Source organism: Lethenteron reissneri, chromosome 24, assembly GCF_015708825.2.
Source record: "Lethenteron reissneri isolate LAM-NWPU_2019-01 chromosome 24, ASM1570882v1, whole genome shotgun sequence".
Lineage (NCBI taxonomy): Eukaryota > Metazoa > Chordata > Hyperoartia > Petromyzontiformes > Petromyzontidae > Lethenteron > Lethenteron reissneri.
The window spans coordinates 1,313,069-1,586,862 of NC_083802.1; the positions used below are offsets into that span (position 1 = coordinate 1,313,069).

A 273,794-nucleotide genomic window follows, 5' to 3' on the forward strand; every position below is an offset into this window, starting at 1 on the left:
GCCCATAGGCTAACACTGCCCATAGACTAACATTACCCATAGACTAACACTGCCCATAGACTAACATTGCCCATAGACTAACACTGCCCATAGACTAACATTGCCCATAGACTAACACTGCCCATAGAGTAACATTGCCCATAGACTAACATTACCCATAGACTAACAGTACCCATAGACTAACATTACCCATAGACTAACATTGCCCATAGACTAACATTACCCATAGACTAACATTGCCCATAGACTAACACTGCCCATAGAGTAACATTGCCCATAGACTAACATTGCCCATAGACTAACACTACCCATAGACTAACATTGCCCATAGACTAACATTGCCCATAGACTAACAGTACCCATAGACTAACATTGCCCATAGACTAACATTACCCATAGACTAACATTGCCCATAGACTAACATTGCCCATAGAGTAACACTGCCCATAGACTAACACTGCCCACGTGTCTCCTATATCCTTGTGTGTGTACACATGAATACAATGGCGTCACGCTCGGGATCGCATCCTCCACCTCCTGTAGACCAGGCGAGGTAGTTAACATTTCAGAGCCAACGTGGCGGTCTGAAAAGAATCTGCCCGAGCCGGCTTACGCTCCGGGCAGTTTATTATTAAACACTGATTGATATTCCTGAGGATATTATTTGTATTTCTCGCGTGATGTCACAGCTGTGGTGTTGTTTTTGGATCAGTGACGCATGGTCTCTCGCGCGAATGAGATGATATCCTTTGGCCCCCGGAGTTCTCACCCTGAACAACTCACTCACTCACTAACTTAGTAACTCACTCACTAATTCACTCACTCACTCACTAGCTCACTCACTAACTAACTCATCACTACACTAACTCACTCACTAACTCACTCAATCACTAACTCACTCACTAACTCACTCACTCACCCACCCACCATCTCACTCATTCACTCATCCACCATCTCACTGACCCACTCACCCACTCGTTCACTCACTCACCCACTCGTTCACTCACTCACCCACTCGTTCACTCACTCACCCACTCGTTCACTCACTCACCCACTCACCCACTCGTTCACCCACTCACCCACTCACCCACTCAGACATCATCCCACTCACCCACTCGTTTACTCACTCACCCACTCGTTCACTCACTCACCCACTCGTTCACCCACTCACCCACTCGTTCACCCACTCACCCACTCAGACATCATCCCACTCACCCACTCGTTCACTCACTCACCCACTCAAACATCATCCCACGAACCCACTCAATTATTTACTCACCAACCCTCTCACTCGATGTGCGTATTTGTCCTCTCTGTGAGTCTATGTGTCTCTTGTGAGTCTTTGGGTCGATACCCGAGTCTATGGGTCTCTGTGAGTCTATGGGTCTCTGTGTGAGTCATGTGAGTCTATGGGTCTCTGTGTGTGTCCCGTGAGTATATGGGTCTCTGCGTGAGTCCCATGAGTCTATGGGTCTCTGTGTGTGTCCTGTGAGTCTATGGGTCTCTGTGTGAGTCTGTGCGTCTCTGTGTGAGTCTATGGGTCTCTGTGTGAGTCTATGGGTCTCTGGATGAGTCTATGGGTCTCTGTGTGAGTCTATGGGTCTCTGTGTGAGTCTATAGGTCTCTGTGTGAGTCTATGGGTCTCTGTGTGAGTCCATGGGTCTATGGGTCTCTGTGTGAGTCTATGGGTCTGTGTGTGAGTCATGTGAGTCTATGGGTCTCTGTGTGAGTCTATGGGTCCCTGTGTGAGTCTATGGTGGGTCTATGGGTCTCTGTGTGAGTCTATGGATCTCTGTGTGTGTCCTGTGAGTCTTTGGGTCTCTGTGTGAGTCTATGGTGGGTCTATGGGTCTCTGTGTGAGTCTATGGGTCTCTGTGTGAGTTTATGGGTCTCTGTGTGTGTCCTGTGAGTCTATGGGTCTCTGTGTGAGTCTATGGGTCTCTGTGTGTGTCCTGTGAGTCTATGGGTCTCTGTGTGAGTCCATGAGTCTCTGTGTGAGTCTCTGGGTCTCTGTGTGAGTCTCTGTGTGAGTCGTCAGTGGACCGTGCTGAGACTATCACTTCAAACGAAAACAAATGTTCTCGAAGGAACTAGTTCCCATTAATTATTTTTTTAAACTCGTAGCTCCGTGAATTTTTTTGTAAAATAATAATAATAATTGTCCCGCTCACACATTAACCCCCCACCCACAACACTCCAGGTGAGAGTTTCTCTGCGTGACCCGTGAACCGAGTCACTCCCCGGGCGCGGAGCGATACGGCTACCGGGCACAGCTGCGTCGCAGGGGGTCACCGCGCGGTGAGTAGCGGCGGCCTCATCACCGCCGACAACCGCCGCTGCCGCTGCTGCTCCGCGTGGGACTCGATTACACCACGTGACCCGTATCGGCAGTTCCGCAGGCTCATTATGGCCATGCCGAGCGATCACTTAGCCGCGGTGAGGGGTAACGGGGGTGAGGGGTAGGGGGGGGTGGGGGGGGTGGGGGGGGTAGGGGGGGGGTGGGGGGGGTAGGGGGGGGTGGGGGGGTAAGGGGGGGTGGGGGGGTAGGGGGGGGTGGGGGGGTAAGGGGGGGGTGGGGGGGTAAGGGGGGGTGGGGGGGGTAGGGGGGGTTGAGGGGTAGGGGGGGTGAGGGGTAGGGGGGGTGAGGGGTAGGGGGGGTGGTAGGGGGGGTGGGGGTGGGGGGGGGTGGGGGGGTAGGGGGGGTTGAGGGGTAGGGGGGGGTTGAGGGGTAGGGGGGGTGAGGGGTAGGGGGGGGTGAGGGGTAGGGGGGGTGAGGGGTAGGGGGGGGTGAGGGGTAGGGGGGGTGAGGGGTGGGGGGGGGGGTGGGGGGGTAGGGGGGGTTGAGGGGTAGGGGGGGTTGAGGGGTAGGGGGGGTGAGGGGTAGGGGGGGGTGAGGGGTAGGGGGGGTGAGGGGTAGGGGGGGGTGAGGGGTAGGGGGGGTAGGGGGGGTTGAGGGGTAGGGGGGGTGAGGGGTAGGGGGGGTGAGGGGTAGGGGGGGTGAGGGGTAGGGGGGGTGAGGGTGAGGGGTAGGGGGGGTGTGAGGGGTATGGGGGGGTGAGGGGTTACGGGGGGTGAGGGGTAGGGGGGGAGCGGTGAGGGGGGGGATAAGGAAATGGTCAATGAACGGGGGGGGAGGATGGTGGGGGGGTAAGAGAAGTGTGGTGAGAGTGAGGTTAGGCAACATGGTGAGGTGAGGGGATGGGAAGGAGTAGTGAGGTGAGGGAAGTTGATGAGGTGAGCGAAGGTGGTGAGGAGAGGAGAGGGTGGTGAGGGAGCGTGATAGTGTTGGTGAGAGGAGGTGGGTTGAGGTGAGGGAAGTTGGTGAGGTGAAGGGATGATGGTGAGGAGAGGAGAGGGTGAATTGAGGTGAGGGGAGGTGGTGAGATGAGGGGTTGATGGTGAGGGGCGGTGAATGCGGGATGATCGAAGGGGTGAGGTGCGAGAAGGAATTGAGGAAGGGAGCGGGAGGGCGGAGGGCGGGGCAGCGGGGGGTGGAGGGTGAGTGGAGGGTGAGTGGAGGGGGTGAGGGGGGAGGGTGGAGGGTGAGGGGCGGGTGAGTGGAGGGGATGAGGGGGGAGGGTGGAGGGTGAGGGGCGGGTGAGTGGAGGGTGAGTGGAGGGGGTGAGGGGGGAGGGTGGAGGGTGAGGGGCGGGTGAGTGGAGGGGGTGAGGGGGGAGGGTGGAGGGTGAGTGGCGGGTGAGTGGAGGGTGAGTGGAGGGGGTGAGGGGGGAGGGTGGAGGGTGAGGGGCGGGTGAGTGAGTGGAGGGGTGAGGGGGGCGGGGGATGCTGGGTTGGGTCACCCCCGGTGTGTGTGGCTCTGGGAGTGTTTTTGGGGTTCCTCCATTCGCACGCCGCGGCTGCGATGCGGGGTCCAGGGACCACGCGGCCCCTCACTTGAGTTCCTCACCCGAGTTCCTCACCAGAGTCACTCACCCGAGTCACTCACCCGAGTCACTCACCCGAGTCACTCACCCGAGTCACTCACCCGAGTCCCTCACCCGAGTCACTCATCCGCTGAGGTCTGACACGAGGCCGTACACGGGCAGGAGGAGCTGGGTGCACGGCTCGCTATCAACATCGGGGTGAGTGAGCGCTTGAGTGTCCGGTGAGTGAGTGAGTGGTGAGTCCAGCTAGTGGGTGGTGGGTGAGTGGGTGAGTGAGTGGGTGAGTGGTGAGTGAGTGGGTGAGTGAGTGAGTGAGTGGGGGAGTGAGTGAGTGAGTGGGTGAGTGGTGAGTGAGTGGGTGAGTGAGTGAGTGGGTGAGTGGGCGAGTGAGTGGGTGAGTGAGTGGTGAGTCCAGCTAGTGGGGGGTGAGTGGATGGTGAGTGAGTGAGTGGGTGAGTGAGTGGTGAGTGAGTGGTGAGTCCAGCTAGTGGGGGGTGTCTGGTGAGTGGGTGGGGAGTGAGTGGTGAGTTGAGAGGTGAGTTGAGAGGTGAGTGAGTGAGTGGTGAGTGAGTGAATGGTGAGTCCAGCTCGTGGGTGGTGAGTGTCTGGTGAGTGGGTGGTGAGTGAGTGAGTGGTGAATGGTGAGTGTCTGGTGAGTGAGTGGTGAGTTGAGAGATGAGTGAGTGGTGAGTGAGTGAGTAGTGAGTTAGTAGTGAGTTGAGAGGTGAGTGAGTGAGTGAGTGGTGAGTGAGTGGTGAGTGAGTGAGTGAGTGGTGAGTTGAGAGGTGAGTGTCGCGCGCGTGGTGAGTAGTGAATTATGTCAAGCGAGGAGATAATAAAACTCACCATCATCACTAGACGAGATGATCCATCACCATCATCACTAGACGAGATGATCCATCACCACCATCATCACTAGACGAGATGATCCATCACCATCATCACTAGACGAGATGATCCATCACCACCATCATCACGAGACGAGATGATCCATCACCACCATCATCACTAGACGAGATGATCCATCACCACCATCACTAGACGAGATGATCCATCATCACCACCATCACTAGACGAGATGATCCATCACCACCATCACTAGACGAGATTGTCCATCATCATCATTATTAGCCGAGATGATCCATCATCACCATCATCACTAGACGAGATGATCCATCATCACCACCATCACTAGACGAGATGATCCATCATCACCATCATCACTAGACGAGATGATCCATCATCACCATCATCACTAGACGAGGTGATCCATCATCACCATCATCACTAGACGAGGTGATCCATCATCACCATCATCACTAGACGAGGTGATCATCATCACTAGACGAGGTGATCCATCATCACCATCATCACTAGACGAGATGATCCATCACCACCATCATCACTAGACGAGATGATCCATCATCACCATCATCACTAGACGAGGTGATCCATCATCACCATCATCACTAGACGAGATGATCCATCATCACCATCATCACTAGACGAGATGATCCATCACCACCATCATCACTAGACGAGATGATCCATTACCACCATCATCACTAGACGAGATGATCCATCATCACCACCATCACTAGACGAGATGATCCATCACCACCATCATCACTAGACGAGATGATCCATTACCACCATCATCACTAGACGAGATGATCCATCATCACCACCATCACTAGACGAGATGATCCATCATCACCATAATCACTAGACGAGATGATCCATCATCACCACCATCACTAGACGAGATGATCCATCATCACCATCATCACTAGACGAGATGATCCATCACCATCATCACTAGACGAGATGATCCATCATCACCATCATCACTAGACGAGATGATCCATCACCATCATCACTAGACGAGATGATCCATCATCACCATCATCACTAGACGAGATGATCCATCATCACCACCATCACTAGACGAGATGATCCATCATCACCACCATCACTAGACGAGATGATCCATCATCACCATCATCACTAGACGAGATGATCCATCACCATCATCACTAGACGAGATGATCCATCATCACCATCATCACTAGACGAGATGATCCATCACCATCATCACTAGACGAGATGATCCATCATCACCATCATCACTAGACGAGATGATCCATCATCACCATCATCACTAGACGAGATGATCCATCATCACCATCATCACTAGACGAGATGATCCATCATCACCATCATCACTAGACGAGATGATCCATCATCACCATCATCACTAGACGAGATGATCCATCACCACCATCATCACTAGACGAGGTGATCCATCATCATCATCACTAGACGAGATGATCCATCATCACCATCATCACTAGACGAGATGATCCATCATCACCATCATCACTAGACGAGATGATCCATCATCACCATCATCACTAGATGAGATGATCCATCACCATCATCACTAGACGAGGTGATGATGGTGGTGTTGTGGTGGTGATGAGGTGAGTGGTGGTGTTGTGGTGATGGTGATGTGGTGATGATGGTGGTGTTGTGATGATAATGGCGATGTCGTGGTGATGATGATGATTGTGGTTTTGTGGTGATGATGATGTGAGTGGTGGTGTTGTAGTGATGATGATGTGGTGATGATAGTGGTGTTGTGGTGATGATAGTGGTGTTGTGGTGATGATGAGGTGAGTGGTGGTGTTGTGGTGATGATGAGGTGAGTGGTGGTGTTGTGGTGATGATGAGGTGAGTGGTGGTGTTGTGGTGATGTTGTGGTGGTGTTGTAGTGGTGTTGTAGTGATGGTGGTGATGATGGTGATGTTGTGGTGATGGCGATGTCGTGATGATGATCACGGAGGAGTGGAGATGATGCGGGGGAGGAGGTGGTGCTGGTGGTGGTGATGGGGGTGGGGAGGGGGTGATGGTAGTGGTGCTAATGGGTCTCATTAGCCACATGAGCTCGATGCTGTTAACAATCTGTGAGCTCATAGCGACGTCTGATCACGATAAGGACTGCGTGGGATAATGAGTGCGCGCGTGTGTGAGCGTGTGTGTGAGTGTGTAAACATGAGCACCGGGGAGACAAAGGCGGCCGGGTGCTGGCCACTCACACCCCACTCGTGTCCCGTTTCCGGCCTTCGTAGGTGCTTACTCACTAACAGCACTTGCCCCAACAGTCTGTTAAGGCTACACGGGGGATCTTTGTCTGTGTGTGTAGAGCCGACCGAGTTTACGAGTCGCATAGATCGATAGACTGGCCCTGGGGAGACAAAGGCGGCCGGGCGTGGTGCTGGCCACACACCCCCCCCCCCCACCTCCCCCCACCTCGCTCGCGGTTCCAGCCTTAATAGGAGCTCGCTAACATCACTTCCCCCAACAGCCTGTGTAGCCTATACGGGGAAACTTTATCTTTGTGTGAGTGTGTCAAGTCGACTCAGCCTCAAATGAGTACCCGGTGGGGTGTGTTTGAAACATCGCCACTGGGGAGACAAAGGCGGCCGGGCGTGGTGCTGGCCACCCACCCCCTCGTGTGTCACAGTGCCGGCAGCCTTCATAGGTGCTCGCTAACAGCACTTGCCCCATCAGTCCGTTGAGGCCATACGGGGGGGGGGTGGTCTTCATCTTTGAGTCGACCTCGAGGATGTGTGTAAGCATCTGCCCTGGGGAGACAAAGGCGGCCGGGCGCGCCGTCGGCTACAACATCGCCGGCCTTAATAGGTGCTCGCTAACAGCACTCGCACCGGCCAAGGCCACCCCGGGGCATCTTTGGTGTTTGTCTTCGTGCGTGCGAGCGCATCAACAAATAAACTCGTTTTTTTAAGTTTTGTTTTATATATAAAACAACGGGTTGATTTTAAAGTGCACTCAAAAGTAAATAAGTCGGTGGGACAAGGGGGAGTGGGACGGCGTCTTGATCGCGAGAGACACGCGCGGCGCCTGCTTCTTGGTCGAGGCGAACCCACAGTTTTAGGGACGGCGGCGTTTTTTTTAACCTCGCCAAATAAATATTTCATTAATCAACCGTTCATTGCTTTAAAAGAGCCAATCGATTGATTATTCGATGCCGATTTTGATGCAGGCATGCATTGCCGCCGGATGTGAGCGCGTGTGCAAAATGTGGAATCGATTGGACAGCGGGAAGTGGACGAAATGTTGATGACAACATTTGACCACGACACACATCGGAGTCGAGAGAAGCGAAACCACCGTCGTCGCCTCAACCCGGAGCAGCGTGGCACTCCAGCAGACAAACTCCTTCGAGAGACAACGACGCGTCGAGATGAGAGACCGAGCCCGTCACTCACAACTCAGGCGCGCTCCACCGCGCAAGAAATCAGATCGGAGACAACCGAATTGGAATCGGCGCCCGACAAACAACCGCCTTGCAGGAGCACGTGCGAATGGCACCGAACTTGAACGACGTTACATCTATATATATAAAATCGTTCATGTCTGTCTGTCTGTGTGTGTGTGGACTTTGGCCCATACGCACTTTCATTGGACGGCGGTTGCCCCTGGCAACGGCTAGCCACGCCTTCGCCGCTTTCATTGGACCTGGCAACGGCTAGCCACGCCTTCGCCAAGGGCTGCAGTTTCATTGGACGGCGGTTGCCCCTGCCAACGGCTAGCTACGCCTTCGCCACTTTCATAAGCTCCGTATTTAATTAAATAATAGCCATTACACAGTATTGTTGGAGCGCTAGGGGGGGGGAGGAACGCCACCCGTACCCTGCCTCTTCCAAGCCGACAATTTTAGGCGAGGCCGCAGGCTTTGCACGCTACTAGGCCTCGACACCCACCACGCCACTCTGAGGTAAATTCATCAAAGTTTTTCCTACTCTTCACTACACCCCCACCACAATGTGTGCTATTAATATTACTTTTAAACCCAACGCGCCAACAATCGATTACTTTAATGTTCACTGTACAAATACTCATTAAGCTGGGTGAGCGTACTGCCAGTCTATCATGTACACTGTAGCCTGCTTATTAAGCTCGGTGAGCGTACTGCCACTCTATCATGTACACTCTAGCCTGCTTATGAAGCTGAGTGCGTGTACTGGCAGTCTATAATGTGGACTCTTGCCTGGTTATTATAATCGATTCTTTATATGTTCTTTGTACAAACAGTCATTAAGCTGCTTGAGCGACCCCAGTTCGATTCCAACTCACGCCCACCACCGCTGACGATTATTTGAAACGGACCTGGCCCTCCCCTAGGTCCACTCAGCCTCAAAAGCGTAACTGCTGTCGTGTGTGAACATCGTCACTGGGGAGACAAAGGCGGCGGGGCATCGTGGATCCAAGTCCCGGGCGAAGCCGGGTCATGTGTATGTGTGTTTGTGTTTATGTGTATGTCTGTGTGTCTCTATGTATGTGTGTATGTATGTGTATGTATGTGTTTGTGTGTATGTGTGTGTGTATGTATGTGGGTTTTTTTTTATGTCTTTATGTGTATGTCTGCGTGTCTCTATGTATGTGTGTATGTACGTGTGTGCATGTGTTTGTGTGTATGTATGTGTGTGTCTATGTATGTGTGTGTCTATGTATGTGTGTGTATGTGTGTGTATGTATGTGTGTTATGTGTCTGTCTGTGGCTGCATGTATGTGTGTGTGTATTGTGTATGTGTTTGTGTGCATGTATGTGTGTGTTTGTGTGTATGTGTATGTCTGTGTGTATGTGTTTGTGTGTATGTGTGTGTATGTATGTGTGTGTATGTGTTTGTATGTGTTTGTGTGTTTACGCTCGCATTACACAAATGTGTTGCTGGTCTAAGGCGTTCCTCGCACAGCATTGCCGCTTTATTATTTCAGTCGTTTACTGCCTTACGCACCCTGAAAGTCGTGTGTGTCTGCAGCAAGCGCGTGTATGTGTACCTATGGACGCGCGCGCGTGTGTTGTGTAGGGGGAACGGTAGTGTAGTGCTTAGCGTGCTGTCTGTGTCTGTGTGTGTGTGTGTCTGTCTGTGTCTGTCTGTGTGTGTCTGCGTGTGTCTGTGTGTGTGTCTGTGCGTGTGTGGTGTGTGAGGAGCGGTGGGTGTAGTGCTTAACGCTACGCTGCGCTACCAACCCGGCGAACCCAGTTCCATTCCCGCTCACGGCCACCACCGGTGACGATTATTTGAACCTCCCCTAGGTCCACTCAGCCTCAAACGAGTAACTGGTGTGGCGTATTAACATCGGCACTTGGGAGACAAAGGCGGCTGGGCGTGGTAGATCCAAGTCCCGGGCGAAGCCAGGTCATGTGTATGTGTTTATGTGTATGTCTGTGTGTCTGTATGCATGTGTGTATGTATGTGTGTGTATGTGTTTGTGTGTATGTCTGTGTGTGTATGTATGTCGGTTTTGCCGCCGTGGTGGATCCAAGTCCCGGGCGAAGCCGGGTCATGTGTATGTGTTTATGTGTATGTCTGTGTGTCTGTATGCATGTGTGTATGTATGTGTGTGTATGTGTTTGTGTGTATGTCTGTGTGTGTATGTATGTCGGTTTTGCCGCCGTGGTGGATCCAAGTCCCGGGCGAAGCCGGGTCATGTGTATGTGTGTATGTGTTTATGTGTATGTCTGTGTGTCTGTATGCATGTGTGTATGTATGTGTGTGCATGTGTTTGTGTGTATGTATGTGTGTGTGTATGTATGTGGGTTTTTTTGTATGTGTTTATGTGTATGTCTGCGTGCCTGTATGTATGTGTGTATGTACGTCTGTGGATGTGTTTGTGTGTATGTATGTGTGTGTCTATGTATGTGTGTGTATGTGTTTCTGTGTTTGTATGTGTGTGTATGTATGTGTGTTATGTGTCTGTCTGTGTGTCTGCATGTATGTGTGTGTGTATTGTGTATGTGTTTGTGTGTGTTTGTGTGTTTACGCTCGCATTACACAAATGTATAATGCGGGTCTAAGGCGTTCCTTACACAGCATTGCCGCTTTATTATTTCAGTCGTTTACTGCCGTATGCACCCTGAAAGTCGTGTGTGTCTGCAGCAAGCGCGTGTATGTGTACCTATGGACGCGCGCGCGTGTGTTGTGTAGGGGGAACGGTAGTGTAGTGCTTAGCGTGCTGCCTTTGTCTGTGTGTGTGTGTCTGTGTGTGTGTCTGTGTGTGTGTCTGTGTGTGTGCGTGTGTGGTGTGTGGAGAGCGGTAGTGTAGTGGTTAGCGTGCTGTCTGTGTGTGTGTTTCTGTCTGTGTGTGTCTGCGTGTGTCTGTGTGTGTGTCTGTGTGTGTGTCTGTGCGTGTGTGGTGTGTGAGGAGCGGTGGGTGTAGTGCTTAACGCTACGCTGCGCTACCAACCCGGCAAACTCAGTTCGATTCCCGCTCACGGCCACCACCGGTGACGATTATTTGAACCTCCCCTAGGTCGACTCTGCCTCAAACGAGTAACTTAACTACTGTAGCGTATTAACATCGCCACTGGGGAGACAAAGGCGGCCGGCCGTGGTAGATACAAGTCCCGGGCGAAGCCGGGTAGTACAGCTAGTTTCGATTTAAAGCTTTCGTGACTGCAGGGATTCATCTTCTTGGTTCTTTCGGTAAAGTCACGTAGAAGGGAAATAATAAAATAATATATTTTTATTTTATTGTTTTATTTTATTATTTCCCTTCTACGTGACTTTACCGAAAGAACCAAGAAGTTGAACGACGTTCATTTGAAGCTTTCGTGACTGCAGGGATCCATATTCTTTGGTTCTTTCGGTAAAGTCACGTAGGTAGAAAAATAAAACAAAATAAAAACGTTATTTATCACGACGTTTCGATCGTAACACAAGCGGTCGTCCTCAGGTGAGAAAATAATCCAGCAGTGGAACTGCTGAATTATTTTTTCGATCGAAACGTCGTGATATATGAATTTAAATTTGTTTAATTTTTCTACCTACGTGACATCCCCCTTCCTCCAATATTCAAATATGCTCAAAATGTCCGCACCCCAATATATTGCTACAAAATAGATTTCTGTTTATGTGATTGTGGTTATGGTTGTACTGTATTAATCCCTAATATCTGCCATTACATACAATAAAACAAGAAAAGGTAAAAAAGAAAAAACAGAGCAATGTAATACAATACACTATTAGACGTTATTGTAAAAAATTAATAAAAAGTCCATCCTATGTGTTAGTGAATTTTTTTTTACTTTAGGCAGGAAATTAGTTTTCAATTTTAATCTTTTTTCTGGGGGGGGGGGCCCAGGAAAATTTGGTCCCCCCCAAACTTGACTCCATGGCTACAGCCTTATCATCCATCATCATCATCCATCATCGTCGTCGCCACGTGGATGTATATAGCAGCAGGCAAATAACTCGAGACGCTTGATTCTAAACGTGGTTGGGGGGAGCAATTCGGAGGACCCGGAGAAAAATCCACGCGACCACGGGGAGAGAGAGAGAGAGAGAGGGGGGCAGAGGGAGGGGAGAGAGGGGGGCAGAGGGAGGGGAGAGAGAGGGGCAGAGGGAGGGGAGAGAGGGAGGCAGAGAGAGGGAGGGGGAGAGAGGGAGGTGGATAGAGAGGGGGAGGGAGGAGGAGAGAGAGAGGCAGAGAGAGACGCGCAAACGCCTCTAAATGTCGAGCAGCAGGCGTCAAGGGTCGGGTTCAGACACCGCGACTTCCTGCACACCAGGCGAGGGAATTAACATCCCGCCACCACGGCACCCCCAAATAAACTCCCTCCAACGAAACCATTTCATAGCGCAAATTACATCTCACCGCGCATAAATATTGATAATTCGGCCGATAATTACCGGGGCAATAATCTCCACTTCGCGTGGCCTCCTGTAATCGAGAAAGTGCTGCGCTGAAATCACTCCCCACGCGGGCCTTGCCTGCCTGCCTGCCTGGGGAGCGGTGGCGCAGCAATTAGCGTGCCGTTGTCTGCCTTCACAGGGTTGCTAGCAGCTCGCTATCAGCACTTGCCCCAACAGACTGCCCAGGCTATACGGGGGATCTTTGTCTTTGTGCGCGAACACCGGCGAACCGAGTTCGATTCCCCGCTCACGGCCACCAATACCACCGGCGACGATTATCTGAACCGGTCCTGGGGCTCCCCTGAGATCGACTCAGCCTCAAATGAGTACCGAGTGCGGTGTGTAGTCAACATCGCCACTGGGGAGACAAAGGCGGCCGGGCGTGGTGCTGGCCACCCACCCACGTTGTGTGCCGTTCCGGCCTTCATAGGTGCTACTCGCTAACATCACTTGTCTCTACAGTCTGTTAAGGCTACACGGGGGATCTTTGTCTTTGTTGTGGCATTGCGCTGACACAGGTGAAGCGGAATAATTTTTATTTTTATCTCTAAACAAATCAGGTCTGGCAAGTGTTGTGTGTGGGGTCAGGGGTCAATGTTTACAAAACTGATCGCAAACACAGGCCCATCACCACCAACACCACCACACCACTACCACCACACCCGCATCACCACCACACTCGCATCAGACACCACAGCCACATCACCACCATCACCACCTCACCTCCAGCACTTAAACCACACCCACATCATCACCACCGCCACAACCCGATCACAACCACCACATCACCACCACACCCATATCACCATCACCACCACCATCATACCCTTATCAACGCCACACCTCCATCGCCACGGCAACATCCACATCACGACCAGACCATACCAACGTATGAACGACCCAATGCCCAATCCACAAAGTCGAAGGGAGGCATCACAGCGGTACACTCCGCTGCGCCAGACGTGGTCATCTGTCTTTTTTGACCACGTGAATGTGAAATTGTCGTCGTTGCATCTACATCAGCGGCTATACGAAAGAATAAGATCACCGCCCCATCTCCAGCAAACACCGTCACCAACGCACCGTCACCAACGCAGCAGTTTAACACGTAGGCCTTTCGCGACCAATATTATTCATAATAAAGGTTTTTGGGTTAGATCGCGTGAGCATAAATGTGCCGAAACCCTCCACCACCCGACACGCAAACAAAATGCCAAACTGTTACTACTGCAGCCCACAGCATTTACAATTCGAGGAGTACGACGTTTCGCTGGTAAATTACATCCAAAATCATCGGGCGATTTGACAGAATAGTAAAGCCATTCACCTGCTCCAGGTCTTAAATAGAGCAGCAGGATGACGTCATCACCTGAACCCAATCAGATGCAGATATCAGAGGACGGGGGGCTATTGTATTCATATAATAGGTTAGTAACTAGTATGTGTTTCCTCTATGAGGAATTATAATTGTAATATGTATTATTTCATAATACGCTTCCAGGCCGCACTTAGCATGGAGTTGTCAGAGGGGTTATATCTAGATTTGAAGCTTTCGTGACTGCAAGGATTCATATTCTTAGTTTTTTTCGGTAAAGTCACGTAGGTAAAAAATTACAATTAATAAAAGTAAAATAAAATATATATACAAGGACTGTTTTCTTGGAATTTATCTTACTTGATACAGCTATCGTGCTGTGACGGTTCCACCTGAAGACGGAAGCTTGTGTTGCCTCCGAAACGTGCTTTTTATTTTACTTTTATAAATTTAAATTTTTTACCGACGTGACTTTACCGAAAAAACCTAAGAATAGAGGGGTTAACGTTATGTTTTATTTCTCTCAATTTCAATGGAGTCTCTAATTAGTCTTGGCCAGTAATAATTCGTTTTACACAACACTTCAACGTTGTCAAAATCAATTGAGTGTCCTTGTTGGCGACCATTTTCTGCAATTGCCGACAGTTGTGTTTGAGAGTATTTCATATTTTTTTGGTGTTCTTTTAATCTTACGCTATTAATGTTACATCCCGTCTGTCCAATATAGCATCTGCCACATACGCAATTTAATCCGATACACACCTTCTGTTGACAACTTAGGCAATTCACCTTTAGTACAAGATACTAGTTTAAAAATGTTGTGTCCCGTACCAAATCTTACTTGAATGTTTTGCTTTTGCAAAACTCGAACTAATTTGTTAGTTACCGCGATATTTGGTATTTTAATTGTTTCATAATCTGATCGCTTTCAGCAGTATTGCTGTTCGATCTTGGTTTGGCATTGAAACTCTGTTAATTTGAGCATTATTGTAGCCATCCAATCGTAACGCTTCTTTAACATGTTTAATCTCGCTCCTTAGACTTTCACCATCTGACACTGTTTTTGCCCGATGTATGAGCGTCTTGATGAGAGAGGATTTCTGTGCTGGGTGATGATGCGAATCTGCCTTCAGATATGCATCAGTGTACGTTCCCATTTCGGTAGACGCTGTCTGTTATTTTACCATTTAGGCTGCGTCCAAGCCAAATATCACCATCCACACCACACAAAACCACACCACACGCCGAGAGAGGGAGACTGGGTGGGGAGTGAGTTTGTGAGTCAGTGGGTTTGATTCGTGAGTGGATGGATAGGTGGGTGGGTGAAATTAGTGGGTGCCGTGAGTGGTGGGTGGGTCAGTGGTAGAGTGGGTGGGTAATTGGATGAGTGGGTGGACATGTGGATGAGTGGGTGGGTCGGTCGCAGAATGGTTGGGTAGGTGGATGAGTGGGTGGGCGGGCGAGTGTATGGGTTGGTGGCTGGGTGGATTCATGAGTGAGTGAAGTGGGTGAGTGGTTAAGTGGGTGGTTAGGTGGATGGGTGGGTGAGTGGGTGGATTAATGAGTGGCTAGGTGGGTAAGGGGTGTCCGTGACTCGACGAGAAGTGAAACTCTTCACCACTTTGTGGTCAATGTTCTCTGGATGCGCGGATGGACATGGACACATACGCGCTGTGTCATCGTTTTTCCTTGTATCGCGAGCTCCCTTCATAGCAGTCGGGGTCACACCCAGAGCTTCATACCCCTGCAACTCATCACGGGAATCTCCCCCCCCCGCCCCCCACCAGTTCAGAGACCCCCCCCACCGCCACACCAGAACGCGAGGGGCCCAAGCTACGCAGGCAAAGTTGCGAGCGGATGAATGCTCACATCAGGGAACTTACTCTCCCAGGCGAATCGTGTCAAGGACGTTTGCACCGGATGGATACGTTCGCACGTTTTCAAGCAGCTCTTCCTTCACAAGCGCAGTTGCTCGACAGTTGTGCATTTTAGTGTGTGTGTGTGGGTGTCTGTGTCCGTGTGTGTGCCGTAGTGTTCTTCGTGCTTTCGGAGTCCCCTGACCCTTTGCTCACGATCATTAAGGACCTTCATAATGGTGAGCGGGCCCGGGTAAAACTACGTGGCCGGGAGTCAAAGCCATTCCCTGTTCACCTTGGGGTGCGACAGGGATGTCCTCTGGCTCCCACATTACTTAACATCTATTTCGACCACGTAGTTCGTGAAGCCTTCAATAGCTGTACCGGAGGAATTCCCATTTGGTACAGATACAATGGGAGGCTGATCGATGCTCGGGTGCGGTCAAGGGATGGCTCCCTATTGGTCAACCATGTTATGTATGCCGATAATCTGGTAATTGCTGCTCACTCAGAGGAGTTGGAGGCGCTGCTGCTCTCTCTCTGTGAGTCGTCCTCTCTGTCTTTCTCTGAGTCCCCCCCCCCCTCTCTCTTTCTCTGAGTCGTCCTCTCTCTGTGAGTCCTCTCTCTCTCTGAGTCGTCCTCTCTCTCTGAGTCGTCCTCTCTCTGAGTCGTCCTCTCTTCCTCTGTCTCTATGACAGCGGACGAACACATTGCACGGTCGCGGTGTCCGTAGTGAGGTCACAGTGTCCGTAGTGAGGTCACAGTGTCCGTAGTGAGGTCACAGTGTCCGTAGTGAGGTCACAGTGTCCGTAGTGATGTCACAGTGTCTGTAGTGATGTCACAGTGTCCGTAGTGAAGTCACAATGTCGGTAGTGACGTCACAGTGTCCTTAGTGAAGTCACGGTGTCAGTCGTGATGTCACAGTGTCCATAGCGAGGTCACCGTGTCGGTAGCGAGGTCACCGTATTCATAGCGAGGTCACCGTGTCGGTAGTGAGGTCACCGTGTCCGTCGTGATCGTTCCCGTCGTGAGGCCACCGGTCCCACGCTGGGGGCCATCTCTGGGCCTCCCAGCTGGGAACCGCCCTGAGAGTCATCGAGACTCGGTGACGCGTCTCCTGGGTAAAATATTACAACGTCATGATGGAATGAAAAGGCCGGATTTACGTCTGCGCCAGAGGGGAGTTAAGGGCTGTGCGCTTCGGGGGTTTAGGGAATGCGTTGAGGGTTCGGGCCGCAGGATTTACGCCCTGCGAGGGCTGCGGGTTAGAATATCGACTCGGAGGGGCCCAACGTGCAAGGGGCTCGCGGGGCACGTGGATCTCCGTGCCGGCACGCGGGAGAGACGGGCTCGGCACGGGGGGGACGGCGTCGCCGGGATGCGGGGGCCACGTGCATCTCCCACCACCCTCCACCCCCCACCCCTCCTGACCAGTGATACCACCCCCACCCTCCCCACCACCTTTCTGTCCAGGTTCGGCTTTGTCGGGACCCCGAGTCGGTAGGAGGACGTGAAGAGGACGAGGAAGAGGAGGAGGAGGAGGTGGTGGCTGTAGGAGGGAGAGCGACACACGAGGGCACGCGGTGCAAGGAGGGAGAAGAATGAGAAGAGGAGGCGACGTCTACACCACGACGACGACGACGAGGAGGAGGAGGACTTGAGAGTAGCGAGGAGGAGCAGGAGGGTCGAGGATGGGCGACTCGCCGGGCGGCCTTGCCGTCTCCCTGTCGCCGCCGCCGCTAGAGCCGCCCGGCGGCCCCAACACCACCTCGGCGGCGGCGGCGGCGTGCGGCCCGGCGGGGCCGCTGGAGCCGGGCCGCTCCCTGGGCACGTCGCTCGCCTTCATGCTGCTCGGCACCGGCAGCAACCTGGCGGCGCTGCTCGTGGTGGGGCGCCTCTACCGGCGCTTCCGCTCGCGCTCGCGCGCCTCCTTCCTGGTGTTCGCCGGCGGGCTGGTGTTCACCGACATGAGCGGGCAGGTCATCACGGGCGCGCTGGTGGCGCGGGCCTACGGCGCGGGCCTCCGCTGGGAGGAGATCGACGACGGCGCCGGCTCGCTGTGCCGCTTCTTCGGCACGTGCATGGTGTTCTTCGGCCTGGCGCCGCTCGCCCTGGGCACGGCGATGGCGGCCGAGCGCTGCGTGGGCGTCTCCCTGCCGCTGCGCTTCGCCGCCCGCGTGACGGCACGCGGGGCCCGCCGGGCCGTGCTGGCCGCGTGGGCCGCCGTGCTGGCGCTGGCGGCGCTGCCCGCCCTCGGCGCCGGGGCCTACGTGCGCCACTTCCCCGGCTCGTGGTGCTTCGTGGACATGCGCGGACAGGCCGGCGGGGGCGGCCGGGCCGGGGGCAGCGGGTGGCCGGCGCTGGTGTCCGCGCTGCTCTTCTCGGCCGTGGGCCTGGCCTGCCTGGCCGCGTCCCTCGTGTGCAACACGGTCACCGTGGTGAACCTGGCCAGGGCCCGCCGGAGGCTGTGGTGCGGGGAGCGGCGCACGTCCGTCACGTCGGCGCGGAGGCCGCACGACGTGGAGATGGCGGTGCAGCTGGTGGCCATCATGCTCGTCGCCACCGTGTGCTGGAGCCCCTTCCTGGTGCGTGCTCGCACACGCTCACCATGACATTCACCACAACAATCACCACGACACTCACGACAACAATCACCACGCCACTCGCCTAAACGCTCACCACGATACTCACCATGACACTCACCATGACACTCACCACGACACTCACCACGACACTCACCTAAACGCTCACCCACTTGCCACGACACTCACCACGACACTCACCACGACACTCACCAGGACACTCACCTAATCGCTCGCCCACTCCCCACGACACTCACCACGACACTCACCTAAGTGCTCACCACGATACTCACCATGACACTCACCACGACACTCACCACAACACTCACCTAAACGCTCCCCATCACACTCACCCACAGGTTTTAACAGATGGAGATTAGTCCACAGTTGCTCTACCGCCTTTTCCAGGCGCGCCTCCACAGCGCTGGCTGATCACAGGCGTGCACCACCACCACCCTGTGACCTCTGGCTGTGACCCGTGACCCCGTGACCCTCGGGCGGGACCCCCGGCCGTGGTCACGTGGATTTTTCTCCGGGTCCGCCAGTTTTCCCCGAGAATCAGCGTCACGCGTTCAGAGTATTTGGCTGCTGCTATTAAGAAGTTAATTGCATCCGCAGCGTTTGGCACTGCTGCTGCTGCTGCATTGCCATGGTTGGCTTCATTGGCATTGTTGCTGCAGTGGCGTTGTTGTTGTTGTTGCATCCTCCCCCCCCCGCGCATCCCCAGCTCTCTCAGCCTCCCACTTCCAGCCCCGACCACTTCCCCCCCCCGTCCAGCTTCACGTCCCTCTCCTAACGTCCACGCAACGCTCCCCCTCCCCCTACCCCCCTCCCCTGCCCCTCCCCCCTCTCTTACCTATATAACCTCCTACCACGGCATCTCTCTCTCCCACTTCAGCAAAAACAAAACAATCATTGCTGCTGCTATCAATTTCCACGCGATGGAAATGAGCCCAGTGCGTTGAGCTATCATTCGTGATAGCCAGCTGGCTTCTAAAGAAGAGCCACACAGCTTAGTGGGGCTTACCTGGTAACATTTAAAATAGTTTTAGTTTAGTGACACTTGACCCCTGGCCGTGAGCCCTGGCCGTGACCCCTGGCCGTGACCCCGAGACCCCTGGCCGTGACCCCTGGCCTGACCCCTGGCCATGACGCCTGGCCGTGACCCCTGGCCGTGACCCCGTGTGCAGGTGACTGTCGCCATGATGGCATGGCGCTACTTCTGGGAGCCGGAGCCGGCACCGGACTGCGTGTTCCTTCGAAGCGCCGACAAGGAGCGGTTCCTTCTGCTGCTCAGATTCGCCTGCAGCAACCAGGTGCTCACCACCACCTCTCACCATCACCGCTCACCACCACTCACCACCACTCACCACCACTCAGCACAGGTGCTCACCACCACCACTCACCACCACTCACCACCACTCAGCACAGGGGCTTACCACCACCGCTCACCACCACTCACCACCACTCAGCACAGGGGCTCACCACCACTCAGCATAGGGGCTCACCACCACCGCTCACCACCACTCACCACCACTCACCACCACTCACCACCACTCAGCACAGGTGCTCACCACCACCGCTCACCACCACTTACCACCACTCAGCACAGGGGCTCACCACCACCCCTCACCACCACTCACCACCACTCAGCACAGGGGCTCACCACCACCACTCACCACCACTCACCACCACTCACCACCACTCATCACCACTCAGCACAGGGGCTTATTGTCACCACCGCTCACCACCACTCACTACCACTCAAGCAGGTGCTCACCACCACCGCTCACCACCACTCACCACCACTCAGCACAGGGGCTCACCACCACCACTCACCACCACTCACCACCACTCAGCACAGGGGCTTATTGTCACCACCGCCACCACCACTCACTACCTCTCAAGCAGGTGCTCACCACCACCGCTCACCACCACTCAGCACAGGCGCTCATTCTCACCACCACCACTCACCACCACTCAACTATTGGCTGATCATCACCACCGCTAACCACCACTCAGCACCACTCGGAACAGGAGCTCACCACTCACCACAACCACCGCTCGCCACCGCTCACCAACACTCTACCAGGTGCTCACCTTCACCACCAAGTAATTTGTTTAAAATATAAAATAAAGTTACGGCAACGGCGACAAATGTAAATCAGCGCAAAAAAATTAAACGCAACTGAGCCGTCATCACAAAGTGTTGGCGGTGCTGTCCGTTGCTGGCGCGCGACGTTCCGGGCCTTTGGGCCTCTGGCAGGGCCTTCGGGCCTTCTGGCCCGGTGATCAGCAGCCGTGCCGCTATCCAGGAAGGCGCTGGCCACAAATGACAGCCCGACGAAGTGGTTTATCACGTTGAAGTGTACCGCAGCTACCTTGCCTGGTATATACACACGTGTATCTAAATGTGGAGGGGAAAACCCGGAGGACCCGGAGAAAAATCCACGCGACCCAGAGGGAGAGAGGCACGCAAACTCCAAATACCCAGGCATGGTCAGCGTCGGGATCGAACCCGCGACCTCGTGCGTGCCAGGCGAGGTAGTGAACACCCCGCCACCGTGTACTCCACCGCAGGTGCTCGACCCGTGGGTGTACATCCTGCTCCGGCGAGCCGTCCTCCGGGCTCTGTGCGGCCTCCTGGGCCGCCGCCTGCCGTCGCCCCACAAGATGGGCTCGCTGCTCTCCAGCCTGCGCCGCAGCCTCTCGACGGAGCCCGCCCACAGGTCCTCCACCCGGAGCCCACGCAGCCCCCCGCGGGGGGCCGGCTGCCCCCCCTCAGAGAGTCTGTGGGGCTATGGAGGCCCCGGGCCAAGGCATCGCGCCACCACGGCGATGGTCGTCAACCCTGAGCTGCTGGAAGTGGACGAGGAGGAGGTGGTGGAGGGAGAGAAGAAGGAGGAAGGAACCATTGAGCCTCCTCAGCCAGGATCTCCTGGGGCCCGTGGGATGGGGGGCCCCAAACAGGAGGAACTGGGGGCCCACCCCGGGCAGGTGCCGCCGGCGCAGGGGACGCCGGGCGCAACGCCGGGCACCTGCAGGGACGAGGAAGCCGTCGGCCGGGGGTCGCGGTAAAGGAGGGAGACGGGACGATGGTGGAGAGGCGACAGTGAGGAAGGTCGCGGTGGGGAGGTCACGGTGAGGTCACGGTAAAGAGGTCACGGTGAGAAAGTGCCACTGTGTGGCAAGGTCAAGGTGAAAAAGGTCACGGCGAAGAGGTCACAGCCTCCGGGAGAGGAACTGTTGTCGTCGTTGGACGTGGAGTAGAGGCGCCCAGAAGATGGGAGCACGGCGCTGAGAGGGCCTGAGAGAAAGCCTGAGAGAGCCTGAGAAGGCCCGAGAAGGCCCGAGAGAAGGCCTGAGAGAGCCTGAGAAGGCCTGAGAGGGCCTGAGAGAGCCTGAGAAGGCCTGAGAGAGCCTGAGAAGACCTGAGAGGGCCTGAGAGAGCCTGAGAAGGCCTGAGAGAGCCTGAGAAGGCCTGAGAGGGCCTGAGAGAGCCTGAGAAGGCCTGAGAGAGCCTGAGAAGGCCTGAGAAGGCCTGGGAGAGCCTGATAGGATCTGAGAGGCCCTGAGAGGGCCTGAGAGGCCCTGAGAGGGCCTGAGAGGGCCTGAGAGGGCCTGAGAAGGCCCGAGAGAGGACCTGAGAGGGGGCCTGAGAGGCCTTGAGAAGGCCTGAGAGGGCCGTACGGGACTAAGGGAGGAGGTGCGGGGTGGGGAGGGTGGTTGGTTGGCTGAAGCACGTGATGGTCAATCAAACAATAACCCTGACCCTAACCAACCAGACGTGAGTACTTAGTGCGAGCCATAATCCTAACCAACTAGCTAACGAGACGCTGGTACTAGGTCTCCCCGTAACTTTAACCACCCAGGCACTCATAATGGCTCTAACCCTAACCAACTACTGTTGGACCATCCCTTCCACAGACCATATTCTTAACCCAATCACCCAGCCAGCCACTGGTTCTACCTCTACCCCTCACCCCGTCTGCTTATTTTCAGTTTCCGTGGTTACAGCGCCCCATGTACAACCTGGCCTGGCACAAGCACCGCAGCGGCATTACCGCTCAGCCATTTGCCGAACGGCCCCTTGCCGTTGTTGTTGTTGTTGTTACCGTTGTTGTTGTTGTTACCGTTGTTGTTACCGTTGTTGTGTTGACACGTAGTAGGGCTTTCGCGACCAAAATTATTCACAATAGAGGTGTTTTTGGTTTAGATCCTCGCAAGCATAAACGTGTCGTTAAACCCGCCACCACCCGACACAGCCAACCAGGAAGGTTTGTCGCGTAAAAAAAACGTGGCCAATTCATTGCTAGTTCAGCAATACTGGTGTGTTGGAGAGTTAAAGCCACAACATTATCACTTTGAGTCCCATGTGACCTATTTGCCAGTATCAGAGTATGAAAAATAATAATAGGTTTGATCCTTTGGCAATAAAACAGGTGGTGTTGAGATGTTCAAACACAAAATAGATGTTCACCCCGAGCTCCAAATGCTCTGATACGTGTGGCATTGCCTTTGCGCTGTTCGCCTTTTGGCGTTCTCTGGTCTGACACCGGTGGTGAGGCTAGGCCCTAAAGCAGGCTGCTGCCTCTGGTGTAGGCCAATCAGTCGCAAAGACAATGCCCTCTATTACACTGGTCAACACACTTTTTCTGGCATAAGGTATTCCAACGGTTTCAAGGTAATTTTGGGGTGCTGATTCCAAATCTGGCATCAGTTTTTGTCTATCACATCAGGTTTTTGAGATATTAAATATTTTCAATAAAAACTGCAGAAGAAAAATATTAAATAAATGTGGATATGTACATACAATGATATTATAAACACACTATCCTAAAAATACAGCACAATATTTTAACACTAAAGCAGTCACTGACTCGCAACAACTTGCAATCATAAGTGACAGAGTTAATTTCGGGTAAAATCAATGAAAATGGGGTATGCCGATAGCATAGAAATGACATGTGATAGAGCAAATCTGAGATCAGATTTGGAATCAGCACCCTGAAATTTAGTCTAAAACAGCTGCAAAAGTCCAGGCCAGAAAAAAATGTTTTTTTTTTGTTGACCACTGTTATCAGAGCGTGTGTGTTTGCATGTTCACCGCAACTACTGCTTGTAGTTACTGTCGACTCGATTCCTCGCAAAAGGTTTACAGTAATCCCTCGCCACTTCGCGATTCAAGTTTCGCGGCCTCAGTGCATCGCGGATTTTTAGAACTGATTTAAAGGCCTCATTATACCTGTGCAGTAACACCATCATCATCATCATTCATCATCACATTCGTCGAACTGCACAGGTCTGTCATCGTCGTCATTGTCGTCGTCATTACTGGAGTCAAGTCTCAAGATACTACTGTATCTTGAGAGAGAGAGAGAGAGTGAATGTATAATGTTAAGGTTTTATAATTAAATAGATTTAAGTAAAATATATATAAAGTATAAATATACATATTTTAAACATTCTGGTACCCACACACACATATACAGAAATTCCTAGGGGGCCAATCCTACTTCGCGGATTTTCATCTATCGCGAGAGGTTCCGGTCCCCATTAACCGCGATAAACGAGGGATCACTGTATTATCTATTTGGTGTTTGAACATCTTAACACCTCCTACTTTCTAGCCAGAAAGGGTTCAATCCTATTCTTGTTTTTCACAATTTGGGCACCATGACGTTTTGCCGGTTATTACATCGAGCACCAACAGGCGATTTTACCCCATGGTTGGCTGTGTCGGGTGGTGGCGGGTTTAACGACACATTTACACTTACACGATCTAACCCCGAAAAGCCTTCGCTATGTTGTTGTGTTGTTGGTGTTGTTGTTGTTGTGTTGTCGTTGTTGCTGCTGCCGTTGCGAAGTGAGCATGGGGGCGATGTGTGGATATGAAATCCTGTGTGTCGGCGGTTGGTTTTGCCGTGCGTTGTACGGCAAGTCCTTGATCAACGCGCTACTGCTGTTGCTGGTAGTAGTAGTCGTAGTAGTCGTTTGACACCTGGGAGGCTTTCGCGACCAATATGAATCATACTAGAGGCGTTTGGGTTTGATCGCGTAAGTACGATTCGGCCACAGTCGCCCGACGACAACGATGATGATGATGCTGGATGCAATCGGCAGCCAAACGCCGTGGGACTCAAATGACAAACGTCGTGGATTTGCTCTCCAACGCACAAAACCAAGCGGCAAGTGCTGAAGTGCTCGTAACTAATTGGCCACAAACCCTTACCGGTTGGCTGTGGCGGGTTCAACGACACATTTAAACTCGCGCGATCTGACCCACAAAATAAAACCCTGATTATGGATCGGAGTCGGTGCCCGCCTGAGCAGTGCCGCCCAAAATCGAACGGCGCGTTTAGCGATAAACAATGACGTAATAAGGATAATGTAACAATGATAACGTGATAACGATAACGTGATAACAAATAACGTGATCACGTAATAACAAATAAGGTAATTACGTAGTAACGAATACGTAATAATGATAACGTAACGGCGGTATAACGACACTCATTCCGCGTTATAACGGTGTGCGTTTCGCGTTATAACGTTGTGAATTTCGCGTTATAACGGTGTGCGTTTCGCGTTATAACGGTGTGCATTCCGCGTTATAACGGTGTGCGTTTCGCGTTATAACGGTGTGAATTTCGCGTTATAACGGTGTGCGTTTCGCGTTATAACGGTGTGCGTTTCGCGTTATAACGGTGTGCGTTTCGCGTTATAACGGCGCGCGTTTAGCGTTATAACGGCGCGCGTTTCCGCGTTGTGCACAAAGTGTTCCTTGATGTAAGAAGCAGCAGCTGTAGCAGCAGCAGCAGCAGCTGTAGCAGCAGCAGCAGGAGCAGCAGCAGCAGCAGCTGTAGCAGCAGCAGCAGGAGCAGCAGCAGCAGGAGCAGCAGCAGCAGCAGCAGGAGCACGTTATCGCGAATGTTCGTCCCTGGTGTGACCACCGGCGTGGTAGGCGACGACTCGCCGTGTTGGCAGCAGCGGGGCGACTGTGACGGACACAGCCCCTGGGTCCTCTGCCCAGACTCTGAGCAAGGGAGACACGCGGGGTGGTGGTGGTGACTGTGCTGGTGGTGGTGGTGACTGTGCTGGTGGTGGTGGTGACTGTGCTGGTGCTGGTGGTGACTGTGCTGGTGAGACGAGTCGAAGAGTTGTCGCAGCGCTCCCCGTGTGTGAGGGTGGGCGGTGTGGTCACAACGCTGCCCGGAGGTCGCGTCGCTCAGAACAACAGTTCCTTGCAACAACAGTTGCCAGTCCCCTGCAACAAGTTGCCAGCTCCCTGCAACAAGTTGCCAGTCACCTGTAACAAGTTGCCAGCTCCCTGCAACAAGTTGCCAGTCCCCTGTAACAAGTTGCCAGTCCCCTGCAACAAGTTGCCAGCTCCCTGCAACAAGTTGCCAGCTCCCTGCAACAAGTTGTCAGTCCCCTGCAACAAGTTGCCAGCTCCCTGCAACAAGTTGCCAGTCACCTGTAACAAGTTGCCAGCTCCCTACAACAAGTTGCCAGTCCCCTGTAACAAGTTGCCAGTCCCCTGCAACAAGTTGCCAGCTCCCTGCAACAAGTTGCCAGCTCCCTGCAACAAGTTGCCAGTCACCTGTAACAAGTTGCCAGCTCCCTACAACAAGTTGCCAGTCCCCTGTAACAAGTTGCCAGTCACCTGTAACAAGTTGCCAGGCCCCTGTAACAAGTTGCCAGCTCCCTGCAACAAGTTGCCAGTCACCTGTAACAAGTTGCCAGCTCCCTACAACAAGTTGCCAGCTCCCTGCAACAAGTTGCCAGTCCCCTGTAACAAGTTGCCAGCTCCCTACAACAAGTTGCCAGTCCCCTGCAACAAGTTGCCAGCTCCCTGCAACAAGTTGTCAGTCCCTTGCAACAAGTTGCCAGCTCCCTGCAACAAGTTGCCAGGCCCCTGTAACAAGTTGCCAGCTCCCTACAACAAGTTGCCAGTCCCCTGTAACAAGTTGCCAGCTCCCTACAACAAGTTGCCAGTCCCCTGCAACAAGTTGCCAGCTCCCTGCAACAAGTTGTCAGTCCCTTGCAACAAGTTGCCAGCTCCCTGCAACAAGTTGCCAGGCCCCTGTAACAAGTTGCCAGCTCCCTGCAACAAGTTGCCAGCTCCCTGCAACAAGTTGCCAGCTCCCTGCAACAAGTTGCCAGTCCCCTGTAACAAGTTGCCAGCTCCCTGCAACAAGTTGTCATTCCCCTGCAACAAGTTGCCAGCTCCCTGCAACAAGTTGCCAGTCCCCTGTAACAAGTTGCCAGCTCCCTGCAACAAGTTGCCAGCTCCCTGCAAAAAGTTGCCAGTCCCCTGCAACAAGTTGCCAGCTCCCTGCAACAAGTTGCAGCTCCCCGGGAACTGTTGACGGTTCCTGCCACGACGAGCGAGGTTTTTTTCTGTGTGCGCGTGCATCCTGTGCGTCGTTCATAACTCTGTCGTGTTTTATTTCTTTGTTGTTGTATTGTTGTTGTTGTGTTGTTGTTGTGTTTTGTGACGATGTTTGATCGTAACTCGTGACGGTGGTGTCCCCTTCCTTCCTTCCTTGTTGCCACTTTCGCGACGGCAGTTTTTGTTGTTGTTGTGTTGTTGTTGGGTTGTTGTTGGGTTGTTGTTGGCGTGTTGTTGTTGTGTGCCATGAGCTGGTCACCGCGTCGTTCCGCAGAGCTTGCTGGAGACCTGGGAGATATATGAAGGCGATGACGGTGGGAGTTGTGTTTTCAGGGTGCCGATGTGTAACTTGCGCACGTGTGTGTGTCTGTGGTGCTGCGTGTCTGTGCATATGTGTACGGGGGGAGGGGCGGGGAGCGGTGGCGCAGCGGTTAGCGCTACGCTGTTCTACGAACCCGGCGACCCGAGTTCGAATCCCGCTCACGGACGCCAACACCGGTGACGATTATCTGAACCGGTCCTGGGTCTCCCATAGGTCTACTCTGCGTAAAATGAGTACCTGGTGCGGTGTGTAGTAAACATCGCCACTGGGGAGACAAAGTCAACGGGGCGTGGTGCCGGCCTTCATAGGTGCCCGCTAACAGCCCTTGCCCCAACAGTCCGTTAAGGCTATACGGGGGAGCTTTGTCTTTGTTGTGGTGCTGGCCACCCACCCCCCCGTGCGCCGCGCTTCGTCGGTGCTGCTACTCGCTAACAGCACTTGCCCCATCCGCCTGCAAACGCTATATGGGGGATCTTTGTCGTGGGTGTGTCCGCGCGTAACACGAATGTGCCCTCCTCCCTTGTGCTGTTAAATGACAGCAAGTGGGCTACATCAACTGTGAAATAAACGAGAAACACATGGATAAATCGTTCACGTGGCGTGTGTGTTTGTGTGTGTTTGTGTGTGTTTGTGTGTCTGGGGGTGTGTGTGTGTGTGTGTCTGGGGGTGTGTGTGTCTGTGTGTGTGTGTCTGTGTGTGTGTCTGTGTGTGTTTGTGTGTGTGTCTGGGGGTGTGTGTGTCTGTGTGTATGTGTCTGTGTGTGTGTGTGTCTGTGTGTGTGTCTGTGTGTGTGTGTCTGGGGGTGTGTATGTCTGTGTGTGTGTGTCTGTGTGTGTGTGTCTGTGTGTCTGTGTGAGTGGGAGTGTGTCTGTGTGTCTGGGGGTGTCCGTACGTTTCCAGGAGCCTCTGTGTGAGTCATTTGCCAATTGCTGCCGAACCTCACAATCCGGTTTAATGGCAAGCGCAGTTCGAGCGAGTCCACGGATCTTCGTACGGAGCGAATGGGGGTCTCCGGCTACAGGCGCGGATTTACTTTTAAGACCATCTCTATGGAGTGCGTGAGCTAGTCTGTCACCCAAGTATTGACCACGGACGGTCGACTCAAAGACTGCAGGGCATCTCGAGTCGGGTTGGTTTTTTAAGTATTTAAACAACAAAAAATAAACCAAATGTGGCATTTCCAGATTGTTTTAGTGGTTTTAATGGCGGGGATATATTTTGGTGGGACCCTCTATTTCCCAGAACGATTTCCACACGCGGGGCTTTTTCCCAGAAATACTCGGACGGGATAAAGGTCAGGTCCAGTCCGGTTTGCTGACGGAATTAAACGTAAAACACAAATATATATTACACAACACGACCAAATGTTAAATTACGGCGGGGGGAAGGGTTTAATTTCCCACAGCTTCGCAACCAAACATAAATCCCTCCGTCTGACATTGTTTATCAATTTACTTCCGCTTGACCTGAAATCATAATGTTGGGAATGCAGGAGACGGTCCATAATGTGACTACCACCGAGTGAGATTGTGCCCAGGGAATTCGAGAATTCGGGCTCAGATCCACATGGAAGCAAGTCGAGTCGAAATTTGGTAACGGGGTTCTGGGCGATGTGGTGGTGGGGTTGGGGTGTGTGGGGGGCTGGGGGGTGTGTGGGGGGCTGGGGTGTGTGGGGGGCTGGGGTGTGTGGGGGGCTGGGGTGTGTGGGGGGCTGGGGGTGTGTGGGAGGCTGGGGGGGAGGGGTGTGGGGGTGTGTGGGGGGTTGGGGTGTGTGGGTCTGGTGGCTGGGGGTGTGTGGGGGGCTGGGGGTGTGTGGGGTGCTGGGGTGTGTGGGAGGTTGGGGGTGTGTGGGGGGCTGGGGGTGTGTGGGAGGCTGGGGTGTGTGGGGGGCTGGGGTGTGTGGGGGGCCGTGGGGGTACGGGGGGGCTGGGGGTGGTAACCCGAGTCCAAAGTCGAATGAGGCTGCGGTGCAGAGTCCTTGTGACTCATGGAAAATGCCCTAAGTCTGTGGGTCTCTTTGTAAGTCTTCACGTCTCTATGCAAGGCTACGTGTGTGTGTGTGTGCGCATGTAATGCTCCTACAGTCTGTTCAGGCTATATTGGGGATATTTGTGCGTAAGCTCGATTTTCCGCTCACGGCCAACATCAGTGACGAATATCTCAATCGGTTCCCGTGCTACCTAGGTCGACTCAGCCTAAAACGCGTATATCGTGCAGTGTGTAAACATCGACGCCGTGCGCCGTGTGCCACCGTGCCGGCCTTCATAGGTGCTACTCGCTAACAGCACTTGCCCCAGCAGTCTGTTAGAGGCTACACGGGAGATCTTTGTCTTTGTATCCTTCATAGGCGCTGCTGCTACTCGCTAACATCACTTGCCCCAGCAGTCTGTTAGAGGCTACACGGGGGATCTTTGTCTTTGTATCCTTCATAGGCAGTGCTGCTACTCGCTAACAGCACTTGCCCCAGCAGCCTGTTAGGACGACAAGGTTTGTCTTTGTGTGTGTTTAGTAAGTCGTACACGCCGCGTGTGTATGTTCTTGTGTGTGTTTGTGTTTATCCCGTGCTGCCCTTGTGCAACAACGAAACCACCGGGGGTCTCCCATCGGGAACCTGACCTCTGTGGGACCCTTTAGACCCCTGTGGGACAATCGGAGCTCTGTGGGGGACCGACTCGAAACCTCAGGGCGTGCGGTGTGTGTGTGTGCGTGCGTGCGGTGTGTGTGTGCGGTGTGTGTGTGTGTGTGTGCGTTCTGCCTGTGTGTGTGTTCTGTCTGTGTGTGTGTGCGTTCTGTGTGTGTGTGAGCGTAATGCCTGTGTGTGTGTGTGTGCATTCTGTGTGTGTGTGCGTTCAGTGTGTGTGTGTGCCTTGCGTGTACGCATGTATTCTCTGTGTGTGCTCTGTGTGTATGCTGTGTTCTGTGTGTGTGTACTGTGTGTTCTCTCTGCGTGTTATGTGTTCTGTGTGTTCTATGTGTTCTCTGTGTGTGTTATGTGTCTGTGTTCTGTGTGTGTGTTCTCTCTGCGTGTTATGTGTCTGTGTGTGTGTGTGCTCTGCGTGTTATCTGTGTGTGTGTGTTCTCTCTCTGCATGTTAAGTGTCTGTGTTCTGTGTGTGTGTGTTCTGTGTGTGCTCTGTGTGTGTGTTCTGTGTGTGTGTGTTCTCTCTTTGCGTGTTATGTGTGTGCGTTCTGTGTGTTCTGTGTGTGTGTGCTGTGTGTGTGTTCTGTGTGTGTGTTCTGTGTGTGTTTTCAGTACGTGTTCTGTGTGTGTACTCTCTGCGTGTTCTGTGTTCTCTGTGTGTGTGTGTTCTCTCTCTGCGTGTTATGTGTCTGTGTTCTGTGTGTATTCTCTGCGTGTGTACTCTGCGTCCCCCGTGTATGCTCTCTGTGCGTGTGTTCTCTCTGCGTGTTATGTGTCTGTGTTCTGTGTGTGTTCTCTGCGTGTTCTGTGTTCTCTGTGTGTGTGTTCTCTCTCTGCGTGTTATGTGTCTATGTTCTGTGTGTTCTCTGTGTGTGTGTGTGTTCTCTCTGCGTGTTATGTGTCTGTGTTCTGTGTGTGTTCTCTGCGTGTTCTGTGTTCTCTGTGTGTGTGTTCTCTCTCTGCGTGTTATGTGTATGTGTTCTGTGTGTTCTCTGTGTGTGTGTGTTCTCTCTGCGTGTTATGTGTCTGTGTTCTGTGTGTGTTCTATCTCAGCGTGTTATGTGTCTGTGTTCTGTGTGTTCTCTGCGTGTGTACTCTGTGTCCCCCGTGTGTTCTCTGTGCGTGTGTTCTCTCTCTGTGTGTGTGTGTTCTCTCTCTGCGTGTTATGTGTCTGTGTTCTGTGTGTGTTCTCTCTGCGTGTACTGTGTTCTCTGTGTGTGTGTGTTCTCTCTCTGCGTGTTAGTTGTATGTGTTCGGTGTGTGTTCTCTGTGTGTGTGTTCTCTCTGCGTGTTATGTCTGGGTTCTGTGTGTTCTCTGTGTGTGTACTCTGCGTCCCCCGTGTATGTGCTCTCTGTGCGTGTGTTCTCCGTGCGTGTCTAATGCGTTCGGCGTTGTTGGTTTCCTTATGGGGCACCATCACCACCTCATCATCATTTCGCAATTTCGAGGGAGGGGGTGGCTTGGGGGGCATTTGGAATGAAGCCCTGTGGAGAGTGTACCCCCATCAGAGTGGGTAGGGGAGCAGTAGATAGACCATGGTTGTTGATGGTGACCATTACGATGAAGAGAGGGAGAGGAATTGAACGCTGGTGTTGAGAGGTGAGGGACATGACCCCGGTGAGAGGTTGGACCCTTTACACCATTGGTACCTCATTTGCCAGTAAAATATATGATAATTGGTTTTTTACCCTTTAATCTGGCAACAAAACTGACACCTTTTTTACGAGGAGTCATGTTTGCATAGACCACAATGTGAGACGAGGCTCTAGGGTAAGCTGTCTCGGGTGTGGACCAATCAACTTCAAGGACAGTGCACATACATTATCAGAGTTGTGGTTTTTTTTTTGCATTATGACTGCAGGTATTGTGGTCTATGCAAACATGACTCCTCGTAAAAATGTGTCAGTTTTGTTGCCAGATTAAAGGGTAAAAAACAATTCTCAGGTTGTACTCTGGCAAGGAAAGAGTAGCAGTGGATAGACCATGGATGATGATGATGATGATGGTGGTGGCGAGGAGTGAGGGCTTGCACTCTGGTGAGGAGCGGTAGCAGTGGATAGACCATGGGTGGTGGTGGTGGTGAGGTGATGGACCGTGGTGAGTGAGGTGAGGAAACAGTGCCCCCTGTCGTTTTCCCTCTGGGCAGGCCTTTCGGAGTTCGCCAAATGCCATCGGATCTCCCAATGCGAAGCAGATGTTGAGTCTGGATCGTGCTTTGGATAACGCCCCCACCACGCGCGAACAGCTGACAGACCACGTGGTGGATAGTCCCCCCCCCACGCGCGAACAGCTGACAGACCACGTGGTGGATAGTCCCCCCCACGGGCGAACAGCTGACAGACCACGTGGTCGAAAACGTGTCCTCCCCCCCACGCGCGAACAGCTGACAGACCACGTGGTGGATAGTCCCCCCCCACGCGCGAACAGCTGACAGACCACGTGGTGGATAGTCCCCCCACGGGCGAACAGCTGACAGACCACGTGGTGGATAGTCCCCCCCACGGGCGAACAGCTGACAGACCACGTGGTCGAAAACGTGTCCTCCCGCCCACGCGCGAACAGCTGACAGACCACGTGGTGGATAGTCCCCCCCCCACGCGCGAACAGCTGACAGGCCACGTGGTGGATAGTCCCCCCCCACGCGCGAACAGCTGACAGGCCACGTGGGGGATAGCCCCCCCCCACGCGCCAACAGCTGACAGGCCACGTGGTGGATAGTCCCCCCCCCCCACGCGCGAACAGCTGACAGACCACGTGGTGGATAGTCCCCCCCACGGGCGAACAGCTGACAGATCACGTGGTGGATAGTCCCCCCCACGCGCGAACAGCTGACAGACCACGTGGTGGATAACGTCCCTCCAGGCTCTAAGGAAGCTGTCTCGGGTGTGGACCAATCAACTTCAAGGACAGTGCATACATTATCAGAGTTGTGTGTTTTTTGTTTGCATTATGACTGCAGGTATTGTGGTCTATGCAAACATGACTCCTCGTAAAAAAGGTGTCAGTTTTGTTGCCAGATTAAAGGGTAAAAAAAACAATTATCACCGTATCGTGTAAACAGCAATTAGAGCTTTAAAAAACAAAATCTCGTCGCGTGAGAAATCTCGACAGAATCAGAATATTCATTTGTACTGGAGGAATCCGACGAGCTCTAACGCTCTTATTCACACTGCACGAACATTCTTTGCGTCGATCTTGTCCACGAATCTTAATTTTGGAGCTTTCGTGACTGCAGGAATTATTCTTCTTGGTTCTTTCGGTAAAGTCACGTAGAAGGGAAGTAATAAAATAATAAAAATAAAACATAATAAAACAATTCTCACGACGTTTCGGCCACAACGCAAGCAGCCGTCCTCAGGTGAAAACCAGGTCCGTCGAGGCGACAGAGTCTGAATGAAACAGCACACGGGCTTAGAGCATATATATAAGCTGGGCGCATTGACAAAGGAATTTGCATATCAACAGGAATTTAGCATATTTATGGGAAATGCAGGAATGTAATTAGTACTGCATATGCATGTGCATTATGCAGGATTAACAGCATCAAAGGGAGCTGCAGTTACTGCTGCTGCAGCAGTTGCTGCAGTAACTGATGCTGTTAATCCTGCATAATGCACATGCATATGCAGTACTAATTACATTCCTGCATTTCCCATAAATATGCTAAATTCCTGTTGATATGCAAATTCCTTTGTCAATGCGCCCAGCTTATATATATGCTCTAAGCCCGTGTGCTGTTTCATTCAGACTCTGTCGCCTCGACAGACCTGGTTTTCACCTGAGGACGGCTGCTTGCGTTGTGGCCGAAACGTCGTGAGAATTGTTTTATTATGTTTTATTTGTATTATTTTATTACTTCCCTTCTACGTGACTTTACCGAAAGAACCAAGAAGATGAATCCCTGCAGTCACGAAAGCTTTAAATCGAAAAAAATGCAGGAATTATTATTTGGTTTTTTCGGTAAAGTCACGTATAAAGATAAAATAATAAATTAAATAATAGCATACGACGTTTCGATTGCAACACAAGCAATCATCATCAGGTATAATGAAATAGCGACATAGAATCTAACCAGAAAACTACAGACAGACATATAAGCAGACAGATATCACCAAGATACATAGAGAGAGAGCAACCCAGGTACAGAGAGGGGTGATCGTCTCTGTGGGGTGGCCTTAAATAGACAGAGGGGGGCGGAGGCAGAGAGAGGGAGGGGGTAGGTAAACATTTTTACATGTCAATGAGTACGAAGGGAGGGGAGTAAGGTAAGCAGGTTTAGAGGGAGACAGAACACACTAAATTAAATAACCTAGCAAAGTTTCGAAATATTTTGTAAAACGACACAGAGATTCGGTCAACACACAATTAACGCATAGCCTGGTCGATTACGTATTTCAAAGATTGCTAAGTTAGAATTTAAGTGTGAAAATTCCAAAGAAAGACAAAACATAAAAACAAGAGGAACGGAGACACACAGACAATTGTCCACGAATGTTATACACAGCGGCGGATGGATAATGGGTCTTTGGAATATCGCAACAACAACAACAACAAAGTCAACACACTCGTCAACGCGCTTTGATGCACAAGGCTCATTGCCCGAAACGTCGCCTATTCATTAATTTAAATATATATTTTTTCATATTCTTGGTTCTTTCGGTAAAGTGACGTAGAAGGGAAATAATAAAATAATACAAATATAAACACAAATATTGTTTTATATTTGTATTATTTCATTAATATGAATCCCTGCAGTCACGAAAGCTTTAAATCAAAATTTAAATATTTTTTGTTATGGCGTCACAATTGGTTAACATCGCCGACGTCATTACGCAGCGGTGGTGGCGCGATGGCGTCACGCGGGAAAAATCACAATTTCGGCGACCGCACGCGTAACGAGGTCTCGCGCGATGACGTCACGTCGCCGCTGAAGCGCGCTGACGTCACGTCACCGTTGAAGCGCGCTGACGTCACGTCACCGTTGAAGCGCGCTGACGTCACGTCACCGTTGAAGCGCGCTGACGTCACGTCACCGTTGAAGCGCGCTGACGTCACGTCACCGTTGAAGCGCGATGACGTCACGTCACCGTTGAAGCGCGCTGACGTCACGTCACCGTTGAAGCGCGCTGACGTCACATCACCGTTGAAGCGCGCTGACGTCACATCACCGTTGAAGCGCGCTGACGTCACATCACCGTTGAAGCGCGCTGACGTCACATCACCGTTGAAGCGCGCTGACGTCACATCACCGTTGAAGCGCGATGACGTCACGTCGCCGCTGAAGCGCGCTGACGTCACGTCACCGTTGAAGCGCGCTGACGTCACGTCACCGTTGAAGCGCGATGACGTCATGTCACCGTGGCTGCTCGTGCAGCCCCAAATCTCCAGTACACGGTCCCGATGGACAAGACGGACTCCGTTCGGCCTCCCCGTTCACCGACGGACGCGGCCCCGGCAGGCGAGGGGGTGGGGGGGTGGAGGAGACGCGGCGAGTCGAGCGAGGGGAGAGTCCGGGACGATGGTACCCCCCGGGGGGGTGAGGCGGAGGCGAGCGCTCAGCCGCCGCTTAGGCCTCCGTTGACTTGCACGGCGCTCGACTTGCGGAGTGGCGAGCGGCAGAGCGGAGTTTTGTTGAGGCGCTTTCAAACTTTGGCTGCAGTTTACATCGTCAACGATCGCGAATCGCGATTGTTAAAGCGCCGCGGTTTTTAAATGTCTCTTGTGATTTAGTCGAGTGGGGTTAAATTGTGTTCCCGTGTCTCGACTTTGTCGCGTTTGTTGTAACGTCTCAATATTGTTCAGACTGCAGTTTGAATCCGATGGTGTATTCAGCTCTTTTTTTTTTTACTGGTAGGAACCCACCTGGTTCCACCAGCCCACAGGGGATTATTGTGTCCGTCCGTCCGTCCGTCGTGCATCCAAAAATGGGAGGGCTGGGTGGAGAGGGTGGGGAGGGGCTGGGTGGGGAGGGTGGGGCAGGGCTGGGTAGGGAGGGTGGGGGGTGGGTAGGGCTGGGTGGGGTGGGGGGGGCTGGGTGGGGGGGCTGGGTGAGGGGGGGTGGGGAGGGGCCGGTCACCCCGTGGTGCCCTTATAAAACTCAACGTTTAACCTACTCACGCCGGCTTGTGCCCGTCCTCACAGTCGGGAATATTTGCGGAATACACCACGCCGCCGTTGACCCTGCAGGCCATTGACCGAGCAACCCAACGTTCCTACCAGCTCCCTCCGCAGGAATGTGTTCACAGATTTCCGGCCTAAGAATGTTACAACAACAACAACAAATAACACAAAAACCCACGATATAGGAGTGCAGAGTACAGGCAAGGTAAACGAATCACTTGGAAGAAATGTGTATATACAAATACAAATAAACTTATTATTAATCTCACGAGGTCTTGGACGAGTCTTGAGTGGGCGAGATTGCGATAAACAATCATCTTGTCCTACCTCAGGCATCACCAGCCGTGGCCAATCCACTGCTGGATGAAGGCCTCAATCCCCCCGACATTGATTCTTCGTCACGTGACATGACACCAAAAATGAATGTTGGTATGGAGGAAAACTTAACAAAGAGAAAACATCGGTGCGGTGTGAAAGGCCGAGGTTGGAAGGTGGGGGGAGAGGGTTTGAGGAGGGATTTGAATACTGAGAGAGAGGAGTTGATGTGGATAGGGCAGTTGCATAGATATGTGTGACTGGCTTCTGGTATCTCCGATGGCTCTCGCCTGACATCGAGTGGTCTGTTGCAGGTTTGGTGAAGTCGGGGAGCATATGCGTGGGAACATAGAAGTATGGTACAGCAGTTAATTTCGCTTCCCACCACAGAGCCCAGCGGCCCGCGTGGTGCGCGCCCATCCAAGGACTATGCCGGCCCAAACATGGTTGCCTTTCTTGATATGACTTGGGGCACATCTCGGGTCGTTTTGTATTTTTTTTTTATTTAGGCCGATTACCTAATAATGCTACAGATTATTGCTGTGTGGCGCTCCACACTTTAACAGAATCTCGGGCGGAAAATGTGAGAATTGTACTCTGACGCGGGCACACCAATGGCATGCTCTGCAGAGGTCGCAACCAGGTACCCGATACCCGTACCCTACCCGATACCCGGCTACCCGTACCCGGCAGGGTACGGGTAGCCGTTTGTGACCCTGGTGCGGCCGGGTACGGGTACGGGTAGGCCGTGAGTCACTGGTGAGTAACCGTTTGTCACTCATTTCCCAACATCTTGTCTCTTCTCACAATTCAAGTTCCTAGAATAAACCCACCCGCGCCTGCAACATGGCTTCATCCCAGAGGTCGCAATCGGGTACCCCCGGGTATCGGGTAGGGTACGGGTACGCGTTTGCGACCCTGGTGTGGCCGGGTACGGATAAGGAATCAAAAGCCATTTGCGACCTCTGATGCTTTGTCAATAAAGTCACATGCTGTTTACAGGCCAGCAGAGGTGCAGTGGGTTAGTGCACTGCGCTGTGAACCTTGCCACCTGAGTTCACTAAGACTATACGGATAAACTATTATTTTACCAAGTACGACCCACTGGGCTATACAGCTCTTTTTCAGCAGCGACCTGTCAATCAAAAATGATAGCTCAACGAAGTGGTGGCTTATCACGTAGAAATGTATAGCATTAGCCAAAACACTGTAAACGCACATTGATTCTAAATGTGGCGAGAAAAACCGGAGGACCCGGAGAAAAGTGAATGCGACCACGGGGAGAACATGCAAAGTCCCCATATACAGCAGCAGGCGTCATGGTCGGGATAGCGCCCACGACCTCCTGTATACCAGGCGAGGGAGATAACATCTCCTAGCCACCGCGAGGCTAATATCAGCGGCGGTGAATATTACAACCGGTCCTGGGCCCTCTCCCTTCACCCACCCACACTAACCAGTGCGGTTACGCTGCATGCGGAGGCCTTGATGCGGGCGTGGGTTAAGGGCTGTAAATCATCATGAGTATTGTTATGATTATCCAAGGCTGACTCAGTGCTCTATAAATATTATGTATAAATGAGTGGGTGGTCATGTTGTGCGGCTCGCTGCTTCTCGTCAAACCCTAACGCCTCTTTTCATCTCATCCCTAACCACAACACCAACCAAATTCATCACCCCAATTCCATTCCTAACCGCCTCTGCCCCCCTTTGTACCCGTGCATGGTTCTGTGTACCCGTATGTTGAACTTCTTTCGCACCGCACGTAGCCGACCGTGATAATCGGCGGTGCAGGGGAAGGACACCAAACTCGGCAAATTGCAACATTTTTCGATTTAAAGCTTTCGGGACTGCAGGGATTCATCTTCTTGGTTCTTTCGGTAAAGTCACGTAGAAGGGAAGTATTAAAATAATAAAAATAAAACATAATAAAATAATTCTCACGACATTTCGGCCACAACGCAAGCAGCCGTCCTTAGGTGAAGACCAGGTCTGTCGGGGAGACACCTGAGGACGGCTGCTTGCGTTGTGGCCGAAACGTCGTGAGAATTGTATTATGTTTTATTTCTATTTTATTATTTCCCTTCTACGTGACTTTACCGAAAGAACCAAGAAGAAAAATTGCAACATCCTTTGCTCCATCCCACGAGCCCCAAAGCCGTGTCTGTGTTGGTGGGAGCAGTGGAAATCTAACTTGGCCCCACTGGACTCGAGTGAAAGAGAATTTGTTAACTCCCCTCTGACCCCCCCCCCCCACCTTTGCCTCACCCCCCCCCCCTCCAGCCTCCCTCTCCACGATCTCGCTGTGGGCGAGCGTATCACGAGCAGTGAATCCTCACCAAATATAGAGCCGAGTATCGCTGGAACCCGGCACTTGGGCTGTGTACAAATAATCCTGAAAATAATCTCAATTTTAAAAATGTACATCCTTCTCTCGGAAACAAATTTTTATACGTGTAAACCGTTCCTCTTACAAACAGTGTTTATGTATTTTTTTTATCGTGAGGAAACGATTCGTAAACACTTTGGACTCCCACCCCCATATATTGTGGCATGCGCTGGCGTTTTCCTAAATAAGGGAAGAGTGGTTTTGCCAATCGGATGGGCATCGATGTGTTTGCTCCCATCTCCCATTCGCAGCCCCCTGAGTCAGGGGCGGAAATTCCACGATTCCATATTGGCTCATTGTGACGGTGCCGCCGATCTCTACTGCCGCTATTCCACGCTTCGCTCGCCAGCGGGCTGGATTCCCACCATCGCTCGATCGGGGACCCACCTCGCCCACCCGCTCACTCGTCCACTTAAAAGTCACTCGTCCGCGAATCGTCAACTCTTCGTCCAACAACTTTACCCATTCACTTATTCACCTACTCGCTTCTAAACAATCATCCGTCCCTCTCAACCCTCCCACCCACTCAATCCACCCCTTAATCATGGCTCTTCGTTTAATGCGTTTGCTATTGGGTGCTATCCTCATTGGAAGGGCCGCCACCGCTGCTGCTGCTTTTTTCATAGACAGACAATCCACAGTAGTTAATCAGCCCCTGTGGGGGGGGGAGAGATGTTGCCATGGGTACCGTCCCTCACTACGTGTTGCCGTGGGTATCCTGCTTCTCTGCGGGTTGCCATGGGTACCGTGCTTCCCTGTGGATTGCCGTGGGTACCGTGCCTCTCTGTGGGTTGCCGTGGGTACCGAGATTCTCTGTGGGTTGCCGTGGGTACCGTGCTTCTCTGCGGGTTGCCGTGGGTACCGTGCCTCTCTGTGGGTTGCCGTGGGTACCGAGATTCTCTGTGGGTTGCCGTGGGTACCGTGCCTCTCTGCGGGTTGCCGTGGGTACCGAGCTTCTCTGTGGGTTGCCGTGGGTACCGTGCTTCTCTGCGGGTTGCCGTGGGTACCGTGCCTCTCTGGGTTGCTGTGGGTACCGAGATTCTCTGTGGGTTGCTATGGGTACCGTGCCTCTCTGCGGGTTGCCGTGGGTACCGTGCCTCTCTGCGGGTTGCTGTGGGTACCGTGGGGTGACACCCAAGGGCACTGCCGCCACGCCGTGGCCAATTTATTCAACAAGAAAGCCACTTGTCGCCACCCCCCGCATCACGTGGCTCGCGCTAAATCATTCAGCCGCATCGCAGTATAGAGATTTATAAAAGTGTAGATACATTTTATTGAAGGTTAAATCATAGAATATACCCAACTGCGCATTTCATCGAGAGAGTTAAAAGCATGGCTAAAACTTCGAGTGTAGCGGCGATGGTCGCAGGCATTTGCAGCGGTGCTGGTGATCGTGTTATTGCGTCATTTGTGGTGGTGATATCATCGGCGGTAGTTGTGGTGGTGATGAGGCATGCAACTGGTAGTGGCGGTGACCGCGTATGTGGTTGTGGTGCACGTAGTGCACGTGGTAGTTGTGTTGTCACACCACGACGGGTACGCCGCGCTGGGGGACGTAGGGCGTGGGGCGGGTCACCATGGTGATGCAGTCGAGGATGGGGCACACGCTGAGACACAGCGTGCAGCCCGTGCAGCGATCGGTCACGAGCGGGACGTGGTCGTGCTCGCCAAACTCTATCGCCTGCACGCACACACGCGCACACACAAAGATCCCCCGTATAGCCTTCACCAGACTGTCGGGGCAGGTGCTGTTGGCGCGTAGCAGCACCCAAGGGCGTGCGGTGGCCCATCGCCACGCCCGGCCGCCTTTTATCTCCCAGCGATGATGGTTACACACGCCACCACGAGGTACTCATTTGAGGCCGACCAGACCTAGGGGAAGCCCAGGACCGGTTCAGCTAATCGTCACCGGTGTCGGTGACCGTGAGCGGGAATCAACCGGAGTTTGTAGAGCGGCACGCTAACCGCTGCACCACCGCTACCCATGCGCACACGTGGGTGTGCTTACAGGCGATTACATACGCCAACAACAAGCGCCATTCGTCACCGAGTGGCGATGACTTCACCTCGGCACGAGTCCCAGGCGATGTGCACTTTTAAGGCCACGCAGAAGTGTCGAACGCCCGTTTGGCAGGAGGCCACGGGACAGACCCAGGTGCTGCCATGGAGTTGACTGGCAGACACGCTCCCACCACCTGTGCGCTCCCCCCCCTCGACTGCCAACTTTTTACATACAATCATCATTCGCCACTAACTGGTAATGATGTCACCATGGTGCTTGTGCCAGGCTATGTGCACGTTAAGGCCTCGTCAATTATCAAAATACAAACCACGTGGACACACGCGCACTGCCACGCACCTGGTATCCTGAGTCGTTGCACGTCAGGTAGCACTTCCCGCAGTTGATGCAGAGCTCGGGGTCCACCACGGCCACCACCTGCTGCGAGTTGTCCAGCTCCGCGTAGGAGCCGATGTGCGCCAGAGCCCGGCCAATCACGTCCTGGGGTGATGGCCAAAGGTCATTGGGTCTCTTGGTTCCTGTGTCTCTGTGGGCCCCGTGGCCCTGGCTCCGTGGTCCTGGTATCCCTGCGTCTGTCTCGTTCTGTGGCCCACGTTGCTGCGCCCGAGTAGCTCTCTGTGTCTCTGTCTTTCAGTGGCCCCATGACGCTGTGCCCCAGTGTCCCTGTGTCTGTCTTTCAGTGGCCCCGTGACGCTGTGCCCCAGTGTCTCTGTCTTTCAATGGTCCCGTGACGCTGTGCCCCAGTGTCCCTGTGTCTCTGTCTTTCAGTGGCCCCGTGACGCTGTGCCCCAGTGTCTCTGTGTCTCTGTCTTTCAGTGGCCCCGTGACGCTGTGCCCCAGTGTCCCTGTGTCTCTGTCTTTCTGTGGCCCCATGACGCTGTGCCCCGGTGTCCCTGTATCTCTGTCTCTCAGTGGCCCCGTGACGCTGTGCCCCAGTGTCCCTGTGTCTCTGTCCCCCCCTTGTCCCCGTGTCTCTCGCCACCTTGACGTGCGGCGTGGCTTTGCTGGGTGCGTGCCGGGGCTCCGTGGTGGGGGCCGACATCTCTCCGCCTCGCTGCTTCGCCTCGGCGAGCAGACGGCGCCGCTCCTCCAGGAAGGGCCCGAAGTGCGGGAGGCTCTGGGGGGACAAGGCGGCGCGGGGGGGGGGAGCGCGTCGCTGTGAGCCGGGCGGCAGTCGCGGAAGGGAAGACCTTGCATCTCTCTCTCGCATCTCTCTCTCTTCTCGGAGCAGCCAGGTTTGCAAGGACGGCGGACGCTATATGAGCAGGTTACAGATATACCAACAGCATCACCAACATCGTCGAGCACGGTCAGCCCACTGCTGGATGAAGGCCTTCTCCCAAGGCCTCTCACGATCAGGCGACGTTGTAATCTGCTACCACCTATTAACTAACTATAACTCTAAATAACTTTTATTTTCGTAGATGAGACCCGCTGAGCTATAACATCTCTTTTTCAGAAGTGACCTGGCTACCACAAATTATAGCTCAACGAAGTGGCCTATCATCATGGATGTTGATTCTAAATGTGGAGGGAAAAATCGGAGGACCCAGAGAGAAATCCACGCGCCCATTGGAAGAGAGAGAGACACGCAATCTTCAAATATACAGCAGCAGGCGTCCGGGTCGGGATCAAACCCGCAATTTCCTGCATACCAGGCGAGGGAGTTAACATCTCTTAGCCACCGCAGCGCGTCCCAACCTGAACGAGAGCCAATAGCGATTGCTGCTGCGGTGTTTGTCATCATGGTTGTAGTGTCACGTGACACCACGGCTCAACGGTAAGTTCGATCGTACGTCACACCCCTGCTGCCCCCCCTCTCTGGACCGTCAACGAGCCGGCGAGCCGACCTTGCCGAGGAGCTGCGGTAGGCGGGGCAGGGTCTTGCCGCGCTGGTGCTGCGCCGTGGGGGGGCTCTGCCCCTCCCAGGAGCGGAGTTCGTCCACGGAGCCCAGGTAGAGGAGCGCTCGCAGCCCCGAGCAGTAGTCGTCGATCAGCGTGAAATCCTGGTTCTGTATCGCACTGCTCACCTACGGCACGCACACCCACGGCGTGGCACGTACACTCAGCATGTAAATACAGCACGTACACTCAGCACGTACACTCGGCACGTACACTCGGCACGTACACTCGGCACGTACACTCAGCGTGTAAATACAGCACGTAAATACAGCGTGTGCAGTGGAAGCAGCACACAGCATGAATGCACACAGCACATGAGTACCCAAGACAAAGACACACATGCATACACTTCCCCACAGTATGCCCACACATACACTGCACACACCACATCCGTGCATGCCCAAAGCACGCGCACGCTCATCAGACGTGCAGACACACAACACGTGCGCACGGACACACACACAGCACACACCACGCATGTGCATGGTGTGTGCACTATCCACACACACAGCACATGCGTGGTGTGTGCGTGTGCACTATGCACACACACACAGCACACTATGCACACTATGCACACACACAGCACACGCGTGGTGTGTGCGTGTGCACTATGCACACACACACAGCACACTATGCACATACTCGCACACACAGCACACACCACGCATGTGCTGTGTGTGTGTGTGCACTATCCACACACACACACACAGCACACTATGCACACACTCACACACACAGCACACTATGCACACACACAGCACACTATGCACACACACAGCACACTATGCACACACACAGCACACTATGCACACACACAGCACACTAGGCACACACAGCACACTATGCACACACACAGCACACTATGCACTCACACACACAGCACACTATGCACTCACACACACAGCACACTATACACTCACACACACAGCACACTATGCACACACACACAGCACACTATGCACACACAGCACACTATGCACACACACAGCACACTATGCTCACACACACACAGCACACTATGCATACACACACACATCACACTATGCACACACAGCACACTATGCACACACTCACACAGCACGCGCACACGCACACGCACACACACACAGCACATACACTCGCACACACACAGCACCCCACCTGCAGCACCGAGGCCCCACAGTGCAGAAACTGGAGGCCGGCCTCTGCCGAGTCAATGCCGCCCGTGGCCATGATGGGGAAGCCCGGCAGCGCTTTGGCGATGGCCGACACGGCCCGCAGCGCCACGGGGCGGATCGCATTGCCTGCACGCGCACGCAGGCACGCACGCAGGCACGCACGCAGGCACGCACACGCAGGCACGCACGCAGGCACGCACTCAGGCACGCACACAGGCACGCACGGCGGTCAGACATCTGTATATAAGACTCCTGCATAAACGCGTTCAATAAAGCCGTGAATGACGGATGGTGGTTCCGTGTCCCGTGGTGCGGTGCGATGTAGAGCGTTGTGGCGTGGATGTGTGGTGCGGTATCACCAGACAAGGTGCGGTGTGGTTGTGGATGTGTGGTGCGGTATCACCAGACAAGGTGCGGTGTGCATTGGTGTGGCTGTGACGGTCTCGCCGAACACACCAATCGGTGTACAGCGCCGGTGTGGTGTCATTGTGACGTGAAGTGGCGAGTAGCGTGGTGGTTATCGTGATGGTTGTTGTTGCCGTGGTTGCTGCGGAGGTTGTGGCGGCGGTTGGTGGTGGCGGTCTCACCGGACATGCCGCCGTACGTGGTCCTCTGCTCGACCCCCACCGCGGGCCACGGTCGCCCGTTGGCGCGCAGGCCCATGAGGCCCGACACCGTGTTGGTGGCCGTCACGCCGTCCGCCCCTCCTGCTCCCGCGCACACAGACACACAAAAGGTCCCCAACCCCGGTATGGCCTCTAGCGCACTGGTGGTTATCCTCAACCTTACAACTCTTTTTTTTAAATCCTTTATATTAAGTTTGCTTGCTTGCTTAGGACCGTGCAAATCTTTCGGTCGTTTTTTAACCCACTTCCCGTGATCCAATCGAGCTGACATTTTCCACACAGACTCGTTGTGCGTGACAATGTTCGTGTAAAATTTTTTCCAAAATGTTACACTTTTTAGGACAAAAATATTATATTTAATTACCAATTGCTTAATGGTGCAATGCAATCATCTGGCCCATAGGTGGCAGCCATCTCAAGCCAGAGGACGAGAGGACTCTCGCCGCCACGCATATAAAGGATTTATAGTGAAAAACTTTGTTTTTACGGGTTATACTTATTTTTGGCTGCTGTTGAATTTTGTTTCAACCGAATAAGCCAGCCCCAGCACCCTCACTCCTTGGTCTGGCTCCAACGTGCGTTTTAGACTTGAGATTATTTTTCAAATAGAGGGGATAAATCCTAACCAGCAAGTAACTGCAAGCGAATAAAAAAAAAACCACACGGACCGTCCGCACGCGCCCCGCCATTCGTTCACGCTCTCTGGTTACTAAACTCTTTGGTTCTTTCGGTAAAGTCACGTCGTTAGAAATAAAATAAAACAAAAAACGACTTTTCGATTGCAACACAAGCAATCTTCATCAGGTGCGACCGTCACAGCCAGATTTGCTGTATCACTTCATTTTTTTACCTACGTGACTTTACCGAAAAAACGAAGAGTATCATTTCACGTGTTTATCAATCGCCTCGCCGTAACCCACCATCGGACATTGCCACGTTACCCCCCAAGGGTCCGCGTACCCCCCTCCCTCACCCCCCCCCCCAGCTCTTCCCACTGCTCACCCCCCCACACCCTCCCCCTCACTCCCCCAGCTCTCCCCACTGCTCACCCCCCCCCCACACCCCCCCCAGCTCTCCCCACTGCTCACCCCCCCACACCCCCCCCCAGCTCTCCCCACTGCTCACCCCCCCCCACACCCCCCCCAGCTCTCCCCACTGCTCACCCCCCCCCCCACACCCCACCCAGCTCTCCCCACTGCTCACCCCCCCCCCCCACACCCCCCCCAGCTCTCCCCACTGCTCACACCCCCCCCCAGCTCTCCCCACTGCTCACCCCCCCCCCACACCCCCCCCCAGCTCTCCCCACTGCTCACCCCCCCCCCACACCCCCCCCCAGCTCTCCCCACTGCTCACCCCCCCACACCCCCCCCCAGCTCTCCCCACTGCTCACCCCCCCACACCCCCCCCCCACACCCCCCCCAGCTCTCCCCACTGCTCACCCCCCCCCCACACCCCCCCCCCACACCCCCCCCCCCAGCTCTCCCCACTGCTGGAATGGGCCGGGAAGGCGGCGGGGGGCTCTCACCCTCCTTGGCGGCGCTGGCGATCACCACGATGTTGGTGATGTTGGGCGTCATCTTCGCGAAGAACGGAACCCGCACCGTGGCGCGAACCCAGCGGCAGATGTTCCGCACCAGCTCGGGGTCCTGCACACGCGGACAAAGACAAAGAACCCCCCCCCCGCCATGTAGCCTTAACGGACTGTTGGGGCAAGTGCTGTTAAGCGAGCAGCTATGAAGGCTGGCACGGTACATGAGGGGGTGGGTGGCCAGCACCACGCCCGACCGCCTTTGTCTCCTCAGTGGCGATGTCTATGCATCGCACCGGGTACTCATTTTAAGTTGAGTCGACCTGGGGGAGGCCCAGGACCGGTTCAGATAATCGTCACTTGTGTTGGCCGTGAGTGGGAATCGAACTCGGGTCGCCGGGTTCGTAGTGCAGCACGCTGACCACTACACCACCGCTCCCCGTGAACACACGCATGTTGCACACACACACACGCATGTTGCACACACACACACGCATGTTGCACACACACATGTACACACACGTGTACACGCACATTGTGTATTGTTGCATCTCTGTGTTCTTTCACCTGTCCTGTTGTGTACTGGTTTGTTTTGCGTGTTTCGTGTCTGATCATGTCTCTCAGTGTCTCTCCGTGTCTCTCCGTGTCTTGCCGTGTCTCGCCGTGTCTCGCCGTGTCTCTCCGTGTGTCTCCGTGTCTCTCCGTGTCTCTCAGTGTGTCTCCGTGTGTCGCCGTGTCTCCGTGTGTCTCCGTGTCTCTCAGTGTGTCTCCGTGTGTCGCCGTGTCTCCGTGTCTCTCCGTGTCTCTCAGTGTGTCTCCGTGTGTTGCCGTGTCTCCGTGTGTCTCCGTGTCTCGCCGTGTCTCTCCGTGTCTCGCCGTGTCTCTCCGTGTCTCTCCGTGTCTCTCCGTGTCTCTCCGTGTGTCTCCGTGTCTCTTCGTGTCTCTCCGTGTCTCACCGTGTCTCTCTGTGTCTCGCCGTGTCTCTCCGTGTCTCTCCGTGTCTCGCCGTGTGTCTCGCCGTGTGTCTCCGTGTCTCGCCGTGTCTCGCCGTGTCTCGCCGTGTCTCCGTGTCTCTCCGTGTCTCTCAGTGTCTCGCCGTGTGTCTCAGTGTTTCTCCGTGTCTCTCCGTGTCTCTCAGTGTCTCGCCGTGTGTCTCCGTGTCTCGCCGTGTCTCGCCGTGTCTCTCCGTGTCTCGCCGTGTGCCTCCGTGTCTCTCCGTGTGTCTCCGTGTCTCTCCGTGTCTCGCCGTGTCTCTCCATGTCTCGCCGTGTCTCTCCGTGTCTCGCCGCGTCTCTCCGTGTGTCTCCGTGTCTCTCCGTGTCTCTCCGTGTCTCCGCGTGCTCCCTCACCTGTCCGCACGCGAGCCCCATGCCGCGCTCCCCCATGCCGTGCGGGCAGGAGAGATTCAGCTCCAGCGCGTCGGCTCCCGACTCCTGCGCAACCGCGGAGACATCGCCAACATCATGCGCCACCATCACCACCGTCGTCACCGTCATCATCACCGCCATCACCGTCATCACTACCATCACGACTGCTACCATCACTACAACCACAACCATCACCGCCATCATCTCTACCATCACAGCCACAACCATCTCCGCCATCACAAACCATCGTCACCACCATCATGAACACCAATATCACAATCACCATCACAACCACCATGAACGCATCCAGCAGCCGCACCATCACCACCATCACCACCATCACCACCATCACCACCATCACCACCGTTACCATCAACGTCGTCATCACCTTTATCGTGGTCAACATCATAGCCATCAAGCCATCATTACCACCACCACCACCACTGCAATCACCACGATCACCACCACTGCAATCACCACGATCACCACGATCACCACAATCACCTCAGCCATCTTGGCGAGCTGGGTCCAGTCCTCCTTGATATAGCCGCACATGATGCTGGCGATGATGATCTGCACACACACAAAGACAAAGATCCCCCGGATAGCCTTAACAGACTGTTGGGGCAAGTGCTGTTTCGTGAGCAGATCCTTTGAAGGCCGGCACGGCGCACGAGGAGCGTGTGTCTCCGTGTGTCTCCGTGTGTCTCCGTGTGTCTCCGTGTGTCTTCGTGTGTCTCCGTGTGTGTCCGTGTGTCTCCGTGTGTGTCTGTGTGTCTCCGTGTGTCTCCGTGTGTGTCCGTGTGTCTCCGTGTATCTCCGTGTGTGTCCGTGTGTGTCCGTGTGTCTCCGTGTCCCAGACTTGTCCCCTCCGCTCATCATCCTCGCAGCGGCGGCTTTTTGGCTCGGCCATGGAACAAAGGCGGTGGTCACTGCCTCGTCGCGCGGCGCTTTCACATGCGCGCTTCTGCGGCCGTCTGGAACGCTCCTCCTCCCCAGAGGAAGCCACTCGGAGCTATGCGCTCTTAAATCATCATCTAGATTGCTAAAAAAAAAAAATAGAACTGCTTTTTGTGTGCGTTAGTTTATTGTCCTTCCCCCTGTAATCTCCGATTAGCGCGGTTGGCTACATAGGGTGCAAAGAAGTTCAACAGACATACGTACGATGTGTCTCTGTGACCTCGAATGCGCCTCTGTGTTCCCACTACGTTGCTGTTCCCCACTGTGTCTCTGTGTACCCCCCCCCTACCACCCCTGCCCCCGCATGTCCCCCTCCCCAATCTCCCCACTCCCCAATGTACTCACCCCCCAATGCCCCCCCCCTCCCGTGCATATCCCCCCCACGTCCCCCCCCCCAACCCGCACTCCTTGCATGTCCCCCTCCCCCCATATCCCCCCTCCCCACGTCCCCCCCCCCCGCGCCCCCCACCTTGTCCGGGAAGTCCCTCTTGAGCTCGGCGACGCTGCGGCACCAGTAGGCGCTCGTCTTCTCGCTGATGAGCTCGATGTTGAGGAACGAGCCCTGGCCGGGCCCCAGCAGGGGACCCGACGTGGTGCCGCGCACGATGCGCGGGGACACGTTCGTCACCAGGTCCTGCATACCGCACGTTACCATGGGGACACGTTACCATGGGAACACGTTCGTCACCAGGTCCTGCACACCGCACGTTACCATGGGGACACGTTACCATGGGGACACGTTCGTCACCAGGTCCTGCACACCGCACGTTACCATGGGGACACGTTACCATGGGGACACGTTCGTCACCAGGTCCTGCACACCGCACGTTACCATGGGGACACGTTACCATGGGGACACGTTACCATGGGGACACGTTCGTCACCAGGTCCTGCACACCGCACGTTACCATGGGGACACGTTACCATGGGGACACGTTACCATGGGGACACGTTCGTCACCAGGTCCTGCACACCGCACGTTACCATGGGGACACGTTACCATGGGGACACGTTACCACGGGGACACGTTCGTCACCAGGTCCTGCACACTGCACGTTACCATGGGGACACGTTACCATGGGGACACGTTACCACTGGGACACGTTCGTCACCAGGTCCTGCACACCGCACGTTACCATGGGGACACGTTACCACGGGGACACGTTACCACGGGGACACGTTCGTCACCAGGTCCTGCACACCGCACGTTACCATGGGGACACGTTACCATGGGGACACGTTACCACTGGGACACGTTCGTCACCAGGTCCTGCACACCGCACATTACCATGGGGACACGTTACCATGGGGACACGTTACCACTGGGACACGTTCGTCACCAGGTCCTGCACACCGCACGTTACCATGGGGACACGTTACCACGGGGACACGTTACCACGGGGACACGCTCGTCACCAGGTCCTGCACACCGCACGCACGTTACCATGGGGACACGTTACCACGGGGACACGTTACCACGGGGACACGCTCGTGACCAGGTCCTGCACACCGCACGCACGTTACCATGGGGACACGTTACCACGGGGACACGCTCGTCACCAGGTCCTGCACACCGCACGTTACCATGGGGACACACTCACACCGCACACCGCACACTCGCACGGCGTGCCGCACACTCACACCACACACTCACACCGCACACTCGCACGGCGTGCTCGCACCGCACACTCGCACCGCACACTCGCAATGCACACCCCACACCGCACACTCGCACCGCACACTCGCACGGCGTGCTTGCACCGCACACTCGCACCGCACACTCGCAACGCACACCCCACACCGCACACTCGCACCGCACACTCGCACGGCGTGCTTGCACCGCACACTCGCACCGCACACTCGCAACGCACACCCCACACCGCACACTCGCACCGCACACTCGCACGGCGTGCCACACACTCACACTCGCACCGCACACCGCACACTCGCACGGCGTGCCGCACACTCACACCACACACTCACACCGCACACTCGCACGGCGTGCTCGCACCGCACACTCGCACCGCACACTCGCAACGCACACCTCACACCGCACACTCGCACCGCACACTCGCACGGCGTGCTTGCACCGCACACTCGCACCGCACACTCGCAACGCACACCCCACACCGCACACTCGCACCGCACACTCGCACGGCGTGCTTGCACCGCACACTCGCACCGCACACTCGCACCGCACACTCGCAACGCACACCCCACACCGCACACTCGCACCGCACACTCGCACGGCGTGCCACACACTCACACTCGCACCGCACACCGCACACTCGCACGGCGTGCCACACACACTGCACACCGCACACTCGCACGGCGTGCCACACACTCACACCGCACATTCACACCGCACACTCACACCGCACACTCACACCGCACACTCACACCGCACACCCCACACCGCACACTCACACCACACACTCACACCTCACACTCACACCTCACACTCACACCGCACACTCACACCGCACACCCCACACCGCACACTCACACCACACACTCACACCTCACACCGCACACTCACACCGCACACCCCACACCGCACACTCACACCGCACACTCACACCGCACACTCACACAGCACACTCACACCGCACACCCCACACCGCACACTCGCACCGCACACTCACACCGCACACTCGCACAGCGTGCCACATACTCGCACCGCACACTCACACCGCACACTCGCACGGCGTGCCACACACACACTCACACCGCACACTCGCACAGCGTGCCACATACTCGCACCGCACACTCACACCGCACACTCGCACGGCGTGCCACACACACACTCACACCGCACACTCGCACGGCGTGCTCACCTTATCGAGGGAGAAGGTTTTGGTGACGGCGAAGCCCCAGCCGGCGCTGAAGGCGCGGCGGATCATGGCGGAGGTGGTGCACTGCGGTGCGCTCGCCAGCCCGAAGGGGTTGGGGAAGCGCAGGCCGACCATCTCCACGGACAGGTCCACCGCGTCGATCGGTGTGAAGAAGAGGGGCAGCCGCGGCTCGCCGCTCACCGACACGCCGTGCAGGGACTGGGGGGGGGGGGACACGTGAGGGGGGGGGGCACGTGAGGGGGGTGGGGGGAGGGGGGGCACGTGAGGGGGGGGGGAGGGGGGGGGAGGGGGGGGAGGGGGGGCACGTGAGGGGGGGGGAGGGGGGGCACGTGAGAAGGGGTGGGGGGGGCATGTGAGGGGGGTGGGGGGAGGGGGGGCACGTGAGGGGGGTGGGGGGAGGGGGGGCACGTGAGGGGGGTGGCGGGAGGGGGGGGCACGTGAGGGGGGGCGGGAGGGGGGGCACGTGAGGGGGGTGGGGGGGGCACGCGAGGGGGGGGAGGGAGGGCACGTGGGTGGGGGCGGGAGGGGGGGCACGTGAGGGGGGGGAGGGGGGGCACGTGAGGGGGGGGGGGAGGGGGGGCACGTGAGGGGGGTGGGACACGTGCGCAGGATCGGTTCAGATCACCGTTGGCGAGAATCCAGCCCGTGTCGCCGGGTTCGTGGTGCGGCGCGCGATCCACAACGCTGCCGCTCCCCATGCAACAAAGATGCCCCGCATAGCCTGCAACAGACCGTTGGGGCAAGTGCTGTTAGCGAGCACCTGCTGTCTACCTGCAGGTAGGCGTGGATGTGCCAGGCGGCCGTCTTGCCGTCGTTGACCGACTCCACGGTGGTGTTGGCGAGGCCGGCGACGTCGCCGCCGGCGAACGCCCACGGCTCGCTGGTGCCCATCGTCGCCGGGTCCACGCGCGGCACCCCCTGCCGCGTCAGCTCCAGCGGGGACAGCGCACCCAGCACTGCCGGGGGGGGGGGGTCGGGGGGGGGGGGTCGGGTCGGGGGGGGGTCACAACCACAGTTATCGGGGAACACGGGGCTGGCCGGCTGACGCGGCAACGTTTTCAAGAACACCGGGGCGTGGGCGACGCTGCAGGCGCCGGATGACGCGGGGATACGGGGAACACAATTGCAGGCTTGAGCGCGGTGGCAGCGGCGGTGCGTTCAGGAGCGAGATGCCAAAGCGGAGGTCTGCTGGCTACGCTGAGAGGGCTTCAGCAGAGTGTTGCTCCAGCTTCGTCGTTCCAATCCTCGTCTTGTTGAGGGAGCACAGACCGCGGGGTTTGCTTGCCCAGTGTGGTTCATAGTTTTTGGGTTGCGTGGCCACGATCGCGCCACTGTGGCTCGTGTCTTGGACGGGCACGTGGGGAAAGAGACGCGCCCCAAAATACAGGGGGGCGGGGGGGGGGGCACGAGGACAGAGGGACGCGGCGAGACGTGGGAGAAAGCGAGGATAGAGACACACAAATGCGTGCTGGTTGGTGTCGTGCTCTGTCCCCAGTCAATTTGTCCCGTGTCCTCGCGTCTCCGTATCCCATGCGATAGAGACGGTGATGATAACGGTGGTGGCGACACGAATATAAATCCCCGCGTCTCACATGGTACGTGTTGGCGATGGTGGTGATAATGGTGATGGCGACAGTGATGATAACGGTGGTGGTGGCGGTGGTGGTGGCGGTGATGATAACGGTGGTGGCGACGGTGGCGATAACGGTGGTATCGACAGTGATGATAACGGTGGTAGCGACAGTGATGATAACGGTGGTGGTGACGGTGATGATAACGGTGGTGGCGACGGTGGTGATAACGGTGGTGGTGACGGTGATGATAACGGTGGTGGCGACAGTGATGATAACGGTGGTGGCGACAGTGATGATAATGGTGGTGGCGACAGTGATGATAACGGTGGTGGCGACAGTGATGATAACGGTGGTGGCGACAGTGATGATAACGGTGGTGGTGACGGTGATGATAACGGTGGTGGCGACAGTGATGATAACGGTGGTGGCGACAGTGATGATAATGGTGGTGGCGACAGTGATGATAACGGTGGTGGCAACAGTGATGATAACGGTGGTGGCGACGGTGGTGATAACGGTGGTGGCGACGGTGGTGATAATGGTGGTGGCGGCGTGAGTCCGAACAACCGCGTCGCCGCCGCACCTGCGGGGTCGAGCAGCGTGGAGCCGAAGGCGGAGATGACGAAGTCGGCCTTGACGACGACCTTCTGCTCCTCGTCCTCCACCCAGCGGCCGTCCTCCTGCTGCTCCGAGCGTGCAAACTCCACGGCGCAGATGCGGCCGCCGCGCGTCACGACGCGACGCGGCGACGCGAACGGGAGGAACTCGCAGTGCTCCTCGCGGGCCACCTCCACCTGGCGGGGGCGGGGGGGACACACGGGGTCACGGGGTCACGGTGACAAGGGGACGGCGTGTATGTTGGTGAATCCCCAGCGGGGAGATGGTGATGATCGTGGCGGTGTTGATGGTGGTGGTGGTGGTGGTGATAATGCTTTTGATGACGACAACGGTGGCGATCAGTTCGATGACGACGACGATGATGGTGGTGGTGATGATAATGATGACAATGATGTTGATGACGACAACGGTGGCGATCACTATGATAATGACGACGGCGATGATGATGACGATGCTTTTGATGACGACAACGGTGACGATGATGGTGGTGGTGATGATGACGATGATGACAATGATGTTGATGACGACAACGGTGGCGATCACTATGATAATGACGACGGCGATGATGATGACGATGCTGTTGATGACGACGATGGCGGCGGCGATCAGTTCGATGACGACGACGACGACGAGGGCGCACCTCCTCGGGCACGGCGCGCATGTTGGTGAAGCCGCGTCGGAACGCGACGAGCACGCGGCGCGCCCCGCAGCGCAGCGCCGACGTGGCGCAGTCGAAGGCCGTGTCGCCCGCACCCAGCACCACCACCACGCCACGCAGCGCGGGCAGCTGCGGGGACGTGCACCCACACAGGCCTGCACTCGCACACGCACACACGCACACACACGCACACACGCACACACACGCACACACACGCACACACGCGCACACACGCACACACACGCACACACGCACACGTATGTTACACAAAGACAAAGGTCTCCCGCCCCCCGCCACCCGCGTAGCCTTTAACAGACTGCTGGGGGCAAGTGCTGTTAGCGAGTGGCAGCAGCGCCTATGAAGGCCGGCACGGTGGTGCACACAAAGGGGGTGGGGGGAGACAGCACCACGCCCTGTCCGCTTTTGTCTCCCCGATGGCCATGTTGACACTCGTCGCACGAGGTACTCGCTTTAGACCTAGGGGAGGAAGTGGGACACGGCGGACGGGAGACACGGGGGGGGGGCACATCGGTGGTGCGGAACATCGCCCAATAGGGGAGACAAAGGCGGCCGGGAGGGGGGCAGGGTTGTGGGTCGGCGTGTACCGGGCTTGCTGGCCTTGGCGACGCGTGGCAGGAAGGACTTAGAGGTGAAGAAGCCCTGCTCCTCCGTGAGGCCCTCAAAGAGCGGAGCCACCGTGGGCTCCGGCAGCCCTGAGCAGCAACGAGCAGCGACGAGCAGCGACGAGCAGCGACGAGGTGACGGGTGGGGGGAGGGGGAGGGGTGAGACAGAGGGGGGGGGGGTAACAATTTGAGGAAGAGGAATGGAGGAGGCAGTGAGGAGTTGTGATAGTTGTGGTGGCTCGTGGTGGTGGTTGTGGTGGTAGTTCTAGTGGCTCGTGGTTGTGGTGATAGTTGTGGTGATAGTTGTGGTGGTTCGTGATAGTGGTGGTAGTTCGTGATTGCAGTTGTGGAGGTGCGTGATGGTGATTGTGATGGTTGTGGTGGTTGTGGTGGTGGTGGTGCGTGATTGTGGTCGTGGTTGTAGTGGTCGTGGTTGTAGTGGTCGTGGTGGTTGTGGTGGTGCTTGATGGTGGTCGTGGTGGTTGTGGTGGTCGTGGTGGTTGTGGTGGTGCGTGATTGTGGTCGTGGTGGTCGTGGTGGTTGTGGTGGTTGTGGTGGTTGTGGTGGTGCTTGAGGGTGGTCGTGGTGGTTGTGGTGGTGCGTGATTGTGGTTGTGGTGGTTGTGGTTGTACCGATGCCGATGAACACCGCTGCAAATCCGTCCTTGCGCAGAGACTCGAGCGTCAGGTCTCCCACAACCAGAGCACGTCCACACTCCACCTGCAACCACAACCACATTCAACCACAACCACAGTCAACCACAACCACAACCACAGTCAACCACAACCACAGTCAACCACAACAACAACCACAGTCAACCACAACCACAGTCAACCACAACCACACTCAACCACAACCACACTCCACCTGCAACCACAACCACAGTCAACCACAACCACAACCACACTCAACCACAACCACAGTCAACCACAACCACACTCAACCTGCAGCCACAGTCAACACGCAACCACAACCACAGTCAGCGCGGTTGGCCAGGAGAGGTGTTGGCTGCTGTGTTGGCCGGCTCTCCGTGTCGCGTCGTGTTTATAAGTTTACCAGCTTTGCCTTTTCTCATTCATTCTCACCTGATGACGGTTGCTTGTGTTGCTATCGAAACGTCGTATTCTGTTATTATTAGATTTTATTTTCCACGTGACTTTACCATAAAGAACCAAAGAGTGAAGTCGGTTTGAGTTTAACGTGAGTTTACCTTGACGCCCAGGTCCTGCATGAGCCGATTTTATTTGATTTTATTTTCCACGTGACTTTACCATAAAGAACCAAAGAGTGAAGTCGGTTTGAGTTTAACGTGAGTTTACCTTGACGCCCAGGTCCTGCATGAGCCGATTTTATTTGATTTTATTTTCCACGTGACTTTACCATAAAGAACCAAAGAGTGAAGTCGGTTTGAGTTTAACGTGAGTTTACCTTGACGCCCAGGTCCTGCATGAGCCGATTTTATTTGATTTTATTTTCCACGTGACTTACCATAAAGAACCAAAGAGTGAAGTCGGTTTGAGTTTAACGTGAGTTTACCTTGACGCCCAGATCCTGCATGAGCCGCACCTCGAAGCGCACGGCCTCCAGGGGCAGCCGGAACTGCGGGATCTCAGACGCGCTGCGCTCACACGGACACAGGCAAAGGTCCCCCGTGTAGCCGACGCAGGCTGCTGGGGCAAGTGCCGTTAGCGAGCAGCACCAATGAAGGCCGGCACGGCATGCGAGGGGGCGTTGTGGTGGGTCGTGCCAAGCCCGGCCTCCTTGGTCTCCTCAGTACTGATGTTTTTTACGCACCGCGCCAGGTACTGATTTAAGGCTGAGTCGACCGAGGGGAGGCCCGGTACCGGTTCGTAGCGCAGTGCGTTAGCCACTGCACCACCGCTTGCGGAGTGCCGCACTGCTACGGTGCGAGGAGTGAGTAAGAGAGTGCGTGATTAAGTGAGTAAATTAGCGAGCGAGTGAATATGTGAGCGAGTAAGCGAGTTAGTGAGAAAGCGAGTGAGTGAGAGAGTGAATTAGTTAGTATTTGAGCAAGTGAATATGTGAGCGAGTAAGCGAGTTAGTGAGAGAGCGAGTGAGTGAGAGTGTGAGTGCGTATGTGAGCGAGTGAATATGTGAGAGAGTGAGTGAGTGAGTGAGAGAGTGAGTATGTGAGCGAGTGAGGAAGTGAGTGAGCGAGTGAGCGAGCGAGCGAGCGAGTGATCGAATGAGTTTGTGAGTGAGCGAACGAGTGCGTGAGTGAATATGCGAGAGAGTGAGCGAGCGAGTGAGTGAGCGAGCGAGTGAGTGAGCGAGTAACCAAGTGAGCGAGCGAGTGAGCGAGCGAGTGAGTGGGGTCGCACCTCAGCCCCCCGGTGTAGTCGGCGCGCTCGTACACGGTGAGGCGCGAGTAGCCGAGCCGCGCCAGGAACGAGGCGCAGCTGATGCTGGCCGGGCCGCAGCCCAGCAGAGCCACGCGCTCGCCGCACGCGGCCGCCCGCGACCCCACGGGGGGCAGCGCCGGGTCACACACCTGGGGCACCCCCATGAGGCGGAACACCTGGGGGGAGAGGGGGGGGAGGGGGGTGGAGGGGGGGGGGGAGGGGGGTGGAGGGGGGGGTGGAGAAGGGTGGAGGGGGGGTGTGGAGGGGGGGGTGGCGGGGGGTGGAGGGGGGGTGGAGAAGGGTGGAGGGGGGGTGGAGGGGGGGGTGGAGAAGGGTGGAGGGGGGGTGTGGAGGGGGGGTGGAGGGGGGGGTGTGCAGGGGGTGTGCAGGGGGTGTGGAGGGGGGGTGGAGGGGGGTGTGGAGGGGGGGTGGAGGGGGGTGTGGAGGGGGGGTGGAGGGGGGGGTGGAGGGGGGGGTGGAGGGGGGGGTGGAGGGGGGGGGTGGAGGGGTGGAGCGGGGGGGGTGGAAGGGGGGGTGGAGGGGGGGGTGGAGGGGGGGGGCACGGTCGGGAGTCAAACCGGGTTCGTAGAGATCGTGGAACTGCAACTCTGGCTGACGCACACACACACATGTGCTCAGAAAGACAAATATCCCCCGTGTAGCCTCAACAGACTTTCGGGGCAAGTGCTGTTAGCGAGCACCTATGAAGGCCGGCACGGCACACGAGGGGGGCGGGTAGACAGCACCATGGCCGGCCGCCTTTGTCTCCCCAGTAGCAATGTTTACTACGCACCGCACCAGGTACTCATTTGAGGCTGAGTCGACCTAGGGGAGGCCCATGACCGGCTCAGATAATCGTCACCGGTGTTGGTGGCCGTGAGCGGGAATCGAACTCGGGTCGCCGGGTTCGTAGCGCTAACCACTACGCTACCGCTCCCCACACACACACAGAGTCACACACAGAGTCACACACAGAGACACACACATTCACACCAAGACCCCCACCCAGAGTGTATGAACAAACCCGCTGGTATCCCCGTGTCTCCCTACCCCTGCTTGCCCGATGTCCCGTGTAGCCCCGTCTCCCCCTTACCCCCACGTCCCCCATACACCCTCCCCTCATATACCCTTCATATCCCCCCGTCTCCCCCATACCCCCCCCCCGTCCCCGCGCGCGCACCTCGGTAGCGAAGTGCTGGAGCCCCCCGATGTTGATGGGCCCCTCCTCGGCGGCGTAGAGGTTGCAGCCCCCCACGCACAGGTCGGACGTGGGGCACACCATGCCGCACGACAGCCCCAGCGGGTTCTCCGACAGGATGGCGCGTGCCGCACCATAGTAGTTCTAGCGGGGGGCGGGGGGGGCACACGGGGAGAGGCGGGGAGGCACACGGGGACACACGGGGAGACACACGGGGAGACGTGGGGAGACGCACAGGGAGACGTGGGGAGACGCGTGGGGAGACACACAGGGAGACACACGGGGAGACGTAGGGAGACGCGTGGGGGGAGACGCGGGGAAACACACAGGGAGACGTGGGGAGACACACAGGGAGACACACGGGGAGACACACGGGGAGACGTGGGGAGACACACGGGGAGACACACGGGGAGACGTGAGGAGACGCGCGGGGGGAGACGCGGGGAGACACGGGAAATTATAGGGAGACACGGGAAATGATGGGGAGACACTCTGTGAAGGGGTACACTGGGGTGCACTCTGTGAAGAGGCACGCTCTAAGCAAGTAAGAACATTTCTTCTTGCGCACTCTTGTGAGTGCAGTCAATGCCGGTGCGCACCGATCGACACTGGGATGCCCTCTGTGAAGGGGTACATTGGGATGCCCTCTGTGAAGGGGTATATTGGGATGCCCTCTGTGAAGGGGTACATTGGGATGCCCTCTGTGAAGGGGTACATTGGGATGCCCTCTGTGAAGGAGTACATTGGGATGCCCTCTGTGAAGGGGTACATTGGGATGCCCTCTGTGAAGGGGTACATTGGGATGCCCTCTGTGAAGGGGTACATTGGGATGCCCTCTGTGAAGGGGTACATTGGGATGCCCTCTGTGAAGGTCACCCCACGGTCGGGGTAACACTCATTGATAACTTGGGGCGGGGGAGGGGGGCGGGGATAATTTGGGGTACACTCTGTGAAGGGATGTATTGCTCCAGCTCTTTTCCCGGGGCCAAAGTTCAAAGCCACGTGGAGTTGTGGAGCTCTGGACCGGTCATTCCGGGTTGTCCACGTCCCCCCCCCCCCCCACTGCGGCCCCTCGTGACGTCACACCCCCCACCCCCTCCACCCCTCCCTGCCCTCCTCCCCCACCGCCGTCCCCCAAAGTCAAGGCCGCTGTCCCCACGTCACGCCGCAAGGTCAATAATGGCTTAGGGGGCCGTCCATAAATGACGTCACGCACCTAAGGGGGGGGGTAGACGTTTGTGATGCCGTGTGACGAGGGGGCACTGGCGATGAAGGTTAAGGGCGGTGAGGGTGGTGAGGGTGGTGAGGGTGGTGAGGGTGGCGAGGGTGGTGAGGGTGGTGATGAAGGTGAGGGTGGTGAGGGTGGTGATGAAGGTGAGGGTGGTGAGGGTGGCGAGGGTGGTGAGGGTGGTGATGAAGGTGAGGGTGGTGAGAGTGGTGAGGGTGGTGAGGGTGGTGAGGGTGGTGAGGGTGGTGATAAAGGTGAGGGTGGCGAGGGTGGTGAGGGTGGTGAGGGTGGCGAGGGTGGCGAGGGTGGTGAGGGTGGTGATGAAGGTGAGGGTGGTGAGGGTGGCGAGGGTGGCGAGGGTGGTGAGGGTGGTGATGAAGGTGAGGGTGGTGAGAGTGGTGAGGGTGGTGATGAAGATGAGGGTGGTGAGGGTGGTGAGGGTGGTGAGGGTGGTGAGGGTGGTGATGAAGGTGAGGGTGGTGAGAGTGGTGAGGGTGGTGATGAAGGTGAGGGTGGTGAGAGTGGTGAGGGTGGTGAGGGTGGTGAGGGTGGTGATTCGGTGAGGGTGGTGAGGGTGGTGAGGGTGGTGAGGGTGGTGATGAAGGTGAGGGTGGTGAGGGTGGTGAGGGTGGTGAGGGTGGTGATGAAGGTGAGGGTGGTGAGGGTGGCGAGGGTGGTGAGGGTGGTGATGAAGGTGAGGGTGGTGAGGGTGGTGAGGGTGGTGAGGGTGGTGAGGGTGGTGATGAAGGTGAGGGTGGTGAGAGTGGTGAGGGTGGTGAGGGTGGTGATGAAGGTGAGGGTGGTGAGGGTGGTGAGGGTGGTGAGGGTGGTGATGAAGGTGAGGGTGGTGAGGGTGGTGAGGGTGGTGAGGGTGGTGATGAAGGTGAGGGTGGTGAGGGTGGTGAGGGTGGTGAGGGTGGTGATGAAGGTGAGGGTGGTGAGGGTGGCGAGGGTGGTGAGGGTGGTGATGAAGGTGAGGGTGGTGAGAGTGGTGAGGGTGGTGAGGGTGGTGATGAAGGTGAGGGTGGTGAGGGTGGTGAGGGTGGTGAGGGTGGTGAGGGGGAGGGTGGTGAGGGTGGTGAGGGTGGTGAGGGTGGTGATGAAGGTGAGGGTGGTGAGAGTGGTGAGGGTGGTGAGGGTGGTGAGGGTGGTGAGGGTGGCGAGGGTGGCGAGGGTGGTGAGGGTGGTGAGGGAGGTGAGGGTGGTGAGAGTGGTGAGGGTGGTGAGGGTGGTGAGGGTGGTGAGAGTGGTGAGGGTGGTGAGGGTGGTGAGGGTGGTGAGGGTGGTGAGGGTGGTGAGGGAGGTGAGGGTGGTGAGGGTGGTGAGGGTGGTGAGGGTGGTGATGAAGGTGAGGGTGGTGAGGGTGGCGAGGGTGGTGAGGGTGGTGATGAAGGTGAGGGTGGTGAGAGTGGTGAGGGTGGTGAGGGTGGTGAGGGTGGTGATGAAGGTGAGGGTGGTGAGGGTGGCGAGGGTGGTGAGGGTGGTGATGAAGGTGAGGGTGGTGAGAGTGGTGAGGGTGGTGAGGGTGGTGAGGGTGGTGAGGGTGGCGAGGGTGGTGAGGGTGGTGATGAAGGTGAGGGTGGTGAGGGTGGTGAGGGTGGTGAGGGTGGTGAGGGTGGGTGAGGGTGGTGAGGGTGGTGATGAAGGTGAGGGTGGTGAGAGTGGTGAGGGTGGTGAGGGTGGTGATGAAGGTGAGGGTGGTGAGGGTGGTGAGGGTGGTGAGGGTGGTGAGGGTGGTGAGGGTGGTGATGAAGGTGAGGGTGGTGAGGGTGGCGAGGGTGGTGAGGGTGGGTGATGAAGGTGAAGGTGGTGAGAGTGGTGAGGGTGGTGAGGGTGGTGAGGGTGGTGAGGGTGGCGAGGGTGGTGAGGGTGGTGATGAAGGTGAGGGTGGTGAGGGTGGTGAGGGTGGTGAGGGTGGTGAGGGTGGTGATGAAGGTGAGGGTGGTGAGAGTGGTGAGGGTGGTGAGGGTGGTGAGGGTGGTGAGGGTGGCGAGGGTGGTGAGGGTGGTGAGGGTGGTGAGGGTGGTGAGGGTGGTGAGGGTGGTGAGGGTGGTGAGAGTGGTGAGGGTGGTGAGGGTGGTGAGGGTGGTGAGGGTGGTGAGGGTGGTGATGAAGGTGAGGGTGGTGAGAGTGGTGAGGGTGGTGAGGGTGGTGAGGGTGGTGAGGGTGGTGAGAGTGGTGAGGATGGTGAGGGTGGTGAGAGTGGTGAGGTTCATGAGGGTGGTGATGAAGGTGAGGGTGGTGAGGGTGGTGAGGGTGGTGAGGGTGGTGAGGGTGGTGATGAAGGTGAGGGTGGTGAGGGTGGTGAGGGTGGTGAGGGTGGTGATGAAGGTGAGGGTGGTGAGGGTGGTGAGGGTGGCGAGGGTGGTGAGGTGGTGAGGGTGGTGAGGGTGGTGAGGGTGGTGATGAAGGTGAGGGTGGTGAGGGTGGTGAGGGTGGTGAGGGTGGTGAGAGTGGTGAGGGTGGTGAGGGTGGTGAGGGTGGTGAGGGTGGTGAGGGAGGTGAGGGTGGTGAGGGTGGTGAGGGTGGCGAGGGTGGTGAGGGTGGTGAGGGTGGTGATGAAGGTGAGGGTGGTGAGGGTGGTGAGGGTGGTGAGGGTGGTGAGGGTGGTGATGAAGGTGAGGGTGGTGAGGGTGGTGAGGGTGGTGAGGGTGGTGATGAAGGTGAGGGTGGTGAGAGTGGTGAGGGTGGTGAGGGTGGTGAGGGTGGCGAGGGTGGTGAGGGTGGTGATGGAGGTGAGGGTGGTGAGGGTGGTGAGGGTGGTGAGAGTGGTGAGGGTGGTGAGGGTGGTGAGGGTGGTGAGGGTGGTGAGGGTGGTGATGAAGGTGAGGGTGGTGAGAGTGGTGAGGTTCGTGAGGGTGGTGAGGGTGGTGAGGGTGGTGAGAGTGGTGAGGATGGTGAGGGTGGTGAGAGTGGTGAGGTTCATGAGGGTGGTGATGAAGGTGAGGGTGGTGAGGGTGGTGAGGGTGGTGAGGGTGAGGGTGGTGATGAAGGTGAGGGTGGTGAGGGTGGTGAGGGTGGCGAGGGGTGGTGAGGGTGGTGAGGGTGGTGAGGGTGGTGATGAAGGTGAGGGTGGTGAGGGTGGTGAGGGTGGTGAGGGTGGTGAGAGTGGTGAGGGTGGTGAGGGTGGTGAGGGTGGTGATGAAGGTGAGGGTGGTGAGGGTGGTGAGGGTGGTGAGGGTGGTGAGGGTGGTGATGAAGGTGAGGGTGGTGAGAGTGGTGAGGGTGGCGAGGGTGGTGAGGGTGGTGAGGGTGGTGAGGGTGGTGAGGGTGGTGAGGAAGGTGAGGGTGGTGAGGGTGGTGAGGGTGGTGAGGGTGGTGAGGGTGGTGATGAAGGTGAGAGTGGCGAGGGTGGTGAGGGTGGTGATGAAGGTGAGGGTGGTGAGAGTGGTGAGGGTGGTGAGGGTGGTGAGGGTGGTGAGGGTGGTGAGGGTGGTGAGGAAGGTGAGGGTGGTGAGAGTGGTGAGGGTGGTGAGGGTGGTGAGGGTGGTGAGGGTGGTGAGGGTGGTGAGGGTGGTGAGAGTGGTGAGGGTGGTGAGGGTGGTGAGGGTGGTGAGGGTGGTGAGAGTGGTGAGGGTGGTGAGGGTGGTGAGGGTGGTGAGGGTGGTGAGGGTGGTGATGAAGGTGAGGGTGGTGAGGGTGGTGAGGGTGGTGAGGGTGGTGATGAAGGTGAGGGTGGTGAGAGTGGTGAGGGTGGTGAGGGTGGTGAGGGTGGTGAGGGTGGTGAGGATGGTGAGGGTGGTGAGAGTGGTGAGGTTCATGAGGGTGGTGAGGGTGGTGAGGGTGGTGAGAGTGGTGAGGATGGTGAGGGTGGTGAGAGTGGTGAGGTTCGTGAGGGTGGTGAGGGTGGTGAGGGTGGTGAGAGTGGTGAGGATGGTGAGGGTGGTGAGAGTGGTGAGGTTCATGAGGGTGGTGATGAAGGTGAGGGTGGTGAGGGTGGTGAGGGTGGTGAGGGTGGTGAGGGTGGTGAGGGTGGTGAGCGTGGTGAGGGTGAGACTCACCTTGTTGGCGATGCTGGTGATGAAGGTGAGGGTGGTGAGGGTGGTGAGGGTGGTGAGGGTGGTGAGGATGGTGAGGGCGGTGAGGGCGGTGAGGATGAAACTCACCTTGTTGGCGATGCTGGTGATGAAGGCCTTCACGTCGATCTGGGTGGGGCAACTCTTCTGGCACGGCGCGTCCACACACTTGAGGCACCTGGGCACGGGCGGCACGGGCAGCCCCCCCCCCCCCTCGGAGTCAGGGGTCCTCACCGCGACGACCCTCACCCTCGTGACCCCCCCCCCCTCTCATAGCCTCGCCGTGACCTCGACGCTCTACGATATCGTAACATTCCATGGTGTGTGTGTGCTTGTGTGCGTGTGTGCGTGTGTGCGTGCGTGCGTACGTGCGCAAATGTGCACTGCGCTGCGAACCCGGCGGGCTGGCTTCAACTCCCGCCCAGCGGTGACCGGTGATAATCTAAACTGGTCCTGCCCTCCCCCCTAGGTTGACTCAGCCTTAAATGAGCGGCTGCTGCTGGTGGGGTGAACATCGGCGCAAGGGAGACAAAGGCGGCCGAGCGTGGCCATGCCGCCCCGTTATTAGCTGCGCTGTCCCGGCCTTCGCAGGCGCTCGCCGACGGCACTTGTCCCAGCAGCCTGTGCAGGCTACACGGGGGAGCTTTGTCTGCGGTGTGTGCTGACGGTACCTGGATGCCTCGCGCACAGCACCCCTCTCTCCCAGCGTCGTGTGCTTGATGTCCTCGAAGTTCTTCTCCAGGGACTGGCACGTCTGCACCGTAACGGGACAACACACAGCACCGTATTGTGAGACTCGGCTCTAAGAGAAGCTGTCTCTGGTGTGGACCAATCAAGTTCAAGGACAATGCATACTTTTCGATTTAAAGCTTTCGTGACTGCAGGGATTCATCTTCTTGGTTCTTTCGGTAAAGTCACGTAGAATGGAAATAATAAAATAATAAAAATTAAACATTATAAAATTATTCTCACGACGTTTCGGCCACAATGCAAGCAGCCGTCCTCAGGTGAAGACCAGATCTGTCTGTTTATTATTTTATTATTTCCATTCTACGTGACTTTACCGAAAGAACCAAGAAAATGCATACTTTATTATCAGAGTGTGTGTTTTTTGTTTGCATTCTGACCCGTAGGTATTGTGGTTAATGCAAACATGATTCCTTGTAAAAAGGTGTCAGTTTTGTTGCCAAAAAAAGGGGTAAAACCTCTATTATTACATTACTCTCCTGATTTGAAGCTTTCGTGACTGCAGGAACCCATGCCCTTCGGTTCTTTCGGTAAAGTCACGTGGGTAGAAAACTAAAATAAAACGAGAAATAACAAAGCACGACGTTTCGATCGCAACACAAGTGGTCGACCTCGGCGCTGGTTGGGCAGCTCCACTGCTGGATGAATACTTGTTCCGCCTGAGGACGACCGCTTGTGTTGCGATCGAAACGTCGTGCTTTGTTATTTCTCGTTTTATTTTAGTTTTCTACCCACGTGACTTCACCGAAAGAACAGAAGAGTAACCATTGCTATTTTTTTTTCGATTTAAAGCTTTCGTGACTGCAGGGATTCATCTTCTTGGTTCTTTCTGTAAAGTCATCACGTAGAAGGGAAGTAATAAAATAATAAAAATAAAACATAATAAAATAATTCTCACAACGTTTCGGCCACAACGCAAGCAGCCGTCCTCAGGATTGGGGGGTGGGGGTGTAAAAAGGTGAGGACGGCTGCTTGCGTTGTGGCCGAAACGTCGTGAGAATTATTTTATTACTTTATTATTTTTATTATTTTATTACTTCCCTTCTACGTGACCTTACCGAAAGAACCAAGAAGACATTACTATTTTATGTATTGGACCAGGTAAGGCCCTGCTCAGGTATGGGGCCATCCATTTAGTACGTACGCATGGAGGGGGGTGAGGGGTGAGGTTCACCTAAATGCGTACTGACATTGTACGCATAGGAAACGGGGGGGGGGGGGGGGCTGAAGCCTCGATAATAAGTTGTCTACATTAGCCTTCAAATGAGTTCGATAGTCCGGCGGTGGATTATCTATTTGCTTAAACACGTTAATATGATTAATCATTGATCGTTTCTTCACGGATTAGATATCGGCCGTTCTATAGGATTGGGGGGTGGCGGGTGTTAAAAGTACGCGTGTGTACAGGGAGGGGGGGAGGGGTCAAGTTTTGACAGATTTTTGCGTACCTACTCAATGGACGGCCCCTATATAGGAGCTCTTTTTCAGAAGCAACATGGCCACCAATGATAGCTCAACGAAGTGGCGGCTTCTCATCACGTGGACATTTAGAGCATCCAAAAATCCTAACCGCGTGACGTTGATTCTAAACGTGGAGGGGAAAACCAGAGGACATAGCCAACCACACTAATGTGAGTTGCGGGGTGAGGAGCGGTGAGGAGCAGTGAGGAGTGGTGAGAAGAAGTGGTGAGGAGTGGTGAGGAGTGGTGAGGGGGAGTGGTGAGAGTGGTGAGGAGGAGTGGTGAGGAGTGGTGAGGGGGAGTGGTGAGGAGTGGTGAGGGGGAGTGGTGAGGAGTGGTGAGGAGTGGTGAGGAGGAGTGGTGAGGAGTGGTGAGGGGGAGTGGTGAGGAGTGGTGAGGAGTGGTGAGGAGTGGTGGTGAGGAGTGGTGAGGAGTGGTGAGGAGTGGTGAGGAGGAGTGGTGAGGAGTGGTGAGGGGGAGTGGTGAGGAGTGGTGAGGAGTGGTGAGGAGTGGTGAGGAGTGGTGAGGAGGCACTCACGTCGCACCCTCCCTTGGCCGAGTTCCTCTTCCAGTGCCTCTTGGCGCTCTGCGCTGCCGCGGTGGAGCGCAGCTTGGCGGAGGTGGCGACCCGCGGGTTCAGGTGCAGCAGAGCCTGCGCCACGCGGGGGAGGGGTCACGGGGTCACGGGGTCACGGGGTCACGCGGCCGCACCGTCACCTCTCACGTGCAGCAGAGCCTGCGCCAGGCGGGGGGGGGTCACGGGGTCACGGGGTCACGCGGCCGCACCGTCACCTCTCACGTGCAGCAGAGCCTGCGCCAGGCGGGGGGGGGTCACGGGGTCACGGGGTCACGCGGCCGCACCGTCACCTCTCACGCGCAGCAGAGCCTGCGCGAGGTGGGGGGAGGGGGATCACGGGGTCACGGGGTCACGCGGCCGCACCGTCACCGCTCTCGCGCTCGCCAACTGAACGTTATTGGCGCTTAGACCGATGGTCCACGATATATAATTTTTTTTTTTATACCAATTTTCACAAAAATTATTTACTTTTCCCACGATTCGCAACCGCCTGTCAGAATATCTTGCAGGGTGGGGTGGGTGAGCGGGTGGAGGTGGTGGTTGTGGTGGTGGTTGTGGTGGTGGTGGTGGTCCGAGCCAAAAATCGGTTCTCGGGATGTTGAAGCGGTAGGAAGACGGAACGTTTGTGTCTGTGAGCCGGCCGGCTGAACACGAAGCTTCACGGTCCGTTTTGCCGCATTAGCAGCAGCAATGCAGCCCTGGCGACGATTTGGTTGGCTCCGTTGCTCCAAAGGCGACAAGATTTGTACTCCCCCGTGGCCCGAGGCATCAGTCGGACGGGTTCCTCCTCGATTCATTTTTAAATCCTTTATATTAAGTTCACTTGCTTGCTTGCTTGCGTGCTTGCTTGCTTGCTTACGACGGTGCAAATCTTTCGGTCGTTTTTTAACCCACTTCCCGTGATCCAATCGAGCTGACATTTTGCACAGACTCGTTGTGCGTGACAATTAATTTTCGTGAAAAATTCCAAAATTTTACACTGTTTAGGGAAAATGTTTTAAATATTTAATTACCAATTGCTTAATGGTGGCAGACAATCATCTGACCCATAGGTGGCAGCCATCTCAAGCCAGAGGACGAGAGGACTCTAGCCGCCACGCATATAAAGGTATATATTGAAAAACTTTGTTTTTACGGGTTAATTTTTTACGGAATCGTTTCTTGGCGGACGGTGACCATCAAAAGACCACGACTCGTGGTGTCACCACCACACGTTCGCATGGGGGGAAAGCAGCAGCTGCCGAATTTAAGTGGCAACTTCTTTGTGACGATGGGTCTCTGCATCGGGCATCAGTGACATCTTCAGACTGTTTTATGAGGCCTGGTGATGTTATGCTGCACCGGTGTGGCGCCGCCAATATGTCCACTTAGGAGCCGTCCATAAATGACGTCACGCGATTTTGGACGATTTTGGACGATTTTTGACCCCCCCCCTTTCGTCACACGGCGTCACAAAAAGTCAAACCCCCCCCCTCAAATATGACGTCACAAAGCTCTACCCCCCCCCCCCCCCAAATAATAAAACATGCTTCAAATCGCTTTAAACTATTGTCATTGTAGTGCATATTTAATGTGGCGCTGCATTCTGATGTTGTAGGAGAAAACATTTATTAAAACGTCTATTTAATTAAGTAGAACGTTTTGTCTATATTTATTTAAAGTTGCGCATTTTGATGTGACGTCACATTTCTCAACCCCCCCCCCCCCCCTCGTCACACATCGTCACAAATGTCTGACCCCCCCCCCCCCCAGGTGCGTGACGTCATTTATGGACGGCCCCTCACACATCAATATCGACGGCCGACATTCGCCCACGAAGTGGTGATGGTTGCGTCACCACGGCGCCTGTGCCAGGCCAGGTGCACCTTGAGGCCGTCACGTGAACTGTCGAAGGGATCGCTGCTGACAGGAGGACACGGGGCAGACCCAGCAGGCGCCATGGGGGTTGACGCACTGAGAGAGACTGGCAGACGCACCACTGGTGCCCCCTATCGTACCCACTCGCTATCTTTTATCCGCCCGGCACACCCACTCGTTGTTGTGAGCGTCGCTCCTCTCCGCCCTCCGTTGTTGTTGTTGGGAGGGCGACTGCCTCCGACTGACCGGTAGCAGCGTCCTTCACAACCCTCCTCCTCCTCACACCTGTGTCTCACCTGTGTCCCACCTGTGTCCCACCTGCGTCCCACCTGCGTCCCACCTGCGTCTCACCTGTGTCCCACCTGTGTCCCACCTGTGTCTCACCTGTGTCCCACCTGTGTCTCACCTGTGTCCCACCTGTGTGCCGATGAGCAGTCCCCCTCGCAGCCAGCTGGCGAACCCCAGGCGCACGGCAACTCTTACATAACGAGCGCCCAGCCATGAACTCTGTGCAGCTGGGACAGCAGAATACCACCCAGCAGCTTTCTGCCTCCCTCCAGGCAAAGTCCAGGGAGCCCCCACAGACCCCCCCCCCCCCGACTACCAGCAAACAACAAGACAAAGATCCCCCACGTAGCCTCGACAGATTCCTGGGGACACGTGTTGTTCGCGAGCGAGAGCGCCCAGGAAGGCCGGCACGGACACACGAGGGGGGGGGGGGGTTGGTGCCCAGCACCCAGCGCCTGGCCGCCTTTGTCTCCCCCAGTGGCAACGTTTAACACCGCGCCAGTTTCAGACAATTGTCACTGATGTCGGTGGCCATGAACGGGAATGGAAGTCTGTGTCACAGAGCGCTTCGCGTGAGCGCAGCGCCAACCGCGACGCTGCCGCTCCCCACTGTTTCACTCGCTCGCTCGTTCGCATCTAATGTATCGTTATAGAGCGCCTTCGCTCAGAGTTTAACAAACCATTTAGCACACACGAGCACAGACGGCGGGTCACAGGGGAGCCAGAATTAACCGTAGCCCGTGACAGAAAATAATAAGAATGTATTAGAATTGTAAGTTGTATATGACCGTCGGATATAGCGTTACATCGCCCAGGAGTTAGACCGACTCTCTCTCTCTGATGAGGAGTTCAGAGTTCCATATGTTACACTTGGACCTCCGATTGGCACGGTGGCGGCTACGTATGGTGCGAAAGAAGTTCAACATACGGCAGCGTACATACTGGACAACGCATACTTCACTCAGCACACAAACACCCTGGCCAACAGCCCGAACGGACTGTCGGGGCGAGTGCTGAGCGGCACCTACGAAGGCCGGCACGTGGCACACGAGGTGGGTGGGTGGCCTGCACCACGCCCCGGCCGCTTTGTCTCCCCAGCGGCGATGTTTTTTTTTTTACACATTTGAGGCCGAGTCCACCTAGGGCATGCTCAGGACCGCTTCAGAGAAGCGTCACTTCTGGTGTTGGTGGCCGCCAGGTTCGTGAGCGCTTGAACCGTTACACCACCGCTCCCCACCACACCACCTCGAAAAGTCCACGCAGGAACACACCACAAGACAAAGATCCCCCACGTAGCCTCTAACAGACTGTCGGGGCAAGTGCTGTTAGCGAGCAGCACCTATGAAGGTCCGGCACGGCGCACGAGGGGGTGGGTGGCCAGCACCACGCCCGGCCGCCTTTGTCTCCCTCGTGGCGATGTTCACTACACACCTCACCAGGTACTCATTTTGAGTCCGAGTCGACCTAGGGGAGGCTCAGGACCTGTTGATATAATTGTCACCGATGTTGGCCGTGAACCTGGGTGGTCCGATTCGTAGCGCATCGCACCAGGAGCTTATCTGAGGCCGAGTCGACCTAGGGGAGGCTCAGGAACCGGTTCAGATACTCGTCACCGATGTTGGCCGTGAGCGTGAATCGAACTCGGGGGTTCGCTGTGTCCGTAGCGCGGCGTAGCGCTCACCGCGTGACACCACCGCTCCACGTGTACCCCCACGCGCACGCTGTGCATTGTTGTTGCGTCTCTGCGTTTTCTCGCCTGTCCTGTCGTGCGCCGGTTTGTGTCTCGTGCATCGTTTCTAATCGCGCATCGACTCTGTCTCGTGGTGTCTCGTCGTGTCCCCGGGCTCTTCGCCGGGTTCGTAGCGCAGCGCGCGAACCGCGACACGACCGCTAACACCCACGACACACCCCACCACAACACACCACGACACACTACCACTAACACACCCCACCACACTACCACTAACACACCACGACACACCCCACCACACTACCACTAACACCCACACCACACCCCACTACAAAGATAAAGATCCCCCGTATAGCCTGAACAGACTGTAGGGGCAAGTGCTGTTAGCGAGCACCTACACCCCACTACACTACCACTAACACACCACCACACTACCACTAACACACCACACCCCACCACACTACCACTAACACACCACGACACACCCCACGACACTACCACTAACACACCACACCCACTACCCTACCACTAACACACCACGACACACCCCACGACACACCCCACGAACACTCAACACGTTGGCCCCACCTCATAGCAGGGGGAGCAAGCACCACGTACCTCAATGTCGGGCACATCCTCACTCAAGAGTTTCGACATATCGAGCCGGCTGTCTCTCCCTCTCTCGAGGTCTCACGGCGTCTCTGGCACGCGGCAGCGAGGTTCAACGGTAGGGACCCCCCCTCCCCACACTTGTGCTTAAGGTCATCGTACATACCGCCTCTCCCCCACCACCACCCCCACCACCACCCCCACCACCACCTCCACCACACCACCACCCCCACCACCACCACACCCCCACCACCACCACACCACCACCACGGCCGAACAAAAGCTGTTTAGGCATGCGGTGGCTGGGCATGCGGGCTACATGACCCAGCCAACGCAGCCTTGCCTGCCGGAGGAGCTCACCGATGTGACTTTGTCCACATCTTTCAAGGATTTGTGAGCTCCTCACACAATCCAGCCTGGTTAAACCCAGGATGGATCGTAGGCAGGTCAGCCTAAATGTTTCTAACTGGCGAAGATGTTCCATTAGGGGGGTCCACGTTTTGCAAGCGTAGAGAAGGGAGGGAATGACCGTGGCCGAGAAGACCTGAAGCTTCGTGCGGAGCGACAGACCAGGTAGCTTCCACACAGCGTTATGCAACCGATTAAAATATATTGCCGCTCGACTGATTCGGAGTGAGACCTCTGCTGTTAAACCGAAGCTGGTCATGAGCACACTGCCCAGGTATGGGGAACTCTCCACTCTCTCCACTACTGCCCCATCACCTATTGGGAGTTGTGATGGTGGAGTGTCCGATGGTACACAATACTCAGGCAGGTGCTTAGTTTTGGTGGGGCTGATGGTAAGGCCCCACCTCTTGATGGCAAGCTCCAGGTTCAGCAGCAGCGCCTCCAACTCCTCCTCTGAGTGAGCAGCAATTACCAGATCATCGGCATACATAACATGGTTGAACAATAGGGAGCCATCCCTTGACCGCACCCGGTCATCGATCAGCCTCTCATTGTATCTGTACCATATGGAAATTCCTCCGGTACAGCTATTGAAGGCTGCACGAACTACGTGGTCAAAATAGATGTTAAGTAATGTGGGAGCCAGAGGACATCCCTGTCGCACCCCAAGGTGTACAGGGAATGGCTCTGACTCCCGGCCACGTAGTTTTACCCGGGCCCGCTCACCATCATGAAGGTCCTTAATGATCGTGAGCAGAGGGTCAGGGACTCCGAAAGCACGAAGAACAACCCAGAGCCCAGGCCTACTGATGGTATCATAGGCCTTGACCAGGTCAATAAAGCAGAGATGTAGGTCTTGTTGGAATTCCCTACACCTCTGCTGTAGCAGACGGACAGAAAATATGGCATCTGTGCAGGACCGTCCTTCCCTGAAACCGCATTGGGGCTCCGCAAGCCTCTCCTCAGCGTGCCTGGCAAGGCGATGTTCAATAATCCTTGCCAGGATCTTTCCCGGCACACTGAGGAGTGAGATGCCCCTGTGGTTGTTACAGTCTGTGCGGTCCCCCTTCTTAAAGAGGGGGACCACCAGGGCATCCTTCCAATCCTGCGGAATCCGTTCAGTGGTCCATACTGTTGTTATGATGTCATGTAGGACGGTCTGTGCACACCACTGATCACGGTTTCATTGCTTTTATGGCTTTATTTAGGTGATTTTCTAAAGTTTTTTGGTTTGGCCATGTTTGTTTGTTGCAGTACGGAGTTAGACTGATGGCCTTAATCTAAGTTGTCTTGCTGTTGTTGTTTGACTTGCATCCCACTTGGGATTTTTGCACACAGCGTTGGTGTACGGTGCTTTTTCTGCAATATTTGTATGTTTTTTTCCCCTGGGTTTTCAGTTTGCACTTAGTCACTTTAAGATGTTTTCTTGTTCATGTTTTTTGTTTGTTGCGGTTGCACCCGATTCAAGAGCCCAATGGCTCACAGGGCTATACCTAATACATGAACTTGAACCACCACACCACCACCCGCACACCACCACACACCACAACCACCCCCTGGTATCAATTAAGTCATGGGTGCGTACCCCCTCCCACTCAGCGCACGCGGTCTCGCTGGCAAGCGACACCACCGCAGCACGGACGATTCGCACGAGAAATGGTTGTGGTGGTCGTGGTTGTTGTGGTGGTTGTTGTGGTGGTTGTGGTGGTTGTGGTGTTAAATTGTCTCGATCGCGTAACAACACACGCGCAGCCTCTCTCGTAGCGATTAAAAGCTTACGCCCGATTCGCATTGTGCGTACTTTATATAAATGCATGTCGTGTGTTTGGATGTGCAGGGCGCATATTGAAATCTTAGCTGAAGTATTTTCCCGTACCCCCCCCCCCGGCTCCCTGATACTGGTGGAGTTGTTGTCACCCCTCGATAGACGCCCCTTAGACGCCCCCGCTATGCATCCAATCACAATGCCTCCACCCACGTGTCCCACGGCCCCGCCTACTCCCCACATAGCCCCGCCCACTCACAAGATAGCTCCTCCCACTTCGATATGACCCCGCCCCGGTCGACATTTGGCTCCGCCCACATTTCCTCCTGACCACGCCCAGCTCCACCGTGACCACGCCCAGCTCCACCGTGACCACCCCAGCTCCACCGTGACCACGCCCAGCTCCACCGTGACCACGCCCAGCTCCACCGTGACCACGCCCAGCTCCACCGTGACCACCCCAGCTCCACCGTGACCACCCCAGCTCCACCGTGACCACACCCAGCTCCACCGTGACCACCCCAGCTCCACCGTGACCACCCCAGCTCCACCGTGACCACCCCAGCTCCACCGTGACCACGCCCAGCTCCACCGTGACCACGCCCAGCTCCACCGTGACCACCCCAGCTCCACCGTGACCACGCCCAGCTCCACCGTGACCACGCCCAGCTCCACCGTGACCACGCCCAGCTCCACCGTGACCAGCCCTCCACGTGACCACGCCCAGCTCCACCGTGACCACGGCCCAGCTCCACCGTGACCACGCCCAGCTCCACCGTGACCACGCCAGCTCCACCGTGACCACGCCCACTCACGTGACCACGCCCACTCCACCGTGACCACGCCCAGCTCCACCGTGACCACGCCCAGCTCCACCGTGACCACGCCCAGCTCCACCGTGACCACGCCAGCTCCACCGTGACCACGCCCAGCTCCACCGTGACCACGCCCAGCTCCACCGTGGACCACGCCGGACCGCCAGCTCCACCGTGACCACGCCCAGCTCCACCGTGACCACGCCCAGCTCCACCGTGACCACGCCCAGCTCCACCGTGACCACGCCCAGCTACCACCGTGGACCACGCCCAGCTCCACCGTGACCCGCCCAGCTCCACCGTGACCACGCCCAGCTCCACCGTGACCACGCCCAGCTCCACCGTGACCACGCCCAGCTCCACCGTGACCACGCCCAGCTCCACCGTGACCACGCCCAGCTCCACCGTGACCACGCCCAGCTCCACCGTGACCACGCCCAGCTCCACCGTGACCACGCCCAGCTCCACCGTGACCACGCCCAGCTCCACCGTGACCACGCCCAGCTCCACCGTGACCACGCCCAGCTCCACCGTGACCACGCCCAGCTCCACCGTGACCACGCCCAGCTCCACCGTGACCACGCCCAGCTCCACCGTGACCACGCCCAGCTCCACCGTGACCACGCCCAGCTCCACCGTGACCACGCCCAGCTCCACCGTGACCACGCCCAGCTCCACCGTGACCACGCCCAGCTCCACCGTGACCACGCCCAGCTCCACCGTGACCACGCCCAGCTCCACCGTGACCACGCCCAGCTCCACCGTGACCACGCCCAGCTCCACCGTGACCACGCCCAGCTCCACCGTGACCACACCCAGCTCCACTATGGCCCCGCCCTCCAACGGCTCAACCCCCACAGACACTAAAATGCTTCCAATGCTGTGGCCTAAATCGGGAAAATAATAAAAAATATAATAAACATGTCAATATATAACGTGCGACGTTTCGTGAAATGGCCCTTTTTTGGCGCTATTGCCCCACAACCCAGTCCCCACGACGTTGTTGTCCATTGCCCCGAAACGTCGCCTGTGGTATCGACCATGAATGTAAAGACCGCGGTGTTATATTGGACGAAGGGGGGTTTAGAGTCGATCATTTTTGTTGTTATTTGTGCATCACCGCCAACAGCAGCAGCAGCCATCTCCGTCCGGGTCCTCCGGGTTTTCCCTCCATATTTTGTAAAAGACAAGCCATGCGTTTAGACGACTTAGATTCGCTTTGCTGCTATAAATGTACAAATGATACGCCACTTCGATGAGCTGGTAGGAACGTTGGGTTGCTCGGTCAATGGCCAGGGTCAACGGCGGCGTGGTGTATTCCGCAAATATGTCCGACTGTGAGGGCGGGCACAAGCCGGCGTGAGTAGGTTAAACGTTGAGTTTTATAAGGGCACCACGGGGTGACCAGGTCCTCCCCACACAGCCCCACCCCTCCCACCCCCCACCCAGCCCAGCCCTTCCCCACCCAGCCTTTCCCCACCCTCCCCCTCCCCACCCAGCCTCTCCCCACCCAGCCCCTCCCCACCCTCCCCACCCTCCCCACCCAGCCCCTCCCCACCCTCCCCACCCAGCCCCTCCCCACCCTCCCCACCCAGCTCCTCCCTGCACGACGGACACAATAATCCCCTGTGGGCTGGTGTAACCTGGCGGTTCCTACCAGTATAAGTCAATGCCCTCGGTGGGCTTTGCCTGGTAGGATGTTGATGGTTTAGTTTCATATTTGTGTGTTTGGGCGACTTGTTAACCTGTTGTGCTGTTTGTTGTTGTCACGTTCTTAGCCCGTGCCCCGGCTGGGCATCTGTGAAAAATATCTTTCTAGCTCATCGGATTCCTCCTGCAGTACAAATAGATTATGATTCTGAACCCAATCGCTGTTGGCCCCAGCCCTGTCTCGCAATAGCTCCTCCCACTTAATCTAGCCCCCGCCCCCTTCCCGCAATAGCTCCTCCCACTTAATCTAGCCCCGCCCCCTTCCCGTAATAGCTCCTCCCACTTAATCTAGCCCCGCCCCCTTCTCGCAATAGCTCCTCCCACTTAATCTAGCCCCGCCCCCTTCCCGCAATAGCTCCTCCCACTTAATCTAGCCCCGCCCCCTTCCCGTAATAGCTCCTCCCACTTGATTTAGCCCCGCCCCCTTCCCGTAATAGCTCCTCCCACTTAATTTAGCCCCGCCCCCTTCCCGTAATAGCTCCTCCCACTCAATTTAGCCCCGCCCCCTTCTCGTAATAGCTCCGCCCACTTAATTTAGCCCCGCCCCCTTCCCGTAATAGCTCCTCCCACTTAATCTAGCCCCGCCCCATTCCCGTAATAGCTCCTCCCACTTAATCTAGCCCCGCCCCCTTCCCGTAATAGCTCCTCCCACTTAATCTAGCCCCCGCCCCCTTCCCGCAATAGCTCCTCCCACTTAATCTAGCCCCCGCCCCCTTCTCGTAATAGCTCCTCCCACTTAATCTAGCCCCGCCCCCTTCTCGTAATAGCTCCTCCCACTTAATTTAGCCCCGCCCCCTTCTCACAACAGCCCCACCCTGTGGCCCCGTCCCATCCGCCGTGTCCCGACTTGACCCCTCCAGCCGGCGAGAGTCCGAGGGACACGTTGCTCGTGACGGCTGCGCGTGGAACTTCTTTCGCGAGGCAACCACTCGGCAGTCGGCCGCGGGTTGCCCTTGGCAACGTTGTCGCGCGCAGGGAGAGAGATCCAACCGAGTTCCTACCCAGAATCAGTTTATTGCTGCTGCTTGGATGAATCCGAAGAGCTGTAAAGCGCTTCTTCACAGATGTCCAGTAGCGGGCGGGTCAGAGTGTTACAACAACAACAACAAACAACGCAGAAAAAACGACGATCGGAGTGCAAAATATCGAAAAGTTAAACCACTTTCTAAAACAAAATACTAATAAAACTAAACAACCTTTTTTTTCTTAGCAGGCAAAGCGCACTGAGCTATTCACTTTCTTTTCAGAAGCGCCCTGGCCACAAATGAAAGCTTCAACAAAGTGGCCTCACGTGCGGAAATTTATAGCAGCAGCGAAAACATCGAACTAATCTGACCCTCCACCACGTCAAGACCCGACCTAATTCGAGATGTGAAGTGTTCGTGACTGCAAGGATTCATACTCTTTGGTTTTGTCGGTAAAGTCACGTCGGTGAAAAATAAATTAAATCACGACGTTTCGGAGGCAACACAAGCTTCCGTCTTCAGGTGGAACCGTCACAGCAAAATTACTGTGTCAAGTCCCACTTGATACAGTAAGCTTGTGTTGCCTCCGAAACGTCGTGATTTAATTTATTTAAATGGTTTACCTACGTGACTTTACCGAAAAAACCAAAGAGTAAGAACCTACCTGCTGTACCCACTCCCGTCCCTACGTGATCCACCAATCCCCCCTCCCGAATAAGCAAATGTTACAGTGACCGACAGTTAAATAGAAAACACGAGTCGGTCAGGCGCGTCATCATATGGCACGCCGGTGACGTCACAACGACATACGTTTCCATGCGAAGAAAGCGACACCGCGCGGACGTCGTGACGGAGCATCTGTGATGTTGACGTTTTTGTCTCTCCCCTTCAGCCCTTCGTGCTGTCGACTTCGCAATGCCCGACATCACTGACCGACTGCCATTCTTTCTCGAAGACTCGCGCAGGTCAACCAGAGACTCGCCGCAGAGACCCACGGACGCACGTCGAAATCTCATGGACTCGCGCAGAGACCCACAGCATCGAAATAAAACCACCACGAGCTCACACGCAGAGACCCATAACCTCGCAGAGACCGACAGACATCGGTCTGAGCCATCGACTCACACCCCAATAACCAATACCCGTCATTCGCCGCTAAGTGGCGGTGACGTTACCACAGCACCCATGCCAGGCTAGGTGCACTTTGAGGCCACGTGTCGTATCGAAGGCTCCGCTGCTGACAGGTCACGGGACAGACCCAGCAGGTGCCACGAGTTGACCGACTGAAATGACTGGCAGATGTACCAGCCGTGCCCTCCTACTGTGCCAACACGCTGGATTTTATCCGCCACGCGCTCCCGCTCGTTGTTGTGAGCGTCGCTCCGCTGCCCTCCGTTGTTGTTGGGAGGGCGACTGCCTCCAGCTGACCGGTAGCGTCCTTCCCGACCCTCCTCCGACTCGCACACGGACCCATAGGCGCGTACACGACCCACAGATTCGGGTGAGAGACTCATCGACTCCCTGGTCTCCTAGATTTGAAGTTTTCGTGACTGCAAGGATCCATACTCTTTGCTTTTTTCGGTAAAGTCACGTAGGTGAAAAACAGAATAAAATAAATTAAAAGGAAAACAACTAAATTAAAACAAATCACGACGTATCGAAGGCAACACAAGAGCCTCCGTCAAATTACTGTAGTGCTCTTTGGTTATTTCGGTAAAGTCACGTATAAAGAGAAAATATTAAATTAAATACTAGCATACGACGTTTCTATTGCAACACAAGCAATCATCATCAGGTATAAATGAAATAGAAAGACAAATCTAGTATACTTAGAAATGTAATGTAATACAACAGAGAGCCGGATAACATAACGGTCAACACCCTACCTGGTTGATTACGTTCTTCCTGAGAATGATAAATTTGAGAGAGAGATAAAACACAGAACCAGAGACATATAGACAGACATATAAGCAGACAGATATCACAGAGATACATAGAGAGAGACACATACATAGGTACACAAAGAAATTACAAAATTACTGTACCACTGTAGTGCTACAGTAATTTTGCTGGAGCAGCCACCTGACGACGGAGGCTTGTGTTGCCTTCGAAACGTCGTGATGTGTTTTCATTTAGTTGTTTTCATTTTAATTTATTTAATTTTGTTTTTTTACCTACGTGACTTTACCGAAAAAACCAACGAGAATGGATCCTCATCTCCTCTTCGCAAGTTCAATCTCAAGGCCTTACCACCCCCCCCCTTTCTCCCCTCTCTCTCTCTCTCCGTCTCTCTACAATGCAACTACGTCCGGCTGTGTCTGCACAGCGCCGTGAGACGCGGTCGCTCAATCCGCGATGTAAATCCACACCTGCAATGTGGGCGTAGAGTCGCTGGAGGCGTTTGTCGTCGTCCGGAGTGGCAAACACACGGCCGAGCCGCAGTCCGTCATCGCTGATCCTGTGGATGGGACTCCACGGTGAGGAGCGGCTGCATCTGACTCGGCTTGAGTCAGAGGCAGAGTGATTTGAGAATTCTTCATCCACGCGAATGATGGTGGTGATGATGATGATGTTGATCATTACGCTGCTGCCACTGATTGAAGCAGCTGCTGATGATGATTGTGCTGCCGTTTCTACTGCTGCTGATGATGTTGTTGTTGTGGCTGGCGGTCTTGGGGATGCTTTTGCAGCTGTTGATGATAGTACAGATATTTCTGCGACTGTTGCTTCTGATGATACTGGCTGCTGCCGATGATTATGATCATAATAACGCTGCGGTGGTGATGATGATTACTGTGTTCATGACGACGATATTTCGGCTCACGATTATGATGCTGATGCTCTTGTTGTTGCTGCTGCTGCTGTTGCTGATGATGACGACGACGAAGACGATGATGATGAAGAGTCGGCGTGTGTAGAAGTCGCCCGCTGTCAGGGCTCCCTACGGCTACGTGTATTCTTAAGCAATAACAGCGACATCTGTATTATTCACCAAGAATACACGTGGCCGGCGGGGCCGATGCTGCTGCTGCTGATGCCAGTTCTGGCGCTGCTGCTGCTGGTGCAGATTGTGTTGATGGTGATGTTGCTGATATCACATCTGCTGATGCTGTTGTTGCTGATGTTGACGATTGTGTTTATGATGCTACTGTTGCTGCTGTTGCTGCTGATGATGATGATGATATCACCTCTGCTGATGATGCTGCTGTTGATGATGGTGATGATTGTGTTGATGGTGCTGCTGCTGATATCACCTCTGCTGATACTGCTGCTGTTGATGATGATGATTGTGTTGATGATGCTGTTGTTGCTGCTGCTGTTGCTAATATCACATCTGCTGCTGCTGCTGATGGTGTTGCTACCAGTTCTGGTGCTGCTGCTAATGGTGCTGATTGTGTTGCTGGTGCTGCTGCTGATATCACATCTGCTGATGATGCTGCTGTTGATGATTGTGTTGATGGTGCTGCTGCTGATATCACCTCCGCTAATGCTGTTGTTGATGATGTTAATGATTGTGTTGATGATGATGTTGTTGCTGCTGCTGTTGCTGATATCACCTCTGCTGATGCTGTTGTTGATGATGTTAATGATTGTGTTGATGATGCTGCTGTTGCTGATATCACCTCTGCTGATGCTGTTGTTGATGATGTTAATGATTGTGTTGATGATGCTGCTGTTGCTGATATCACCTCTGCTGATGCTGTTGTTGATGATGTTAATGATTGTGTTGATGATGCTGTTGCTGCTGCTGCTGATATCACATCTGCTGCTGCTGATGATGTTGATTATTGTGTTGATGGTGCTGCTGCTGTTGTTGCTACTGCTGCTGACTTCACCTCCGCTGGTGCTGCTGCTGCTGATGATGTGGATGATTGTGTTGATGGTGTTGCTGCTGTATGCTACTCCTATCACATCTGTTTCTGCTACTGATGTTGCTGCTTGTGTTGATGGTGCTGCTGATGGTACTGATTGTGTTGATGGTGGTGCTGTTACTGCTGTTGTTGGCGCTGCTGGTGCAGTTGTTGCTGCCTCTCCTGCTGTTGTTGGCACAATTGTTGTTGTTGCTGCTGCTGCCGCTACGAGTTGGGGTATCACCACCACCTCACAAGCATTACTCACTCTCAATATCACCATCCTCCAATCTAAATAATCTCACCATACCGGCATCCTCATCGTCAGCATTGTGACCATAATCGGCAGCTTATGTCACTCATAGCAATCCCTCTTCCTATCAGCATCGCAAGTCTCTGTCCCTGTATCGGCGTCCCATCAACATCATCACACCCATCATCCAACACAACACCCCTGCCTATCGCTCGCCCTGCATTTCCCCTGCCTCTCCCCCCTCTCCCTTCCCTCCCCCCTCTCCCTTCCCTCTCCCTGCCTCTCCTCTTCCCCTTAATCTCCCATCTCTCTGTCACTCCCTGTGCCTCCTCTCCTCTGTCTCACGCGGTGGTATTTATCTCCCTGCCGCTCCCCGTCTCTCCCCGACTCTCCCTACATCTCCCTGCATCTCCCATCTCCGGTGTCTCCGCCACTCCCTGCGTCTCCCCTCCCCACTCGTATCCACTCCCCACCCGCCCCCATCTCCCCGCTGGGAGTGGCTCGTGCACGCGCTACTAAGCGAAGGGGGGCGCGCGGGAGAGAGGGGAGGGGGAGCACGAGAGAGGCAAAAGGAGGAGGGGTGATGCTGGGGGAGCGGGGGGAAGAGGAGTTGGAAGCGCGCACGAGAGGGGGGGGGGGGGGAGCGCGCGGGAGAGAGTAGAGCGCGAGAGAGAGGGGGAAAGGGGAGCGCGTGGGAGAGGGGGAGAGAGAGGAGATGAGGAGCATGTGGGATAGAGGGGAGCGTGTGGGAGAGGGGGAGAGAGGGGAGATGGGGAGCGTGTGGGAGAGAGGGGAGAGCGCGAGAGAGGGGAGAGCGCACAAGAGAGAGACAGAGGGGAGGGGAGAGAGGGCAGCGCGCGAGAGAGGGAGGGGATGGGGGTGGGGGGAGTGGAGAGCGCGCGGAAGAGAGGGGAGCGTACGGGAGAGGGAGGGGGTTGAAGAGTGTGGAGAGTGGGGAGTGGTGGTAGGGAGAGAAGGGAGAGAGGGAGTGGTGGTGAAGAGTGGGGAGAGAGGGAGTGGTGGTAGGGAGAGTGGGGGGAGAGGGGAGTGGTAGTAGGGAGAGTGGGAGAGGGAGGGTGGTGGTAAGGAGAGAGGGGAGTGGTGGTAGGGAGAGTGGGGAGAGAGGGGAGTGTTGGTAGGGAGAGAGGGGAGTGTTGGTAGGGAGAGTGGGGAGAGAGGGGAGTGTTGGTAGGGAGAGAGGGGAGCGAGAGGGTGGTGGCAGGGAGAGGGGGGAGTGTTGGTAGGGAGAGAGGGGAGTGTTGGTAGGGAGAGAGGGGAGCGAGAGGGTGGTGGCAGGGAGAGGGGGGAGTGTTGGTAGGGAGAGTGGGGAGAGGGGGGAGCGCGCGTGCGCGTGGGCGAGGGCTGCACGCGCCGTGCATGACAATGGGGTCGGGGGCGCCGCGCGGCGTCGCGTGGGGACACACGGGTGGGGGGCGGGGGGGCGGGGGGGGGGGCGGGGGGCTGCTGCTGCTGGGGTCTGGATCGGGGGTCTTGGCCTGCGGGGGTCCTAGCAATGGGAGATGAGCGCTAAAGGGGCGCGGTTCATCGGGATCTGGGGTCGGAACGAGCAACGGGGGCTCTAGGTGGTCTCGAGTCCTGAGGTTATGGTGCCCTGGGGTTGGGCACGAAAGACGGCGGAAAGGGTCCTTGAGGCCTCATGGGGTCTTGGGTAAGGGGGTCCTGTGGCTTTGGGGTCTTTGGAGAGCGAGGCGGGGTCCCCGCTGCCTGGGGTTCTGGGCCGCCGAGGTGAGGGCTGGAGACGGGGGGTGGGGGGCCGCGTGGAGGCGCTAGAGGTCGCTGTCTCGCCAGGAGCACGCTTCAGCACCAGGGACAGCACCCCGCCTCGTCTCAACGCACAACACCCACCGCTCTCCCCTCACCGCTCTCCCCTCACCGCTCACCCACCGCTCACCACCCACCGCTCACCACCCACCACTCACCCACCGCTCACCGCTTACCCACCGCTCACCACCCACCACTCACCCACCGCTCACCCCTCACCGCTCACCCACTGCTCACCCACCGCTCACCACCCACCACTCACCCACCGCTCACCCACCGCTTACCCCTCACCGCTCACCCACCGCTCACCCACCACTTACCCCTCACCCACCGCTTACCCCTCACCCACCGCTCACCCACCGCTCACCCACCGCTCACCCACCGCTCACCACCCACTGCTCAACTCGTTCGCTGCACCGCACTCGTCAGTCGGTCACCACGTGGCCCAGATCCAGGGTCGGGTCCCTGGGTGCCCCCCCACCTCCTCCCTCTCGCTTCTTGACCCGCATAGCCCCCCCCCCACCCCCCAACCTTTAACCCCGAGGCTACGACTTTGCAAACGCGATACCCAAAGGAGAAACACGGAAGAGAGAGAGAGACAGGGAGAGAAACGGGGTGGGAGACAGAGAAGGGCACGGAGGAGGGGGGATAGACAGGGAGACAGCGAGGGAGATACGTAGACGGGGACACGGGGAGAAACGTGGGAGGCGACGAGTAGACCAAGTCAGCGATCGATGGGGTGAGAACGGGAGACATGAAGACAGGGAGACGGCTGTGGGGGGGGTAGGAGTAGTTGGACTGCCGCGTGCTGTGCGATGGACATTAAAGACCCTGTGGCGCCATTGACGCGCGCGGGACATTGTGTGCCCAGTGCCGGACCCCTCGGGCCGAGTCTGCCCAAAGTCGCCCCGGGGGCAGCCGCGGCGCCCAGACCCCAGCGCTCGGGGCAGCAACAGGTTGCGAGTGAGCCCCCAGTTCAGGGAGTTCAGGGAGCTCGGTGAGCGGAGTTTGCTGCCGGTTAGCACGGTCGGCTGCGTACGGTGCGAACGAAGTTCAACGCGCTGCGCGTGCTTGTACTGCGAGCACCGGTGCCACGGGGTGTACGGCGGAAACATCGCCCCACCAGCAGACGCGCTGACGTGGAATTCGCCACGCGTGCTAAACCGCGGGGTGAATTCAGTGGGCCATGGCACACGAAAGACAAAGATCCCCCGTATAGCCTCTTGTTTAAAGGAATGTTTGAGCAAGTGCTGTTAGCGAGTGCCTATTAACGCTGGCGAGCACTACGCCCGGACGCCTTTGTCTCCCTAGTGGCGATGCTTAACACACACACACCGCACCACGGAACTCATTTGAAGGCTGAAACGAGCATATACACCCGTCGCACACGAGACATTCTAACGAACACAGCTCTCCTGCTCGCACACCCCACAGCACCATACGCACTGCACATGCCGCATACGCACTACACAGACACCACACACACAGACACCACAATTACTACATACCACCCCTACTTTCACGACAAACACAGCGCGCACAAACAGAACACACCGTGCACAACACGGTGCATCCCAAACGCACACCACGAATATGCAGGTAGCACGTGCACACCACCCACCCACACCCCCACACACCCAAGATCACAATGCCAAGCCGTCACCCCAAACCCTGACGCGCACTCCACTCACTGTGGCCTCCACCACCACCACCACCTCCACCACCACCACACCCTCGAACCGGCAGCGCCAACATCCTTAGATCGCGTGAAATATAAAATGCGTCGCTCAACCCGCCGCCACCACCATCCGACATAGGCAATTAGCGCAAAGCCTACGCGTTAAACGAACACCCACCGCCGTCGCATATAACCACAAGCAGCCACGCACACCAATGCACACATGCAAAGATCCCCTATATAGCCCGTGCACACACACATACATACACCCATGCACACACACAAACATACACACAGGCCTACACACCAATGCAACAAACTACACACACACATACCCATACAGACACACTCCACACACAAACATAGCCCTCAACACACACATGCCCATACATACACGTACACGCCTCTACACACATCCACTACACACACAAAAACAAAGACCCCCCATATAGCGTTAACGGATTGTTGGGGCAAGTGCTGTTAGCGAGCAGCACCTATGAAGGCCGGTGCGGCACACGAGGGGGTGGGTGGCTAGCACCACGCCCGGCCGCCTTTGTCTCCCTCGTGGCGATGTTTACACATCTCACCAGGTACTCATGTTGAGTCAGAGTCGACCTAGCGGAGGCCCAGGACCTGTTTATGTAAATGTCACCGGTGTTGGCGCTAATTGATACGCTACCGCTCCCCCTACACGTGCACACGCCCTACACACACACAATCACTACACACCCTACACACACAACCCCTACACACACACACACAACCACTACACACCCTCACCCTACACACACACAACCACTACACACCCTACACACACACTACACACACTCACCCTACACACACACTACACACCCTACACACACAAAATCACTACACACCCTACACACACAACCCCTACACACACACACAACCACTACACACCTTCACCCTACACACACAACCACTACACACCCTCACCCTACACACACACCCTACACACACAACCACTACACACCCTACACACACACCCTCACCCTACACACACAACCCCTACACACCCTCACCCTACACACACACAACCACTACACACACAACCACTACACACCTCACCCTACACACACACACACAACCACTACACACACAACCACGACACACCCTCACCCTACACACACAACCCCTACACACAACCACTACATACCCTCACCCTACACACACAACCCCTACACACACAACCACTACACACACAACCACTACACACCTCACCCTACACACACACACACACAACCACTACACACCTCACCCTACACACACACACACACAACCACTACACACACAACCACGACACACCCTCACCCTACACACACAACCCCTACACACACAACCACTACACACCTCACGTTACACACACACAACCACTACACACACAACCACTACACACACACACACAACCACTACACACACAACCACGACACACCCTCACCCTACACACACAACCCCTACACACAACCACTACACACCCTCACCCTACACACACACACAACCACTACACACAACCACTACACACCCTCACCCTACACACACACACACAACCACTACACACACAACCACTACACACCTTCACCCTACACACAGACACACAACCACTACACACCCTCACCCTACACACAGACACACAACCACTACACACACAACCCCTACACACCTTCACCCTACACACACACAACCACTGCAAACTCTCACCCTACACACACCCTCAGCCGAACCAACACGCCCTACACACACATACTCTATCCCTACACACACACTAACCCTACACACCCTCCTCCCCTTACAGACACTCTCACCCTACACAACCCTCTCCCTATACACACCCGACACACACCCTCCCCCTACACACACCCTCCCCCCACACCCTTACACGCACCCTTACACACACCCACAACCTACACATACCCTCCCCTTACCCACACCCTACACGCACTCACACCCTTACACACACCCAACACGCACACCCTGCACGCACACCCTGCACGCACACCCACACCCTTACCCACACCCTTACACACACCCTCCCCTTACCCACACCCTTACACACATCCGACACGCACACACACACCCTGCACGCACGTTACAGCGCTGTTCAAACCCGAGGCGGGGACCCGCTCCGGAGACGGGAGGGTGGGGAAGGTCCCCTCGAATAACCCGCATAGCTCCTCGCGGGTCCCCTGTAGAACCCCCGTGTCCCCTCCGCGATCATCTCCGACGATCCCCTTCGGGTCCCCGCGACCCCCCCCCCCGCCCCCCGTGGGTCCCCCGAGAGCGCTTACCGGGACCCAGGGCGGCTCCAGCGATAAGGGCGCGGCTCCAGCTGACGCCGATGATGTTGATGGTGGTGGTGGCGGCGGTGGTAATGGTGATGTCGATGATGGTCGTGGCGGTGATGGTGGTGGTGATGATGTCGGTGATGTTTTATGATGATAGTGCTACAGATGCTGCTGCTGCTGCTGGTGAAGAGTACCATGATGATGGTGTTGATGATAATGCTGATGCTGAACGATGCAGATGTTTACGGTGATGCTGATGACGATGATGGTGCTGTTTGCTCGCTCCTGCCGCTGTCGAAGATGTTGCTGCCGATGGATGCTGATGACTCCCGTTGAAGGCGGGAACGGGCGTAACCCGTGGTGCTCGAGCGTGGTGTGAGACTGTGCGTGTGTACGTATTTGTGTGGACCTGTTTGTATGTTGGTATGCATGTGATTTAGGCGAGTGCGTAATTACGTGGTGATTTACGTGTATAGTTACGTCTGTGTATTGTACTCTGTGGGTGTGTGTAAATCTGTGTGTGTGAATGTGTATGGCACTTGTGTATTTTATACACGCGCGCGCGCGTGTGTGTGTGTGTGTGAACCTAGGGTTGGCGTGAAGGGGGTCCCTGTGTGAATGAGGGCTCCCCGGCAGACAGAGAGGGACCTGTTGGGAGGGGTCCCCTTGGGTGGGTGGGAGGGAGGGGGGACCGGGTGTCGAGGGGATCTGGAGCAGGAGACGCAGATTGAGTGAAAACCGCGCCCCAAGCTTGAGGGGCGGGAGAAGCGAGGAAGGGAGGGGGAGAGGGGGAGGGAGATGGGGAGAGGGGGATGGGGAGAGGGGGGAGATGGGGAGAGGGGGAGGGAGATGGGGAGAGGGGGAGGAGATGGGAAGAGGGGGAGGAGATGGGGAGAGGGGGAGGGAGATGGGGAGAGGGGGAGGGAGATGGGAGAAGAGAGAGGCAGAAGGGGGAGAGCGAGGGAAGAGAGAGGCAATGGAGAGGGAGTGTTAGAAGAGGGACCACACGTTGTTTTTCTGCAGTTGCTTAGCACGGGGCCCAAAGGTAAAAATAACACGAAGAGACCACCGGCAACGAACGGCAACCTTAAAGTAGTCATGGACGAGAGTGAACGCGTTTCTTGAACTGCGCAACGATGGTCAGAGCTTTTGGCAGGGGTTTGGTGGGGGGGAGTGGGACAAGATGTTGGGAGGGAATTCGAGAGCGGAGGAGCAGTGCGAGAGAAGAATGGGAGGGAAGCTGACGGGGAACATTCACCCCATGATCGTAGTGGCGATGGAAGAGTGATACGCAGGTGACTGACCGCCGGTGAGCGAGCCGACTGTGGAATTAATAAGCGACTGCTGGGGAGGGGGGGGGTGCAAATGGGACTTCCCCCTTTTAGGGGCCCTCTGGTAGTGGCATTCATGTTCCGGGGCCCTATAGGGGCGCTCTCACATACTAATGGGGTTTCTATGCCCGTTCCGGGGCCGCGCGGCTTGGCGACCATTCACGTGACGGCCCCCCCCCCCTCCGCGACCATGCAGGGTTCGGGGCCCCTCATCACAGCCCCCCCCCCCCCAAAAAAAAATATCGGTCACCGGTGTGACGTCACTAAGCGTTGACATTATCAACGCAATGACGTCATTCCACGATGACCTCACTGGGCAGAGATCAACGGTGTTTTCTTGGATAACTATTTTTATTTTACCAGGTAAGTGAGCCAACTGAGGTACGTAGCGCTTTTTTTAGAAGCGACTCTGGCTATCACAGGTGGTAGCTCAACGAAGTGGCCTATCATCACGTGGACATTTCTTGTAAACGCGTGACGTTGATTCTACATGTGGAGAGAAACACTGCAGTACCCGAAGAATCCACGCGACCACGGAGAGAGACACCGCAAATGACCAATATACAGCAGCAGGCGTCAGGGTCTGGACTGAACCCACGTCCTCCTGCATAGCAAGCGAGGGAGTTAACATCTCACAACCACTGCTGCTGCTGCTGCGTTGGCAGTGGTGCACAAGAACAGATAAACACGCAACGCCCTGGTCAAGACTGTGACGCGAAAAGGAAAACAAATAGCTGACGTTTCGGGCAATGTCCCTTCTTTACAGCACATAGATCATTTACAAAAAGTGGGATTTTCCACATTTATTTTACAAATGAAACCTTCATATACAAATCAGTTTCGTGCGAATGCCAGCTTCATAGAATGACCGCATCTTGACATCAGCCGTCCCATATTGTTACTGAAACCTCATTGCTCAACTTGAGCAAACGTAGCAGCATCGCTCGCCTGTTTGTAAAAACTTGGCATGACGCTCTTGAACAACTTGAGACTGGGCGAGGCTTTTCCCGGTGTAAAACAGCAGAGTAGCATTTATTTTCCAAATATTTTTTTCAGGTGGTTCCCGATCGATTTCTCATCAGAAGGGGGGTGAGGAGGGGCGATAATTTTCGTGCTTTTTTTCTAAATTTGGCAAATTTAGACCCGCAACAGGGCACACGTGGCCCGCTCCTTGTCGAACGACGTCACAGGATCTTTTGACTTTCACCACGAAGCAGACCGCAGCGCGTGTTGTTTTATGGACCATGCTTAGCACAAAGATCCCCCGTGTAGCCTTTACAGACTGTCGGGGCAAGTGCTGTTAGCGAGCAGCACCTATGAAGGCCGGCACAGCACACGAGGGGGTCGGTAGTCAACACCACGCCCGGCCACCATTGTCTCCCAAGTGGTGATGTTTTACACATCGCATCAGGTACTCATTTGAGGATGGGTCAATCAAGGGGAGGCCCAGGACCGGTTCACATAATCGTCACTGGCTTTGACCGTGAGCAGGAATAGAACTCTGGTCGCCGGGTTTGTTGCGCAGCGCGCAAACCACTGCACTACCCACAATGCTGAATACACCAGCTGTATTATGTACCCTCATGACATCACATCGACATTGGTGTCATCGGAAGTGAGGAGTCTCAACTTTGAAAACTCATTTCTTTAGAACTGCTTTTTGTGTTTAGTTTTGTTGTCCTTCCCCCGCGCCTCTGATTAGCACGGTTTGGCTACGTGCGGTGCGAAAGAAGTACATACATCAAAAGCCAGACAGAAGACAACTCCATCCACGCCTCCGCAGAATTGACAGGACATGACCCTCAGTGTCTCCCCATGTCTCCCACCTGCCTCTCAAACCCCGTCTCATCTTTGCTCTTAAACTCACACTCGATGCCAATTACACCCACATCTGCCACTGTGACTTTCAGCTACGACAACTGTGAATTTTCAAATGTAATTGATCCTTTCTTTGGAGAGTTTTAACTATTGCTCATATTCTTTCTTTCTATACACTGATGTTTTGTTCGACGTTGCATACGAGTTTGCTTGCGGTTGTTTCATTTATCTCCGTAATTTTCTGCAAAAGCCGACCCCAGCTTGGGCTGGACACCTGTGAAAACGAGATTCAAGCTCACCGAGTTCTTCCAGCTTTCAATCCGATGTCAATCACCTGTCTCCATTTGTCATTCAGCACGTCCCTGTGTCGCCCACCTATCTGCCCCGTCCCAATTTATCGCACGCCTCTGTGTCTCCAATGCCTCCCAAAAGTCTCATGTCCCCTTGTCCCCAGCTAGCACGTCTTGCCGTGTCACTGCACCGCCCATCCTGCTGCCGTCTCTCCTGTGTCCCCATGCTTTCCCGCATCCCCCCTCCCCATGTCCCCATGTCCCGGCCTCACACGAGTCACACAAACGCACGTGCTTAATGTGACACCTTGAAGAGTGTGCGCGTCTGCGTGGGTGGGCGAGTCGTCTCAGCCAGCCAACCCAAAATAACCACCTGGGTCTGTCCCGTGACCTCCTGCCAGCGAGGCTTCCGACACTTCACGCAGCCTCCAAGTGCACCTAGCCCGGCACAAGAACCGTGGTGACGTCACAGTCACTCGGGGGCGAACGGAGGCTGTTGTTTCTGTTACTGGGCTGGTAGGATCAGGGATGACGGGGCTAGTGGGTTGGAGGCTGCGAGGAGGAGGCGAGCAGGGGGTGCTATTCGGGCTCCAGGCGAGGCAGCACGGGCAGAATGAGGTTCCCGAAGGCAGAGTCCTGCGTGATGAAGAATCCGAAGGAATGTGCATGTGCGTGCTGCAAAAACAAAGACAAAGATCCCCCGTATAGCCTTAACAGACTGTTGGGGCAAGTGCTGTTAGCGAGTAGCATCTAAGCATCGATGAAGGCCGGCACGGCACACGAGGGGGTGGGGTGGCCAGCACCACGCCCGGCCGCCTTTGCCTCCCGAGTGGCGATGTTTACACTCCGCGCCAGGTACTCATTTGAGGCTGAGTCGACCTAGGTGTTGGCTGTGAGTGGGAATTGAACTTGGGTGGCGAGGTTTGTGGCACACTACCGCTCCCCACGAATGCATGGTGTACACACAAGTATACACATAAACGCAGCATATAAGACACACACACGTGCACATGAATACGCACGTTTGCACAAGCAGGTAGACATCTATTTCAGCAATAGATGTAGCCGAGTCGATAGCCGTGTCGATAGCGGTGTCGGCTGTGGCGGAGTCTTTGCTGAGGTCTCGTCAGCTGTAGATGTGTCAGCTGTAGATGTGTCAGCTGTGACTGTGTCACTAGCTGTGTCACTAGCTGTGTCACTAGCTGTGTCAGCTGTAGATGTGTCAGCTGTAACTGTGCTAGCTGTAGATGTATGAGCTGTGACTGTGTCAGGGAGTGGCGTCTGGTCTGTATGGGCCATTGGGGTAGTGCCCAACCTAAACAATATTCAAATAAAAAAATGTAAAACACCAAATTAAAAAAAACTTGGCGTTTATTTCACAGACATCCAGTGCGCTGATTCAAACTCCTCCCGGGGAGTGTCACCATAAAAATAAAAGCGCCTCCAAATATCCTCTGTCCCAAGCCAATAATAAATAGCTGTCCTTCCAAGTTAATTTTGTATGGGGACAGCCCTGTGCAGTAGAGTCCCTCCCTCCCTCGCTCCGTGCGCTGCACCAACATTCGACCCAGCAGTCACCACCGTGGGCGGTGACACGGCCAAAAGCGCGTTTCAGAGCCTCGCGGTTCACAACCAGTACCTGCCCTGACTCATCGTGCCGTGTGTGATATCCACAACTATGACACTAACAATAACACGACGTGTTTCACTCACAGGGGACGTTAAAAATCCCGCGATGTCATTCGCCAAATACGAAAATTACTAAATTGGGATTAAACACACACTACCAATCATCGCCCCCTACTGGCACCAGACGAATGCCCCCAGATGACGCTTACAAATGAGAGACTTACGCTGGTCTCTTTTGAGTTGTCGCCTGGCAATTTGCAATATTGAAATGCGAGTGTCACCTGTGGCCGTGTCACCTGTGGCAGCGTGTCACCTGTGGCAGTGGGTCACCTGTGGCAGCGTGTCAGCTGTGGGTCAGGTGCGGCCGTGTCAGCTGTGGCAGCGTGTCAGCTGTGGCTGTACCTGCAGTGCTGCTTTCTGCTGCTGTGCCGTGTGCTGTAGCTCCGCGTGCTCCCGCATCTCCTTGGCGACGGGACGCGCCAACGTGAAACTACAAAGACAAATACAAATATCCCCCCTATAGCCTCAACAGATTGTAGGAGCATGTGCTGTTAGCGAGCACCTGTGAAGGCCGTAACGACACACGAGGGCGTGGTTGGTCAGCACCACGCTCGGCCGCCTTTGTCTCCCCAGTGGCTACACACGCACACACACACTCAGGCTCATCACCGCCCCGAAACTACAAGCACTGTGGTGGTGTGTGTGATGGTGTTGTGGTGTAGCGGTTAGCGAGCTGCACTTCGAACCCAGCGAAGTTCGATTCATGCTCACGGCCAACATCGGTAATGAGTATCTGAACCGGTTCCTAAGCCTCCCCTAGGTCGACTCGGCCTTAGATGAGCTCCTGGTGCGATGCGCTACGAGTCGGACCACCCAGGCTCACGGCCAACACCGGTGACAATTATATCAACAGGTCCTGAGCCTCCCCTAGGTCGATTCAGCATAAAATGAGCACCCGGTGCGGTGTGTAAACATCGCCACTGGAGAGACAAGAGGCGGCCGGGCGTGGTGTATGTGGTGGCGTCCTCATGAATCCCCTGTGTGGTGATGTGTGTGGTGGTGGTGTGTGTGGTGGTGGGGTGTGTGTGGTGGTGGGGTGTGTGGTGGTGTGTGGTGGTGGTGTGTGTGGTGGTGTTGGTGTGTGGTGGTGGTGTGTGGTGGTGGTGTGTGGTGTGTGTGGTGGTGGTGGTGTGTGGTAGTGGTGGTGTGTGGTGGTGTGTGGTGGTGGTGTGTGTGGTGGAGGTGGTGGTGTGTGGTGGTGGTGTGTGGTGTGTGTGGTGGTGGTGGTGTGTGGTAGTGGTGGTGTGTGGTGGTGTGTGGTAGTGGTGGTGTGTGGTGGTGTGTGGTAGTGGTGGTGTGTGTGGTGGAGGTGGTGGTGTGTGTGGTGGAGGTGGTGGTGTGTGGTGGTGCAGTTGGCACTGCCACCTGCTCGCTGGCGTCTGTGACATCAGCTTCTTCTTCTCCTTGTTCAGCTCCGCCAGGATGGCCGCGCGGTTTTTATTCTGCACGTCTGGAGCACACGTGTCCACACACGTACAGCAGCCCTGATGGTAACGCTGCTGCTGCTAATATTATTGATATGGGTGAATTTATTAACGATGTTTTTGACAGTGATATTGTCGATACTGATGTTGACGATGATGATGATACTAATGTTGATGAGGTTTATGCAGTGGCGAGTTGTTAACTACCTTGCCTGGTAAACAGGAGGTCGTGGGTTCAATCCCTACCCTGACGCCTGTTGTATATTTGGAGTTTGCATGTTCTCGCTGCGGCCGCGTGGATTTTTCCCCGGGTCCTCCGGTTTTCCCCTCCACATTGAGAATCAACGTCACGCATTTTAGAGTATGTGGTTGCTCTAAATTTCCACGTGATGATAAGCAAAAAGCAACTTTGTTGAGCTGTCATTTGTGGCCAGGTCGCTTCTGAAAACGAGCTATAGAGCAGCCCAGTGGGCCTTACCTGGTAAAATACTCAATTGTTTATAGATTTATAGTTGTATTATTATTATTGTGGTGAATTTGATGTTGATGGTGGTGGTGAAGTTAGTGAACTGGCCTCACTCAAGACTTTTCTCAAGAGGGTCCTACAAAGTTTCCTCTGTCGGGGACGATGGTTCTGCTGTGTTAATACCAAATGAGTCGTAATTTTCAGCATTGGAATGTTTGGCCAATCCCAGTTCCATTGGGTGTGTGTGTGGGTTGCGCTATGGGAGGAATTCGGAGAACCCGGAGGAAACCCATGCAGAGCAGATGGAGAACATTCAAACTCCACTCACAAATTCACTCTCTGCAGAACAGGGGGAGATCACACAAACTCCACTCACTCTGTAGAACAGTGGCAGATCATACAAACTCCACTCACTCTGTAGAACAGGGGGGAGATCACACAAACTACACTCACTCACTCTCTACAGAACAGGGGGAGATCACACAAACCCCACTCACTCTGTAAAACAGGGGGAAATCATACAAACTCCACTCACTCTCTGCAGAACAGGGGGAGATCACACAAACTCCACTCACTCACTCTGCAGAACAGGGGGAGATCACACAAACTCCACTCCCTCTGTAGAACAGGGGAAGATCACACAAACTCCACTCACTCACTCTGTAGAACAGGGGGAGATCACACAAACTCCACTCACTCTGTAGAACAGGGGGAGATGACACAAACTCCACTCACTCTGCAGAACAGGGGGAGATCACACAAACTCCACTCACTCACTCTGTAGAACAGGAGGAGATCACACAAACTCCACTCACTCTGTAGAACAGGGGGGAGATCACACAAACTACACTCACTCACTCTCTGCAGAACAGGGGGAGATCACACAAACTCCACTCACTCTGTAAAACAGGGGGAAATCATACAAACTCCACTCACTCTCTGCAGAACAGGGGGAGATCACACAAACTCCACTCACTCTGTAGAACAGGGGGAGATCACACAAACTGCACTCACTCACTCTGTAGAACAGGAGGAGATCACACAAACTCCACTCACTCTGTAGAACAGGAGGAGATCACACAAACTCCACTCACTCTGTAGAACAGGGGGAAATGACACAAACTCCACTCACTCTGTAGAACACGGGGAGATGACACAAACTCCACTCTGTAGAACAGGGGGAGATCACGCAAACTCCACTCACTCACTCTGTAGAACAGGGGGAGATCACACAAACTCCACTCACTCTGTAGAACGGGGAGATCACACAAACTCCAGTCACTCTGTAGAACAGGGGGAGATCACACAAACTCCACTCACTCACTCTGTAGAACAGGGGGAGATCACACAAACTCCACTCACTCACTCTGTAGAACAGGGGGAGATCACACAAACTGCACTCACTCACTCTGTAGAACAGGAGGAGATCACACAAACTCCACTCACTCTGTAGAACAGGAGGAGATCACACAAACTCCACTCACTCTGTAGAACAGGGGGAAATGACACAAACTCCACTCACTCTGTAGAACAGGGGGAGATGACACAAACTCCACTCTGTAGAACAGGGGGAGATCACACAAACTCCACTCACTCACTCTGTAGAACAGGAGGAGATCACACAAACTCCACTCACTCTGTAGAACAGGGGGAGATCACACAAACTCCACTCACTCACTCTGTAGAACAGGGGGGATCACACAAACTCCACTCACTCACTCTGTAGAACAGGGGGAAATCACACAAACTCCACTCACTCTGTAGACCAGGAGGAGATCATACAAACTCCACTCACTCACTCTGTAGAACAGGGGGAGATCACACAAACTCCACTCACGCACTCTGGAGAACAGGAGGAGATCACACAAACTCCACTCTGTAGAACAGGGGGAGATCACACAAACTCCACTCACTCACTCTGTAGAACAGGGGGAGATCACACAAACTCCATTCACTCGCTCTGTAGAACAGGGGGAGATCACACAAACTCCATTCACTCTGTAGAACAGGAGGGGATCACACAAACTCCACTCTGTAGAACAGTGGGAGATCACACAAACTCCACTCACTCTGTAGAACAGGGGGAGATCACACAAACTCCACTCTGTAGAACAGGGGGAGATCACACAAACTCCACTCACTCACGCTGTAGACCAGGGGGAGATCATACAAACTCCACTCACTCTGTAGAACGGGGAGATCACACAAACTCCACTCACTCTGTAGAACAGGGGGAGATCACACAAACTCCACTCACTCACTCTGTAGAACAGGGGGAGATCACACAAACTCCACTCACTCTGTAGAACAGGGGGAGATCACACAAACTCCACTCACTCACTCTGTAGGACAGGGGGAAATCACACAAACTCCACTCACTTGCGCTGTAGAACAGGGGGAGATCACACAAACTCCACTCACTCACTCTGTAGAACAGGAGGAAATCACACAAACTCCACTCACTCTGTAGAACAGGGGGAGATCACACAAACTCCACTCACTCACTCTGTAGGACAGGGGGAAATCACACAAACTCCACTCACTTGCGCTGTAGAACAGGGGGAGATCACACAAACTCCACTCACTCACTCTGTAGAACAGGGGGAAATCACACAAACTCCACTCACTCTGTAGAACAGGGGGAGATCACACAAACTCCACTCACTCACTCTGTAGGACAGGGGGAAATCACACAAACTCCACTCACTTGCGCTGTAGAACAGGGGGAGATCACACAAACTCCACTCCCTCTGTAGAACGGGGAGATCACACAAACTCCACTCACTCTGTAGGACAGGGGGAGATCACACAAACTCCACACTACCATGGTGATGATGATATTGATCATGGTGATGATGATGGTGATGATGGTGATGTTGTTGATGTTGTTGATGATGTTGATGGTGATGATGATGTTGTTGATGATGATTATGTTGATGTTTTGATGATGGTAATGTTGTTGATGATGTTGATGGTAATGATGTTGATGATGGTGATGATTATGATGGTGACGATGTTGATGGTGATGATGGTAATGTTGATGATGATGGTGATGATGGTAATGTTGATGATGATGGCGATGCTGTTAATGATGATTATGATGGTGATGATGGTAATGATGATGTTGTTGATGATGGTGATGTTAATGGTGATGATGATGCTGTTGATGATGATGATGGTGATGTTGATGATGGTGATGATGATGGTGATGATGATGTTGATGATGATTATGATGGTGATGATGATGATGGTAATGATGATGGTGATGATGATGCTGTTGATGATGATGATGTTGATGATGATGGTGATGATGATGTTGGTGGTGATGATGATTATGATGGTGATGATGATGATGGTAATGATGATGGTGATGATGATGTTGATGACGATGGTGATGATGTTATTGTTGATGTGGACGTTGTTGTTGTTGACGTTGTTGACGTTGTTGATGTTGTTGACGTTGTTGACGTTGTTGATGTTGTTGATGTTTCCCCCTCACCTTGTGACGGGCCGCTCGCCATGTCGCTGCCTTTCGCGCCTACGGAGGCCGCCGCGCGCACTCCAATTCCGTAGTTCACATACGCAAGACGCCCAAACGTCAACAGCAGCAACAACAAACAAACAAACCACGCAAACACGTTCGGCAGTAACACGCGTGGCCTTTCAAAGAGAGACAGTACAAGATATATATACATATAATAGGCGACGTTTCGGGAAATGTCCCTTATCCGTAGCGCATGCGAACTACGATTTGTAACGTACGAATTCTGATGACGTCATCGCTGTGCTGCGATCGGCGCCATCTTACTCGGGGGTCAGAGAACTTTAAAAGTCAAAACATTTTTTATTGAAATTTAAAATGTTATTATTCTGCGTTGGCGCCCACAAGCCACAAACAACTAGACGCTTGTGGGTTTAAAAGTGGGAAAAATACGATGTATTACGCATCGGGGTTAATGCTAAGGCAACGTACGGTGCAAAAGAAGTGATACACCCGTACGGCCATCTTACTCAGGGTTCAGATAATGAAACTTTTAAAAGTCAACATTTTTTATGGAAATTTTAAATTGTATTATTCTTCATTGGCGCGCACAAATAACGAAGCAACTCGACGCGTTCGCTTGTGTAACACCGTGGCTTTAAAAGGGGAAAAATTGGATGTATTACATATCGGGGTAATGGGGTTAGCTACGTACGGTGCAAAAGAAGTTCAACAGACACACATTAACGCCATCTTACTCAGGGGTCAGATAACTTTAATAAAATTATGGCAATTAAACACATTCCTGCGGAGGGAGCTGGTAGGAACGTTGGGTTGCTCGGTCAATGGCCTGCAGGGTCAACGGCGGCGTGGTGTATTCCGCAAATATGCCCGACTGTGAGGGCGGGCACAAGCCGGCGTGAGTAGGTTAAACGTTGAGTTTTATAAGGGCACCACGGGGTGACCAGCCCCTCCCCACCCAGCCCCACCCTCCCCACCCAGCCCCTCCCCACACCAGTGACCATTATTTTGAACCGGTCCTGGGCCTCCTCCCCTAGGTCGACTCAGCCTCAAATGAGTACCTGGTGCGGTGTGTAGTAAGCATCGCCACTAAAAAGACAAAGGCGGCCGGGCGTGGTGTTTGGCCACCCACGCCCTCTTGTGCCGTACCGACCTTCAAAAGTGCTTCTCGCTAACAGCACTTGCCCCAACAGTCTGTTCAGGCTATACGGGGGATCTTTGTCTTAGTGGCTATGTAAAAGTGAACGGGGCTGAGAAAGAGGGAAGGCACTGCCAGCTGATCCTCGTGTCCTGCCTGGGCGAACCTCCCAGAAAGTGGTGGGTTACTCATACCCCAGGGCAAGACAAGAGGGGGACATTGTAGACTCTCTAGGTGCCTGTCTAGAACTGCGGTTGCTGCCTGTCAGTCACAATAAAATTTATCTTGGTGACCTAACACAAGCATACCACAATGGACTTGTATGTCGAACTTCTTTCGCACCGTACATAGCCAACCGTGCTAATCAGAGGTGCGGACTTCTTCAGGAACTGCTGCTGGTTTTTTACACGTGTGGTTTTTCAAGGCCTGCACTGTTTTAGAAGTTTGGATTAGGGGGCAATGATTGCCACGTTATCGTAATCGACGAAAATATGTAATCGGATTCTCTTAAAGAGTTGATTCTTCACGACACTGTGTCCGGCCACGATTTATTAGGCCGGGAGTTGGGGGGCCAGGGCCAACGTCCCCACTCCCATTGTGGCTATATGCTGGCGCCTTCACCAGGGCGAGCCCTGCCTTACTCGGGCCCAATTAACCACCAGGGCCGAAACCCTCCGATTGACAAACACAGAACCACAGCAGCTTCCAGGCTTTAATTTTGAAATCCTTGGCATATGGTGCAAACAGACACTTACAGAACTCTTAAGAATGTAAACGATTTAAAAAACGCTTTGAGAAAATCGAGTCCCGGCGATGTGCAAATGCTGCTCAAAAACAAATGACACCTCCACACTTTGCAATCGCGCGGGGAGATTCACAGTTCACCTCGGTCCCTCACTCCATCGCCTTCCTCACAGAGGCCTCGCGCGTAGCACGAGAGAGGCGCTCGTTCCCACAGCTCCGAGCGGCGGCAGAGCCGCATGGGGACACGGCTGTGACAATGAGCCCCCGATGCAAAGCCGTCACAGTTTCACGTAAAAAAAAAGCTGATCGAAGGACCGACGGCCGCATCAGGCCGGCAGTGGTTACGGGGTGGAGCACGCGAGGCATTGTGGGTGGGTACTGGTTGCAGCACTGTCAGATTGGGTGGAGTTGGGTGCTGGCGAATTTGTAGAGGTCGGTGTTGGCTGCGCGCAGGCGGTGCACCTCCTCCTGCAGCTCCGAGGCGAGAAGGCGCCGACCCTCGGGATCTGTCAGCCCATCCTGCATCCCACATAGCACAACCACGTTCAACACCACACACACACACACACACCGAAGACAAAGATCCCCCACGTAGCCTTTAACAGACTCTTGGTGTAATTGGCACACACCACGTACATCACACACACCATGTTAATTATACACACACCATGTACATGACACAAATACAAAATACATATATGAACATACCATGTAGAATACACGAGGGTGCTGGCAGCAAGAAGAGGTGGGGGTGGCTGCAATAGGGGAGCCGCAGCGGGGGGAGGGCCACAGCAGGAGTGGGGGGCAACAGTAGAAAGGGGGCAGCAGGCAGGGGGACAGAAGGGGTTGCAGCAGTAGCACGGGACAACAGGAAGGTGGCAGTAGCAGACAAGAGGCAGCAGAAGCGGGGGGAGGGGGGGGCAAACAGTGGAAGGGAGCAGTATGATGGGAGGCAGAATCAGAATATTGATTTATACTGGAGGAATCCGATGAGCTATAAAGCTTTTTTCACAGATGTCCAGTAGCAGCAGTGTAAGGTGGCCGCAGGAAGGGGGCAGCAGTGGAGGGGGGCAGCGGGAACAAGGCAGCAATGGGAGAGGGGGTAACAGAAAGTCGTCTCTACCGTCTCGATTCCATGTTGCATGGCACCGCGCAGCTCGCTCAGTTCCTGCAGCAGCGTGTGTTCCTGCGCTCCCTGACTGGACAAACGCAGCGTTTTAAAGACACCCGCACAAAAACCTGCCGCGTCGACGGGCCGTCACTCGTAAGGCGAGGGAGGAGATCGTGAAGAGGACTTTGGCTTCAGAAGGCAGAACCCTTGCAGACTCGCGCTGTCGCCGCAGCGCGGGCCCAGGCCGTGGCCGGAAGTCGAGGAACTCGGGGTCTCTAATGATTGAACCCCCTCACCGATCCCATTAAATCAGCTCGATTCAGAATCATCCTATTCAAGAATCTATTGTACGTCGTCTCATTTGTATCGTTTATAGTATTATTTTTGCCTCCAATGACCTGTCAAGGAACATCAGTTGCGTGATTTACATGAATAATAAAACATTCTTACACGCACGATCAGACGCACGTTTTGTGTAGCGTAAGAATTGATTTTAATCGATAAACCGATCCATCTTTCCACTGAACGTCGCCCTTCCATCCAATCCGCCGTCCCTCGCCCCCCCCCCTCCCCGCCCCATGTGACCTCACCATGTGTCGCGACCTCGCCGACCTCACGGTTACGGCGCCGCTCTCCCCAGCACCGTCATCGCTGGCACCCGCCAGATGCCGCGCCAGCCGAGGCAGAGTGAGCGCCGGCCTCGGCTCGCTGTCCACGAGGCCCGGCAGCGGCGGCACGAGCAGCGCATTGGTTACTGGGCCTGCGGAAGGTAGCGATGGCGAAGGTAGCGAGAGAGTGAACACAGAGAGGGGCGAGAGCAGAGGAAAGCGCCGACGGACAAGAGGCGAGTGGGCGTTAGGTCAAGTGAGCGAGAGTGGAGGCGGGAATGAGAATGAGCAAGCGAGGGTAGAGAGGGTAGAGAGGGTGCAGAGGTGAGTGTGTGCGAGAGGGTGCGAGCGAGCAAGGGAGAGGGGTGAGGGAGTGAGCGGGTTGAGAGGGCGGGCAAGGGTGAAATCAAGCGAGGGTGAAGAGGGGTGAGAGAGTGTGCGTGTCGGTGATAACCACAAACACTTGCACTGCTGATTTACGTCAGCAGTCCTCCTGCTGTGTTGTTTCACACCTGATGACGGTTGCTTGTGTTGCGATCGAAACGTCGTGATCTATTATTAATTTTCTACCTACGTGATTTTACCAAAAGAACCAAAGAAAATGAATTCCTGCAGTCACGAAAGCTTCAAATCAAGACTTGCAATTCTATCGCTTCACAAATGTCCATAAATCACGCTTCCATCAAAATGTCGTAAACTAGATTATCCTGGTCTCCTGAGGTCTCGCCTTGTTAAACAAATACACGTGCACTTGACAGCGAGCGAGAGTAGAGAGGGTGTGAGCGAGAAAGTGCCAAGGAGCACCGATCGAGCGAGAGACCGACTGGATAAAAGCGAGTGTGTGCGAGCGGCGGTGATGGTGACGTCATCACCACTTATTTGAGGATGGTGGATGTTGATGTTTGGTGTAGGCGTACCCTTCATGGTAATAGTGCGGAGGCACTGTCGGCTCGCCACGTCCCACACGCACACCTTGTGGTCCTGGGAGCCCGACACCAGCAGGGACCCGTCCATGGTGACGCACAGACAGCGCACCTCACCGCTGCACACAAAGATAGAGATCACCTGTATAGCGTTTAACAGAATTTTGGGGCAAGTGCTATTAGCGCGCACCTATGGTGAAGGCCAGAACGACGCACGAGGGAGTCATTGGCCAGCACTGTACCCAGCCACTTTTGTCACCCCATTGCTGATGTTTACACATCGCACCAGGTACTCATTTGAGGCCGATTCAACCTCGGAGAGGCCCAGGACCGGTTCAGATATTCGTCGTCATTGTTGGTCATGAGTGGAAATTAAACCGGGTTCATAGAGCACTGCGCTAACCGCTACACTACCATTACCCCAATACTAATTTCCACCATTCGCCAATAAGTGGCGGTGATGTCACCAAGGCACCTGTGCCAGGCCAGGTGCATTTTGAGTCTACGTAAAGTGTCAAAGGCTCGCTGACGGTAGGTTATGGGACAGATCCAGCTGCCATGGGGTTGACCGACTCAGATGACTGGCAGATGCACCACCTGTGCCACCCATTGTGCCAATCCCCACATGCACACAGACAAACATACGGGGAGCAGAGTATGAATTAAGTCAGCAGCAGCCAGTGGCTGTCGCACAGAGCGGAATCAAACTCGCATCTCACAGCAGAATCGTGGGTTACCACGATCCCTCGCGGCAGAATCCTTGAGAGATACGTACGTGTGTCCTCGAAACACCGCCTCCTCATCGTCCTCGTTCACCCGCAGAGTCCGCTCGTGGTTCTACGCAAAACATCACCATCGCCGTCATCACCATCGCCGTCATCACCATCGTCGCCGTCGTCAACAGCAACACAGCAGTGGTGAAGCTGACGGCAGTGAAGATGGCGGTGGTGCAGTTGAAAGTGGTGGTAGTGGCGGCAGTAATGGTGTTTGTAATCATGGTTGTGGTGGTCCTGATTATAGTGGCAGCGGTGGTAATCATGGTGTCGGTTACAATGGTGGCAGTAGCGATGGTGATGAAGACGGTGGCAGTGGTTGCCATTCCCATGGCACTGTGCGCTGGCACAGCAGTGGTGATGGTGATGATGAGCATGGTGGCGGCGGTGGTGGTGGGGGCAATGGTGGCGGTGATGTTAGTGCCGGATGTGGTGCTGGTGGCGGTGGTAGTCACAGCTCCACAGACCGTGTTGTAGAGGCTGATGCGGTAGATGGCACCGTCCACGCCACCGCAGAACACGTGGTACTCAGCCGGGTCGAGCGCCAGCGCCGTGAGCCCCACGGAAAGCAGCACCGACAGCAGCAGGCGGCCTGACGCCAGCTCCCACAGCTGGGACAGAAGCACCAGCAACTCACATTAGCACATCCAGCACCATCATCAGCAAGATACACAACCACCATCAACACCAGAAACTTACATTAACACTACTGGCATTCTTAGCAATTACACTTATCACAGGCAGCACTGCCAACAGCAGCTGTACTACCACCAGAACCTGCACCGAGTACGGCGGTATCTCAGTAGTGTCGATACCTCCGCCATCACCCTTGACCGCCATCAATACCATCACCACCATCATCATCATCATTCTCATCAGCGTCATTTCGAGTGACACCATCACCACCATCACTTACATCACGTTCAGCTCCAATAACACGATCACCACCACTATCAACACGGACCCCATTACTCGCATCACCATCAGCACCACCACTTCCAATGCCTTGACTGCCTCCATCGCTACCACCGCTCACATCACCACACCTCCATCACCACCACTACCACCACCTACATCACCACCACCGCTCACTTCACCACCTCCTTCACCACCACCGACATCATTACCACTGTTCACTTCGCCGCCACATTAGTACCACTCAATCGTGTCTACACGGCCACCGTTGCAGTGGTTTGCCGTGACAGTGGTTGCCGTGACAGTGGTTGCCGTGACAGTGGTTGCCGTGACAGTGGTTGCCGTGACAGTGGTTGCCGTGACAGTGGTTGCCGTGACAGTGGTTGCCGTGACAGTGGTTGCCGTGACAGTGGTTGCCGTGACAGTGGTTGCCGTGACAGTGGTTGCCGTGACAGTGGTTGCCGTTGCAGTGGTTTGCCGTTGCAGTGGTTTGCCGTGACAGTGGTTGCCGTGACAGTGGTTGCCGTGGGAGCTCCGGAACGGTTACCTTGACGGTCTGGTCGAGAGAGGCGGTGGCAATGCGGGCCAGCGGCCCCCCGGCGCCACACTGCAAGTCTGTGATGGGCAGCGTGTGCTGGGACCACACGTGGCGCGGCTCCGCACTGCCTGCCTGCACCACACTGCACACCGCAAACACAACTACGACGTCGTCAATGCGATAATACATTATTCACTTCTCCATGATGTTATTCCCATTCATGTGGGCTCTGCCTTCCTGGTCCTCCTTCGCTCATTCCTGCCCTGGCTCATCACATCCCTGTCCACTCCAGTCCTTCACGTCCTGGTCTCACCACTTCGATCCACCCCTTACTAGGCCTGTCCATCAGTCTCCGCCCTGGTGGCTCCGTGTTTATCACCTTCCTTCTTCCCATGGGGTTTCCATGCCTTCTTACGATCCAGTCTTGTGATCCCCCGAGATCCACCTCACAATCCTCACCCCTTGTGGTCCAACATTCAGAGCCGCGCATCCCCATACTGCTCTAACCGCTGTCTCGCGTATACATACGAACACGCACGTGCACGCACCTGCCCACGTTCCACACGAGCGCCAGATTGTCTCTGCCCCCCGACACGAAGTGGCTTCCGTCGTCAGAGAAGCAGACGCACGACACGTCCTGGTAGTGGCGCGACAGCACGGCGAGCAGGGAGCCCCCGCCCATCTACAAAAGTAAACACACAAGACCCCCCCCCCCTTGGAATCATAGTTACACAGGCTGTTGGGTAAAAGTGCTGTTAGCGAGCACCTAGGAGCCATCCATTTAGTACGTACGCAAAAATCTGCCAAAACTTGACCCCTCCCCCCCCCCTCCCTGTACGCACGCGTACTTTTTACACCCCCCCCCCCCCCCACCTGCGTACATGCACTTGACGCCCCCCCCCCCCCCCCCGAATCCTATAGAACGGCCGATACTTAATCCACGCAGAAACGATCAAGGATTAAGGATTTCTGACGCCAGTGTAGTGTGTAACATACACGGAGGCGCACACACTATAAGTTGGAGGCAACACGTTTAATAAACAAACTATGAACACTCCGAGTCCTCTAGCTAGGTGTGGCTATCTGTCGCTATGTGCGTGCGAGTTAAACTAAACGAACGGGTCAGCAGCACACATGCTGCCTGACTCACGAATCCCAGTCAAGACTGCACGACGAACGAGGAGTGAAGGGCCAAGACCTTTCAGTTGATCCCCACAAACGAGCCCCGAATCCCCTCGGCGCTCCCCCTTTATTTCCTTGGCCGCAGCCTTGCCCCGCCCTCGGCCGTGCCCCCTGCTGTATCAAGACCGGAACTCCCCACTCCAGTGTCCCTCAAACCACCAATGGAGGCTCCCGTGGCTGGCGCAACAACGCAGTGACCTCTATTTGTGTCTCTACACTATTAACGTGTTTAAGCAATAGTCCACCGCCAGACTATCTAACTAATTTGAAGGCCAATGTAGACACATTATAATTATCGAGGCTCCCCCCCCCCCCCCCCGTTTCCTATGTGTACGTACATTGTCAGTAGATCTCCCATACGCAAGCGTACGCATTTGGGTTAACCCCCCCTCCCCCCTCCCCCCTCCATGCGTACGTACTAAATGGATGGCCCCCTATCGCGCAAAAGGGGGTGGTGTGTCCAGGACCATGCCAAGCTACCATTGTGTCCCCCAGTGCCAATGTTTTTGACACACCGGGGAACTCATTTAAAGCCGAATCGATCTTGGGGAGAGGCAGGGCCGGTACCGGTTATCCCTTGCAACTGTGATTAGCCATGGCAGAAACTCATCTCGCTCGGTTCACATCAATGGTCCCATTCCACGCCACCTAAGAATGTGGGAAGATCCGCAATTTACCCCACCGACGTTATTAATTGGCCGGCATCTTCATCACCTCTAATGGCATCACCACCGATGGCGTCACCAACGTCATCATCACCACTAACACCAGAATTTTCATCACAACCAATGGCATTACCATCATGGTCACCGAAATACTAAATTGGGAAAAGCCACACCGCAACATCGCCCCCTACTGGCAGACTAATTCCCACTTACAGGCCGCTGCTGCGTTCACCTTGTGCTGCACAGAGATAGCTGCCAATGGGGGTTCTCCTGGCTACACCATAGTAGTTCACTAGAACAGTCGAGGTGAGATTCAAGGCACTTTTTATCGCTTAATTAATTTAAGTAAGGGCCCCGTACATGCCAATAATTATCCTTGCGAATTGGATATGAAGCAATTAAGTGAATGGAACTACGTCGCGCGAGTAGGAATAATCGGAAGTACAGCTGCCTTGGTGTTGCATCGCACAAGGCGGGATGCTACTGGATCCTTCTGGATGCTACCCATGCGCCTCAGTCTTTGTTGCTCCTGCGTACGAACCTCAAGCGCTATCGTGGACTGTGCTTTACCCCTATAATATATATTATTATAACGCAAATTTTCCATAGCACGTGTTCTTCAGGAACGCAACTACCACCGCGTTATAGAACACACCGGTACAGGGCTCGAACCCAGCCGGCCCAGGCAGGGGTAGCGGCTCACCTCCCACAGGTAGAGCGTCTGCGCTATGCCGGCCACCAGGTGCAGCCCGTCCGGGGAGGCGGCGAGGCACGACACGGGGCCCGGGCACACGAGCTTCTGCTGCAGCTGCTCCTGCTGCTTTGTGTAAAGGGGGAAGTTTGGAGCCATAGCGAGAGATCGACCACAGACACGGAGCCGACTCGACAAGTACAACCAGAGCTACAGGGTTTGTAGCTCTGACGCTTGCTGTATATTTGGAGTTTGCGTGTTCTCCCCATGGTTGCGTGCATTTTTCTCCGGGTTCTCTGGTTTTTCCTTCCACGCGTTTAGAGTATTTGGGTGCTATAAGTTTCCACGTGATAAGCCACTGCGTTGAGCTATCACTTGTGGCCAGGTGGCTTCTGAAAAAGATCCATATAGCTCAGTGTACCTAACCTGGTAAAATAAAAAATAGTTCATAGTTTTTTTTATAGCTACAGCTAGGGCAGCGATACACAATGACACCGACCCACACTGCTATGATGCCACCATCACGGTGGCCGGCTGTGCCTTCAGGCACTGTAGAGGAGTGGGTTGGGGGGATCGCACAAATATTTGAAACTCCCTTCCCATGGGCGTCGCGGTACCATACCCTGGCCCACCAGCAGAGTGCAGCAAAGCATGTGGACTCTCCTCCAAGACACCGCGTATACTACCTGAGCATGTTTTTGTACTGGTAGGAACCTCCTGGTTACACCAGCCCACAGGGGATTATTGTGTCCGTCCGTCCGTCGTGCATCCAAAAATTGGAGGGGTGGGGCTGGGTAGAGAGGGGCTGGGTGGGGAGGGGCTGGGTGGGGGGTGGGGAGGGGCTGGGTGTTGTGGGGAGGGGCTGGGTGGTGTGGGGAATGTTTTGTATGTTCACCACACGTACATGTGGTGCATACAGACATGATTCCTTGCAAAAAGTTTGTTTGGTATTTTAACATCTTAACAGTTTTTTTGCCAGAAAGGGTAAAACATATTCTCATGTCCTCCATCTGTTCCGTCTGTATGGAATAGAGTGTTTCCCCCTCGCACGTGCGGGTTTCCTCCCGGGTACTCCGGTTTCCTCCCGCATGTAAACAATAACATTGTCCAATAACACCGTAATATATGGAGGACCGCAGAGCTTGGGCAAGCTGTTTGCGGCCTTCCCGCTCGCCTGTGGTTCCTCGTGCCTCAAAGTTGTCGCTCTCTCTCTTCTAAAGTGAGCGAAAACACTGTGCACGCAATACATTTAAAAGGATTTGCACTGGCAGACGATACCCCGTCTGTGAAACATAACGGGACCGTGATAGCCATGCGCTATATAAGTATGTCACTGATGATTATCATTGTCACCGACTATTCTGCGGCAGCCGTCTGGAACGCTCTTCCTTCCGATCTTCGGCAGCTTCGGCAGCTACGCACTTTTAATTCACCGAAGCGAATAGTTTGTTATCCTTCCCCCGAATACTCAGTCGAAGCACGGTTGACCACGTACGATGCGAAAGAACTTCAACGGCACGGCGCATACATTATATTGTTATTTATAAGAGAAGAAGACGAGAGGGGTGGCGGGCACGGCGAGGCAAGAAGGGGGCACACACACACACGCACGCACCTTGCGCCCCGCGTCCCACGCGTTCACGTAGCTCTTGCCGCGCTGCGCGCCCAGCAAGTGGCGTCCCCCCGCGAGGCACAGAGTCCGCGCCGCCGCTCCGCCGCCGCGGTACGAGGCGAGCGAGGCGCCCGATCGCGCGTCCCACGCCCCGCAGCCTCCGCCGCCGGGCGCCGACTCGTCCGCACCGGCACACACGAGCACCTCTGCAGGCACGACCGTCCCCGCCATCAGGGCCTGCCGACGACTTTGGATAGTCCTGTTAGGGGCAAGCGCTGTTAGCGAGCGCCTATGAAGGCCGGCAAACGGTACACACGCACACACGTGTGCGCGGTCCACGTGGAGTGGAGTTTCAAGCGGACGGGATTGTGAGGACATCAGGCGGCCATGTTGCGTAGGGAGAATGGGGGGGCGGGACACGTTGGGCGTGCGGAGTGGCGTGACGTCATCGTGAGGGGGGCGGGGTTCCGTTGACTCAGCCAGAGGTTCTCCCGTAGCAAGATGGCCGCCAGATTGGTCGATTATAAACTCGTGGGCGGGGGTGGAGGCGATGGGGTGGAGTGGGGTGAAGAGGCGGGTGGAGGGGCGGGTGGAGGGGGGTGAAGGGGCGGGTGGAGGGGGGTGGAGGGGCGGGTGGAGGGGGCTGAAGGGGCGGGTGGAGGGGGTGGAGGGGCGGGTGGAGGGGCGGGTGGAGGGGGGTGAAGGGGCGGGTGGAGGGGGGTGGAGGGGCGGGTGGAGGGGGGGTGGAGGGGGAGTGGAGGGGCGGGTGGAGGGGGGTGGAGGGGCGGGTGGAGGGGGGTGGAGGGGCGGGTGGAGGGGGGTGGAGGGGCGGGTGGAGGGGGGTGGAGGGGCGGGTGGAGGGGGGTGAAGGGGCGGGTGGAGGGGGAGTGGAGGGGCGGGTGGAGGGGGTGGAGGGGCGGGTGGAGGGGGGTGGAGGGGCGGGTGGAGGGGGGTGGAGGGGCGGGTGGAGGAGGGTGAAGGGGCGGGTGGAGGGGGGTGAAGGGGCGGGTGGAGGGGGGTGAAGGGGCGGGTGGAGGAGGGTGAAGGGGCGGGTGGAGGGGGGTGGAGGGGCGGGTGGAGGGGGGTGGAGGGGCGGGTGGAGGGGGTTGGAGGGGCGGGTGGAGGGGGGTGGAGGGGCGGGTGGAGGGGGATGGAGGGGCGGGTGGAGGGGGTTGAAGGGGCGGGTGGAGGGGGTTGGAGGGGCGGGTGGAGGGGGGTGGAGGGGCGGGTGGAGGGGGATGGAGGGGCGGGTGGGGGGGTGGAGGGGCGGGTGGAGGGGGGTGGAGGGGGGGCGGGTGGAGGGGGGGTGGGCGGTGGGGGGGCCTCGGGTTCAGAGTCTGTATTTAGAGTGGAGGAGGAATCCGAAGAGCCATGAAGCTCTTTTTGAACCACGTGTCCAGTTGGAGGGTCAGCGAGTTACAAGCAGCAAACAATGCACAAAAACGATGGGAGTGCAAAGGAGAGAAAAAAAGTAACTGAATATAAATCATTAAACAATTGTGCAAATCCGATGTAGCAAGACAAGGTAAAGGCAGCGAAAACAATAACCAAACAGTCCTACACAAGATAATACACAGCAGTAGTCCCTCAATAGAAATGGCACATGAACATTGAACTCTCGATACACATGTAACACTGTAACAACAAAAAATTACTGGGTAGTAAGTGTTATTTTCTAATTGCATATGCCCCCAAAGTACATAAAATGGCTATTATTCCCCACAAACTTTGCTTTTGTGACCAGGACAGTGGTATTTTGAAATGTACCTATTTTCAATGAGAAAACGTTTGCATTTGTGTGTTTCATTCACACAAAGTCCTGGTCACGAAAGCAAAGTTTGTGGGGAATAATAGCCATTTTCTATACTTTTGAGGCATAAGCAATTAGAAAAGAACACTACCCAGGAACAAAAATCGTGTTACATAGTGTAATCAAAAGGTGGCAGTCGTGCACAAACAACACAGTGTGTCCACACTTAAGCGGTTGCGCTTTCGCTAAGTTGTCCGCACCTGAAGAAGGACGCTTGTGTTGCGCCCGAAACGTCGTGACTTAATTGAGTTGTTTTCATTTATTTTATTAGATTTTTTACCGACATGACTTTACCGAAAAAATACAAAGGAGTATGAATCATTGCAGTCACGAAAGCTTCAAATCTAGAATAGACAACACGTTGTACTTAATTAAATATACTTTTTAATAAATATTTTCTTTAAATAAATGTTTTCTCCTACAACATCAGAGTGCAGCGCCACATTAAATACGCACTACAATGACAATAGTTTAAAGCGATTTGAAGCATGTTTAATATTTTTGGGGGGGAGGGGGGGGGGCAGGGCTTTGTGACGTCATATTTGAGGGGGGAGGGGTCTGACTTTTTGTGACGTCGTGTGACGAAGGGGGGGGGGGGTCAAAAATCGTCCAAAATCGCGTGACGTCATTTATGGACGGCCCCTTGTGATGGGGCTTTGTAGGATGAACGTTGAGATCTATAAGGGGGCACTTGGTTGACCAAAAGGGTGTGAATTGGTGTGTAAGAAGGTAAGGTACTTCATGAGGGGTTGACAGGTAGGCAATGACAACTCCCACGTGGAACTCTGACCCACTCTTTAATCCCTTTGCAATATAATTGAGAGTGTCCGTGTAAAGACATTTATTAATTTTGATTTAAAGCTTTCGTGACTGCAGGAATTCATGTTCTTGGTTCTTTCGGTAAAGTCACGTAGAAGGGAAATAATAATTGTTTTATTTTATTTTATTATTTCTCTTCTACGTGACTTTACCGAAAGAACCAAGAAGATACATTTATGAATGTCTTTAATAAAATATAGCAATAATTTCGCTTTATGATGATAGGGTCGGGTCTGCCTTTTAACCTCTTATTTAGTTGCATTTAGGAAGCAATTTAGGATTGTACTGAGTATACGTAACGTCTAAATAGGAAACAGATACAACATTTTCAAGACGATGTATGTTAAGATATAAAAAGTGGAATAGCTAAATATAGTCCTGTATACTTTAAAATATATAAAAACAATGTGTGTAGACTATATATTAAAGGATCACGCTGTATATGTGCATTAGAAGTAAATAAAAAAGTGTGAATTAATAAACAAAAATGTTACTTTAATTGCACTTTAGCGTTGTAATTCATTACCCGCTTGGCACCAGCGGAGCGGCAACTGAATCATTAACAAAACTTTACCTCAGTTTTCATTAACATTGCCTTTGGGAAAAAAACACAAACGCACAAACACGACGAGTCGAGTGACTGCCAGAAAGTCTGGATTCGTAAGTAGCAACAATAGCAGTAATAATAATAATGTTTATTTTAATTGCCGGTGTGGGGCTCCGCTCGGCGGTTTCCCGCGCTTTTCTGTCTCGCGGCTGCCGCTCTGCTCCACCTCACGACAACGTCGCAGTACTGTATTAGTCTATTAGTCTATTATTATAATACTTTCTCACAAGTGTATATGGTTGTTGATGAGGCTAATGTTCATGTATTTGCATCGAGGCTCGACGAGTCGCTTCGATTTGCGTTTTGAGTGAAATTATCGGATAAAAAAGACCGATCAAGTTATCGAGGATTTTAATTTAGAAAATTAAAGGTAAATCTTGACTCGAAGCTTTCGTGACTGCAGGAATTAATATTCTTTCGGTAAAGTCACGTTGATAGGTTGAACGAAAATAACAAAAAACGATGACGTTTCGATCACAACACAAGCGACCGTCATCGCTTGTGTTGTGATCGAAACGTCGTTTTTTTCCGATCACAACACAAGCGATGACGATGTGATCGAAACGTCGTCATCGCTTGTGTTGTGATCGATCACTACACAATCGAAACGTCATCGCTTGTGTTGTAATCGAAACGTCATCGCTTGTGTTGTGATCGATCACTACACAATCGAAACGTCATCGCTTGTGTTGTAATCGAAACGTCGTCATCGCTTGTGTTGTGATCGAAAAGTCGTTTTTTTCCGATCACAACACAAGCGATGACGATGTGATCGAAACGTCGTCATGGCTCAAGTTGTAATCGAAATGTCGTTTTTTTGTTATTTTCGCTCAACCTATCTACGTGCCTTTTACCGAAAGACCCAAAGAATACAAATTAAAGCTGATTTTCCGTCAGTGTAATTGTTACTTTATTATTTACCATGTTATGTTTTAAATGGTGATCGTTGTGTCACGTCTTTGTCTTTAATCGCCTTTCCGTGGTCCCGGATCATTTGGTGGGGACGCCGTCTAAGTCGGACGTTATATTCGAGAAGGAGATGAAGCGAGATAACGTGGATAAGCATTGCAGATGTCGTACAATAGAGACGATAGAAGGGGCATACAGATGAGAGAGAAATGAGACGTCCACAAGAGACTTTTGAGATGTATGTTTACGTAGAGGATGGACAACAAACTAACACACACTAAAGCAGTTCTCAAGAAATACGTTTTCAATCTGGAGTTACAAGTGCATAGCTCCCAATGGGCTTCCTAATGAAAGTAGAGCTGCAGACAACATAGCGACTTCTGACACGCTATATATATTTTGATGTTTATCAGAAGTTCAAATTATATTTCACGCACATTATCTCCTTATACGCGTCCACCCATTCAATCCGCTCACAATGTCACATTTCCTTCGTCCCACCGCACATCTGAATATTTAAACACTGGAGGAATCCGATGAGCTATAGAGTTATTTTTCGCACATGTCCAGCCACCCCATTGCCTCCTCCTCATGTGCCATGTCTCCATAGCTGTCAACCCGTACGGGTTACCCTTATTCTTGTGTAGGTAAATTGAGTTTTCAGGTCCATACGGCGTACAGCCGTTTCAATACTACAAACATGCGTCTATTTGCGTTTTTCCCTTGTGATGGAACTTTGTAGGATGAACGTTGAGATTTATAAGGGCACGGGGTGACCAAGAGGGTCTGAATTAGTCTAATAAGGTAAGCACTATAAGGGGTTGACAGGTGTGTAGTGGTGAGTGTACTAGTGGTGTCTATTTGTTTGTGTTTCTCCCTTGTGATGGAACTTCGTAGGATGAACGTTAAGATTTATAAGGGCACGGGGTGACCAATAGGGTCTGAATTAGTCTAATAAGGTAAGCACTATAAGGGGTTGACAGGTGTGTAGTGGTGAGTGTACTAGTGGTGTCTATTTGCGTTTTTCCCTTGTGATGGAACTTTGTAGGATGAACGTTGAGATTTATAAGGGCACGGGGTGACCAATAGGGTCTGAATTAGTCTAATTAGGTAAGCACTATAAGGGGTTGACAGGTATGTGGTGGTGAGTGTACTAGTGGTGTCTATTTGTTTGTGTTTCTCCCTTGTGATGGAACTTCGTAGGATGAACGTTAAGATGTATAAGGGCACGGGGTGACCAATAAGGTCTGAATTGGTCTAATTAGGTACGCACTATAAGGGGTTGACAGGTGTGTAGTGGTGAGTGTACTAGTGGTGTCTATTTGTGTTTCTCCCTTGTGATAGAAATTTGTAAGATGAACGTTAAGATTTATAAGGGCACGGGGTGACTGATAAGGTCTGAATTGGTCTGTAATAAGGTAGGCACTGGTAAGGTGTTGACAGGTATGTGTCACCCTCTCAACCCCACCAACTATTTGCCTGTTTCCCTTGCCATCTTGCCCGCCTTGCAGCAGGAGCTAAACATGCCACTGGGGCCCACGCTGGATGCCATGCTGAGCGGGGGGCGATCGACGTCCAGCCTCGACGGGGCGACGGGACCCTCTTCGTTGCTATCTGACGAGTCCGAGATGAGTGAGGAGGACGTGGTGTTTGTGCACAAGCCGGCTACTGGGCCCCGGTGCGGGGAGGAGAAGGGGGGACCAGCTACAGGCCCAGGTATTTTTTTGGGGCCCACGTCCCTCTGACATTTATATTGCCATTCAATTCATTTTTACATTTTACCAGGTAAGGCCCCTCTGAGCTTTTATAACACTTTTTAACCAAAACGACCTGACGATTACAAATGGTAGCTCAACTACGTGGCTTATCATCACGTGGACATTTAGCAGCCAAATACTCTTAAATGCGTGTCATTGATTCTACAGGTAAATTGAGTTTTTAGGTGCATACGGGGTACAACCGTTTCAATACGGGCAACAACAAATTTGCGTCTATTTGTGTTTTTCCCTTGTGATGGGACTTTGTAGGATGAACGTTAAGCTTTATATGGTCACGGGGTAACCAATAAGGTCTGAATTAGTCTAATAAGGTAATCACTATAAGGGGTTGACGGGTACAGTATGTAGTGGTGAGTGTACTCCAGATGTCTATTTGTGTTTCTCCCTTGTGATAGGAATTTGGAGGTTGAACGTTGAGATTTATAAGGGCACGGGGTGACTGTTAAGACCTGAATTGGTCTGTAATAAGGTAGGCACTGGTAAGGTGTTGACAGGTATGTATCACCCTCTCAACCCCACCAACTGTTTGCCCGTCCCCCTTTCCATCTTGCCCCCCTTGCAGCGGGAGCTAAACATGTCACTGGGGCCCACACTGGATGCCGTGCTGAGCGGGGGGCGATCGGCGTCCAGCCTCGACGGGGCGACGGGACCCTCCTCGTCGCTATCTGACGAGTCCGAGATGAGTGAGGAGGACGTGGTGTTTGTGCACAAGCCGGCCACTTGGCCCCGGTGCGGGGAGGAGAGGGGGGACCAGCCACAGTCCCAGGTATTTTTTGGGGCCCACGTTTCTCTGACTTTTATATTGCCATTCAATTCATTTTTACGTTTTACCAGGTAATGCCCCACTGACCTATAATAACTCTTTTTTTTCTAAAGCGACCTGGCGATCACAAATGGTAGCTCAATTAAGTGGTTTATCATCACGTGGCCATTTAGCAGCCAAATACTCTTAAACACGCGGTGTTGATTCTACAGGTAAATCGAGTTTTCAGGTGCATACGGCGTACAGCCGTTTCAATACAGGCAACAAAAAATATGCGTCTATTTGTGTTTTTCCCTTGTGATGGGAATTTGTAGGTTGAACGTTGAGATTTATAAGGGCACGAGGTGACTGATAAGGTCTGAATTGGTCTGTAATAAGGTAGGCACTGGTAAGGTGTTGACAGGTTTGCGTCACCCTCTCAACCCCACCAACTATTTGCCTGTTCCCCTTGCCATCTTGCCCCCCTTGCAGCAGGAGCTAAACATGTCACTGGGGCCCACGCTGGATGCCATGCTGAGCGGGGGGCGATCGGCGCCCAGCCTCGACGGGGCGACGGGACCCTCCTCGTCGCTACCTGGCGGGTTCGAGATGAGTGAGGAGGACGTGGTTTTGGTGCACAAGCCGGCCACTGGGCCCCCGTGCGAGGTGGAGAGGGGGGACCAGCCGCAGGCCCAGGTATTTTTTTCTGGCTCACGTCCCTCTGACATTTTATTGCCATTCAATTTATTTTTACATTTTACCACGTAAGGCCCCACTGAGCTATAATAGCTTTTTTTTAAGCGTCCTGGCGATCACAAATGGTAGCTCAACGAAGTGGCTTATCATCACGTGGACATTTTAGCAGCCAAATACTCTTCAACGCGTGGTGTTGATTCAAAATGTGGAGTGAAAAAAACGGAAGACCCGGAGAAAAAATCCACGTGACCACGGCGAGAGAGAGAGACAAGCAAACTCCAAATATACAGCAGGCGTTAGGGTCGGGATAGAATCTCACGACCTCCTGTATACCAAACGAGGTAGTTAACATCTCGCCACCGTGGCACACGGATTGAGGGGTGGCCTGCACAGTTCCCCCATTACGACTCATTTCGCAGGGTTTTTCAACTGGTGCTCCGTGGAGGATTTATAAATTGAAAGGGGGGGTGGGGATGCCCACATAAGAATGTCTGCTTAGGGCCTCCAGCAACCATACCTGCGTGGACAACCACACGACTTAAGTGGCATTAACTTAGAAAACATTGAGTACTGTTTGTGATTCACCGTGACTCACACCACGGTATGTGTGTGGAGATTGGTCTCGGTGGGGCCTGGCAAGTCAGCGGTGATGTGGCGAGGCTAAATTTTGTTTTTTTTTCTGGGCGGCCGGGCAGGTGGTGCTGAGCATAATGTGGAGCGGAAGGATCCTGGGCATGGCCTTCTACGACTCCGAGGACGGCAACGTCTACTACATCAACGACACGCCCGACACGGATAACAACTCGCTTCTCAAACGCGGTGCGGACACGTACACGCACGCAAAGATCCCCCCAATCACCCGTGTAGCCTCCACAAACCTTTGGGGCCAAGTGCTCGTCAGCGAGTGTATATCGGTGTCTCAGCAGAAGAGCGTGTATCGGTGTCTCGCGATCACAAGGTTGCGCATCCAATTCCTGGTTGAGGGTTGACTCCGCCAATCATTCATCTGGCATCAATAAAATAAAGTACCACTTTGTGGGAAGGTAAAAAGTGTTTGTCCTATGGATAGACTCGCCCACTACAGGCTTAAGGCTGGAACAAGAAATGAGCACGATCTCAATGTTCATTCAAACAGGAAATCGCTTTGACTTTTTTTTGATGCCGGAATGGTGCACGTGGCGGCGGTAGTGGTCAGCACCACACCCGGCCGCCTTTGTCTCCCCAGTGCCTATGTTTACGCACCACCCCAGGTACTTCTTTCAGGCCGTTTCGACCTAGGAAAAGCCAAGGACCGGTTTTTAATACTGCTCGCCACAGATGCCAGCCGTGGCTGGAAATGAAATTCTGCTGGCTGGGTTTGTATCGCTGTGCGCCAACGACTGCACCCCCCACTTCCTACACGCAAACTCATGCAAACACTTGCAACAAAAAAATGCACACGCATGCATCTCTCCACCCCAATTTCCCATCTTGAGTCAATTCTCAGTTTATTTTGCACGCTAATCATTTATATCTTCAGAAGCCTTTGCACATCCCTTTCAATTGCACGTGACTCACCGTCTGACAAAACCGTGAGCGTGCTGCTCTCGCTTCAGCTGTGCAAACAAGATGCATCCTCTGTGTGTCTTTGTTGAATAAGCTCTCAGGTCTTCAAATGAGTCACTTTTTACGGTGTGTATGGTCAAGGCTGAAACTATCAAAGCTTCCTCTCGTCTTGTGAACCCCTTTTCACTTCGTGTGCGAATCTGGGATTTAATCCATGAGCCCTGCCAAGCCACCTGCTCTCCCCCTGATGTAGTTTGTTTGAAGGGGAACTGTATTTACGGACAGGGAACATTTGTAAAGTATTCTTTGTTTTACTCGGATATGAAATGACCCCATCGGGACACTTGAACATAACTTTCATATCCGCCACTACTGGACATCTGTGAAGGAGAGCTTTATAGCATATCAGATTCCTCCAATATAAATACTGATTCTATTCTGATGAAACTACTGGATATCTGTGAAAAAGAGTTTTATAGTTCATCGGATTCCTCCGGAATAAATACTGATTCTGAAACAACATTGCCTCTTTTGCAAGGGCCACCCTGTGGTGGTTTTGTTTTCGCCATTGCGCTATACCTGGACCGGCAACATGGTCGAACCGGGCGGCTGTCTGTTCTGCGCAGTGATTTCCCAGCTGAACCCGACGTGCATCATCACCAGTGCCAAGCAGAAAGACAGCTTCTTCAAGATGCTCGCCAACCCAGGTGAGAGTGGCAGGTCGTAGCGCACCGCCGCCTTGCCCTCCGCACGGACGCTCACTCCACTCGCTCACGCGGCCGTTCGTTATGGGTATCGCAGCCAGCACAGGCAACTGGGCCGAATTAGATGCTTCAAAGCCAAGGTGTGGGGTGGCTGGCTGCCTGTCTGCGTGCGAGCAGACGGTGAGGTCGGTGAGAAGAACGCCCCCGAGGGGGATGGCGGTGAGCAAGTGGATGGTCGTGAGCAGGGAAGTTACAACGTGGAGGTGCTGCCCAGCTTGAACTTCTGTGGGTCTGGGGTGGAGGTGACGTGGCACGGGGCTCGAGCCACACACTCACTCGGTGTTGCGTCACACTGGCTCAGTGTCACGCTGACTCAGTCTCTTTTAAGTGCGACACCAAGTTAGCAGCACTCTTGTCAAAGCATTGCTTTGGTCCATTCTCGGCCGTACATTGACCATCAGGAATGGCTGCTCTCGGCTAACGTACACACACGCACCCTTACATGTGTGTGTGTGTGTGTGCTTCTAGTGGTGGAAGCCGGCAAGCAGCGTATCCTCAACACCAACCTGCCGGGCATGTTGCCGGACCTCACGGAACAAGAGCGCATCTACCACTTCGTGAAGATGGTGCCGTTCGACAATTCTTATATGGTACCGCACGGGATTCCTTTGAACAGGGAATAGCGATCCTTACAACCTCGGGACAGGTGCCAGTGTTGCATTATGTTGCAGAGTTGGGCGGGCAAAGACCCATGGTCGCCATGGTGGCGAGATGTTAACTACCTCGCCTGGTATACAGGAGGATCGTGGGATTCGATCCCGACCCTGATGCCTGTATGTTTCCATGTTCTTCCCGTGGTCGTGTGCATTTTTCTCCAGGTCCTCCTGTTTTTCCCTCCACGTTTAGAAACATGCGTTTAGAGTATTTGGTTGCGATAAATTTCCACACGATAAGCCACTTCATTGAGCTATCATTTGTGGCCAGGTCGCTTTTGAAAAAGCGGTATATGGCTCAGTGGGCCTTATCTGGTCAAATAGAAAAAAATGATGGTGTTGGTGGTGGCAGTGCCAGTGCTGTTGGTTATCTTGTTGTGTGTGTCTGCAGTTGTGTGCGATGGGCGCACTGCTCAAGTACGTGGAGCAGAAAAGGGTGGGCGTGGAGCTGGAGAACAAGGATGTGCGCGTCCCCATCATGGCCTTCCGCATCTTCATGCCGTCCGTGTCCACGCCGGCCACACCACACCGCCGTGACCACAACCACAGAGACAACCACAGCACCTTGAACACAACCACATTGACAGCCACACCACTCACAGCTGTCTTCACCACCGGCACGACCACCACAACTCGTGGCACTCACAGCTTTCATAACCACCACCGTCGCAACCACACCAATGGAAACACAACCCACGACACTCACTGCTTTGATCACCACAAGCACAACCACACCACTGATCACAGCCACAAATACCCATGTCGTACACAACTGTATACACAGTCCTCTTTATCACCCAACGCACAGTATACATAATTTCGTGTCTCACCGAAACTAAGCATGTGTGAGACTTAAGCCGTCTTGCCTTTCTCCATTTTGTAAAATATTAAATATATTTGTTACAAAACAGCACGACGAGATAGATTTACTACCGGTTTTTTTTGCACAACAATGGAACACATGCAATACGTTTCAGCAGTCGACTTGAGCGAGGCGTGGAAAAATGTGCTTCTGTCAGTATTGACGCAAGCGCGCGTGCGCTTCTCTCGTCCCAGGGAGGACATCGTGCACGTTGACAAGAACACCTTCCGGTACCCAGCACAGGCCTGGGGCGCCAACAGCAACAGCAGCGGCACCAGCACACGAGGGCAACGCGTGCACCACTGGCCCTTACACGAGACATTTGGGGGAACCGCCTATTCCGTCAGGACAAACACAATAGACAGAGGCGCCATCTTCACCACCAGCACTAGCAGCACAATACATAGGGAAATCACCTACACCACCAGCAGCACAAAATACAGGACCATCAGCTGTAACAGTAGGACCAGGACAAGACACGGACTCCACCTGCACCATCCATCATCAGCTCAAGTTCCGGGGGCGTGTGTCTGCGTGTGTGCACATGCGTGTTAATATGTTTACGTGTTTGCATGTGTGTGGGGGAGCGGTAGTGTAGCGGTTAACGCACTGCGCTATGAACCCAGCGGCCCGAGTTCATATCCCGCTCACGGCCAACGCCAGTGATGATTGTCTTAACCGGTCCTTGGCCTTCCATAGGTCGACTGAGCCTCAAGTGAGTACCTAGTGCGGTGTGTAAACATCGCCATTTGGAAGACAAAGGAGGCTGGGCATAGTGCTGGCCAACCCAACCTTTTGTGTGCTGTGCCGGCCTTTATAGGTACTCGCTCACAACACTTGTCCCAACAGTCTGTTATGGCTTCACGGAGGAACTTTGTCTTTGCAGCGCCTTGCAGATATTTAAATCTAGGACTCACCCGTCAGCGTTTAAAAGTGTCTTTGGCGGCAAGGAAGGACTCAGCCTCTTTGGTAACTGCTCGCCACTCACTCACCCACTCGTTTCTCCACTCCGCCCCCTAAACTGCTCACTTCCGGCCCCCCTCACCCCTCGGCTAACTCAGCCACCTGCATGCCCGTTCACTCAACGCCAGCCCAATCGACCTCTCATTGCTGTCCTCATTCACAAGGGATTAACCTCCCCGGAGCACAGTGTCCACCATCCACTTCAATCCTCATCGCTCACATTGAATACCAACACAGAACCTATTTTTTCTTTTTTAAACTGCATAGTTACTACGGATCCGGCCACCCAAGTTCGATTCCCAGTCACGTCAAGTATCACTTCTGAGCAAAATCCGAACGGGTCCTGGACCCAACCTCACTTTCACCAGCCAGCACTAACCGGCGTGGTGAAGTTTTATTAAACAATCCCCATGACCGATACATTGAGGTATTTACCCAACAATCAATTGATAAAGGGTTGTGAATTATTATTATTCCTGGTTTATTAGGCGGGTCAAGTTTATTCGGCAGTAGAGTGAGCGGTACGCAATCAGAAGCGTGTGAGTTCAAATCCAGCTTGGGGATTGCCTTGCCATACGAACATGCAATTTCCGCTACTTGCTCACGGCTGTAAGAAAACGATGAGCGCACACTACTTCGATGCTCATTTTGGGCAGGAAGCCACTCATAACAGTATTTTAAATCGCCACTGTGTTCAACGTCGGTGTCGTAAACGGGGACGGTCATCAGTATCGCTGTGTCTCCCGCAGGCATCATGAACCGCTGTCACTCCCCTCCTGGCGTTCGCCTCCTCGAGTGAGTCCCTTCGGGCCCCCGCCACACCCACTCAGGCCCCCCCCCCCACAAGAGTGTGGCTAGAACAGCCACAAGGGAGCAGGGTTAGGGCCGTGTTGGTGTTCAGGCTATGTGGTGGAACGTGACTGTATGAGTGGTCATAGTGTGAATGCCATCACGGTTGTTATGGTGGTGGCTGCTACCTGTTATGATTTTGTTCTGGTTGGTAGTGTGTTGTGGTGGTTTATTGGTTGTGTTATTAATTGTGATTGTGTTACGCTGATGGTTGTGTTATGGTAATATTCTGGTTATGGTATTGTGTGTTTAGAGTTATGGTAGTCTTACGGTATTGCCTTGGTGGTGATTTTGCTACGCAAATTTTCACCTTAGCGATTGCATGTCAGTAACGATCGCATTGCGGTGGGTGTCCGTGTAGTGGCATGGTAGAGGATTGTGTTCAGGTTGTGGAAGTATTACAGTCGAGTTACGATGCTGGATATGTTGCCGCTTTGGTCACTGGCCGGGGCGCTTGCTCCCCGCCATTTCGCCCACTCCAGGATGTGGTTCCGCCGCCCGACGCGCAACCTGCAAGAGCTGTCGGACCGCCAGGACGTCGTCGAGTTCACCACCTCCCCGTGCAACTGTGAAGTCGTCAAGAGGCTGCAAAACTACCTCAAGCAGATCCGGAGCCTATCCGTAAGTCCGTTCAGGGCTGCCCCCCTCCCTCACCATTCACGGCATTAAATAAGAATAAACTTGCACCACGAGCGGCTCTCCGCAGCGGGGCCCCCCCACTCACCACTTTGGCCAAATCCGTCACGCTCCCTCGCCCCCCATGTGCATTCACTCTCTGTTGTAGGCCTTCCGCTGTGTCTTAGGCCTTTCCTGGGTTAGTAGGCCCCTCTCCGGCAGTGTTGAGGTCTGAGCGTCCGCTCCGATCCATAAACACTCAAAACCATTTCTCATGAACGAGTCCCGTGACCAAGACCAGATGGTGGGGATCACGCCCGGCAAGATTTTGAAGGTCGCGTCTCTATGGCGCAGCAGCAGCTGCGGGATCTTGTGGAGGGTATAAAGTGTTGGCGAGGTGTGGTGGCATCAACGGCTTTGGCCACTTTGACATCGTGATGTTTAATGAAATAGAGGTGGCGGGGAGGCTCAGAGATCAGAGCACTGAGCTGGCACTCCTGATTTCTCTTGTTTAAATCTGCGAAAGGGCCCGCGATTAAACCAGGTTCTCAAGTGTTAGCCACTTGTAACTGTTCCAGTTCTTTGCACACGGGTGTCTAACGTCTCCACCATTCTCAGCGGTCACCTGCAGATCTCCCGTAATAGACATCAGACACCCGATGTCTTCTCTACCCCCACAGAGAATCCTCATCCGAATGAAGATTTCCCACGCCACTGTGCAAGACTGGAAGACACTCTACCAGGTGCCCCCCCCCCCCGCACTGCCGCTTGCCGTTGCCACACCGCGGGGCTCCGTGGTAGTACACCTAGAGGCCAATAAATGCCCTGCCGGGTGCCAGAGGGCCAACACACTACCTGCTGCGCCAGTACCCGTGTGCGGCCGATAGTGCAATTCTTACACCAGGAATTGTCACCTGTGGCAGCCTTGGGGAAGCCTCGTGACACCGTCCTGCAAGAGTAGGCTATTGCTTTCCAGTAATGGTCCAAATCATGCATGCAGCAAGACTCAGGCACCCATTCATATCACACGTGTTGTAGTGGTGAAGTTCATAACAAAATGATGGGCGGGGGTGCTCGTGTTGTGAAGTGATATTCTGCGGTAGAGACTGCACCATGTGGTGATAATGGTGTTGGTTCGGTACAGACGGTCTTCCACCTGGTGTACATATGGGAAACGTGCCGCAATCTGCCTCAGAATGTGAAGCTCTTCGCCAGAATCAATCACACCTCCAGGAACCTCACCTACATCAGCTCGCTGCTCGCCAACGTGGTAAGGTGGACGCAGAGTCCACATGCCTGCACTCTCGGCGCCCAGCGCTGACCTGCCCGTTGCACTGGGTACCTCCATGGGCCATGCTGCGGTGGTGGTAGAGTAGCGCGCGTACAGGGAATGGAGATGGATCACCTGCTCTGGGGATGCGTGTGAGCGTGCTGTGCGTGTGTGTGTGCAGGACCCCCCAGAGGTAGTGGGGTGAAAAGGGACAAGTCGCCATAGGCTTCACACAAAAGAGGGTGCCACGGCGGGTAATATAGACGGTGAAATAAGGGGGTCCCCACGTAGCGGCATTGTGGCCCCGGGCCTCCAGGAACCTCCAGGCGGCCCTGGGCGTGTGTGGACGTCTGTGCGTGAGCGTGTGAGTGGTATGTCTCATGAAGTGGCCGACTCAGCCTCAAATGAGTACCTGGCGTGGTGTGTAAAAATCACTACTCGGGAGACAAAGGCGGCCGGGAGTGGCGTTGGCCACCCACCCCCTTGTGTGCCGTGCCAATTTTCATAGGTGTTCGCTAACAGCACTCGGCCCAACCGTCTGTTAAGGTTATACGGTATGAACGTGGTGGGCACGTTGCAGATGGACTTTGAGTCGAGCAAGATGGAGAGCAGATGCGTGGTGAAGCCCAATGTGGACACCTCGCTTGATGAAAGTGAGTTGCTCGTCATCCCACTCCATGTATAACCAGAACAAGAGCACTTGCACTAAGAGTAAACACTCACCGTAACGCCACCGTCACCACCAATGCTTTAAACACTAACCTTAACGCTAATCCAAGCACAAGCCTCAATGTTCATATCTCCAATACTAACCGTAACATTAACCCTAACAACCAATATTCTCAACAATAATATCAACACTAACTCGAACACTCATTCCGAACACTCACCCTACTAATAATACACTAAATATAATACTCCCCATAATCCTGCCATCTGGCTACCGCCTGATGATGCCGGTTGTAATTACTGGCCAAACGTCGTACTCAAGATTGTAAATATTGTGGATTTGCTCTCCAATACACCAGTGTGCTGTAATAGTAATGAATTGGCATGCTCTGTTTACGTGACAAACCTTACGAATTGGCTGTGTCGGGTAGTGAAGGGTTTAATGACACATTTCTATTTATGCGATCTAACCTAAAAAAAATCTGTTTCATGGATGATATTGGTCGCAAAAGCCCACGTGTAAAACTTAATTAAAATTAACACTGACGTGTGTATATTTAACTTCTATCGCACCGTACGTAGCCAACAAACTAAACACTAAAAGCATTGCAACACTAACCTTACCACTAATCCGACCTAATGCTAGCCTTAACATTAATCTCTAACACTAACCTGAATATTAACACGAATTACCAATACTATCCTCAATATTCATAATTCCACCTATTTCGAACACCAACTCTGCCATCAGCACGAACACTAAACATAACACAAACCTTAACCCTGCCATTAACAAATAACTTCAAAAATAATTCCTCACACTAACCTTGTTGTCCTTCCCCCTCACCTGCGATTTACACAGTTGACACTAATCCAAAGACGAACACCAACTCTACCTTTGCGCTAACCTACGTGACTTCACCGAAAAAACCTAAGAATATGAATCCTTGCAGTCACGAAAGCTTCAAATCTAGAATCCCTTGAGGCTCTCTGCACGTTTAAACGAAACCTATTGAATAAAGGGCTGTGGGGAGGGAGTGAGTGGGACCCCCCCACCACCACCGCCCAGGTCTCCCTTGCGAGAGCGAGCGCCCCCTCACCGCGTCTGTCCTTGCGGTGCCGACACGTGTAGAGAAGCGCACGTTCTACGGGCTGCCGGACTTCATGACGCGCGTGGCGCGCGACGAGCTGGAGGAGCTGGATGTTCGCATCACCTCGTGCCGCATCATCTACCTACCGCAGGTGCAGCCGGTGAAGGGGTGGTGCCAGTGGTGGTGCCAGTGGTGATTGTGCTGGTGATTGTGGTGGTGATTGTGATGTGATGAGCGGTAGTGTAACGGTAAGCGCGCTGCGCTACAAAGCCGGCGACCCGAGTTCGATTCTCGCTCATGGCCAACACAAGTGACGATTATCTGAGTCGGTCCTGGGCCTGCCCTAGGTCGACTCAGCCTCAAATGGGTACCTAGTGCGATGTGTAATCATCGTCACTGAGGAGACAAAGGCGGCCGAGCGTGGTGCTGGCCGCCCACCCCCTAGTGTGCTATGCCGGCCTTCATAGGTGCTCACTAACAGCACTTGCCCCAACAGTCTGTTAAGGCTATACGGGGGGTCTTTGTTTGTTAGCGATGGTGTTGAGTCCATGCGTTTAGAAACATTTTTAATCAACATGCGTTTTAGAGTATTTGGCTGCTATAAATTTCCACAAGATAAGCCACTTTGTTGAGCTATCATTTGTGATAGCCAGGTCGCTTCTGAAAAGAGTGCTCATATACCTCAGTCGGGCTTTACCTTGTAAATAAAAACATAGTTCAACTTTAGTTTAGAGTCCGTGTGTGCCTCGCTCACTCGCGTGTGCCCCGCACTGGCGCATGCAGCTCGGGTACCTGCTCTCCGTGCCACAGCTGCCGGAGATGGACAAGGAGGCGGAGGAGGGAAACTTTGAAATTGAGGGCCTTGAATTCATGGTGAGCGCAGGGCACTGTCGTAGCATCCCCCGTCACCACACACACTCCCCGCACGCACGCCCGTGACGATGACACACTCTAACCACACACTAAACATTCATCTCTCAGCCAACATTCACACTCGCCACACTCCATAATATTCACAGTCAGCACATTCAGCCAAAGTTGCCGCAACACTAGCCCAAACAGTCTGCTCAGGCTATATGGGGGATCTTTTTGTGCGTGTGTGGTGTCAGTTTGTGTCGAACAACAGGGTCCACTACCGGAGTTCCCGCACGCAGGAGCTGGACCAACTGCTGGGCGACGCTCGGTGTGAGATCAGAGGTGAAGCTCGCAGCTCCATCTCCAGTGGCCTCCCTCTCACGCGTGTTTGTCTTTCTTTCTTAAGGGAAATTGGCGTCCTCCCGCACACACAAAAAAATACTCATTGAAGATTTGTGAACAGGAAACCACAAGACGAGCGGAGCGGCTGCAAATATCAGACCACGTCTGTGGTCCTACATTAGGATGTCTGGCCAACTCCTCTAATGAGTGTTGCTACACGTGAATGTAAACCGGAGCACTGTATATTATATATCAGCGGATGCAATCATCAACATTGGTCCAACACAAGCAAACTCTTTGATCAGTCTCAATACTGTTAGCACCGTGGGGGGATGGGATAATACCGAAATCGGTGTTTACCGTTTGGACGATGGCGGTAACGCGGTGAACGCGACGGGCGCTGACGAGAAACCGCCGGCGCCGTGCGCCAGACCAGGAGCTGGCCATCGTGCAACAGCTGCAGGGGAAGGTGATGGAGCAGGCGGCCGTGCTGACGAAAGCGATGGAACTTGCCGCTCGCCTTGACTGCCTGCTGGCGCTGGGCACGGTGGCGCGCGATTACGGCTACCGGCGCCCCCGCCTCACCACCAGCAACATCATCAACATCAAGGGCGGCCGGTGGGGCCACGCGGTGCCGCGTATAAACACGCATGGACGCATGCGCACACACACACACGAGGACATAGACAACACACAAATACAAAGATCCCCTGTATAGCCTGAACAGACTGTTGGGGCAAGTGCTGTTAGCCGGAACGGCACACAGAGGGGTGGTGTGGTTTGCACCGCCTTTTTGTCTACCCCATTGCTGATGTTTCTACACACTGCACCGGGTGCTCATTTCAGGCTGAGACGACCTATGGGAGGTCCAGAACCGGCCCAGATATTCGTTATCGATGTTGGCCGTGAGCGGGCATCGAACTCTGGTCGCCGGGTTCGTAGCGCAGCGTCATAACCGCTGTGGCACCGTTCCCCCCACACAAAGCACAGCCACACACTGAGGTACTCTCACCCGTAAACAAGTAATTGGGGAATTCAGAGAATTTAGATGAAAGATTTAATTAAAGCCGCTGATGAATATCAGCCAAGACAAGGGGTTTAATATCGCAGCTCTTATTAAAGAGCGTTACAGGAGCATGACTCAGTGCCTCCCTACAGATAGGACCCCCTGGCGTGGAATGCGGTATAGTAGGACATCTCTCCCCAGCGAGCCCATTCCCACATGACTGAAGCCTCCGTTGGCACGGCTCCGGTTTATTTGTTTAAACCAGGTGAGAGAAGTCAAGACGCCGGGAGAGAGTCTCACTTGCGAGGATTCTAACTGATTCGTTGGTGGCACTTACAGCGATGCGGAAGAACGAACTACGAAATTAAAAATAGCCGTAATTTCAACTTGTACCGTGCTACACCGACGAGCGGGGAAAGTAGCCTGGCGGCGAACCTTCCGTCAACATTTTCCCAAGTTCTGTGGTACTTTATATATTAAGATGTTTTCGGCCAATTTCAAATATGCACTGAAAGTATGACCATTGCCCGAAACGTCGCTTATTCAATGTTTTTTATATTGAATTTTTGTCTTGAGATGTCACCTCCAACAATGATCACCAAAACGACGAAAGCAATTAAATTAAATAAAGACAGCAATGAAAGAAATAGAAAATCAGGACCAAAGACAACCTCGTCACGGGAGAAATAGAAAATACTGCACAAGCATGAATCAATATTGAAGAAAATGCATTTCCTGTAACGTAGTAGGCTGGCTCAGAGAATGCTTTTAAACCATTCAGAGTGCAATTACGATGCAGAAATATGAAAATATTTAGGGCAATTATTGCACTGATATGTCAACAGACAACGATAGTCAAAGTGATTTACTGCTAAAATAAACATGGAGGCATTGGTGCTCATCCGTTTACAGCCCTGAGCCAGTGGTGAAAATTCCACATTCCTATGGCGGGGGGTGTGTCCATGGGACGACATTAACGTGTTCAGAGTAACATTTTAGACGCGGATTTTTTATCATAAACATTTGGCCCTGTTCCTCCACCGTGATGATGATGCGATAACGACGATGATGATGGCGCCGCATGTGCCGTTTGCCAGGCACCCGCTACTGGAGCTGTGCACCGGCATGTTCGTGCCAAACCCTATGATCAGTGACATGCACCACGGCAAGATGAAGGTGATCACGGGGCCCAACGCATGCGGCAAGAGTATCTACCTGAAGCAGGTGATATTCACGTGGACGCACAAACACAAAATATCCCCCTCCGTGTAGCCTCACAGGCTGCTGGGACAAGTGCTCATTCACTCACGAAACAATGACAAGATCTCGCTGCGTAGCCTCAACGCCTTAACAGACTTTTGGGGCAAGTGCTGCGAGCGAGCACCTGTGAAGGCTGGCGCGGCACACGAAGGGGGGTAGGAGGCCAACACCACGCCCGGCTGCCTTTGTCTCCTCAGTGCTAATGTTTACACACTGCACCAGGTACTCATTTAGGGCGGAATCAACCTGGGGCATGCCCAGAACAGTTCAAATATTCGCCATTGTTATTAATCATGAGTGGGAATCGAACTCGGGCCGTTAGGTTCATAGTCGAGTGCGCTAACCACGAGCCACCGCTCAACCACCCACTCACGCACAGTTATGCAGAAACACACAACAAGAACCCCCCATGTGGCCTACACACGCCGTTGGGGCAAGTGCTGCTCTTGCGATTTTATACCGTCGGCCAGATTGTTTTGCGTCACCGCCTGCGGCTGATGCCGCCACCATCCGCCGTGTGCCACGGTGCAGGTGGGGCTGATGGTGTTCATGGCGCTCATAGGCAGCTTCGTGCCGGCCGAAGAGGCGGAGATTGGGCTCCTGGATGGACTGTACTCGCGGGTCCAGACCAGCGAGAGCATCTCCACTGGCGCCTCCACCTTCATCATCGACCTCAACCAGGTGGTGCCCTGTGGTCCGATCGCTTCTACAGCAGGACGTGTGGCAAAAAAACTATATTGAAGAAAATGCAACATAGGTTGGCTCGGGTAATGGGTTTTTTTTAAAGCGTCCAGAGTGCAATTAGGATGCGGAAATATGAAAATATTTAGGGCAATTATTGTACTAATATGTAAGCAGACAAGTTTAGTCAAAGTGAGTTACTGCTAAAATAAACATTGAGGCATTGGTGCTCATCTGCTGTTTAGAGCCCAGAGCCAGTGGTGAAAATTCCACATTCCTATGGCGGGGGGCGAGTCTGTCCACGGGACGACTACTATCAACTTCACAATGTGGTTCTAATTGTATTAACGCCGGAGGGAAGATGGGCCAAGTGAACGCCCAACCAGGATTTGGGTATTGCAAGATCGGATCGTGTGCGTCCGGTGCTCGTCGAGCTGCGTTGACTTACGGTTGCTGAACAAACAAGTGATGAGGTCGCGCTCATTATAGACAAAGTGCTTGCCACAAATGAACCACGATACCTCGCTGATCTCGTCCAGGAGCACAAACCATCACACGAACTCCGGTCATCCTCGCAGCGGCGGCTTGCTTTTGGCTAGCTATCGACAAAAGACGGTCACCGCATCGCGCGCTTTCAGATGTGCTTCTGCGGCCGTCTGGAACGCTCTTCCCTCCGATAGTAGGAAGCCACTGGTGCTATGCACTTTTAAATCTAGATTTAAAACTCATTTCTTTAGAACTTATTTTTGTATATAGTTTGTTGTCTTTCCCCCACACCGCCGACTACATACGGTGCAAAATAAGTTCAACATACATTGGTCCTGACTGCTGGCGGCCTTGATCACCGGTGGTCTCCATCGGAACCTCAAGATACCAGTTGATTTTGTGTAACCAGATGAGAACTCAGGAGACCAGAATTAAGGTATAATTTGCAAGAGCGAGCTGGGTCACCGAAATTATAAAAGCAATAGCATAAAAAACACAAGTGCAACACGGCAGCAAATAGAAATTAGGGGCAAAAAAACATCAGCATTACAGCAGAAATCGAAAATGGCACACAAATATAATCACTATTGCATAAAATACATTTCCAGGAATAAAAGTTGCCTCGAAAAATGCACTTGAAGAAAAAAAAACATTCATATGAATATTAAGTTACAGAAATATTAACAAGAGTAGGCCATGCTCCGTCTACATTTGAAATTACCTGCAAATTACTCAATTGCACTATATATAGCAATCGCACCCCCCCCCCCCTGAGAAAGGGTCACGAGACTCAGTGAGGTTCTCCTTGATAAACCATCGTAACAAAATGGTAAACGCACCTGCAATTGAAAGTTACACACTCCATCCTCCCCCTCCAAAAACCCCCTCTCGCGATTGCTGCCGATGTGCCTTGCGTGTGGGTGTCCGCTCACAGATGGGGTCCAGTATCGCCGGCGCTACCGAGCACTCCCTGGTGCTGGTGGACGAGTTTGGCAAAGGCACCAATGCGGTGAGCGAGGGAGGGGTTGACGGTGAAGGGTCGAGCGATAGAGGCTGGTGGAACGTTGCGTGGTTGAGTGCAAGTGGTTGAGTGAGTAGCTACAGTGAGTGGGGAGGATAAGTCGTTGAGTGCGAACGGCTAGGGTGAGTGCCTGAGTGAGTGACTCGGGTGAGTGGTTGAGTGAATAGGGAGCCTAAGTCGTTGAGTGCCTATGACTAGGGTGAGTGCCTGGGTGAGTGGCTCGGTCGAGTGGTTGAGTGAGTGGGAGCCTAAGTCGTTGAGTGTGAACGGCTAGGGTGAGTGCCTGAGTGAGTGACTCGGGTGAGTGGTTGAGTGAGTGGGGAGCCTAAGTCGTTGAGTGCGAACGGCTAGGGTGAGTGCCTGAGTGAGTGGCTCGGTCGAGTAGTTGAGTGAGTGGGAAGCATAAGTCGTTGAGTGCAAATGGCTAGGGTGAGTGCCTGGGTGAGTGGCTCGGTCGAGAGTGATTGAGTGAGTGGGAAGCATAAGTCGTTGAGTGCGAACGGCGAGGGTGAGTGCCTGAGTGAGTGGCTCGGGTGAGTGGTTGAGTGAGTGGGAGCCTAAGTCGTTGAGTGCAAATGGCTAGAGTGAGTGCCTGAGTGAATGGCTCGGGTGAGTGGTTGAGTGAGTGGGGAGCCTAAGTTGTTGAGTGCGAACGGCTAGGGTGAGTGCCTGAGTGAGTGGCTCGGGTGAGCAGTTGAGCGGCAGGGGAGTGTGAGCGGTCGAACGAGGCGCGCTTCCCAACACGGCTCCCGAGCGAGCTGGTGGAGTTGTGAGCAAGTGCCACTGCGGTGTGCAGGCGGACGGGCTGGTGCTGCTGGCGGCCGTGCTGCGCCATTGGCTGTCGCGGGGCGAGCGCTGCCCCCACGTCATGGTCTCCACGCACTTCCACAAGCTCCTGCAGGATAAGCTGCTGCCAGAGAGCCCACTCATTTCCTTGCAGGTGCTCGTGGCAAAGACACAAAAGACAAAGACTTCCCCCCCCCGCCCCCCCCTCGTTTAGTTTGACACGTAGTAAGGCTTTCGCGACCAATTGTATTCATAATGAAGGTTTTTTTGGGTTAGATCGCGTGACTATAAACGTCTCGTTAAACTCGCCACCACCCGACACAGCCAATTAGAAAGGTTTGCCAGATAAACAATATTGAAGAAAATGCATTTCCTGTAACTTAGTAGGCTGGCTCAGAGAATGCTTTTAAACCGTTCAGAGTGCAATTACGATGCAGGAATTTGAAAATATTTAGGACAATTATTGCACTGATATGTCAACACACCACCGGTGTGTTGGAGAGTAAATCCACAACATTTACAATTTGAGTACCCTGGCATTTCGCTGGTAATTACGTCCAGCATCATCGGGCGATTTTGGAAGAATTCAGCGAAACGTCACGGGTAGCATCCTTCACGAGCCTCCTCCACACACACACACTTGTAAACATGCACACACTCGAACGTAACAAAGACTCACCATATGGGCTATATGGACTGTTGAGACAAGTGCTGTGTGAGCACAGGCTGACAAGGTGCACGACAGGGTGGTGCGGACAGGGCCACACGCCGCCACGATGTGATGGCTAAAATGTGTTGAGGGTACCAACGTCGAGGCCACCACTATGTCGAGGTTGTTCTAGCATTGAGTTTGCCACTTTGTTGTGGCATAGCTCAGTGTCGACGCTTCGACTGGTGAAGCCAGCCCCGACGCTGAGGCTGGAACTGCATAAAGGCCGCCGCTTGTGTTGTGACCGGCCCTTTATCTCGGCCGCGTGCGTCGCAGACGTTCGAGACAGTGCAGGAGGGCGAGGAGCTTGTGTTCCTCTACCAGCTGCGGGACGGTGCTGCCAACTCCAGCCTCGCGGTCAACGTGGCCCAGAACACCGGCCTGCCCGCCAAACTCTTGCAGCGCGCCACCGAGGTGCCACACTGCGGCGGTGGGGCCCCAACGTGGCCGCCACCACCACCACCACCATACATAACCGCCATCGCCCTCTCCGCCAGCATCAGCGGCAGACATGAACCACCACCATTAGCACCACCTCCAAAACGTGAATCACCCATTACAGAGGTTTTTTAGGTTATATCGCGTAAATATAAATGTGTCGTTAAACCCACCACCACCCGACAAAGCCCATTAGTAAGGTTTGTCACGTAAACAGAACATGCCAATTCGTTACTAGTACAGCACACCGGTGTGTTGCAGAGCAAAGCCACAACATTTACAATCTGAGTACGACGTTTCGCCAGTAGTTACAACTAGCTTCATCAAGCAACAGCCAGACACAAACCACCACTTTGCACACATTGCACCACAACGCAAATACACATGACAAGCACGACAAACACTTCTCTGGCCAATGCTGCTAGCGCGCACTTAATAAGGCCAACATGGCATACAATGGGGTACGTTGCTGAAATTTAGCCGCCCAGCGGTCCGCTCGTTGTTGTGAGCTCTCGCTCCTCTGGCCTCCATTATTGTTGGAGGGCGACTGCCAACAATTTCCCAGTAGCATCCTTCACGAGCCGCTTCCACGGAGGCCAATCTTGACACCGCTGGTACCAGTCATCGGCAAGTACACTCAGCTCCCGCATCCTCTTGGACCACATCACCCCATATCTTCTCTCGCCTGTGCCACACCTGTTTCGCATCACACACAGCACCTTACGTGTATCGCCACCAAACACACACACAACGGTCATAGTTACACACACATCTGTCATAGCTACATAAAGATCCCTCGTATAGCCTTAACAGACTGTTGGGGAAAGTGCTATTAGCGAGCACCTATCAAGGCCAGAACGGCACACGAGGGGGTAGGTGGCCAGCACCACGCCCAGCCGCCCTTGTCTCCCTAGCAGCGATGTTTAGACTGCACCAGGTACTCATTTGAGGCTGAGTCAACCTAGGGGAGGCCCAGGACCTGTTCAGATAATCGTCAGTGGAGTTGGCCATGAGCGGGAATCGAACTCGGGTCGCCGGATTTGTAGTGCAGCACGCTAACTGCTTTACTACCGCCCCCCATAGCTACACACGCACAGACAGCAGTCGTCGCACACCACACACCGCACACACACCAGGCACGTGTGTTCCCTGGAGGTGGTTCCAGGTGAAGGTGCCGCCCTCACGCCGGCCGTGCTCCTCGCCAGGTGTCGGAGTGCTACCAGACCCACAAGCCCATCCCTTGCATCGACCAGGCGGCCGCCGACAAGCAGTACCAGAGGTTTTCCCGGCCACACCACATCCAGAATCTACCACAGCTTTACACAGCACGACCCACAGTCTCTGCACGCTACAACCAGTCTCTGCACGCTACAACCAGTCTTACCCACCTCAGTTCTACACATCCCGTGACTATGGTGCCCACCACTCGATGGTGCGCCGCACCAGCGCACACTGTGCAGTGCGTGAAGGGTGCGGCGCACTGAGTGTGTGATGGCGAGTGTGGGACTGCGAGTGTGGGACTGCAAGTGTGGGACTGAGTGTGGGACGGTGAGGAGCATGGGATGGCAAATGTGGGACTTAATGTGTGACTGTGAGTGTGTGTTGGCGAGTGTGAGACTGTGAGTGTGGGACTGTGAGTGGGGGGCTGGTAAAACAACCCCCTACCTCCTCGTGGTGCCGGACGGGCAACGCTATCATGGACAGTGCTGTGCGGGGGAGGGCCAATTCCGATTGGCCCTCTCCCCTCATGGCATCTGTGACCACCACAGCGGCTAAATGGGGGCTCTGAATGGGTGCGAGGGGCTGGTAACCCCTCCACCTTCAATTAACTACTACTAAACTACGACCGAAAAATGTAATTAACAAGCTTGTGCTGGAGGCCTCGGGGGGACAGGCGTCTATGACATCTCCTGGCCAAACCCCATTTGGCGGAGCCAGGAGATTGAATCTTTACCCTTGGGGCTCCTCTAGAAACAACAAAAAGCCACTACGGATGGCCACGTGGAATGTTCGAACGCTCACTGCGGAGGAGAGGCTGCCACTCCTCTGTCGGGAGCTGGACCGGTACCGCCTGGATCTCTGTGGCATTCAGGAGGTCCAGTGGACCGGCTCTGGTTCCTGCCACCATGAGGGGTGGACAGTCCTATAGTCGGGGCAGGTGACTGCCAAACAACAGGGAGTGGCTATTCTTCGAAACAAAATAATGAAGGGGGCGTGGGAGCGTGGTGGTGAGGTGTGGGAAGCTGTAAGCCCCAGGCTATTTTGGGCTCGCCTTCCCATCAACCGGAGGCGAGGAGTGGTGGTCGTGGTTACTTATGCCCCCACCGAAGACGAACATCCGTGGAGGGATGCAGGCAAGGCTAATGAGTCAGATGCCTTCTATGACCTCCTGTCACAGGTGCTAGCTAAAGTGGCCCCTCGGGATAGTCATCTTTTTGGGTCACTTTAATGCCCGAGTTGGTCATGATGCTGGCACCTGGTCTGGAGTTATTGGAAGGCATGGACCAGATCAGCTCGATAACAACGGTAGGAGGCTGCTAGATTGTTGTGCAGCCCATGGGCTTGTATTTACCAACACGCTGTTCCGGCATCGGCGCATCCATACAACATCATGGATGCATGCCGGGTCCAAGCAGGAACATCTGCTGGACTATGTAGTGACGGAACAGCGGATGCGGGCCCATGTTCTTGACACCAGGACCTACCGTGGAGCTGATCTACCCTCTGACCATCGACTAGTCATCTGTAAGATGTGCCTGCCATTCTTCCACTCCGGTGATGGGTGTACACCCAGGACCCCATTCAAACCTAAGGTGGCCTGGTCTCAGCTAGCTGATGAAAGTTGCAAGCGAGAATTTCATCATCGCTTGCGGCTGGGGTTGGCATCGTCCCCTACTCCTCCAGATGTCGAGGGTAAATGGGTGAGGTTAAGGACTGTGACTCAGGCAGCTGCAATGGCTGCTTTGGGTACACGGTCCAGACCTCCCCAGAGACCCTGGCTGACAGAGGAGGTGTTCAAGCTGTCTGAAAAAAAGCGACAGGCCCACTCTCATCGGCTACAGCATCCCACGTCGGAGAATGAGGAGGCTTACCGCAGGCTTCGCTCGGAGGTTCGGAGAGCCGTGAGGCGCTGCAAGGATGGGTGGTGGTCGCGGGTTGCTAAGGAGATGGGAGTCTGCCTCAAGGGCCCGCGATCACAAATCCCTATTTAATTCCATCAAAAAAGTAACCTGCAGCGCCACACCTATTACCATCATTAGGGGAAAAACGGTGATCCAATCTCCGACCCCCAGGAACAGATTTGCAGATTCGCTGAGCATTTTTGTGAAGTCCTGGGGGAGGTGAAATCCCTCCACATGGAAAACATCGTGGGACAAAGTGGGGATGACCCTGCTGAGGCTGCGGTGCCTCAAATATTGCAAGAGGAAGTCACCCCCTTTGAGTTGCTGTCTGAAGTGCCATCTGTTGAGGAAGTACTGAAGGCAATCCAGAGTCTAAGACCAGGAAAGGCACCGGGCAGAGATGATCTCCCAAGCGAAATGCTGAGGGAGGGTAGCGTTTGTGCACAGACTGCCCTACATGACATCATAACAACAGTCTGGACCACTGGATGAGTTTCGCAGGACTGGAAGGATGCCCTGGTGGTCCCCATTTTTAAGAAGGGAGACCACAAGACTGTAACAACTACAGGGGCATCTCACTCCTCAGTGTGCCAGAAAAGGTCCTGGCAAGGATTATTCAACACCGACTTGCCAGGCACTCTGAGGAGAGGCTTGTGGAGCCCCGATATGGTTTCAGGAAAGGGAGGGCTTGCACAGATGCCATATTCTATGTCCGTTTGCTACAGCAGAGGTGTAGGGAATTCCAACAAGACCCACATCTTTGCTTTATTGACCTGGTCAAGGCTTATGATACCATCAGTCGGCCTGGGCTCTGGGTTGTTCTTTGTGCTTTTGGAGTCCCTGACCCGCTGCTCACGATCATTAAGAACCTTCATGATGGTGAGCGGGCCCGGGTAAAACTACGTGGCCGGGAGTCGGAGCCATTCCCTGTTCACCTTGGGGTGCGACAGGAATGTCCTCTGGCTCCAACATTATTTAACATCTATTTCGACCACGTAGTTTGTGAAGCCTTCAGTAGCTGTACCGGAGGAATTTCCATCTGGTACAGATACAATGGGAGGCTGATCGATGCCCGGGTGCGGTCATGGGATGGCTCCCTATTGGTCAACCACGTTATGTATGCCGATGACCTGGTAATTGCGGCTCACTCAGAGGAGTTGGAGGCGCTGCTGCTGAACCTGGAGCTTGCCACTAAGAGGTGGGGCCTTACCATCAGCCCCACCAAAACGAAGCACCTGCCTGGGTATTTTGTACCATTGGGCGCTCCACCCCCACAACTCCCAATCAGTGATGGGGCAGTTGTGGAGAGAGTGAAGAGTTTCCCATACCTGGGCAGTGTGCTCATGACCGACTCCGGTTTAACAGCAGAGGTCTCACTCCGAATCAGGTGAGCGGCATTATCTTTTCATCAGTTGCGTAACACTGTGTGGAAGCTACCTGGTCTGTCGCTCCGCACGAAGCTTCGGGTCTTCTCGGCCACAGTCATTCCCTCCCTTCTCTATGCTTGTGAAACGTGGACCCCCCTAATGGAACATATTCGCAGGTTAGAAACATTTAGGCTGGCCGGCCTACGATGAATCCTGGGTTTAACCGGGCTGGATTGTGTGAGGAGCTCACAAATCCTTGAAAGATCTGGACAGTCCCATCGGTGAGCTCCTCCGGCAGGCAAGGCTGTGTTGGCTGGGCCATGTAGCCCGCATATTCGGCCAGATCGAGGAGGTTAAACGGGCGCGGCACGAGCGAGAGAAGAGATGGAGTGATGTGGTACAGGAGGATGTGGAGCTGAGTGGACTTGCCGATGACTGGTACCAGCGGTGTCAAGATCGGCCTCTGTGGAGGAGGCTCGTGAAGGACGCTGCTATTGGGCAGTTTGAGGCAGTCGCCCTCCAACAACAACGGAGGGTGGAGGAGCGACGCTCACAACAACGAGCAGAGCGCCGGGTGACTAAAGCACAGCAAGTTGGCACAGTAGGGGACACAGGTGGTGCATCAGCCAGTCATCTCAGTCAGTCGACCCGTGGCACCTGCTGGGTCTGCCCCGTGACCTCCTGCCAGCGGGCGTTCGACACTTCACGTGGCCTCAAGGTGCACATAGCCTGGCACAAGAATCGTGGTGACGTCACCGCCACTTCGTGGCGAATGGCGGTTGTTGGGGGACTGAGTGTGGGACTGTGAGTGTGTGACTGTGAGTGTGTGACTGTGAGTGGGGTACTGAGTGTGGGACGACTGAGTGTGTGACGGCGAGTGTGGGACGACTGAGTGTGTGATGTTGAGTGTGGGATGGTGTGCTTCTGCTGCTGTAGATGGCAATTGCTCGTGGATAAGTTCCTGGAGATGGATATAGATGCAGAGGGCGCGGACGTGCACGCAATGCTGAAGGAGCTCATCAGCAAGTACAAGCTGTGACGGAGACAACAAACGCACCGCTCACTCACAACACTCGCACTCTACACATCACTCACTGTACCTTACTACTCAACACTCACCACTCTCGTTTTCCAACACACACGATGCACACCACTCACGCTACACTTTGTCTTTAAAATACAAGGGGAAAAGTGTCGCTTGGAATCCAAATATGATGCCAGTATCATGTTATAATTTAAGCATGAGTTGTTATGCAAGAGTACCAGTGCAAGACCTAATACAGTTGTATATTACAACTATATTACGTTAACAGCTCGATGGCGAGATGTGGCTAAATGTTAACTACCTCGCCTGGTATATAGGGTCGTGGGTTCGATCCAGACCCTGACTCCTGTATATTTGGAGTTTGCGTGTTTTCTCCGGGTACTCCACGTTTCCCTCCACATTTAGAAACTTGCGTTTCGAACATTTGGCTGCTATAAATTTCCCGTAATTAGCCACTTCGTTGCGCTATGATTTGTGGTCAGGTCGCTTCTGAAAACGAGCTGTATAGCTCAGTGGGCCTTGCCTGGTAAAAAATAGTAAAAAAAATAGTATATATTTCAGGTTCATTGGATTACTTTGTATCGATTCACACTTGTATAGCGAGTTCGACCCGAGTCGCAGACGTTGACTTGGAGGCAACACATTTATTTAACTCCAACACACGGGGTAACTACTCCTAAACAGAATGTGACCACCAGGCTAACTACACTAATTACAACGTAACTGCTACTACGGATCGGACCACAGCTCGGGTCCAGGTCCACGTGTGGGAGACTCGGAGAACGTAGACAAAGGTTTCTTCAGGATGAACAACGCCGGTCCCTCTGGGGACCCGGCTTATATTCTCTGCGGCGTGGCTGGCCTCACCCATGGCCACGACCACCTTCCAGAAACCTTGGGCAGGATCTGGATGCTAACCACGTGACCACTCCTAGCCTCCACTTGGGCCCCTTTGTTGACTTAACTGGTCACGTGTCAACCAAAGTGCCATGGCCTTTAGTAATCTCATTCCTACGGCCGGCACTCCTACACCCTGTCCTGTAGGGCTGGCACTGCACGCCAAGCGTGATGCCATCCAGCGCTATCAATCAGCGCTCACCGGGCCCCTTTAGGGCCGGCACTGCACAGTGACATCCCGCGATGTCACTACGCTTGTAATAGTTTGAGTAAGCTTATTTTTCGTGTTGATCCTATTTCTCTGAATATTATCGCCAATGCAGTGTAATTCATCAGTAACTGTTGCAGTATCGCTGTGGTTCACATTTAATGTAATGGTTTTAGTCGCCGTTAAAGTTGTAAATTGTAGTAATTCTTATCATTTCATTCGAGACTTTGTTGGTGGGGGGAGTATTTTTGCACTATTGGCCCATTCAGCATCTAGCATGGAATGTATTAACTAAGTCATGCAACTATTTCTCATTTGTATTTAATGGAAGACGACAAAAATATAATTTTAATATTCGTCTTGTTGCAACTCTATTCACCACACACTGGCGTTCAATACACCCACACGACACTTATCGCACACTACAAGCAGTACACACGCTGCACTCAACACCGTCACCACACATCACACTGGATGCACAAGGACAAAAGATAAAGATTCCCTGTATAGCCTTAACAGACTGTTGGGGCAAGTGCTGTTAGCGAGCACCTACGAAGGACGGAACGGTACACGAAGAGGTGGATGGCCAGCACCACGCCCGACCACCTTTGTCTCCCCAGTGGCGACATTTATGAGTTGACGTAGGGGAGGCCCAGGAACGGTGCAGATAATCGCCACTGGGAATCGAACCCGGGGCGCCAGGTTCGTAGTGCAGCGCGCTGTCCGCTACACAACCGCTTATCCCAAGGAACAAAGAGACAAATATCCCCCGTATAGCCTTAACAGACTGGAGGGGCAAGTACTGTTAGCGAGCACCTATGAAGGCCGGCACGGCACACGAGGGGGTGGGTGGCCAACACCACGCCCAGCCGCCTTTATCTCCCTAGTAGTGATGTTTAGACTGCGCCAGGTACTCATTTGAGGCTGAGTCGACCTAGGGGAGGCCCAGAACCGGCTTAGATAATCGTCACTGGTGTTGGCCGTGAGCGGGAATCGAACCCGGGACGCCAGGTTCGTAGTGCAGCGCGATGTCCGCTACACAACCGCTTCTCCCAAGGAACACACACACGCACGCGGCAAGCATCCACACTGGCAAATGAGAGACAGGAAGTTAGGATTGCGAGCGCTGTGTTTTAAATAAACCTTTTTATTAGTGCTTCACCCGTGCACAGATGCGCGTAGGGAGGCGGGCGGGGGCAGCAGGTGGGCCACTGCAGGGGTCACTAGTGGGGGCGAGACCCAGGTGTGGGTGTGACGAGGGGTGATGATGGTGAGGTGGGCGAGCAGGCCAGACGACTGGCGCTGTTCTACTCCAGCGCCTTGACCAGCGCCTCGCTCGCCTCCACGGCGATGAGCGCCTCCGCCCGGGGAATCTCCCCCGCCGCCGCCGACAGCTCACCCTGGGCTCGCGCCAGTTCGGCACGCGCCGCCTGTACATTCGAGCCGCACACGACGTCACGTACGCGGTTACACGTACACGCGACGTCACGTACGCGGTCACACGTACACCGTGTCACGCACAGTCACGCGGTGACGCAGAATTTCTGCACGTGTCCCCCCTGTGTACATGCGGCGTCCTGTGCATGCAGTCATATAGACATGTACACGTAGTCACCGAAGCATAGTCGCACAGTGTGACACGCGTGCCGTCATGTACACACGGTTACGTGTACACGCAGTCACGCGAGTTTATGGCGGACAGGTATGACGGGCGGGTGTCACAGGCGGGTTACCTGCACGTCCAATTGCTCGATCGGCACCGCCTCCTCCGCCAGCAGCTGCACGGAGGAGTCGGCGTTCACCGTGAGGGAGCCGCTGCTCACTGCGGGAAGACCACGCGCTACGCGTCACGGCACGAACCATAAACCCGCCACAACCGCCGCCGCAGTGGTCATCAACGTTACCACCACAGCACCAGTCATGCACCACGCAACACGGCACAAGCCGCAACACCACTATTGGTCACCATCATCACCGCTGTCGCCGCCACCACTGTTGCCACAACCATCACGATACCACCACACAAATCACATAGCACAGCACGAACAACGGACGCCACCACCACCGCAGTCAATATCACTACGACCACCGCCGTGGGATGGGGAGGGCCACGCACCAAAGAACTTTGCGCTGGTGCCGTCGTCCTTGAAGACGGTGACAAGACCAGGGCGCAACACGGCGAGCGTGGGCACGTGGTTGGGCAGGATCCCGAACATGCCGGTGAGCGTGGGCACGTCCACCTGGCGCACACCTCCGCCGTTGAAGAACACCTGCACGGAGACGTGGTGCAGAGGACACAAGAGACCAGGGTCACGAGGATACAAGAGACAAGGTGACATGGGGATACAAGAGATGCGGTGCACGGGGACACGGTGATATAAGAGGCACAGGGACATGGAATACAAGAGAAACAAACAGGTAATGGGGTCACAAAGAGACAGCACCTCGGATTAGCACGATTGACTACGTACTGGGCGAAAGAAGTTGAGAGGTTTTTGTTTTACATGACACGTGGGGGCGTTAGGGTACGGGTCACAAGGACACTCAGGACACGGGGCATGGGACAAATGTCATTTGAAGGGAGACATCGCCCAGGGTCAGACGAGACAAGGCACATGACACACAGGGGGGGGACGTAGGGGTCACGGACCGTAAAGACAATGGGCACGAGACAGACGGGGTCAAGGGAGGGTCAAGGGAGGCATGGGGACACAGGCTGGGGGCAAGGTGACACGGGGGGTAAAAGGCACGGACGCGCGTGAAACGCGGGAAGGGCTTGCAAAATGTGAGGTCCTGGCGGAGGGGCTGGGTGAGAGTAAACCTGAAAAGACAGAGTGGCTGCATCGTTGAAGAGATAAATGGCAAATGCCAAGGAATGAACATGCCAAGGGCAAGAGGTCGCACGCACGGGCGTGCGGGTCTAGCGGCGATGTCGTCACGGGGGTGTCACACGCAGCCACTGCGACGGGCTCCCGGGGCCGGGACCCGAGCGTCAGGAACGATCTTTGCGACGGGGAGAGCCGCAAACAGGGAGGGAGAGACGGGGAGAGGCACGAAGACTGGCAGCCAGAGACGTGCGGCGACACGGACACTGGGAGACAGGGACACGAGCAACTCGGACATGGGGATGTTGAGACCCGATGATGATGCATTGTGACGGGGGAGACCTTCAGATGGGTGGACAGAGTATCGGAGAAAGTGAGAGAGTGCGCGGGGCGCCGTGGATGGTGGGATAAGCGTCGTTGTGAACGTCGTGAGTGTTGGGTGTTATGTGAGTGTTGCGAGTGTCGTGGGAGTGCTGAGTGTCGTGTGAGTGTTGGGAGTGTCATGGGAGTGTTCTGCGAGTGTTTGGAGTGTTGAGTGAGTGTTGTGAGAGTGTTGAGTGCTGTGGGAGTGTTGTGTGAGTGTTTGGAGTGTTGTATGAATGGTGGGAGTGTTGGGAGTGTCGTATGAGTGTTGAGAGTATTGTGTAAGTGTTGTGAGTGTCGTGTGAACGTCGTGAGCGTTGTGAGTGTCGTGCTGAGTGTGTCGTGTGAACGCCGTGAGTGTTGAGTGAGTGTTGAGTGAGTGTTGTGTGAGTGTTGTGTGCGTGCCATGAGAGTGTCGAGTGAACGCCTTGAGTGTTGAGTGAGTGTTGAGTGAGTGTTGAGTGAGTGTTGTGCGAGTGCCGTGTGAGTGCTGAGAGTGTCGCGTGAACGCCGTTGCGGGTGGAGGCCCTCACCTGGTACGGGGAGGCGAACGTCAGCGCCATGCCGGACGCGCTCGCGGGCGCCGGCTCCGCGTAGCCGCGGCTCCCCGCGGGCCCCGCGCACCGCGGGGCTCGGGCCCCGAGGAGGGGGAGCCGCGGGCTCAGGGCGCCGCGCAGCAGCCGCGGCAGCAGCAGCAGCGGCCGCAGAGACGAGGAGACGGAGGCGGCCATGACGGGGACAAGGGGGAGCTCAAGGGCGGCACCAGCGCGTTTCCGGCCTCCCAGACTGCCCCGCGCCACAGCCGCCTCTGAGCTTCCGCCCACTGCGGACGATATATCGCGATATATCGCAAGGCGCGATATATCGCGATATGCCGCGATATGTTGCGATATATCGCGATATATCGTAAGGCGCGGTATATCGCGATATGTTGCATAAAACGATATATAATACGATATATCGCACGATACAATATATCGCAGGATAGATGACACGATGCGATATATCGCGCCTTACGATATATCGCGATATACGATATATCGCGTCTAATACGATATATTGGACGATGCCATATATTACACGATACGATATATTGCACGAGACGGTACATCATACGATATGTCGCACGCTTTTTTGTTTTGTTTCATGTGCGTCGGGACAGACACTTGGAAGCAGGAGGAGGAGGAGGCGAGTTACCGGCGACAATCCAAACTAACGTGACGGTGCCACGCCACTCGGATGAGCATCGATCCATTGGTTCTCATCTCCCGTTTGCAGCCCTCGATCCGCTGGTGGAAAATCCCCATTCCTCTGGCGGGAGCGAGTCGATCCACAGGACAACCGCCACTCACTGTCGTCGCCTGCCTGTCTCCACAAAGTGGGATGTATTGTATCGACCACGGCGGTTGGATGATGATGGGCCGAGACATCGCCGAGGAGATGGAGCGGTTAAAACACATTCCTGCACAGGAGGGAGCTGGTAGGAACGTTGGGTTGCTCGGTCAATGGCCTGCAGGGTCAACGGCGGCGTGGTGTATTCCGCAAATATGCCCGACTGTGAGGGCGGGCACAAGTCGGCGTGAGTAGGTTAAACGTTGAGTTTTATAAGGGCACCACGGGGTGACCAGCCCCTCCCCACCCAGCCCCACCCCTCTCACCCCCCACCCAGCCCCTCCCTCCCCACCCAGCCCCTCCCCACCTTCCCCACCCAGCCCCTCCCCACCTTCCCCACCCAGCCCCTCCCCACCCTGCCCACCCAGCCCCTCCCTCCCCACCCTGCCCCACCCTCCCCACCCAGCCCCTCCCCACCCTGCCCACCCAGCCCCTCCCTCCACACCCAGACCCTCCCTGCACGACGGACACAATAATCCCCTGTGGGCTGGTGTAACCAGAAGGTTCCTGCCAGTATCAACTTTCTGTGCAAGTGCTGGGTGGATGTGCACATCGCAGGATCGCGAGAGGTGCCTTGGGTAGGCCTTCATCCAGCAGTGGATTGGCCATGCGGCCGTCTGGAACGTTCTCTTCCGATATGAGGGAGCCACTGGAGCTATGCAATTTTAAATCATCATCTCGATTGAAAACTCACTTTCTTGATAACTGCTTTGTGTCTTTAGTGTTGTTTTCCCCCGCGCCTCCGATTTGCACGGTTGGCTACTGTTTAAGAAGTTAAATAGGTATAAAATAAAATAAATCACGACGTTTCGGGCGCAACACAAGGGTCCGTCATCACCTGATGATTTATTTTATTAAATACCTACGTGACTTTACCGAAAGAACCAAAGAGTATGGATTCCTGCAGTCACGAAAGCTTCAAGTCGAGATAGAAGTTCAACACACAAAGATACCTGGCTGCTGATGATGAATGTTGCTGTGTCGCTGTGCTGTCAGTGAGGCAATACTGGGAATTCCCGAGTTCAGGTGCTCTGTGCAAACTGGGCCAGGAGTCCCACCCAGGAGAAGCTGAGTGGCTGCGGTTTGGCCGCGTAAATAATTTCCCTATGACTGATGCACGTTTTTTTTTTCTAAAGTAATAATGTGCAGGCATGGGTGACCGGTCTGAGACATCCACCATCATCCATCACGGGACCTACCACAGCCCGCCTTCTGCACGGACGGATGGATAACAAATAAAAATCCGGATTCAAATCCAGGGATCTTAATTGGTGGTGGCCATGATGAATTATCTGAGAGATCCTGGGTTTAAAATCTTGAGTTCAAGATATCTGTATCATTGGTTCAGTGTCTCTGACATGGACATTATTAATTCTCTGAGAGAGACACGTGAAGATCTTGGGTTTGAACCTCTAACTAAAGATAGCGTTACTCCTGGTTCTTTCGGTAAAGTCACGTAGAAGGGAATTAATAAAAATATAGAAATATAAAACAATAAAAATATATGTATCTTATTTTATTATTTCCCTTCTACGTGACTTTACCTAAAAAAACAGGAGTATAGATCCCTGCAGTCACGAAAGCTTTAAATCAAAATTTAAAGATAGCGTTGTTTCAGTGTCTCTGACATGACCATTAGTAATTCTCTGAGAGAAACACGTGAAGATCCTGAGTTTGAACCTCTAACTAAAGATAGCGTTGTTTCAGTGTCTCTGACATGGCCATTATGAACCAGGAACGCCCCATTATGAACCCTCTCAGAGAGAGGGGAACCCAAACCTCAGGACTTCAACCTTGAGTCCACGATCTCATTTGGCGCAGGTGTCTGACATCGTGGCAATTATGAACCTTATACGTTCGTTATGGCATCCCAACAAAACACAATCAGACCCAGGGCTCGTGTGAATGTGTGTACGCATTTATGTACACTGTACGTTTGTTTAGTCAGAAACAAGTTTAAGTTTCGATTTAAAGCTTTCGTGACTGCAGGGATTCATCTTCTTGGTTCTTTCGGTAAAGTCACGTAGAAGGGAAATAATAAAATAATAAAAATAAAACATAATAAAATAATTCTCACGACGTTTCGGCCACAACGCAAGCAGCCGTCCTCAGGTGAAGACCAGGTCTTTCGGGGAGAAAGATATCTTAAATTCAAGACAGACGCTTATCATGAACCGGTCCAGGTACTCACATGAGTACCTGGGTGCGGTGTGAAAACATCGCCACTGGAGAGACAAAGGCGGCCGAGCGTGCTGCTGGCCACCCACCACCTCGTGTGCCTTGCCGGCCTTCATAGGTGCTCGCTAACAGCACTTGCCCCAACAGTCTGTTAAAGGCTATCACGCGGGAGATCTTTGTCATTGTATTGTGTGTGTGTTTGTAAGGACGGGGGGGTTCGCTTTGCCCCGCTAAGTATGCCGGGCCACTTGAGTTTGACTCCAAGAATAACAATGGGAGGCGAGAGACGGGCAACTCTGACTCATCTTTAATACGATTGACTCATTACAATCGGCACCAAGGGATACATTTTTGTTCAACGCCACTCAAGGTGTAGCATGCTGCATTGAGCGTTTAACACGTAGTAGTAGTTGGCCTTTTGCGACCAATATGATCAAAATCTAGAGAGGGGGGGGTGGGTGAGATCGCGTAAATATAAATGTGTCGTTAAACCCGCCACCATCCGACACAGCTAATTAGTGAGCCGTTGTCACGTACACAGAACGTGCCAATTAGTCACTCGTTAGTTCCTAGTTCCGGTGTGTTGGAGAGTAAATTGTGGGTGTTGTGAGTTTACTCTCCAAACACAGCGGCGTGTGCTGTACTGGTAACGAATGGACACGTTTTGTTCCTGGGACAAACTTTCCCAATTGACTGTGTCGGGTGGTGGCGGGTTTAAAGACACATTTAAATTTACGCGATCAAACCCAAAAAAAACTAATTTATTGATAATATTGGTACTCACCTCACATTCTCAACGTCACATTCTCAACCTCACCCTCTCAACCTCACCCCCTCACCTCACCCCCTCACCTCACCCCCTCACCTCACCCTCTCAACCTCACCCCCTCACCTCACCCCCTCACCTCACCCCCTCACCTCACCCTCTCAACCTCACCCCCTCACCTCACCCCCTCACCTCACCCCCTCACCTCACCCCTTCACCTCACCCTCTCAACCTCACCCCCTCACCTCACCCTCACCCCCTCACCTCACCCTCTCACCCTCACCCCCTCACCTCACCCCCTCACCTCACCCTCACCCCCTCACCTCACCCCCTCACCTCACCCTCTCAACCTCACCCCCTCACCTCACCCTCACCCCCTCACCTCACCCTCTCAACCTCACCCCCTCACCTCACCCCCTCACCTCACCCCCTCACCTCACCCCCTCACCTCACCCTCACCCCCTCACCTCACCCTCTCAACCTCACCCCCTCACCTCACCCTCACCCCCTCACCTCACCCTCTCAACCTCACCCCCTCACCTCACCCCCTCACCCTCACCCTCTCAACCTCACCCTCTCAACCTCACCCCCTCACCTCACCCCCTCACCTCACCCCCTCACCTCACCCTCTCAACCTCACCCTCTCAACCTCACCCTCTCAACCTCACCCTCTCAACCTCACCCCCTCACCTCACCCCCTCACCTCACCCTCACCCCCTCACCTCACCCCCTCACCTCACCCTCTCAACCTCACCCCCTCACCTCACCCTCACCCCCTCACCTCACCCCCTCACCTCACCCTCTCAACCTCACCCCCTCACCTCACCCTCCCCCCCTCACCTCACCCTCTCAACCTCACCCCCTCACCTCACCCCCTCACCTCACCCTCACCCCTCACCTCACCCTCTCAACCTCACCCCCTCACCTCACCCCCTCACCTCACCCTCACCCCCTCACCTCACCCCCTCACCTCACCCTCTCAACCTCACCCCCTCACCTCACCCCCTCACCTCACCCCCTCACCTCACCCTCTCAACCTCACCCCCTCACCTCACCCTCACCCCCTCACCTCACCCTCTCAACCTCACCCCCTCACCTCACCCCCTCACCTCACCCTCACCCCCTCACCTCACCCCCTCACCTCACCCTCACCCCCTCACCTCACCCCCTCACCTCACCCTCTCAACCTCACCCCCTCACCTCACCCTCACCCCCTCACCTCACCCTCTCAACCTCACCCCCTCACCTCACCCCCTCACCTCACCCCCTCACCCTCACCCTCTCAACCTCACCCTCTCAACCTCACCCCCTCACCTCACCCCCTCACCTCACCCCCTCACCCTCACCCTCTCAACCTCACCCTCTCAACCTCACCCTCTCAACCTCACCCTCTCAACCTCACCCCCTCACCTCACCCTCTCAACCTCACGTTGCCACCCCCTGATCTAACGTCACTCGCTGAACTGACCCCACTCACCACGTGAGCTCAAGTTCACAGGTAAAGCCGTGCAAGTCAGGAGGAAGGGTGAAGAGGATGATGAGCGGGGGAGTGAGGAGGGTGGTGAGGGGTCCAGGAGGGTGGTGAGCGGCAATGCGAGCTGTGAGTGCTGGCTGGGGAGAATGGTGAGTGGTGTGATAGGTGAGTAGTGTGATAGGTGAGGAGGCTGGTGAGTGATGGGTGAGTAGTAATGGGATTCCTAGCTTATCAAACTGAAATCAGAGCGCAGTATAATGTCTTGGAGAACAAAGGCGAGCCTCAGTAGCTACGCGGGGAAACGCGACCTGGGCGAGACCCACGCGGGGAATGGAAGTCGTGATGGGGGCCGTGATGGGGGTCGTGGTGAGGGCCGTGATGGGGGATTTGATGGGGGGGCCGTGATGACAAAATGGAATTGGCGAAACATTCCAATGTAGCAGTCCCCTCCTGACTAATCCGTGAGACTTAGTGGGGTTCTCCTGCATAAATGAAGCACTGGTATTATCATCATTATTATTATTCATTATTACGTGTGTGTATATATATATTTCCAAACTTCGATTCCGGGCAAAGCATTTGCACACAATGGCCAACGCTTATCGTCACTGGGGAGGGGTGAGGTGGGTCGCTAGGTGGGTGTGGTGATGAATATGAGGAGGGGTGGGGGTAGGCTGGATGTGGTGATGCCGCACAAGGTGACATCACGGAATGCGAGAAATATTCTCGATTTTCCTGCTTCCCGCTCCTCCTCATCCTCCTCCTCATCATCATCGTCGTCATCGTCATCATCATCATCGTCGTCATCATCATCATCATCATCGCCCACGTCATTTTGGAGCTTTCTTTGGCTCCGTGTGCTGGTGACGTTGACAACCTGTGCGTCTCATCAAAGACGGCCTCAACCACAATCGATGGCAATGAGACGCGACAGCCTCGCTGAGTCTCAAGGCTCATTTCACTGGAGGGTCCTGCGCTGGGATGCTTGGCCATTGTGGTTGCGCATCTCTCGTGACGAACTTCCTTTATTGCGCCAGGCGAGGCACCCTTGTCGAGACGCGTCGTCTCTGTGACTGCCTTCGCGTTATCGAACCACGTGAGAATCCATCGACACGCATTACCTCTGGTGATCGGCGTCCTTTGTTGAACCAGACTTGTGTCCAAGAGGGTATGAAGCAACGTGGTGTTCATCTTCTTGGTTATTTCGGTAAAGTCACGTAGAAAAAAAAACATAATAAAAAAATTATTTTATTATGCTTACATTTTTTTTATTTCTCTTCTACGTGACTTTACCGAAAGAACCAAGATGAATCCCTGCAGTTACGAAAGCTTTAAATCGAAATTAAACGTGGTGTTGTTGTCGCGGGGGGACACGTACGGACACATCGTCAGCTCGCGCTCATCACACACAAAGCGCTCGCCACAAATGTGCCACGACACTTACCTTGCCGATTTCGTCAAGGAAGCATCGACATCATCACACGAATTCTACTGCATGGGCATCCTCGCATCAGCATCATCAGCGTTTTCAGATGCGCTTCAGCGGCCGTCTGGAACGCTCTCTTGCCTTCCAATATTAGGATGCCACTGGAGCTAGGCACTTTTTAATACAAAAAAACTCACTTCTTTAGGACTGCTTTTTTGCGTTTAGTTTGTTGTCCTTCCCCCGCACCTCCGATTAGCACGGTTGGCTACGTAGGGTGCTAAAAAGTTCAACATACAGAAACTAAACTACTCAAACTAAACAATGTTTTTTTTATGTTACCAGCAAAGGCACACTGAGCTATGCAGCTCTTTTTCATAAACGACCTGGCTATCACCAATGATATTGTGGACATTTCTAGCAGCACAAATACTCTAAGCGCGTGTTTCTAAATCGTGTAGTGGGATCCCGAGAAAAATGCTCACGCCCACGGGGAGAACATGCAAACTGCAAACACACAGCTGGCGTCAGGGTCGGAATCGGGCTCGAACCCACGACCCTCCATCGCATACCAGGCGAGGTTGTTAACATCTCGCCACTGAACATGTACATACGGGAATAAAGCCTGGATCCTCGCGCGCGACGGGAGACATCGATTCAAAGAAAGGACAAATGACGCCCGATGATTGGTTCCGGATCACGATGATTATCGAGCGAGAGTGAGCGGACCGGGCGACTGGTCACGGCTGATTAAGCGTCCAACTGCTGGAGGTGACCCACGTGCAGGAAACGGCAGCACCCCCCTACCCCCCGGTGATCGAAGCGCTGAGCTCATTGGCACCGCTCATCCTCGACTTCACACATTGGCAGGGGGCTGGAGGAGGGTGGGGGGGGGCTGGTGGGGGCTGACCCCCCCCCCCCTCTACCCCCCCCCCTCTCCACATCGGGAAATGTGTTATGAAGGGCGCGATATGAATCTGAAACGGAATCGCACGGACCCAAGGGGCTTGGCAACCCGCGTGCGGCGCCTTACAAACAGCGCGTTCGTGGCGTCGTTGACGCATTCAGGACCCACAGCGCTTTTTGCACGGTGTGTGTTGTTTTAATAAACCGGAATTCGACAACAACAACAGGCTGGCTATTCTCGTTACTTCTGGTCGCCGACCCCCCGGTCAAAGTAAAACACGTTGGTAACTGCTAAGTTGCAAACTCAAAATAACGATAATGACAATAACACGATTGTCATTTTACAGCAGTTTTGTCAATCCACTGCTGGATGAAGGCCTTCGCCACGCCGTGTGGATAGCGGGCGTTGTTGTTTGACCATACTTCACCGCGGTGGTTCGTGTGGGTTGGTGGTGGGGGAGCGGTGGTGAAGCGGTTAGCGCTAAGCTGCGCTACGAACCTCATGCTACCCGAGTTTGATTCCCGCTTACGGCCAACACCCAGTGACGATTATCTGAACCGGTCCTGGACGACTCAGCCTTAAATGTGTACCTGGTGCGGTGTGTAAACATCGCCATTGGGGAGACAAATGCGGTCGGGCGTGGTGCTGGCCACCCACCCCCTCGTGTACCGTTCCGGCCTTCATAGCTGCTCGCTAACAGCACTTGCCCCTACAGTCTGTTAAGGCTACACGGGGGTACGGACTGGTGCAGAGACATCGATCCATCCCCTTGTGCCGCACAGGGGCAGCTTCCACTGGGCACCCCCCCCCCCGGCAGAACCACAGCAGGGGATTGTTGAAACGTGGAGTTTGTTGATGAGTCGAAGCGATTCTGCAGTGAGCACTCACTTCGCGCCGACGAGTGTTCGTGTTCAGTGAACCCTCGCTCTGTAACGACGCCGTCTGATTGTTGATGATGTCCGGCCTTTGTGCAGGCGGTACCGGCCCTCCTTTGACATGCATCGCGTTGTTTGTTTATTGTTTCTGTGCTATCGCTCTCCTCTGTATTTACATGCGAGGGGTGAACGCGCTTGCCAGTGACGAGCGCACAACGCGCGCGCGCGTGGCAGAGGAACGCGACCATCCACCACGCGTCCCAGGAGCTGTCCGCCGAGGATTTCGCGACCAATATCATCCACAATAGACGCGGGGCGGGGGGGGTGTTGGGTTAGATCGAGTAAATATAAAAGTGTCGATCTTGATTTGAAGCTTTTGTGACTGCAGCAATCCATACTCTTTGGTTCTTTCGGTAAAGTCACGTGGGTAGAAATGAAACAAAATAAACCACGACGTTTCGAACGCAACACAAGCGCCCGTCTTCAGGTGAAAATCGCGGTAGCTGCGACGTCTGCTGCCTTGTGAAGAGAAGCTCTGTTACCAGCAAGAGTTCGTCTCCGTGTTTGAGACACAGACAGAAGTGAGAGTAACAGCGATGGCAAACAATCTCCACGTTTTGTTTGCGTAACAAACCCTTGCTAATGGGCTGTGTCGAGTGGCGGCGGGTTTGACGACGCATTTATATTTACGCGATCCGGACCCCCCCCCCACCAAAAAAAATCCCCCTCTATTATGGAGCTGTTCCCCGTTTGGGGGGCTCTAGGAGCGGCGTTTGTCAAACTTTGTTTGGGGCACCGCGGAATCCACTCGGCCGAAGCAAAACATTCCCACGGACCCCCCCCCCCTCCACAGCGCCCCCCACACACACACACAGCGTCCCCCCCCTACACAGCGCCCCCCCCCCCAGTACACAGCGCCCCCCCCAGTACACAGCGCCCCCCACCACACAGCGCCCCCCCCCACACAGTGCCCCCCACCACACAGCGCCCCCCACCACCACAGCGCCCCCCACCACCACAGCGCCCCCCACCACCACAGCGCCCCCCACCACCACAGCGCCCCCCACCACCACAGCGCCCCCCACCACCACTCGCCACCCCTGGTGACAAAACGCATTCATCTCTCTCTCGAAATACCACGACTAGTACAACGTCACTCACATGACTGCAACATAATAAAAGATCATTCTCTTTTGAAACTCAGCCGTAAGGCTTTTTTTTGTTAGGAGTTCGCATTTATCTATTAGGATCTGGATAGTTTACCTAACTTACGTTTTTTTTTATTAAATATCATACGTCAAATATTAATTTCCTGTCCGAAACAATAGCTTCTGTGAAGGCTGTCATTATTTCCGGATCAGCCTGTGATTGCTTCACAGCCCAACCTCGGAGGATCGTCTCGGGATCGCCCCACCACTGCCGCTCCGGGAACCGAACTCTGAGGACCAACTTCTCACAACGACGATCACGATCACGACGACGACGATCACGAGGACGACGACGACGACGCACACGAACCCCGGTTCCACGTGGGGGGGGGGAGGGGTTCGAAACAAAAATCGTGCAGCCGCGTGATTTCGTTTTCGGGGCCAAAGCGCGTGACTTCCTCGCGTCACGACTCAGACCGGGGGGGCATAAATAATACTACTAATACTAATAATACTACAACTTTCTGGGAAACACCGTGCCCAGCTCACGCGACAGAAAGTGGCGTGACGAACGAACGCGCGGCGGTAACTGCAGCAAGTCATCTCTGGACGCACCGCGGCTCACGCCACAACGCGGTCTCGCCGGGACGCGATCATTCGTCTCCCGTCAGGGAACACGGTTTGCACGACGCGGGAACGCGCGGCGTTCTAACGCGGTACGCACGCCGTTCTAACGCGGGGAAATGCACCGTTCTAACGCAGGAAAATGCATCGTTCTAACGCGGTATGCGCGCCGTTCTAACGCGGAAAAATGCACCGTTCTAACGCGGTATGCACGCCGTTCTAACGCAGGAAAATGCACCGTTCTAACGCAGGAAAATGCACCGTTCTAACGCGGGAAAATGCACCGTTCTAACGCGGTATGCACGCCGTTCTAACGCGGGAAAATGCACCGTTCTAACGCGGTATGCACGCCGTTCTAATGCGGGAAAATGCACAGTTCTAACGCGGTATGCACGCCATTCTAACGCAGTAAAATGCACCGTTCTAACGCGGGAACATTCACCGTTATAACGCGGGGACGCGCGGCGTTCTAACGCAGATACTGGCAAGAAGGTCACATTTAGGAGTGACACAGCACGTGGCGGTGGCGGCGTTCCCCCATCTCATGATGTTCCCCGCCGCGGCTCGTAGATGCGACTCGGCACTGTGCAGTCATTCCTCGCATCTTCTGCACTGCGCTACACGAGGGATTACTGCACACCTCTTCCTGCTCTTGCCCATGCTCCCTCACACTACATTGCCCATGCTCCCTCACAACATTATCCATGCTCCCTCACACAGCCATGCCCCTGCGCAACATTGCCCATGCCCTTCCCCTCACGCGGCCCTACCCATGCCCTCACAACTACCCTGCCCATGCTCATGACTCTCCCCTCACACAGCCGTGCCCACCACAACAGCCCTGCCCCTCGCCCACCACAACAGCCCTGCCCCTCGCTCACCACAACAGCCCTGCCCCTCGCCCACCACAACAGCCCTGCCCCTCGCTCACCACAACAGCCCTGCCCCTCGCTCACCACAACAGCCCTGCCCCTCGCTCACCACAACAGCCCTGCCCCTCGCCCACCACAACAGCCCTGCCCCTCGCTCACCACAACAGCCCTGCCCCTCGCTCACCACAACAGCCCTGGGCCCTCGCCCACCACACCAGCCCTGCCCTCGCTCACCACAACAGCCCTTGCCCCTCGCCCACCACAACAGCCCTGCCCCTCGCTCACCACAACAGCCCTGCCCTCGCTCACCACAACAGCCCTGCCCCTCGCTCACCACAACAGCCCTGCCCCTCGCCCACCACAACAGCCCTGCCCCTCGCTCACCACAACAGCCCTGCCCCTCGCCCACCACAACAGCCCTGCCCCTTCGCCACCACAACAGCCCTTGCCCCTCGCTCACCACAACAGCTGCCCTCCGTCACTCGCTCACCACAACAGCCCCTGCCCCTCGCCCACCACAAACAGCCCTGCCCCTCGCCCACCACAACAGCCCTGCCCCTCGTCACCACAACAGCCCTGCCCCTCGCCACCACAACAGCCCTGCCCCTCGCTCACCAACAACAGCCCTGCCCCTCGCCCACCACAACAACAGCCCTAGCCCCCCTTGCCCACCACAACAGCCCCTGCCCCTCGCTCACCACAACAGCCCTGCCCTCGCCACACAACAAACAGGCCCTGCCCCTCTCCCGCACCACACAGCCCCTGCCCCTTGCCCTACCACAACAGCCCTGCCCCTCGCTCACCACAACAGCCCTAGCCCCGTGCCCACCACAACAGCCCTGCCCCTCGCTCACCACAACAGCACTGCCCCTTGATCACCACAACGCCCTGCCCCTCCGCTCACAACACACAGTCCCCTGGACCCCCTCGCTCACCACAACCGCCCTGCCCTCTCGCTCACCACAACAGCCCTGCCCCTTGCCTCACCACAACAGCCCTGCCCCTTAGCCCAACCACAACAGGGTGCCCTGCCCCTTGCCCACCACAACAGCCCTGCCCCTCGCTCACCACAACAGCCCTGCCCCTTGCCAACCACAACAGCCCTGCCCCTCGCTCACCACAACAGCCCTGCCCCTCGCCCACCACAACAGCCCTGCCCCTTGCCCACCACAACAGCCCTGCCCCTTGTCCACCACAACAGCCCTGCCCCTCGCTCACCACAACAGCCCTGCCCCTTGCCAACCACAACAGCCCTGCCCCTCGCTCACCACAACAGCCCTGCCCCTTGCCCACCACAACAGCCCTGCCCCTTGTCCACCACAACAGCCCTGCCCCTCGCCGCGAGCCTCCCCTCGCACTGCCCCTCGCCGCTGGCACGCGACGAGTTCCTGACTTTGTCTTTGATTCCAGTTCCCGTTTCCTCTGCCTCAAGTCGGCCCCGGGAGGAGAAGGCAGCGATTTGAGATCCCCCCCCCCACCCCCCACCCCCCACCCCTCCATCCGCCACCACAGTCAGTGCCAGCTCACGATGGCCACGTCAGAGGCACTGATTGAGCACCGCAGGTAAAACTGTGAACATATATCGGGTCACACAGAGACTCACAACATAGCCTCATAGACCCACGCAGGAAACCCCATAGAAGCACATGGTGGAGTATGGTCAACACACACACACATTGGCCCTGCTGCCCTCTCTCCATGTCTCCCTTATCCCAGGTCCCCGTGTCTCTCCTGCCCCCATGTCTCCCTTATCACAGGTCCCAGTGTCTCCCACGTCTCCGTGTCCTCACGGTGTCTCCCCTGATCCCCGTGTCTTCCCTGTCCCCATGTCTCCCCTTATCCCAGGTCCCAGTGTCTCCCAACGTCTCCGTGTCTCTGTGTTTCCTCGCCCAGTGCGTCCCTCCCCACCCACTCCTCATCCCCGAGCCCCCCACTACCACCAATAAACCCATCCTCTGTTGGTTTTATTGGAGTTCGTGGGGGGCCCGGTCCCTTGTGGCTGTTTTATTGGGGGTGGGGCCGTGTTTTTATTGGGGGACCCGTGATGTCTTCATTGAGGTTTTTCAATAGTTGATGTGTTGGAGAGGCGGGGAGGGGGGGCTGTGTGTGTGGGGAGCGGTGGCGCAGCGGTTAGCGTGTTGTGCTACGAACCTGGCCACCCCGGTTTGGTTCCCGCTCACGGCCAACACCCGTGATGATTATTTGAACTGGTCATGGGCCTCCTCTAGGTCGACTCAGCCTTCAATGAGTACCTGGTGCAGCGCGTAAAAACATCAGTACTGGGGAGACAAATGCGGCCGGGTTGATGGGACTGGCCACCCACTCCCCGTCATGTGACCAGCGCTACACTGCAATCTAGTTTCTTGTTGTTAGGTTAGATCGCCGGAATATAAATGTGTCGTTAAAGCCGCCGCCACCCACACCGTAGGCTGTTGGTGGCGAACGCCTCCACGTGTTCGACAGCGCCACTTCTAGACAAGTGAGATTCTCCATCTCTGGGGAAATTTCCAAGCTCCAAAAAAAAACGACCCATAGTTTGTCATTTTTGTATATTTAATCCGGAAGAAAAAAACCCCCTTGAGATGGAACATCTTCACTATGGGGACCTCATTTGCCAGTAAAAATATGATAATTGGTTCTTTACCCTTCTATCTGGCAACAAAACTGACACCTTTTTGCAAGGAGTCATGTTTGCAGGTATTGCGGTCTATGCAAACATGACTCCTTGCAAAAAGGTGTCAGTTTTGTTGCCAGATAGAAGGGTAAAGAACCAATTATCATGGAACATCTTGTTTGGCAAGTTGGTACAGATTTATTAATTGGCACATACACAGCAGACACGCGCTGACACGTGACGCAAGACACGTTGAACGTGTTTGCAAACAATGATCCGTATTTTGCCGAGTCTATGTAGACAATTACCATGTTAGCGTTCCGCAGCTAATGCTGTTGCTATATCATTCAAAATGAATGTGTCTCTGGCAACGTAATGATATTGCCGGGAATATGTTGTGAAACCCTCCACCACACAGCCAACATAGCTCAAACATATCACGTGTTCATGTGTACGAAGCGTTTAGCGACGCGCCAATTATTAATAATGTCAGCTCACCGGTAAATTTAAACAAAAGGAGTTTAATCGGAATCCATGGGTCGTGACCTGAAGATGCTTGGCGCAGTTGCGTGCGCGTCGTTGGGAGTTTCTCATCGCTACTAAATTTGCTTGCGATGATTTTTCTTCAACTCGACCGATGACTCTTCACGTTATCCGCACGCAGACGTCACGATTCGGTTCGTTTGGCTGTGTGTCGGGTGGTGGAGGGTTTCACTACAACAACAATTGTAGGGTGGTGGAGGGTTTCACTACAACAACAACAATTATAGGGTGGTGGAGGGGCTTCACTACAACAACAATAAAACATTTGGCCAGATCATTGTGAGAGGTCTAACGCAATTTATTGAAATTGCTAATCACGTACGTAGACAAACATTGCAATGTGAATCATATTTGATTTGAAGCTTTCGTGACTGCAGGAATGACTCTTTGGTTCTTTCGGTAAAGTCACGTATATAAAGAAAATAAATTAAATAATGGAGTACGACGTTTCGATTGCAACACAAGCAACCTATCTACGTGACTTTACCGAAAAACCCAAGAATATGAATTCCTGCAGTCACGAAAGCTTCAAGTCGAGATTGCAATGTAAACCAGCGATTGTGTGTGCTGTGAGAAAGAGTTATTGCCCGAAACGTCGCCTATTTTTTTAGTTATTTTAAGGAAAGACAGTGTCATTGGCACGGACCGTGTTGAGAGAGAGAGTGTCTGTGTGTGTGTGCTTTCTTAGGTTGTTATCTGTGCTTGCGTGGCACCGCCAACGCATCACCAGATACTAACACGCAGAAAAATTCCTCCGGTAACCGCGGCAGTGTGGCGGGTGGGCGGGCGGGCGTGCGGGGTGGTACAGAAAATCCGCAGTTAATCCGTTCGGCACGTGAACGCAACGGGACGAAATTTGGAGTGGAAGAAGGTGGAATTGGGGAGCGGGGGCGGGGGGGCGGGGGGGGCGGAGGGGCGGGGGGGGGGCCCCCCCCCAACCTCACCGCCGCTGCTGAACCAGCCAAGTGGGGGAAGGTGAAGATTTAAATGGGGAGGGAAAACGGGGGTTGGGCAGGTTAGTGGAGGGGGGGGGACACAAACATGATAAGGAAAGGCCAGGGATAGGTGGGGGGGGGAGTTGGTGGGGGGGGCGAACCAAATTGTTTAGTTGTAATAACGTCTCAATAATAATACTAATTAATGATACGATCTGCGGGAACGGGACAATATTGTCAGGGTGGTGGAGGGTGCATGACAATAACTTTAACATTGCATTGTACACGTGCCCCCCCCCCCCCCGCCGTCTCCCCCCCCCCCCCCCCCCACCAAAAAAATAAAAACAAAAACACGGATCGTCGCATTATGGGATCTTTATTGCGAGCATCAAAGTTTGAACAAAAATAAGAATATAGGATTGTACCCTCTCTGGCCATATAAAACAGGCGGTGTTAAGATGTTCAAACATCGAATACATTAAACTATTTGCAAGCAATCACAGACTACGTTAAGCACACGCAGTCGTTGTGGTGAACATGCCAACCAAACACGCTCTCTGGTAATACTGGTAGGAATCTCCTGGTTACACCAGCCCACAGGGGATTGTTGTGTCCGTCTGTCCGTCGTGCAGGGAGGGGCTGGGTGGAGAGGGGAGGGTGTGGAGGGGCTGGGTGGGGAGGGAGGGGCTTGGTGGGGAGGGGAGGATGGGGAGGGGCTGGGTGGGGAGGGAGGGGCTGGGTGGGGGGGCTGGGTGGGGGCTGGGTGGGGGATGGGAGGGGTGGGGCTGGGTGAGGAGGGGCTGTTCACCCCGTGGTGCCCTTATAAACCTCAACGTTTAACCTACTCACGCCGGCTTGTGCCCGCCCTCACAGTCGGCCATATTTGCGGAATACACCACGCCGCCGTTGACCCTGGCCATTGACCGAGCAACTCAACGTTCCTACCAGCTCCCTCCGCAGGAATGTGTTCTGCGGCATTGTCTTTGAGACTGATTGGCCTCCACCAGAGAGACGGCAGCCTTCTGTGTGGCCTCGTCTCACCACCGGTGTCAGACTGGAGAGCAACGCCAAGAGGCGAACAGCACCTGACAATGTGCGCTTCGGAGCATTTCGAGCTCGGGGTGAGCAGCAAAGTTGTTGTCTGACCATCTAAACACCAACTGTTGAAAGGGTAAAAACCTACTACTATATTTTGCCACTGGTAAAGGAGGTCTCATAGTGTAAATGCTTTACCCCGAGCTCTCAATACTCTGATAGTGCGCTGTCTTTGAGTTGTACGCCTTTTGGCGTCATCTGGTCCAACACCAATGGAGACTAGGCTCTAAGAAAAGCTGTCTCGGGTGTGGACCAATCAACTTCAAGGACAGTGCATATCATTATCAGAGTTGTTTCTTTTTGTTTGCATTTTGACTGCTTGTGTTGTGGTTATTGCAAACATGATGCCTTGTATAAAGTTGTCAGTTTTTGTACCAGTTGAAAGGGTAAAAACCTATTACCAACTCTTTTATTGCCAGAATTGGTCAAAGCTATTCTTATTTTTTTTCACACGGATCGTTGTATTGTACTGGCTACGAAACATAACTGTCAAGTCGGTGTGAGCTAAGTTTGGGGTCATCTACATCATCATCACAATGCCACGTGGCTGATAAGTCCGTCATTTGTTGTTTACACTTTGCTCTTCTCTGTCCTGCTGTGCTGCCGATGAACGCGCAAGGAGTGGGCCGCATCTTCTTGTCTGGCACGGATCTCTTCATGGTGGCGTCGTCTCTGTTTTGAGAGGTCTCCCACTTCAAATGTTCCTGTCGTAGTCCATCCTACACTTTTGTTTTTCGATTTAAAGCTTTCGTGACTGCAGGGATTCGTATTCTTGGTTCTTTCGGTAACGTCGTGAGAATTGTATTTTATTATGTTTTATTTGTATTACTTTATTACATCCTACACTTGTGATTTGTTTACATTTGTTGTACTGTGCGTGTTGTTTTTTGTTGTTGTGTTTTTTTGTTTGTCGTGTTGGGTTTTTTGGAACTGTTTGTTGTCGTAATGTTTTTGCTCCGAGCCCCTTACTGGACATCTGTGTGGAAAAAAAGACCTTCATAGCTCATCGGATTCCTCCCGTTTAAATATTCTTCGTCCAAATAATGCCACTTTCCTTTCTCACCACTCACCCCGCATCATCAGCTCTTCCTCTACGCGTGCAACCTATTCTCTTACTTCTACGCCAAAAGTTTAATTAATATATAGATTGTCTTCAAAAGAAATGTACCCCCTCTCAGGAATTTGATGTTTGCCGGGCGACAGTCTCCGTCCAGTATCAGCGTGAGAGAGATGCAACGGCGGGTGGCAGGGTGGTGTGTGTGCGTGCGTGCGTGATTAAAGAGCTCAGTGTGTCCCCATGTGAGATCAGAGCCCGTCCCTTGCTCGGTCACCGCTGATGTTGTTACAAGAGGCGGAGGACATTCGAGATGGGAGACATCACCACCACCACCGCCACCACCGTCACCACCGTCACCACCACCACCGTCATCGTCAAAGACAATGACCCCCCCTGTGTAGCCTCACCAAACGCTTGAAATAACGCGCACGGATCGAATGTGTGGGCACATGTGCACGTACACACACAATGTACCGTTGATATATACACCTGCACGTACCCACATTGACATACCGTGTCAATCCATACGGTTTATACCCCGTATTCTTGTACAGAGAAATTGAGTTTTCAGGTCCATACGGCGAACAGCCGTTTCAATAAGGGCACAAATAAAAAACAAATTCGATTTGTTTGTGTTACTCGCTTGTGATGCGACTTCGTAGGATGGACGTGGAGATTTATAAGGGCACGTGGTGACCAATGAATTGGTCTTTAGTAAGGTAGAGCACTGATAAGGGGGTTGTGACAGGTATGCAATGTACTGTAGAAACACGTGCATGCACACAATGTCATGGGTATGTACACACACAAACACACACGTGCATGCATGCAATGTTATGGGTATGTACACACACACACACGTGCATGTACACAATGTCATGGGTATGTACACACACACACACGTGCATGCATACAATGTCATGGGTATGTACACACACACACACGTGCATGCATACAATGTCATGGGTATGCACACACATGTACATGTACACAATGTCATGGGTATGTACACACACACACACGTGCATGTACACAATGCCATGGGTATGTACACACACGTACATGTACACAATGCCATGGGTATGTACACACACACATGCATGTACACGCGCTGTACTCTAGACATTCGTAAGTGTACGCACAATGTACACAGTACAAAACAAAGATCACCCGTATAGCCTGAACAGACTGTTGGGGCAAGTGCTGTTAGCGAGCCCCTATGAAGGCCGGCACGGCACGCGAGGTGGGTGGGATATGTTAACTACCTCGCCTGGTATACAGGAGGTCGTAGGTTCGATCCTGACCCTGACGACGCCTACTGCTGTATATGTGGAGTTTGCGTGTCTCTCTCTCATCATCATCATCACGGTGGCTAGGAGATGTTAACTACCTCGCCTGGTGTACAGGAGGTCGTGGGTTCTATCCCGACCATGACGACGCCTGCTGTATATGTGGAGTTTGCGTGTCTCTCTCTCATCATCATCATCATCACGGTGGCTAGGAGATGTTAACTACCTCGCCTGGTGTACAGGAGGTCGTGGGTTCGATCCCGACCCTGACGACGCCTGCTGTAAATGTGCAGTATGTGTGTCTCTCTCTCTCCCCGTGGTCGCGTGGATTTTTCTCCGGGTCCTCCGGTTTTTTTTCCCTTCACATTTAGAATCAACATCACGCGTTTAGAATATTTGGCTGCCATAAATGTCCATACGATGGATAAGCCACTTCGTAGAGCTGTCATTTGGCGTTAGCCAGGGTCGCTTCTGTTACCTGGTAACATAAAAAAACAATATATACAATTTTAGCTGCACAGCTTTATCTCACTTTTTTATTATCTTGGCACAAGAGATTTGAATGGCGCCAATAATAAATCACCGGCGGCTCTAACGCCACCACCACCGCCACCACCACACTCACACCACCACCACCGCCGCCGGGCGCACCTCCCTCCAGAACGATGCCACCGCCACCACCACCACCACCGCCACCACCACCACACTCACACCACCACCACTACCACCACCACCACACTCACACCACCACCACTACCACCACCACCACACTCACACCACCACCACCGCCGGGCGCACCTCCCTCCAGAACGATGCCACCGCCACCACCACCACCACCGCCACCACCACCACACTCACACCACCACCACTACCACCACCACCACACTCACACCACCACCACTACCACCACCACCACACTCACACCACCACCACCGCCGGGCGCACCTCCCTCCAGAACGATGCCACCACCACCACCGCCACCACCACCACCACCGCCGCCACCACCACCGCCACCACCACCAGGGCTGCAAAGCCGCGCTATCTCTGCCCACCCCATCCACCGCATTCCTAGGGCACAAGAGTCCACTGCAAGGGCAAAGACCCCCCGTGTAGCCTCTAGCAGGCTGGTGGGGCAAGTGCTGTTAGCGAGTAGCAGCAGCGCCTATGAAGGAGACAAAGACAAAGATCCCCCGTGTAGCCTCTAGCAGGATGGTGGGGCAAGTGCTGTTAGCGAGTAGCAGCAGCGCCTATGAAGGAGACAAAGACAAAGATCCCCCGTGTAGCCTCTAGCAGGATGGTGGGGCAAGTGCTGTGAGCGAGTAGCAACAGCGCCTATGAAGGAGACAAAGACAAAGATCCCCCGTGTAGCCTCTAGCAGGCTGGTGGGGCAAGTGCTGTGAGCGAGTAGCAGCAGCGCCTATGAAGGAGACAAAGACAAAGACCCCCCGTGTAGCCTCGAGCAGGCTGGTAGGGCAAGTGCTGTGAGCGAGTAGCAGCAGCGCCTATGAAGGAGACAAAGACAAAGATCCCCCGTGTAGCCTCGAGGAGGCTGGTGGGGCAAGTGCTGTGAGCGAGTAGCAGCAGCGCCTATGAAGGAGACAAAGACAAAGATCCCCCGTGTAGCCTCTAGCACGCTGGTGGGGCAAGTGCTGTGAGCGAGTAGCAGCAGCGCCTATGAAGGAGACAAAGACAAAGACCCCCCGTGTAGCCTCGAGCAGGCTGGTGGGGCAAGTGCTGTGAGCGAGTAGCAGCAGCGCCTATGAAGGAGACAAAGACAAAGACCCCCCGTGTAGCCTCGAGCAGGCTGGTGGGGCAAGTGCTGTTAGCGAGTAGCAGCAGCGCCTATGAAGGAGACAAAGACAAAGACCCCCCGTGTAGCCTCGAGCAGGCTGGTGGGGCAAGTGCTGTGAGCGAGTAGCAGCAGCGCCTATGAAGGAGACAAAGACAAAGACCCCCCGTGTAGCCTCGAGCAGGCTGGTGGGGCAAGTGCTGTGAGCGAGTAGCAGCAGCGCCTATGAAGGAGACAAAGACAAAGACCCCCCGTGTAGCCTCTAGCAGGCTGGTGGGGCAAGTGCTGTGAGCGAGTAGCAGCAGCGCCTATGAAGGAGACAAAGACAAAGACCCCCCGTGTAGCCTCTAGCAGGTTGGTGGGGCAAGTGCTGTGAGCGAGTAGCACGAATATGAAGGCCGGTTCGGCACACGAGGTGGGGGGGGGGTCAGTACCACGCCCGGCCGCCTTTGGGGCCGTCCATAAATGACGTCACGCGATTTTTGAGGATTTTTGACCCCCCACCCTCGTCACACGGCGTCACAAAAAGTCAGACCCCCCCCCCCTCAAATATGACATCCTAAAGCTCTGCCCCCCCCCCCCCAAATAAAACATGCTTCAATTCGCTTTAAACTATTGTCATTGTAGTGCGTATTTAATGTGGCGCTGCACTCTGATGTTGTAGGAGAAAACATTTATTAAAAAGTCTATTTAATTAAGTAGAACGTGTTGTCTATATTTATTCAAAGTTGCGCATTTTGATGTGACGTCACATTTCTCAAACCTTCCCTACTCGTCACACATCGTCCCAAATGTTTGACCCCCCCCCCCCCTAGGTGCGTGACGTCATTTATGGACGACGGCCTTTGTGTCTCAATGCTGTGTACACACCGCAGCGGGTACACATTTGAGGCCGAGTCGACCTAGAAGAGGCCCAGGACCGGTTCAAATATTCGCTGTTATTGTTCGTGAGCGGGAATCGAACTCAGGTCACCGAAGTTCGTGGTGACGGTGGAGCGCTAAAACCTCTGAACCACCGGTAAAGTCACGTAGGTAAAAAAATAAAAATAATAAAAAATGAAAACAACAAAATTAGTGATTTAATTAAAAATGAAAAAAAATAAATGAGTGATTAAAAAATTACAAAATTCACGAAATTTTATTTTTTTACCTACGTGACTTTACCGAAAAAACCAAAGAGTATGGATCCTTGCAGTCACGAAAACTTCAAATCTCGAACTCTGAGCCACCGCTGTCCGGTGACGCACACGCAGGGCAGGAAGAGCACGTGACACGTGGGGCTGGTTAATCAGCAACAATTGGAGAATCATTAAAGCAATAAAACTCACCGGGGTCCTAACGATATTCACAAATCGCGATGAGTCAAAGACTTCATCCCCCCTCCCCGCCCCCAAATCTGGGCGTCCGGGTTGGCTTGATTGTAATCATCACCTGCCATGCTCAATCCGCTGCTGGTGACCAAGAGGGGTGGTTGGAAATCACGTGGTCATCGATCGTCCTCTTGGAAGCCTCCCACTCCTTGGCTGCCACTCTCAGATTTTGTTTTTTTTTTATATTCCGGGCCATTTGCCATCGCCGTCCCTTCTTGCCACGGCGTGTCCGGTCCAAGCCTCGCTGACTTTGTCGGGGATTAACAATCTGAATGATGTCACGAACGTGCGTACGTTCTCTAAATACACATTTTCCCCTCTTTCTTTCTTTCTCTGTCTGTCATGTAAAAACCAGCAGCAGTTCCTGAAAAACGATTTGATTGGAAAACTAAACAGTTGTTTTATTGTACCAGGAAAGCAATTTTTTTAGAACCGACCTGGCTCTCTCTAATTATAGCGCCACAAAGTGGCTTATTGCGTGGAAATGTACAGCAGCCAAATTTGTACTCGACATTCCATTGCAGTCATCTTGTCTCAGTTCCCCATTTTTTTAAACATTTCTAGAAATTTAGACCGATGTATGTGCAGCAGCGAAAGTGGCAGGCAGCAACTTTGTTGCATCAATACAAGGTCCACATTTCTGTGCGTTGTGACTAATTTGTCGGCTTGGTGATGGAAGTTTTTCTCTGTTTCCTCGTTTTACGCAGCACTTCCTTTGCACCGTACGAAGCCAGGCGCGCTCGTGGGAGGATGTGAAAGGTGAATGTAGTCAAGCGTCGACTCCGGTGGTTTCCTCTTTTCAAATCCTTTATATTAAGTTCACTCGCTTGCTTGCGCGCGCTTATGACCGTGCAAATCTTTCGGTCGTTTTTTAACCCACTTCCCGTGATCCAATCGAGCTGACATTTTGTACACAGACTCGTTGTGCGTGACAATTTATTTTCGTGAAAATTTTTTTTCCAAAATGTTCAACGTTTTAGGAAAAAATATTTTATATTTAATTACCAATTGCTTAATGATGGCAGGCAATCATCTGACCCATAGGTGGCAGCCATCTCAAGCCAGAGGACGAGAGGACTCTAGCCGCCACGCATATAAAGGATTTATAGTGACAAACTTTGTTTTTACGGGTTAATTGTTCTCCCTTCTTCCTTGCCGCGTGTGGATCGTAGCCCAGGCTGTTCGTGGTCAGAGAGCCTCCAGGTTCTATTTGCAGTGATAGGGTCTCAGCGAGGCCGTGATCATAATATATATTGAGGGGGGGACACATCCCCCCCACCCAATATTCAAATATGCTAAAATTATCCCCCCCAATATATTGCTATAAAATAGATTTATGTTTATATGATTGTGGTTATGGTTGTAGTTTATTCATCCCTAATCTCTGCCATTACATACAATGAAACAAGAAAAGGTAAAAAAGAAAAATCAGAGCAATGTAATACAATACACTATTAGACATTATTGTAAAAAATGAATAGAAAGTCTATCCTATGTGTTAGTGAATTTTTTTTTTATTTTAGGCAGGAAATTCGTTTTCAAAATTTTTTTTTTTTCTGGGGGGGGGACCCCCAGACCCCCTGGAAGATTTGGTCCCCCCCCCCAATGTTAACTCCATGGCTATGGCCTTGGGTCTCAGAGTGGAACACAATTCGAGTGACTTCCTCCAAAAAAGCATCCACGGTGCCAGGCAGGGCTGTCCAAACGGAGGTGCCCCTTCCCCCAACAATACATTATGGAACGTTAACCCCTTCCTGTGTGTGAGCCTTACCTGTGTGTGGGGAGCGGTAGTGTAGCGCTTAGCGCTACGCTGCGCGACGAACCTGGCGACCCAGGTTCGATTCCCAGTTCACGGCCAACACCGGTGACGATTATCTGAACCGGTCGTGGGCCTCCCCTAGGTCGACTCAGCCTCAAATGAGTACCTGGTGCGGTGTGCACACATCGTCACTAGAAAGACAAAGGCGGCCGGGCTTGGTGTTGGCCACCCACCCCCTCGTGTGCCGTGCCGGCCTTCATAGGTGCTCGCTAACAGCACTTGCCCCAACAGTCTGTTAAGGCTATACGGGAGATCGTTGTCTTCATCTTTCTGTGAATCACACCCAGGTCCCCGTTGCTTCATCATGATCACCATGATCACCATGATCACCATGATCACCAACACCGTCACGTGCGGTGTTCAATACACGGTAGTGGGTGGCAAACAGCGCTGAGGACCCGGCGACCCAAGTTCACTTTCACGCTCACGTCCAATAACAGCGGCGAATATCTGAACCGGTCCTGGGCCTCCCCTAGGTCGACTCAGCCTCAAATGAGTACCTGGTGCGGTGTGCAAACATCAGCACTAGGGAGACAAAGGCGGCTGGGCGTGGTGCTGGCCACCCAGCCCCTCGTGTGCAGTCGTGGCCTTCATAGGTGCTCGCCAACAGCACTTGCTCCAACATTCTGTTAAGGCTATACGGGGGATCTTTGTCTTTGTGAATCATGCATATCTTGGTTCCTACACGTGTGTGTGCACAATTATATTGGCCATACATCCTTGTCCGTTAACACATTTGCACAATAACAATTATACTATGTATACGTCGATGTTCCTATCACTTCACTTTACTCTCTGATTTTTTAAATATATAAATTTGTCAGAGCCAACTTTTCTTCTAGGAAATAAATGTAATATTTAATTGTTTGTGTATGCGTTTATGTGCGTGTGTGTGTGTGCGCGCGTGTGTGTGTGCAGAGTTGTATGGAATTCCAACAAGGCCTACATCTCTGCTTTACTGACCTCCTCAAGGCCTATGATACCATCAACAGGCCAGGATTGTGGGAAGTTCTTCGTGCTTTCGGAGTCCCTGTCTCTCTGTTCACAATCGTTAAGGGCCTTCATGATGGTGGGCAGGACCCGGGTAAAGCTAAGTGGCGAGGAATCGGAGCCATTCCCTGTTCACCTTGGGGTGCGACGGGGATGTCCTCTAGCTCCCACATTATTTAACATAATCTTTGACCACGTAGTTCGAGAAGCTTTCTATGGGTGTACCGTAGGAATTTCCATCTGGTACAGATACAACGGGAGGCTGATCGATGCCCGGGTGCGGTCTAAGAATGGCTACCTATGGATCAACCATGGTATGCCGATGATCTGGTGATTGCCGCTCACTCAGAGGAGAATTTGGAGGCGCTGCTGCTAAACCTGGAGTGTGCCACTAAGAGGTGGGGTCTTACCATCAGCCCCACTAAAACTGAGCACCTGCTTGGGTATTTTGTGCCACCAAACACTCCACCCTCAGCTCTCCATTGGTGATGGAGCAAGTGTGGAAGAGTTGGACTGATGCGGTACGGGAGAATATGGAGCTGAGTGGACTTGCCGACGGCTGGTACCAGCGGTGTCAAGATCGGCCTCTGTGGAGGAGGCTTGTGAAGGACGCTACTGGGCAGTTGGAGGCAGTCGCCCTTCAACAACAACGGAGGGCGGAGGAGCGACGCTCACAACAACGAGCAGAGAGCCGGGCAGCTAAACTACAGCAAGTTGGCACAGCGGGGGGTACAGCTGGTGTGCATCAACTGGTCATCTCAGTCAGCCAACCCATAGCACCTGCTGGGTTTTTGTTCCGTGACCTCCTCTTGTCAGCAGCGAGCCTTCGACACTTCACGTGATAGCCTCAAAGTGCACCTGGCCTGGCATAGACGCCGTGATGATGTCACCATCACTTAGTAGCGAATGGCGGTTGTTGGTATTGGCGCGTTGTTATTAAAGACGTCTTCCGATTTCTGCTGAGCTGCTTTTGCTCGGATTTCCGTTTGTTTCAGTGTCGGACTTATGTTTGTTATTGTTGGGGGTTTTTTTGTGCCATGTTTGTAACCCAGGCCAGTCGCTCTCGCATTTAAACCATTCGTGATATCTTGAGTCCTCAGCTAGTTAAATAAATTAAACTCAGCCCGTGCTAAAACCGTCAGCATCGAGTTAGGGGCGAGAGTTAGGGGCTCAAGTTATGGCTAGAATTCGGAGTTATAGCGAAAGTTAAGGGCTAGAGGGTTAGGGATATAATCAGGGGTTAGAGGCCGGGGTTAGGGGCTATAGTTAGGGGCTAGAGTTGTGGCTGGAAGTAGGGGTTAGAGCTCGGGTTAGGGCTATCACGAGGGGTTAGAGGCCAGGGTTAGGGGCTATAGTTAGGGCTATCACGAGGGGTTAGAGGTCGGGTTAGGGCTATCACGAGGGGTTAGAGGCCAGGGTTAGGGCTATGGTTAGGACTATCACGAGGGGCTAGAGGCCAGGCATTGGGCTAGGTTTAGGGCTATCACGAGGGGTTAGAGGTCGGGTTAGGGCTATCACGAGGGGTTAGAGGTCAGGGTTAGGGCTAGGGTTGAGGGCGAGGGTTGGGCTGGCCCCGTTCCTGGTTTGCGTCACCTGGCCGCGCCTCGTGCCGAGCAGCGCGAGTCATCGCGAATGATCCACCACTAAATCAACATCCACATCAAACATCCTTTTACTCCCCTTTGCTGTGAGCCAGATCTCGTCCGCTCGCAACGCATTCCCTGGTCCTCGTAAACGTCATCAGCATCGCTCATCGTGAGCAGCAGCGGCAGCATCAGCAGAAGTAGCCACTACAGCAAGCAACAGCACCACGATTAACACCACTGCCATCAGCACCAAAGATAAAGATTCCCCCTTTAAGCCTTCACAGACTGTAGGGGCAAGTGCTGTTCGTGAGTAGCACCTATGAAGGCCGGCACGTGGCACACGAAGGGGTGGGTGGCCAACACCACGCCCGGCCGCCTTTGTCTCCCCAGTGGCGATGTTTACACATCGCACCGGGTAAGGTGCTGATTTGATGATGGTGGTGGTCGGCACCACCATCACCACCATCACCACCACCACGGTACGTAGCGAACATCACTTGTGACGTCAACGCTCATCAGCAGAGCCATCGACCCCACCAGCCGTCACTCAACAATGGGGCGAGAGTCGGGGGGGGGGTCACGATCGTCATCGTCGTCGTCGTCAACGAACTTGGTCACCGCAGCTGCGAGAAAGCCGCGTCAATTAAAGTTGATCGCTACGTCAACGAGGGCTCCATGTAAATACATTCCGGGGCGTTCAAGCGCCCTATGACGTCATCACCCCCCCCCCCCCCCTATCAACCCCCCCCCCCCCCCCACGTGGCGGGGGGGGTCAAGTGACGGATGGCGGGGAGGGGCAGTCCCGGGCCATCACGCCCCGCCCCCCGCCCCCCCCCTTCCCCCCCCTCGCCCCGCCCCCTCAGCACGGGGCATTCTGTAACCAGGCTTGCTGTGGGTTTACTCTGTAAAGTCACGTAGGTAAAACATTTTAAATTAATAAAAGTAAAATAAATACTTACTTGATACAGCAATCGTGCTGACGGTTCTGACCTGAAGACGGAAGCTTGTGTTGCCTCCGAAACGTCGTGATTTTTATTTTATTTTTATTTTACTTTTATTAATTTTAATTTTGTACCTATGTGACTTTACCGAAAAAACCTAAGAATATGAATCCTTGCAGTCACGAAAGTTTCAAATCTAGAACACAACATCAACTTGAAACCTTCAACTAATTGATATATACCGTCCCTGTTTGAAGGCCACGGTGTTACTGAAACATGCATTGAGATTATTTAGATTAAAAAAAACTAAAAATATTTTTAATTTTCTTTGAACCTATCTACGTGACTTTACCGAAAGACCCAAAGAATATGAATTCCTGCAGCCACGAAAGCTTTAAGTCAAGATTATTTAGATTCGTTTGCTGCTATAAATGTTCAAATTATAAGCCACTTTGTTGAGCTATCATTTGCAATGGCGAAGTTGCTTCTGATAAAAAAGAAGTGAATTCCTCAGTGGACTTTGCCTGGGACTTTACACTATTATCATCATCATGTTGTTGTACTGTTTGTTGTTGCGACCTTATTACCCCGTGCACGACTAGGCATCTGTGAAACATAGCTTCATAGCTCATCGGATTCCTCCAGTTATTTTGACGCGTGTTTTGATTTTTAGGTAGGACTACCTTCCTTTAACTTAAGACTGTAGAGTATTGCGACGCCCTCTTTAGTGGGTGGCGAGTTTTTTTTTAAAACTCAAATTATAAATCTAATTAATGAGTTATAAATACATCGATTCCGATTCTGAAAAAAAAGTGGTAAACTTGAAGTCACCGCCCACCTCCCACCCTCGCCCCGCCCCCTTTCCATCTTCGCCCCGCCCACTTTCCGCCCTCGCCCCGCCCCCTTTCCATCTTCGCCCCGCCCACCCTCTCCGTCTTGGCCCCGCCCCCACCCCGCGCACCTGCTTAAATAGCCGCGCTCGCCGCAAGGAGCGCCCCACAGAGCGCGCGCGGGGCAGGCGCAGAGCCGACGACTGAAGTTTGTCACTGCAGGCTGAAGAGGGGGGACTTGGGGTTCCGTGTTATGATAGGCGAGGAGACTTGCGATTTTTTTTGTTTTGTGTTCTCAAGTGCTCATTGCAGGCTGATCACAGAGTTAAGAGTGGAACCTGAGATCGGTGTTTTGATAGGCTAGGAGACCTGCGGTTTTTTTTGGTGTTCTGATAGGCTGATATCAGTCTCAGAGGGGAACTTTGGATCTGTGCTCTGATAGGCTAATCCAAGTCTAAGAAGGGAACTTGAGATCTATGCTCTGATAGGCTAATCCAAGTCTCAGAGGAGATCTTGAGATCTGTGCTCTGATAGGCTAATCCAAGTCTAAGAGGGGGGCCTGGGATCTGTGCTCTGATAGGCTAATCCAAGTCTAAGAGGGGGGCCTGGGATCTGTGCTCTGATTCAATAATCTCGACGAAGGGGTCTGGACACGTGTAGAGGACCATGTGTCACTGGGCGCCATCGACCCTGACGCTACTGGCGCTGCTAAGACTCGCTGGAGGTGAGTGGTGATGAGGTGATGGTGGTGAGGGGTGATGAGGTGATGGTGGTGAGGGGTTGTGGTGATTGTGGTGATGGTGAAGGTCTGACGGTCACGGTGCTAAGGGGGAATTGTGCTGACAGTGATTAGGGTGACGGTGATGAGAAGTGATGGGGATGATGGTGGTGAGGGTGGTAGTGATGGGGATGATGGTGGTGAGGGTGATAGTGATGGGGTTGATGGTGGTGAGGGTGATAGTGATGGGGTTGATGGTGGTGGTGTGAGTCGTGGTGAGGCGTTGAGGTGAGATGGTAATTGTGGTGAGTTCTAGCTTACTATGTAATAAGGGGCGACTAGGTGGTGGGGCGTGATAGGGGCGATAGTGATGGGGTTGATGGTGGTGAGGGGTCATGGTGATTGTGGTGGTGGTGGTGGTGAATGTTTGATGGTTACGGTGGTGAGGGGAAATGGTGATTGTGGTGAAGATTTGATGGTTACGGTGGTGAGGGGTCATGGTGATTGTGGTGAAGGTTTGATGGTTACGGTGGTGAGGGGAAATGGTGATTGTGGTGAAGGTTTGATGGTGACGGTGGTGAGGGGTCATGGTGATTGTGGTGAAGGTTTGATGGTGACGGTGGTGAGAGGAAATGGTGCTGACAGTGATAGTGATTGCGTTGATGGCGGTGTGAGTCATGGTGATGATGGTGGGGAGTGGTGATGGACCATGAACAGGTTCGCATGGCGAATGCAATGCCATTGTTGACGGTCGTAAATGAAATGAGTCAGTAAGCGCGCGGTGAGTGCGGTTGTTGCGGTTATTGTAGGCACAGGTGTCGTTGTGGTTAAAGTAGTTAGTGTGGTTACTGTTGTGGTTAAAAGTGTGGTTAATGTGTTACATTCTGGCGTGGCTAAAGCGGTCAGCGTGGTTGTTGTTTAATCCCGTGCGTGGTCATGGCTGTGGTTAAAGTGGCTTCGTGTGTTCTTCTTGGTTCTTTCGGTAAAGTCACGTAGAATGGAAATAATAAAATGATAATTAAACATAATAAAATAATTCTCACGACGTTTCGGCCGTAGAGTCTTCTCGACAGACCTGTTCTCCACCTGAGGACGGCTGCTTGCGTTGTGGCCGAAACGTCGTGAGAATTATTTTATAATGTTTTATTTTATTATTTTATTATTTCCATTCTACGTGATGACTTTACCGAAAGAACCAAGAAGGTGAATCCCTGCAGACACGAAAGCTTTAAATCGAAAAAAAAAATGACTTCGTGTGGTTGTTAGGATTTTTGCGCACAGCGTTGAAATACGGTGCTTTTTCTGGAAGACTTTTCCTGCTGTTTTTCCCCAAGATTTTCCTGTTGCGTGTACTCACTTTAAGATGTTTTCTTGTTCATGTTTTTCTTCTTTTGTTGCGGTCGCACCCGAGTCAAGAGCCGCGTGGCTCACAGGGTTATACACCTCATAAATAAATGAAAGCGAACACTGAAACTCCGTGCGTGGCTAACGCAGTCTTCTGGCACGGTTAACCCGGCGCGTCCCTCCGTGGTTGCCCTGCAGGCGAGCCGGGTCCGACGGTGCCTCGCTCTGTGCGCTTCTCGTCCCTCAACCTGAAGCACGTGGTGAGCTGGGAGCCGCCGCTGATGGGGCCGCGTCTCGCAGGGCGCCCCGCTCTGGCGCCACGCTACAGCGTGCAGGTCCTGGGGTGAGTGCGAGACGCCAAACCACACCGCTGCTGATCCTGCTGCTGCTGATCCTGCAGCTGCTGATGCAGCTGCTGATGCAGATGATGATGCAGCTGCCACAGCTGATGATGCAGCTGATGATGCAGCTGCTACTTGAGATATTTAATCGTAGCATTTTATTGGCAAACGCTGTGTTTTTACCGCCGGTACTTTTTACGACTAACCCTTGCGCTTTTATTTGTATTGCTTATTTAGTTCACAACTTTTAAAAGATTAATTTTATATTTAAAATAATATTTCATAACTTTTTGGGGGAAAAAAAATGCAATTGTATTATCCATTTTTTAAAATCTGTTACATCTGTCACGGAAATGGCGTCTAGTTTTTTTTTTGTTATTGATAAAAACCAGACTTAAGAGCTTTTTGGCTCACGGGGGTACTTCAAAATGAAAGCGAAACTCAACTGCGAAGTGAACTGGGGAGGTTGGGAGGCGGTCGGTCACCCTCCGGCAGCAGCAGCAGCAACTAAAATCGCGAGACGGTCAGAGGAGCGACAATGAGCGGGGGGGGGTAGCACGGTCCACGCTTCTATCTGTCAGTCGTCTCAGCCAGTCGTCTGCCAGTCGTCTCAGTCAGTCGTCTGCCAGTCGTCTCAGTCAGCCAACCCGTGGCCACCTGCAGGGTCTGTCCCGTGACCTCCTGCCAGAGAGCCTTCGACACTTCACGCGATGGCCTCAAAGTGCACCTAGCCTGGCGCTCGCCACTTAGCAGTGAATGGCGGGTGTTGAGTTGCTATATAATACCCCCCAACCCTAAAACCTTAACCGGCCGTTTGGCCGAGCGCTGTTAGCGAGCGCCTATTAAGGCCGATGAGGTGTTGTGGCCAGAACCCCGTACCCGGCTGCCTTTGTCTCCCCAGTGCTGATGTTTTACACGTACCGCAACCAGGTAACTATCTTTTTTATTTTTCTGGCCGAGTCGACATAGGGGAGGCCCAGGACATTCGCTTCAGATATATTCGGCACCAATGTTGGGCCGGGAGCGGCAATCGAACTCGGGTCGCCGGGTTCGTAGCGCAGCGCGTTAACCAATGCGCCACCGCTCCCCACGCCCACACGCAGCAATGGACACGTGTGCACGTCAATACGAGTAGCCAAGGCCTTCATGACAGGCGTGTCGTTGCCTCTCGGCTAACAACAGATATAAGCAGGTCCACTGCATATTGCCAGTCTGCGGCTCCAGTGTCACACGCGTGGTGTGTGTGTGTGATCTGAAAGGGAACGGTAGTGGAGCGATTAGCGTGCTGCGTCACGAACCGGGCTACCCAAGTTCGATTCCCACTCACGGCCAACACCCAGTGACGATTATTTGAACAGGTCCTGGGCCTCTCCTAGGTCGACTCAGCCTGAAACGAGTACCTGGTGCGGTGTGTAAAACATCGCCACTGGGGAGACAAAGACGGGCGGGCGTGGTGTTGGTCACCCGCCACCTCGTGTGCCGTGCCAGCCTTCATAGGTACTGCTAGCAGCAAACAGCACTTGCCCCAACAGTCTGTTAAGGCTATATGGGGGGGGGGGAATCTTTGTCTTTGTGGTCCGATGACCCACGCACGATTCTACACGATCGGCGTAATCGAGAAAAATGCGCACAAGCCATTAGCAGTCCACGTGACCCCATCGGCACAACGCAGGAATTCAGGGCACGCACCAACTCCCAGCGCCCTGGCCCTTTTCTTTTCACTCCTCACGGTCACAATCAGAGAGCCGGCGCTTTGTCAAACCCCGTCTGTGACGCCACCCACGACGAGCCTCTTGCTTGCTTTTGACTCGATGACGAGACGTCAAGCTGCCCAGCGAGTCGAACTTGCAGCGGACGCCGTCGGAATGCGTTTAGAGATATTCAATCGCTCAGTGACTCAGTGTCACCCACCCCCCCCTCCTCCTCCGCACTCACGCACCCCCAGCGAGTTCACAGAACGAAACTCCTCGGCCCGTGCGCCAAATCTCGCCCACGCGATTCAAGACGCGCGGCCGCAAGCCGCAAGGGGTGTTCACTTACTTACAAGCGCTCGCCCCAAGCGGCTGTACGGGGCCGTACGTGTGACCTGTGCCCTCGGTTGTATAAAGTATGGGGTTGTTCTGCACGGTGTACGTTTGGGCAGCGGTAGTGTAGAGGTTGTCTCACGGAGCTACGAAGGCAGCCAGTTTGACATGTAGTAGGAGGGCTTTTGCGAACAATATTGTCCGTAATACACGTTTTTGGGTTCGATCGCGTAAATATAAACGTGTCGTTAAACCGGCCGCCATCCGACACAGCCCATTAGTAAGGTTTGTCACGTTACCTGCATGTTTGTTTACGTGACAAACCTTACTGATTGGCCGTGTCGGGTGGTGGCGGGTTTGACGACACATTTATATTTGCCTCAACTATGAAGCCAGCCAACTGAGTATGCTGCTCACAGCTGGCATCAGCGGCGATCGTCTGAACCAGTTGTCGGTCCCCTGTCGGGTCGACTCAGCCAAAAATAAGCACGTGTCGCTGGTCGCACCGTAACCCTGGCGCGTTGTGTCGGAGTTCACAGGTGCGCGCTCACCCCACCTGTCCCAACAGGTGGGGTGAGCGCGCTTCACATCTAAACTTAACACACATTTGAAAGGGGGCACCCCCAGTGGCAGCTGTCCCTTGTACGGCACCACGTGGTGTTGGCCCACCCACCCCCTCGTGTGCCGTGCCGGCTTTCGCAGCTACTCGCTAAGCAGCACTCGCCCCAACAGTCGAGTTACAGGCTACACGGGTTGATCTTTGTCTTTGTCTATAACTCGTCCGTCTTATCTGTACATCCGCGCGTGCGACACAGCGAGGGCTGGGAGGTGTGGAGAGACGTCCCCGGCTGCGTGTCCACGCCGCGCACCGAGTGCGACGTCAGCGACCCCCTCGACGAGCCGGAGCTCGCCTACCGCGCCCGCGTGGCGCTCGACCCCCCGCCGACGACCCTCCTGCCGGGGGCCCCTTCTCCGCAAGCGCCCTCGGGGACCCAGTGGGCATACAGCGACGAATTCATGCCCTCGCGCGACAGTACGTTTGCTGTCCCCGGTCCCCGTCCCCCCGTCCCCAGCACCTCCGGTTATGTACGCACGTATGTTGAACGTCTCTCGCATCGTACGTAGCAAATCGTGGTTACGTAGCGCGGTTGTGCTACGTACGGTGTGAAAGAAGGTCAACATGTGTTCTATTTACATACATGCATACTGACATGCCTACACACCCACGACAATTTCACACAAAGACGACCCCCCCGGTATCGCCTGAACAGACTGTGGGGGTGAGCGCCTTTAGCGAGCAGCTACGAATGCCGCAAGGCACACGGAGGGGTGGGTGGTCAGGACCACCGCAGCTGCCTTTGTCTCTCCCAGTGGTGATATTCAGACACCGCACCAGGCACTCGTTTGAGGCCGAATCGACCTAGGGAAGGCCTGGGACCGGTTCAAATAATCGCCACTGGTTTTGGCTGTGAGCGGGGGGTTCGTAGTGCAGTTCGCTTACCGCTGCACCACCGCTCCCCCCCCCACCCCGCACGCACGAGAGACGCACACGCGCACTGCCGCTGGTGGCGTTGACGATCTGGTCATTGCTGTTATAACATAATCAACAGCGTTGTTGTGGAGAATATAGGTGACGGGAGTAATATAAATATCCAGGTTTGGTTTGATACATTGCGTTGCCAGGCAGCGGCAGCCGCGACGAGCCACCGCTACCAACACTCGCCCGAGCTCTGCAGTCCTCTATATAATAAGATATTTTCAGCCAAAGAATGAGGGTTTGTAGACAATATGCCTCCATCTTCTTGGTTCTTTCGGTAAAGTCACGTAGAATGGAAATAATAAAATAATAAAAATAAAACATCATAAAATATTTATTATTTTATTATGTTTTATTATTATTTTATTATTTCGAAGAACCAAGAAGATGAATCCCTGCAGTCACGAAAGCTTTAAATCGAAATATGCCTCCACTTCACATCCGTCCACGTACAAAATAGAAGTTGTATTCGTTGTTGTACATCTCGTCAGCCACACGGCCTCCTGGCGGTGCCAAACTTGAGCAGCGTCAGAAGTAAACGCGCGGCGGATTTCGGCATTCAGTGCCTCATCAGCAGAGCCTAAGGCTCGCCTGAAGCAATGCTGCTGAACTGCTCGGCATTGATAGGCAAGGACTTCCCAGACGTTTCGTGGTAAATGCTGCTCCCTCTGAGGAGTGATGTCACCACCACCTCGTGGTGAAAGGCAGTCCGTGCTGTTGGTGGCCGTGCTTGTGGCTACAGTGGTGGTGGGGGAGCGGTGGTGCAGCGGTTAGCGCGCTGAGACCCGAGTGCGCTGCTCCCGCTCACGGCCAACACTGGTGACGATTATCCAGAACCGGTCATGGGCCTCCCCGAGGTCGACTCAGCCTCAAATGAGTACCTGGTCCGGTGTATAAGCATCACCGCTGGAGAGACAAAGGCGTCCGGGCGTGGTGTTGGCCACCCACCTGCTCATGTGCCGTACCCGGCCTTCACAAGTGCTCACGAACAGCACTTGCCCCAACAGTCTGTCAAGGCTATACGGGGGATCGTTGTCTTTGTAGTGGCACCACTCATCCCATACAGTCAATCCATGGCGCCTCGGTCTTCGACACTTCACCTGATAGCCTCAAAGTGCACCTAGCCTGGCACGAACGCCGTGGTGACGTCGCCGGCACCTCGTGGCGAACAGCAATTGTTGTTGGCGCCGAGTGATTGTTGGTGCCATGGGAGTCAATGTTGCGATTTTAAATTTTGATGAGAATGATGGCGGTGGTGGTCGTTTTCCGACAGCTACATCCGTCTCTGTACACGCATCTGTGCGTGCGCGTCTCTGCGTATGTCTGTCTCTGCGCGTGTGCGTTCGCGTCTCTCAGCGCGTCCGCTTACCTCCATCCGTGTCTGTGCCCGCGCAGCGCTGCTGAGCGCCGTGTCTCTGTCGGCGCTGGGTGGCAACGCCAGCGTGGAGCTGCTGCTTACGGAGCCGCTCACTCCGCTGCGGGACGCGAGCGGTGAGCTGGTGCCGCTCAGCGGCGCCGTGCCCGACCTCATCTACCTCTTCATCTACTGGAGGGACGGCAGCTCGGTAGAGGTGCGGCCCGCACCGCGGAGACAACGGGGGGGGGTAGTTGGTGGGTGTGATGACGGGAGATTTGGATAGGATGGCGAGTGGGAGATTGAATGGGAGTATTGGCGGGAGAGTGGGTGAGAAAGTTGGTGGCAGAGTGGGTAAGGAAAGTTGACGAGAGTGTGGGTGGGAGATTGTTAAGACAGTGAGAGTGCGCGACCGAAAATGAACACGTGAGTAGTCTCAACAGGTGTGTAATCATTGGGAGAGATATTTGGCAAGATGGTCTAGGAATGAGTGGCATATCGGGTGGCAGAGTGAATGGGCCTGATGATCGGAGGAGTCGGTGTGTGGGCGAGTTATTAGGGAGAAGCGTGGGTGGATGGGCGAGATGTCTGGATATTTGGCGAGCGGGCGAGTGTGAGATCGGGTGGAATAACGTGGGTGGATGAAACGATGGAACATTGGCATCGTCGGCGGGTGTTGTGTTCCTGCTTGTTTGCATGGGGAGCGGTAGTCTGATGGTTCGCGCATTGGGCTTCGAACCCAGCGACCCGAGATCGTTTCCCGCTTGCCGCCAACACCGGCGACGATTACACGAACCCGTCCTGGGCCTCCCCTTGCATCGACTCGGCCTCAAACGAGTACCTGGTGCCGCCACTAGGGAGACGACAGGCGGTTCTTTGTGCGCGCGCGCCGTAACAGGAGGCGCTCACGGTGGCGGGCGACAAGCGCGCCGTGCTGCTGGAGGGTCTGGAGGGCGGCACGAGCTACTGCGTCCACGCGCAGGCCTGGGTGGACGCGTGGTCCCGCTGGGGGACCACCAGCGAGGTGGTGTGCGCCACCACGCTGGGCGACAGCGACGAGGAGCTGGAAGCACCGACGACGACGATGGTTAGAGAGGCGCGCACGGAGCCGCCCCGCGACACGGGGTGCGGCGACGCGCACTGGGAGGCACGGGCCGACACAGGTGAGGGGGGTGTACCTCGTGGCACACGCATCAAGGTCGTCGTCGCCATCACTATCACCGGCTTCCGTTCCTCCCTTAAAACAAAACCCCGAGCCCATCTTCATCCTGCTGCTGCTGCTGTTGCCAGCTACGACCAGTGCTACCCCAAACACTTACCCTCATCTCTATCAATACCCCAACCCCTATCACTACCCCAACCCCTATCACTACCCCAACCCCTATCACTACCCCAACCTCTATCACTACCCCAACCCTACCTTAACCTCTCCTGCCCATTCTCCTGTCACCCTAACTACACACCACCACTTTTAACAACAACCCCACTCTTTATCTCAACCACCATCATCTTACGTACAATTTTGTCATAGTTTTAAATAGCGCCTTGGAATAAGCCGCCATGTAAAACTAGACGAGATGAGACGACATGAGAGTAATGTCAGCACGACGCCCCTCCACTCCGTCCCCTCCACTCCGTCCCCTCCCTCCCCGATGGCCCTTCCGTGACCCATGTGCCCTGTTACGGTCACTCATCCCTCGGCCCGAGCGTTGCCCCTGCCATCCGTATCGCTCGATGTTGTTACCGCTTTTTAAACTTTGTTACGGAACGCCTTGAGTTCCGCTAAGACGCTAGATAAATCTAAATTTAGATAAACACGAACAAAAACCCCAGTGGAGCATCGACTTGACATCAACCAGCAAATGCACCGTCAACACGCGGCCAACATCAACACCATACCAACATGATATCATGATATCGACACTGACCATGTAGAGATTGGGTCATGTGGACCCCTGACTGGAACATAGAGCATTGGGTCGAGATAACTACCCGAATGCCTCATGTATTAGTAATGTTTGCAAGTGTGTGTCCGCGTGTTGTGTCTGGCGTGTGTACATGTCCCAATGTCTTGTGTGCGCACACGTCTGTGAGCATCCCAGTGGCCTGTACGAGTCTCTGTTGTGTACCCTTGTGCCCACGTGCATGTGCGTACCCGTGTGTCCATGTGTTGATGTCTGTGTGTGTCCGTGTGGTCCCACAGGCACGGGCTGGGTGTACGGGCTGGTCGCTGGGGCGGCCCTGCTCGGCTTCGGCACGGGCCTGAGCCTGAGCCTCTGTCTGGTGAAATGCATCCGTCGACCCAACTCCGTGCACCCCTTCAGCATCCCTGCTCCCTCCGACATGCCCACGTCACCCACCCGGCTCACGGGGCCCGAAAGGATAATCTAGGGAGACCAAAACTCCCCCGGCCCATTCACTCCACACGTCCGATGGGCTACGTGCGATGTGGCAGAGGAGTTGGACGTGACACGCACACGCGGGACGCTCGCCTGGACAATGTGCAAGGGGATGTCTCCCGGAGAGCGACCGCTTGTATTTGGAAGCAAGCGACCGTTCTCACGTTCGTGGGGTGGGGTCCAGTTGGGGTGTCGTCTCTCTGAACCTCAAGCCGTGGCCTTCTCCCAAGTCCACTCAGCCTAAACCAACAAAATGAACACTCGGCGGTGGCGGCGAGGTGAACTTCAGTGGCGGGGAGGCAGCGCAGGTGCTGTCCCACGCCGCCCGCAAGAGGCGCTCGCTAACAGCGCTGATCCCAGCTCTCTCTGCAAGGCAAGGCAGGGACGTGCACACACCCTCGCACGCGACGCGGTACTCGGAGTGAGCACGTGCATCAAGGGCGCGCCTCGGATCGGGAAGGAAAAACCAGCGCAGGACGCGAGGTTCAACCGCCCAACCAGCTGCCAGGATATGAGATGCATCCTTGCCAACTCCCGTCTCACCCCCCCCCCGGCTCCCACCACCCTCCCCCCACTCTCCCATCCTCCTCCCCCAGCTCCCACCTTCTCCCTCTCCCACCCTCCTCCCCCAGCTCCCACCATCCTCCCCCCACTCTCCCATCCTCCTCTCCCCTCTGCCACCTGCACCCCCCCATCCCACTCGCCCTCCTGTTTACAACCATTTAGGGACAACGGCGACCCTACCTGAAACTTGAATAATTTTATACATTGCACTGCGCGTGGTTTTATATCAAAGATGCCTTATTTATTGACGCTCTATTTATTAGTAATGCGTGTTGGTTGCGCCGCGGTTTTATATCAAAGATGCCTTATTTATTGACACTATTTATGAGTAATGCGTGTTGGTTGCGCAGCACTGCCCCTGCGTCACGCCACGGTGGAGTTGGCAGCATGGATGATTTTGTAACGAAGATAAAGCAACGGGAAAACACGTGCTGCGTGGTGGTGTGCTCTGTGTGGTGGGGTGATGTACTGGCGTGGTGGTGTGCTGTGTGGTAGCGCACTGTGTGGTGCGTAGTGTGGTGGGGTGTTGTGCTGTGTGGTGGTGCACTGTGAGGTGATGTGCTCAGCTGCGGTGGTGTGAATGTGTATGCTGTGTGATGACGTGACAAGACCGGCAATGCATCAACGCATCGACTCCACGACGCTTTTCAACTCGTCTGGTCTCCAAAGTCTTTAATTGGCGACAGTGGCGTGGCCTTCTGAGCCCCGCACGACTTCACGCATCGTCGTCGCTAGGAAGCCGCCCACGTAATCACCGCGGCCCCAAAGTCTCGTCCCTGGCTTGCCATCGCCTGGCTTTGGCCAACTCTATCATCGATTTGGCCAGTTTTCTCTCGGGCGCCATTCTTGATAGCAAGACGGCATTAGGCTAAAACAATTTGCATTCACATCGGATCATGTTTAGGAGAGTTATCAAGATGCCCCCCCACCCCCCCCCTGCTACAGACGGACGGAGCCCACGACTAAATGCTTTCAACAACAGTTGGAAAGTGTAAAAAAGCACCAATGGGCTCTCAATCACCAAACCCCACCTCTCTCCCCGTGCCACTCGCTCTCCGCCTTGTCACACTCGCGAGCCACGCGCCTAAGCACTGCTGAAACCCCCCAGAAGGGGGTTTGTCGACCGTCCGCCGGTGATACTCCGACCGTTTATTTAACTTCGCAAGACATCGAACGCATTTCTACTTATAAAAAAACACACAAACGTGGCGCAATCAAGTATATCGAGACGCAATCGCGGCGGCCTCAATTCAACGGTCACAGTTGAGGTTACCGTTGCGGTTATCGCCCGGCAACGGCGGTTCTGACGGTGCAACGTTAACCCCGCGTCACCGCCACGAACGGGGGCCTCCCACCATAATCCTCCAGCACCACCTCCGTTGTTGAACTCCGGGCTCCCCTGTTTGTTGGTCGGAAGTGTGGCACGGCCGTCAGCGAAGCCGCGCTGCTGCTGCTGCTGATGATGCTGCTGCTGCTATTGGTTGGCCGCCTCGCAGGCGTCTATCCAGTCACTGTAAACGTCCACGGCTTCCGAGAGGTCTGGGCGCAGGGGTCAAGGGTCAAGGGGCAAGCGGCAGACTGGCGTGCGGCACATCTCGTCAGCACGGCTCGTCGGCACGTCGCTCGCACACTCCGCGGTCCGCGTGTGGGCGTGCGAAGCACCTCTCACACTCCCACTCTCTCGCACGCACATCACCTCGATTTGATACCGAAACGGGGGGCAGGATTTCTCCATAACTGTGGTTGTCAGCTGACGAGGTCGGTTATTGTAATTCAGCAAAACGTCACACGAGTACTCGAATTGTAAATGTTGCAGTGGGTTTACTCTCCAACACACTGTGCTCAACTAATAACGAATTGGCACTTTTTCTTACGTGACAAACCTTACTAATTGGCTGTGTCGGATGGTGGCGGGTTTAACGACACATTTATATTTACGTGATCTCACCCAAAAAAACTCTCATGGGCATATCACACGCTCGCAGCGACAACCTCCATTCGCCACTAAGTGGTTTTGACGTCACCACGGCGCTTGTGCCAGGCTAGGTGTATTTTGAGGTCACGTAAAGTTTAAATGTCTCACTGCTGGCAGGAGCTCACGGACCAGACCCAGTTGCCATGGGTTGACTGAGATGACTGGCAGATGCACCACCTGTGCTCTCCTCTATGCCAGCTTGCTGTGTTTTTGGCATCTGGGCGTTTCGCTCGTTGTTGCGAGCGTCACTCCTCTGCCCTCCGTTGTTGCTGGAGGGCGACTGCCTCCAACTGCCCAGTAGCAGCGTCCTTCACGAGCCTCCTCCACACAGGCCGATTGTGACACCGCTGGGAGCAGTCATCGGCAAGTCAACTCAGCTCCACATCCTTCTGTACTACATCAGCTCCACCTCTTCCCACGCCCATGCTTCTCACTCACCCACTCACTCACACATCAGTCCCATCTCTTCTCAAGCCTGTGCGGCCCCTGTTTAGCCCCTGTTTAGCCCCCTCTCTATCCAGCCAAACAGAAACTGCGTGGGCATGCAGTGGCTGGGCACGCGAGCTAAATAACCCAGCCAACGCAACCTCGCCTGCCGGCGGAGCTCACCGATGGAACTGTGTCCAGACCTTTCAAGCGTGCGAGCTCCTCACGCAATGCGGTCTGGGTTAAACCCAGGATTTACCGGCACAGATGTTCAATTAAAAGGGCTCCACGTTTCGCAAGCACAGAGAAGGGAGGGCGCCTAACCGTGGCGGAGGAGAAGCTCTCACAAACACTCGTGTGGGTGTGCGTATCCGGTCGGCAAGTCTCTCAAACACACACATGTGACTGCGGGCAGCCCCAACCCTAACAATAGTTGGGTCTGGTGGAGTGTCAACGTGTGGTACAGCATGTGTCGACGTGTGTGTGTGTGTAAGAATGTGTGTATATAGTGTACGTGTACAAGTGTGTTCATGTGAAAGTGCGTGTCTGTATTGTTTGCGTGTCTGAAAGTGTACGGGTGTGCGAAAGTGCGTGTAAGCATGCGAATGTGTTCGTGTGTGTGTCTGTGCCCGAGTCTGGGTGAAAGGGTGTGTTTTAGGAGTGTCTACGTAAGAGTCTCTGTGTGTGTGTCCGTCTGTGCGAGCGTCCTTGTACGGCAGGTGTAGGCGTGACCTCAAGAGGATACACGTGATGGGCGTCTGAAACTCCTCCAGGCAAACGGTACACGAGATCACGCCCGTGTTCCTTTCGCGATCCCTACACACACAAGACAAAGATTCCACAATATATAGCCTTCACACACTGCTGGTGCCGTTAGCAAGCACCTCTGAAGGCCGGCAGGCAGGTGCACGAGGGGAGGTGGCCAACGCCACACCTCAGCTGCCTTCGTCTCCCCAGTGGGGCGATGTTTACACACCGCACCAGGTTCAGATAATCGTCTCTGGTGTTGACCGTGAGCGGGAATCGAACTCGGGTCGTCGAGTTCGTAGTGCAGCACGCTAACCGTTGCACTACCGCTCTCAATACAATACACACACAGCACCCAATTACCAGCATCACAACACGGAAACGCTAACCACACACACTGCTCTCTACTAATGTAGGCGACAGATGCCATTCGCCGCTAAGCAGCGTCACCACAGCTCTTGTGCCAGGCTAGGGGCAGTTTGAGGCAATGTAAAATGTCAAGAGGTTCGCTGGGAGGTCAAGGGACAAACCCGGGGTAACTGGCCGAGTTGACTTACAAAGGCAATGATCCCCCACACAGCTTTTGACAGATTTCTTGGGCAAGCGCCGTTAGTGAGCGTCGATAAACGTCACACAAACAACATTCACCACCAAGTGCTTGTGATGTCACCACGGTGATCGCTTGTGCCATGCTAGGTGCACTTTTAGGGCAGGTGAAGTGTCGGAGGCTAGCCAACAGGAAGTCACGGGACAGATCCAGGTGCTGTGGGATGACTGCTGTGCCAGGCTAGATGCAGGAGGAAAATAACATTTACAGTATACAATAGGCAACGTTTCAGGCAATGGCCCTTCTTCACGAACACATAGAAGCCAAAGAGGTTGGGTGTCCTCTACGTGCCGTTAAGGGCAATCGCCCAAAACGTCGCCTATTCAATATTTGACCTTTGTAAGGTCACGTGTTGAGGTACGTATTTGAGTTGGGTTGTTTGGAGTTTGCGTGTCTCTTTCCCCGTGGTCGCGTGGATTTTTTTTCTCCGGGTCCTCGGGTTTTCCCCTCCACATTTAGAAACATGCATTGAGATTATTTAGATTATTAAGCTGGTATAGATTTCCACACGATATGCCAATTTGTTGAGCTACAATGTGGCCAGGTCGCTTCTGAAAAGTATGTTAATGGCTCGGTGGGCTTGACCTGGCAAGAAAAGTTTAGTCTTATTTGAATACTCTTTGGTTCTTTCGGTAAAGTCACGTAGGTTTCAAAGAAAATAAATAAAATCACGACGTTTCGGGCGCAACACAGATATATACCTACGTGACTTTACCGAAAGAACCAAAGAGTATGGATCCCTGCAGTCATGAAAACTTTAAATTTATCTGAATACGTTAAAGTGATTTATTAACCTTTCCTATACTTGCTACTCCGATCATGTTTTTGCACCAAGTGTTGCTCTGACGTTCTGACCCCATGCCCCCTAACTGGACACCCGTGAAAGAAAAGCGCTTGACAGCTCCTTGGATTTCTCCTGCAGCAGCAGCATCCCCCCTTACCAGTGCCCAACCTTATAACAGACCCATTCAGACCTCATCAATCTCAACGTTCATCCTACAAAGTCCCATCACAAGGGAGAAGCACAAACAGAAAAATGTTGTGCCCCAATTGAAACGGCTGTACGCCGTATGGACCTGAAAACTCAATTTCCATGCACAAGAATGCGCGGTAAACCGTGTTGGTTGACACGGTATGCTGCAGTATAAAATATTGTGATTGGATTGGTTTTGTTGGTGAGGTTGTGGTGTTGTTGGTGAGGTTGTTGTGGTGTTTGTGAGGTTGTTGTGGTGTTGTTGGTGAGGTTGTGTTGTTGTTGGTGAGGTTGTGTTGTTGTTGGTGAGGTTGTGGTGTTGTTGGTGAGGTTGTGTTGTTGTTGGTGAGGTTGTTGTGGTGTTGTTGGTGAGGTTGTGGTGTTGTTGGTGAGGTTGTGTTGTTGTTGGTGAGGTTGTTGTGGTGTTTGTGAGGTTGTTGTGGTGTTGTTGGTGAGGTTGTGTTGTTGTTGGTGAGGTTGTGTTGTTGTTGGTGAGGTTGTTGTGGTGTTGGTGAGGTTGTTGTGGTGTTGTTGGTGAGGTTGTGTTGTTGTTGGTGAGGTTGTGGTGTTGTTGGTGAGGTTGTGTTGTTGTTGGTGAGGTTGTTGTGGTGTTTGTGAGGTTGTTGTGGTGTTGTTGGTGAGGTTGTGTTGTTGTTGGTGAGGTTGTGTTGTTGTTGGTGAGGTTGTTGTGGTGTTGGTGAGGTTGTTGTGGTGTTGTTGGTGAGGTTGTGTTGTTGTTGGTGAGGTTGTGGTGTTGTTGGTGAGGTTGTTGTGGTGTTGGTGAGGTTGTTGTGGTGTTGTTGGTGAGGTTGTGTTGTTGTTGGTGAGGTTGTGTTGTTGTTGGTGAGGTTGTGGTGTTGTTGGTGAGGTTGTTGTGGTGTTGTTGGTGAGGTTGTTGTGGTGTTGTTGGTGAGGTTGTGTTGTTGTTGGTGAGGTTGTGTTGTTGTTGGTGAGGTTGTGGTGTTGTTGGTGAGGTTGTTGTGGTGTTGGTGAGGTTGTTGTCTTGTTGGTGAGGTTGTGGTGTTGTTGTTGGTGAGGTTGTGGTGTTGTTGGCGAGGTTGTGGTGTTGTTGGTGAGGTTGTGGTGTTGTTGGTGAGGTTGTTGTGGTGTTGGTAAGGTTGTTGTGGTGTTGTTGGTGAGGTTGTGTTGTTGTTGGTGAGGTTGTGTTGTTGTTGGTGAGGTTGTGGTGTTGTTGGTGAGGTTGTTGTGGTGTTGTTGGTGAGGTTGTTGTGGTGTTGTTGGTGAGGTTGTTGTGGTGTTGTTGGTGAGGTTGTGTTGTTGTTGGTGAGGTTGTGTTGTTGTTGGTGAGGTTGTGGTGTTGTTGGTGAGGTTGTTGTGGTGTTGGTGAGGTTGTTGTGGTGTTGTTGGTGAGGTTGTTGTCTTGTTGGTGAGGTTGTGGTGTTGTTGTTGGTGAGGTTGTGGTGTTGTTGGCGAGGTTGTGGTGTTGTTGGTGAGGCTGTGGTGTTGGTGAGGTTGTGGTGTTGTTGGTGAGGCTGTGGTGTTGTTGGTAAGGTTGTGGTGTTGGTGAGGTTCTGGTGTTGTTGGTGAGGTTGTTTGGGTGTTGTTGGTGAGGTTGTGGTGTTGTTGGTGAGGTTGTTGTGTTGTTGTTGGTGAGGTTGTGGTGTTGGTGAGGTTGTGGTGTTGTTGGTGAGGTTGTGGTGTTGTTGGTGAGGTTGTGGTGTTGTTGGCGAGGTTGTGGTGTTGTTGGTGAGGTTCTGGTGTTGTTGGTGAGGTTGTTTGGGTGTTGTTGGTGAGGTTGTGGTGTTGTTGGTGAGGTTGTGGTGTTGTTGTTGGTGAGGTTGTGGTGTTGGTGAGGTTGTGGTGTTGTTGGTGAGGTTGTGGTGTTGTTGTTGGTGAGGTTGTTGTGGTGTTGTTGGTGCGGCTGTTTCGGTGGCGCCGTCACCACACGCGACCCGCTGGGTGCAGCCCCCCCCCCCCGGGGCACCGTGGCTCACATCTTGACGTCGCACGAGCGCTCGTGGTTACAGAAGGGGCAGGTGAACTGGGTCGCGAGGGTCCCCACCATCTTCTTCTTGGTCGGCGGCTTCCTCTTAGACTTCCGCCGGCCCATGACGGTGCCGCACTGCGCGCCGGGATAGATGACGGTGGGGGGGGAGAGAGACGCGGGCGGGGTGAGGGGGGGGAGACGCGGGCAGGGTGAGGGGATGGAGAGACGGGGGGGGGGGGGGTGTAAGACAGATGGAGAGACGGGGGGGACAGACGCAGAGAATAGGAGACATTCTAGATTAGAAGTTTTCGTGACTGCAAGGATTCATACTCATAGGTTCTTTCGGTAAAGCCACGTAGGTAAAGAATAAATAATAAATATTGAAAATAATTATCTAAATAAAATAGTAAAGCTATTATTATTGGTAATATCATTATTTATTATTTATTTCTTTTTCCCTACGTAATTTTACCGAAAAAACGTAAGAGTATGGATACATATTCTTTGGTTCTTTCGGTAAAGTCACGTAGGTATAAAATAAAATAAATAAAATCACGACGTTTCAACCGCAACACAAGCAATCATCATCAGGTGGTGAGTGTTGGTGGGTGGTGAGTGTTGGTGGGCGGTGGTGAGTGTTGGTGGTGAGTGTTGGTGGGTGGTGGTGAGTGTTCGTGGTGAGTGTTGGCGAGTGTTAGTGGTGAGTGTTAGTGATGAGTGTTGGTGGTGAGTGTTGGTGAGTGGTGGTGAGTGTTGGTGAGTGGTGGTGAGTGTTGGTGAGTGTTTGTGGTGAGTGTTAGTCGTGGTGAGTGTTGGTGGTGAGTGTTGGTGGTGAGTGTTGGTGGGTGGTGGTGAGTGTTCGTGGTGAGTGTTGGTGAGTGTTGGTGGTGAGTGTTTGTGGTGTTAGTCGTGGTGTTTGTGGTGAGTGTTAGTCGTGGTGAGTGTTGGTGGTGAGTGGTGGTGAGTGTTGGTGGGTGGTGGTGAGTGTTCGTGGTGAGTGTTGGTGAGTGTTGGTGGTGAGTGTTGGTGAGTGTTTGTGGTGTTAGTCGTGGTGTTTGTGGTGAGTGTTAGTCGTGGTGAGTGTTGGTGGTGAGTGGTGGTGAGTGTTGGTGGTGAGGGGTGTTGGTGGTGAGTGTTGGTGAGTGTTCGTGGTGAGTGTTGGTGAGTGTTGGTGAGTGGTGGTGATTGTTGGTGAGTGTTAGTCGTGGTGTTTGTGGTGTTAGTCGTGGTGAGTGTTGGTCGTGAGTGGTAGTGAGTGTTGGTGGTGAGTGTTGGTGGTGAGTGTTGGTGGTGAGTGTTGGTGGTGAGTGTTGGTGGTGTTAGTGGTGAGGAGTGTTGGTGGTGAGTGTTGGTGGTGAGTGTTGGTGATGAGTGTTGGTGGTGAGTGGTAGTCGTGGTGAGTGTTGGTGGTAGTGAGAGTGGTGAGTGTTGATGTGAGTGAGAGTGGTGAGTGTTGGTGGTGAGTGAGAGTGGTGAGTGTTGGTGGTGAGTGAGTGTTGGTGGTTAGGAGTGGTGAGTGTTAGTCGTGGTGAGTGTTGGTGGTGAGTGAGTGTTAGTGGTGAGTGGTGGTGAGTGTTGGTGGTGAGTGTTGGTGGTGAGTGAGTGGTGAGTGTTGGTGAGTGAGTGTTGGTGGTGAGTGTTTGTGGTGAGTGTTGGTGGTGAGTGAGTGAGTGAGTGTTGTTGTGAGTGAGAGTGGTGAGTGTTGGTGGTGGATGGTGAGTGTTGGTGGTGAGTGAGTGGTGAGTGTTGGTGAGTGAGAGTGGTGAGTGTTGGTGGTGGATGGTGAGTGTTGGTGGTGAGTGAGTGTTAGTGGTGAGTGTTGGTGAGTGTTTGTGGTGAGTGAGTGGTGAGTGTTGGTGGTGAGTGAGAGTGGTAAGTGTTGGTGGTGAGGAGTGGTGAGTGGTGAGTGTTAGTCGTGGTGAGTGTTGGTGGTGAGTGTTGGTGGTGAGTGTTGGTGGTGAGTGTTGGTGGTGAGTGTTGGTGGTGAGTGGTGAGTGTTTGTGGTGAGTGAGTGGTGAGTGTTGGTGGTGAGTGAGAGTGGTGAGTGCTGGTGGTGAGGAGTGGTGAGTGTTGATGGTGAGTGTTGGTGAGTGAGAGTGGTGAGTGTTGGTGGTGAGGAGTGGTGAGTGGTGAGTGTTAGTCGTGGTGAGTGTTGGTGGTGAGTGGTGAGTGTTTGTGGTGAGTGAGTGGTGAGTGTTGGTGGTGAGTGAGAGTGGTGAGTGTTGGTGGTGAGGAGTGGTGAGTGGTGAGTGTTAGTCGTGGTGAGTGTTGGTGGTGAGTGGTGAGTGTTAGTCGTGGTGAGTGTTGATGGTGAGTGTTGGTGAGTGAGAGTGGTGAGTGTTGATGGTGAGTGTTAGTCGTGGTGAGTAAGTGGTGAGTGTTAGTGGTGAGGGTGAGTGGTGAGTGTTAGTCGTGGTGAGTGTTGGTGGTGAGTGAGTGTTAGTGGTGAGGGTGAGTGTTGGTGGTGAGTGAGTGGTGAGTGTTAGTCGTGGTGAGTGTTGGTGGTGAGTGTTGGTGGTGAGTGAGTGTTAGTGGTGAGGGTGAGTGTTGGTGGTGAGTGAGTGGTGAGTGTTAGTCGTGGTGAGTGTTGGTGGTGAGTGTTAGTCGTGGTGAGTGTTGGTGGTGAGTGTTGGTGGTGAGTGAGTGGTGAGTGTTAGTCGTGGTGAGTGTTGGTGGTGAGTGTTAGTCGTGGTGAGTGTTGGTGGTGAGTGTTGGTGGTGAGTGAGTGGTGAGTGTTAGTCGTGGTGAGTGTTGGTGGTGAGTGTTGGTGGTGAGTGAGTGGTGAGTGTTAGTCGTGGTGAGTGTTGGTGGTGAGTGTTGGTGGTGAGTGTTGGTGGTGAGTGAGTGGTGAGTGTTGGTGGTGAGTGAGTGGTGAGTGTAGTCGTGGTGAGTGTTGGTGGTGAGTGTTGGGGTGGTGAGTGTAGTCGTGGGAGTGTGGTGGTGAGTGTTAGTCGTGGTGAGTGTTGGTGGTGAGTGTTAGTCGTGGTGAGTGTTGGTGGTGAGTGTTAGTCGTGGTGAGTGTTGATGGTGAGTGTTGGTGGTGAGTGAGTGGTGAGTGTTGGTGGTGAGTGAGTGGTGAGTGTTAGTCGTGGTGAGTGTTAGTGGTGAGTGTTGGTGGTGAGTGAGTGTTAGTGGTGAGGGTGAGTGTTGGTGGTGGTGAGTGGTGAGTGTTAGTCGTGGTGAGTGTTGGTGAGGGTGAGTGGTGTTAGTGGTGAGTGTTTATGAGTGTTGGTGAGTGAGAGTGGTGAGTGTTGGTGGTGAGGAGTGGTGAGTGTTAGTCGTGGTGAGTGTTGGTGAGGGTGAGTGTTAGTGGTGAGTGTTTGTGAGTGTTGGCGAGTGTTAGTCGTGGTGAGTGTTGGTGAGGGTGAGTGGTGAGTGTGAGTGGTGAGTGTTAGTGGTGAGTGTTTGTGAGTGTTGGTGAGTGTTGGTGAGTGTTAGTCGTGGTGAGTGTTGGTGGTGAGGAGTGGTGAGTGTTGATGGTGAGTGTTGGTGGTGAGGAGTGGTGAGTGTTGATGGTGAGTGTTGGTGGTGTGGAGTGGTGAGTGTTAGTCGTGGTGAGTGTTGGTGGTGAGTGAGTGGTGAGAGTAGTGAGTGAGAGTGGTGGTGAGTGTTGGTGGTGAGTGTTGATGGTGGTGAGTGAGAGTGGTGAGAGTAGTGAGTGAGAGTGGTGGTGAGAGTGGTGGTGAGAGTGGTGGTGAGTGTTGGTGGTGAGTGTTGGTGGTGAGTGTTGGTGGTGAGTGAGAGTGGTGGTGAGTGAGTGTTTGTGGTGGTGAGTGTTAGTCGTGGTGAGTAGTGAGTGTTGATGGTGAGTGTTCGTGGTGAGTGTTGGTGGTGAGTGAGTGGTGAGTGAGAGTGGTGGTGAGTGTTGATGGTGAGTGTTCGTGGTGAGTGTTGGTGGTGAGTGAGTGTTGGTGGTGAGTGTTGGTGGTGAGTGTTAGTCGTGGTGAGTAGTGAGTGTTGATGGTGAGTGTTCGTGGTGAGTGTTGGTGGTGAGTGTTGGTGGTGAGTGTTGGTGGTGAGTGTTGGTGGTGAGTGTTGGTGGTGAGTGTTGGTGGTGAGTGTTGGTGGTGAGTGTTGGTGGTGAGTGTTGGTGGTGAGTGTTGGTGGTGAGTGTTGGTGGTGAGTGAGTGGTGAGTGAGTGTTAGTCGTGGTGAGTAGTGAGTGTTGGTGGTGAGTGTTCGTGGTGAGTGTTGGTGGTGAGTGGGTGGTGAGTGAGAGTGGTGGTGAGTGTTGGTGGTGAGTGTTAGTCGTGGTGAGTAGTGAGTGTTGATGGTGAGTGTTCGTGGTGAGTGAGTGGTGAGTGAGAGTGGTGGTGAGTGTTGGTGGTGAGTGTTAGTCGTGGTGAGTAGTGAGTGTTGATGGTGAGTGTTCGTGGTGAGTGTTGGTGGTGAGTGAGTGGTGAGTGAGAGTGGTGGTGAGTGTTGGTGGTGAGTGTTAGTCGTGGTGAGTAGTGAGTGTTGATGGTGAGTGTTCGTGGTGAGTGTTGGTGGTGAGTGAGTGGTGAGTGAGAGTGGTGGTGAGTGTTGGTGGTGAGTGTTAGTCGTGGTGAGTAGTGAGTGTTGATGGTGAGTGTTCGTGGTGAGTGTTGGTGGTGAGTGAGTGGTGAGTGAGAGTGGTGGTGAGTGTTGGTGGTGAGTGTTAGTCGTGGTGAGTAGTGAGTGTTGATGGTGAGTGTTCGTGGTGAGTGTTGGTGGTGAGTGAGTGGTGAGTGAGAGTGGTGGTGAGTGTTGATTGTGAGTGCGAGTGGTGAGTGTTGGTGGTGAGTGTTAGTAGTGGTGAGTGTTGATGGTGAGTGAGTGGTGAGTGTTGGTGGTGAGTGTTTGTGGCGAGGAGTGGTGAGTAGTGAGTGAGTGGTGAGTGTTGGTGGTGAGTGTTGATGGTGGTGAGGAGTGTTTGTCTCCTCGCCACCCACGACTCACGCTGAACGATGGCGCGCGCGCGCGGCCTCAACTCGCGGTGAAGGCCTCTGAGGTGTCCGCAGCGCGAGGCCCCCCACCACGAAAAGTGCCGGTCTCAAAATCAATAAAATAATTAATTAAAAAATACATCGATCGTTATCTACGTGTACCGTCATGATATCGTGTGTCTCCACTCCCGCTACACCCACACACGTCGTCGAAATTATTTAATTCAAATCGTAGATTTATTAAAGTTAGACGACAAACGAGACAGGCAATGGGGTGGCCGCGGCTGTGGGGTGGGGGGGGGGTCCTAGCTGGTCGAGGTCTCGTGGTACGACACCGCCTCGGATTCTTAGGTTTCCTACGAATTGTCGGGGACCTCGGCCGAAGCGGAATGTTTGTGATTTAAAGATCGATTTTTTAAATATCGATTTTTAAAATATCGATTTTAAAAATATCGATTTTTAAAATATCGATTACAATGAGCGATCCCGATTTAAAAAAGCTAAAGACCCCCCCCGTGTAGCCTCTAACAGACTTGGGCAAGTGCTGTTAGTAGCGAGTAGCAGCAGCAGCGCCTATGAAGGAGACAAAGACAAAGATCCCCCGTGTAGCCTCTCACAGACTGACGGGGCAAGTGCTGTTAGCGAGTAGCAGCAGCAGCGCCTATGAAGGCCGCCTTTGTCTCCCCAAGTGGAGATGTTTTTACGCACCGCACCGGGTACTCATTTGAGGCTGAGTCGACCTAGGGGAGGCCCATGTACCGGTTCAGATAATCGTCACCGGTGATGACCGTGAGCGGGAATCGAACTGGGGTCACAGCCGCGTTCAGCAGCGCTCACCGCCTGCACCGCCGCTGAATTGCTAGCGACGTAGTTCCGTCTCCCACTCACTGGGCCACGTCTGGGAAACACAAATGTCACTTGGATCGAACGGGCCCCGTGGCTATGAGATGTTGACTACCTCGCCTGGTACACAGGAGGTCGTGGGTTCGATCTCGACCTTGACGCCTGCTGCTGCTGCTGCTGTATATTTGGAGTTTGCGGTGTTTCTCTCATCATCATCATCACGGTGGCTAGGAGATGTTGACTACCTCGCCTGGTACACAGGAGGTCGTGGGTTCGATCCCGACCTTGACGCCTGCTGCTGCTGTATATTTGGAGTTTGCGGTGTTTCTCTCTCTCCCTGTAGTCGCGGGAATTTTTCTCCGGGTCATCCGGTTTTTTCCCTCCACAATTAAAAACACGCCTTCAGATCAGAGTAATGTGGCCGCTTTGAATTTCCACGTGATAAGCCACTTCGTTGAACTATCATTGGTGGCCAGGTCGCTTCTTAAAAAGAGCGATATGGCTCAGTGGGCCTTACCTGTTGAAATTGAAAATTGTTCATGAATAAAATAAGAAGAGGTGTTTACCATTTCTGGCAATGAAACAGGTGTTAAGATGTTCAAACACAAAATATAAATATTTAGCATTAATCACGCGTACTTGCGGTGAACAAGCACGCGCTGATAATATACGGACGGCATTGTCTTTGAAACTGATTGGCCTCCACCAGACATCAGCAGCAGCCTTCTTTATGGCGCAGTCTCACCAGTGTTAGACCAAAAGGCGAAAAGTGCAAAGACAATTCACTATCAGGGCATTTATATATCGGGGTGAGCGGCTACAAAATGGGAGATTTTTTGCCAGTTTTTCTACTGGCAAAAAAGTGTAGTTTTTAAAAGTTGCCATTCGTGAACCATGCTTCATCATCATCATATCACTATCCATGGGCAAACAGCCCGGAGAACGTGTCCACTGCACATTTCGTCATTTGTTGTTGCCACTCTCCTCTGTCTTGCAGTGCCAATATGCTCAAGTATAGGCCACATTTTTCTGGCGCCAATCTTATGTCATCGCCAAGATATGCTCCATTAGGTCATCATTTTTTTTGCCGTTCCTTTCATTTTTCCCAACCACACCATTTTAGTTTCCATCTTGTCCATCCTACATTTGTCCAAATAGTGCCAGTTTCCTTCTCGTCATTGACCTTCTTCTAGCGACCCATGTAGTTGTGTAAGAATCAGGAGTTTGCCATTGTGAGCCTGCCAACACACAACCCGAGTGAAACGACGCTTGGAGTCTACCACGGAACGTGGCAGTGAAGCCATCTCAATGTGCCAAACACTCGTTATTACAGTGATAGGTTTTTACCCTTTCAACTGGTACAAAAACTGACACCTTTATATAAGGCATCATGTTTGCAATAACCACAACACAAGCAGTCAAAATGCAAACAAAAAGAAACAACTCTGATAATGATATACACTGTCCTTGAAGTTGATTGGTCCACACCCAAGACAGCTTTTCTTAGAGCCTAGTCTCCATTGGTGTTGGACCAGATGACGCCAAAAGGCGTACAACTCAAAAACAGCGCACTATCAGAGTATTGAGAGCTCGGGGTAAGCATTTACACTATGAGACCTCCTTAACCAGTGGCAAAATATAGTGATAGTTTTTTACCCTTTCAACTGGTACAAAACATGATGCCTTGTATAAAGGTGTCAGTATTTGTACCAGTTGAAAGGGTAAAAACCTATCACTATATTTTGCCACTGGTAAAGGAGGTCTCAGTGTAAATACTCGTTATTACATTGGCCAAACATCCCAGTGAGTGCAGGGTTAGACGGCTATGAGGGCCAGGGAGACTCGAGGGTTGTGGATAGGGGGTCTGAGCGGTAGGGATAGTGGTCTGTGAAGGGTTGCTAAAGGAGTCGGGTCTTTGAGGCTTCGGGATAAGGAGATGACGAATATTGATGAGGGGTTCGAGTGGTGAGGTGGGTGGGTGGTAGAGTTATGGGGACTCTGAGGATGAGGTGTAGTGGTCAGATGACGGGTCTTAGTGAACGATAGGGGTAGAGGGGGTCTTCGTGAACGATAGGGGTCGATAAGGTGCCATGTTGAAGGTTAGAGACACGGATATAGGGTAAGTGGGTTGGAGTATGTGAGGAGTATGTAGATTTAAGAGTGTAATGATTTCCCCTTCACCTGCCCAGGCACCCTCCTCCCGGTCAAAGTCCACGGCCAAACAGACGCAGTGAGGTCTCTTCCGCTTATAGCATAGCCCTGTCTTACCTGCCCTGACTACCTGCCCTGTCTTACCTGCCCTGACTACCTGCCCTGTCTTACCTGCCCTGTCTTACCTGCCCTGTCTCACCTGCCCTGACTACCTGCCCTACCTGCCCTGTCTATCTGCCCTGTCTACCTGCCCTGTCTATCTGCCCTGTCTTACCTGCCCTGTCTTACCTGCCCTGACTACCTGTCCTGTCTTACCTGCCCTGACTACCTGCCCTGTCTTACCTGCCCTGTCTTACTTGCCCTGTCTTACCTGCCCTGACTACCTGTCCTGTCTTACCTGCCCTGACTACCTGTCCTGTCTTACCTGCCCTCTCTACCTGCCCTGTCTTACCTGCCCTTTCTCACCTGCCCTGTCTTACCTGCCCTGACTACCTGCCCTGTCTACCTGCCCTGTCTTACCTGCCCTGTCTCACCTGCCCTGTCTTACTTGCCCTGTCTTACCTGCCCTGTCTTACCTGCCCTGTCTTACCTGCCCTGACTTACCTGCCCTGTCTTACCTGCCCTGTCTTACCTGCCCTGTCTTACCTGCCCTGTCTACCTGCCCCGTCTCCTCTCTGTATCAGTCTCTGTCTACCTGCCCTGTCTTACCTGCCCTGTCTTACCTGCCCTGACTTACCTGCCCTGTCTTACCTGCCCTGACTACCTGCCCTGTCTTACCTGCCCTGTCTCCTCTCTGTGTCAGTCTCTGTCCACCTGCCCTGTCTCACTGCCCTGCCCACCTTCTGGCCGCATGCCCTGCCAGGGCAGCGGGGTCTAGCTCGGGCTGACTGAGCCCCCTTGGTGCAGAGGGGACACCGACCCCCAGATGGGCCACCCGCAGGTACTGGCACGGGGGTTGAGGCCCCCTCACACTTTACATCGCACGACTGGCACGGGTACAGGGCAATGTGACACACACAGCGACACACACACACACAGTGACACAGTGTGACACACACAGCGACACACGCACACAGTGACACAGTGTGACACACACAGCGACACACACACACAGTGACACAGTGTGACACACACAGCGACACACACACACAGTGACACAGTGTGACACACACAGCGACACACACACAGTGACACAGTGTGACACACACAGCGACACACACACACACAGTGACACAGTGTAACACACACAGCGACACACACACACAGTGACACAGTGTGACACACACAGCGACACACACACACAGTGACACAGTGTGACACACACAGTGTGACACACACAGTGACACACACACACAGTGACACAGTGTGACACACACAGCGACACACACACACAGTGACACAGTGTGACACACACAGCGACACACACACACAGTGACACAGTGTGACACACACAGTGTGACACACACAGTGACACACACACAGTGACACAGTGTGACACACACACACAGTGACACAGTGTGACACACACACAGTGACACACACAGCGACACAGTGTGACACACACAGTGACACATTGTGACACACACACACAGTGACACACACAGTGACACAGTGTGACACACACAGCGACACATCGTGACACACACAGTGACACACACAGTGACACACACACAGTGACACAGTGTGACACACACACAGTGACACAGTGTGACACAGTGTGACACACACAGCGACACAGTGTGACACACACAGCGACACAGTGTGACACACACAGTGACACAGTGTGACACACACAGTGACACAGTGTGACCCACAAAGTGACACAGTGTGACACACACAGTGACACACACAGCGACACAGTGTGACACACAAAGTGACACACACAGTGACACACACACAGTGACACAGTGTGACACACACAGCGACACACACAGTGACACAGTGTGACACACACAGTGACACCCAGCCAGTGTGCGCGACATTACAACAAACACAAAGATCCCCCGTGTAGCCTCTAACAGACTGTAGGGGCAAGTGCTGTTAGCGAGTAGCAGCAGCAGCACCTATGAAGGAGACAAAGACAAAGATCCCCCGTGTAGCCTCTAACAGACTGCTGGGGCAAGTGCTGTTAGTAGCGAGTAGCAGCAGCACCTATGAAGGAGACAAAGACAAAGATCCCCCGTGTAGCCTCTAACAGACTGTCGGGGCAAGTGCTGTTAGAAAGTAGCAGCAGCGCCTATGAAGAAGACAAAGACAAAGATTCCCCGTGTAGCCTCTAACAGACTGTAGGGGAAAGTGCTGTTAGCGAGTAGCAGCAGCACCTATGAAGGAGACAAAGACAAAGATCCCCCGTGTAGCCTCTAACAGACTGTAGGGGAAAGTGCTGTTAGCGAGTAGCAGCAGCACCTATGAAGGAGACAAAGATCCCCCGTGTAGCCTCTAACAGACTGTAGGGGCAAGTGCTGTTAGCGAGTAGCAGCAGCGCCTATGAAAGAGACAAAGACAAAGATCCCCCGTGTAGCCTCTAACAGACTTGGGGCAAGTGCTGTTAGTAGCGGGTAGCAGCACCTATGAAGGCCGGCACGTCACACGCGGGGGGGGGGGTGACCAGCACCACGCCAGCCGCCTTTGTCTCCCCGGTGTGACGTTAAAACTACACACAGCATCACCAACTACTCATTCTCGGCCGTGTTGACTTAAGGCTAAAAAAAGGCAGTAAAACTCACTCAGGCGTTGTGTCGCAACGCAACGCAAACGCGCAGTGTCACAGCCGGACGCGTGGCTCTGCGTGTGTATGGGGGGGTACAACGCCTTCACAGGTTCTGTGGCAATTCAAACTCTTTGTTTCTTTCGGTAAAGTCACGTAGGTACAATATAATTTGAATCTAGGGGGAATTGTGCTGGGATTGTGCCTGTGTTGTGTGTGTTTGATCTTAATTTTGGAGCTTTCGTGACCGCAGGAGTTATTATTTGGTTCTTTCGGTAAAGTCACGTATAAAGATAAAATAATAAATTAAATAATAGCATAATACGACGTTTCGATTGCAACACAAGCAATCATCATCAGGTATAAAAGGAATAGCAACAAAAATCTAACCAGAAAACTATGTCTGTCTTGTGTGTGTTTGGCCCGCAGGTTGTGTTTGTCTCAGTCGTGTGTTGTGTTTGAATGTGTTTGAATGTCCACGTTAATTCCAACCGGTCTCAGCGCCGAGTAGCAGCTCTGTACAGCGTTTGCGTTTTCTTGATTACGATGTTTGAGCTCCCGATTTGAATTGGCCGGGGGGGGGGGGGGTAATTCCACCGTCGCAATATGCATCTCGTTTGCATGGGTAGGTCAGAGCGGTGCTTACCGAGTATGGCACTGTGGGGTTTTTATTTATTCAAAGTTATTACTTGATCAACCAGGTAAGGAGGAGAACTCAACGAGAGCGGGGTAAGGGTCTCATTTGCAAGAGTTGACCCTGGAGGCAGCAAAAATTTACTAAAGCAAAGCAAAATAAAGTAACGCAATGGAGCAAATAGCAATCCGAGCAACAGCAGTGACGATTGTCTGAACCGGACCTCCCCAAGGTCGACTCAGCCTCAAATGAGTAGCTGTTGTGGTATAGACATCGCCACGAGGGAGACAAAGGCGGCCGATAGTGGTGCTGGACATCCACCCCCTCGTGTGCCGTGCTGGCCTTCACAGGTGCTCTTCGCGAACACCACTTGCTTCTCAAGTACGTGAAGACGACTGGGGGCATCTGTGTCTTTGTGATTAATGTGGAGTGTTGGTGGGCGTGGAGGTGGCGGTCCGGTTGATGTCAGGATGTGTGGTCATGGTGTTGGTGTCTTTGTTATTCTGCAGGCGTTCACAATGGCAACCTGCTGGGCTCTCTGCGCGATGCTCTGCTCTCTGCTCATCGATCCGTGCCAGGTTTGACCCCCACAGGGCCCAGAGATTCTCTCCCAACGATCACGGAGCCCACGCCGTTCTCCCGGGCCGCAGGGCCCTGTGGGCAGCAGAGGGCAGCAGGGCCAGGCTACGTAGAGGGTCTGGCCTCCCTTCACCTCCCTACACGGATTTTCGAAACGTTTTTTGGTTTGGCCATGTTTGTTTGTTGTAGTACAGAGTTAGACTGATGGCCTTAAACTAAGTTTGCTTGTGGTTATTGTTGTTGTCGTTTGACTTGCATCCCACTGGGATTTTTGCACACAGCGTTGGTGTACGGTTCTTTTTCTGCAATATTTTGCTGTCTTTTTTCTGTTTGCACTTAGTCACTTTAAGATGTTTCTTGTTCATGTTTTTTGCTTGTTGCGGTTGCACCCGATTCAAGAGCCGAATGGCTCACAGGGCTACACCAAATAAATGAACTTGAACTGCCAATCTGAGACACCACACTGGGCCTCAGAATAAGTCCAATCAGGGCAGATCTCTGCAGCGAAGCAGATGTGAGCCCGACTAACACTTGGCTGGGTGGCTGCCCAGAAACACCAGACTCGGCCTACGAGGTGGCCAGGAGATGGCAGGGCAGCGTTGGATTCTTCAACCAATCTGTGCGGAGTGTTTAAGTGTCACCCTTTCTTATGAGTGATAGGTTATCTCCGGGGTCACCCGTTTCCTACCACACAAAGCCACTCTCATTCATACATTGGCAGACATCTCAATGCAGCGGCACTCTTCTGAGAGCATCTTGAGACATCACTGAGGCTCTCCTAGGAAGCGTCACGGTGGCGATGTTAACTACCTCACATGGTGTACAGGAGGTCGTGGGTTCACTCCTGACCCCGACTCCTGCTGCTGTATATTTGGAGTTTGCGTGTCTCTCTCTCTCTCTCTGCCTGTGGTGAGATGTTAACTACCTCGCCTGGTGTACAGGAGGTCGTGGGTTCACTCCTGACCACGACTCCTGCTGCTGTATATTTGGAGTTTGCGTGTCTCTCTCTCTCTGCCTGTGGTGAGATGTTAACTACCTCGCCTGGTGTACAGGAGGTCGTGGGTTCACTCCTGACCCCGACTCCTGCTGCTGTATATTTGGAGTTTGCGTGTCTCTCTCTCTCTCTCTCTGCCTGTGGTGAGATGTTAACTACCTCGCCTGGTGTACAGGAGGGCGTTGAGTTCAATCCCGACCTGACGCCTGCTGCTGTATATTTGGAGTTTGCACGTTCTACCCGCAGTCGCGTGGATTTTTCTTCGGGTTCTCCGGTTTTTCTCTCCACATTTTAGAATCAACATGCGTTTAGAGTATTTGGCTGCTATACATTTGCACATGATAGGCCACTTGGTTGAGCTATCATTTGTGGCCGGGTTGCTTCTGAAAATGAACTACATAGCTCAATGGGCCTTACCTGGTAAAAGTGTAGTTTCAAAAAGTTTCCATTTGTGACCCATGCGTCATCATCATCATCACGATCCATGAGCAGATAAGCCCGTAAGCCATCTGCCCCCATGGATAGTTGAGTTTTAAAGAAGGCCACGGCTATTTACGTCGTCTCTGCCTCCGAGGGGCTCACGCCCGGAGGTCACGGCTGCAGCGATGGTTGGTGTTTATGGTTGGGGCTCGCCTCCTCGACGCCTTTATTGCCGCGCCTGCACCCCCGACCCTTCCTGCCAACCGTCGGCTGCTGGGGGACCCCCGGGCGCGTTGCGAATTCAAAGGTCGCACGCGCCGCGTCCCCCACACACACACAGGGATCACAGCAGGGGCCAGGATATCGAGCGTCAGGGGCCCTCACTGCCACAACCGGGGCCCGTCTGAGACTCCAATATCCTTCTAGATTTGAAGCTTTCGTGACTGCAAGGATTCATATTCTTAGGTTTTTTCGGTAAAGTCATTATATAAACGGAGTGGTAGCTCCTGCAATCTCTCATTTACTTGATACAGCTGTCGTGGCTGTGACGGTTCCACCTGAAGACGGAAGCTTGTGTTGCCTCCGAAACGTCGTGATTTTTATTTTATTTTACTTTTATTAACTCCAATATCCACCACCAGATCCTTAACGTCGTACTAACGTTTAAACCCGGGACTATTTGATTTTTTTTTATGATGCAAAGTGGATGTTGGACACCGAAGAGTATGTGGATCGTATTTGGAAGGGCGCAGGTTCAAAGTTCAATTGGGGAAGAGGGGGGGGGGGGAGTCGACCGAGCCCGTCGCCCTTCCAGGGTGGATAAAACAGCCATCCCTCCGGGTGGAAGTCAACAATGGTTGTGCAACACAACACTCGCCTCTGTCACAAGAATATGGAATTTCCGCCACTGGCTCAGGGCTGCAAAAGCAAAGCCAACGAGCGCCAGCCGCTTAGTAAAGAGACGCCGCGGTTACTGAAATAACGGAGGAGCGGTGTGAAGTAACGAAGCACCACCCCCCTCCTCCTCCTCCTCTTCGTCTCGTGTGGCCGCACAGGCGGCGGACACCACCCCGGCGACAATCGGCGGCAACGGCACCACCGCGGCGAGCACCGGCACGAGCCAGCCGGGGCGCGCCCTGCACGCCGTGCTGGCAGTCATGGGCGTGGGGCTGGGCCTCTCGCTGCTGCTCGCCGTCGCCGTCAAGTGGCGCAGCTGCTACGAGCACCTGCGCGGCTTCCGGCACCAGCGGCTGGCCGAGGGCGACCGTGCCCACGGCCACAACTTGGGGGAGCCCGGCCTCGCCGTGGTGTCGGGCCCGGGGTTCGGGGCGGCGGGTGGCGCGACGCGCGGCGCCGGAGAAGACGGCGGCGACGACGGCTTCATCGAGGACGGGTACCTCGACGACGCCATCTTCAAGATCGACTCCGACTCCGACATGGAATGCTGAGGGCCCCCCCCCCCCCCCCCCCCGGGGCAGCACGACGACAAGACAGACGCTCCAGACCCTGACCTCGGCCCGCGACCCAGACTTTACCCCAGTCTCTCCTAAAGCCATAACCCAGACACCCTGAACAAAACCCCAACTCAATTCCTATGATCCTGAGCCAATGTCTCGAATGTGTGACGCAGACCTCTCGTTATTACCCAGACGCCTCAACCTCGAACCAATATCACCTGACCCTCACCTGGTGATCCCTCACCCCTGGACCAGACCTTGCCTTTTTAACCCAATCCCTGTTCCCATGACGCTCCGCCCTCCCTGATCTGACAAGGACCACCGAGTGTGCCGTGATCCGCCAGCCCTCCTCCCTCCCTCCGCCGATCTCAGCCGCGACTGCGAGCGGTGTTCGATTTAAAACGCCCACGTGCGCAATTTCACTGCTGGTTTGAATTTTCGCGTGTTGTTGTTGTTTTTGTTTTGCCGCGAGTCCTAGACCGTTCGATTCCTCTCCTCTCCCTCACCCTGGCTCAGCCTGGCTCCCATCTGCCGTGCTCACAAACCACACGTGCTCATTTTGTACCCCGCATTCTGAAGCCTTACAACGCTGAATTTATTGTGTAAACTATGATAAGGTTAAAATAAACATACATTTACTGTTTTCGTCGTCGTTGTAATTGTCGTCGCTACGATTCGAAATGGATCGTCGCCGCTTGAACGTGCGCCCGGTCGAAATCACGGCGGACTCGGCGGCGAGGGAGCGTGAACACGCGTCGTGGAGAGAGGCGAGGGTGGCGAGACACGAGGCGTAGACACGAGACAGACACGAAGCAACAGGAGACACGAGAGGGAGAAGAGACACGCGCACACAGAGGGGGACACCGGTGAGACACAAGGTGGAGACACAAAGGACGGGGGGGGGGGGGGGGGACCCCCGCAGTTGCCGTCTCCCGTTGCAGTTGCTCAGCTTCCGCAAGGCTCCGGCTCTTAAGCGTCCACTCCTACGCACGGGGACCGTTCTGATGAGCGCGCGCACCGTGCGTGCACGTGCACACGTAGGTGTGCGAACGGGAGGGTGTATGGGCATGTGCATGTGTTTGCGTGCATGAGCGTACGTGTTCGTGTGTGCAAATATAAATATCTCCTCCTCTTGCCCAGGAGTGTCCGACCTTAAGATGGCCGAGGTCGTCGCCTCTTAAGAGTGCCATCTTTGGCATGTTTATTACGTCTACTTACCTAGGAAAGCCTCGTCAAGTGTTACGATTCTTCTTCAGGCTTTTCCAATGCTAGGTATAGACACATCAAATTTGGACCGCGACACCAGGAAGTGGCCTACTCTTGCGAATGTCACGGGATCTTAAAACGCCCATTGTGATATTTAACATATTTAACGTTATATTTTTTACGGTCAATGCATACTGCAGTATTAATCAGGGCAGCCGATGAAATCGAAACGTGTACCTTTGCAACAAGAGACGAGCGACACTGCTGGGCCATGTCACCGCCCTTGGTGTTAGGCGCGTGATGATTCAGGCGATTCGATTCGAAAATCGATACTTTTCCGTCTCGTTTGTATCGTCCCGTTTGCATTGTTTCTCTCTCACTTTGTACGCTTTCACTTGCTCCAGCGGAGCCTGTAACGTAACAATTGCATATCGCTTGCGTAAGCCGCTCGCTCGCTCGCGCGCGAGTCGATGCGCACGCAGCGCTGCGAGCGTCGGAATCGCCGCATCGTTCACGACAGAGCCTCCGGCGTTTCGGTACGGTCGGCGGGGGCCCAGTCGGCGCCCCCCAAGAGACCGATGGACCCCCCCCCCGGTAGTCAAGTCGGGAGCTGACGGCAAAACCCGGCGGTTTCGGGTTGGCGGTAGGACCTGGTAGTCGTTTTAAGGTGGGGGGGTCAGCCCAGCGCGGGGGAGAAGGCCCGGCAAGCGCTGGGCTAGAGGCCGGCGGGCCCGGCGTCGTTGCGATGCGTGCGCTTGTGCCGGTTCAGGTTGGACGACTGCGTGAAGGCCTTGCCGCACACGTTGCACACGTGGGGGCGCTCGCCCGTGTGCGTGCGCGAGTGGTACAGCAGGTGGCCCGCCTGCGAGAAGGTGCGTCCGCACTGCCCGCACGCGTACGGCTTCTCCCCCGCGTGGATGCGCGCGTGCACGCGCAGCTGGCAGTTGTGGCGGAAGCGCTGGCCGCACACGCCGCAGGCGAACGGCCGCTCCGACAGGGGCAGCGCCGGCGGCAGGGGCAGCGGGGGCAGCGCCAGCGACGACGACGAGGAGGAGCGGCACCAGCGCGCCGTGGCAGGAGGGGGCGGCGGGGCCAGCGGGAAGCTTGGGCCGATCGGAGCATCCGACACGAAGCTGGAGATGCGGGCACACCGAGCGGCGGATGTGGTTCACGCCACGGACGTACAGGCAAACAGAGACAGAGATCCCCCGTATAGCCTCATCAGACCGTTGGGGCAAGTGCTGTTAATGAGCACCTATGGAGGCCTATGAATGGCAGATGAGGGTGTGGGTGGCTAGCACCATGCCCCACCGCCTATGTCTCCCCAGAAGCGATGTTTACACACCACACGAGGCACTAATTTGAGGCTGAGTCAACCTAGAGGAGGCCCAGGACCGGTTCAGATAATAATCATCACTGGTGTTGGCCATGAGCGAGAATCGAACTCAGGTTACCGGGTTTGTAGCGCAGCGCGCTAAACGCTACACTACCGCTCCGCCCAAAGGCAGCCGGGCGTGGTGCTGGCCACCCGCCCCCTCGTGTCCCGTGCCAGCCTTCATAGGTGTTTCGCTAACAGCACTTGCCCCAACAGTCTCTTAAGGCTATATGGGGGATCTTTGACATAAAGGCACCATCACACATATATAGACGGACACAATGACAATCACCATGACCATCACACCCACGCCATCATATGCACCGTCACACACATTCGCAGCATAAATCACACCCACATACACACTGTAACGGTTACCCTAAGATGCAAAGTGACAGTGACATCTCCACAACGTTTGTGCCAGGCTATGTGCATTGAGACTATTACGGGAAGTGTGAAAGGCTCGCTGGCAGGTCACAGGACAAACCCATGTGTTACTGACTGAGATGGCTGATATGCACCACCTGTTCTCCATAATAAAAACAACCGCCATTCGCCAAGTGTCAGTGACGTCACCACAGTGCTTGTGCCGGGCTATGTCCACTTTAAGGCCATGTGAAGCGTCGAAAGCCCGCTCGCAGGAAGTCATGGGGCAGACCCAGCTGGTGCCACGGGTTGACCGAGATGACTGGCATCACCGCTCACGCAACCCCCGTACCTGTACGTGTCTGTATCCAGGCTGCCGTACGTCTCCCCCAGCCCCTCTCTGGACATCCCCTCGGACTGCTCCATCTGCCCAGAGCCGGGGCCCACGCAGGGGAGGGGCCCCCCGCGGGAGGCGGGGCCCTCAGACGCGGGGCCCCCCAGGGGCTCCTGCCGGTCCCAGCCCCCCCTGCTGCGCACGCCCCCTGCTGGGCCTGGGGTTGCTCCAATGCAAACCTGGCCTCCTGCTGCAGCACGGAGGAGGGGCATGGAATCAACGGGCAGGGCAGGAGTGCAGAACCGTGGAAGCGGTGAAGGTAGGGCTGTGGGGGTCGGAGGGCGGCGAGGGGCAGCGGGAGGTACCGTCACAGGAGTCGTCGCGCTCCATCTTGACCTTGCGGTCGCTGTCGTCGCCGTCGCCGTCGTGGAACGGGGGGGCGTCCTGCTCCACGGGGCTCGGGGGACGCTCCACCGGCACTGGCACCGCGGTGGACCCACGGTGAACAGACATGTATACCGTGGTGAGCCCATGGTGAATGTACACCGCAGTGAAAATTGGCACACCGTGCAGAAACAAAGGCGGACCGTCGTAGACCACTGTGGTCTGAGAGCGGTTTCTAGTGGTGCCGCGTGAGTGTGGTAGTGTAGTGTGTTCGTGTGCGAGACGTATCGGAACGGTTAGCGAGCCATGTTACGAACTCAGCGACCCGAGTTCGATTCCCGCTCGTGGTCGTCAACACCAATGAAGATTATCTGAATCGGTCCTGGGCCTCCCCTCGGTCGACTCAACCTCAAACAAGTACCTGGTGCGATGTGTAAACATCGCCACTGGGGAGACAAAGGCAGCCGGGCATGGTGCTGTCCCCCACCCCCTCGCTTGTGTGCCGTGCCGTGCCGGCCTTCAAAAGGTGCTCACAAACAGCACTTGGCCCAACAGTCGGTTAAGGCTATATGGGGGATCTGTGTCTTTGTGTTAGTGTCCTGTTAGTGCGGTAGGGTGGTGTGGTTGCTCACCGGTTGGCGCGTGCGCCCCCCAACCATGCTCCAGGCCGTACACACCCTCGGCGCCGTCGTGGCCGCTGGCCACCGCCACCTCATCCTCGTCCTCCTCTTCGTCGGCCTCAGAGCGCCCAACCTCTCCCTCTGCACGCACACCAGACATCGCACCACCACGACCGTCACCTGCCGAGGCTCATAATTGCAATGTTGGAGACAAGGAGACCGTGCCGTTGTTACCGTGAATTCCAAGTCTCCTGGCTGTGTTAAATCCGGCCATGCCACAAGTTCGGTGTCTCAGAGAGGAAAACAAGAGTAAAATAATAGCCCCCAGCTAGCGCCGATTTTTGCGAAAGCATTCAGTGATTGGCGTCCACATCTGCGGGGGTTCTGCACGACTCTCGAAATCCCCGGGCCCGCCGTGTCGGGATAGCAGAAGGCGCGAGCACGTGGAGAGAGACTGGCGCACCTGCAAAGGGGCTGGGCTCCTCGTGTTCCGCCAGCAGCCCGGCCTGGTGCCCGACGGCCGGGTCCAGGGAGCTGAGGCGCGCGGCGAAGAGCGCCAGCTCACGGCTCAGGCTCGTGAGTTGCGCCACCATCACGTCGAGGAGGCCGCCCAGCGACGGATGCTGTTGGTGCTGATGGCGCCCCGTTGGCGTCTCGGCAGATGCGTACACCGCGTGGTCGTGGCGCCGGGACGCGACGTGCGGCACCAGCGCCTCGAGCGTGCGGCGCAGCACGGCGTAGAAGGCGAAGGGCAGGCGCTGGCGCGCCGCCGAGAAAAGCTCGGCCCGCACGAGCGGGGGCTCGGCACACGCCAGCAGATCTTCGTAGTCCCCGATCCCCAGCTCCCGCTCCATGGCCTGGGCGAACGGCAGCTTCATGCCCTGGGCCGAGAGCCACGCGGGGAAGTCCGCGCGCGGGTCCGGCCCCAACAACGCCACACCGCCGCCCGGCATAGCCACCGCCGCCGCCGCCATTCCCGCTGCCTCGAGGAGGGGGGCGGAGGGAAAGCAGAGGGGGGCGCCACCGAGTTGCCAGAGGGAAACTGGAAATGGAAATATCGCAGACAAGAACACAATTAAAAACGTAGCAGATTTAACAATACATACCAATGTAAGATCATTAAAATCCCTCCATGCCTATCTGAAATTGTCTTACAGGAACATTGCCATTAATAATTGCCAATATACAGCGCGACATACACACGTGCAAAGGGTTGTACGTGATGTGACACATGAAGCACCGATTGTGAGTGCCTGATGGATTGAGGGACTTACATTCTCATGTTCTGAAAAAGGTAATCATCACTAGAATCTCCAGGTTAAAAGGATAACAATAATAATAATGCAAATCGATAATGCGCATTCCATCCTAGGATCCTAATGTCCAATGCATAAAAAAACACGGAACAAAATCAGAACCAGGGGCAACCGACCAAACTAAAGAGAGATGGGTCACTTTAAAGAGATGGGTTTTCAAAGCAGACTTAAATATATCTACCGACTCCGATCGCCTGATCTCAAGTGGCAAGGCGTTCCATAGCTTTGGTGCCACGCTAACAAAAGCACCGGTCACCAAAAGAGTGCAACCTAGACCTGTGAGTGCTGAGCAGTTGGAGATCAAAAGATATTAAGGACCTTAATGGAATATATAAATGTATTAGTTCCTGCAAGTAATGTGGGGTGAGCCCTTTTAAAGCCTTATAGGTTAATGGCAGTATCTTAAAATCCACTCAGAAGCTGACCGATAGCAGAAAATTGGGGTACACTTTGGCACACATATCGTCAAGTTTATGCTCATAACTAGGAAAAAACAAAAAAACGAAACGTAACATTTTGGACCCACAAAACTTGTGGGGGCAAGGCAAACATTTTCACATTTTAATGTTTGGAATCTCAACGACGAAAGTTTTTGAATCCGGAACTCTTCCACGTTGCTGGTCCCAAAAAAACCCATCTCAGGGTTCAGAAAAAAGTAACATTTTAGAGAATCTCTTGGAAAGAGCGTGCCACTTGAGTCAACGTAAAAGTTGTCAGCGCCACACTATCGATCGTGGACATCTGTGAAGAAGAGCTTCCTAGCTCATCGGATTCCTCCTGCAGCCTAAATAAACATTGTGATTCTGAAACTATTGTGTTCTGGAGAAGCTGTTAATAATGCGTGTAACAATTCTGCACCACGAGTTTGCATGACAATATACAATGGAGTGCTAAGCTGGTCACTGGGGCCCGTGAGGTGACTTCTGTAACCGCTTTTCGTCAATATTTAACATTACAGTTACAATGTAAGGCTCCGGTTAATGCATAGCCCACAGGCTAGTATGGTCGACTGCACGGTATCCATTGAAACATTACGCAAGCACTCATAAGAAATAAAACTCAACAATAACACTGTGGCCTTAAAATAAAAATGCACAGTAAAAGACGACGTTTCGGGCAATGTCTCTTCACAAAAGCACTTTAAGGCAGTGTTGCGTGAAATTCCCCTGTAAATCCATTTTTTGAGTTTCGAGACCACGGAGCGAATTACTCAATAACCCGAAAGCTTAACGTGCGGCAATGAATACACGATCTCGTGCGAGACAGACTCGTCCGTCACAATCTATCATTAACTTGTGGAATGTGAGGTAGGCATGAGCGCTCGCCTGCGCGCCTACCAATTACGTTACGTGGGCTCGGAACCACAATCTACGGACGAGAAGACGTTCTGGAAATGAAGACGCAAACGCAGATCTGTACACCTCGTCTGACAGGGCTACAGGGCTACAGGACTTCCCCTCCCAGCCGTTATACAGGGTGCTTTAAAAAATAAATGAAAACACTTCTGAGAATTTGCAACAATTCCACAATAAACTTGCCTGGAGAAGATTCCAGGCGTGTATTGACAATGATGGCGAGCAAGTGGAGACATCCATTCGTTATCTTGTTACGGTGGCATTCTCCGTTATTTCTCCATTAAAAATGATGGTCCCATGTGAGTGTTAACATGTTTTTGAAGCACCCTGTATTATTCCACTGATGCGACTTCGTTCTTCCACTGAACCCCGTGGACACGAGAAGTCTTTAACGTCCCCCATGGGGGTTGTTCCCTAACGCGGTTTGTGTCCGAGTTGATTTCTATCCGCTTCGTCGCTGTGATTGTTTTTAACGTCATTGCTTGCGCAAGTGATACCACGCTGGCCTCTTATTACAGTTCTCACCTGGTTACACGAAATAAACATGACTCGATCACTATGTCCGAACCGCGAAAAGCTCAATCCCAGGAATGAATTCATCCCCGACACACTGCGACCCTAAAGATAAAGGTTAAAACTATCCCCTATACAGTACTGGGATCACAACAGCGAAACTCCCTGGACCGTAAACCCGAACCCCCTGCCTAGGACAGGCAAAGCACCGCGAGGCTGAGGCCAGCGGTCAGAACCCCCTTGTACGAGGAACCCCAATGTTCAAACCCCCGACACCGAGACCCCTTAGACTGGGACTACCAACACCGAACACCCCCCCCCCCGCTTTCAATCGCGCCGCTCGGCCCCGCACTGACTGGGGCAGGGATCCAGGCAACGCGAGGCCTCTCGGCCTACCCCCCCTAGTCGGCCCGCGCCGCCGCTTCACCTGCCTCGCAGCAGGGTCCGCTCCCTTGATGCCGAGTGGGGGTCCCGAGGTCCGTGCGTTGCCCAGGGGGTCCGGGCTCCGGGGTCCGGGGAGGGAGGGAGGAGGGGGGTGGTGGTGGTGGTGGCGACCCCGGCGAGGAGCGGGAGGCTCGGCGCGGCTGCTCGGAGCTCTGCGGCTATGGACGGGGGGGGGGGGGGCCGCGGCGTCGCTGCTCGAGACGCTCCACGGCCATCTTGGGTAGGGAGCGGCGGCGGCCCCGTGCGCGCGGCGTCACCGCCCCGGGGGGGGGGGGGGGGGGTCGCGTCACGCGCGGGTGACGTCACCCGTTGGACTGCGCGAGGGAGTCTCCACCCCCCACTCCCCCTACAAACATGGCGGCCGCAGACTCTCTCCACCCACTATCATCTCCGTATGATGGGTGGGGAGGGTTGGGGGTTTAGGAGAGGGACGGTTGGGGGGGAGTGTTGGGGGGGGGGGTTCGGGGGGAGGGTTGGGGGTCGGGTTGGTGGGTTTGGGGTGGAGTTGGGGGGGCGCGCCCGACCCCTGACCCCCGACCGACCCCTGACCCCCGACCGACCCCTGACCACACGCGCGCTTCGCAAACCGAATCGGACGCAGCAGCAGCAGCAGCGAGAAAAAGCAGCAGCAGCGAGAAGCAGCAGCAGCAGCGAGAAGCAGAAGCAGCAGCAGCGAGAAGAAGCAGCAGCAGCGAGAAGCAGCAGCAGCAGCAGCGAGAAGAAGCAGCGAGAAGCAGCAGCAGCAGCGAGAAGCAGCAGCAGCAGCGAGAAGCAGCAGCAGCAGCGAGAAGCAGAAGCAGCAGCAGCAGCAGCGAGAAGAAGCAGCGAGAAGAAGCAGCAGCAGCGAGAAGCAGAAGCAGCAGCAGCGAGAAGAAGCAGCAGCAGCGAGAAGAAGCAGCAGCAGCGAGAAGCAGCAGCAGCAGCGAGAAGCAGCAGCAGCAGCGAGAAGCAGCAGCAGCGAGAAGCAGAAGCAGCAGCAGCGAGAAGCAGAAGCAGCAGCAGCGAGAAGCAGCAGCAGCGAGAAGCAGAAGCAGCAGCAGCGAGAAGCAGAAGCAGCAGCAGCGAGAAGCAGCAGCAGCAGCAGCAGCGAGAAGCAGCAGAAGCAGCGAGAAGCAGAAGCAGCAGCAGCGAGAAGCAGAAGCAGCAGCAGCGAGAAGCAGCAGCAGCAGCGAGAAGCAGAAGCAGCAGCAGCGAGAAGAAGCAGCAGCAGCGAGAAGCAGCAGCAGCAGCAGCGAGAAGAAGCGAGAAGCGTCCGCGATGGGCACAATGAGAGGCGCATGCGTGCGTGCGATCTTTGTCATTGGGTGTGCTCGATTCGTTTGTTGTTGTTGTTATCGCTGCAACGTCGTTCTAACGTTCTGACCGCCGTGCGCCCCTCCACCCCCTCCGATCCTTTTACTGGGACATCTAAACAAACAAACAAAAAGAGTTTCATAACTCATCGGATTTCCTCGCAGTGATTTAAATAAATATTCCGATGCGAGGAGTCTTGCGTCACCACGCGCGGTTTGTTTTGGTGCCGCTTCCTCTCGACGCTCTGCGGCGACGGCGCACGTGGCCCGGCCCGGCTCGCCCTGCGATTGGTCGGATTCGTGGGGCACAGCCCAGGCCCCGCCCACTCGAGAACCCACGTGGCGTGGCACGTGTGGGTTGTGTTGTTGTTTTTATTAAATCCTTTATATTAAGTTCGCTTGTTTGCTTACGACCGTGCAAATCTTTCGGTCGTTTTTTAACCCACTTCCCGTGATCCAATCGAGCTGACATTTTGCACACAGACTCGTTGTGCGTGACAATTAGTTTTCGTGAAATTTTTTTCTCCAAAATTTTACACTGTTTAGGGAATTTTTTTTTATATTATTACCAATTGCTTAATGGCGGCAGACAATCATCTGACCCAGAGGTGGCAGCCATCTCAAGCCAGAGGACGAGAGGACTCTAGCCGCCACGCATATGAAGGATTTATAGTGAAAAACTTTGTTTTTACGGGTTAATTTTTTTACCTCTTTTATCTGGTAACAAAACTGACACCTTTTTTTTACAAGGAGTCATGTTTGCATAAACCACAATATCTGCAGTCATAATGCAAACAAAAAACATAACTCTGATAATGTATGCACTGTCCTTGAAGTTGATTGGTCCACACCAGAGACAGCTTTCCTTAGAGCCTAGTCTCACATGGTGTTGGACCAGATGACGCCAAAAGGCGCACAACTCGAAGACAATGCACCATCAGAGTATGAGAGCTCGGAGTAAGCATTTACACAAAAAAAGGTGTCAGTTTTGTTGCCAGATAAAATGGTAAAAAAACAATTATCATATTTTTTACTGACAAATGAGGTTCCAATGGTGTGTTGTTGTTGTTGTACCTACTGGGGAAGAAGACAAAGGCGGCCGGGCGTGGTTTCTGGCCACCCGCACCCTCGTGTACCTTCGTAGGCACCGCTACTCGCGAACGGCACTCGCCCCGCTGTTAAGGCTACACGGGGGAGTCTTCGTCTTTGTGCACACACGCTCCATTGTATTCTTAGGTTTTTTCGGTAAAGTCACGTAGGTAAAAAATTTAAATTAATAAAAGTAAAATAAAATAAAAATCACGACGTTTCGGAGGCAACACAAGCTTCCGTCTTCAGGTGGAACTGTCACAGCACGATAGCTGTATCAAGTGAGCTGTACTTTTATTCATTTAAATTTTTTACCTACGTGACTTTTCCGAAAAAACCTAAGAATATGAATCATTGCAGTCACGAAAGCTTCAAATCTAGAACGGTACATTGTGTACATACCAGAGGTGGGACAAAGTCATTGTTATGCAAGTCCAAGTCGAGTCTGAAGTCATCAAATTCATGACTCGAGTCTGACTCGAGTCCAAGTCACATGACTCGAGTCCACACCTCAGGTACATACACATACACGTGTACTGTATACATTATGTGTATAGTGACGTGTGTATACAGGACAGCGCGTGCACACGTACGTGTGTATATACAGTGCAGTGTGTGTACATTCACGTGTGTCGAGACATTGATCGGATGCGTGCACGAGTGTACGTGCACGTGTGTGCACGTGTGTGAATGTGTAAAGTATAATCTATATGCATGTGTACACACGGGGTTGCAAGCGTGAACTGTATATGCTTTCATATATGTTGGTGAATAGGCATGTGTGTTAATGTTTTTCGTTATGTGCATAAATGATTACAATTTGCCAATCCACTGCTCGATTAAAGCCGTGTTGGCAATGGGGGTTGTTTGGCCATACTTCAACTCACTGTTTAGTGCAGGTTTGTCAAGCTGTGGGGGGAGGTGCAGTGTGTTGGGCAGGTTCAGATAAAACTGATTGATGATAGCCGCGGCTCGAGATCAAACCAAGATCTTTGGGTCCATAGTGCAGTACGCCAGCTACTTTGTCATCGTGTTCCCCACAAATATTGAACTTCGCGTGCGCATGAAGAAGGATCGGTCATTGAGCTGCAGGACAATCGATCACATTGCTAACACGAGCCGTGCATGTAACAAGATCCATTCGGCGTGCTGTCACTCGATACCATTGCGCCACTACTTTGTGGTGAGTTGTGCATATAGACGAGTTCGTGCGAGCCAAGGGTGTGTGTGTGTGATACCGTCACTGCAAATGTGGTGTAGACTGAATTCCCAGGTCACTCTCGAAAATGAGCCTATCCTTGTCCCTTTGAGGTTTTGTACGGTAAAACGATACACTTGAAGAGTGAAGTTCCATTGCCCAGCAGGTGATTGGTGATTGACGGGGACACAAGTGGCGGGGCCTGGCAGCGCTGAGCACCCACAGCTGCGTGTGACCCAGAGGTCGCAACCGGGTACCCGATACCCGTACCCTACCCGATACCCGTACCCTACCCGATACCCGTACCCTACCCGATACCCGTACCCTACCCGATACCCGGCTACCCGTACCCGGCCGGGTATGGGTACCCATTTGCGACCCTGGTGCGGCCGGGTACGGGTAAGGAATCAAAACCTGGGGTAGCAACAGGCACTGAATTCAATTGTGGGGGGCCCTCAGCTGGTGTAGCAACAGGCACTGAATCCCAATTGTGGGGGGCTCTCAGCTGGGGTAGCAACAGACACTGAATCCAATTGTGGGGGGCCCTCAGCTGGGGTAGCAACAGGCACTGAATCCAATTGTGGGGGCCCCTTACCTGGGGTAGCAACAGACACTGAATTCAATTGTGGGGGGCCCCTTACCTGGGATAGCAACAGACACTGAATCCAATTGTGGGGGCCCCTTACCTGGGGTAGCAACAGGCACTGAATCCCAATTGTGGGGGGCCCCTTACCTGGGATAGCAACAGACACTGAATCCAATTGTGGGGGCCCCTTACCTGGGGTAACAACAGGCACTGAATCCCAATTGTGGGGGGCCCTTACCTGGGGTAGCAACAGGCACTGAATCCAATTGTGGGGGGCCCTTACCTGGGGTAGCAACAGGCACTGAATGCCAATTATGGGGGGCTCTCACCTGGGGTAGCAACAGGCACTGAATACCAATTATGGGGGGCTCTCACCTGGGGTAGCAACAGACACTGAATCAAATTGTGGGGGGCTCTCACCTGGGGCTCAACTAACAACTGAATCCCAATTGTGGGGGGCCCTCACCTGGGGTAGCAACAGACACTGAATACAATTGTGGGGGGCCCTTACCTGGGGTAGCAACAGGCACTGAATACAATTGTGGGGGGCCCCTTACCTGGGGTAGCAACAGACACTGAATCCCAATTGTGGGGGGCCATCAGCTGGGGCTCAACTAACAACTGATTCCCAATTGTGGGGGGCCCTTACCTTGGTCTCAAAGTGGGAGGGGGGGGGGACGAGACCAACTGAAGTTCCCCCACGAGGTGCCCCCCCGCCCGCCTCCACACGGGGGCGCCACTTCCGCGTTCCTCCCCCACGGGGCACAGAACGCGGCCGGTCACCACAGTCACCACCGCTGCGGGTTCCCGTCGTCCCGTGGCGGGTCACCGCCAGTAGCCCGAGGTGAGGGACCCGCGGGGACTCCCGGGACCCCGGGGTGTGTGGGGGACCTCCCGGGGTGTGTGGGGTGGCTCTGGGGGGGGTTGGAGGTGCAGGCGGCCGCTGGGCCCCGACGCAGCCTCGGTGTCGCCTGATCGCGCTGCCGCTTTGGGAGTCGCCCTTTGCTTGGTTTCGAAAGGCCACGACGGCCCTCCCGTTTCCCGGGTGATTAAATCGCCACCCACGGCCCCCTCAACTGGCAATACGTAATACACAGGGGACACAGACACACGGCTACACAGCTACACACAGAGACAAGCAGAGACCGCTAGACGCAGACACGCAGAGACACCTAGACACAGACACGCAGAGACACACAGAGACACGCAGACAGCTACACACAGAGACACAGCTAGACACAGACACGCAGAGACACAGTTACACACACAGAAACACAGAGACACAGACTTACAGAGACACAGTTACACACAGACACGCAAATGCACAGCTACACAGAGAGACAGTTACACACTCGGACACGCAGAGAAACAGTTACACACACAGGCACACAGAGACACACAGACACAGTTACACAGACACGCAGAGACGCAGTTACACACAGACACACAGAGACACATTTACACACAGACACACAGAGACACACAGAGACGCAGTTACACACAGACACACAGACGCAGTTACACACAGACACACAGAGACAGAGACACAGAGACACAGTTACACACAGAGACACAGTTACACACAGAGACACAGCTACACACAGCTACACACAGCTAGACACAGCTCCACACAGAGACACAGTTACACACACAGACACAGCTCCACACAGAGACACAGCTAGACACACAGTCACGCGCAGAGACACAGCTAGACACAGAGACACACAGAGATACAGTTACACACAGAGACACAGTTACACACAGCTAGACACAGAGACACAGTTACACACAGAGACACAGCTACACACAGAGACACAGCTACACACAGAGACACAGCTACACACAGAGACACAGTTACACACAGAGACACAGCTACACACACACTGACACGGAGACACACAAAGATACACTGGTCCTTATGCCCCCCACAGGTCCCTGATTTCCGTCGCCGATGGCTTCGGTGGCCGTGGCCGTGGCGGCCGTGGCCGTGGACCCGCGCGCGGACTTCCCCGCGTGGCTGTCGGCCCAGGGCATGAAGCTGCCCTTCGCCCAGGCCATGGAGCGGGAGCTGGGGATCGGCGACTACGAGGACCTGCTGGCGTGCGCCGAGGACGCGCAGGTCACCCTGGAGCTGCTGGCCACGGCGCGCCAGCGCCTGCCCTTCGCCCTCTACGCCGCCCTGCGCCGCGTCGTCAAGACGGCGGCTGGGGCCTCCTCCTCCTCCGCCGCCTCCGTGGGGCCCGCGGGGGGGTCCCCACGGGGCCCCCCCGAGTGGCCGCTGCACGAGGCCGCCCAGCCCGGCCTGGCCGCGCTGCTCGAGGCCATCGTGGCCACGCTGCAGACACTGGGACACGAGCTGCTGCAGTCGGCGCTCAGGTTCAGCCGACTCGACCAGGCGCTGGGACCCGGGGACGGCGCTGGGATCAGCCCTGAAGGTGTGCGGGGTCCTCTGTACCACGTGCAGCACCAGCAGTAGTTGTAACAGCACCAGCAGCAGCAGCAGCAGTACTCGCGTCACCAGTCGTCGCAGCACCATCACAACATTCAGCTCTGTCAGCGGCTCAAGGGCCAGTTTGTATGGTCATTGAATTTCAGAGCTGTGGCTGCTTGTGCTAGATGTAGTTGTTGGCCCTGCTTCTGGGTGCTGGTCATATATGGGTTTTAGACCAAGTCCAATATCCCCTGGAACCCAGGCTTGCTCCCAGACATGGAACCCAGCACTGGCCATCTCTTTACCCTAGGCTTGGCTTGACAGAGGGGTTGGCCATGATGAGTTTTGTTTCCAGCCTTCTCCGTTCCCTTCTCCCGCAGAGAGAATGGAGCGGCACGAGGCCGACCTCAGCGATCCCTTGGCGGAGGAGCCGAGGCCCCTGGGTGGCGACGCGCAGCTGGAGCCGGGGCCCGGCAGCCCCGCCACGTGGGGCGGCATCGTGGTGAAGAAGGAGCGCCCAGACGGTGAGGAGTGGAGTACAGACTGGGCTGGGCTCACACACTGGCAGTGATAGGCAGCCTGGCCAGGAGGTTTGCGTGCAGGCGCTCTTCACTCCTGCTCACAGACGCCACGACTGTAATGGACGTCGCAAAGCTGTCCTAGCCATGTGGCCAGGAGGTTTGCACGGAGGCGCTCTTCACTCCTGCTCACAGACGCCACGACTGTAATGGACGTCGCAAAGCTGTCCTAGCCATGTGGCCAGGAGGTTTGCACGGAGGCGCTCTTCACTCCTGCTCACAGACGCCACGACTATAATGGACGTCGCGAAGCTGCCATAGCCGTGTGGCCAGGAGGTGCCAGCACAGCAGTGGATTGAGTCTGTCTGTGTGGCCCTGCAGAGCTAGAGGAAACGGGGTCCCTGGCGGATGAGGCCCTGGGGGAGGCTCTGCTGGAGGAGGGAGTGGGAGGAGTGGAAGAACTCAAAGGAGAGGACCAAGGAAGCTGGAGGGAGGAGCCGCCAAGCTCTGAATACCAGTCGCAGTACCCAGGTGAGCAGTGGTGAGCATCCAGTTTGATGCCTAAGCATCACTTTGCTTTATATTATATTCAGACAATGCTGTACGTTATACGAGTAATGGGCATATAAAAATGACTCTGGCCAAGACGTTAATTGTTTTTTTACCCTTTTATCTGGAAACTAAACTGACACCTTTTTTTACAAGGAGTCATGTTTGCATAGACCACAATACCTGCAGTCATAATGCAAACAAAAAACATAACTCTGATAATGTATGCACTCTTAATTTGGAGCTTTCGTGACTGCAGGAATTATTCTTTGGTTCTTTCGGTTAGACGTGACTTAACCGAAAGAACCAAAGAATGTATGCACTGTCCTTGAAGTTGATTGGTCCACACCCGAGACAGCTTTCCTTAGGGCCTAGTCTCACATGGTGTTGGCCAAGACCTTAAGCTGGTCAAACTGCAACTCAGGTTTCCCCCACCACGTACCTGCCTTCGACGTGAAGCTGTCGCGTGGGCATCCATGAGTTTGAGATGACTGCATGTGACGTGAGTGATCACGGCCTGGCACTTGCACCCCCAGGTGCCGTGCGGAAGCAGAGGGCCATGGAGCTGGCACCGCTGCCGTTTCAGACACATGGCCTGCAGCAGCACAAGCGTTCTGCGCTCAGCCTCAACGGGAACAGTGTCTGCACGTGGCCGTACGCGACCGGTGGCGGCGGCGGCAGTGACGCGTCGTTGTGGATGGCAGTACCTCCAGATGGCACCACGCCGCCCATTATGCCACCCCCGCTGGGCCCCGTGCCCCCCGCGGGTCTCCATTCGGCACCACGCGGTGCCCCAGGCGTCCCGAACCCGGAGAAGCTGGCGCGATTGCGGTGCCGGCACTGCGGGAAGGCCTTCCGCAGCAACGCCGACCTGGTGCGGCACGTCCGTGTGCACACGGGCGAGCGGCCCTACGTGTGCGGCATCTGCGGCAAGCGCTTCAACCAACCGGGGCCCCTCTCCACGCACCGCCGTGTGCACACCGGTGAGCAGCCCTACGGCTGCCTGGTGTGCGGCAAACGATTCTCACAGGCGTCCGGCCTGCACCGCCACCAAAAGACGCAGCACGCCCTGGACGTTGCACGTGGCCCAACCAGCCTGCCTGTCCCGCTGACAGGCCCCATGGGCCTGCATGACCCTCTGATGGACCCCACGGGTTTGCACGATTCTTTTACAGGCCCTGCGGGGCTGCATGACTCTCTAATAGGCCCCAGCGGTCCACCTGACTCGATGACGGGTCACACCGTCCCGCAAGACTCTCTCTGACGAAGCCCACACGGTCTTCACATTGCGTGCGGCCTCGCGTGGACGGACTGGTGTCCGTGTGGGCCGTGAGTTTGGCTCGGTTCTAAGCTCCTGGATCACGGCGGTTAAGAGTGGAGGTCATGGAGTCATGGATTGTGGTTGTAGGGGTCACTGCAGGTGCTCGGTCGGAGTTTGGGAGCCTCAGTTTTACAGGAATTGAGAAACACTTCAGCAAAACAGGGAATACAGTAACAATTACTGTCGCATCGATTGGGCACTGCTGGTGTAATTTGATACATTTGACTTGTTATGGCTATTTTAATTGTGCCTTGGGTGTTTTTTGCTGGGGGTTTTTGTCACTCATTTTATTTTCGTGGGTTTTGTGGACGAGCAGAGTGGCTCCAAGTGACGGGTTCAGGTCCCATTCATACGCGTTTGAAACCGTTGAAACGTTTTCATTTACAGTTTAGAACTTGAGTCAAAAGTTATTAAATTATATTATCGACAGAACTTTTTGCCGTCTTGTTTGTTATTTGCCCATTCTTGTCGGTCTCAAATCCTTCTTTGGTCTTTCCTCCCAATACTTTAGTTTTTTTAAGTCAATGGAAACCGCGCCTCGCCGTCGCTGAAAATCCACAGTGAAGTGGGAAGGCAGCCAGGCCGCTTGCCGTCGCCTTACATTGCCCAAGCTTTTGCAGTCCTCTATTCATGAAGATGTTTTCAGCCAATGGCAATGGGCGTTTATACAATTTATTATATTGTGCCCAATGATGGCATCACGTCACAGGGTGAAGATTCCAAGCGGAAGTCGCCCACGGGACGGTGCGACATATTTGAGAATGTAAAGGAACATCCTTCGCCTTAGAGTAATACGTGTCGTGCCATGCACGTGGTAAACTCGTGAATTTCCATTGGTTGTCGCTGCGCTCCTCCAACACCGCTCACTCTCAACCGCCCTGGTCCCGTCATGGCAGTGTGGAATTTCCCTCCACTTGGAAATGAGCGCCGCCCCACGGCAGCCACCGACGCAGAGCTCCCCGAGCACGAATATGATGCGTACCCATCGCTCATTAGCATATGCAAATGAGGCTTAGTGAACACAATCTTGATTTGAAGCTTTCGTGACTGCAGGAATCCACACTGTCTGGTTCTTACGGTAAAGTCACGTGGATAGATAAAATAATAAATAATGAAATAAAACGACGTTTCGGTCGCAACACAAGCATCCGTCTTCAGGTGCTAGAGGAAGGGCCTTTGCTATTGATGCCCCCAGGGTCTGGAATGCCATCGCCAATAAACTGCAACTTGGATCACTACCCGTGAGATCTCAAAACTGCTCTAGAGTTTACACTATGGGGACCTCATTTGCCAGTAAAAATATGATAATTGGTTCTTTACCCTTCTATCTGGCAACAAAACTGACACCTTTTTGCAAGGAGTCATGTTTGCATAGACCGCAATACCTGCAGTCATAATACAAACAAAAGAACATAACTCTGATAATGTGCACTGTCCTTGAAGTTGAATGGTCCACACCCGAGACAGCTTTCCTTAGAGCCTAGTCTCATATGGGTTGGACCAGATGACGCCAAAAGGCGCATTTTGGCTCTAAGGAAAGCTGTCTCGGGTGTGGACCATTCAACTTCAAGGACAGTGCACATTATCAGAGTTATGTTCTTTTGTTTGTATTATGACTGCAGGTATTGCGGTCTATGCAAACATGACTCCTTGCAAAAAGGTGTCAGTTTTGTTGCCAGATAGAAGGGTAAAGAACCAATTATGCTCTAGAGTTGTACACCCCTAGCTGACACTGCTGCTATTCAGTGGCTTGAAATCAAATGTTTCGCTCCGGATGACCGCTGCAAAGTATGATCTTGTGTTTTGATAATAGTGTGCTGATCTTAAAGGTGCTTTGACAATTTTTGATACTCCTACTGATACTCCTGCTGTTATGGAGTGACTCATGCAACCAGCTATGGCTGCAAAGTTTGATAGTACATGTTATGTATATCGTTTATTGTCAAATTTCAATCACAGTTGCTGTGATCACTGTTGCATTGCTTTTATAGTTTTATTTTGGCGATTTCGAAAACGTTTTGGTTTAGCCATATTTGTTTGTTGTAGCACAGAGTTAGACTGATAACTTTAATTTAAATTGTCTTATGGTTGTTATTGTTTGACTTGCATCCCACTGGGGTTTTTGCACACAGCATTGATATACGGTGCTTTTTCTGGAAGACTGCTGTTTTTTCCTGGATTTTTCTGTTTGCGTGTAGTCACTTTGAGATGTTTTCTTGTTCATGTTTTTGTTTGTTGCGGTTGCACCCGATTCAAGAGCCGAATGGCTCACAGGGCTTTACCAAATAAATGAAACTAAACTGAAAAATTATCTGCTGTTGTGGCTTTATACCGGCACGGGAGGGGAGAGGGAAGGAGTTTGTCTGTGGGAGTTCACAGGGGAGAGGGGGGAGAGTTTGTGGCGTGCTTGAACGGGTGGGGCTCGAGAAATTAGCAAGTAAATGGACTTGTAGTACAAGTCGTAATCGGACGACGACAACCGGGTGGGTGAGTGAACATCAGAGCAGTTAAAACTTGACGTGGTTTCATATTCTTGGATCTTTCGGTAAAGTCACGTAGAAGGGAAATAATAAAATAATACGAATTCTAATGTTTTATTTTTATTATTTTGTTATTTCCCTTCTCCGTGACTCTACCGAAAGATCCAAGAATATGAATCCCTGCAGTCACGAAAGCTTTAAATCTTAACTTCACGTGGTTTATCCAATGATCGCTCAATCGGTGGTTGTGGGGTGGGGGTTACGCCGAATCGCGTTTTGACGCGGCCTGGCCACCGTAGCGTGAATCGCCGCACACGCGATTCACTCGGCATGTCGAATCCTAAATCGATTCCTCCCACCGGTCTTTCACCATGGAGATTGAGGAATCGATCCCGCCAATCGAAAAACTTCGAACATACAAATCGGAATCGAAACGCGGAGTTCGGCGCGGAGGTTTGTGAAGCTGAGGTTCTTTGAGCGGGTAAGGTCGCCACTCGCTCACCTCGCTCTTCCAACCTGACCCCCCCCCCTACCCTGACCCCGCTCCCCCCTGCCCTGACCCCCCTCCCCGCTCCCCCGACCCTGACCCCGCTCCCCGCCCCCACTACCCTGACCCCGCTCCCCCCTACCCTGACCCCGCTCCCCCTACCCTGACCCCGCTTCCCCTACCCTGACCCCGCTCCCCCTACCCTGACCCCGCTTCCCCTACCCTGACCCCGCTCCCCCTACCCTGACCCCGCTCCCCCCTACCCTGACCCCGCTCCCCCTACCCCGACCCCGCTCCCACCTACCCTGACCCCGCTCCCACCTACCCCGACCCCGCTCCCCCTACCCCGACCCCGCTCCCACCTACCCTGACCCCGCTCCCCCCTACCCCGACCCCGCTCCCCCTACCCCGACCCCGCTCCCACCTACCCCGACCCCCCTCCCCGCTCCCCCTACCCTGACCCCGCCCCCCCTACGCTGACCCCGCTCCCACCTACCCTGACCCCACTCCCACCTACCCCGACCCCGCTCCCCGCTCCCCCCTACCCTGACCCCGCCCCCCCTACGCTGACCCCGCTCCCTCCTACGCTGACCCCGCTCCCCCTACCCCGACCCCGCTCCCACCTACCCCGACCCCCCTCCCCGCTCCCCCCTACCCTGACCCCGCCCCCCCTACGCTGACCCCGCTCCCCCCTACCCTGACCCCCCTCCCCGCTCCCCCCTACCCCGACCCCGCTCCCACCTACCCAGACCCCGCTCCCCCTACCCTGACCCCGCTCCCCCCTACGCTGACCCCGCTCCCCCTACCCTGACCCCCCTCCCCGCTCCCCCCTACCCTGACCCCGCCCCCCCTACCCTGACCCCGCTCCCCCCCTACCCTGACCCCCCTCCCCGCTCCCCCCTACCCTGACCCCGCTCCCCCGACCCCGCTGCCCGCCCCCCCTCCCCTGACCCCCCTACCCTGACCTCGCTCCCACTACTCTGACCCCGCTCCCCCCTACCCTGACCCCGCTCCCCCCTACCGTGACCCCGCTCCCCCTACCCCGACCCCGCTCCCCCCTGCCCTGACCCCGCTCCCCCCTACCCTGACCCCGCTCCCCCTGCCCTGACCCCGCTCCCCCCTGCCCTGACCCCGCTCCCCCACTACCCTGACCCCGCTCCCCCCTGCCCTGACCCCGCTCCCCCACTACCCTGACCCCGCTCCCCCTACCCTGACCCCGCTCCCCCCTGCCCTGACCCCGCTCCCCCACTACCCTGACCCCGCTCCCCCCCCTACCCCGACCCCGCTCCCCCCCTACCCCGACCCCGCTCCCCCCCTACCCCGACCCCGCTCCCCCCTTACCCCGACCCCGCTCCCCCCTACCCCGACCCCGCTCCCCCCTGCCCTGACCCCGCTCCCCTTACCCCGACCCTGCTCCCCCTACCCTGACCCCGCTCCCCCCTGCCCTGACCCCGCTCCCCCACTACCCTGACCCCCCTCCCCCCCTTCCCCGACCCCGCTCCCCCCTGCCCTGACCCCGCTCCCCCCTGCCCTGACCCCGCTCCCCCACTACCCTGACCCCGCTCCCCCCCTACCCCGACCCCGCTCCCCCCTGCCCTGACCCCGCTCCCCCTACCCCGACCCTGCTCCCCCTCACCCTGCTCCCTTCTCCCCTGATCCCGCTGCCCCTTCCTAACCCTGCTATCCCCTCCCTTCAACCCACTCCCCCCTCGCCTTTCCCTGGTCCCCCCTCTCCTGACCCCGCTGCCCCCTCTCATGACCCTGACACTTCCTGACCCTCCTGACATGCTCCTCATGCTTCTCATAGCTGTTGCCTCCTGCTGTTCCTCCTCATCGTGAAGCAGGAAGTGAATGATGGTGGAGTCTGTGCCAAGCAGCGAGCGTCTCTGTCTCCGCAGACGTCAGTTGACGATGGCGGTGACCTTGGCCATCCCGGTGACCTTGGCCATCCCGGTGGCGGTGCCGGCGGCGCCGGACCCGCGCGCGGACTTCCCCGCGTGGCTCTCGGCCCAGGGCATGAAGCTGCCCTTCGCCCAGGCCATGGAGCGGGAGCTGGGGATCGGCGACTACGAGGACCTGCTGGCGTGCGCCGAGGACGCGCAGGTCACCCTGGAGCTGCTGGCCACGGCGCGCCAGCGCCTGCCCTTCGCCCTCTACGCCGCCCTGCGCCGCGTCGTCAAGGCGGCCGGGGCGAGCGTGGGCACCGCGGGGAGCCAAGGGGCTGGGTGGCCACTGCACGAGGGTGCCCAGCCCGGCCTGGCTGCGCTGCTCGACGCCATCGTGGCCACGCTGCAGACGCTGGGCCAGGAGCTGTTGCAGTCGGCGCTCAGGTTCAGCCGACTCGACCAGGCGCTGGGACCCGGGGACGGCGCTGCGATCAGCCCTCAGGGTGCGCGGGCTCCCCTGTACCACGTGCACTCCGTCTGTGGCCGGGCAACATCGGGAGAAGCAGCGCCAGTAGTGTTAGCAGTGGCATCAACATGACACCTGACTCTTGCTACATTATCGAGATCACTGGAACCCGGGCTGTCTCAGCGATCAAACTGGAATTGGTCATCTCATGCTTCATTTCCACGGTCACTGGCATTGACCTGGGAGAAAGCATGTGGCTCAATATGAAAAGGGAGCAACAGGCATGCTTAGCAACTTGCTTTGTGATGATTTTGTGCTGTAAGACTGCAGTGGGAATCCAGGCTGAGCCCACCAGCCCGGCTCAGAAACCAGCTCACTTCCTAGTGGGCATGAACCTATAGCATCTGTGGCCCAGGTCGCTCTCAGGTTAATAAAGGGTTTGGTGCTTTTGATGAGATTTGCTCCCTGCCCCCCGTCCCCTCCTCCCGCAGAGCGGTCGGAGCGACAGGACGCCGACCCCATCGACCCCCCGGCGGAGGAGCTGGGGCCCCAGGATGTCAACACGCAGCTGGAGCCGGGCATCGGCAGCCCCGCCGCGTGGGGCGGCGTTGTGGTGAAGATGGAGCGCGTCGATGGCGAGGAGGCGGACTACGGGCTGGGCTGGGGGCGGTCGGGGTCGCACGCCGGCGATGAGATGCTCGAGCAAGAGATCCTGCGAGGAGCCGGTCTTTACGCGCCTCCCACGGATGACGCCCTGCCCTCGACTCTGGTGCTGCCGGTGGATTTTCCCACGGGACGCCGATTGGCGGAGCACGACGTCCCGACGGGCGCTAGCCCCGAGAAGTCGGAGCGGTGGCAGTGCTGGCACTGCGGGAAGGCGTTCCGCAAGAAGTCTGACCTGGTGCGCCACGTGCGCGTGCACACGGGGGAGCGGCCATACGCGTGCGGCCTGTGTGACAAGCGCTTCAACCAGCCCGGCACGCTGTCCTCACACCGGCGCTTGCACACCGGCGAGCAGCCGTACACGTGCCTGGTGTGTGGCAAGAGATTCTCACAGACGTCTGGCCTCAACCGCCACCGCAAGACGCACCACGTCCTGCCAGATTCGTTCTGATGAGCACCGCTCAGGCCTGGCTCTTTTGAAGCCTTGCATGGACCACCAAGGGTGCATATGAGCATTGATCCCAGCCTGGTGTGTGTGTGTGAGGTGTTGTGTCCGGCCCCTGTAATGAAACGGAGTTGACCCTCTTGAACTCGTGTATGTGTTCACAGCCGCATGTAATCCAAGTGGGGTTTTCTGTTTTTGGGCCACATGTGGAGAACTTGTTTGGCGGGCATCTTCAAGAGTTGAGGGACAAAAATGCTCAGCACTCGGCACAACTCGGACAACCACACTGGGAAATGACCCCCGTTTGGTGCTGGGGTCAGGGTCACGGTGGTCGTGGTTATGGTGGTTTGCGTCGCAGAGGTCGAGTTTGTTGATGTGCGGGCCCCCGGGGTCTCCGTTTGACAGAACCTGAGAGATGGTGCGGCAAGACTGCGAACACCTCATAGTTGGCGTTAAAAAAAACCCAACATGTTTGTCAATAACGCTGTGGTCGCGAAAGGAAAAATATAGTAGGTGACGTTTCAGGCATTGGCCCTTTTCATAGCACGTAAAGGTAACAGTTACTGTTACCTCGCTACTGATTTACAAGGCCATTTGGTAAACTCACTTCTCCACCGCTGTTATTGTACCATGTTAGTCATGGGGGGTTTATTTTTGTAAATTGTAACACGGTTGATTTTGATGTTTCGTTATTGCAGTTCATTTGATTTGATTTCACACGCGACGAGAATTGGAGTGGCGCACAGCCGATGTCTAGTCAACGCGTAAGACATTGCGGCGACGGTAACGGACAGCCTAGGATGTCTCCACTTTCACCATCGCTTAAGTAGGCACAGGACCCACCGAGGGAAGGAGTTTCAAGTTGAATTTGTTTAACCCAGGGTGCGAGAACTCGAAGAGACCAGGACAGAGTCTCGTTTGCAAGCGTTGACCCGGGTCACCAAAATGACAAAACGAAAACAATAAAAATCGGAACAAAAAGAAACTGCATCGCATAATGAGGAATCTGAACACATCACAATTTGGAATCAACGTTACTGTAAATATTAAATTCTCTGCAGCACAAATCGGCTCAGGCAGATCACCAGGTTGAACACCGTGCAAATAAAACTAAGTAACAGAAACATTCAACAGTTATACGGTGTAAAGCTTTCGTGACTGCAGGGATTCATCTTCTTGGTTCATTCGGTAAAGTCACGTAGAAGGGAAATAATAAAATAATAAAAATAAAACATAAAATAATTCTCACGACGTTTCGGCCACAACGCAAGCAGCCGTCCTCAGGTGAAGAACAGGTCTGTCGGAAAGAATGACGCTGTCTTTCCGACGCTGTCTTTCCGACAGACCTGTTCTTCACCTGAGGACGGCTGCTTGCGTTGTGGCCGAAACGTCGTGAGAATTATTTTATTATTTTATTTTTATTATTTTATTATTTCCCTTCTACGCGACTTTACCGAAAGAACCAAGAAGATGAGTTATACGGTGGTTATAATACTAATATGTAAACAAACATACGTTAAAATCCTGCGATGGACAGTCATGCTTTCCCACACCTCTGATTAGCACGGTTGATTACGTATGATGCGAAAGAAGTTCATCATACAGAGGTGTGTTGCTTTTCAAGTTAAAAGCCGACGGAGCCACTTGTGATTTGGGAGATTGGATTCTAGAAATACGGTTTTTCCTGCTCTAGCAGAGGATGAGTGGAAGAAATGAAGCGTTGTGGGGCATTCGTTTACGATAGCCGAGTTGAAATCGCGATTAGATTTTGTTTTTAGCAATAAACTAAGGTGAGAGATTCAAATAGAAACGACTCTACTCTACTATTTATACTTTTTATTTTATTGTACCAGCTAAGAGCCACTGAGCTCTCAGCATTTTTTCAGAAGTATGCCTAGCCACATGAAAGCTCAACGAAGTGGCGTCACATCACGTGGAAATTTACAGCAGCCAAACACTCGAAACGCATGCTGCTAAATGTGGAGGGAATAACCAGAGGACCCGGAGAAAAATCACGAGACCACGGGGAGAGAGACACGCAAACCTGGCGTCAGGGTTTGGATCGAACCCACGACCTGCATACCAGGCGAAGTCGTTAACATCTCGCCACCGTGTCGCCTATCTCGCTTATCTCGCCACCGTGAGCCACTGAGGCACCTCCCGCCACTGCAACAGTGGTTGTCCTATGATTAGACTCGCCTCCGCCATGGGAATGTGGAATTGACACCACTTGCTCAGGGCTGCAAACAGGAATTGGGAACTGCGTCAGTGCCCATTTGAACAGGAAGTCGACAACTTTTTTAAACACATTCCTGCGGAGGGAGCTGGTAGGAACGTTGGGTTGCTCGGTCAATGGCCAGGGTCAACGGCGGCGTGGTGTATTCCGCAAATATGCCCGACTGTGAGGGCGGGCACAAGCCGGCGTGAGTAGGTTAAATGTTGAGTTTTATAAGGGCACCACGGGGTGACCAGCCCCTCCCCACCCAGCCCCACCCCTCCCACCCAGCCCCTCCCTGTGGGCTGGTGTAACCAGGAGGTTCCTACCAGTATTATCATACACTATGGGAACCTCATTTGCCAGTAAAAATATGATAATTGGTTCTTTACCCTTCTATCTGGCAACAAAACTGACACCTTTTTACAAGGAGTCATGTTTGCATAGACCGCAATACCTGCAGTCATAATACAAACAAAAGAACATAACTCTGATAATGTGCACTGTCCTTGAAGTTGATTAGTCTCATATGGGTTGGACCAGATGACGCCTTTTGGCTGTCTCGGGTGTGGACCAATCAACTTCAAGGACAGTGCACATTATCAGAGTTATGTTCTTTTGTTTGTATTATGACTGCAGGTATTGCGGTCTATGCAAACATGACTCCTTGTAAAAAGGTGTCAGTTTTGTTGCCAGATAGAAGGGTAAAGAACCAATTATCAGTATTATCATGTCAATGAGCTTGAATTGGTAACCAAAAACAAGAAAACAAAAACGACACGGGTGGGTGAGTGAAAATCACAGCGGTTAAAACTTGACGTGTCTTATCACGTCCTTCTGATGATTGCTCAATCTGAATCCATCTTCTCGATTAAAGTTTTGTCTGTGTTTGTATATCTGGATGGCTTCATGAACAAATCTCTGATGGTAGCCCGAGGGTTTGCAGAGCACCTTGGTAGACCTTTTATTATTATTTTCTATCTACGTGACTTTACCCAAAGAACCAGAGAGTGCCTGTTTTTATTTGCCAGAAAGGGTAACATTTTTATTTAGTTTAGTTTTTTTTCTTGTTTAAGGGCTTCAGGACTCGGAAAATGGGGGGAGGGGGCGAGAAAAACCGCCCGGCTCCCTCCACTTCCTCGCCCTTCAATTAGCCGCTAATTATCATATCGGTCATTTGCATAAGTTTACATATATGCAAATGAGAGTTGATTACCAATCATCACAGCACGTGGGCTGGGGAGGGGGGGGGGGAATCGCGGAATCGCGACGCGCCAACCGACCACCCGAATCGATTCGCCCACTCCGGCCAACTCCTCGGCGCGTCGATTCGCGTGGGCGACGTCGATTCCCCACGGTGTGACCGGAGCCGCGGAAATCGATCCGCAATTTAGTCGATCGCCAAAGGAATCGGAATCGAATTTGCGGCGTTCAGGGCGGGGGCGCTTGCGCTCGAGGTGAGGACTCGTGGTGACCCCCCCTCCACCCCCCCTCCACCCCCACCATCCCTTCCTTGTGCCTGTAGACGGGTTCTCAAGGTGACCCCCTTTCTCAGCTCCTCGCGGGGGGGGGGGGGGGGGGTCCTTGGGGGTCGGCGGTGCGGTTCCGATGGATCCCGAGGCCGGGCCCGATCCTGGGCCTAAAGGGTCCTGATCGATATTTCCTCTTCCTCTACCCCCCCCCACCACCGCCACCGCCTGCCCCACGTCCTCCTCCCCCACCCCCCACCGCCCTAACCCCCCCTCCCTACCCCCCCACTTCCCTCCTCCTCCGCCTTCCTACCCCCAGTGGCGTCACTAGGGGGGGGGGGTGACACCATCAGAGGGGGTGTTCCAGCAGACATTGATTCTATTTTTTAATAAAACATCCCAGCAGTTATAACAACAACAAACATTTTCGTAAGCCCAGCTTACACGTACTGTATCGATATACCTACAAGGCTAAATCTCTGTGCTAATTCACTTTTTTAACCTTCGAATGCGCTCCGGTCAGACGCTGTCATGGTTACCCAGCGACTACTGTGACGCCACGAGTCACGTGGTCTCGTCTGCACGTGCCGCGAGCACGTGCTGCTGTGTTCGTCGCTGCGCGTGTTTTTATAGTCGCTGGTTTTGTCAAATGTTCTGGTGTTTTAGCTACAATATTGTGGTGATTAGTATTTGTGAATCTATATCAATTACTTTTTTGAGAATTAAGTCGTAATTAAAGGTAAAGGAGAAGAATAAAAAAAGGGTTCTGCTCAGTTACCAATAATGTAACTAATGTTGTTATTCAATGTAGAAATATTTAACTAAACAATATTAGTATTCATATAGTTTAAGAAATATTACATTTAAGCTATTTAAATGGCACCATGAGTTACCGCACTGGGTGACACCAACCCTAGTGATGCCCCTGCATACCCCTCTCTCATTTTTACCCCACCTCCCTGCCCTTCTTTCCTCTGCCCCTTGCCCTCTGCACACCCCCCCCCCCCCCCCCGCACTTGACCTGCCCTCGTGTATCTCTCTCTACCCCTGCCCTTCGCGCTCCCGCGACAGCCATGCTTCATCGTGCAGTGCAAGTGGGTTTATTGGGTTCGGTTGCAGTTGGGGCGGTGTTGTTGACTCAACCCCATTATCACCCCCCGGCGTCGCAAACATGATCGCCAACTTCGTGGCGAAGTCGACACTGGTACTCTGGAAAGACTCGCCCGCGACATAGGAATGTGAAATTTTTACCGATGACTTGGGCTCTAAAAGAGGTGATGAGCACGGCTTCAATGCTCGTTTGCGCAGGACATTACTTTGACTTGCTTTCACGGTTAATGTGGGCGTTGTGGCTAGAGTTGTGTGAGTTGCACTGCATGGGAGGCGCAGTTCACCAACACGGCAAGTAACACATTTTGCAACCGGTCAGCAGGGATCAAGTTCCGTGTCGTCTCCTGAAGCCGATGCCGCCTGTTGGGACTTCTCGTCGTGGACGAGGGTGGAGTCTGTAACCGGCACCGCGCTCCTCTGTCCCCGCAGACTTCGACTCGCGATGGCGGTGGCGATGCTGAGCGGCAGCAGCGCGGCGTTGCCAGGACCGGACCCGCGGGCGGACTTCCCCGCGTGGCTCTCGGCCCAGGGCATGAAGCTGCCCTTCGCCCAGGCCATGGAGCGGGAGCTGGGGATCGGCGACTACGAGGATCTGCTGGCGTGCGCCGAGGACGCGCAGGTCACCCTGGAGCTGCTGGCCACGGCGCGCCAGCGCCTGCCCTTCGCCCTCTACGCCGCCCTGCGCCGCGTCGTCAAGGCGGCGGCCGGAGCGGCCGAGGACTCCTCGGGGAGCCGGAGGGCTCGGGAGGGAATGGGATGTGAGAACCCCCTGGCCCTGCGAGACCTCCTCGACATGATCGTGGCCATGCTGCAGACGCTGGGGCAGGAGCTGCTGCAGTCGGCGCACAAGTTTGGGTCGCTGGACCCGGCGTTCAGTGGTGTCCGTGATCCCGTGCGCGACGCCAGCCCCTTCCCGAGCCCTGTCGTCACAGGCGCTGACAACGCACCAGGTGGGGTCATGCCTGTGTCACCCTGACTAAAATAATCAACCATCCATCCCGGCACCAGAAGTACCACCATAGTAAACAACACTACCACCAACACTTGTGTCTCTTGCTGTCATCGTCATGATTACAGTTCTGGCGCAGATTTTTACAGATGTAGTTCACGTGTACCTATATTCTTGGTTCTTTCGGTAGATATAAAAACATGTGTACCTGTTGTCTGTGTGTGTAATATATATATATATCTACTTGTGGGGAGCAGTAGTAAAGTGGTTAACACACTGTGCTACGAAACTGGCAACCTGCCTGCAGTCTATTTCCACCAAGGGCCAACATCAGTGGCAGCTATCTGAACCAGTTCTGGGCCTCCTGTACTCAACTCAGCATTCAAAATGAGTACCTGGTGACGTCCATAAACACCATCACTGGCTATACATAGGTGCCTGGGCGTGTTGCTAGCCAAACCACCCCCTCGTGTCGTGAGCCGTGGCAGCCTTCCCTGGTGTTCAATAACGGCACTTGCCCCAGCAGCCTGTGTTGGATACACGGGGGATCTTTGTGTGCCCGTGTGGTGTGCAGATGCTGCAGAAGTGATAAGCGAGGAGTTGCTGGGGCAGGCGTCGCCATGCAGGGATGAACCGAGCCCCGTGGCTGTGAACGAGCGCCATCTGCCGCGGATGTGGATGCTCAACGACGTGGTGGACGATGGCTCCCCACCCCTCGGTGAGGCCTCAGGATGCGAGGTGGACGTGGGGTGGACGTGGGGTGGACGTTAGTGTCACCGCAGCCACAAGCGTGTGGTCATGATGGAACAGGTGATTTGATAAATTGTCATGATTAGAAGTCTGATTCAAGAATACAAAATTTCTCTTGTCTTGTTTGTACAGTCAAATTCACTTCATCAGCCTAATTGAACATTAGTTGTAATTTACATAAATCAATTTCGGAATCTGAATCATAAGAATCTATTTTAATTGATGCATGATTTCACATCTTGGCCTGAAAGCAGTGAGTGAATGTTGTGTGTTGTGATTGGCTCGTTAGCCACTTGTGACCCAGGGGATGAGGAGGGGCAGCTGGAGGCTGGGGTCCTGGAGGACGAGGTGGTGGAGCATGAGGCAGAGCACATCTCCTTGCAGGACCTGCGGGGCCAGGGCCCCGAGTGGGGGCCACAGGGCCCGGGCAGGGACGTGCGGCCGATGTGGGCCAACATGGACATCAAGACGGAGAAGATGTGGGAAGGTGGGTCCCTGCCGAATCTCCGGGAGACATCACGGGGCCCACTCCACACGCTTCGATTGCCAGTAACTTTGGTGACGTGTGCGGGAGGTTAGCGGAAACGTGACGACCGCTGTGGACGTTGCAGACGGCGTATTGTCGTCATTCGCTTTGGTAGGCCATAGCGTGCTGGGGGATCTCTGTGTGTTCAGAGTTGGAGGGCCCGAGGGACGAGGACATCGCAGACATTTGGCCGGAAGTGAAGTTGGAGACTGTGGAGTCGCAGCACGTGTGTGCCGGTATGCGAGGAAACGCACGCGCACAAACACACCACATGTACACACTTGCACAACACACACATACAACACGTACACAGTGGTTGTGGTGTTGATAGTATGTATGGGGTTGTAGGTGGCGATGATATTGGTGATAATGGTGTTGGTAGAATGTAAATAGTAGTGGTAGTGTTGCCGGTCGTGACGACGATAATGGTGGTGTTGGTGATGTGGTGATGATCGTGCTGGTGGCAATGGTGGTGATCTAATTGGTGTTATTGGTGATGGTAAAAGTGATGTTGTTTTAGGTGATCGTTGTGTGTGCGGTTATGGTGGTGGTAGTAGTGTTGGTGTCTGTGATGGTATCAGTGATGGCGTTGCGGTTATACCGCAGGTAACGACAGCTGCCCAGGTACCAGGGAGGCCGTGTTGAGGGCCCCGACACCAGCACCCATGCTGGGCCCTCCTCTCCAGCACCAGCAGCTGCCAGTGTTGCTCCCGAGCCGGCGCGAAATGCTCCTCGGGGCCCCACTTCGCCGCCACTACCAGCGCCACCTTCCCAAGAAGCAACACCAGCAGCGGCGCAGGCATCAGAGCGTGGGGTGGCCGGGCAGAGCGGCGGCTGCTTCCAGCGGTCCTGGTGAGGCTGGCAGAGCCGGTGAGCCCGACGGGGAGGGGAGCGGCACTGGCCGCGGCCAGGGCGCATACTCGTGCGACCAGTGCGGACGGCGCTTCACGCAGTCGAGCAACCTGAGCCGGCACCGGCGCACCCACACGGGCGAGCAGCCGTACCGGTGTGAGGAGTGCGGCAAGCGCTTTTCACAGTCGTCCAACCTCACACGCCACATTCGCACGCACCTGCGCTGGCACCACCTCATCAAGCACGAACAGCAGCAGCAACAGCATCATGAACAGCAGCAACAGCACATTGGGATAGCAGAACTCATGGCTGAGCTCACGTGACGGGGCCCTGCCCACTGCTGTCATTTTTCCGATCACCATAAACGTCAGAGGACTCTTAAGGCTTCCTGTTCTTCTGGCCCTTGCCGCCTGCCTCATCGAACGATCTCCAGGCCTAGTTGGTGTAATTTATTTGGACGCTCCGCGTTATATGGATACCTCGTCACAGACGGCTGGAGTTGGCAGTTGATGGTGAACGTGAGATCATGGAGGAGCGAAGATGGCACTTATTGGGAGGGGCACTGCGCCGATGGTGCCTGGGGCTCATGATGATGGTGACGGTGATGATGGACAGAGTTTAATCCCCACAAAGGCGGACGTTCTGGTTCGTTTTTGCCACAGCAAGATATTTTTGTAAGCGGTAGTGTTTGGGTTCGGAAGCTGAGACCAAAGCCTTTGAAAATGTGTTTAACCGACTGGAGTTCAAAGTAAGATGAGAATGATGTATACTGACTGGGAAAGTTTCTGGAGAGGCACGTCATAGACACTGTGGTTCATTAAGGACAAAGGAGTTCAAATGTTGACAAATTAAGAAAAAATGATAATCGGGGACTGTTGAAAAAGGCACTTTGAGAAACTCATAAATGAAGAGAACCCTATAGAAAGTTGTAGCAAAAAGGCAATAAACCAATGGTGTGAGTAGAACCGATAGGGGAGAAAGTGGGTGATGCCCTTGGTAGGAGGAAGAGTTTAATATAGAGATTACCAACAGGAAAGCACTGGGGATCGAAGGCATGCGCCGCCTAACCCAACTCTTGTAACAAGTTCAGAATGCAGGAAGCCTGGATGGGCGGAGGCATAATGCACATGCATAATGCACATGCATAATGTACGGTTGCCTCAGTAATCCCACCCCGCCGCCCATCATTGTGCAAGAGCGCAGAAGGGTGGTCAACACATCTACGCCTCTATAAGGAACGAAACAGCTAGACTTCACAAATCTGGCTGTCGCCTGATGAAGCTATTTGTAATTATTGGCGAAACGTACTCAGATTGTAAATGTTGTGGCTTGGCTCTCCAACACACCGGTGTGCTGTACTAATGACGAATTGGCATGTTCTGTTTGCGTGACAAACTTTACTAGTCGGGTGGTGGCGGGTTTTAACGACACATTTACGCGATCTAACCCAAAAACTTCTATCATGAATGGTTACCCATATTCAAGAAGAATTGAGATGCACAATGGAGGCATAAAGCTTACGAGCCACTCCTTGAAGCTATGTAAGAGGACGATCGATCGTAGACTGAGACGTGAAGTTTAAATTGGCGACACTTTGGCTTCATGCCGGGCAGGTAAACAAAAGATACGATCTTTAAGGTATGGCTTCTGGTAGAGCAGTACAGGTAGAAATGGAAAAAAATCTCCACCTTGTGTTCGTTGAGTACCGAGAGAAGTAAGATGATGGTGCGTGAGGCAGCGACTATTACCGAAACTATACTTGAAGTTTGTGCAAAACAATTAAGGGATGACGACGAGGGAATAATTCACGGTTAGAGTTAAGCAAGAGTTGGTTTAGAGCCCATTCCTTTTCGCGCTGTTCCTAAATACATTCTCGAAGGAAAGATAACGGGATGTCCCCTGGGGTACGTTTTTAGTGAAGAGGTGAAACGACATGGAAGCATGGCGGTACACTCTGGAGTGGCATTGTTTACGTATATATGTTGAACTTTTTTTGCACCGTACATAGCAGACCGTGCAAATCGGAGGTGCGTATCAGCAAGAAGTACATGTCGTGCATTTTCAAAGGAGAACGACTGAAACCGGCAAGTGAAACTGGTTGGATAGATCGATGAAGAGATCATCAGCAGAATAAACGAGGCAAAGATGGAAGTGGTGTGCGACAAGAAAATGCAAATTCATCTTAAGAGAATGGTGGATAAGGTGGTGATGAGGCCATCATTCATGGATGACTCGAGAGCTGAACACTAAAGAAATGGGAAGAAAGTCGGAAAGCATTTGAATGAAAGTTCAGATCATGAAAATTGTGTGAAGGAGAAAGCTCTTAGAAGACAGAAGTTGTCAGCAAGAACATGAGAACTTGCAGTGTTACTGTGCAGATGGCGATAGATCAAAGACTGCGGAGAGAGAGGACTTGGAAATGGGCCCTACCTAGTGGGACAAATGATCGAAAGGTGGTGTTTGGTTTAAATTAAATTCAATGCTTTTCGAGGTTTTAAAAACGTTCCGCCAAATAAAAACGTGTTCTTATCAAAGTATGTTCGTGGTCTTGGTGTGAGGGTGAGAAAGAGAGGCTGGAGGGGGCCATTGCCTCGGCTGACACCTGGAACGCGGCTTAGGGGTCCTCTATTGAGTGGGGTTCTTTCCAGTTCCTCTGTGGTCCATAATCCAGGTGTTTTGATATAAAGCTTTCGTGACTGCAGGGATTCATCGTCTTGGTTCTTTCGGTAAAGTCACCTAGAAGGGAAATAATAAAGTAATAAAAATAAAACATAATTTAAAGTATTTTGATATTATTTTATTATTTTTATTTCTATTATAAAAATAAAACAATAAAATAATATTTTTTTAATATTATTTTTTTAAATATTTTATTGTTTTATTTGTATTATTTCCCTTCTACGTGACTTTACAGAAAGAACCAAGAAGATGAATCCAGATGTTTTTTTGGGGCTATATCGCGTAAATATAAATGTGTGGTTGCACCCGCCACAGCCAATTAGTAAAGGGTTTGTCACATAAGCAAAACGTGCAAATCCGTTACTCGTACAGCACGCCCGAACATTTACATTTGGCTGTCGGGTGGTGGCGGGTTTAACGACATTAATATTAACGCGACCTAACCCGAAAACCTCTGATGGATAATGTTGGTCGTGAAATCCTTCTGCGTGTTAAACCAATTCGGGGTGTCACGTTAACAAAACGTCAAAATGCGTTACAAGTGCAGCACTAACGGGTTGGAGAGTAACCCGGCTAATTTACCTTTCGAACATTTTGCACTCGTCTCGTGTTTTTTGTTTTGTTATCGTGACGTTCTGACCCTCCCTGACTGGACATTTGTGCGAGAGAGAACAAGAGCTTTATCGCTCTTCGGATTCCTCCGGTAGTAATACATCTTCTCATTCCGTGTCGATCGTGTCACGTCCCCGAGGCCTCTGGCCTGCAGGCCCCAGAGGCCTGGGCCTGCAGGCCCCGAGGCCTCTGGGCGCCTGCAGACTCAGAGGCCTCTGGCCTGCAGGCCCCGAGGCCTCTGGGCCTGCAAGCCCCGAGGCCTCTGGGCATGCAGGCCCCGAGGCCTCTGGGCATGCAGGCCCCGAGGCCTCTGGGCGCCTGCAGACTCAGAGGCCTCTGGCCCTGCAGGCCCCGAGGCCTGGGCCTGCAGGCCCCGAGGCCTCTGGGCCTGCAAGCCCCGAGGCCTCTGGGCATGCAGGCCCCGAGGCCTCTGGGCATGCAGGCCCCGAGGCCTCTGGGCATGCAGGCCCCGAGGCCTCTGGGCGCCTGCAGGGCCCCGAGACCTGTGCCCTGCAGGCTCCAAGCCACTCGTTGCCATGGAGACGCCCAGAGGACCCCGGTCGCCAATTGGCGGCTGCCTCTCAGCAAGCGGCGCGCTCATTGGTCGAGAGCCGCGGCGAATGAGCGGGCGTCTCGCTGGAGCGGCGCGTGCACCTGGAGCAGCCGGAGCCACCGGGGTCGAGACGGAAAGGGGGCGAGCGGGGGGGGGGGCGAGCGGAGGGGGGGGGGCGAGCGGGGAGGGAGCAGAGAGGGGGGAGGGGGGAGGGAGGAGGGAGGGGGGAGGGAGAAGAGAGGGGGGAGGGGGGAGGGAGGAGGGCAGGGGGGAGGGAGCAGAGAGGGGGGGGAGCAGAGAGGGGGGAGGGGGAGGGAGCAGAGAGGGGGGAGGGGGGAGGGAGGAGGGAGGGAGCAGAGAGGGGGGAGGGGAGAGGGGGGAGGGAGGAGGGAGGGGGAGGGAGCAGAGAGGGGGAGGGGGGAGGGAGGAGGGCAGGGGGGAGGGAGCAGAGAGGGGGGGGAGCAGAGAGGGGGGAGGGGGGGGCAGAGAGGGGGGAGGGGGAGCAGAGAGAGAGGGGGGGGGGCAGAGAGAGAGGGGGGGGGGGGCAGAGAGAGAGAGGGGGGGGGGCAGAGAGAGAGAGGGGGGGGGGGCAGAGAGAGAGGGGGGGGGGCAGAGAGAGAGGGGGGGGCGAGGGGGGCCCTGAGTCGCGTGGGGGCAGCAGTGAATTGGGGGGGGGAGTCTAACAGAGGCGGTCGTGGGTATCGAGGGCAAGAGGGGAGGCGCAGGGAGGAGGGAGGAGCGGCGTCCACTGTGAGCACCGCGCGCGTGGAGGGGACCCTGGGGTAGCCGGGCCCCGCGTCAGGGGTCCCAGCCCGGCAAGGGGAGGAAGGGGACCCCCCCTTGGATCAAGCAGCAACGATGGCAGCAGCAGCGGCCGTGGCCGTGGCCCCTCGCGTGGACCCGCGCGCGGACTTCCCCGCGTGGCTGTCGGCCCAGGGCATGAAGCTGCCCTTCGCCCAGGCCATGGAGCGGGAGCTGGGGATCGGCGACTACGAGGACCTGCTGGCGTGCGCCGAGGACGCGCAGGTCACCCTGGAGCTGCTGGCCACGGCGCGCCAGCGCCTGCCCTTCGCCCTCTACGCCGCCCTGCGCCGCCTCGTCAAGACGGCGGCGGCGGCGGCCTCCTCCTCCTCCGCCTGCGTGGGGCCCGCGGGGGGGTCCCCACGGGGCCCCCCCGAGTGGCCGCTGCACGAGGCCGCCCAGCCCGGCCTGGCCGCGCTGCTCGAGGCCATCGTGGCCACGCTGCGCGGCCTCGGCCGCGAGCTGGAGGCGTCGGTGAGGAGGTTCAGCGCCCTGGAGGCCCTCGGGGCCTGCAGCCCCCCCGGGGGGGGAGGCAGCCCCCCCGGCGGGGGGAGCCGCTACCCCCACCGGGCCACCACGGAGCACAGCCCCCGTGAGAGACGCGCATCCATCGGCACCGAACACCGCCACTACCGTCACCACCACCCGCGTGCTCGTGGGGAGTCAATACCAGGGACGATTATCTGAACCCGGTCCTGGGATTACCCTAGGTCGACTCGGCCTTAAATGAGTAACCGGTGTTGTGTGTATACATCGCCGCTAGGGAGACAAAGGCGGCCGGGCGTGGTGTTAGCCACCCACCCTCTCGTGTGCCGTGGTGGCCTTTATAGGTGCTGGCTAACAGCACTTGCCCCTACAGTCTGTTAAGGCTATACGGGGGATCTATGTCTCATTGTAGGTGTGTGTAGGTGTGTGTACGGTGTGTGTGTAGTTGTGTGTGTGTAGGTGTGTGTGTACGGTGTGTGTAGGTGTGTGTGAATAGGTGTGTATGGTGTGTGTGTGTAGGTGTGTGGGTGTGTGTGTGTAGGTGTGTGTGTGTGTAGGTGTGTGTGTAGGTGTGTGTAGGTGTGTGTGTAGGTGTGTGTGTAGTTGTGTGTGTGTAGGTGCGTGTGTGTAGGTGTGTGTGTACGTGTGTGTGAATAGGTGTGTGTATGGTGTGTGTGTGTAGGTGTGTGTGTGTAGGTGTGTGTAGGGGGGAGCGGTAGTGCAGCGGTTAGGTGTGTGTGTGTAGGTGTGTGTGTGTAGGTGTGTGTGTGTAGGTGTGTGTAGGGGGGAGCGGTAGTGCAGCGGTTTTCACGCTCCGCTTCCAACCCGGCGACACGAGTTCGATTCCCGCTCACGGCCAACATCAGTGGCGATTATCTGATTCGGTCGTGGGCCTCCCCTAGGTCGACTCAGCATCAAATGAGTACCTGGTGCGATGTGTAAACATCGCCACTGGGGAGCCAAAGGTGGCCAGGCGTGGTGCTGGCCACCCACCCCCCCTCGTGTGCCACGTGCCGGCCTTCATAGGTGCTCGCTAACAGCACTTGCCCTAACCGTCTGTTCAGGCTATACGGGGGATCTTTTACCTTTTTTTTTAGTGGGTGAGAGAATGAGGCTATGGGGTTGAGGGTGTCAGTGTGTTGGTGAACGTGAAAGGGTGTGAGATAGAATGTTCAAATGAAGGAGTGGGTCAGACAGTGAGTGTGGTGTGAGGTAGGGAGCGGAGCGTGTGGTGTTGCGAGCGAGATAGTCGGAGTGTGAATGGAAGAGTAATGATTTAAGCGTATGGGTTGTCACAAGGTAAATTCAAGTCCTATCGATAACTTGCATCCCATTGTCTTATCCCGTACCTCCGATGAAAACGGTTGGCTATGTACGGCACGAAACAAGTTCGACACACACTGCTGGATGAAGGTGTAGCTCATGGCGGTTGTGTTGACCATCATCACGCTGCACAATGAGGGTTGGTTGCAAGGGGCGGCATCGGACCTGTTTAAAAATATCACTCAGCTGCGTCGTTGGCTCACGACCCCACCGTGTCACGGTGGCGAGATGTTAACTACCTCGCCTGGTATGCAGGAGGTGGTGGGTGCCATCCCCACCCTGACGCCTGCTGTATATTGGGAGTTTGCATGTTCTCCCCGTGGCCGTGTGGATTTTCCTCGGGGTCCACCGGTTTATCCCTCCACAATTCAGAATGTACATCACCGTGCGTTTAAGAGTATTTGGCGACTGATGTAAATTTCCAGATGACGAAAAGCCACTTTGTGATAGCCAGGCCACTCTTGAAAAAGAGCTATACAGCTCAGTGGGCCTTATCTGGTAAAATAAAAAGTTTGTTGTCTCATGTGCCCCCCCCCCACCCCCCCACCGTGTTCCTGCAGATACGGAGTCATCATCGTCGCTGGAGCCCCCGCCCGGATCGCCGCGTGGAGACCCCGAGCCACTCGCCGCACTCCCCACTGCCTGGGGTGTGAAACGGGGTGCGGGGGGGGCACGGCACGGGTTGGCAGCGGTGGTGGTAGTGGTGGTTGTACTCTTAGTTCTTTCGGTAAAGTCACGTAGGTACCTACGTGACTAGAAATCTACGTGACTTTATCGAAAGAACTAAGAGTATGAATCCTTGCAGTCACGAAAGCTTCAAATCTAGAATTAAGTGGTGGTTGTGTCAGTTCTGGTGCTGTGATATTCGTGGTTGCGTTTTGGATTAGTTCTTGTGAAGTGGTGGTGGTGGAGGCATTGTTGCGGTTGTAGTGCTGTTTGTGTTGTGGTGATGGTTATTGCAGTGGTTTAGTCACTGTGGGTTAATGGCGAAAGCTGTTGTGGCGATCGATGGGTGCTTGTGTGGTAACGGTGGTGTTTGTTGTGGGTTTGTGGCTTAGTGGTGGTAGATGCAGGTGTGGTTAAAGTTGCCGCACGGTGGTGGTTGATACGCGATGTATGCTTGTGGCCCCCTCCCCGTGTGCCTCAGGTGCGCTGGCACGATGCGAAGAGGAGGAACACGGTGTGGATGTGGGCTCCGACGGTGGCGCGGCGTCCTGGAGGGATGTCAAAAAGGAGGAACTGGACCCCGGTGAGACGCGACCACAACCAATACCCGCCACTCGCCACTTAGTGACGGTGATGTCACCATGGCACCTGTGTCAGGCCAGGCGTACTTTGAGGCCACTGTGAAGTGTCGAAGGCTCGCCGACAGGAGGTCTCGGGACAGGCCCAGGTGCCGTGGGTTGGCTGAGATGACTGGCAGATGCACTAGCTGTACCCCCTACTGTGCCAACCACAACCACACACACTGCCACAACCACACACACTACCACAACCACAACAACACAACCGCAATTCACCACGACGCTTGTGCCAAGCCACAACCACACACACTACCACACACTATATCACGACAGGAGGGTCTTACATTGGATTGTTTGGCCAGTTCCATTACTGAGAGTTTGCCCTCGTGTGGAAGGAAACCGGAGGAACCCGGGAAAAAAAACCCATCGTACACAAGAGATATATCTCAACGGTCCACGGATTGATTCAAGAATCCATTGCTGTAAGCCATCTCCTGGCCAACTTGCAACACTGCCCACAGGCGTAGCCCTCGTCAATATACGTACCTCCTAATTTGTCAGAGCCAACTTAAGTTTCAGGAAATTATTTTCCTTAATATTGGTTTGTGCAGTAATTAGAATCCTGCGACTCCGGTCCAATGTTCTGTTTGCTCCATTGCTCGTGACCACGGTCACTCTTGCCAACGAGACTCCCATCCTGGCCTCTCGAGTTAGACAATATAAACATGATCTTGCACTCGGTCCCTCCCTCCCTCCCTCAGATGACGGGAACCTGGAGGATGCACAGGGCCCCGACGACAATGACGACGACGACGACGATTCCGACACGGACCCCGAGCGGCTGCCCGTGGCCCTGGACAGGGGCCCCTCGCCGTTGGGGGAGGAGCACGTCCCTCGGGGAGAGCCGGGGCCCGGCGGAGAGCAGGCCCCCCCCCCAGCGGGGCCGCCGCCGTTCGTGTGGATCGAGGCGAGCGGAATGTACGGGGAGGAGGAGGGGCGTGGCGAGGGCGAGGGAGCCGGCGAAGATGCGACGGGGACAGGGGAGGGGGCACACTGCGGAGGGGAGCAGCAGCGAGGAGCCTTCAGGGTGAGCACGGCTCGTGACGATCACCCTGCACCGGGCGGGCGGGGGGTGAGTGTGGGGTGAGTCTCGGGGTAAAGCGGTGAATATGCAATACGGGTGTGGGACGAGTGTGGGACGAGTGCACGAGGGGTGTCGATGTGTGCGTGGGGGTGAGTTTGGAGAGGGAGTGCGTAACTGAGTGTATCGAGGGTTGGTCTCTATGGTGTCTACGCTGGGCTTTGTCTATTGATTTCAAATCATACGTGCACCATTTGATGCATGTATCATGAGCATTCAAATCTATTTTAATAATTTAATTCATCCCTGCAAACGAAATTAATTCAGACATGTCCAAACATTTCCCTGTCACCACAGTGTCCCCCCCCCCGCACATCCCCGTGTCTCTCCGTGTTATCCCAGTCTCACCGCTGTGAGGAGTGCGGTCGGGAGTTTGGCTCCCACTCGCACCTGGTGCAGCACCGCATCATCCACACGGGCGAGAAGCCGTACGGCTGCGGCGAGTGCGGCCAGCGCTTCAACCGCAAGCACCACCTGTCGCGGCACGCGCGCACGCACACGGGCGAGCGGCCACACGTGTGCCCCGAGTGCGGCGCCAGCTTCGCGCAGTCGTCCGACCTCAATCGCCATCGCCGGCGCCACGGCGGGCAGCGCCCCCACGCGTGCGGCGCGTGCGGGAAGAGATTTGCGCAGGCGGGGGATCTGGCTCGCCACCGCATGCGCCACACGGGCGAACGCCCCTACTGCTGTCCCGACTGCGGCAAGGGCTTCATCCACCCGACGAGCCTCATCAACCATCGCAAGGGCCACGCCAGCGGCGTCGCCGCGCTCTCGCCGCCGCGCCGGCCCCCCCACGGCGCCGGCGCGCAAGGGGACGGCGCTCAAGGGGACGGCGGAGTGTGAGGGGCCGCACGTGACAGCGCCGTCAGTGCGACTACCAGTAACACTTGCGCTACTGCCGGTAGAAGTGACAATTTTATCGACACTACCAGCAAAATTAGCAGCAGCAGCAGCACAGCCAAACACTATCAACGCGCTACGAAAGCGACGACCAACACTATCACTTCATAACATCACTGCCACCAAGCCACCAAAGTATCTAGGAACACCGCGACCAACACCAATCAAATGTAGTGAAACCACTATCAACACACACCGCTACCAGCAACATTACCAACATCGGTGCCACTACTGTCACCACAAACCTGCCATACCACAAACAACGCCATCAACGCAGTCAGAATGTTTTATTTAGACCTGAGGAATCCAATAAGCTATGGAAGCTCTTTGTCGATCACCTCCAGCTCGCCGTTACCACTTCAAGCTACTTCTGCCATTGGCACCCCCCCCCCCCCCTACACTGTTCGGCTCCCACGCCGGAGCCTCTGCCGCTCGTGCCAACTTGCCACGGCTGCCGTGAGGTCACCACACAAGCGTGACCCAGAGACTGTGGAAGCGACGGGCTTGACAGCCCAGTGAAATGTACTACGCCTTTTCAAGTAATGTTTGCGAGAGATGTGCGTGTGGCTGTGTTATTTATAAGGTGAAGACGAAAAAATAAAAAATTGTACGAGTGCATTTGCGTTACAGACCCACAGTCGGGCAGCTTCTCTATCACCGGCTCTGTATTGCCAAAGAATCTTGCCTTTCTGGGACCTCCCTTGCCTGGTTATGAACAAAGTTAAATTGTGTGGCCACGTGTACGTGGATTTCGGATTGGTTTGGGTCCAAGGGGGTGTGTGTGTCGTCAGTGTGAGGGCTGGATCAGCAGTGGAGACTTGAGAGTTGAGCCTCTGTACGGTTGAGGTGAGGTCAGCATAGCGTTTGGGTTTGGGCGACTGTCACCACGTGTGTGCGTACGACGTCGGTCGGTGTAAGCCCAACGCCAACCCCGCATCCCTCAAACTCGCAGCCCAAACCACAGCACCACCACACATCGAGCCTCACTGATCCCAACTCCGGGGTCAACTCCCACGAATGCAAACACACAAAAACTCACGGATCACTCCTCTGCTAGGATTTCATCCACGTAAAAGTTTTATGAATGGTAATTTGAAAACGATTAACTTGGTCTACCGTGTGAACATCGAACTCCGACGCCACTACGATCTGGTCTCGACCCACGGTTTAACGAGCCTGAGCCTCAGTAACCCTGACGTCGACCTTGACCCCGACCTTGACCCCAGCAGTAGGGCCGTGGCAGTGTTGTTCGCTGCCGTGGGCCCGGTTAAACGTGCTCAGCTGAGAAAGCTAAGCCAGCGACTATCGCCCTATTGGAGATCGATATCCCGCAGCAGCAATCATCCATTTGGCACCGGTTCTGCAGCACAGCTTGTGACGGACCTGACCCTTCCCTGATCCACTGCCAACATAACCCTGACCCAAACATTCTTTGTCCTGACCAGAGCCCTGCTATCCTGACCGTACCCAGCGCGACCTTGACCCAACCGGACCCAACCCGACCAGTTCTTGCGGTGAGGCCTCACGTCTGTTTCCCGCGGGCGCCGCCTGCTGCAGCGGCTGCTTCCCGCTACCGGTTTTCATCGCCGCCGCTGCTGCTCAAGCAGCTGGAACTCGCCATGTGCGTTTTGGCAAATCGTCTTGCAGTGGATCTGATCCTAATTTTCAAACGGTGTGCAATAACGTCACCTTAACACGTAGGCTTTCGCGACCAATATCCATAATACGTTTTGTGGGTTAGATCGCGTAAATATGTGTCGTTAAACCCGCCACGACCCGACACAGCTAATTAGTAAGGTTTGTCATGTAAACAAAACGTGTCAATTCGTTACTAGTACAGCACACCGGTGTGTTAGAGGTTGTAAATGTTGTGGCTTTGCTCTTCAACACACCGGTGTGCTGTACTAGTAACGAATTGGCACGTTCTGTTTACGTGGCAAACCTTACTCATTGGTGGCGGGTTTAACGACACATTTATATATTTACGCGATCTGACCCATAACACCTGCATTATGAATAACATCACCGCGCGCAGTTTTAGCTCTCCCGACAGCCCGGTCGTACGCGATGTCTCGGACCTGCACTGGGTTTGATTTGATTCAGCGTGTACATGATTCCCAGTTGGCAGATTTTGTCCAACATCAAGGGCTACGTTACCATTGCTATAGGCACAGCGCTCGGATCCATGTTCAACTGGGAATGGATTCCACACCCTCGGCCGCTGCGCTTTCATCGTCGCTCTTGCCCGTGAAATCCTGGATGCGGCAGAATTTTCTCCCAACTCAATGGCGACAAGGACTAGAGACTTCCTAGCGTTCTCGCCCCCCCCCCCAACAACTGCCCCAGGTTGGCTCTTTCAATCTGGTGATCGATGTTTGAATATCTTCTCAATATAAATAGGAAATATGAAACCTTGGTGTTCTCTTGCAACGTTACTTTTCCTTTTAGTCACACATCCTCAACGAGGCTGCGAGGACTTCGTTCTGGCGTTAAAGAAATATTTTGCCCAGCTGTGCCACGTTCTTTCTCCTGCAGATGCCGAGAGACGAGTACGTGCGCCCTTTGTCTCACGTCTTGACTATTGTCCTCAGTCGACTGGCAGTCCGTCCAAAACACAGCCACCACCAGGGTGCTGATCCGCACTCCGTTTCGGGACCATATCTCGCCCCGTGCTCGTGGCTTTGCGCTGGCTCCCAGTTCAAACCCACGTTGGGCTTAAAATTCTTCTGCTTGTGTTCAACGCTTTAAGCGAGTTGGCTCAACCCGACGTCCAGACGATTCACCTGCAAGCTCCCCCGTATGTACGTACGTACGTTGAACTTCTTTCACACCGTACAATCTCCACTGAGATCTCGGGGATCTAACAATTGTGCCCTGCTCAGCGTGAGCACGCTGCAGGCTTTGAACCCGGGAGTGACCGGGCTTTTGTTTGCATGGCACCCAGACTCTGGAATTCCCTGTCATTGGACGTGAAGACTTCGGAGTTGAAACTTTTAAGACTCCGGCTGAAGACCCACCTGTTTAAAATGGTCTTCTTTAGTTTTTCTATCGCTCTCTTTAGCCTTTCTCTCCCCAGTTACTCATTCCTTCATTCTTTACATGCATGGCGCTCTGAAATCATATTCAAGTGTGCCTTGTCAATCCAATTAAATTAATTCTTACACCATCCCCAAAAAAGGCCAGACCCATCTCCCACACCTGACCTGATATTAAACTTCACTCTTACGTAGCCTGGGGGTGGGGGGTAGGGTCTGACCCAGCAGATAGCCCAGGCACTAACAGCCCGAACCCTTACAAGCGCCAGAACCAACCACCACCATCACGGTTGGCTCACCATCAATGGCAGGGTACCCCCCCACCCACCCACCAGGGCTAGGCCTCGGCAAGGTAAAAGGTAAAAACAACGAGCCTACCTTTACCCTACCTTTTACCCTTACCCCATACAAATGAGCCAATTACAGGGTGATTACTGGGGTACTACTCTCGACGATTCCAATTGAAAACGGTATTTACCGGGTAATACTTTGCGCTACCTTTACCCTTCCCTTTACCTTACCCCTTGGCATGGTCGACAGCTTTACCCTTTTACCCGGTAAAAAGGGTTAATTACTTTACCTTGCCGAGGCCTACCAGGGCACCCGTTCCCCCTCTGGGCTCCCACCCCCTCCCTCTTGCCCAAGAGACTCGTGTGGCAGCTTGAGCTGGGTGACCACAGGAGGCTCCGGCCTCGGCGCATTGCAAGTCCCCGTCTTTTGTACAAAACCCGATGATTGTCTTGCGGCGATCGGCGCTGCAGAATGCGGACGGCAGAGATCGACCCCGCGAGTGCAAACAGCGTCCCTGTTAACGCCGGCAGCACCAGCGCGAGCAGCACCGGCAGCATTGGCGCTGTCGGTAACGCCAGTCGCCACCCCAGCCAGCGCCAGCAGCAACAGTCTGCCGAAACCGCCGCCTACAGCACCAATCCATCCAGCAACGTCGCTCGCCGGCGACGCCGTCACCACCGGCATCCGCAGGCAAACCAGCGCCAGCATCCCCGGCGTGTCATCTGGCGCTGTCCCGCGGGGTGCTGTCTGCGAGCGGTCGCCGGGAATTACCCGGCACTCACTGCACGGCAGCGGCCATTGGCGATCGCGGGAACTCGTAGTTGTGCTGCGGCCGGCGCCCGCGCCGGTTCTCTCTGTGGAAGTGCACGAGCTTGGAGAAGCAGCCCTCGTGCACGCCGACGTTGCAGCCCGGGCACCAGTACCGCGTGCGCTTGCGCCCGCCCGGCACGCGACGGTTCTTGCCGCACACCTCGCAGTCGCGCACGCGCTGCGCAGGGATGGGCGACAGCTGGTGCGGCGGGTGGCCGAGCAGCCCTTGCGGGGCCTGCTGATGGTGCTGCTGGTAGGGCTGATAGTAGTGGGGCAGGGGACCACGGCCATCCACCTCGTACGGCTCGACTGCGCAGACAACGCCGCCACGGCGCCATCAGCACCGCCGCCATGGCACACAGAGGGGACCGTTGGTGGGAGCGGCGCCACCGTCCACACACATACACACACTGGTAGTGCAGGGTGGTAGGTATGGTAGTGCAGAGTGGTGGAGTGTGGGTACTGGTAGTGCACGGTGGTGGGTATGGCATTGCAGGGTGGAGCTGGTAGTGCAGTTTGGTTGGGTATCTGTGTACTGGTAGTGCACGGTGGTGGAGCTGGTAGAGCAGTGTGGTGCTGGTAGTGCAGGCGGATGATGTATAGTGCAGTCATGGAGCTGGTAGTTTAGGGCGGAGCTGTACCTGGGTACTGGTAGTTTAGGGTGACGCCACCATCTGGACTCATCTTCAGGTATGGGGGCGGTGGCTCTTGCCACGGGGACGCCAGCGGCTGCGTCCCCAGTTCCTCGTCACTCACCGCGTCTGGCACGGGGGGGGGGGGGGACACACAAGGACCCAGCGTCACAGGAACGCGGAGACACGGGATGTGTCAAGAACCGCATCTAACCGCGTGGGAAGCTCAGTGACATGTGTAGGGAGGGGTGGGGGGCGGGCTCACCTGCGTAGGCGTGGTTGGGGGGCTCCGGCTTGGTGCGCGCCCACGTGCCCCCTGCGATGTAGATGCTGTTCCCATCACGCCCCGCGGAGCAGCCCAGGCCCTCCGCGTGGACCTCCTCGGCCGTGATGTCCTCCAGCTCGCTGCACTCCGCGTCTGCGGCCACCGTCACAGCAGACGCGAGAGTGTAGGAGAGTTTGAGTGTAGGAGCGTGTGAGTGTAGGAGTGTTGTGCAGGAGAGAGTGAGTGTAGGAGTGTTGTGTACGAGAGCGTGAGTGTAGGAGTGTGAGTGCAGGAGATTGAGTGTACGAGAGCGTGAGTGTAGAAGTGTGAGTGTACGAGAGTGTGAGTGTAGGGCAGTGTGAGTGTAGGATGCTCTCAGTGTCGGATAGAATGTGAGTGTAAGAGAAATGTGCGTGTAGGAGAGTGTGTCGGAGTGCGAGCGTAGGAGAGCAAGCGTAGGAGTGAGCGTAGGAATGCACGTGTGGAACGGTGGTAGTTCGTAATGCAGAAGTTGGCGCACTGCGCTAAGTAACAATCATCTGACCCATTCCTGGGCCTCCTTTAGGTCGACTCCACCTCAAATGACACAGGCAATGTGTTAATATTGCATACACGTGTTGTATATGCAGTGTGCGAGTGTGTTCGTATCATTAATTTTGTTTCCCCGGTAATGCTTCACTGAGCCTCATGACTACTTTTCAGGAGGGTCCTGCCAAGTTGTTGTAGCAGGCAGGCGTTGATTGCTCTATACTGCACACTGCAACTTAGTTCATTTGCGGGGTATTTTCTAAATGTGTGTCGTGTGTTCTGTATACGTTGTATGGGTGCGTTGTATCTGTGTTAGTCCACACATGCTGTGTGCCACTCACCCTGCATGCTGTCCACCACTTCAGTCTTACACACGCGCAACCCTCGCTCCTCCTCCTCCTCCACCTCCTCCTCCTCCTCGTCCTCCGCAAACACAGCATCATCCGATGGCCACAGCAAAACTGTCCCACGGCACACAGGGACATCACCATTATCAATCATCGCCGACCAACCCCCAGCAAGATCACCACCACCAACTATTATCATCACCACAACTATCGTTACCACCACCAACAACAACAACCACCATTCGCCACTAAGTGGCGGTGACGTTACCACGGCGCTTGTGCCAGGCTAGGTGCACTTTGAAGGCCACGTGAAGTGTCGAAGGCTCGCTGGCAGGTCTCGGGACAGACCCAGGTGCCATGGGTTGATTGTGATGACTGCCCGATGCACCACCTGTATCCCTTACAATGCCAACTACTACCACAACAACCAATACAACAGCACATCACTAATACAATCCCCTCCACCACCACAACAACAAATCAATGCACCCCCCAACCACCACCAACTACCAATAACCATTACCCGCCATTCGCCACTAAGTGACGGTGACGTTACCACGGCGCTTGTGCCAGGCTAGGTGTACTTTGAAGGCCACGTGAAGTGTCGAAAACTCGCTGAGGTCTCGGGACAGACCCAGGTGCCATGGGTTGGCTGACTGAGATGACTGGCAGATGCACCAGCTGTACCCCCCCCTACTGTGCCAACCACAACCACACACACTACCACAACCACACACACTACCACAACCACACACACTACCACAACCACACACACTACCACAACCACACACACTACCACAACCACACACACTACCACTCACACACTACCACAACCACACACTACCACAACCACACACACTACCACAACCACACACACTACCACACACACACACTACCACACACACTGCCACAACCACACACACTGCCACAACCACACACATTACCACAACCACACACGCTACCACAACCACACACACTACCACTACCACAACCACACACACTACCACAACCACACTACCACACACACTACCACACACACTACCACAACCACACACACTACCACAACCACACACATTACCACAACTACACACATTACCACTACCACACACACAATACCACACACACACTATATCATGACGGGAGGGTCTTGTATTGGGTTGTTTGTCCAGTTCCATAACTGAGTTTGCCCTCGTGTGGTTTTTAAACCGGAGGAACCCGTGGTAAAAAAAAAAACCCATCGCACACAAGAGATGGGTTGGCTCAGATGGCCGGTAGATGCACCCACCATCTGTACCCCCCTCCCCCCACTGTGTCAACTAACTACAGTACCACCAACTTCACCATCACCATCACCACCACCACCACCTTCACCACCACCTTCACCACCACCTTCACCACCATCATCACCACCATCATCACGACATCGCACCGCTAACCCACCCCACCCCGGGGCCTCCACGCGCACCGGTGCCACCGTCCTCTCCCCTCCTGGCCTCGGGGCTGGCCGCCGCCTCGCTCCCTCCTCCTCCTGCTGCTGCTCCTCCTGCTGCTGCTGCTGCTGCTGCCCCGTCTTCCAGCGCGTGTTGGAGGCCGCTGAACCTGAGCGCCGACTGCAGCAGCTCGTGTCCCAGCGTCTGCAGCGTGGCCACGATGGCCTCGAGCAGCGCGGCCAGGCCGGGCTGGGCGGCCTCGTGCAGCGGCCACTCGGGGGGGCCCCGTGGGGACCCCCCCGCGGGGGGGCCCCGTGGGGACCCCCCCGCGGGCCCCACGGAGGCGGCGGAGGAGGAGGAGGCCCCAGCCGCCGTCTTGACGAGGCGGCGCAGGGCGGCGTAGAGGGCGAAGGGCAGGCGCTGGCGCGCCGTGGCCAGCAGCTCCAGGGTGACCTGCGCGTCCTCGGCGCACGCCAGCAGGTCCTCGTAGTCGCCGATCCCCAGCTCCCGCTCCATGGCCTGGGCGAAGGGCAGCTTCATGCCCTGGGCCGAGAGCCACGCGGGGAAGTCCGCGCGCGGGTCCACGCGAGGGGCCACGGCCACGGCCACGGCCGCCATCCTCCTGCGCGCTGCTGGCGTGGGGTAGGGGGGCGGTCTGGCTGGGTTCCTGGGGGTCTCACTGTCTGGGGGGGACCCCGGGAACTGGGGTCTTGGAGTAGTGGGGTGTCACTCGCTGGCTGGGGTCCCGCGTAGTGGAGTCTCACTGGCTGGGGTAGAAGTATCGGGGTGGGGTGGTGGTGGGGGGGAGTCCGGCCGGGAGTTTGGCTGCAGGTGGGTCCCCCTGGTCTTGTGGAGTCTCGGCTCGCGTGGTGGGAGTCCGGCTGCGGGCGAGGGGGGTCCCCTGGTCTTGTGGAGTCTCGGCGTGTTGACGGGAGTCTCGGCTCTGCGTGTGGAGGAGTTTCTGCTGCTGCGGCTGCTGCTGTCTGTCTGTCTGTCACCTGGTCTCCGACTCGCTTCCGGTACCAGACTCCCCCCCCCCCACCTCTTCACCCCCCCCCCCCCGTGACGTCACGCAGAGTGCGGCCATGTTGGGTGCAGAAGCGCGTTGATGACGTTCGCAAGACAACACCCCTCTCCCTTAGCAAGATGGCGGCGCGCTCGGGGCGAGCAACCACGTGGGGTGGAGGCGTGGCTGCGCATGTGACGCGCGGATTTCAAGGCACCACCACCACGTGGCGGATAGAGCTACGGGGTTAGGGGGCCGTCCATAAATGACGTCACGCGATTTTGGACGATTTTTGACCCCCCCCCCCCCCCCAAAATCGCTTTAAACTATTGTCATTGTAGTGCGTATTTAATGTGCCGCTGCACTCTGATGTTGTAGAAGAAAACATTTATTAAAAAGTCTATTTAATTAAGTAGAACGTGTTGTCTATTTATTTAAAGTTGCGCATTTTGATGTGACGTCACATTTTTCAAACCCCCCCCCCCAGGTGCGTGACGTCATTTATGGACGGCCCCTTACTCTGCCTACATTGTCTCGTTTTCGCCCCGTGAAGACCACGTGTCACGCGCCGGCATATCCTTTGGATAAATCGCAAATAATAAATCCTTGCAGGAATCTAATTACCAAATAATTACCAATTAGATTCGTACAAGATTCTAATTGCCAATTAGATTCGATGCGTTTAACGAATCCGCACACCCCTATAACGTGTGACTGGGACAATGATGCCACGGCTGACAAAGGCTCATTGCATCACTCGCCATTAAAACTCACCTTTACTCGCTTCCAACCGCACACACACCCACACATGCAGTCCCGCCCAAACACAAAATCACAGTCATTCAGAGACCCAGGGTCACTCACACAAAGACAAAGATTCACGAGGGGGTGTGTGAACAGCACCACACCCACCCGGCTACCTTTGTCTCCCCAAGCGTCATACCAGGTACTCATTTTAAGGCTGAGTCGACCTTGTTGGGGGCCCAGCACGAGTATAAATATTTGCCACTGCTATTGGTCGTAAGCTGGAATTGAAGTCCACCGGGTTCTTAGTGAATTGCGCTAATTACGATATGCCAGCTCCACACGTACACATCGTCCAACACCCAGTCAGTCTCACACACAATCCCATTCAGTGACACACACACACAACCTATCGCGCTCCCAACAATCACAAAATACATCTCGCACATTTCTTTACCAGGCTTGTAATATGCGGTTACCACGTGTTTTTTTATTGGGACCAGCGGCACGAGTTTGTTGAAGCAGTCTGGTACATAGTGGGGCGGGCGGCACTGCAACACGGCACAGTGTCTGCAGCGTCTTGGTTATCCCTGCGTGGGCGACATACAACACAACCCACATCCTGTCTGCCGTGGCTTCCCGCCAGTCCTAAATCACACCAAGTGCACCCTGAGCACAGGCCATGGAGAACGGCATGGCAATACGATCCAGTCGCTAGCTGGCCTGCGGCTGCTCTAGCTGCGTCGCGTCGAGCACCACGACAACCGTGGTCTTGTCGGCGCCCGCCGCCTCGCCGGCGCCCGCCGTCTCGCCGGTGGCGCCCGGCGTCCCGGCGTGGGCGGCTGCCCCGTGCTTGTTGAGCAGCGTCTTGCGCGTGAAGGCTTTGCCACAGGCCTCGCACACGTACGGCCGCTCGCCCGAGTGCTTGCGCGCATGCCGCTGCAGCTCGGCCGCAAAGTAGAAGCGCATCCCGCACGCGTCGCACGCGAAGCGCTTGGCGCCGGACTCGCGCAGCCTGTGCTGCGCCAGCGCCGACGACTGCGCGAAGCCCTGGCCGCAGTCGTGGCAGCGGTAGGGGCGCTCCCCTGTGTGCGTGCGCGCGTGGCGCGTCAAGTGCGAGCGCTCGGCGAAGGCGCGGCCGCACTCGCCGCACGCGAAAGGCCGCTCGCCCGTGTGCGTCCGCCGGTGGTTGTCCAGGTTGGTGCGGAACGAGAAGCGCTTGCCGCACACGTCGCAGCCGAACATCTTGGTGTCGGCGTGCGTTCGCTTGTGCTTGAGCAGGTACGCCGGCGTGGCGAAGCCCTTGCCGCACAGGTCGCATACGCAGCCGCGGCCCGGCGCGTGGATGCGCAGGTGGATGGCGAGGTTCTCCGAGTGCGCGAATGCCTTGCCGCACTCCTCGCACACGTACGGCCGCTCGCCCGTGTGCAACGCGCGGTGGCGCCGCAGTGCTGACGCGCGGATGAACGCTTCCCCGCACAGCTCGCAGCGGAACGGGCGCTCGCCCGTGTGCTGTCGCGTGTGCAGCTGCAGGGACTGCTGCGAGCAGAAATCGCGGGAGCAGTGCTGGCAGTGGAAGGGCCGCGCCGGCCGGTGCGACGCCTCGTGCCGCGTCAGGGAGTAGCGCAGTCGGAACCGCTTGCCGCACTCGGCGCACGCGAAGCCACCGGGCTCGGGGCGAGGGCCCCTCCGGCCTCGCTCCCTGCCGTTCCCGGCCGTCACCGTTTCCTCCGTCACGGTCGCCGGCGATCGCCTCCTCCTCGGCCTCTTTTCCGGCAGTGCCGCGGCTGCGAGCAACGCGGACGTGGCGCCCCGAGTTCGGCAACCCTCGTGACGTCGTCGCCGCCCCCTCCGGCCACGCGTTGGACTCGCACGACATTCACCATTCTCACCACTGCCGCCGTCCCCCCCCTCTCCGGTTTCACCACCCTCACCGCCATCACCTCCTTCACCGCCCTCACCACCCTCACCGCCTTCACCGCCCTCACCACCCTCACCGCCTTCACCATTCTCGTCCCCGGCCTCACCACTGTTCGCCAGCCCCTCAGCAGCGCCACCATCCCCCACATCGTTCCCGCCGCCTAGGGGACAGCAAACGGTGCGGTCACCCTGCGGGAGACCCAAGCACGCGCGCTTCTCAGCGACTGCATGCCGTGCAACCCTGCCACGCGAGGGGACGCCGTGCTCCGTCCTGCTCAAGCCTGACCACACCGTGATGGCCAGGGCAACACGGGCATTGCGGCCGCATGGTTCTGCCAGCCCAGCCTCGGCGCGCCTCTTTCCACTCCCCATGAGCTCTTCGCTTATCGCACCTCCGATTATCATGGTTGGATACGTACAGTGCGAAAGAAATTCAACATACATACATCCTGCATCTGCGGCCATTGCAAAGGGTGTGGAGCCGGAGGGCACATGGCCCGGGCTCGCGACCTCAACCTCCGAAGGCTACTTACAGGTCTCCCTTGAAAAAGAGATATATGATCTCAATGGGCTGCAGTCTGGTTATATGTCCATGTATCTGTCTATATTTCTCTCCCATCTGTGCCTATCTTTCTGGAAACATTTACTCTCTCATATCTGGCATTACTCATTGACTGGGATGACAGTGTCACCCATTGTATCTCGACAATGCTCAGAAGAGATGGAATGAACCTCGAAAGAATAACGCTAGAGAGAATTAAACTAGACGCAATGATACTCGAGGGAAAGATGTAAAGAACTGAACGCAGTCTCACCCTTCTCCCCTGGCTCCTCCGATTGTTCATCTGGAGTCTCCTGCTTTGTGCGTGTGTCAGCGCAACCGTCCGTGCGTCCCAGCGGCGTCTCCCCAGCGCTGTCCTCGGGGCTCTCTCCCGCACTCTCCTCCTCCGTCTTGCAGTCCTCGTCGCTCTGCTCCCGGAACCTCCTTCCACCCCGCCTCCTGCCTCGACCCCTGCCCCGTCCTCGTCCCCGTGGCCCCCACCGTCTGCCCCCGACTGCCTCCGGTTCCACTGGCCCCTCGGCCAACGTCCCTGCAACAACACGCACGTGACATTCGGTTGGCCGGGGTCACGGACTCATTCGGTGAGAGGGAAAAGGGTCAAAACAGCACATCGCAACGGCATGAGGACAAGGGAGAAACGGGGTCCTGCAAGTCATGAAGCAATGATAATTTGCATTCGATAATAATCATAATAATCCCCTTTAACTACTGAGGAAAGCCTCACCGTGTCTCAAGCTTTTTCTCAGGAGGGTCCTTTGGAAAGTTCGGCCAGTTCTGTTATTGTTTGGCTTTGTGCGAGAGGATGCCAGGGTACATGGGATGAGTAATTCGAGCCCGAGCGGAGTCACCGGATCATGTGGGACACCTCGGCTGTGGGTCACGCCGAGTCACTGACCGGTGTCTGTGGCGGTGACGGCGGTAGTGGTGGTGGTGGCGGCAGCGGTGGCGGCAGCACTGGCAACGACGGCCTCGCGCGCGTGCGTGCCCTCGTGGCGCTGCAGCTGCACGCGCTGGCGGAAGGCGCGGCCGCACTGGGTGCAGGCAAAGGGCTTCTCCCCCGTGTGCACACGCCGGTGCTGCTCCAGGTTGGTGCGGCCCGAGAAGGCGCGCCCGCACTCCTCGCAACAGAAGGGTCGCGCGCGCTCGCCCGCATGCACCTTCTTGTGGTTCAGCAGGTTCGTGGGCGTCGCAAACGCCTTGCCTGGTGCGCGTGCGGCCGTGGTGTGGGGAGGGGGGGGGGATGCGTGGACACCAGGGCCAACACTTGACAAGGAGAACTTCCCTCTACTCTTAACATCGTGGCCTTCACACATATTACAGTGATCACACGTATTGAAACGTCTTGTTCTAAGGGCTGAAAGGAAAGTTAAAGTAATTTCCTACTCAATGGGCAATGAGGCGTACTCATCTGCCATTTACAGTAATTTTGAAGCTCATCTCACAAGCAGGCTGAGACATCTCAATGTCTCTCTATATCTCTCTGCAACAGGCACCGAGCATCGGTGAGCTCTCTCCGCTGGCTGAACAAAGGCTACGCCAACAACCGCCGCCCACCACCTTAAACCAAACCAGCAGTAACCGCAACAACACCTCCCCAGTGGTGGCGAGATGTGAACTACCTCGCATGGTATACAGGAGGTCGTGGGTTCGATCTCAACCCTGACGCCTGCGTTTAGCTCTGGTTTTTCCCTCCACATTTAGAATCAACATGCATTTAAAGTACTGTATTTGGCTGCTACTATAAATTTCCGCGTGATAAGCCACTTCGTTTGGCTATAAAGCTCAGTGAGCCTTACCTGGTAAAAAAAAATAACTGTCTAGTTTTTTTAGTTTAGTCTCGCCGTACACACCACGCCAGCCCCGGGACTCTCACCGCACGCTCCGCAGGTGTAAGGCCGCTCCCCGCTGTGCGTGAGCCGGTGCCGCGACAGGTAGGAGGATGTGGCGAAGGCCTTGCCACAGGCGGCGCACACGAACGGCTTGACGGCGGCGTGCGTCTTGCGGTGCACGGCGAGGTTCTCACGGTGCGCAAAGCTCTTGCCGCAGGCGTCGCACGCGAAGGGCCGCTCGCCCGTGTGCGCCGCCGCGTGCCGCTGCAGCGAGGAGGCGCGCACAAAGCGCTCGCCGCACGCCAGGCACGCGTACGGCCGCTCGCCCGTGTGTCGCCGCATGTGCAGCTTCAGCGAGTGCTTCAACGTGAAGCGACGGCCGCACTCCTTGCACGGGTAGCCGGGCGCCTGCTCCGCCACGCCGTCGCCGCTCCCGCCGTCGTCCGCCGACGGTCCCGAGCCACCCACGGCGGGCGGTGGCGGCGGCGCCGTGATGTAGGCAGTGGCAACGGCGGCGGTGGCGGTCGTGACGGCCACCTTGTGGTGTGCCAGTGGGATGGCCGTGCTGCCCGCGTGAGCGGCCGGATCGGCCAGCAGCAGCTGCGTGGCTCCGGGTCCGGCTGGGAAGGCATGGGAGCGGCATTAGTGGTAAACGAGACGTCCCTGATGTGGCGGAGGGGGTGGGGGTTTGTAGGATGTGGCTGATAGGCTCCGTGTGCGGTGTGTGTGGAGTGCACCTTTGTATGCGTGGTGTGGTATGAACTTTGATGCTGATGCAGTGTGGCGTGTACCGTGGTATGTACCGTGGTGTGGTGCTATGAAATTAGGTTTGTCAAGCGTGTACTTTGGTGTGTACCCTGGCCAACAGAGTTTGTGGTGTGTGTGGTAGACGTGGTGTGTGTGGTAGATGTGGTGAGTACCATAGTCAAGAGGGTGTGTGTGTGTTGTGTATTGTGGCGAGTACTGCGATGTGGTACGAAATTTGGTGCGCGTGTGGCGCGTACCTCGGTGTGTTCCTTGGTGTGTGCCGTGGCTAACAGGGTGTGTGTGCGTGCCACACGACCCCATGTCTCCATGCTGCTCGGAGCCCATCAGCTGCACGTCGTCCAGGCCCAGCGTCGTGCCGTACTCGGAGAGGTCCCTGAGAAACCTCTCAGCCTCCACGCCCTCTCCCACACCTATGCACGTGTTCACGCGAGGACACAGCTCCTCACACCAAACTCCCATGCAACAGCCAACAAAAATATAGCATTGCTAGTTTTGAAAAAGAACGTGATTGTACCCGACTGCAATACCGCTTGCAGAATGTTACGACGCTCAAGCGAGCGGGATACTCGTAATCGCCGAAACAGCCAGTGGCAAGCACCCCAATCTCGGTGCAATACAACAACCCCGCCATGTGACTGCGTCATGACCGCACAGTGATTTATACGTCCCAGTTAGCCTGGCATACAGCCCCAGTGGCTCAGCGGCAGAGGAACTTCAAATCCAGGTTGGGGATTGACTCGGCCTATCATTCCACTGGGTCCGATAATAATTATTAGCACCACCTTTGGGAAAGTCAACAGTGGTTTGTCCGACGGAGACTCGCCCCTGCCATATCAATGTGGAATTTCCACAACTGGATCAGGGCTGTAAATGGGAGAAGAGCACCAATGCCTCGACGCTCATTTTAGCAGAAAAGGAAAATCACTGCCGACACGGAAATCACGAGACTCGATCGAATCCGACTGGCGAACTTGTGCACGACCCTGGACGGGTGCAGGGACAGTAGCAGGGAGTGAGATTTTGTGCGCAAGAGAGAGAGATGAGCGCGTGCTAGACCCGTGCGTTTGCGGGCACCACTCACAGGGGCGTGCGGCGTGCGTGGTGCGGCGGTGGTGGTTGAGGTTGGTGCGGAAGGAGAACTGCTTCCCGCAGGCGTCGCAGTGGAAGGGCTTGGTGCCCGTGTGCATGAGCCGGTGCTTGGTGAGGTACGACGCCGTGGCGAAGCTCTTGCCGCACTCCTCGCAGGCGAACGGCTTGACGGGCGCGTGGATGCGCAGGTGGATGGCGAGGTTCTCCGAGTGCGCGAAAGCCTTGCCGCACACGTCGCACACGTAGGGCCGTTCGCCCGTGTGCAGCGCGCGGTGCCGCAGCAGCGAGGAGGACCGCGCGAAGGTCTCCCCGCACAGCTCGCAGCGGTACGGCCGCTCGCCTGTGTGCTGCCGCATGTGGATTTTGAGCGAGTACTTGAGCGTGAACAGCTTGCCGCACTCCTCGCACTGGAAGCCGCTCTCTGTGCGGTGGGCGCTGGCCACGTGCGCCGCCAGCAGCCGCTGCTCCGCGAACCCCTGCGCGCACAGACCGCATTCCAGCGCCCCGCCGGCGCCGCCCCGCTGCTGCCCTTCCGCCGAGCCGCCGGGTCCGCTGTCCGCAGGCAGCGGCGCCGCCGGCTCTGGGACGCCCGTGAAGAGCTGTGCGGTGGGGCCGGGCTGCATCTGCGTTGGCTCCTGCTGATAGTGCTGCACCACCATGAGGGCAGCGTGCTCCACCATGAAGCCTGGCTCTCCTGTGGGGACAGCAGTGTAGGGAGGATAACCGCACACACAATACGTAACGTACAAAAAACACTCATACGAGACCTATACAACACAAAGCTGTTCACGAGACCTGCTCACACGTGATAAGTCAAAGATCTCCTGTTTGGACGTTAACAGATTGCTCAGGCCAGTGCTGTTAGTGACCACCTATTAAGACCGGCACGGTGTATACGAAGTGGTGACGAGGCCAGCTCCACATGCGCAAGCTGCATTTGCCTCCCCGGCGTCGATATTTATTCACACCACACCATGTACTCGTTTAAGGTCGACCTAGCAGAGACCAAGACAGTTCCCATCTGTCACATCACTGTTTGTAGCCCATGGCGAGGAATCAAACTCAGGATGCCAAGTTCTTAGCGCAGTGCGCAAAAACCATTCCACCAGCGCACCAAGGAAACACACTCGCAAAACAACTTCATCCCCAGGAGTGGTTATCGCTCGCGTCAAGCTGGTCGCACCTGGGTCCGCGTGCTGGGGCCCTGGGCTCCCCGTGTCCGTCCCTGCGGCCCCCAGCAGCAGGGTCAGCTGAGCAGGGCCCTCCTCCTCCTCATCCTCCCCCGGGGCGGGTCCCCCGTCCCTGCCGAACCCCGTGGAACCCAGGCCGGGCCCGTGGCCGCCCTGCACCACCGCGGCCGCCTGCTCCTGCAGCAGGATGCCGGCGTGCAGCAGGTCCATGTGCACGACCGCGTCGGCACGCAGCGGCCCCTCGGCGTACGCGACGCCCGAGTGCGCCGAGCTGTCGTCCACCAGCATCCCACCTGCCCGGGCCAGGCCGCCCTCCGCTTGCGCCTGTGCACCGGCACTGTCCGAGTGGGCGCAGTCCTCCGGTAGGACACCATCTGTGCGTACGGCGCTGTGCGTATGCGCTGTGCCCTCGACGTGCCCGTGAGGTTGGCTCGCGTGGGCCACGTAGTCTGTGCTAGTTGCATGGGACAATGTGGCCATGTTGGAAACGTGGTCTGGCTGCCCCGTCTCTCCCACATGATTCGTTGGGTAGCCCGTCTGCTCTGCCTGTTCCGTGTGTGTTGAATAGACAATCTGGTCTGCCTGTTCCAACTTTGTTGGGTAGGCTGTCTGGACTGCCTGTTCTGTGTGCGTTGGGTAGACTGTGTGGTCTGACTGTTCTGGGTCTGAGTAGCCTGTCTGAATTGGTTGTTCCGACTGTGTTGCGTAGATTGTGTGGTCTGCCTGTTCTGTGCGTGTTGCGTATACTGTGTGGTCTGACTGTTCTGTGTGCGAGTAGACCGTCTGAATTGATTGTTCCGACTGTGTTGCATAGACTGCGTGGTCTGCCTGCTCTGTGCGTGCTCCGTAGACCGTTTGATCTGGTTGTCCTGATTGTGTTGCGTAGACTGCGTGGTCTGCCTGCTCTGTGCGCATTGCGGAGCCTTCCTGCTCCATTCGTGACGTGGCCTCGGGGTCCACGCCGCCAACAGCGAACGTGGGCGCTCGGTGTCCATCGGCCACCGCGCCAGCGCCTGCCCGTACGCACTCCGTACCGTCACTCCTGTGCGAGCCGCCGTGCTCGGGCTCCATAACTATGAACCCCTCCATGTTAACCACACACTCCTCGGCTGCAACCTCCAGGCGGCACTCCTCGGCCATCCCTGCGCACAACGTCGGGGTCACAAAAACGGCAGAAGTTAACGGCAGCAAGGAGCAAGCACAAGGGTGCAGCGCCGCAATGCCGTGCTCATGTCACTGCTGGTGGAAAGGTGTCCAGTCGAAGAGGCCCTGGGGGGTATTTTGGCCCGATCTTTCCCGCTGGACGGCCGTGTCTGCCCACGTGAACACGAGAATTATTCAACTTAGGGTACAGGTAAACGCCTGTTGCCCAAATCACGCGCAACAATGCGTCAAATCTCAGAAGCAGCCTCGAGCCTGGATAGCGCTTAGGGGTAGGCGACCACCACGCACCAGGTACTTGCTGCAGGTTGCTGCTTGGCTACGTGGAGACCGGGCACCGGGGGGGGGGGGGGCCATGCAGCGAAAATGCACCGTAAATGTACCGTACTTCTATGCTCCCCTGCCCCCACACCATCACCGAGCCACGTTGGCCAGCCTTGTGAAGCGTTGCCAAGTTAAAGGCAGTGGCCCTCACAACCTTGCTCACTCCACGACACACGTCTGTGTGCCCAAGGAAAGTTGGGAAAGGCCGGGGATGGAGAGGTGATGATGGGGGGGGGTAGCCGTCTGCCACCGTACTGGGTGGATGCGCGACCTACGGAGATGGAAGGGCAGAGGGGCAGTGGGGGGGGGGGCATGGATAGGCCACTGAACGGCACGGAGTGTTCGTCTTGAACCCTTTGGCCGCGGCACCCACGGCTGCTCAGCAACTTGCATCGGCCACCGCGACCCCCAGAAGTGGATGGGTGCACATCGAGGCGCGAGTCGGGAGACTCACCTCGTGTCGCGATGACGCCAGGGCCCCTGTCGGCCAGGGCCGCTATGGGACAGGGCCCCTATGGGCCAGGGCCTAACGCCTCCGACCGGAGTCTCGGCCGCATCTCTCAGCAGCAGCAGCAGCAGCCGGGTGTTGTAAGATTGCTCCTCACCGAATGCTGGTAACGAGACGGGTAACGAGCGAGGAGGAGGTGGAGGAGGAGGTGGAGGTGTCGCGATGGTAACGGAGGAGGCGCCGCCGCCGCCGCTTGGGCCTTGAAGCTGCAGAGGCCCTCCGCGTCAGCCCCACCCCTCACCCCCCTCGTTAGCGATTCCTCTCGGACGACTTTCACTACGAATCGATTCCGAATCGATTGCTACGTCCGCTTTGCACGCAAAAGCAGGAATCGCATCGCGCGATCCGGTGAAGAAAGGGAATCACTTTGGCGCGGGAATCGCCGTCAGAGAAATTGTGTTCAAATCTGGAATCATTGAGGGGGTTAAGGAAGTTACTTCAATCTTAATTTTGGAGTTACTTCAGTCGCCACTGTGTATAACTTATTAACTTGACAATTACATTACGGAAAAAGTGTTTGTCGAGAAACTGATGATTTAATATGTATCAGGCACCGCACACAGTGTACGGTGCAAGTTTCCAAATCTTACACCCCTCCCACCCCAATTTATGCACAACGAAGGACCATTGCCCGAAACGTCGACTAATAACAGTGACTGTGAATACTTTCAAGGGTCCCACATCCCCCCCCCCACCACCGCTACACGCGCTAATAACGGGACGGAGTTGGTGAGCGTTGTCCGGCGGCCATATTACTACGGGGTGGCTGGTGACCACCACCGGTAATTTATTGTAATTTAGTAAATTATTACTTAAAATGTATTAATATTATTTTTTTATGCAGAGTGTCTGCTGCTGTGTCCTGTACAGCGCTTTGAGATTTTTTTAATGAAAAAATCCTCTAAATGTAATTATTAATATTACCAGCTCGCTGACTGATGGCATCATTTTAACTCGTCGGCTTTCGCGTCCAATATTATCCCCAAAACAACCTCGAGACCCGAGTGTGGATGACGGCATCACCCCCCACGACGGCGGCGGTGGTGTTGTTGTTGGTGTTGTTGTTGTTGGTGGTGTTGGTGGTGTTGTTGTTCATAGCGGGTGGGGAGGCTTCCCTGAGTAACATGGCCGCCTGATTGCCACCCCCCTCCACTACCAACCCCACCACCCCCACCCCACCCCCCACCACCCCCACCCCCCACCACCCCCACCCCACCCCCCACCACCCCCACCCCACCCCCCACCACCCCCACCCCACCCCCACCACCCCCACCCCACCCCCCACCCCACCCCCACCACCCCCACCCCCACCACCCCCACCCCCACCAGCCCCCACCACACTCCCCCCCACCTCCACCCCACTAACTGCCACCTCGTGCGATCCGGTCCGTGCCTCCACCACCACCGCCGCCACTGCCGCACGTGGTTGTGGTTGTTGTTGACTTGTGAGACTCGTCGTTGAAAAAGGAGGAGGAGAAGAAGAAGAAGGAGGCCGCCTCCCACCGGCCGCCGCATGGCGCCGCGTCACAGGGCGCTCCGGGTCGTGATGGCCGGCGACGAGGTGGTGGTGGCGGCGGTGTCGCCTCATCATCATCATCAGCAGCAGGAGGACTTGGGCCTCGCCACCACCACCGCCTCCTCCCCCGCGGGGCGCGTGGTGCTGGGCCCGGGGCTCCGGCGCGAGGGGGACGTGGTGCTGGCGAGCCGCTGCGGCGTGCTGCGCCACCGGGAGCCGCACACTTACTGGGTCGAATCGCACCAGAAGCGGGTACGTGGAGCAATGGGGGGGTGTCTCTCGCTTTCCTGGGGGGGCCCTCTCTCGCTTTCCTGGGGGGGCCCTCTCTCACTTTCCTGGGGGGCCCTAATGCTGGCAAGGGACCCCCCCCCCCCACGTAGCTCCCCACCGTGAGGTCTTTGAGACGCGTTTGAACCCGGACACGCTCAGCCACGCTCCTTGGGCCACGGTGGCGAGGAGATGTTAACTACCTCGCCTGGTGTACAGGAGGTCGTGGGTTCGATCCCGACCCTGACGACGACTGCTGCTGTATATTTTGAGTCTGCGTGTCTCATCATCATCATCACCACGGTGGCTAGGAGATGTTGACTACCTCGCCTGGTGTACAGGAGGTTGCGGGTTAGATCTCCTGCTGATTATGTGGAGTTTGCGTGTCTCCTCGTGGTCGCGTAGATTTTTCTCCGGGTCCTCCGGGGTTCCCTCCACATTTGTAATCAACATCGCACGTTTCGAGTATTTGGCTGCTCTACATTTCCACGTGATGATGAGCCACTTCGTTGGGCTATCAATTGTGGCCAGGTCTCGTGTGAAAAACAGCTATATATCTCAATGGGCCTTACCTGTTAAAATATTTATTCAGTTTAGTTTAGTACATTTGCTGCGAAGTGGCCAGTAGAGCCGACGCACCAGTAATAATTCTTGAATATGTCTGTGCGGAGTTCTTCGTTATGTCCACGTGTGCCTGACGGATTTTCACTCCGGTTTCTGATTTCCTCCCACGTGCCCACGCGTTGATGCAAATTGTCCAAACATTCCAATACCCTGAGATTGGCGGGGAGACGTGGTGTGTGTGTGTATGTTGACCATCTCTGGCTGATTTTACACGTGTGCTGTGCCCTGTGCTGCGCAGTACGTGCCCGTCAAGGGCGAGACGGTGATCGGAGTGGTGACGGCACGGGCGGGCGACGTCTTCAAGGTGGACGTTGGTGGCAGCGAGCAGGCCAGCCTCTCATTCCTGGCCTTTGAGGGAGCCACAAAGCGAAACCGGCCCAACGTGCAGGTGAGAAGAGAGCCACGGGGGAACCTCCTACAGCGGTGACGACGTGCCCCGACCAGTGCGAGTTCAAGAATCTGAACGTTGATTTGCACTGGAGGAATCTGATGTGCTGCAAAGCTCTTTTTCACAGTAGGGGCCGGTCAGAAGGTTACAACAACAAACAATAAAAAAGTATAGGAAAGGTAAACAAATCACTTTTTTTTTACATAAACTTTTTAATTTACCAGGTAAAGCCCGCTGAGCTATTAGCTTATTTTTCAGAATGGGCCTGCCCTCAAATTATAACTCATTTAAGTGTCTTATCTTATCACGTGGAAATTTCTAGCAGCCGAATACGTAATATAAACGGTCAACAAGGACCATGGTTGCATGTTGAGTCCATTGAGTGAAGTGCTGAAGGCTCCTCTCACTGCTGACAGGAGGTCACGGGACAGACACTTTCACCACCATAACCACCACCCTCATCACATCATACGATGTAGCCAGCGTAATGCTTGGCAGATCGTCTCGTTACCTCTTGGGCGATTGTATACATCTACTCTTTGGTTCTTTCGGTAAAGTCACGTAGAAATAAACATAATAAAATAATAGAACACGACGTTTCGATTGCAACACAAGCAGTCTCAAATTTAGTTGTACCTGATGCAATCGAAACGTCATATTCTATTAGTTAATTTATTTTCTCTTTCTACTGTGACTTTACCGAAATAACCAAAGAGTAATTCCTGCAGTCACGAAAGCTTCAAATCAAGTTTGATTGTACAGTAAAACCTTGGGATTGCGAGCATAATTCGTTCCGGAAACGTGTTTGTAATCCAAAGCACTCGTATATCAGTTGTGATCACGTGACGCTCTGCAGACAAAGCGTATACACGTACTACTCGTATTGCAAGACCTCGCTCGTTCATCAAATTATATTTATTTAAAAAATGTTGCTCGTCTTGCAAAACACTCGCAGACCAAGTTACTCGCAATCCAAGGTTTTACTGTATACATGTCTATCTAGCGATATCTCGTGTCCTTTTGAGGGTTCGATTGGTGACACCTGCTGTACGTATGTTGAACTTCTTTCACATTGTACCGTAGCCAACGTTGCTAATCGGAGGTGCTGGACAACAAACTAACAACCACACGTGCTCCCCCCCCCCACTCTCTCTCTGTTTGTGACGCGTGTGTCTCGTGGGCAGGTGGCAGACCTCGTGTTTGGCCGCCTCCTCGTGGCCAACAAGGACATGGAGCCCGAGTTGGTGTGCATGGACAGTGGGGGCCGAGCGTCCGGCATGGGGGTGCTGGGTCCCGGAGGGTTTCTTCTGCACTGCTCGCTGGGACTGGCGCGGAGGTAGGAGGACGGGGGAAGGTCCCACGCGCGGGGCCCTTGCTCATGCGCTCATCGCAGGACGCAGGCGCCCCGACCCCAAGCACCCTCTTCTTGGTTCTTTCGGTAAAGTCACGTAGAATGGAAATAATAAAATAATAAAAATCAAACATAATAAAATAATTCTCACGAAGAACAGGTCTGTCGAGAAGACAGAGTCTGAAATGTCTGTCTTCTCGACAGACCTGTTCTTCACCTGAGGACGGCTGCTTGCGTTGTGGCCGAAACGTCGTGAGAATTATTTTATTTTGTTTTATTTTTATTATTTTATTATTTCCATTCTACGTGACTTTACCGAAAGAACCAAGAAGATGAATCCCTGCAGTCACGAAAGCTTTCAATCGAAACCCAAGCACCCTGTTAAGGCTGGTAGGGCGAGCAGATGGACGTTGCGGCCTTAGCCGAGCAGGCTCGACCACGTTTTCTGAAGGCGCCATTGTAACGGTGACTTTGGTCGGAACCGATTTCAATCTGAGTCTATGTCGGTCCATTTAGGTTCTGTGTACTCGACACATGGCCTAGCGGTGGCTCGTCCGTTGCCTCTTTCAGATGTTTACGGTTAGAATCCAGCGGCCGCCCTGGTTATTACTGCAGGTATAAGAACCGTAATAATGTTTGTACGTTGAACATCTTTCGGACCGAAAGTAGCCGACCGCCTTGCGCCGCAGTGGATGTTCAGGATCCCCTGATGTCATTTGCAAGAGGAGGCCATTGTATGCTGGCATCAGGGTCCAAATTTGCCACATTCGAAAATGACACCGCACATTTACTCAATTGGGACTACATAGCAATCATCACCCCTTGCTGGTACACTAACGCCCTAGGTCACGCTTGCATATGATACATATCCTGGTCTCTTGAGTTCTTACCCGGTCAACCAAAATCAACTTGAAATTTGACCCGCGTAAGGGAGTGATCGGCGCAGTGGTCAGCCCGCTGCACTATGGGCGCGGAAACTTGACGCTGGTGCCCCCCCCCCCCATGCCTTGGGGCTCCCCCCCCCCCCCCCCCCAGGTTGCTGCAGCCGGACTGCGAGATCCTGCGCCGGCTGGGCGCTGCGTTTCCCATGGAGATCGTGGCCGGCATGAACGGGCGCGTGTGGGTGAAGGCGCGCTCGGTGCGCAACACCCTCCTGGTGGCCAGCCTCCTGGACAGCAGCGAGTTCATGAGCCCGCGGCAACTGCAGGCGGCGCTCGCGCGCATCCCCGAAGACCTCGCGGTGGCACGCTGAGCAGCCCCCCCTCACCCCCGTCCACAGGGACGTCCACCCACCCTCCCCCCTCTTCACTGACAGACGTTAGGTTTTATAAATAAACGAGCGATTTGTTTTATTGTGGCGCGTGCCGTCGCTGAGAGTTCTTTCTGCCGAGGTGGAGGGTGCCCAGGGTTTTTCTGGTCTTCGCGGGAGCGATGGGGTGAGGCCGGGTAGTCGTGGTGGTGGTGGTGGTGATGGCGGAGAGGTGGTGGTGAGGCTTGGGGGTGTTGGTGAGGCCGTGTGATGGTGGTGAGGCCGAAGAGATTGTGTGGTGGTGAGGTTGTGTGATGGTGGTGAGGCCGAAGTGGCGATGGTGTTGATGGTGGAGAGGGTGGGTGGTGAGGCTGTGTGACGGGGATGCCCAGAGGTGGTGGTGACGGTGGGTGATGGTAAGGCTGAAGATGTCGGGAGCTGCCCAGGGTTTGGTTTCCATGACTGGGGGCATAGCGGGGGCATGGGCAGGGGGCTGTCCCTTAATTGAGAGATCTGTGGGGGGATGAACAATATACACCCCCCGCCCTCCTGTAAAATAATTGTGGGCAGTGCGCGTGAACGATCTATTTATAAAAGCAACGAGGGGATGGATACAGCGTAGCCTGATACGGGAATTCAAACTTTTCTTCGTCGTGTTAATTAAGCTGCCCCGAGTCGCGGCTGCAGCGCCTCCTCGCGCCCAACCAGTTACATCTCCACGCAAAGACGCCGATTCTTTACCAAAGATAAAATCCACGGCGTCACCTCGTGCCCCCGCCACTCTCACCACGTCATTTAGCCCCCCAGTAAATTGTGAAAACTACGGAGTTGACGGCCGGGGCTTTTGGTGGCGGCCAGTGCCTTATGCTGGCCGAGCGGTCTCCTGGGGGGCCGTGCTGCTTACCCCCCACCGCCCCCCCCCCCGCTTCTTCCATGGTCACAAGTGGCCGCGCCTGCGTCTGACGTGGCCGCACAGGTGTCCGGGCTGTGCCACTCCGCGCGGAGGGGTGGGGGAGACCCCATCAGCAGTTTTGTGTCGACCCCGCAAAGGGGGGGGGGGGGCGGGGGGGGCTCTCGGCCCCCCCTCCTCCCCGTCCCCTTGAGCGGGGTCGCCGGGTCACGGGCTGCCGTTACGGATGTTGGGGCTTCCACGCCGCCTGCAGGGTCCACCTGCTCCCACCCCCTTCCCACCCCCCTCCTGAGTTGTGAAGACACCCAGGCATGTGCTTGTATGATTGTGTATGTAAGTGTGTGTCTGTGTGTGTCTGCCAGAGAGGATGTGGGGGTAGCGGTCAGCGCAGTCGCTCGTTCCGCTGCGACACGAAACCCGGCGACCCGGGTTCGATTGCCGCTCACTGATTGCCGCTGGGTGATGGTGTTGGTGACGAATATCTGAACTGGTCCTGAGCTTCTCCTAGGTCGACTCGGCCTTGAATAGGTACCTGGTGCGGTGTGTAAAGATCAGCACTGGGGAGACAAAGGCGGACAGACGTGGTGTTGGCCACTCACTCCCCCTCCCCCCCTGGCTTCTATAGGCGCTGCTACTCACGAAGGGCACTTTCCCCAACAGCCCGTTAGAGGCTACACGGGGGAGCTTTGTGTGAGAGAATGAATGACGGCGCGTGCGTGGGAATGCGAGAATGCCAGGTGCAGCCTTCGGGGGCAGGGCAGGCGATGGGGTGAGGTCGAATGAGCGGGGTGGGGGGGAGACCGGGCTGGTGGTGGTGCTGAGGCTGAAGATTTGGTGTTGAGGCTGGAGAGGTGCTGGTGGTGCTGGTGTTGAGGCTGGGTGATGGTGGTGAGACTGCGGTGATGGTGTTGAGGCTGGGTGATGGTGTTGAGGCTGCGGTGATGGTGTTGAGGCTACGGTGATGGTGTTGAGGCTGGGTGATGGTGTTGAGGCTGGGTGATGGTGTTGGGGCTGGGTGATGGTGTTGAGGCTGGGTGATGGTGTTGAGGCTACGGTGATGGTGTTGAGTCTGGGTGATGGTGTTGAGTCTGGGTGATGGTGTTGAGGCTGGGTGATGGTGGTGAGGCTGGGTGATGGTGGTGAGGCTGGGTGATGGTGTTGAGGCTGGGTGATGGTGTTGGGGCTGGGTGATGGTGTTGAGGCTGCGGTGATGGTGTTGAGGCTGGGTGATGGTGTTGAGGCTTGGTGATGGTGTTGAGGCTGAGTGATGGTGTTGAGGCTGGGTGATGGTGTTGAGGCTGGGTGATGGTGTTGAGGCTGGGTGATGGTGTTGAGGCTGGGTGATGGTGTTGAGGCTGGGTGATGGTGTTGAGGCTGGGTGATGGTGTTGAGACTGAGTGATGGTGTTGAGCCTGGGTGATGGTGTTGAGGCTGGGTGATGGTGTTGAGGCTGCGGTGATGGTGTTGAGGCTGGGTGATGGTGTTGAGGCTGGGTGATGGTGTTGAGGCTGGGTGATGAGTCATCGTGGTGATGCTCGGTGATGGTGTTGAGGCTGGGTGATGGTGGTGAGACTGCGGTGATGGTGTTGAGGCTGGGTGATGGTGGTGAGGCTGCGGTGATGGTGTTGAGGCTGGGTGATGGTGTTGGGGCTGGGTGATGGTGTTGGGGCTGGGTGATGGTGTTGAGGCTGGGTGATGGTGTTGAGGCTGGATGATGGTGGCGAGGCTGCGGTGATGGTGTTGAGGCTGGGTTATCGTGGTGAGGCTGGGTGATGGTGTTGAGGTTGCTCCGCAGGTTTTCCTGAATATCTCTCCAGCCGGTGCCCCGCGCCACCGCGCACGGCACGGACCCCGGACGACATCCACCCACCCGCCATGGGGCCCCGCTTGGAGCCCCGTCTGCCGCGCGTGTCGCTGGAATCCCCCCGTGGCAGGGAGGATGCGACTGGGGCAGAGGGGCTCGGGGTAGTCGAGGGGGAGCGTGACCCTCCGCTGTCAAGGAAGTGGGGTGGGGGGGGTCTGATGGGGTTTGTGATCGGGCACCGGTCTTTATGTTCAGCGGACGGGAAGGCCCCGGGCAGCCGTGGAGGAGGATGAGGAGGAGGAGGAAGACGACACCTGCGGTGTTGTGTTCTCCGGAATCGGAATTCCTCCCTCCTTCCGTCACTCTCGCTTGTCCTTCCGCGTCCCTCTCTCTTTCCTCTCTCTCTCTCTCTCTGCAGAGCAGTGCATGTATCCCTGTCTGGTGTCTCTGTCTGGTGTCTCTGTCATCGCTCCCTCCCTCCCCTCTCCCCGCAGTGATCACACCGTACGACCTGTCTCCAATTAAAGCCATTCGCCACACACTCGTCGGCAGCACTGGCTTATTAACAGAAGGACATTTCTTTTGGAATTAATTTTTTTTGTCTAAAAGCTAAATAAAGCATTAAAAGCAGCAACTGCAATGTGACCTAGAGAAGAGAGAGGGGGCTGTGTAATCGCTGTGCGTGATATGCTGTGACGGGGATCGGAGTAACACAGGCGTATGTATGTTGAACTTCTTTCGCACCGTACGTAGCCAAGCGTGCCGTTCGGAGGTGCGGGGGGACGGACACAAAACGAAAACGCACAAAAAGCAATGGGACAAAGGCTGAATGGTGGTCAAAGATGCGCGTAGAGGCGCACGTGTGGAGTTAAAGAGAGACACAGAGATAAACACGCGGAGTAGTTCGGGATATTGACGGTTGGCAAGATCGAACTTGCGGGCAGGATGCGTCGCTGGCGCCCATGATGTCTCTGTCGGTGGTGGAGACTCGACGGTGGAGTGACGGGTCAAAAGACGCGAACGCTTCCGAGAGAGAACGTCCGGCATGGAGACGGAGCGATGAAGTCGACTTTGCATGGGCTAGAATGAATAGGAGACGCTTTGCAGCGTCTTGGGATCGTGAGCGATGGTGATGGCTTGAGTCGGACTTCATCCAGTCGTGGGATCATCATCATCGTCGTGGCTGATGATTGTGATGCTTTGGGTAATCGCCTATCTGTCATAAGGTCATGGTAATATTAAAGTGTGAGTTGTGCTTCAGTGTATGTATGTTGAACTTATTTCGCACCGTGCCTAGCCAGATGTGCTAATCTGAAGTGCGGGGGTGGAAGGACAACAAACTAAACTTAAACAACAAATATTCTAAAGAAATGAGTTTTCAATGTAGAACCGAGTTTCACCTTGTACAGCCACAGCGAACCCATTCCCTTCAAGTTTGCTTCAACTCCTCCCCCGTGTAGCTCCTGCTCACTGATGCCCACAGGGAGCAGTGGCCGCACTTCGATTTGGCTGCCACGTGTGGGATGGTCGTGCGCCAAACCCATAACCACATCTTAACCACAATCAGTAGGGAGGCGATGGCTTTAAGACAACCACATTCAATGCAGGGTGGGGGGGGGGGCTCTCGAATACCCAACCACACGCGTCAGAGGGGGGCTCTTAAAGACAACCGCACTGGATAGGGGGGGGGCGGGGGGCAGCTGGTGAAATTCCTACTCGCACTCGTGGGGAACTAGCGCACACCACGGGGCCGATGCGGCCGTCTCGAACGCCACTCCTCGGGCCCCATCTCAAGCAGTCCGGGTCTCCCCTTTCACAAACCAGATCCACCGTCTTATCTCCCTGGTGCCGGTCTGGGTGGAGTGGTGCCGGTCTGGGTGGAGTGGTGCTCGTATGTCTCCGTTTTGGAAAATGTCACTGCCCCCACCACGGCGGAATCGGCAACTGAACGCTGCTCATTACCCACGCAGAGAACGCACACACGCATGCTTTCAGAACCCCCCCCCCTACCCCCGACTGGAATTTTAACGAGGACTTTACGATCAGGAGTCGAGAAGTTCTGCCCACGGTGCCACGGTGGCGAGATGTTAACTACCTCGCCTGGTATACAGGAGGTCGGGGGTTCGATCCCGACCCTGACGATGCCTGCTGTATATTTTTAGTCTGCGTGTCTCTCTAATCGTCATCAAGGTGGCTAGGAGATGTTCACTATCTCGCCTGGTATACAGGAGGTCGGGGGTTCGATCCTGACCCTGACACCTGTATACAGGGTGCTTTAAAAATGTCAACACGTATACGGGACTATCGTTTTTAATGGGAAAAGAACGCATAATAATACACTGTAACATGATAACAAATGTATGTTAATAGCTTCAAAAAGTCAAAGGGTCTCCACTTGTTTGCCATCATTGTCCACACATGTCTGGAATCTTCTCCAGGTGGTCTCCATGTCTTGTGGTATTGTTGCAAATTCTCGGAAGTGTTAACGTGTTTTTGAAGCACCTTGTATATTTGGAGTTCGCGGTGTCTCTCTGCCCGTTGGTCGCGTGCATTTTTCTCCGTGTGCTCCGGGTTTTCCCTCCACATTTATAAACACGCGTTTAGAGTATTTGGCTGCTGTAAAATGTCCACGCGATAAGCCACTTCATTGAGCTATCACTTGTGATAGCCAGGTCGCTGGTAAAGTAAAAAATAGAGTTGGGTTCACCAATCATCAGGCAGGTGCGGTGCGCAGCCGCTTGCGAGCAGCTGGTAATGATGGGAGTACGAGAAGCGCTGATGTCAGTCCACGAGTGTTTAATACTGTATGCGATTTAGTAGGCCTTCATCCAGCAGTGGATGGATCATGGCTGATGTTGGCGTCGTCTTACGCGGAGAATCGCCCGTCACCGCTTCGGGTTCTAGAGTGAAACATGGAATGATGGGGGAAATAAAACTTTCTCAATCAATACTAGCGGCGCGATGATACATTGGCCGTGGTGTGACGACGGCGATGAAAACATTTATGAATCCAGCACTGTGGATCACCGCGCAGATGTTCTGAAACTCCCATCTCGTGGGCTTCGAGGAGGTGATATCAAATCCCTGGGCTCGCCAGGAGGAGGCGGCTCAGTAAATGTGGACTCATCTTCTTGGTTCTTTCGGTAAAGTCACGTAGAAGGGAAGTAATAAAATAATAAAAAATAAAACATCACAGGGAGGGGATGCTGCTAATCCTGCATCATGCACGGGCAAATTAGCACTAATCACATATCTGCATTTCCCATATCCCCTCCCTTGGATGCTGCTAATCCTGCATAATGCACTTACACAAGTAGTACTAATCACATACCTGCATTTCGCATGGGTATGCTGGATTCCTCTTGATATGCAAATTCTTTTGTCAAGGCGCCCCCTTTCCCCCCCTTCCAACCCAGCTTATATAAATGCTCCAAGCACGTGTGCTGTTTCATTCAGACGCTGTCGCCTCGACAGACCTGGTTTCACCTGAGGACGGCTACTTGCGTTGTGGCCGAAACGTCGTGAGAATTATTTTATTATGTTTTATTTTTATTATTTTATTACTTCCCTTCTACGTGACTTTACCGAAAGAACCAAGAAGATGAATCCCTGCAGTCACGAAAGCTTTAAATCGAAATGTGGACTCCACCGGTTCCATCTGTACAGGGATAGAGTGTTTTGCCCTCTCGCGCGCGTGGGGGTTTCTCCGGGCGCTGCGGTGTCCTCCCACACGCAAAATAAACGCTCGTGAATTGTCTGAAAACATCTTAACACGCAGAGGGCCGCAGAGCTTGGGCCATTGTTGGCAGCGCTGGTGGCAACTCGCCGCGTGGCTGCTGCTGCTGCCATCCGGCTCGTTGTCCGTGGTTCCTCGGCGATTGTGAGAGATGCAATTTGCACGAATGATGGTAGGGCGCAATTTACAAGCTGTTCCAGATGTCTTGTGACTCCCCCCCCCCCCGCTAGTTAATTTACCCCGAACATTGTTATTGTTTATTTTATATATTAATGTATTATTTAATATAAACTTACATTGAAAAAAGTTTTAGAGAATTAAATGGGGGTCACAAGACATCTGAACCGCCCTGTATATAACTAAACATGTATTTATTATGACGTGGTATTTGGTGGTGGGTGTCATTTAAACAAAAGAGATTCGGTCTCGATGCCCTGTCCATATTTACGCAATGAGGCCACTTCTGTCTGTTCAGGAGGCTGCTGCTGCTGCCGGTCAGTGTGTCAGCGCTGTCAGCGAGCACCTATTAAGGCCAGTACGGCACACGTGCGGGTGGCATTGCCAACCAGCGCGGCAGGTCACGGTGGTGCCAACCCCAGGGCTGATGATATTCACGGAATCAGCCACGACAACGAGGAGTGCCGAGTGAGGTTCGGGTCTATCTTGGGAGTGGCCTATTGACGACATCTGCTCGACCTAGTTTCCACAGTCGTCCTCTGGGATCAACCTGGCTCCATCCTCCCATCATCATCGTGTCCCCATCATCCAGCCCCATCCTCCCATACTCCTGCTCCATCCTCCCCGTGCCCCCATCCTCCTATCCTCCTGCCCCATCTTCCAGCCACATCCTTCCCGCCTTCCCATCCTCCAGCCCCATCCTCCCCGTGCCCCCCAACCTCCCATCCTCCTGCCCCATCCTCCCCGCGTCCCCCATCCTCCCATCC

The 273,794-nt window shown here is 54.5% G+C and overlaps 16 protein-coding genes across 28 annotated transcripts; 8 read left to right on the top strand and 8 right to left on the bottom strand.

The window, feature by feature from the left end:
* The first annotated feature begins 2,186 nt into the window (after positions 1-2,186).
* Positions 2,187-25,431, top strand: LOC133346383 (thromboxane A2 receptor-like). 2 transcript variants are annotated; one of them, XM_061557898.1, is made up of 4 exons: positions 2,187-2,298; positions 17,252-18,363; positions 19,551-19,676; positions 20,941-25,431. In XM_061557898.1, exons 2-4 carry the CDS (start codon positions 17,470-17,472, stop codon positions 21,436-21,438), a joined length of 1,518 nt encoding a protein of 505 aa, XP_061413882.1. In that variant the 5' UTR covers positions 2,187-2,298; positions 17,252-17,469; the 3' UTR covers positions 21,439-25,431. The 2 variants fall into 2 exon arrangements, with proteins under 2 accessions (XP_061413882.1, XP_061413881.1); XM_061557897.1 differs by lacking the exon at positions 2,187-2,298 and adding an exon at positions 3,802-4,082.
* Positions 25,432-39,787: 14,356 nt separating this feature from the next.
* LOC133346384 (dihydropyrimidine dehydrogenase [NADP(+)]-like) lies at positions 39,788-86,121 on the bottom strand. 5 transcript variants are annotated; one of them, XM_061557900.1, is made up of 24 exons: positions 70,474-70,591; positions 68,284-68,392; positions 65,982-66,095; positions 63,908-63,990; positions 63,327-63,414; positions 57,975-58,136; positions 56,774-56,970; positions 55,968-56,049; positions 55,064-55,151; positions 54,413-54,520; positions 53,790-53,962; positions 53,115-53,325; positions 51,729-51,913; positions 50,940-51,155; positions 48,572-48,736; positions 47,647-47,715; positions 47,125-47,208; positions 45,773-45,893; positions 44,209-44,328; positions 43,605-43,747; positions 42,413-42,592; positions 41,545-41,679; positions 40,902-41,042; positions 39,788-40,223 (listed from the first exon to the last, which is right to left on the bottom strand). In XM_061557900.1, exons 1-24 carry the CDS (start codon positions 70,488-70,490, stop codon positions 40,065-40,067), a joined length of 3,150 nt encoding a protein of 1,049 aa, XP_061413884.1. In that variant the 5' UTR covers positions 70,491-70,591; the 3' UTR covers positions 39,788-40,064. The 5 variants fall into 5 exon arrangements, with proteins under 5 accessions (XP_061413884.1, XP_061413883.1, XP_061413887.1 ...); XM_061557899.1 differs by lacking the exon at positions 70,474-70,591 and adding an exon at positions 70,444-70,463; XM_061557903.1 differs by lacking the exons at positions 68,284-68,392; positions 70,474-70,591 and adding an exon at positions 85,998-86,121.
* Positions 86,122-88,102: 1,981 nt separating this feature from the next.
* INIP (INTS3 and NABP interacting protein) lies at positions 88,103-96,746 on the bottom strand. The gene is made up of 4 exons (XM_061557905.1): positions 96,512-96,746; positions 92,488-92,572; positions 91,465-91,552; positions 88,103-90,108 (listed from the first exon to the last, which is right to left on the bottom strand). The coding sequence occupies exons 1-4, from the start codon at positions 96,705-96,707 to the stop codon at positions 90,013-90,015; spliced, it is 465 nt and encodes a 154-aa protein (XP_061413889.1). The 5' UTR covers positions 96,708-96,746; the 3' UTR covers positions 88,103-90,012.
* A 1,600-nt stretch (positions 96,747-98,346) lies between these two features.
* WDR18 (WD repeat domain 18) lies at positions 98,347-107,815 on the bottom strand. The gene is made up of 10 exons (XM_061557906.1): positions 107,418-107,815; positions 105,815-105,928; positions 103,813-103,946; positions 103,274-103,406; positions 102,279-102,422; positions 101,814-101,875; positions 101,033-101,157; positions 100,098-100,267; positions 99,520-99,591; positions 98,347-98,915 (listed from the first exon to the last, which is right to left on the bottom strand). The coding sequence occupies exons 1-10, from the start codon at positions 107,790-107,792 to the stop codon at positions 98,790-98,792; spliced, it is 1,455 nt and encodes a 484-aa protein (XP_061413890.1). The 5' UTR covers positions 107,793-107,815; the 3' UTR covers positions 98,347-98,789.
* Positions 107,816-110,883: 3,068 nt separating this feature from the next.
* Positions 110,884-138,296, top strand: MSH5 (mutS homolog 5). Of its 5 annotated transcripts, none has more exons than XM_061557910.1 (28): positions 111,000-111,020; positions 112,302-112,363; positions 113,071-113,275; positions 113,900-114,103; positions 114,572-114,775; positions 115,471-115,594; positions 116,947-117,027; positions 117,202-117,309; positions 117,553-117,674; positions 118,129-118,238; positions 118,794-118,829; positions 119,486-119,568; positions 120,312-120,357; positions 120,894-121,032; positions 121,707-121,769; positions 122,171-122,296; positions 122,877-122,949; positions 124,098-124,207; positions 124,840-124,929; positions 125,166-125,253; positions 125,685-125,871; positions 127,357-127,483; positions 128,051-128,200; positions 129,621-129,695; positions 130,504-130,647; positions 131,479-131,616; positions 132,796-132,919; positions 137,066-138,296. In XM_061557910.1, the coding sequence occupies exons 4-28, from the start codon at positions 113,912-113,914 to the stop codon at positions 137,104-137,106; spliced, it is 2,781 nt and encodes a 926-aa protein (XP_061413894.1). In that variant the 5' UTR covers positions 111,000-111,020; positions 112,302-112,363; positions 113,071-113,275; positions 113,900-113,911; the 3' UTR covers positions 137,107-138,296. The 5 variants fall into 5 exon arrangements, with proteins under 5 accessions (XP_061413892.1, XP_061413894.1, XP_061413895.1 ...); XM_061557911.1 differs by having other exon boundaries at positions 132,806-132,919; XM_061557907.1 differs by having other exon boundaries at positions 132,846-132,919.
* A 1,110-nt stretch (positions 138,297-139,406) lies between these two features.
* ATP5F1D (ATP synthase F1 subunit delta) lies at positions 139,407-142,248 on the bottom strand. Its single transcript, XM_061557912.1, has 4 exons — positions 142,001-142,248; positions 140,396-140,549; positions 140,013-140,101; positions 139,407-139,709 (listed from the first exon to the last, which is right to left on the bottom strand). The coding sequence occupies exons 1-4, from the start codon at positions 142,196-142,198 to the stop codon at positions 139,587-139,589; spliced, it is 564 nt and encodes a 187-aa protein (XP_061413896.1). The 5' UTR covers positions 142,199-142,248; the 3' UTR covers positions 139,407-139,586.
* Positions 142,249-170,171: 27,923 nt separating this feature from the next.
* Positions 170,172-180,256, top strand: LOC133346391 (uncharacterized). Its single transcript, XM_061557913.1, has 6 exons — positions 170,172-170,708; positions 172,245-172,389; positions 175,227-175,444; positions 177,344-177,519; positions 178,201-178,465; positions 179,506-180,256. The coding sequence occupies exons 1-6, from the start codon at positions 170,651-170,653 to the stop codon at positions 179,691-179,693; spliced, it is 1,050 nt and encodes a 349-aa protein (XP_061413897.1). The 5' UTR covers positions 170,172-170,650; the 3' UTR covers positions 179,694-180,256.
* A 664-nt stretch (positions 180,257-180,920) lies between these two features.
* On the bottom strand, positions 180,921-191,991 carry ELOF1 (elongation factor 1). The gene is made up of 4 exons (XM_061557914.1): positions 191,861-191,991; positions 186,949-187,076; positions 183,412-183,482; positions 180,921-181,804 (listed from the first exon to the last, which is right to left on the bottom strand). The coding sequence occupies exons 2-4, from the start codon at positions 187,062-187,064 to the stop codon at positions 181,740-181,742; spliced, it is 252 nt and encodes an 83-aa protein (XP_061413898.1). The 5' UTR covers positions 187,065-187,076; positions 191,861-191,991; the 3' UTR covers positions 180,921-181,739.
* Positions 191,992-194,785: 2,794 nt separating this feature from the next.
* Positions 194,786-201,640, top strand: C24H1orf210 (chromosome 24 C1orf210 homolog). Of its 2 annotated transcripts, none has more exons than XM_061557917.1 (3): positions 194,786-195,781; positions 198,692-198,760; positions 201,231-201,640. In XM_061557917.1, exons 1-3 carry the CDS (start codon positions 195,767-195,769, stop codon positions 201,621-201,623), a joined length of 477 nt encoding a protein of 158 aa, XP_061413901.1. In that variant the 5' UTR covers positions 194,786-195,766; the 3' UTR covers positions 201,624-201,640. The 2 variants fall into 2 exon arrangements, with proteins under 2 accessions (XP_061413901.1, XP_061413902.1); XM_061557918.1 differs by lacking the exon at positions 194,786-195,781 and adding an exon at positions 197,643-197,908.
* Positions 201,641-201,910: 270 nt separating this feature from the next.
* On the bottom strand, positions 201,911-209,634 carry LOC133346393 (zinc finger protein 467-like). The gene is made up of 6 exons (XM_061557915.1): positions 209,529-209,634; positions 206,381-206,959; positions 205,930-206,058; positions 205,279-205,392; positions 204,932-205,163; positions 201,911-203,971 (listed from the first exon to the last, which is right to left on the bottom strand). The coding sequence occupies exons 2-6, from the start codon at positions 206,889-206,891 to the stop codon at positions 203,554-203,556; spliced, it is 1,404 nt and encodes a 467-aa protein (XP_061413899.1). The 5' UTR covers positions 206,892-206,959; positions 209,529-209,634; the 3' UTR covers positions 201,911-203,553.
* A 4,816-nt stretch (positions 209,635-214,450) lies between these two features.
* Positions 214,451-218,961, top strand: LOC133346395 (myeloid zinc finger 1-like). The gene is made up of 5 exons (XM_061557919.1): positions 214,451-214,554; positions 215,642-216,145; positions 216,522-216,665; positions 217,041-217,190; positions 217,745-218,961. The coding sequence occupies exons 2-5, from the start codon at positions 215,662-215,664 to the stop codon at positions 218,470-218,472; spliced, it is 1,506 nt and encodes a 501-aa protein (XP_061413903.1). The 5' UTR covers positions 214,451-214,554; positions 215,642-215,661; the 3' UTR covers positions 218,473-218,961.
* A 2,471-nt stretch (positions 218,962-221,432) lies between these two features.
* On the top strand, positions 221,433-226,157 carry LOC133346397 (zinc finger protein 500-like). 2 transcript variants are annotated; one of them, XM_061557922.1, is made up of 3 exons: positions 221,433-221,490; positions 223,395-223,885; positions 224,340-226,157. In XM_061557922.1, the coding sequence occupies exons 2-3, from the start codon at positions 223,408-223,410 to the stop codon at positions 224,960-224,962; spliced, it is 1,101 nt and encodes a 366-aa protein (XP_061413906.1). In that variant the 5' UTR covers positions 221,433-221,490; positions 223,395-223,407; the 3' UTR covers positions 224,963-226,157. The 2 variants fall into 2 exon arrangements, with proteins under 2 accessions (XP_061413906.1, XP_061413905.1); XM_061557921.1 differs by lacking the exon at positions 221,433-221,490 and having other exon boundaries at positions 223,255-223,885.
* A 3,518-nt stretch (positions 226,158-229,675) lies between these two features.
* LOC133346323 (uncharacterized) lies at positions 229,676-243,184 on the top strand. The gene is made up of 11 exons (XM_061557818.1): positions 229,676-230,700; positions 231,274-231,417; positions 231,739-231,936; positions 232,091-232,211; positions 232,592-233,147; positions 236,273-236,812; positions 237,458-238,064; positions 239,842-239,940; positions 240,429-240,530; positions 241,287-241,612; positions 242,009-243,184. The coding sequence occupies exons 1-11, from the start codon at positions 230,193-230,195 to the stop codon at positions 242,507-242,509; spliced, it is 3,702 nt and encodes a 1,233-aa protein (XP_061413802.1). The 5' UTR covers positions 229,676-230,192; the 3' UTR covers positions 242,510-243,184.
* A 96-nt stretch (positions 243,185-243,280) lies between these two features.
* LOC133346396 (uncharacterized) lies at positions 243,281-250,907 on the bottom strand. Its single transcript, XM_061557920.1, has 5 exons — positions 249,940-250,907; positions 248,469-248,588; positions 247,600-247,752; positions 247,344-247,463; positions 243,281-247,011 (listed from the first exon to the last, which is right to left on the bottom strand). The coding sequence occupies exons 1-5, from the start codon at positions 250,520-250,522 to the stop codon at positions 246,671-246,673; spliced, it is 1,317 nt and encodes a 438-aa protein (XP_061413904.1). The 5' UTR covers positions 250,523-250,907; the 3' UTR covers positions 243,281-246,670.
* A 1,222-nt stretch (positions 250,908-252,129) lies between these two features.
* LOC133346398 (zinc finger protein 91-like) lies at positions 252,130-261,239 on the bottom strand. Of its 2 annotated transcripts, none has more exons than XM_061557924.1 (8): positions 261,103-261,239; positions 259,006-260,154; positions 257,815-258,516; positions 256,970-257,143; positions 256,010-256,585; positions 255,032-255,337; positions 254,390-254,665; positions 252,130-253,735 (listed from the first exon to the last, which is right to left on the bottom strand). In XM_061557924.1, the coding sequence occupies exons 2-8, from the start codon at positions 260,150-260,152 to the stop codon at positions 252,369-252,371; spliced, it is 4,548 nt and encodes a 1,515-aa protein (XP_061413908.1). In that variant the 5' UTR covers positions 260,153-260,154; positions 261,103-261,239; the 3' UTR covers positions 252,130-252,368. The 2 variants fall into 2 exon arrangements, with proteins under 2 accessions (XP_061413908.1, XP_061413907.1); XM_061557923.1 differs by lacking the exon at positions 261,103-261,239 and adding an exon at positions 260,952-261,090.
* Positions 261,240-262,346: 1,107 nt separating this feature from the next.
* On the top strand, positions 262,347-266,499 carry EXOSC3 (exosome component 3). Its single transcript, XM_061557790.1, has 4 exons — positions 262,347-262,773; positions 263,651-263,800; positions 264,985-265,136; positions 266,187-266,499. Exons 1-4 carry the CDS (start codon positions 262,519-262,521, stop codon positions 266,401-266,403), a joined length of 774 nt encoding a protein of 257 aa, XP_061413774.1. The 5' UTR covers positions 262,347-262,518; the 3' UTR covers positions 266,404-266,499.
* Positions 266,500-273,794: the final 7,295 nt, after the last annotated feature.

Coding starts and splice junctions, on each gene's coding strand:
- LOC133346395 (XM_061557919.1), top strand. CDS start 215,662: ATGGCTTCGGTGGCCGTGGCCGTGGCGGCCGTGGCCGTGGACCCGCGC. Junction 216,146..216,521: donor CGCTGGGATCAGCCCTGAAG/GTGTGCGGGGTC, acceptor CTTCTCCCGCAG/AGAGAATGGAGCGGCACGAG. Junction 217,191..217,744: donor ATACCAGTCGCAGTACCCAG/GTGAGCAGTGGT, acceptor TTGCACCCCCAG/GTGCCGTGCGGAAGCAGAGG.
- EXOSC3 (XM_061557790.1), top strand. CDS start 262,519: ATGGCGCCGCGTCACAGGGCGCTCCGGGTCGTGATGGCCGGCGACGAG. Junction 262,774..263,650: donor TCGAATCGCACCAGAAGCGG/GTACGTGGAGCA, acceptor TGTGCTGCGCAG/TACGTGCCCGTCAAGGGCGA. Junction 265,137..266,186: donor TCGCTGGGACTGGCGCGGAG/GTAGGAGGACGG, acceptor CCCCCCCCCCAG/GTTGCTGCAGCCGGACTGCG.
- INIP (XM_061557905.1), bottom strand. CDS start 96,707: ATGTATATATATCTTGTACTGTCTCTCTTTGAAAGGCCACGCGTGTTA. Junction 92,573..96,511: donor GGCGAGCGGCCCGTCACAAG/GTGAGGGGGAAA, acceptor CGTGTGCTCCAG/ACGTGCAGAATAAAAACCGC. Junction 90,109..91,464: donor AGCAGAAAGCAGCACTGCAG/GTACAGCCACAG, acceptor TTGTTTTTGCAG/CACGCACATGCACATTCCTT.
- LOC133346393 (XM_061557915.1), bottom strand. CDS start 206,891: ATGGCGGCGGCGGCGGTGGCTATGCCGGGCGGCGGTGTGGCGTTGTTG. Junction 206,059..206,380: donor GGAGCCCAGCCCCTTTGCAG/GTGCGCCAGTCT, acceptor GTGTGCGTGCAG/AGGGAGAGGTTGGGCGCTCT. Junction 205,393..205,929: donor GGGGGCGCACGCGCCAACCG/GTGAGCAACCAC, acceptor CCGCGGTGCCAG/TGCCGGTGGAGCGTCCCCCG.
- LOC133346383 (XM_061557898.1), top strand. CDS start 17,470: ATGGGCGACTCGCCGGGCGGCCTTGCCGTCTCCCTGTCGCCGCCGCCG. Junction 18,364..19,550: donor TGTGCTGGAGCCCCTTCCTG/GTGCGTGCTCGC, acceptor CCCCGTGTGCAG/GTGACTGTCGCCATGATGGC. Junction 19,677..20,940: donor GATTCGCCTGCAGCAACCAG/GTGCTCACCACC, acceptor ACTCCACCGCAG/GTGCTCGACCCGTGGGTGTA.
- LOC133346398 (XM_061557924.1), bottom strand. CDS start 260,152: ATGGCCGAGGAGTGCCGCCTGGAGGTTGCAGCCGAGGAGTGTGTGGTT. Junction 258,517..259,005: donor GCCCCAGCACGCGGACCCAG/GTGCGACCAGCT, acceptor CTGTCCCCACAG/GAGAGCCAGGCTTCATGGTG. Junction 254,666..255,031: donor CGTCACCGCCACAGACACCG/GTCAGTGACTCG, acceptor GTGTTGTTGCAG/GGACGTTGGCCGAGGGGCCA.
- LOC133346391 (XM_061557913.1), top strand. CDS start 170,651: ATGTGTCACTGGGCGCCATCGACCCTGACGCTACTGGCGCTGCTAAGA. Junction 175,445..177,343: donor ATTCATGCCCTCGCGCGACA/GTACGTTTGCTG, acceptor GTGCCCGCGCAG/CGCTGCTGAGCGCCGTGTCT. Junction 177,520..178,200: donor GGGACGGCAGCTCGGTAGAG/GTGCGGCCCGCA, acceptor GCGCCGTAACAG/GAGGCGCTCACGGTGGCGGG.
- LOC133346397 (XM_061557921.1), top strand. CDS start 223,348: ATGATGGTGGAGTCTGTGCCAAGCAGCGAGCGTCTCTGTCTCCGCAGA. Junction 223,886..224,339: donor CGCTGCGATCAGCCCTCAGG/GTGCGCGGGCTC, acceptor CTCCTCCCGCAG/AGCGGTCGGAGCGACAGGAC.
- MSH5 (XM_061557908.1), top strand. CDS start 113,912: ATGTCACTGGGGCCCACACTGGATGCCGTGCTGAGCGGGGGGCGATCG. Junction 115,595..116,946: donor CAACTCGCTTCTCAAACGCG/GTGCGGACACGT, acceptor TGTTCTGCGCAG/TGATTTCCCAGCTGAACCCG. Junction 125,872..127,356: donor ATCAACATCAAGGGCGGCCG/GTGGGGCCACGC, acceptor GCCGTTTGCCAG/GCACCCGCTACTGGAGCTGT.
- LOC133346384 (XM_061557900.1), bottom strand. Junction 66,096..68,283: donor GGCACACAGGTGGGACACAG/GTGAGACACAGG, acceptor CGCGTGGCGCAG/GCTCTGCTGCACCTGAACCC. Junction 56,050..56,773: donor GACTACACCGGGGGGCTGAG/GTGCGACCCCAC, acceptor GTGTGAGCGCAG/CGCGTCTGAGATCCCGCAGT.
- LOC133346323 (XM_061557818.1), top strand. CDS start 230,193: ATGGCGGTGGCGATGCTGAGCGGCAGCAGCGCGGCGTTGCCAGGACCG. Junction 233,148..236,272: donor AACTCATGGCTGAGCTCACG/TGACGGGGCCCT, acceptor TCTGGCCTGCAG/GCCCCAGAGGCCTGGGCCTG. Junction 241,613..242,008: donor AGCAGCGAGGAGCCTTCAGG/GTGAGCACGGCT, acceptor GTGTTATCCCAG/TCTCACCGCTGTGAGGAGTG.
- WDR18 (XM_061557906.1), bottom strand. CDS start 107,792: ATGTCCTCACAATCCCGTCCGCTTGAAACTCCACTCCACGTGGACCGC. Junction 100,268..101,032: donor CCGCACTATTACCATGAAGG/GTACGCCTACAC, acceptor TACCTTCCGCAG/GCCCAGTAACCAATGCGCTG. Junction 98,916..99,519: donor TGCAACATGGAATCGAGACG/GTAGAGACGACT, acceptor TGTGGGATGCAG/GATGGGCTGACAGATCCCGA.
- ATP5F1D (XM_061557912.1), bottom strand. CDS start 142,198: ATGGCCGCCTCCGTCTCCTCGTCTCTGCGGCCGCTGCTGCTGCTGCCG. Junction 140,550..142,000: donor CGTTCGCCTCCCCGTACCAG/GTGAGGGCCTCC, acceptor GTCTCCGTGCAG/GTGTTCTTCAACGGCGGAGG. Junction 139,710..140,012: donor TCGAGCAATTGGACGTGCAG/GTAACCCGCCTG, acceptor TCGAATGTACAG/GCGGCGCGTGCCGAACTGGC.
- LOC133346396 (XM_061557920.1), bottom strand. CDS start 250,522: ATGGCGGCCGTGGCCGTGGCCGTGGCCCCTCGCGTGGACCCGCGCGCG. Junction 247,753..248,468: donor AGTGGTGGACAGCATGCAGG/GTGAGTGGCACA, acceptor CGGTGGCCGCAG/ACGCGGAGTGCAGCGAGCTG. Junction 247,012..247,343: donor CCTAAACTACCAGTACCCAG/GTACAGCTCCGC, acceptor TTGTCTGCGCAG/TCGAGCCGTACGAGGTGGAT.
- C24H1orf210 (XM_061557917.1), top strand. Junction 198,761..201,230: donor TGCTCATCGATCCGTGCCAG/GTTTGACCCCCA, acceptor GTGGCCGCACAG/GCGGCGGACACCACCCCGGC.
- ELOF1 (XM_061557914.1), bottom strand. CDS start 187,064: ATGGGCCGGCGGAAGTCTAAGAGGAAGCCGCCGACCAAGAAGAAGATG. Junction 183,483..186,948: donor CGCTCGTGCGACGTCAAGAT/GTGAGCCACGGT, acceptor TTGTGTGTGTAG/GGATCGCGAAAGGAACACGG. Junction 181,805..183,411: donor GTTTCAGACGCCCATCACGT/GTATCCTCTTGA, acceptor CCCTGCGCCCAG/ACCTCTCGGAAGCCGTGGAC.